This window comes from Gouania willdenowi, chromosome 1 (assembly GCF_900634775.1).
Source record: "Gouania willdenowi chromosome 1, fGouWil2.1, whole genome shotgun sequence".
NCBI classification, from domain to species: domain Eukaryota; kingdom Metazoa; phylum Chordata; class Actinopteri; order Blenniiformes; family Gobiesocidae; genus Gouania; species Gouania willdenowi.
Genome location: NC_041044.1, coordinates 25,448,131 through 25,694,013, shown reverse-complemented (window position 1 = coordinate 25,694,013; position 245,883 = coordinate 25,448,131). Strand labels below are relative to the sequence as shown.

Here is a 245,883-nt window from a genome sequence, read left to right as displayed (position 1 = left end):
CTTTATTGTAAAGAAAACCAATACTAAGAATTCTGCACTCCTCTGCCAAAATTGAATTTTCCCACCATTTTCAAAGGCTAAGCAATAAGTGACTTCAGTCTTTTTTTTTATTCAATGTTCCCCTAAGCTCATTTCCCTTCACCCTTAAATTAGTAAAATTTTCTCAAAGCTTGAATACATTAGAGAGAGATCAGGCTAAATGGCACATTATGAATACTGTCAGAAGTGGCCTATTAAAGAGGGATCAGACATTATCGACGCCTATGTATCTGGAGAACAATCTCAGTTAACTTAATAATGTGCAATTAATCATAGGTCACTTAGCACAGGATGGGGTGTAACAGTGCTGTGGAAGCAGCTATAATCTGTTGTCTATCCATCCAGAAGAATAGAGAGGAAGATGATGTCAGGCTGATTCCTTGGAAAGGAGCTGGTGGCAGTTTTAAAACATTAGCATTAGAGTGACCGGGGTGAACCACAAACTATCTGCATCTATACATGCGTGTTTTCATAGAGTGTATGGCAGGCACTATGATGAGGAGACCCATATTTAGCTGGGTTTCAATTACCTTTGGAAATACGGAAAATCTAAAAAGCGCAAACAACTGGTAATGGAAACACCTGAATTTTGAAAAAACCCTCATATAAATCGCTAAAAAAAAAAATTCATTTCAGACGTTTCGATATTGAAATGTGACGCAAATACACGTCACAGAATGTGACGACCTGGTCACTACGGCTGGGCCAAAAATCGCATTCATCCATTTATCAAATTTGTAGATGAAAACAATTTTATTTTGCTAATTTTTTTATTTTATTTATTTATTTTTTCCCCACCACAGTTTTTTCGGACTTTTTCGCATTCCATCCTTGTGGGTTACTGTAGCGCAATATGAGCAGGCTATTTGTGTGAAAATCATAAAATGTAACCTACTGTGAAGTAGCTGTTACATTTTTGTTTAAACCTGGGTTAAAGCTTGACATTGTTGGATGACAGAGTCTCATTTACTTTTTATTTGGGGATTGTTCCATACATTTTAACTCTTGAGAACAATCACAGCAAAAAAGCGGCACTTTTGAAAATATATCTGAGGTCTGCATTCATTTTTAAGTGCATTGAAGAAAAAAAAATCAAAAATCGAATCGAAACTTGAATTTTTCTTTAAAAAAGGTATGGAGAGTCCGTCTTCCTGCAGCGAAGTCTCACAGGAGTTTCGAGGCTCCAAACCAAAACAACCTTCAATGGAAACACATTCAAAGTGCAATTATACTTTGTCAACATTTAGAATTATCACTTTTATTTTGCAAAAATCTGTAATGGAAACCCAGTGTATGATGAAGCAAAGGCTAACAAAAAAGAGATTTTTTGGACCTTACATTCAATTGAAAATTGCAAATGATTAATGACTACATTCATGACAAAATTGCAGGTTTAATATTAAAACAAGTGTAAAAAATAAATTAAAAAATGTGCCTTCGAGAGGTCAAGAAAGAGGATAAGGTGAACAGTAAAAGTAAAAAGCTATTTTAAGGAAATTTGCGAATCACAGTTTGTTGAATTTCTTTCTGTGGATGAGAATCTGACCTGAATTACCATCAAATATGTCACAGGTACGTGTCAAGTAAAGATCAACATAATACGTATAACGGGCCTAAAGAGAGTTTTAAAATTACCTTTTAAAACATAAAAAAAATAAACCTGTGAAACTTTTGTATATTTTTTTGTGGAAGCAAGTACGATATGCTGTAAGTGAGGATGTGAAATCACACCCTGATCTTATGAGGGATTGTGACTGTCACTTTAATTAATTTAGTGTTTCATGCTTGCTGACACGATTTTCAGCAGGACTTTATTTTCATGTTTCTTGGAATTAAAATATCTTTCAGATGATAACATTTACGCTGGGAATCAAACTATTACTTCCCGTGTGGACGACAAAGGCCTTAACCACAGCACTAAATCAAGTCAGGGTTCGGGTCAACTATTTTTTCAGTTACAATTATGTTTTCAATTACCCATGTTCAATTACAATTACAGTTATCCGCATTATTTCAATTACAATTAAATTACAATTATTTTTATTCTCAGAAAGTCAATTTCAATTACATTCTCAATTACTAAAGTTCAATTACAATTACTGAGCTTGAAATAAAAGATATTCTTCCACTTGTGTTAGCTTTCTGTTAGCATCTCTTATGATAACGGGTCCTAAATCAAATGTAAAATACATTCAAAACAAATATCTATCATCTCATTTCTTTCCTATCTATTTTTTTACCCCGTTGGGCTTTCTAATCAATGAAAATATAGTGTTAATATTTTTGGCGTGGGCGTCCGAGCCTTGTTTTGTGTCAGTATACCCTTCGATTCATATTTTTTTTTAATGGTAAAATGTGATAAAGCTTGATATGAAATATATTTTAATAATTGTTCACTACATATGTGTAAAACTGTAACATGGTTCCAAAGTTTTGCGTTAAATTGTAATTGACAATATTTATGCTAGTGAACTAACAAACAAAATGCCATAGTCTTTGTTCCCAACTAAAGGCAAATGTCCATTAAAAAATTCAAAGTTTGTTGTGTTGTTGCTTTAGTGGGATAGAGGCCAGGCCCACGAGGCTTTACAAGATGGAGAAGAATGAACCTGTACAAGAGAAAGCTGACAATCTAAAAGAAATTAGGTACAAGATAGCAGGATGAATTCACCAGACAGAGGATAAGAGGGCATTTTCTGATATCACAACAGGAAATAGAAATTTAATCCAATGCTCTGTTCCATGGACGTGAGGGAGGCACAAAGATGATGAAGTGTTGGGGGGGAGGGGGCTGGTTAGATAGGGGTTCAGAGCCAGAAGAAGTGAGGGGAGACAAGCAAGGGAAAAATTCACTTCCACAGTTGGCTAATCTAGGAAATCCCGCAATATTGTAGCAGGCAGATAGCAGAAGCAGATGAGCCATGTCTCTCACCGCTCTCCATCAATCCTCCTCTGTCCATTCCTTCTCAACTGCATTCATCCGATTTTCTTTTCCTTCCTCCACCCCTTTGTTCTCTCCTGTTCATCCACATCTTCCACTTCTCTCCACATAACTCCTCTTTTTTTACCTTGTCTTCTCCATCCCGCCTGCTTTTTCCATAATGTCTTGAGCAGCTTGACTAGTCTTGAGGCCAGACTATAGCTCCCCGTGGGCTCATTTCACACCTTTGGGCCTGATGCCAGCCAGTCGGCCGAGCTGTGGTGTTACAACTGATGGACAGACAGCTTTTGGCGCTCTGTGGGCCCTGATTAGGATTCACACTCTGATCTGTAAGGATGAACAGGAAAAGGAAAGAACACTGAAGTGTGGCAGGCTAATTTCCTCCATCGTACACATAAATTGGGTGGAATAGTGGTGAGACTATTGGTTTGTATTTGTCAAAGTCAGTGCATCAAGGGAAACGTATCTAAGGTCTTTGAATGTCGCCTTGCATTCAAGTGAGATAGCAGAACGTTGTGATGCATCTAAACCTTTTAACATTTCACTCAATCTATATCATAAATCGGCCATTACGATAGAAAAAAAAAACTCTCCCTGCGTGTTGATTAATAACTGAATGAAGGGTCGCACATAATAAATATCAAGTCAAGTGGAGATGAGCGTGTGCATTGTGTGGTGGCAGGAGTAAATGGACACAACAAGGCCAAATTGAGAAGCTCCAACAAAGCAATTACATCTTTTAATAAAGCTGTAATTGTGTTTCATTATGGCGAGACGACATCTATTTGCATCATCTTTTATTCCCTTGTTCGTTGAGTGGTGCCTTCTCGCTAACCTCTGACTGGCTCAAACAAAGCTTGTTATGTGCATGATTGTGATCACACATACACGTACACATTTTCTCACTCCCTCACACACACACACACACACACACACACACACACACACACACACACACACACACACACACACACACACACACACACACACACACACACACACACACACACACACACACACACACACACACACACACAGACAATGAAGTGAGGGAAGCCTCCAGCATTACACTGTAGATATCTCCATTGAGAACCTGTAATTATAGAGCCTGTCTCAAGATAAATCAATTAACACCAACATATAGCTTGTAATTTAATTTGGAGCTAATTAAAATGAGCAGACAGGCAGGAAGGTTGATGATAGCAAAGCCAGCAGCGATGGTTGGTGTAGGTAGGAACGTATTGGAGGTGCTCGTATCCGTTAAAACTGGGCCCATTGTGTCAGTCCCTGTGGTTCAACCTCAAAATGCAGAGATGATTGAAATGAATTCCGCTGACAGTTATAGTTTGGTTTGGGGATCTGTGATGTTGGCTCAGCATCGCAAAGCTTCCCCCGGAGCTGTCTGACTGACAGGTGACACTTAAATTGAAATACTTTAGCTCCCCAGCAAGGGACCAAAACTACGCCGTGAAGAGGACACGAAAGCAATAAAAAAAAAGTGTGTTAAAGGGCGAGTAGAAAATACCATGCAGACAAAAAAGTAGTCAAGCAATTTGCCTGGGATGAATATTCTCCTTCCAGCCAGAGGGACACAGTCCTGCTTTTTATTACAAAGAGCAATGGAGAAAGTCACTTCCTGCTGTGCCTTTGCTATGCCAACAGCCTATCTACAAGATTGCTTTGCATGGAAACACAATAGATGCAAAAAAAAAAAAAAAAAAAAAACATAGATCAGATATTTAAGTGAACTCTCCTTGATAAGTGCTGATTGTGTATCCATGTCCTTGCTTTTGGATGCTGTTTGCCTGAATCCAGCTATATCCCATCTCATGAATTTGCATTCCTAGTCCTAGCTGGAATCTTCACTCAGATACAGTAGCAGTGGAGAGACTGTAGTAATCACAATTCAACCATCGCCAGAGTTTATGAGCTGTGGTTCCGGGCCCACATTTATCTGCATTTTCTGTCCAGTATCAACCCAAATGCACACACACACGCACGCAAGCACCCACCCACCCACCCACCCACTCACCCACACACACACACACACACACACACACACACACACACACACACACACACACACACACACACACACACACACACACACACACACACACACACACACACACACACACACACACACACACACACACACACACACAGACAGAACTTTGAACCTATGCAGTACGGACAAGAATGAGCACCCGTTGAAAGGAAGCAGGACAATGATGTGAAGAAAAACACATTTAGAGGAAATAAAAATGTAAAAATCAAGTTTAGGTAAAAAGTATAAAGCCAACCTTTTTGAGTTTTGAAACAAAAAAGTTAGCTTTTCAAAAGCTTAACACAACATTTTAATACCTACATTCATGAAATCAGTCATCCATCCATTCATCCATCCATGAGTTGTATACCTGCTAAACCTTTTTTGATTTTTTTTTTTTTTTTTTTTTTCAAAACCTTTTTTGCTTTTTCACTAAAATGTGCAGGTAGGTCGTCACAGAAATGCTGTCACTGTTGAAGGAACCAATATATTGTTTACCAGAATAATGCACAACAATGGTGTCACTGGTAAGAAAGACCCTATTTTTTTGTTTACAGAAAGCACTATTGGAGATACTTATTTGTTTACATCGGTATGTTGACACTTATTTACAGAAATGTTGCACTAAAATAGTGTCACTGTTCATAGGACACTTTTTCAATTTATTGTCTTTCAGAGATATAAAATAAAAATTGTATTTTTTCACTTCATGTTTTTTTTTTTTTTTATGTCATAGATTATTGTAGATTGATTTCTGACCAATATATTGATAATCGCAGTATCGTCATATCGTGAGATAATCGTTATCGTGAGCTTTGTATCGCGTATCATGTCGTATTGCGAGGTACCCAGAGGTTCCCACCCCTATTCTATAAGTTATGCTTCTGATTGTGGATGGAAACTTTCTGAAAGTGAAAGCATATTTAGAGCTGTAAGTGTTGTAAGGCAGCACTCCAATCTATTAAGAATTCAGCTTATTACTTGTAGAGAAAAAAATTACATTTTTTTGCGTTTCAATGATCTAAAAAGTTTTGTCTAGAAGGTTACCTGTTGAAATTACTGAAAGTATTTTTAAGTTTTGTAACAAAAATTGGTATAACAAATGCTGGAAAACCTTTCCAAATTTCAAGCAATCTTCATATAATGGCATCCAAATGTCACATGCACTAAAAGTGTTAGCATGTCTGACCTTTTCCTTTCACACAAAGTTTCCATGACTGTGTTGACAACTTTGAGGTTTTATCTCGACTTGCAGTCAGCCTCAGCCCAAGTTGTCGCAGAGTTGCGTTGGCATTTAATTAAGAAGCAGTACCACTCATTCTGCTGAGAGCAAAGTGTCACATTTTATTGGACAAAAATGGCTCTGAATCGGGAGAGTAGCTTTCTTTAGTCCCAAGGATTTTGTGCAAACGAACTTAGACATTGACAGATGGCTTAGTGGAGCGTTTGAAATGAAGTGAACATTACACTGGACTTTCTTGGAGAAAAGGTGAACTTTTTATGTTACTTCATCTTCAGGCCATAGAGAGCCAGAGTAAGAATATAATCATTTAAAAGAAAAATTCCAAAATGTATCTGGTAAGAGTGCAAAAATAATGAGTATGAGAGGGAAAAAGTGTATTGTATGACAGATAGCAGTGACAGCTCTGTCTTCTCTGCCTTCTCATTACTTGGTCCCAGGGCACGATGTGAGGTGACAGCACTCAGTGACATAGACACACTCACAAAAAAGAAAACAAATTCAAGCAGCAGTCACCCACACACGCAGATCACAGGGGTTTTTGTCCGTGCTCAATCCCACTTCCTGAAGGCCCTGCTGTTTCAATTTCAGTTTGAGTTCAGGATAACCAGAAAAAGAAAGAGATAAAAAAAAAAAAAAAAAAAAAAGAATGGTAAAAGTCAAGGAGAAAAAGGTTTGAATGAATTCTAGCCAAGGAAAAATTCAAAAAATTCAATACTTTGTTTACCAATTTACATTTTCCTTTATATTTTTTGATTAACTTGATTAAAGAATTACCAGACGCATCTGCAGCACAAAACGTACCGCAGGGTACGCAGGATAAAAAAATGTCCCAATTCCCTTCATACGCACGTCTGAAGCAAAGCACCGCCCACCAGCGACACATCCAACTCGGTGAGTTTCACTGCCTGCTGAAGTGAGGAGCTGTGCTCCTTTTTCTCCTCTCATAAACATAAACCATCAGTGAAAAAAGTCGGTGTGATTAGCGGCTAATGCTATCCTAGCTCAGTGTTGACTTTCAAAGATGAAAACTACAGAGAGAAATTTTATCTGCTACTACCACCTCCTCGCTGATTCTCCTCCATGCCAAATCCTTCCTAGTCCAGTCCCGGTTATAAAGGCCGTGTCATACAGCTCCAGGTGGTCACACACAGCTTCTACTTCATGGTTGAATGGGTGAACAGACCGGAGTCCGTGTTGATGGCCTGACGTCATCGTCAACAAAGACTATGATTGGCTTTCGTCATGCGAAACAGTCGCAGGAGTTCAGTATTTTCAACTCTTGCGAATGTGCGGACAATCGGGAGCGCGCTCGCATGGCCAATGCACTTGACATGCGGACCGGACTGCAACGCCGCACAGGAAAGATTTCGCATCTGAGATGGATCTATCCATTGACTTTGTATGTAATCTGGATGTGCAGACATTATGTGACGCATCCGTGGTGAACGCATTATAAGTCAACCAAATGATAAAATGTAGAGGAAACAAAGTAGACCTGCCCCTTGATGTTTCACTGGCTATCTATCAGTTTGTTGCTCAACTAGTCTGGGACACTCGGATGGACTATCCTTCTATCCTATCCTGTTTACCCTTCTGTTCACGAACCCCAACCAGTCGAAGCTGATGTCTGCCACTTCTGAACCCGATTCCGTTGGAGATTTCTTCCTATAAAAAAGAGGGAGTTTTTGTTCATGTGGATCCTCTTGGGTTCTTTCTTTCTTACTATGGACTCCTTATTTTGTTAAGCGCTTTGAGATGACTTTGTTGTAATTTGCCCTGTATAAATAAAGTTGAATTGAATTGAATAGTTGAGAAAACAAAAGATACAAATGAATCTAAAGCATCATAAACATCAACTGGTGACATTGCAAGCACAAATAACATGCTTAGGATGAGACACCTAATTGTATTACAATCCATATGGACACAACATGGGTAGAGGATGTTAAGTTCATTTGTGTTGAAAGAGTATGATTTTTTTTGGTAAAGCATTGTTGCCCTCGGGGATCATAAAATACTCATTAATTCCTTTAAATTAGTTTAAACGCCTTTTATTGAAAACTGCCTTTCTGATTTTTTTTTTCCTGCTCATTAAGTATTCCCAAAGTGGACTTACGAGGTCAAAAGAGAGATAGAGAAAGTGTGTGCGTGTGTGTGTAAGAAAAAAAGGTAAGAGAAGTCTTTTCAGAGGCAGATTAAGCGCCCTCAGTCCCCTTTCCCCTTACATCTCTCTCTCTCTCTCTCTCTCTCTCTCGGGGACTTGCAGTTGCCTTGGTGACGCTGGCTGGCAGCCGACAGGAAAAGAGGCTGGCAAATAGAAAATGTCAATTACAGCTGAAGATATGTAGACCTGAGTGAAAGACTGCAGCACGGAAAAGAAGCAGGAGTAATGGAAGGAGATAAAAATAGGGAAATGGCAAAAGCGAGGTAGAAAATGAGTGGGAAGAATACCTAGGTAAGAAAAAAATGTGGTGTTGAACAGCAGCTCAGAGAAAAGTTCCGAAAGGCAATGAGAAGGAAGAGAAGAAAGATAAAGGGTGGGGGGGGGGGGGATACCAAAAACAGCAAGAGGTTATAGATGGAAGGGAGAGAGGCGGTAAGAGCATATTAATGCAGGAGATGAGAATCTGAGTTGAGCTGCTGGCAGAAAACGTCTGTCCACATCTATTATAATATCACTCCCTTTCTGAGTGGAGCTGTATGCTCCTGTTCATTATTCTTCTCTCTTTCTCAATCAACCCCCACCCCCTCTCTCTGACTGTTTCCCTTCCACAACCTTCAGCACCAGCCTCTACATTTAACATTTAACTTGGTGTCTGAGCCATTCTGATGCAATCACTGCATTGATCTCCTATACATGTGGCCGGTACAGCTGTTTATTGGACTTCACAAGTCGGGTCCATCATAAGCTTCCATATAACACTCCCATGCTTGGCCCGTTTATGTGTTTCTATTTAAAAGAACATGCAGTGTGGTTAATAATCCTGCATGCAAAACTGCACCCTCCCAGTCAGTATGTGCTTCTTTGCCCTCTTTAGGTGGATGTGTGCATCTCTAAGGTGTGTCTGTGTGTTTGTGCTTCAAAAAAACATCAGTATATCCCATCTGAATGTGTATAGCTGCCCCTAAGTTGAATTAATGTGTCCCTGCCCCCCATTTCCATTTCCACTGGAGGTCTCCTGACCTCCCTCTCTGCAGACACATAATGGTCCATTTGGGGTTTAGTAGCCGGCATTACCAGGAAGCATTGAGACACACAGCGAGACAATATTTCCATAAGACTGGGACACAGAGGCCCTTCTATACATATATTAGCCTCTTTGTGTCTGAGAGGTCTCATGTGGTGCATGTGTGCACGAACGATACACAAATGCATGCACGCGCACACAAAGAAGAAGATGCATGTGAATAAACAAAAAAAAACTGTCAGTAAAAGCACTCCTAGCAATTATCAGATATGAAATGACTAAATCATATAAATGCATATATATATACAATGGTGAAAATTACAGCAGCTCCATTGGAGCCTGACTTTGACTGACACTGATGAGCTTTGAAGAGAGCCTTGGTACCTCTACAGTCACACTGTCTGACACAAAGCCTTATGTTTACTATGAAGTGTCTCCTGAAGTGATGCTGTTGTATCCATTTACTGAAGGTGGGCATCTTATCCCAGACTTCTGCTTGGACGACTTGTGATGTATAGAACGGCACAGAAAAGCCATTTTATGTTGATCATTAATTGAATACATATTAGTCTTTGATGATTCAGTGCTAAAACCATTTTTATGTAGAGGAAGATGCTCAGTGTTATTATCCAACAGCAGATGGAGAAATCAAAGTGGTTCAATATGTTAAAGAGAACAATATCAGCAAAATCAAATGTTGAAGCTAAATAGGAAAGTGGTCAATTTGCGCTCAGTGGTAATCCTTTGCTTTTATGGAGGGCCTCTAATAGACACAAATGTGAGGAAGAGCTTAAACTGACATGAAATATTAGGGCTCGACTGTTATCATCAAATCTTATAATTGTGAGCGTGCAGATCCTGGGAGCGCCCTAATGATCACATTGCAAGGCTCACTCACATCAAACAATGTGAATCTCTCAGTGTGTTATTTCTGTTTCTCCACACACACACATGCATGAGCAACAACTAGCCACAAAATAATTATCCTCCATTGTTATGCAGCAACTTTCAGTTCGTGTAAATGTGCGGGGAAGTCACTTTGGCAGAGTTTTCTGGTGTACACTGGCATTAGTAAGTGGATGAATAAGTTAAGAATTTACATAAAAGGTTTTGGCAGCAAATGCCAGAAAGAATCTGTGGTGGAGGTGGAATAACATTTGTACATCTGCCCGTGAGCTTGATCTTTCCTATCTAGATACATCACCTATCATACCAGTAGTAAAATATCTAGGGCTTATGCTTGACTCCACTCATTCTTTTACCTCTCATATTTATTCTGTTACTCAATTATTACTTCCTATTTTAGATTACGGTGATATAATCCATCAAAATACCACAATAACTAATCTGCAGTCACTCAGTGTTGTTTATAACAGTCTGTACAGGTTTATTCTCTGCTGCCCCTTCAGAACCTATCACTGTCTGCTGTATCAACAACTGGCCTGGCTTACTCCTTCCTCTAGACGACAACTTCACTGATTACTTTTTATTTTTAAATGCATTCATTTATCCTGACTATTTGAAACAATATTTAATTCATTTTAGATCTTCCTATAATTTGAGACACACCTCTCAAACATTCTTTATTGTTCCTAGGACCAGAAAAGTAATTGGGAAATAATTGGAATGATCTTCCTGCCTCTATCTGCTCTATAACCTCCCTGAATATGTTTAAAAATGCTCTTGTGCAATCCCTTCAAAATGTATGTAACTGTTTTTGAGTTTTCTTGCTCATACCTTATATAGTTTATTTCTTAAATGTTGTTAAAACTTACATGACCTTCGACAGTTGAGAGCCCTGTGCGTTTGCGTGTATGGTGTGGATGTGATTGGTGTGTCTGTGTGTGAGAGGTTTGTAATATACTGTAATGTTTGCCTTTATATATTATTGTTTGTATTTTGTGAAATGCATGTACAGCTGCTTCTGTCTTGTGCATCTCTTTTTTTTTGTTTGAATGCTACTGTGGACCCCCTTGAAAACAAGATGGTTCATCTCAAGGGGTTTATCCTATAAATAAATGAAAAAAAAATAAAAATAAAAATGGAGGCATACAAGATCAAGGTTGAAAGCAGAGTAAATACGAATCCGTGTATCATTCGTTCATTCGTTTTTCATTATGTAGCTCTTTTACTTCGGTACAGAAAACGAAAAATGGAAAACGAACGCCTTTATTTGTTTTCTCATGACCCGGAAGTGAAGCGTTACACATTCCGTGACATCTTTAGCTTTGCAACACTAAAGGGTCTCTAAATCCTCCAAAATGTCCGTGAGGAGGTTCTGTGCCCAACGCCAGCTAAAGCCAAAAGGACACGTTTCGGATGCACAGTTGGAAGCAGCGATCTTGCCATGCCGAACTGCCGTTAGCATAGTCATTAGCGTCGGATGAGAGCACACTTCCGGGTGACGTACTTTGGGCAATTGGTAATGGAGAAAACAAATAAAGGTGTTCGTTTTCCGTTTTTCGTTTTCTGTACCGAAGCAAAAGAGCTTGAATTTGAAAAACAAGGTGTTTTCTGTTTTTTCATTTTGGTTTTGGGAACAAATATCAAATAATGAGTGATTTTTTTTTCGTTTTTCATGTTTTTGTTACATAATGAAAAATGAATGAACGAATGATACACGGATTAATTTGCACCAAGAAAAGGCAGTGGTGGTGTAATCGTTAAGGAAGCGGGTTTGTACTCTGAGAGTCAACGGTTTGGATCCAACCTGGGCCATCACTGTGGGATGTTGAGCCTGTTGCTCCTGGCTGAGGGATGCTGCTGCTACCTTCAGTAGAAATGTGTGTAATAATGAATCCAGCTCAACGCAGAGAGGCAGAGCAAAAGCCCCGGGCAGAGTCTGATGCAATAAACCTCCATCATACACTACTTAACTGAGAGCCAGTCAATTCAGAGAAAGAATCACCAGATACAACAGGGAAGTACAGTAGACGATACATGGAGGTAAACTGGTAGACTCTTTTGTGTGTGTGTGTGTGTGTGTGTTATTGTAGTTTTTTGTTTGTATGGTCGGCCCAGAACAGATGTCTGATATTACCTCAAAATAAACCCCAAATAACTAGTTAGACTCATCAAAATACCAAAATGAAAATTTTTTTTTTAACCTAATTGTGATAAAAATGCTGTGGTCGAAAGGGGAACATGGTGTTCCTTTACCTCAGCAAAGAAACCAAGACCTGGGGATTACTAATGGCTGAGGAGAAGAGCAAATGGTGTGATGATAGTCTGTTCCCACTGAGTGAATAATAATCTGCTTCTGCAAAATGTTTGTCTACAGTGGAGTGTGCACACTTACTGGAGGAGTGAATATGTCTACTTGGGATTTTCTGTCTCTGGATATTAGCCACCAGTTAGATTGTGGACTTTACCAGAATGTGCACCTGGAATGAAGATACAAGGATCAAAGTTGAAATTTATCCTTTACACCGAATCAGAACTTCATGTACATCAAACAAAAAACAAAGAGGATGCAAATCTCTTATGATCTGCTGGTAAAAAATAAACAATGTTTTACTTCAAAGGATGTTAAAAGCAGTCACAGTTTTTCCTTGAAGGACAAAAAACATTTTCATATAAAGGTTAGTGTTCATCAAAGCCTTGTGCAGTAATTTTTTGTTGCATTGTTTTTGAAAAATGTAAATTTATATGTTTCTTACAGCAAAAATGTCATATTCTTGGTCTAAATAATGATGAATACATATTAGACAGGTTTAATTGTGGGTTCTATTTGATATTACCACATTTTTATAATTACTGACCTAAAATTCAATCCAAGGCAACTTTTTTTTAGGCATCCAGATGTAAGATAAAGAACAAAAACATTACCATTTTACAGATGTACCTCACATTGATTGCATGTAGAGCAATGCTAATAATGAACTGCCAGGAACATAACAAATCTCATATTAAAATGGTTGAAAATAACATTTGTATTTTTGGCCTTCATAGATAAAGTGAGTAATTCCTGGTTCGGTTTATGGTTTCTTAGAAAAAGCTTTTTGTTCAATTTCTGAACCTTCGGTATAATTTTTAGCTCTCACAATAAGAAAAATGAAAAAAGCTTTTATTTATCCAAGTAATAAAGTGTATAGATGCTGAAGAAATAGCTTATAGGAAACAAAAACTAGAATCCTTGAGTGTATTTTTTTGCCAAAGGCAAAGACAGACTTGTGACCCAGACTTATACACTGGTGAAAACATGTTTGAAATAACATACAGCTTTATGACAACAGTTATACATTTAAATGTGTTGGGAAAAAAAAGGGCATCAGCCTGAACCCAACGCAGCTCAGTCTGCAATAAATAAATAAATAAATAAATAAATAAATAAATAATGTCTACAATCATAATTGGAGGGCAAAAAAAGTAAAGAAAAAAACCACAGTGAGTGCATGCCAACCATAAATAAATACCCCCAAAATAATGACAACATAGATAATAGCCACAGGAATGCAGTGTTACGTTAATGATCATCCACACAGAGAGCTAATGACATGAAATCATAGTCACAACCTTAAATCGTTCTATCGCCTTCATGTTGTTGCCGACGCACAGAAACACTCTCGTACGATTAATGCGAGCTCAATACATGATTTACATCATGATGACTATGACTGTCATAATTACGAGCACCGTTATCGCTCTCGTTATTAATAGCAATGACACCGTTATCAGCCTGTGTTACCCAGTTTGCAGGCTAATTACTGCGTCTAACTGTCCACGCCTAGTGTCGGTGCTCAGCTCTGAGGTCAGAGGATTTCTACTTCTCCACCACTTACTTAATTCTGCCACTCACAATATCCTTTCTTCTCATAAATGATAATGAAAGCTCTAAAAAAATAAAATTATGCAATTTATTAGTGTGTGTTTATGCTGCCAAGACCCCATACTGCATTAGTGTCATGGCTAATCCAATTAGTGTGGATGTATCTTGCCAGGCCTTATGGGGAGGCGAATGAGGGGAAAGGGATACAGGTACAGTAGAGTAGAGGGAGTCTGTGTTGGAAGACACTGCACCCCGCTGTGTTGAGCGCACATTATACAGACTCCCTTCCTGCGCCTTTGGGTCTTTTTATCACTACGCTGATGCTCTGAAAATTAGGATGTGATCACAGCAGAGAGGGTGACACAATAAGGCATCCATTCTAAACTGACAGTGTCTGTGTGTGTGTGTGTGTGTGTGTGCGTGTGTGTGTGTTCGTTCATACGTGTAGTTATTCGGTTGTGTGTCGTTGTTTACACAGCTGAGGTTGTGTGATGATGAGGTCCTTATGGAGCGGCTCAATTTCACACATCATAGACCTAAGAGGGATTTGGCGCCTGTAAGACCACACGAACACAAAAACACATAGAATGTTTGGATCATACTCACACATATATGACAGGTGGAAGCAACATTGAATTTTCATTTGTTTGAGCAATAATACTGTAATGCCAATGAACACCACATGTGGATTTGTTTTATTTAAATGTGTCAAAGGCATTGCTCAGTGACTTTCACACAGCCATAGTGAACATGAAGTGCACAGTAAAAGCCAATGGCCCTGGTCTACCATTGTGCAAAAATATTGATCATCAGCCAATCAAAAGTAATCTATGGAGGTAGATTAGTCTTTATTATTCAATACAAAAAAAAAACAAAAAAAAACCTATATCCTCAATCAAAAAAAAAGAAACTTTTTAAAAGATTTTAAATTAAAAAAAAAAAATTTCAATAAAAAAAAGTGTTCAAATGCCCAAAAAATATTTGAGACCCAAATAATTGTGTTTGTGTTTTTTTTTTTTATTTGTGATTGAAGTAAACTTCTTTTTTGATTGAGTGATTTTTTTTTTTTTTTTGATTGAATAATAAAGACACAAATCTACCGTGATAGTAATCCAGCAGTTTTATCTTCCAAGCCATTGTTACATTATTCATGTTTATTACTGTATGATCAAAAACTGAGTTTTGCATGATTATTATTATTTGTTAAATGGTATCAGTAGTTTCAATGTATATTGAGGGCTTAATTTTTTTTATTTCCCAACAAACTATTTAAAAAAAAAAAATTAATGTGCAGAATTATTTACAGAATCCCTGTTGTTGTACTTAAATCCTTTCACTGATTACTTGTGTAAACAGTGTGTGTAATGCCATTATGACAATTAGAGGCAAGGCGTTGATTAAGGAAGGCAGGAATTATCCACAGGGGACAAGCACAACACACTGTCAGACATTTATTATAAAAGCATATGTCTATTTTCTCTGGAATTCAAATGTAAACGTAAAATTGTAAACAAGGTGTGTGAAAATACTGCATTAACCAATGCAGTTGCAATTTTTCATTTATTAGGGATGTCCCGATACAACTTTTTCATTTACGATACGATACCGATATTGCAGCCTTGCGTATCATACATATACTTATTTATGAATTTTTTTAAAATTTGTATTCTCTCTCTCTTTTCTTTAATAAAAAAATAATAATAATTACTTATTTTGTAGTGTGGAATGTTAGAAAAGGCTTGATCAAGTGTGCTACTCAAACAGAGAACAATAGTCAGCAACGGTAGGTATGAGAAAAACTGACTTATTTATTATTAACCAATTGGTTACATAATTGTTAACCTTCAACATAATATCTACAGTGTTCTACAATTGAATAAAAATAAATAAAAAATGAATTGCAAAAAATAAATAATTAAGATTAAAGAAAAATTGCAAAATACAGAAATTTGAATCCAATATCCGATATTGGTTTTCAGGCTAATATCGGACCGATATCCGATATTGCTATTGGATCGGGACAACTCTAGTGTTTATATTTACAAGATAAACAATGTTTTACGTACGTGTGCTCACAACACTTACATTCCTACAACCCCTTTGTCCTGGCGAGTCTCCTTGTCTGCCATCCATGATAGAAAACAGAAAGTCGAATGCAACGGTGAGGGTTAAGAGAAAATAACAAAATACATTCACTCTAAAAAGATAAGTAGGGTGCTTATATGCTCTTTGCTGTTAGCATCTAATTTTAATAATCAGAGCCATTGTACTGGTTCCTTCACAAACAGAACATGAGACAATCACTGCTTTTACAAGCTTTTTTTCCCAGTCTAATCTACAATCCGAAAACTGAAGTGTTTTTAATTAACTGTTCAAATTTGTTCCTGAAGCCATTTTCCAAGAGATAATGGGACCATCACATGGTTTAAAAAGGAATGCAATTTTAGGAACTTATAATCAGAAATGTGAGGATATAGGTTTTAGAGCAGAGATGTTCAGATCTGAGAAGAAACCATCCTGCTGCTAGTTACAGTATGTTGTCGCTCAACTGGATCCACTCATCTGAGAAGAAAAAAAAAATTGCCTGAGCACTTGTTATATTTTATTTCTTGTTGTGTTATTTTTTTTTTTACCTGTTTAAATAAATAAAACAAAAACAAAAACACAATAGTACTGTTTCACCTAAAAATGCCAAATAACAAACCATTTTGCTCGTACAATTTTTTTAAGCTAGTCTCGATTTTTTGAATTCCTTTGTCAGAATTCACAAATACAAAAACTGAAAAAACACAGAGAGGTTCTGTCCTGCAGCTGTGAAAGAATACACTAAACACTTTGCCTGATAAAAGGCAGAGCAAAAGAGAGGTCAAGCTGTTACTTGGCAGACAAAAGCTATTTCAAAAATCCATTAGTGACTCCCAGCATAATCATTACCACCAGATGCTTAAGCATAGAATATCCTGGCAGTGACTTTTTTGTCTTCTTGGCATTTTCCTCTGATGTGAGTTTTAAAATACCACCTGAATGGGGAAAAGTGGAGGAGAGGGTCCTTAAATGGAAAAGGCGACAGCGGTATTAAGAGCCCTTTTCATGTCTCCTCCAAAATGACATAAAGTCCCTCTATTAGCTCTCATGTAGGCTTTGAGGAATGACACATCTTAGAGCTTCGTCTGTTTCTGGTGAGCTGTAATCATCGTCCCACAAAGAAAAATCTGACTTGACAAGTCTGAAATAAAGGAGGAGAACATTCAATAACTCATGATCAGACATTTATAGAGAAACAAAGGAAAAGACAAAACAAATTACAGATCACCACACAGAGAGTGTGTAGCGCGACAGACAAAACACACAATGTAAATCTCATATTTCTCTGCAGTTATTTCATCACCTTTCTCATTCTATGGGGGTGGAAGAAGCTTTAGGATATAATAAAAAATACTGCTATCACGCTGTCAAATATATATATTTCAAAGTTTTACACTTAGATATTCTATTAAGACCCAGACCTTTATGAAAAAAAATACCCTATTCACTCAACATTTAGTCAGAGTAGTGAAAACCCAACAATGGTAGCATTTAAAAATGACACTTCTTTTCTTCCTCTTTCTTTAAGAACGGCTCTAAGCCTTTAAAACTTCCCTTCTAGGCTTTTGTAAATGTTGGACACAATATATTTGACTTGAAAGAGAAAATGGCCAAATCGTTGCAGATTATATGCCAAAAGAAGCAATAATTGCTGAACTTCAATTTCATTTTTTTTCCAAAGATTTAAAAAGTAACTGAACACTGAGGTTTTGGCTGACGTGCGTCTACGCTGGAAATTAAAAAAGGCCTTGATTGTGAACGTCCATGGTTCAGAAATATTAACCTGCTGACGGAAGAGGTGGAAAGGGAGCCGGCTGACACGTGAGGCTTTGCTTGAAAACTGCAGGCTGATGCCAACACCTGCCGTAGAGCCATGGGTGGAGTTACTGCACCGCACAGTGCTACCAGCCCTCTGTCTGGTAAAAACGCAGATGTTTAAAAACTTGTTTAAACTAGCATTGTGTTTCCTAATCCTTTACAGTGCATGGTATGCAGTGGGTTCTCCAACTAGACTGTGCAGGGGCTGCACTTGATTTTAAGGGTCACGCCTGCACAGCACAGGGAGGAAAAAAGCTAATTAAAGCACACAGGCACTGAAGGCCAGGAGCAGTGCAAATCTGTGCTTTAGATCATGGAAATAGGGGCCCTAAACTTCTACTGTCTGCAGAGTCTATTATCTTTTACAGTCAAAAGCTTGCAGGGTGCTTCATGTCCTAGACTTTATGGAATGATTAAACACGAAGCAAATCATGCATCAGATCAGGTTGAAATGCAAATTAGAGCTGCTGTGCTGTGTAGAAATATCACATAAATGCTCTGAGAGGGATGTAGCAAGGGAAACTTGAAGAATTATTGGCTAGAATGTTTGTTTGCTTGTCACACATTATTTTTCTTTTTTGTATCCTGCATTAGTATTCCTGTGTGTGTTTCTATTTATTGTAGAATAAGTGTTGCATTTGAATATTGCATCCAAAATTAGAGTATTTAAGGATATCTGCAGTAATCAAAGTGACAAATAATGGATGTTATAACTTCTGATGCCATTGAAGTAGCAAATCGCCCCAGCTTGGTTCGTTCAAATATTTGAAACAATTCATTGAAATTGTATTAAAAAGCTCCAGGATGTTGTCAATATCTGATTGTCTGTAATGGAGCAAACTGCCTCCGAGGTATTAGAATCATTGCTGAATTTACTCTTGGAGGTGGTAGCACTGATTAGCTCCTGTTAGACTCAGGTCTCATCCACTTCTGTGTGTTATCCCCTAGCATTAGTCTAATGGGCCAGGAAACACGATAATGACTTTCAGCACAGATTAGCATCTGCCACGGCTGCTTCTGCAGCTCCTGCCAGACATACAGTTCAAATACATGCACACAAGCATATATATGAATGTTACCACAGATAGAAATTATGCATTAGCACATAATCACACCGGGGGACACAATGTTCTAATGGATTCTAGAAAAGCAGATTACTTGCACTGTTCAGCAGAAAATCCCAAGATGAGAACAAAAACATCATCTACTTCCCTTAATATTCATCAACACTTGCTCTTCTGATCTACTTTTAATCGTAGATTAAAAACATATCAATGAAAAGGAAAATTGTTTATCAGGAGCTCAAATCTATGAAGCATTAAGCATTGTTATATGTTTCACCTCCTTATACTGATGGTTTTGCAGAGACCTAAATGTTCTTCATGTTGCCTGCATTGAGAACCAAGTTATCCTGCCAGCGCTAGAGTCTCAATATTACAACAAGGATCATTGATGAATATAACGGTCAATTATTTAGATGATAACAGCCAATCTTGTTGCTACAAGAAGTTCAGTAAAAACAAAACAATGATTGACTGTTGAGAGTGGATCAGGTCCTTTGATGAGTCTGTGGATAATCATAAAAATAGGGACCAAAAAAATACAAAACTCATTTATTTCCTTTCAACAATCAACACAGTGGTGTCAAAGGATGCTGATTGGATTAGTGTAATCTAATAATTCAAAACACACCAACATTTTTTTTTATGGATAAATCAGCCTAAAGTTTTATTAAGGGGTTTTTTTTTTTAAATTAATATGGCAGCCACCGACAGACGTAAAACTATTCAAATTAGATTTGGAAATTTACAACTGTCTTGAAATTTGAGTCTTAAAAATATTTTTTGATTTATTACTCTGCCAAGGATGTAATATCTAGAGTTCATTTAATTGTTTGTTTTTCTGTTAGCAGAATTATGTCATAAGTCTTAATCAAGGATAGATCTTACACCAATGAATGTTCTATTAAACTTTGGAGGGAATCTGGATCAGGACTACAGACCGGTAGCGTTGACTTCCCACATCATGAAGACCCTGGAGAGACTCATCCTGGTGCAGCTCTGACCACCTGTCAAACCATACCTGGACCTGCTACAGTTTGCTTACCAGCCCATGGTTGAAGTTGAGGATGCATCACCTTCCTGCTCAACCTTGTCTACTCTCACCTGGACAAGCCAGCGAGCACTGTGAGAGTCATGTTTTTTTACTTTTCCACTGCCTTTAACAACATCCGTCCACCTCTGCTGGGTGAGAAGCTGACAGAGATGCAGGTTGACTCCTCCATTGTGTCCTGGATTGTGGGTGACTTAACTGTCAGACCACAGTATGTACGCCTGAGACACTATGTGTCTGACAAAGTGGTCAGCAACACCGGAGCCCCTCAAGGGATTGTCCTTTCTCCCTTCCTCTTCACCATCTACACCACAGACTTCAACTACTGCACTGAGACCTGTCATCTCTAGAAGTTCTCGATTGACTGCAGTGGTTGGATGTACAAATACCTGGGAGTGGTGACCGATAATAAACTGGACTGGGGGAAGAACACTGACTCCTCTATACAGGAAGGGCCAAAGCCGCCTCTATTTTCTAAGACAGCTGAGGTCCTTCAACATCTGCGGAAAAATGCTGAGGATGTTTTACGAGTCTGTGGTAACGAGTGCGATCCTCCACGCTGTTGTTTGCTGGGGGAGCAAACTGAGGGTCGCAGACGCTAACAGACTCAACCACAAGGCCAGTGATGTTGTGGGGATTAAACTGGACTCTCTGACTGTGGTGACAGAGAGGAGGTGCCTGTCCAAGGTGAAGGCCATCTTGGTCAATGAGTCCCACCCACTCCTTGATGTGCTGGTCAGTCACAGAAGCACCTTCAGCACCAGGCTGATCCCACCACGGTGCTCCACAGAACGCCACAGGAAATCATTCCTGCCTGTGGCGATCAAACTGTATAATGCATCACTGTGACTTGTATCTGTGTTATTATTACTGTTGTATATATATGTGGTATAATTATTGTTATTATTTCTTACCACGGTAAAGTGTGTACTTGTATTTTGATCCTTTTTGGTTAAAGGTTAACAGTATTTTACTTAATTTTGTACATTTCCTTCTGCTTCTCCTCTTTCTTCTTGTTTGGTGTTTGTTCTTTTATGTGAAGTATTCCTTGAGCGGCTGTAACGCAAGCAATTTCTCACTGGGATAAATAAAGTATTTCTGATTCTGAATATTCTAATTATGTATCAGATGAAAAACTTGTACCCCACATCACTGGCAAAAATTTTAAAAATGTACATCTCGTTTTGTAATTGTCCGATCTTTAATTACCCCCACCGAATTTCATCAGGATCTGATCCAGATTGACCATTCTATCGGGATTTTCCAATAATATGGGGGTGTCCAATACATTTGGACCTGCTGTATCGTTATTAATGGAGACATTTCTTACAAGCCTTTCAAGTGTGAATGATCATGGTACTATGATCGGAATCACTGATCCAGATAACTGCCAATATCTGGCAAAGATGATATTTAGCGCTCGGTAGAGGTTTTCTTTATCTAAATGCTTTTGTTTACAGAATAAACTTATATCAACACTATTAAAAGTACAGTCGTTTGAAATCTTTGATATAAAAATGTAATCGTTACCTGAAAAAAAAATCTCACTTCAGGCTGAAAATGCCTCTAGCCAAAAGTCCTATGTGTGTGATAACTGAGCAGTAACACATGGACAATGGAGCAACAGATTTTATTTTTTTCAACTTCTGCAGTAAGTTATTTTTTGAAGGGTCAATGAATGGATGGTAAGGGTTTGTAAACATTGTTAAAGGAGTGGGTTTTTTTTGGCTTGACATCATTAGGCAACTGTTTTCTGAAAACACAAAGTCCCCCGCTGCCATAGTCACAATGTCAATAATAATAGACTAAGATGATATGCAGCATTAAACAGCTGTGTGTTGTGTCTGAGTGCTTGAGGGAGGCTCAGGGCTTCTCTGTGATGCGTATGAGAAGAAGGCATTGTGTTTCTCTTTCCTTTTTTGTTTGTTCTTTCCGAGTTTATTTGCTTCAGTGTGTGCCTTAAATGTTTACCACCATACAGCTGAGTGCCGTTTGGGTCTGCCTCCTGCATGTATGCATGAAGGCAAGTTCTCTGTGTGTGATCCCTCCTGCAGGGCAGTCAAGTGCTTTGGAGGGCCTTTCACTGCTGTCTGAAGTCTAGCCATGTATAAGGAGTCCCTTTGCATGTACCTTACTTTTGACTTTTGCAGCAGCTGATCACTAATCTAGCATTAGTGATTATAAAAGCCTCACATCTTGACGTTTCCCTCTGTATCCATCAAACCCCTCCTTCTCGAACAGAGGGATCCCATGTTGTCTCACAGGATGGTGAATTGTCTTCTGTAAATCTCAAAGAATTGCGGTATTTAGATTGATAAACCCTATCGACAAATGTGGTCAATTTTTATGTGAAACTCTGTCTCCATAATCTTATATGTGTCTTGACTTCTGCCATTCTAGTTCTCTCCCTGAAGTTTTTGTCTTTCTGTAGCTTTTTGATTTGTGATCATCTCTGATTTCTCTGTGTGATAGAATCACCGGCTGCTCTGATCAACACTCGATCAAGACACAGGTAGACAGTGAGTTGGCATACATCAGGCATACAACTGAAAGCTCAGCATGGAAAGTCATGTGAAGCAGCACAAACTGACTATGCCATTAAAGAATGCATCTAAGAGTGCAACCTTTCTTTCACTTAAAGCTGCAGTATGTCAGTTATTTTTGGCGTCATTTGGTCAAAGATCCATAACAACCTTTCAGCATATTGTAATTGTTATGAAAAACACTGGAACTCTGCGCCTTCTTTTGGCTCTGTATTCAAGCTTTAGAAAATAAGCACTGTGACGTATTGTTCAGCCAATCAGAGATCTTTTTACAAACTAAGTGTTTCACGAGCTGTTTTGGGCGTCACTATTGGCTGCTCATGCATTCACCTACTATCAAGGCATTAGGCACAATGTCTAACTTGGCAAAGCAAGCCAAAAAAAAGGAAGATTGACCTGAAGAAGCAAAAGTCTAAGAGGGAGAGTGATAATGACAGAATAAATCACATGTAAACTAGAGACAAGGACGAAAAGTAAAAAACTATGAGGGATGAGGGAGTTTGATCCAACTGAATAAAGTGGGTACAATCCTGAGCTCAAAAGTACCCTGCTTGTTCTCCAGGCAGAACACACTTAGAATAAATTGAGCAAAGAGTTAGTTCAAGCCAGCCACACCTTCAATCAACCAAAGGCCCAGATTGGCTCCCTATTGGTCAAAGCATACAGGAAGCACTACTTAAACCGTGACAGCTGCCTCTTACGACCTCAGCAAGCATCTCGCAACTCACCTCCTCCCCAACTCCTCCAGGTCAGTATGTATCCAACTAACTGGGTGTCTTTTTTTGTCATCAACATATGCTCTGATCTGTTCCAGGGGGGTTCTGCTAACCGCTCTCCTTGCTTTAGCCTTTTGCCAGGGCTCAGGGATGGTCAGGGAGCAGTGCTCTCCCTACCTCCGGCTTTCCACGTAAGCTTGTGGAAAGGGCAAGGAGGTGACTGAATTACTGTATATAACTTGGCCTCTGTGCTGCGCTGCCCAAAATCAGGGCCTAAATGTACAGGAAGTCACTAATTAGGTAGGTTCCTTATCTTCTTTTATTCTCATTGCTTTACTAAACCTGTACTTGGAAAGTTTGAACTTGCTGTTGCTATTCACCACACAAATACAATTATCTAAATCAGGGGTGCACAATACTGAGAGGTAGATTTTTCATGTTTTTACTGCTGATTTAATGTTCTCATATTTTCAAACTGTTGAATGTTTTCTGATGCAATTGCCTTGTGTATGAAATGTGCTATACAAATAAAATTGCCTTGCCTGCCTTGCCTCAATATGATACAAATACTGAATAATTATTTAATAATTGTAATAAAGTAATAATAATAAAATTATGTATAAAAGAATTGTAATAGTGTAAACATTACAATCTAACTATTTACAATTATAACCCTCCTAACACAGTAGATCACGAAGAGCTGTCAGTGGTAAAAAGTACATTGTGAGCCGAAAAAGTGTGTCCACCCCTGTTCTAGATGATCCCAATGATAGACAGTAAGGCAGATTTACACAAGGTTAATTTACCATGTGTGAAACTTCTATTCTCAATGAAACAAATATAATTTTAAAGGCAGCAGGAACTGTAAAGGTAATTTTACAAATGAACACAAAAGGCAGCATCCAAATGGACACAGTTTTGGACATGGAAGAACCTCTTTCCATTTTTACAGAAAAAAATAAAGTTTGAGCATTTCAGAAAGTGGCCTTGTCAAACAATCTGGTTTTAAAATCTTTCTGCAGTGTTCGCGAAAAATCTACAAAATAGTACTACTTCCTATGGCGTTGTGGTGTTGTTAAGGAAATACACCCAAAACAGGGAAAAAGATAGGATAATCTTTAATTGGGGCGCATTGTTTGAGTGCATAACAATAATAGTGCTTCAAGAAGAAGGTTACTGATTAGTGAATCAAGGTTTTTATTCTCATTTCCACATAAGAACACGTAAAATGAATATTTATCCTTAGGGCCAGCGGCAATAAATACATAAATATTAACAGAAATCCCTCATGAGTATTGTTAATGAGGGCTAACTTTTACTTTAGGAAAGCAATTTTGTAACAAAGCAGTATTTGGGACTCTACTGTAAATAGACAACAAAGATTAAATATATAACATTTTAAAAAAAGTTGTTCAAAGGGAGTTGGCAAATTTAAGCAAATTGGTTAAAAAAAATACTTCATTTATGAGGAATGATTCCATTTAGTATTTATTTATTAATTCAGTTAATTAAATATACAATTAATTTCATTATAATTAGTCTACATTTTTTTTGTAGAAAAACACAGCCAGTTTTTCATCATTGATGGATTATTTTGGCTGCATTACAAAGACAAGCGACACGATTAAGTCCAAACACAGAAAGCAAGGCGATAGGATTGATGTTGAAGACATGCACACATACTGTAATTACACACTTACACATTTACACATACATACTAGCTGAGACACACACTGACCATCTGCGGGAAGCAGTTCTGAGTTCCAGCTCATGGCCTGGGTACAAAGACATCCCACTGATGCTGAGCAGACAAACAGAGGTGGCCTTGGGCCGAGACATGATTGAACTGAGCAGACAACTTGGTAGGACAACTTGAAACAACCTCTGGATGAAAAGATAAAGGGAAAAACAAAGATGTGTGAGGAGGAAGAGAAGCAAAAGCATGTGACCAGTTCTTCATCAACACCTGGATGGGAAGAAGCTAGTGGAGTGAAGAGGAAAACTGTAAGGATAGTGGAGAGGAAAATTGGAAAGGTGAGTTTAAGGGAAGAAAAAGGTCCCCATTAGCAAGGTCTATCACCTTTTGGCCTCCCTGGGTCTCGTCATCTCCATAATAGGCTGACCCCCTGTGTTCCAGGCTCATTAGGAAAGCAGACAGCAGGGCTGGGCAGACACACGCCTGTCACCTCTTGGCTCCCACTGGAAAACTTGATGAGACAAAGATAAAAGAAGATACTCAGTATGATATAAGAGGTTCGTCTGATCAGACGACAGAAAGGAAGAAAAAAAAATAAATAGTCAGGGGCTTCCTTTGGTTGGAAAGAAAGGGGAGTGAGAGGCTGTGAGAAAATAAATCTGCCTAGAAACAGTAGTTTGATAGGAGCAGGATGAATAGAGCTGAGATTATCTGTGCAAAACACACACCAGCAGCGACAGGACATAGCACACACATCTACAAGTGAATCAAAATCAATTCAACCTACAAGGAGGTCATGTTTTTATTGGCTTTTATTTAGCAGGATTATACCAAAAGCTATTGGATTTTGCCAAAATTTTAACCAAATATAGGCTTTCCACCCTGCAAGATTTCATAAAATTCTGGAGAAGATAGGATTTATTTTACTGATTCCTGATAAGTTTAAAAAATAACAAAAATCAGTCTCTCTAGTCATTGACGAAATTCTAAAAATTCATATCTCGGTTCATAAATGACAATATATACTAAATTTTGAATGAGTTATGTCGAGTTGGTTCCCCATCATACTCCAACAAGTTTCATCAGGATCAGATCCGGATTGCGCATAACTGCACAATAATAATGTAAAGTTGATATATTCTCTAATCAGAATATACCAGCAAATATTTGTATTTCAAAAAGGAAGAGGCCAGGTGGTGGTACATTACCAGCAGACTGATACGTAGGCTATCCATTCAGGACACCCCGGCTTGTTTTGAACTCCCAGGGGAACCTTTGTTTTATCACATGCTGCCCCTGTTATTGATTAACCCAGCGTCACCATGCCAGACCAGATGCATGGCTCACAAGGGCAAGGTGAAGGGGGACAAGGTGACGACCTGTCCTGACCTTTTACTGTTGGATGGTGATCATTTACCCCACAGCTGATTGACCGGTAGGTTAAATTGATTCTTTGTCATGACCTTAGGGAAATCATAGCTGATAAAACGGCAACTGTCCCAGACACATCAAAATAACCAGTGATTGATCGTAGAGCAAATCCATTGCAAATACGATAAAGGATTTTTGAGTAATTTGGAATAAAAGCAAGATGTACGAGTTTGTCCTGTTCATTGAAGAACATATTTAGTGAGATTCTCATCGGACAAGTTAAAAAAATGTATCACACATTGGATGAAATACACCATTTCTTGTTGGATGTATTTATTCTTATCTTCCCACCTTTTATTTTTTACCATGTTGTCTGCTTACTTTACCTTTCTGTAATATCTCATTCATATTCAATCCATTACTGTCCTCTGTGGCTGCATTATTTCTCTACATAACCCTCCTCATGATTTAGTCTCCCCTGCTATGTCACTCTTCTTTTAAATCTTCATTCCAACCCTTCCTGTGATTGTGTAGGTGTATTATCTCAGAGAATACATACAAAGACCGCTGCACTATGTATTTACATTCATCATCAGATGAGTTGCTTTTGCATGATTAGATATGGGGAAGATGGACAATCCTGTAGCATTACTATAACAGTCATTTGAGGTGGAGTTGGAGCCAGGCTTCTAAATAATTATGTTGAAAATGCACACAAAACACACATAGGACATAAAATTGGTTTATATAGGGTTGTGCAATGAGAACAAACAAACAAAATAAAGATCAACATTGGACCATGTCTCTTTGTCCATGCCCTGGTAACTGGATGGCTTTCCGCTTCTGGCCACCTCTTCTAATCTCTGCCTATGAACATGAACGTTGCCTGTTTGGCCTGTTGAAAGTTCTTCCACCTGGCCCACCAGTGACCTGGGTTTGCTATGCCATTGTGATCGTAGAACATGTTTTGAACCACCTTTCATTGCTCCTACTAAAGCCCTTAAAGCTGATATCCGGAGTTTCTGAGAAACATCTCCATGTCCAGCCCTAAACAGCTTCACTTCCTCCCACTTTTCTGCACACGCATCGCAGAACATAAAGTCACATTGATATACGTAGGTCTATGGGTCAGGTAAGACCTGTTTGCTGTTGTAAAGCGCGGCGACACCCATCCAAACCACACCCATTGTGGAGGCGACCACGGAAATGAAGCATTTGCATAACCCTAACCCTAAAACAGTTACTTTCAGCAACATTTTTTATTTTTCAGATTTACTTTAAACGCTTCATTTCTGTTGTCGTCTCCACAGTGACCATATTTGGAAGTTCCACTTCCTTCACGTTGCCTGCAGGGACTTATATACATGAATGTACTAATATATGAATGACCACCGGCAGTAGACTATAGTAAAAGACTAGTTAGATATTTTTTTCGCATTTCAAAAGAATGATACATAAATGTGAAACTCCAGAAATCACAATCTGTACCACCCCCTGTAACTACTAGTGGCTATACCACTGGAATAAAATCTAATTATTTTCAAGGAGGACAATTAAAAAAAAGAGAATTTCAGTAGCAATTTTCCAAGGCAGCTTAAGCTTTATAAAACATCACATTTATTAAAAGTATCAAAGTAACAATAATATTGGAAATGGCATCACTACCAAGTGCCTCTTTTTTGTTGTTGTCGTTTTGAAAACTTTGAGAATGCAGTGGTCACGTTTTTACAAAGTTGTGTTTTTTGACAATAAATAAACAAAAGTACGCTTTTAACGTTTTAATTGAACAGTTACTTACTGGAGCTCCTGTAATCTCTCACACAAGGACTATTGTGAATAGATGGCACTCTAAAACAAACCAATGTGCCTAACCAAGGTTATAAATGTGTTGTACTGTTTACAAGACTAGCTTTCAGGTGTTAAGTAAATGTTATATTGAATAGTGACAAAATCTAGTTTTTCAAAGAAGAGAGGCTTGCACCCACTATTCCCAGGGGTTCCTGTCTATGCTACTTTAGGTACCCAATGGGTGCAATCGTTTCAAGTTTGTACCACAATATTTAATTGCAAAGGATTCCCATTTCAAAGACAATAACTTGAATGACATTTATACTAAATTCTGATTCACTTGTGAATGGGACTGGTTTTACTCTATATAAACCCAATTGGAGCATAAGGCACTACACTTCTGTTCTCATACTATACTATGTTGTATATAGGAGGTTTTTATTATTTGAACAACGGAAATGGTTACAGTTCTTCATCCACTGATACAGCAATGAAAAATGGAAACCCCGTAGCTTGGCTTTATCAGATATGACACAGATTAGAGAGTAATGTCATGTCAAAAAGATATGTTGGTGATAGCAGATGAGTGATCTTATAAAAGAGTCATTTCATTATCAGACTTTGAGCAACTTTATAGCACACAAAGAGAAAAAGGATACAAATAAAGGAATAAACATAAACCTACCAAAAACACAGATATCACTAAAACTCAAAGACGTTGGAGATGCTGTTTCTACGGTGAGTGATCAAATATCAAATATCAAACACACAGAGGAGGTCGTTTATGCAAGATCAATTATACAGTTTAGTAACACACATGCGTACGAATGCACACTCAAGCACGCACACACACACTGAATGCACACAAAACTAATTGAGTGGATTTCAGATTTTATTTGCTCATGACTGTTATGCTGAAGATCCCTAAACAAATTTATCCAGCTTTTACACAAAGCTCTTCCTGCACTCTTAGATCTTAGATCTATGTCCCCTCCCGCCGCCATTTCTGTCTCCCTTTTCTACACCCCCTACGTCTCCGCACGTCTGTTGCTCAGAGCTCAAACGTTTGTACTATCAGCCTTCAGTGAGCTGTGAATGACAAAAAAAGAGGCAAATATAAGGAAAAGAAAAAGACATATCTACAAATGTCGATTTTAACTCTTGGCGTGCTTTAATCTGTGTCACCAGCAGGAAATGTGACTACAGCTCCCTGATGTGTTGCCAGTCAATTACTTTGATAAATTGATGGAGAAACTCCAATAATAAATCAGTGGTCATGCTGTATAAAAGCTTTAAATTGGAGATTGATATACAGATTTATATCTGAGTCCCCAATCACTGAGAACCTCACAATAGTCTGTCTCTCCCTGAAACCGTCATTCAACTCCTGCCTGAGTTGAATCATTCTGACTTTTTAAATTGCCCTTAGTAGAGAAAAGTATTTTCAGAGCTCAGAAAGTCAAGGTGTTAGAGTATAAATGATCATTGGAAAAGGAAAAGAAAAAAAGAGAGAAGGAGATAAGAAAGGGTTGCTGGAAACAAGGGAGGGTGGTCTCAGCCTGTTATTGGCTCAGTGGCTGATTGTGAATACAACTCACAGAGCTTCATTACTGGAGGGCAAGGGCTATCTGTGTGACAGCAAGAGCGATGACGGTGTGTGTGTGTGTGTGTGTGTGTGTGATAGAGAGATAGAGAGAAAGGAGGGAGAACCTACATGTGTTTGGTCTATATTTGCTCCAAAGATGCAAGATTGAATTTATGTGTCTGTGTGTGTGTGTGTGTGTGTGTGTGTGTGTGTGTGTGTGTGTGTGTCTGTGTGTGTCTGTGTGTGTGTGTGTGTGTGTGTGTTAGGTATAGGGTGGGGTCGGTCCGGAGTGTGGTAGAGGGTGCATGTGTGTGAGTGTGTGTTTGTAGGTGTGTGTGTTTGAACGTGAGCAGACACTCACAGTGACTTATTTACTCCAGAGGCGAGGCTCCAGCCCCAGGTATGGAGCCCCGCACAGAATAATTGCTTTTTTTCATCCCCCTGCATCACATCCCTTCTTTGTTCCTAATCGCTCACACGCATGAAGTGAAATCTATTTGTGAGTGAGAATGCGTCCCCATGCATATGAATGAATAAGAGTCCGTGTCTGTCTGCCTGAGAGTATGCGAACCTAAAGGGATGGAAGGAAAATCCCTTATTTTGTGTTTATGTCTTGTAATTAATACTGTGTATGAAAAATGGTCAAAATATAATACAATATAAATTGATTGTTTACTTTGACACGTAGCTTTCGTCTATTTTTACTATACTGTGTGTAGCAGTAAAATTTGTTTTAATCTAATCTTTCACTGAGGAACATGACACTGCCAGGGTATGAGCATCCCTTCAAACTGCATCAGCATTATCTGTGTTTTCAATGAGCTCAGCTCACATTCCCTTTCAAATGTTGCAGTTATGCAAATCTGCAACAACAACTGTGAGTAATTACCAGTTCAGCATTTAACCATCATTTCATTCAGTAACAAAGAAAAACAGCTCCAATATCAGGTCTATTAAACTGTTGAGTAATGCTTTTAGCTGTGTTCCCATAATTAAATCCAGTGTACAATTGAACGCACAAAGACGGGTTACTCGCATTGCGTAATGATTGCAATTAAGGGTCACATACAAAGCCTGAACTGCTTTCGAAGTTGCCATGCGTGTCGCTGGCAATTAATTGAAAATGCAAATACACGAACTGATGAATGAGAAGAGTGCTGGGTGTACACTGCGTGAAAAGACTATCCGCTACACTTCAGAGGGCGAGGGGATGGAGCATGAGGATGCACCCTCTAAAAAAAAACCAAAAACGATTTGAAACCTAGCGCCATTTTTCTCTCTGCATAAACAATGTGACGATGTACAGACACAATAAGATGATGGTCAAACAACAGCAGTGTTATTTGTAAATCAAACAGACTGAGATCATCAAATGTACAAGCAACCAGAGGTGTAAAGAGTGCTGATATACTGTATCCTACTGAAGTAGAAGTACTTGATTGACATTCTACTCAAGTACAAGTACAAGTAAGTCATACACTCAATTAAATAGTACTCAAAGTAAAAGTTACTAGTAAACTTTCATCCCCGACTTTTATTTTTGGGAATAAATCTTGCCACGGTTCCCTAGCATACAGTAAACATCTCATGTATAAACTTAAGTTAAGGAAGAGACCAAATCTCATATGTAACTAAATTTATTTTCCACAAAGGCATCTGTATAAAACAAAAGGTTTTTGGCAAAATGTACAAACTTTTTAAAAAATACCAGCAATTAATTAAATTAAAAATGAAAAAAATTCTTATAAATACTTTTATGAACTCTAAAACTGAGAAAATGATCTCCATTCAATGCTGTCTGTGCGTTAAGTTTCATCTGATTGGTCGGCTATTGCGTGATGCATTTGATTGTTGTCTGGTTATTTCATTATTATGTAGTTTCACAATGTCCGTTGATCATTTTTAAACAAAACTAATAATTTACTCAATAACAATTGGGTGTATAAATGTAACTAATTAATTTACTTCTTTTAAAACACACTTAGGTGTAAGTAAAATGACTGATTTGAAAATATACTCAAAAAAGTACAAGTACCCACAAAAGCAACTCAATTACAGTAACGTGAGTTCTTGTAATCCGTTACTTTTGCCTCTGCAAGCAACAGCATAAGCCTCTAAGTTTAGCAGTTTATCAGTCAGACACAGACTCTCTGCAATCCGTTACGCGGATCCTGGAGTCAAACCGCCCCCCCCCCCCTAAAACATTCCTCTCAGTGAGTGAAATATGGGGAAACTATCACACAAATGAAATTAGACTGACAGGAGAATGCAGAAAGACAAACAGAAGTCCTGGTGGAGCTGCTGCATGCCGTTGTCTTGACAACAGTTTTTAAATCCAGGCATAGACAGCGAGTTAAACTTCAGGAGAGGTGGACAGAAGATAAGTCACAAAACAAAGGCATCCTTTAAAAGATTGAGTGTTTTAAAACTGGGATACGATAGCTTTTTTTTTTTTTGCAGTACATTTATATCGACCGTACTTTTCATTGCTAACACGGACCCATCAGCCACATGAAGGAATAGAGACAAGGTTTTTTCTAATCAAAACTGGTCACGCTGCCCATAATGGTATCGACACTGATTTCACCCTCAGTGCCATAGTAAGAATGCTAAATGAGCTATCAGCCATGCAGCCCAATGTTACCCATTATCCTTGATTACAGTAATCAGCTCGCTCAGCACATACCACCAACATGAGCCCAGAAACAGTGGGCAGGCCAAAGGCAAATCCAATTCTTAGGTTTTCTATTAAATGCTATGACAACAAACAAGTGACAACTGACTGAATGAATAATGTTATTCGAGTATTACTTTTTACTCATGCTAAAGTCCTATTTTTACAAGCACCTGTTTAATGATGGAAATTGCTGCACATTACCGCCCACTTTTCCAGACCGTCTGTTTCACATTTCATCCATTATGATTATTTCTTCTTCAGGCAAAGGATAAGGAAACCAAGGAGCCTGTGAAGGAACTGAGTGACACTGCTAACATATGTTTGCTAGTTTATGTAGCATTTGGCTTGTACAAACATAAAGGAACTTCATACCGGGGGGTATTACATATTATTACATATATATAGAACATCTTGGGATTTGCGCCAACCACAATGCCTGTAACAAACAATAATGCAAAAACGATTAGTAACATAACTGATAATGTTGACAACAAAAAATTACGCTGACGTGTCGTTTAATGTTGTAAACTCAGACGCGGATTTTGTCAGGGAGGGGCGAGTAGATTGGAACAGCACCGCTCAATCCACCGCTTTATATCCAGACAAGCGCACTGATCGCAGGGTTTGCTCATTTGCTGTTTCTAGCTCAATGAAATAGTTACTTTCACCCACGTTTATTTTTGGTAATGAATCTTGCCACGTTTCCCTTGTACACAGTGAACATCTCATGTAAACCTAAAAAGGAAGAGACCAAATTATTATCCACAAAGGTATCTGTATAAAATAAAAGGTTTGTCAAAATGTAAGATTCTTTTTTAAAATAAATTAATACAAATGCATTCAATTCAAAACAAGAAAATGATCAGGCTTCAAGTATAGCTACATTTATGAACTCTTTTAAACAAAATTATTATAATTTACTCAGCAACGGTTAGGTGTAGAAATGTAACAAATTACTTTACTTCTTTTGAAACGTACTTAAGTACAAGTATACTCAAAAAACTACAAGTACCCATAAAAACAACTCAATTACAGTAAAGTGAGTTCTTGTAACATAACCCATTACTTTTGCCTCTGCTAATGGCTCACCAGGGTCCAGGATTCAACACACACAGATATACAGACAGTGAACATTTAGTGCACATGTGATGGATGTGGGATCAAGTTGTCAGAGCGTTGCTCAGTGGTGCTGTGGGTCCTTGTTGGCTGGCTGCTGCTGGTTGTTACTGTGTTAATTAGTCTACAGACTCCTCCTGTTGGGTAATTACAGTCAGCCTGAGCCAGGACGTTCATCAGAGGCCACTGAGTGCAACATGGAGCAGACGGGGTGAATGTGGAGACATATGGCTTCAGTGGTATGTGGTACACAGAATTGAATCCAAGTATGAGATGCTACAAAAGGGAAGTGGGAGGGGGGTTATTTTATTACTTTAGCCGCAAATATTTGTGAAACAGAAAAGGAAGAAACTGTTCTCAGTGTGTATTTTTATTCAAATCTCTACTCATTAATATATCATAAATAATGAAGTTGTGCATGGAGCATTATGAATGTGTATTTCTCATTTCTTACAGTTCAAGGATATCCATTGTCCACCTGGACATTGTGACTCATCCATAAAACAATTACTACATCATCACCAATGCAATACAATGGCGAGATTGAATGTCATTAGAACAGGGTTGGGGTCAAATAAATTGTTCAGCATTTTATCCAATTACAATTAAATTTGAGATATTTTTAATTATTAGGATGTCAATTGCAATTACGTTCTCAATTACTGTACTAAAGTTCAATTTCAATTAATCACAATTATTGAGCCTGAAATAAATCAATTGATAAAAGTTAACCTTCCTCTTGATAGCTTTCTGTTAGCATCTCTTATAACGGGTCCGAAATCAGCTGTAAAATATACTAAAAATAAATATCTATCATATAATTTCTTTCCTATCTATTGGTTTCCTTATAAGGCTTCCTAATCAATGAAAAAATATGTTTTAAATATTTTCGGTGTGAGCGTCTGAGCCTCTCATCAGTATACCCCTATTTATTTTTTTAAATTGGTAAAATGTGGGAAAGCTTGATATAAAACGTATTTTAATAATTGTTAACTACATATATGTAGAACTGCACATAGAAGTGTAACATGGTTCCCCAGTGTTGCGTTAAATTATAATTGACAATTGTTATAGATTTTTTATGGCAATTCCAATTACAATGTCAATTATCTAAACTCAATTTAATTACGATTACGATAACAGATTTTTAAAATAACAATTACAATTCTAGTTACTCCATAATTGTAATTAAATACAATTACGCGATTACAATTACAATTGACCCCAGCCCTGCGTTAGAATACTGTCGGGTTTTTTTTTTTTTGTGTGTGTTTAAAATGGTAAAACGTGGGAACTTAATTCTAACCTCAGCTTCAAACTCAAAAATGTAAATCAGAATTAGTATTAGTGGCCTGTGAATATTTACAGACACGTTCTGGATCTTTACAAGTTGTCTTTAACTAATCGTGACACAGTGAAACGTTTCTGCAGCAACAGGAAAATTGTTGTAATTAGGCACCAGCAGTTACACACACACCTGAGGCTATTTAACACGCTTTGAGCACTTGCTCATCACGTGCACCTATAAACCATGACTCACTGTTAAAGGCTAAAGGGATTAAGACTTATTAGCCCTAAATCATTTCTGATGTTTTGAACCACACTTTTTAAACTACCTCAGCACTCAAATTTGGAATTAAAAGATCCCTGAAATTAAAATAATGGATTACATTTGAATAGGTACTTATTTAAGAGCTAAAATGAGCTCAGGGAGACATAGGGACACATGAAAGCCATCAATGCTTTAATGCTTTCCTTTTGAGATAACGCGTAGGGAGTGGGACACATCAAGGCATACCACCTCTGAGGAAGACTGGCAAGTTGACAGTCGAAACATGTCAGGAGATAAAATTTCCTGAAAAACCTTGTCTGAATAAATTAAACCTTAACATCTCTCTATAAAAGCAAGGAAGTTCTGCGTACGCGTGTGTGTGTGTGTGTGTGTGTGTGTGTGTGTGTGTGTGTGTGTATGTTTGTAGAGCGAATTTCTCCCCGACGCGGTGTCTGTTCGACCTGAAACTTTTTTAACAGCTTACTGGAATTAAAAATACTAACCAGTTTATAAAATCTAACTTTACATTTCAAACATTCACTGTGAATGTTTGTTGTCAAAGACAAGAACACACCAAACAAGCTGATTGATATATTGTTAAAAAGTAATGATAATACATAAAACAAACGTACGAGGTGGGAGAAGACAATCTTGTGTGGAAGTACCATTTATGTGAACGTCAAAAATGGGTTTTGAAAAAGATGTGGACTTTTATTGAGGGAATGTCTTCATCGTTGTTATCTCCAGATTTTATTTGCCCCTCCTGCCAGAAGTAGCTGGTTCATTTGCTTATACAAGCGTCTGACTAAGTCGATTAAAAGGAGTTTGTTTTATAGACGTGAGCTAATTGAGTTGGCCAGATTACGCTAACTTGGTTTACGCTCCCTCTCCCGGTCCATATTATGGATTGCATATATTTTTCATATCTTGGTACTGCAGCTGTCCGTCCCATCTCTCTCTATCCCTTTGCTCCTCCATTCCTACTCTCTCACCATGTAAAGTGAGCTTTAGTTCCCAGTATAATTAGTGCTCTTCTCCATCACTCTTCTTCTGCGTTCTTCACCACTATATCCTTGCCCCAGAGACCTTGCCTTGCCACTTCTTAATGCATCTCTGACCCCTCCTTCTCATTATCTATTTGGTTCCCCGCTTTCCTCTTCCTCACTTCTTCAGAGCACCAGTCCATCTTTCACCAGCCCCCCCACCCCTGCCCACTCTTTGTCATTATTCAGCCACCCCCCCTACCTCACTCCCTCTTGCTTTCTCTACCTCATGCCTCTCCGTCCTTTCTCCACCTCCTCCCTTCACTCCTTCTCAATGAGTTAATTAGGCTCATCTCTGGCACCCTCTAGCCAAAGCCTGTGCCCATAGGGCCGGTCGCGGAGCTCTGTTGATGATTGGAAAAAAAAACTATTTTTAGATGGCAAAGAAAAAGAAGAGAGCGGCGGAGAAGAGACAGCTGAAGGTCATTTGGTACTTCCTCTTTGAACGTATCTATATTATAAATAGAGACATTTTGTGACAAAAAGCAGAGAGTGGATTGGATGGATTCAATCAGAATGGTTTTTGTGGAAAATGTTCTTTATGGAGTGAGCACAGAAAGAATTACATCTTTAAAAATGAACTGGATAATGTCTCTCTGTGGTTCTCATGGTTGTGAGAAGACATTGTCTAATGAGCCAAACCTTCTGAGAGCTCTAAATCCCTTTTAACAGCACAGATAATATTAAAAAAAAAAAACAGAAAAAAATAGTAAAACAACAGAGAGTTTGAACCATGAAAAACAAATGGGAGCCATGTTAAAACATGATCAGTGTGGTATTAATGACTGTGAAGGATATATCTTTATTTGTCCCACAGTGAGGAAATTATTTGGAGGTTACTCTTTCTGATTATTGCAGGGGTTCTCAACTGGTCTCACCCTGGGACCCACATTTTGCCAAGGTCATTAACTTGCGACCAATTTTTTTTTAGAATTCAACAACAAAATTGAGTTTTTCAAAAATACCTGTTGAAAATATACATCTATAATCTTTTTTTAAAACCTAAATCTAAATATTTTCCTGTGCAACTTGCATTTCACAGAATGCCTGTGAGAAGAAAAGTTTATTTCAAAATAAAAGACAAGTCCAACATGAGAGATATTATTTTGGACCAGTTGTCCGCAACCCACCCAGTACAGGTCAGTGATCCACTTTTGGGTGCCGGCCCACCAGTTGAGAATCGCTGCTTTATTGTCATTTTTCTTCAGAACCTTCAATCTCACCTAATGTTTTGCTCTTTTTTTTTCTTCTAGAAACTAGTTTTGCATGATCTCCAATACTGTGACAATAATAAGACAATAACATGGTCAGCAACAATACTGAAGAAAGCTGTGACATTTACTTACAATTGTTGAGTGGAAATGTCAGTGGTAAAACCACCACCTGCAACCAGAACCAACACAGAGTGGCTCATGCTTTCAAGTTGTTAACTCCAAAAGCCTTCGCTTCTGAATGTCAGAACAAATCATGCCTCTTCAGACTCTGCAATGTTTTTCTCCTGTGCTATGAAACATTTTTACAACAATAACAATTCCTCTGAATTATTACATTTCTTAAGCTAAATCAACTTCTCTGTGCTTTAAACATGATAAAAGTGCTATGAGGGCTTCATACACATGGCCAAAGTGTTTTTTTCATTGATTCCTTCGATCATTAGTTAGAGGGTGATTTGCTCCTTTCTTACTGCAGGGTGAGCCCAAACAACTCGCTACAATTTGATGACGTGTTCCCACTTCGATGACAAATTTGATGCGGCACTGAGCTGGAGAAGCCACGCCTCCAGGAAGCTCTCTGCCATGATTGACATGTAAACAGACACGCCCACAAAGGTGAGCATTTCACCGTCCAGTGCTATGTATGTATTTTCTACAGTCTATGTATGTACCGGTGAACGCCCCGCCCCCACACTCTGTCTCATGTTTATAAAGCAGCATGAGCTCGGCTACAGAGTGGGTGGGAGGAGGGCGGGCAGTCCTCTGGCCCTACATCACCGTGCGGGGAGGAGGAAGTCAGTGTCCCGTCTATAGACACGCCCACTCACGAATATGCATAAATAGGCCGCTGTTTGTGTAGAGTTGCTCAGAAAGTGACTTTTCAGAGGAATAAAACTCTGGAAAAGTTTGGGAAAATAAACCTCAAATACTATGTTTTGGGGTTCTTAGAACAAATGGAGATGTTTGAAAAATAGCATGACATGGGACCTTTAAGTGACAAGTACCTGCTTGGTCCTCTGCTGCTGTGTCCTCTTTATTAAACACATCGCCTGAAACAGAAGCTTACATTTTTCTGGATTTACGATGGTAACAGGCTTCCAGAAGGACTCCTGTGGAATGAGAGTCTTATGAATTCCTGTCCAAAGCCAGAGATTACACGAAGAAAAGTCAGTAGAAGCATGAACTATTTAAGCCCTGAAACCTTAACATAAATGGATTACCAGAGTGTTACAGGTGGTGCCTCTTGGCTTCACAGCCTGGCCTTCCTTTCTCTCACCTAACACACCTGATTCACATCAGTAATCAGGTGGAGCAGGAGGAGGAGCTGTATGAAAGGGCTGAGAGGACCGGAACGTTCAACCAGCAGCAGACATGGGAGAGTTTTTCAGCTCCCCATGCAACAGTTTGTTTGTTCTTTTACTTTGGAATGGATATTTCTGGTAGTCCTGTTTTTGTGTTTCTGTAGACTTAGTGTTTTGTTCTTTTTGTAGTGTAGAGGGTGGATGCTGGGTGCGACGGCCCTGTATAGGGTTGGTCCAGTGTTTTCCCCACTTTTGTTTAGTTTGGCCAGGGTCTCCGGTCCCTTTTGTTCCATTGAGTTGTTTTTGATTATGTTGTTACTTTAAATACATTTGTGTTAACAAATAATTTAACAACCATTGATTTTTGTGTGGCATCCTACTTATGTTGAGCCCCCTCAAGCCTTTGATATAATATCCCAGAGGGGGCCGTAACACAGAGCACCAGAGTGCAAACCTCCGCCAAGTGCCGAATCTCCTCCTTGCCAGATATTCACGGTTATCTTGATCAGTGATCCTGATCATGGTGACATGATAATTCACACTTTAAGGAAATGTAATTTTTTTGCCAAGAACATCATGATGAAATGTACAATCCAGATGAAACTCCAGGTGGGAATAGGGAAATCAACCCGACATAAGAGTCAAATTTCATGAAGATCAGTCAATTTTTTTCAATTTTTATTAGTGATGAGAGGTTTTCCCTTCATAATATGCTCATCTGTTTCATTTCATTTTAGCTTGATTCTCTAGGTTTTCATTGTATTAATTCATATTTGATATTAGTGTATTATTTAGTTTTGTTTTTTCAATGTAAGGTGACCTTGAGAGGTTTTGAAAGGCGCCTGGAAAAAAAATGTTTTAATTACATTTTTTAAAACTGATGCAGAGTCAGAATATTGATCCGGATCCCCTCCAAAACGTTATGAAATATAGCATAAGAAGGTTCTTTTTTGGTTAAAATTCTGTCAAAATCCTTGTTAGTAATTTTGCTGAAATCTAGCTAACAGTCAAACAAACACATGAATAAATGAAAATACTAACTTTTTGTCATAGGTAATAAAAAATATTAAATAATGATTTATATCTGACTTTGCAGCCGTATTCGTTGTAGTTTCGATTGATTGAACCAGAACTCTAAAATAGCTTACAAGGTAGCTTGGTAGCTTATCGTGAAGACTGGAATTGCTTTAATTTTCCTTAAGAACATGTAACATTATGTTCAACAAGCTAATTGAGTTCTGAATTTTTTACATATCCATTCACCTTATAGCTTCAGCCCCGACAGCACAAACTGTAACAATGCTGCTAAAGGATCACATTTGCTAACACTGTTGTGCAAACGCACATAACAGCACGAGAAGTCATTTCCTGAGACTCCGACTGGGAAAGTGATGAATCTCGATTCTCATCTCATAGTTGCTTTGAAAAGTAAACCCAATCTAAAAATGACTGCACTACAGCTAACAAATAAGACCGCCTAGCTAATGGTAAATATGTACATTTGGCACAGCAGAGGTGATATGAGTCAAAGCACCAGTAGTTCATTTATTCCTCTATAATAAACAAAGCAATCACTGACAGTCAGAGACCCAATTATGAGGTAATTACGCAAAAAAAAAACCACTGATTCTCCCTCTCCACGTTCCACACTTGTTTCACACGGATACCCCACAGATTACAACAAGCCTCATCAACCCCTCCTCTGTCATGCTACTGTTAACCCCCAACACACTCACACCCACTCACACGCACACACACGTGCATTCTTACAACATCCGACAACACGAGCAGATACACAAACACAATAACAGATTTATGTGCTCACCGTCTCACACAGACACGCACGCACACAACCATCGTGTGTGTGTCTCCAAGCTCGTCTTAATTAGCAACCAAGTCGTCTCATGGCAACAAACTCGTCAATCTCCCTCCATGTAGCCTATACTAATTAACTGATTTAAACAGGAGTGTGTTACACAGTGCATCGTGTGTGTTGCTGTCCCTCAGCTGAATATTGTTGGTAAATACTTATTTCAATAATGGACCATTTTTTTTCTCTCTTTTATTTTTTTTCTATTTTCACCCAGGAGTTTTTTTTTTTTTTTTTTTTTCAAACCATTTCCCCTTTTTGTCATCCTTCATGTTGGTATAACCTACAAAACATAATTGAGCAGTTTTCAGTCCAGGTAAACTCTTCATCCTGCCAACTGGCAAACAACACAGTGCTCAGGGCCCAGACATGCTTCTGGAAAGGGCACCATTGCTTATTTCACAACATGGTCATTAGTGTGGGCAGCTTCACCAAGATGAGTTACTCTAACCATGGAAAAAAAAAAAGAAGTGTGTAAAAATTGCAGTGCATAGATTTGCAAATATCCATCCATCTATCCATGGTTCTTGTTTAAGGAGCTGCTGGTGTGAAACTGGCCTGAGGGTGTCAGTCACTGCCCAATACCAGCTGTTTATTATGAAGCATTTCAGAACTCATAGTAGCCCAGCCAAAGTGCTGCTGGCAAGGTGTTAAGCCATCATAAATGCTTCTTTATACTGCATTTCTTCTGAGCTGGTCAAAGATGCCCATATCCCAGCTCCAATGTTACCCCTCCTTAGGTGAGGAGTGTTTCCAGCTAACAAGTTTTAACAGCAGAAAAAAACAGCAACACCTGGAATTTCACAGAAGTGCTTAAAGTACACTATGTCAAACAGAGATGACATATCATGGAAAAGCTCTCCCTATACAAAATCTCACAAAACCGCTCTCGCAAAACCGAAATTTGAGGCACTGTTTTGTTCTGGACTTCTTATTCTGCACTGCATAGAAAATTAAATTCTTCATAAATAAAAATATTTCACTTTATTAACCCCAATAAAGCAGCTTTGTTTGACATGATTTATTTTTAATTTTTTTGAATGGATGAATATAAATAGCTTAAGCCTGGGCGATAACGATATATATTGCGATAGAGATGTAATCAATATCAATAGAAAATATGTGCAATAGAATGTTTCACTGAACTTTGTTTGAAAAAACCCGGAAACAACAAGCAACCCAGCAACGCAATGCATTCTGGGGGATGTAGGCAGAGAAATGGCTTGAGCCGCTCCACAGTAGCAGTGCACATTAGTTGTTTTCATGGTTAACCACCTGAAATGATGACCCGAGCAAATGCAACGGTCAGTGCGCGCTGCCGTTCCGTCCCCCTGGTCCCATTAGACAATAATGTAAATATTGTGATTATTACACCAGAATATCCTGTTAGTACTGCTCTAAGTAATTAATGATTAAATCATCAAGCCTGATCTGGTTTAATTATAGGAAATCAGAGATATTTATCAACCATAACTTTATGTAACTCATTATCAGATATAAAATAAACACGATTCAGCAGCAGTGCTTTATATTAAAGAGTAAAAACAGTAACGCAGTTGTTTTTCCTTTTCATGTGTTTTTCTTTTTTAGAAAATAATTTCATTATAAATGAGGAAATAAATGCCAAACTTAGCCCTATAATATTTTTTACTGTACAGACCCTGCTGTTTGTTTCATATCAGGGATGTTAGTTCTACCTCAGGTGTGCACTGATTATTTATAAAATGTGTTGCCCATTTTGTATAATTAAGCACTTTTTTAATTTGTACATTGAGCAGTTAATTTATTTAATTGAGGTTTATTTCCATAGACTTGTTGACCTCTTTTTAAATGTTAAAGATAACATTTAAAATAAAAGTATTAAGATTTGGCCTTTTTTCTTCTAGTCCTTATTTTGAATAGGTAAAAAAAACAAAAAAAAAGTCAATAATTATAGATATCGACTGATATGAAACACTTTTAACAATTTTTCAGGGTCTCGCCCAGCCCTAATGTAGCTACCTACTAGGTAAGCTAAAAATAGAGACAGATTGGAAAATCCCATTCCTGCTGGTCTCAGAGCTGAATATCATCCATATGCTTGGAAGGGTTTCTTTAGTCTTTGTGTTCTTGCTTGATTGTTTGTTGACGCAAGACATTTTCATCTCATGCTTTGGTGGGTATAAATGTTTCCTGTTCTATACAACCTGTATGGGCACAAATACACAGTATAATGAAAAGCTTTGCCTGGCTGTAAGTAAGAAACCCCTCGACTTTCTTTTATCATGGCTCTCACAGTGCCACAGTGGGTTTTTAACAGTAGGAAACTAATTTTGGTTTTGATCCTCCAGTCATTTTGGCCTTATCGGCAGAGCCACTGCATGCCAGGACTCAGTGAGCCTCAGTGTAGGATGGGGGTTTAGGGATAGATGGGGATGAAGTGGGGAGGGGTAAATGCTGGAGGAATATCACTTTGGTGGAACTGATTGTGCTTTGCAGCTACAGAGCTGTTGCTCCATTACACGCAAGCACACACTCTTGCAAATGTTACTTGAGAGGAGAGCAAAGACTGACATTTAAAATCCTGCTGTGCTAATGTATCCATAACCACAATATTCACAAGCAAAAATAGTTCCCTTAACTTTGTCTAACTGGATCTTGATCTGTACTGTAACCTTAAAACTGACCATTAATTACCATTTATGTAGGCTTGATTATTTTAACCTCCAGGTTTTCTGCCAGCAGGAAATACAGGAATTGAAGTCGACTTCAAGAAAAGCAAAGTCGACCCACAAGCAACATTTTGTTCTACTAAACTGACTGATGAAAAACGCTGCAGACAACTGGCAAGGATCGAATTCAATGTGGACCTGCACTCGAGCTGCCTAGTACACCAGCTGTATTATGACTGATATTGCCCTTGTATCATCATAGCTTTTAAAACTAGGCACATACACACACACACACAGAAGCATAAATTACACATACTTGAAAAAACAAAAAAAAAAAACAGTATAACTAACAATACTAACCCTAACCCTTCCGCTGAGACCACTTTTGAAGAAGTTTCAACCAAAAAAATAAATGATTCAGAAAAACTGAATTTTTTTTTTTTTCTTCCAAGTGAATGCAATGCGCTTTCGTACGCACACGCCTTTCTCTTTCCTTCTGTGTGTTTGTGTATATACTGTATGTGTCTGTCCCAGATGTTTTTAAACAAGTCTTCCTGTACAGTTACAAAATTAAACATCCGTTTATCATTGATAAGCAACAGCAATATTTCCTTTTCACATTCAGTACATAATAAGTCTGTTTATAGTGGGAAATCTTTATAGCAGACGGATCCGGTAGTCATGTGGTTAAGTATTTTGTTCTCCTTACCTGATAGGGTAAAATGAAAAGAAAAATGACCTGCTGCTTTGTTTTATCAACTACTTTTATGCAAGTTTTCTGCAACTTCACTCTTTCCTTTTTACGCCCTCACATGACTGCAGTGAATTATTTGGCTGTTGTCATTTGATTTTTGTTTGCTTTTTTAAATCAATGTACAGTATGTTTTACTGTCTATATAGATAAATGTATACATTTATTTATGACTTAATGATCGTGGAGATTTCCTGCATGTTAACAATCCAATCCATAAACATGGTGCCAGTCCGACTCTTACAAGGTCTCACTAAACCAGTTAATACTTTAACAAGTATAATGATGACAACAACTAAAACATTTCATGTATCTATGTATTGCCGCCCCTATGTAATGGTCTCACCCTGCCCCCCTCACCCCATTAGATTTCTGGCTCCCCCACGGTCACTATTGAGGGTTCACTCACCTGTCACTCATTCACTGATATCACACGCACGCGCACGCACACGCACACGCACACGCACACACACAGAGAAAGTAAAAAGCCATTTCACATTTCATCCATCCCTCATCCTTTCATTTTTTCCATCCACATTTTCTCATTCCAGACCTAAATTACACTACCCGGGGCTCCCCTTGTGTCACCCCTCCCTCCCCCTTCTCCCTGAGGATAGGGTCGCCTTCACAGTAACAGAGACACAGATGTCAGAATACACAGTGAGGTATGCTCCATTGCTACATTGCCAAGCACACCAGCCTCTGATTGTCACTTACTGTTACAGGGAAAAGCACAAACAGCCTAACAAACAATATTAGGCATATTCCACATTTTAAGAAGCAATACGCCACAGAAAAGTTGATTCCACAAACACAATGAACCAAAATTGGCTATTGTGTACAACATCAAGCTTGATGCATATTATTTGAGCTTTCCTATCAGCATAGGGTTAATTTCCCTGATGTCTAGCCTTGTTGTGTTAATGAACGTTTTTGGCACAGGTAAATTTATGATTTTTGCAGGGGCAGCAGACAGCTTTCCACCCTGTACGAGGCACTGTTTAAGGCAATGTCTGTCTGTTCCGTGATTTAGAATGTCTACAGTTTCAGACACAATGAAGAGCAACAAGGAAGAAGAAGAACTTCACTAATCATTAACATTTAATCAATAATTGTGATTGTATCTGGTTTGAAAACACCTAAGGACCAGTTTAATGATATCACAGTTATTATTATTACAAGGCTCATTTCCACAGTTATAACTCATCCTTGTGCAAATGACTATGTAATTTCTCCTTTGGGTTATATGTGATTTCAAGTAACCAATCAGAAAAGATTAAAATCTCATCATTAACATTACGATAAGATGCCACGGAAGGAAGTTCACTGGTCTTACACACTGGGTGGATATTTGATTCAAATCTTTTTCTTTTTTTTTTAAATCTTGTTTGATAATAACTACGAACCCAAGTTGTTTCAATAATGTTTTTTTTTTTTGTTTTTTTTGCATGACAATCTCTAATTTTGTGTTAATAAAGAGTTTCCATCTCTCTCATGTTACAGTTAAAACACATACTGCCTTTTTACATTAAATTCCACTTTATTTATGCAGCGCCAAATACAATTGACTTTGCTCATCTTATCAATTTCTTATCTACTTCATTCTCAACGTGTGTCTATTTCCCACTGGTTAAATCTAGGAGGGCTGAGGTGATTGCTCACTGATGGATGTGTCTGAGTCTGTTGCCATGGCGCTACCTGATGGGGAGAAGGCTACTCTGATGCAGGAGGCTAGAGATAGCAGTCTGCCCATGGGAGCATGGAGGGAATTGGAAAGGAGGTGTTGCCAGTCTGTGTGTGTGTCTCTATATTTGTGTGCACAGAGCAGGGTTGTCTAATTTCACAAATGCATACGCACAGCAACTCAAACACACCATTGCATCTTCTAATTTCATTGATATGTGCTCACAGTAACACGCTGAAATTCATGCACACACTTTCCATTCTGTGGAATTAAATCTCAGCGCTTCCAGAGATGGCGCGGGGTTGAATTATTTATGGCGCCCATCTCCAGGCCAGGTCGTAATAAAGTTACGGCCGAGACTAATTTGCAGTTTCATACGCTGGGCTTTTAGCAGCAGATCCTGGCCAACATTAAGTACATATTGTTTTTACAGATTTGATTAACTTTTTATTGTTATTGTTATTAATGCACTGGGTTCGTGCATCGGGTATAAAGAAGTGCATCGTATTCATTCTCTCTGGGTGATGCACACACAAAAAAAAAAACCTGACCAGAGGTGAGTGTCCAAACTGAGTGAGTGGAAAGTGGGGAACCATTAGACACATACAGAATGTAATATCTTCACTTTAAAAATCCAATAAAAGCGTCAGCTCAACACCTTTTATAGCAACCTGGAGGCAATCTACTTCTAAATACATAAGCTGCAGAGGTAAATCAGCAGTGAATTGGACCTGAGCCATCTGCCAGCTCACACAAACACACACTGAAAGGCGCATTAAGAGATACACACAAAACATGCTTCACAAGTGTCTCAGTGAGGCCCTATAGAAAAGCACCCGCGCTAGTAAGCTGATGTCTGCACTTGCAGACAATACATTAAAGCCAGAGAGGGGAGCTTAACAGTAAACAGATAACAGGGTCGCAAATAACAGATTTTGATTTATGATCCACCTGAGCAAAACAAAAACCAATATACAAAACACTTTTTCAGAGAAGCCGCTTCAGTTTACGTTCAAATGAAAAAAAACACTCCTTTATTTGAATAAAGGGATTTTCCTAATATGTAACATACAGATTTTCATAAGCCATCAAAGGATTAAAGCTGGTGAAAATGACATGACGATTAAGCACACAAAGAGAATTCCAGGTATTCAACACCTCACGCTGCTAAGCACACAACGCAGTGCAGCCTATCACAAGTTCATTCTTTGATTAATGACATCAGCCATACTTAATGCTTAATACGTAGAACGGAAACTGACAAGCCAAACAATTAGGTCAATTACTGGATGACAACTGTGTTGTACTAGGTTAATTACTGCAAGCTTCTATGGCGAGGCAGATCCATTTGACGGCCAATGGCATGTAACAGAGTGCACATGCAAATGAGCTCACCTACAGGACAGAGCCGCACCAGAGCATGTGATCTACGTTATATATGAGGATGTGTACGCTAGTGAATATGGGAGCTTTCCTTATCTTTGCAAAGACAGATTAGTGTTTTGTATTTAATTTTCTCCCCATGATTTATTGCTATTTCCAACATCTTCAAGTTAGAATTAACCGTGCGTGTGCGTCTCACTCTATTTGTGCACTAATAAATTGACTAGAACTAAATATTTAAAGACAACAAAAGGAAAGCTACAGCGATAATTTATGTGTCTGCACATTTTCACCCTTGGAGTATCAAAAAAATATTTAATTATACAGGGAGTGCCATTAATACAACCAGGTCTCATCTTCAAGAGAGACCTATGCAAATACATGAATAATTTAAAACATAGAAACTAAAGGAAAGGAAGGATGGAAGCTGTGCCTCTGCCCATGTTCTCAGTCTTCTGCCACTTGCAGCACATTAATCAAACAAATCTGCCCAAGTCTGCAAACAATCCACAGATCCCTTTTTGCCATCAGGTTCGCTCTCCTTTGTCCCCTGTGGGCTATAGCTCAACTAAAAATGTGCAGACACGCTCTGCTAATGCTTTTGTGAAAGCCGCAAACACAAGCCGGATATTTTGGTTTCCATCTCTATGCAATGTACATTCAAGGAGGATGATGTGGGAGCAGAAGAGGACGGCAGAGGGCATTACCAGATTCACCTAACAGAATGTTAGTGCTTTCTGCACTGTAGCGTTTTAATCAAAGCGGGAGGCGCTGTCACTGCTCCTAAATGGCCCTGGAGCACCTTTGAAACACTCCGACACTGGTGTCGTGCAGAAAAGGACATGCTCTTTATCCTTTTAAATAGCTTGCTCAAGAGTCTCATTGACTTTTTAACACGGCTGACACTGCACACTGTCACAGCATTCGTCACTTCCTTGCAATTGTCCTGAGTTACAAAAAAAAAAAAAACATGTGACATGTTCAATCTCAGCAAATGTTTGTATTGTATCGAAAAATATATAATTTATTTGGAATTTCAAGAAAAAGCGATTTATTTTTAATTTATTTTTAAACAATTGCTTTGTATAAAGCCTGGGTTTCCCTTGTCCTTCTGAGGGGAAATACAAAACTATTAACACAGACAGACAAGTGTGAAAACAGCTCTCCATGTGACCGATTGCCTTCATATACAACATACACAGAGTTATGGTTCATATCCAATTAATGACTAATTTTTACGGCATGTTGTACTTTAGAGTAGATGTGTTTAAAAGGACAATTGTGATATGGAAGCATCTCCCAAACTGGTGTACATTCAGCAAAAAGTGTTCATGTAAGAGCATTGAAGCTGTAACATGGTTATAGTCACGTGTGCTTCACTGATGCACCTGAGGAAGTGTTGGTTAACCACTCTGTCTGCTGTATCCTGTTTCACACGTGTTTATGCTGAAAAATATGTATGACCACAATATATGTGCAAGAGTTGGGTCTCTCCTAGGGTTGCCAACTCTCTGAAAGAAGGAAAAAAAAATACTCAACAATTACTTAAACATATCTTAATAATATAGTGATTCTCAACTAACATTACATTCATATAATGAGCCATAGACATGAGTCAAACTTTTACTTTAATACAAATAAAATTAAAGAATGGAGAAGTTTTTAGCTGAAATTATACGGAGGTAGATTTGTGTCCTTATTATTCAATCAAAAAAAAAAAAAAAAAAAAATCACTTAAATAATAAAAAAAAACCTTGTCAATCAAAAAACATTTTCAATCAAAGAAAAGAAATTATTTGGGTCTCAAATATTTTTTTTTGCATTTAAACACTTTTTTTGTTGGAAAATATGTATTTTAATTGGAAGTAAAAGTTTTTTGATTAAAAAGTGATTTTTTTATTTTGGTTGAATAATAAAGACACAAATCTACCTCCATATAATTACAGAAAATATGACAGCAGGGCAGCAGAAAATAAAGAACAGTCATTACAAGTGAACACCTGTTTTACTGAAGTTATGACAGAAAAACCTATAAATTAAATTAGTGCAGTTTTTACTGAATTACAAATAAATTAATTTAAAAAGAATGAAGAAAACTATAAAAGTAAAAAAAAAAAAAAGTAACTTTCATTATTAGTGTTCAGTCTGCTATATGCTAATAATGGTGCTGAACAAATCCAAACATTTGTATTTATATCTGTGTGTGCATGTGCGTGTACATGTATTAGAGAGTGTAATATTCAAGAAGCAGTTTTCTGTAAACACACTGGTGCCAGTGTTTACTGGTGTATATGTTAAAAAGTGGCGAGTGCATTTTTGGCTGTGCGTGTAATTGAGTTGGTGTGAGTGCAACCCTATCGCTTCACTCTCTGCGTATTCTCTCAATTAAGTATAGAGCGGGCCTGTGGGGAGCCATTGTTTGAGCAGCAATGAAAGACAAACAAGATCGCCACGGCGTGCACAAGCTCCCCTGAGCAACACTTGAGACTGATGCAGTCATTCACACACAAGCTGAAGAAGATCTGCACACACAGACTATGTCATCATAACTACAAATTTTAGATACTTTTTTCAATTTACATAATGCATACACAAAACATATATAAACAGATAACTTAGTCCACATGCTCTTGTTTTCAAGCTTAAAAAAATAACAGTGACGTACACACACATACACGCGCACACATTTATGAACTCTCTGCATCCATATAAAGTGGATTATACCACTGTGCTTCTCGATAAATGGGCCAAAACCACAGAGCCATAGGGACAAAATAATGGCACACGTTACACACAAACTACACCCTGTTGCATCATTTACACATTTATCACTTACCTCAAAAACACAGTGTTTAGACAATATATGCACCTGTTGCTTTACTCAAGTTTACTCTAATCATGGCATGATTTGGTGCAACAAGGATGTCTTAATACACACAAAGAAAGGAAAGTTCAAATAAAAGATGTTAACACAAGTTTGAGTCTGTATTTGCTATAGGACAGCAGAGAAAACAGGTTTTTTTATACTGACTTCGTCTCTTCTTTATCGTTGTCTTCCTTTAATCTAAGTTTTGCTGAGAGAGAGAGAGAGAAGATTGTCAGGTTGTAAAAGTTTTATCAGAGTCGTAAAAGGTGAATGTGCACAGGGAGCCCTTCTGAACTCCACAGCTTCTCTTTACCTTTGGTTGAAAAGAAATGTGTTTAGTGAAAAAGAAGAATGGAAACAATCTAGGAACAAATATCCATCCTTCCTTCTCAAATATATTTTTTCACATATTCCAGTTTCTTGTACTGTAGTACATGAGACTGGTTCCCGAGACCACATTTTAAAGATGATGGTTATGTCACAATCTCAGACTAGAGACGAACTCAAGATTATTCGTCATCACCAGTCGAGACCAGCACCGATCTGCTATTCTTAACTTCATTCTTTTGATAATCAGGAGAGGCACTTGTAACTGTTGAAATATTTGCCATTAGCTCACTGATTGTTTTGCCTTCTTGGAAATATTTTTGAGTGTCTTATGTGTGCTTAGACATCCACATTATAGCTAGTCAGAAATACCTCTGAACACTAAAGGCGCAAACATACACGGGCAGACCACGCGCACAGTAGACTCAGAACTTACATACTTAAGCACACCTCCGGTAACCAGGCGGGTAAAATGCAGGTCGTTGTTACATTTAATGCGGGTCGATACAATGCCGAGTAGTGTTTTGTGTGACACCAACTACGCTGAGAAATCAGCGCGGTCGTAAAATCTTAGCATTGCATTTAATTGGCCTGGTGGGCTCCGCGCGGACTCTGTTTTGCGGGTGTCCGCCCGAGTATGTTTGAGCCTATACTTTGGGCCTCATTCACCTGACAATGATATGACTCTGGTCATATCAGTGGCTTTTAAATATATAAAAGGGTTGACCTTTTTCAAGAATTTAGTTAAACATATTTGTGAAGATTTGGGCTTTTCACATTTTGTGCTTTTGTTTTGTTTTCGTCTGTCAAATGTGTTTAAAGAAAATAAGACTAAAGTTTAATGGTCCAACTGTTCAACCTTGTCATGGTTTTTAAAATTGATTTTATGGTCTTGTCTTGTCTTGGTCTCAGCCTTGGTCTTAACTCCCCAAAGTCTTGGTCTTGTCTTGGTCTAAATGAATTCTGGTCTGGGGAGAGTCTTGGTCTTGGATAGTGGGGTCTTGAGCACAACACTACCAGTTTCCTGCAACATTTGGGGAGTCAAAGTGTTTGATCGTCTGTTTCTGCAATGTACTGCTGTCCTGTCACATACAACAGATGGTATGAACAGGTATAAACCACAAAACAACACATCTGTTTAGTGTCTTTGATGCAGACTTTCTGTTTGGTAATTCTGGCAGAGACAAAAGCTCACATGAATGTAAAAATACTTTCAACTTTCAAGCCATCGATAATAGCCTACATGTCTTACTAATCACGAAGATGTACTTCAGAGCATTATTTGTCACAATAAAGCATAGGTATATCTATTATTATGTTCTGTAGAGATATACACCTATTTTGCATTGTGAATGTCTCCGTCTGTCTTTTCACAAAATGGGGAAATAACTTCCAAATACAACATGGATTCACAAATGGAATATGACAGTCATTCAGCAGATTGTGGTGCCAAGCGCCTTTTTCCTACTAACTTATACAGCAAGCTGTAAAATAGCAAGCGAGCAAACAACAAGAGAAATAAATGACTTTCTGGACAAAGGCAGCTGCAAAGCAGAAAGCATTTCTCCTGAGGGTAAAAAGGGGAATGAGAGAGAAAGATGAAGAGATGGAGAAGGGGAGGGGATACATCACCTTGTGCAGCACTCCATATCATTTGCATGGTTTATACTCTCCCAGGCCCCCAACATGCAAATGACTCATAATGTAGAAATAGAGAGACTTTGGAGCTGGTGTCAGGAGTGAATTTATATATGATTGCCAGGCTCGCCCGGTGTCCTAAATCATTTTCAATTAGATGACACTTTCAATATCGAGGAGCTGATTTAGAGATATTAAAACTTCTTCTTCCTTATCCTCCACAGAGTTAAAAGCAAGTAAGCTTATCGAGAACCCTCAGAGTTCTTACCCCCACCACCTGATTCCTCTCCTTTTTTTCCATCCACATATTCTCATCTTCCTCTGCTTAAAGGTATATCTGCAAGAGATCTCCATAAGAAACGATCTGGCTCTTCAAGGGGCAAACCTCCCCCCCACCACGACCCCCTTTCCCCTTTGCATTGAAAATGAGATAGATTTGCAATTCATTTTAAATTTACCATGTCATTGTCTGGGCAGGCATATGCAGAAACAAATGGGAATTTTTTACCATTTGTGAACAATTGACATTGTTACAATTACGACAAGGTGGCATCCATTTACAAACGTGGAGAGAAGGATTAGGTTTTAAATTAAAGATGGCACTTAACTGAATTACCTTTGAAATATTACCATTTTATACAAAGTTTAAACATTTGAAGAAATAAAAGTGTACTTTTTGATGCATGTGAATGAAAAATAGCCACATATTTCTATTCTTCCCTCTCAAGAGCCACCTTCAGACGCTCTGTCTTTGCTTCCACATCATCAAGACAGGCATCGATCCTAAATCTCTTTAAATAGCATTCCCTCATTCGCATTCTGCTCGTGTGGCTCTCTCGACCTTTCTCGAAGCTGCCTTTTGAGCATTTCTGGAGTGCACTTAACAACTCTGCTGCATCTTTGCACTATATGTTGTCAACTTTGAATCTGAGAAGTACATCTAACCCAGTGAAACACATCACAAGTGCCTTCTTCATCCAACCTTTGATGGAAGAAGTAAAGGCGAATAAAAAGTGAAAGAGGAGTTTGTAGCCAAAGCATCATCAGCTCGTATGATTAGAAACACGATGCGGGCTCTACCCATTCAAAAGCAATAAAATCTATATCTTCATGGACATAGTTTGAGAGAATGTCAACCTTTCACATTTGGACCCTCATATGCCCCCCCGCCTCACTGCACTTTTCAGATACCCATTCCCTCCGCCCGTCATAAACAATAAAACTGAGGCTTAGATGGACATCACCCAATTCTGCACTCAACACGCTGCCCTCCATCTCATCTTCCTCTTTTCATACCCCTCCCCCTTCCATACCCATTCCCGCCTTCCAATTTTCTATCTCCTTCTTCATCCAAGCACTTGTGCTTTCCCTCCCATCCACTGCTTTTCTTTTCTGCCTCCACCTCACCTCTTTGATCTCTCACTCCATCGGCCCCACCACCCCTTCTTCCTCCGTGTGTGTGTGTGTGTGTGTGTGTGTGTGTGTGAGTGTGTAGGGCAGGTCCATGCTGACAGGCCTGGGCAGGGCCGATAACGCAGGAAGCTGAACAATAGGGGGAATATTGTAAAGCTTAATGGAAAGGAGCTGGAGGTGGTGGGGATCAGGGATATAAATCAGCATGCCTGGCACTGATGGGACATTTCAACGGCTATAAGAGAAGCAAAACCTCTCAGAAAACCACAGCAGAGGAGAAAAAGGGGGCCAACACACTCTGCACATAGAGAGAAACGGTCAGTGCAACAAACACATAATCACAAAGACAAATATGAACAATTTCATGCAAAACAAAAAAACAGTTCAGGCTATTTGGGGGAATCTGAGTGATTGTATGTGCAAGTACATCGTGTACACGCTGAAGGACACACAATCTAAAAGCCCTTTCATAGCGGCTATGCAAAGCAGGCTCTCTGTCAATCTGGCCGTGGATGGATGGGGATGGGGGTCGACTTCCATAAGCCAGTGAGTGTGATAACTAGTGAGGATGGATGAGTCACATTTTACTTTTATGGTGCTCTGCTATTCACAGTGTAAAGATAATGGAAAGAGCCACTTAGTAATCAGAGGCAGAATTAAAGAGCTTTTCGTGCGTCCATTCTGACTCACTACAAAGCCTTTCTTATTCCATCACTCCTTATGCTGTCTTTCTTCCACCTGCCATCATTTCTAATTATCTAGAAATAAATGAACTGCTCCTGCATTTGAGGAAGGTGCTGTGTGTGCCATTTTATTCAGCGTGAGAATGTGAGCGAGGCTGTGTACGCTATGCAGAATGACTATTTGTTTAAGCGAACAAGGGTGAGTGAGGTAGTTTTTAAGATGCCACTGCACTTTGAATGGAGTGATTGAAATCTATTCACTAGGAGTGCCATCATTTACCAAATACAGACGGCTTAGCTTTTTCACATCAATTTCTGATTTATTTATCTTTAATGACCTTCAGTTCAACCCCAAGTTTCTAAGAATTCAATATATTTTTTTTAAGATTAAAGGTTAATTGATTTAGGGAAGAATGAAAATGGGTTAATTTAGCTTTGTTTGCAATAGAAAAAGCTTTAAAGTTTTTTTTTAAAATTATTATTATTATTGAAAGTATATAGACTATTGCCCATGTATTATTTTTTTTGCAATCAGACAATTGTTTGTTGTGAAGACATTTGTTTTGATACGTTCTGAAAAGATTGATGAAAAAAGAGTACTCCTACAATCTGTCAAAGATGAATCTCATTATCATAATCGTGTTTGCTTGAGGATTTCAAAAAAATATTATTTTCCAAATTGCAAAGTGTATGGAGAGATTTTTTTCCTGTGTGACACAACATGCCTTGTGCAAATGAGTGAATTAGAATGGATGACTATAGCTTCCTTTTTTTTTTTTACCTTTTTTTAACATGGACACTGTAACAATGATGCTGTGATTTACAGTAATTACGCACAGGTACGAGATGCACTGAGATAAAAGTTTATAGCTTAAATAAAATGTACACCTGTTCGCGGCAGGCTTTAAAGGGTTAAAGATTAAAGAAAAAATTGTAAAACACTAACCTTAGCAGAGTAAAAATTTTAAAAATTAAATACAAATGACAGCACAAATACCCCGCAATCCTGAAATAGGACAAATCAAGTAAAAAATAAATAATAAAGTAAATAAATAATAAATAAAGTAAGAAAATGTACAATGGTTCCTTTAGCGCTTGTTTTATGTGTGAGAGCATATTGTTGCTCTTTCAGCCATGACTTAATACCTTTGTTGAACTCATTAAAATCATGTTGAATCTTTAGCTCTTATGTAGACTATTCCCCATGTTCACTCCTGCAACAGGAAGGCTGATTGACCAAAAGAGTTTTGCACATCTTGTCTTAAATTCTCAAAAACATTGAAATATGCCACACCATATTAACACAATCAGCTCAAGATTACAGTATAGCTATAAAAAAAATATTTCAAAGCTGAACATGTTGTGCTTTTCTTGTACAATAATGGCATCTTAAAGGGTTTTTTTGTCCATGATTTTAATTGCTTGGTGATATAATGATGTGATCAGTTTTAAGGTTGATTATAACACTCGTGACCAGGTGGTGAGGCTTTATATGACAGATGTGAGAATATCACAGCAAGCATTTAGATCCTGGCTGTGTTTAGTGAGAAATACTGTGATTCTGAAGCAATTCAGGCTCGATTGAACATTTTAACAAACATAATTTACCTGTTTTTCCAGATGTGAATCCTCCTAAGTACTTCATTTCTTGAACTACTTTAACAGCTTCATCGCTGATTGTAAAGAATTAATCTTTTTCATGTTTGTGCGTATAGCGCAGGGGTCTGCAACCTGCGGCCCTGGAGCCTCACGTGGCTCTTTGGCTCTTTTGCAATGGCTCCTTATAGCTTAAAAACAATACATTGAAATAAAGAGTTGTTATTTTCTTACAGAGGCTAATAATGATTAATGACAAACAGCCTAAAAATAAATCACATTGTGCAATGACTCAGCACCTTCCTATTTCACCTCTTGCAACATCTACAGACCATCAACTTTCCTGCACCTGTGACTAACCTTAAGTTTTAAATCCCTGGTAAGATAACTAAACCAACAAAAACACTATTCTGGAAGAAAATAAAGATTTTAATTGTGTGGGAACAGATTAATTTAACCACCAATGTGCAGGTTAAACATGCATGCTTTATGTGTGGCAAGAAATGATCAATTAGCATGTGTTGACCACATGATCATGTGTTATCAAAGTCAAGTTACTTTTTGTAGCCTTTTGAATTCATTAACTAAAAAAAATCTTCTTTATATAACATTGTGTTCATGTAAACTGAGATGAGTAAGAATTTGAAGATACTGTTTTATTTCTTAATGTTAATTTATTTTATTTTAAACTGTTATTAAGTTGCATTTTACACAATCAATATAAATCAAATCAAATGAAATCAAACATTATTCCATTTAATAACTGTATAGAATTTAATAAACTTCATTGAGAATGTATTTATTTGGCTCCGGGGAGACTTTAATCAAAGTGAGATGAGGTAAAATGGCTAGTTTGAGAGCAAAGGTTGCAGACCCCTGGTATAGAGAAAACCTGAAATGGTTTCTCTTTTTAAAATATTTAACTGGTTTGTTTACTCCTATATCTGCCATGATTTGAAATTATTTTCAGCAAAAAATTAATTTTCTTCTACCTCTCAAACATCTGGAAAAAGCACATACTTTTCTCCATTGGAGTATTGCCAAAGTGTGTGTTTGTTACAGTTTTTTTAGAACCTTCGAATTTAGCTGTAAGAATAAGCTATGCGTATTAGTTCTGCAATAGCCAGGTATACATAATATAATATAATATAACCTTAGTTTTTCCAATCTATAAATGACATTTTCATTGAAATGAACCCAAAAAAAACAAAAAACAAATATTCATTAGCACAACAATAAAAAACAAAAAAAAACAAAAAAACAAAATACTGAGAGTAAAACGTCAGTGTGTTTTATTAACAAAGGAATTGAGTGACTCATCTAAGCTTGTCTGAGGTGGGCTGCAGTGATCTGATGCTGAATTGACAGCTGACAAAAAGAGTTACATCATCCACTGACAGCACAGAGATGAGTTTTAAAAAGCTTAAACACCCAGTTTTGTGGAGGGCTTTTTTAATTAAAAGGTTTGATAGGGAACTGTTCATATCAGCACCTGTGAGTTTTTAGATTTATTAACTACACAATGTAATGCACGTTGCCAAAACGGCTGTGAATGCAGGTTATTTTCTCAGTTTTAGATTTCATAAATGTAGCTATAGTTGAAGCCTGAGAATTTTAATTTTAATTTTGAATTTAATTCATTGGTGTTTTATATATATATATATATATATATATATATATATATATATATATATATATATATATGAAAGAATTGTTCATTTTGACAAACCTTTTATTTTATACAGATGCCTTTGTGGAAAATAAATTAAGTTCCAATTGTAGGAGTGTGACGATATCTCGATACGGCGATAAATCGCGATATTTTTCCGCACGATCGATTAGCGATATGCTCTGCTAAGTATCAATTGCTAAGTATTCGATTTTTTTTCTTTTTTTTTTTCTGCTTTTCCACTAAAATGTGCAGGTACGTCTTCACAGAAATTTTGTCACTGTTTGTTGAAGGAACCAAGATATTGTTTACTGGAATATTGCACTATAATGGAGTCACTGGTAAGAAAGACCCTATTTTTTGTTTACAGAAAGCACTATTGGACATACTCATTCATTTACATTGGTATGTTGACACTTATTTACAGAAATGTTGCACTAAAATAGTGTCACTGTTCATAGGACACTTTTTCAATTTATTGTCTTTCAGAGACTTTTTGTTTCTTGTTATGTCTTGATTTCTGACCAATATATCGATAATCGCAGTATCGTCATATCGTGAGATAATTGTTATCGTGTATCGTTCATACATGAGATGTTTACTGTATGCAAGGGAACCGTGGCAAGATTTATTACCAAAAATGAACGTGGGGGCTGAAAGTAACTCGTAACTTTTACTTTGAGTAGTATTTAATTAAGCTACTTTTTACTTGTATTTCAATATTTTACGCATGACTTACTTGTACTCGAGTACAATTTCAATCAAGTAACAGTACTTCTCCTTGAGTAGGATATATCAGTACTCTAAACTTTGTTAGTCTGCGTGTGTGTGTGTGTGTGCGTGTGTGCGTGCGTGCGTTTGCGTGTGTACTGTTAAATTAGTGAGACATCTTTCATCCTCCCCAAATCTCAATTAATCACTTCCTCTCTTATGCAAATCTCGTGTCTGAGATAAGGGCTTCGTTTAAAGGAGGAAGTGGAGAAGAGAGAGAGAGGAAGGAGGGAAAAGAGCGGAGATCACAGACTTATTAAAAATAATAAGCTGCTACACAACCATGTGGAGAGGCCCTGGCGAGATGGGAATTCCTGATTAAATTAAAGGCTCATTAATCAGCCCTTGACCACGACTACCTCATTCCTCTTGTTCAGCTAACATCGCTGACTTCTATATAAAAAATAATTATTGCTTTTCTCTGTCCAGCTTGGAAAGAGATGATCTCCTGCTGAAGGGTCAGAGTAAAGACTCAGCAGGAGAGCAGATAAGAGCGGAGCTGGCAACCCTTTACACTGATTAAACTGAAAGAAACAACAATGTGGCATCCCGCCTCTTCAACTGCTGCTTGGTAGAAATGAGTACAACAAATACCAAATGTCCACTAACATGCACATATGCACACTTTTTCTATTTTTCATCCCAAATTTCAAAAAAACAAAGCTTTGTTGGCCTCATGCTAAATTTCTGCTGTGAATGTGCTGATGATCTGGTAGCAGCAGCAGGACTAATATCTGTTTGGCTGACGTTGTTGTAGGAGGAGTGAATGAGCGATGACTGTAGGTATGCGCAGGCAGTGCTCCAATGATGAAGTGGATTTGAAAGCTGAGTACCAGTATGATAATGGTGCTGATTATGCTGAGATCATTAGAACCTTACACACTACATCACATCTATCGTAGAAGATAATCCCCCCTGGTTCACCTTAATGGTAAGGAATATGTTTCCCCTCATTAGAAAACCAATCATTTAGTTATTCTACAAGTCAACCAATCAGTAAATCCAAGTCTGGTTAGAAAATGTCAAGAAACGTGATTTTAGGACGTGTATAACAGAGGCAGTTTGTCTTCTGATGATCCAGCGCATGAAAACATTACGCCCTGATTCTGAAAACCTCTGCCAATGAGTTCATATTTTGCAGTGTTTATTTAGGTGATTTGTTTTGGATTTTTACAAAATTTTACCCAAAGATAACTTTACGTAATGGAAGATTCCATTACATTTTGGAGGGGATCCGGAACAATATACTGATTCTGGATCTGGAAATGTGAAAATCCTTATCTCTCATTATTGACAAAGTTTTTAAAATCCCTATCTTAGTTCATAATTGACTGATCTTTATGTTATGTGGGGTTGGCTCCTCTATTAAAGGTGCAGTCCGCAACTCTCAGGTTCCTCCCTCCCCGCTGCTTTCTTGCCCTGCCTCCAAACTTTGAAAAGTTCCACCCTCAGAGGAGCTAACAAGCGAACGTTAGCCCGACAGCAACATCACAGTAATATAACATGCTCTGTTAAAAGCATATTACTGCAGCCCACTCCTCCAGACCATACACTGTAAAAAAGACAACGCTCCACCCCTGGGAAAGGGGCGGGGCCTGTGAGCAACAGCTGACAGTCAGTCCATCACACACAATCCTGGCTCAGATTGGTTCTTTTTGCTCGGTCACAGTGCATTCTGGCAATTTGCCAAAGGCTACAGGAGCAGCAGGGGGGGACTCAATGAGTCTGTTTTTTTCACACAAACTACTAGTTTAATGTAAGGCTGTCCTTACATAGTGACAGCTTTAGCAAATATGCCGAAAATTCACTTTTATAAGAGTTACGGACTGCACCTTTAAGGAGTTTCATCCGGATTGCATCCAGATTTTGCATTTCATCGTGATATTCTGAAAGAAATGGGAGTGCACATACATTTGGACCTACTGTATCACTATTAATGGAGATACAAATTTCTTACAAGTATTTAAAGTGTGAATGATCATGGTATCATGACCAGGATCACTGATCCAGATAACTGAATATCTGGCAAAGAGGAGATTTGGAGCTTGGCGGAGGTTTGCGCTCTTAACTTAAATCATTTTCACCCAATATGTCGTTTTGTTATGTAAAATTGATTTTTTCTTTGGTAGTCCTAAAATGGGATAATTTGTGATATAATTTGGCTATCAATTAGCAACAGTGTTGTGAACAATCATTAAATAATCCTCCTTGTCTGTATGTGACAGTAGGTCTTATTGGAAAGTTGTAATATGTACATTTCTAGTGTGACAGGACTTTTTTTTATAAATATAATTAAGTGTGTAATGTTTTACACAAGGTTAACATGCACTAATTTTAAAAAATAAGACACTGTATGTTAGCTGGGAAATGACACAACAGAAGAAAGGTTAGTGAACAGATTGTTAGACGGGGATTTAAAAATCCAGTCTTTAGAAAGAAAGGTGAATAAGTCAACATTGATCTTTTTCTTTATTTAATCTAATGTGTCACCCAGAAAGTGTTCAAATAACTCCTCAAACATTTCAATAAAAACTTTAAATTCATATATTAATAGGAAGCGCAGGGGTGCCGCAAATACGCAGGTCTAAGAACACTCCACGCTTCACCCCGTGAGGTCCCTCTTGGCATGCTCAGATAAATTTAACAGGACATACTGACATATTTGACAGCATTCCTATTCAATCCTCGATTGCCCTATCCATTGCTGTCGTCCCCAGTCCGCTCCATCCTCCACTGAGTAGGGAAGTAATGGGATGCCCCAACTATCTGACCCCCATATGGCAAACACAAAGGAAAGAAGGAGCGGCACTAAGAGGAAATGAAATGAATAGGGCGGAGGGGGAAGAACAGGAAGGAGGTAAAGAGAAGACAAAAGAGGAAAGTAGAGCAGGATGATAAGGAGACCACAGAGAGAGAAAACACAGGAGTGCAGCCATGTGTGAAAGATATAATTGAAAATGTCAGAGGAAGTAAGAAATGACAGCAATGAACTGACTGAGCATGGCACAGCAGTTTGTCAGTGAGCTACTGCTTCAAGTTTGAATGAAATCTTCTATTCTGCAATCAGCGCACACACACACACACACACACGCACACACTCTCAAGAGAGATCCATGCATAATCACACTCTTAGGTATGCCACAATATTGCCCTCCTTACCCATTTGATTTTCTCAATCTGTCATTGTCTCTGTGACTTGTGTGTGTGCAGCCACACACAGGAAACTAAACTAAAGACTGATGTGTGCATGAGCATATACATGCACACTGTATGAATTTGAAAGGCAAATGTGACGCCAGAGGAGTACTTGACCCTAATGTCAGTTTTAAAGCCTATCCTCCCTCACCCTCAGTTCTTCATGCAACCCCCCACCCCCGACACAGCTTCTCTTTCATCTCCCAAGATAAGGATTGGCTGGAAAAGATGAGTAGAATGTATAACTAGTATTCCAGCGCTCCATCTGCTTACTGTCAGGAATGTCTTATTCCTTATTATTCCCTATTAAGGGATCTCTTGCTGTTCCCTATTTGTTCAGGAACACGGGGTTAATTATTATTATTGTCTGTCATCTGAGTGCATTTGCAAACTGAATTAAATTAAGGGATTAAATCGTATCTGGTTAATTTTCAGTTATGATATTTACAAAGAAACCAGGCTTCTGGATATGAAAGAAAATAGTTTTTGGCTTTTCAATAAACATGTGTTTGTTAGATATTGAAAATACATTACACACCAATTAATCACAATGTAATTGATGAGTGAAATTCAATATTTCTGGTATTTATCAGTTTTTGCAGTCTTTTCTTACAATGGCTATATTTCCAGTCTAGACGAATAACTAATCTCTTACTTACACATTGACGCCTCTTATGTTGGTCTTTTTAACTCCGTTAAGGAGGGAATTATTTTCACTGGTATTTACTTACAGATTAAAAAAAAAAAAAAAAAAAGCCAAAGACTGACCTTATGCTATGGGAGATTCCATTAAGTTTTGGAGCGGATCCGGATCAATATACTGATTCTGGATCAGTCACAAAAATCCCTATCTCTCACAATTGGCAAAATTTCAAAAATTCATTTCTAGGTTGATAATTGACCGATCTTTGGGAAATTTGACTCAGTTATGTCGAGTTGGTTTCTCAATTACCTCAATGAGTTTCATCCAGAGAGGATCTGAATTGCACATTTCATCGCAATTTCTTCTACTGTATCGTTATTAATGAGGCTAGAAATTTCTTACAAGTCTTTAAAGTGTGAATGATCATGGTACCATGATGAGGATCACTGATGCAGATAACTGTGAATCTCTGGCAAAGAGGAGATTTAGAGATTGGCATAGGTTTGCTCTTGTTCCTCATGTTCTCTTTATGAGTGCACGTGGGCACCAAATCCATTCGTGGATATCCAAACCCCATGGGCAGCAGGTTGTGATGGATTTATCTCATCCAGTTGTTTCAATAAGCTACAGTTGCTTCTTTACTGGATTGGATTATCTGAAACATCTGTGTTTTATAATGTGACAGCTAATTGGCATATATCAGTAATGTAGATTTTATTCATTTTCATTTTAGTTCAGTTTATGCTTAAATTTAATGGTGTCTTTTTACTACTACCACCACATCCATGATGGAGGGAATCCAACAAACGAAGGGTCTGCATTTGTGGTTTCGATGCACTTTGGGGAAAAAAAAAAAAACATTGAAGAATAAAAGCTCATAACATGAAACTGACAAGGTTGGAAGATTTTTGCTGACTGAAAACATTCAGTTAATAAATGGATTGAATGAATAATTGGATTTGAGTTAAGTACGCTGATATAAATGATATGGATGTGACTTGGGTCTTTCCAATCAGAATTAAGCACTGAATATTCATCTCGGGCAAGGTTCAATAACTTTAGTCCGAGGGCAGCCATATAATGAATTGTGACCATTTGATGGGGAATATGCATACTTCCTTAAGTCATCAAGTGAAAACAAGTCCTGAATCATAACTTCCCATTAATATCTGCACCAATTCCCCTTGATGGAGCTAATTTTCTTTAGAAGAAAAAACATTTTCTCAGCACCATTAATTAAGGACAAGGAGGGGGGCTGTGATGGCATGGAGATGTGAGGAAGTCATTTGCATAGCACGATGACACGAGTAGAAATCACTGTGATACATATAGGCGTGCCACACATTCATGAATATTCATTTATTCTGTACATCACTAACAGAGGTTTGAGGAAAAAAAAGATGTGCAGAGAGGAGAAATGATCTTATCAGGAAATCCCATGTGAGAAGTAGGACCGAGCTTTCAGCTGCAGTCCTTCAGCGTGGAGGACGTCCTTGCTAATGTTCATTGGGTTCAGGGTTTGTGTGTAAGCCGCTTTAACAGAAATATCGTGCCAGTGCTGCTTAAGGTATAGGACAGTCACCTGCTCTGTGAAAACATCAACATCACTATCCAGTTAGAATAACTGTGGTTCTATAAAAGACTGTGTGTAGAAGATTAATGAATGTTTCTTTTTGTTGCCAGTGGGTTTTATTAATGTTGTAGCACAGCCCTCCCAAAACAGAGGGAATGAGGAGGAAAACAGGGCAGGGAGGGAGGAGGGGGAGGATGAGCATGTGGCGGCAGAAATGGCTGCAGGGTCTGTGGAGTTTATTTAAGACTCAAATTAAACATCCAGCGCAAAGGCACCAACACAAATTAAACCTTAATGGCAACTTATTACTCTTTTATTAGCCTCACTTACAAAATACACATGGTTGAGTATGGTTCTGTGTGTGTTGGTGACGTGTGAGAATGAGCATGCACATTTGTGTGGATATGAATATTTGTTGTCATTTTGTTTAGGAATGCAGCAAAGAAGAGGATGACTACTTTATAACCGCAACCTTGATTTTAACGTAGTCGGTATGGAGCGGGTGGGGGGTGCAAATGTGGAAACAGAGAAATACCTCAGGAGGCAACTCAGAACCTGTATATTTTGACCTTGAAAAGGTGCATTGGAAGTCTACAGATAACACAAAGATGAATGTCTTTATTATAAGTACTACCTCTGTCAGCCATGTTTTGGAGATATTTTGACATACTGGGTCTAAAACGCTTTAAATACATAGATCAGAATCTTGAAAATGCCAGACGTTGAGTTGTTATGACTGCAGCATCAACCGTACTGTTATTGGCCATATGTGGACTTTTGACAAAGTGCAAAATGCACCTTGAGATGCCACACATGTGGTTGAAACTCTATATAGCAGCCATTTAAACATTAAAACGGCTCATATGCAGATGTGAAGCAGTGAGGAGGGGCAGGTGTGTGTAGATGTTTGGAGAGAATCACTGGAATAATGAGGTTTTAACATGTTTAGCAGGATAAATACTTTTTTAACAATGACGGGGGGGATCACGCTCTGTGAAGCACTGAGGAGAGGCGAGTGAGGGAGCAACAAGCTTTATACTACACTGCTTAAAATCATATCCACACTGAACAATTTGAGTTATAGAGCATCAGAAATGAGCAGGTCTGTAACAGGGTTTTTCCTGTCTCTTTGGAGCCATATCAAAAGTGCATCATAAACGCAAACCGAGCTAAATCAAAGTGTTAAATTATCAGCTGTTCTCTGCCAACCAGGACTATCCTTATGTGAAAACAGCCTAAGGCATAAGTGACAAGGATTGTGTAAGAAAGCAATATTGGGGGCGGGCTATAGCTGAAGAACATTCTGGATGTCACTACTGTCAGCATAAGGAGGAATCTGATTCTAAACTTTGCACAGGCTCAAAGCTGGTGTCTAAATTTAGCAGTATCAATGTGAAAGAACAAAAATATCGTGCCTGAATCAATAATTTCTACTGGTGTGTAATCCTTTTGACATTTTGCACTTCTGTGGTAATCAACTACGGAACTGTTTAAATGGCACAGCAGCATCCAGCAGAATAAGTCACATCTCGAAACTTTGGTTCCTGTGATGTAGCACATGGATGCATGGGAACTATCATGTAATGCAGTGTTTCTCAAATGGGGGTACATGTACCCCCTAGGCCAGTGACGTGCAGTCAGGGTAGGCAAGGTAGGCAGTGCCTACCCAAGGGTGATTTGATATTTTGATTATTTGTTTTAATTATAATCTAATTAGAAATTATTTATTTTTCAATTTCCGAAAGCCTACAGTACCTATAAGTTTGAAAGTGTCGGCATTTTGTGCTTTTCATAGCCCAAATGACTAAACATCACTATTTCCTGGTACGGCAGAGACGCTGCACAGTCTCACTCCGCTGTAAGGCAGGAGGAGGCCACGCCCTCTCTCAAAATCACAGTGCTGCCCTGCCTCTATTCCCATAGCGTGTTTTAATGTGTTTACGCATGTGCAGTCAGTTCACCAAGATGAAAACCATTTACGCAAAAAGGCAGCTCTCTATGCTACCTTTGGACGTAATCGTGCTATGCTAAATGCTATATGTAAGTTAAGTTCACAGTGCATTAGTGAATTGATCCAACGTGGCCTCTGCTACGTTCTCTAGCTAGTGGGCGGGATTATAACACTACATGTAGAATGACAGCGCTAGAGACGATAAAGAAACTTTGTTTTGAGGAAAAACAACAGCTTTTAAAAGATGGGAGACCAACACCTGAGCTACCAGACCTTCAGCAAAGGTAAGGTCAGAAAAGTGTTTTTATTTTCCACAGTGAATGGTACAAAAGGAAGGAATGGCTTTGTGGATGCTCCTCACAGAGGCTGTTCTGAGTTGTTGTTGTTTGACATTTCTCTGTGTTTCCAACACAAACAACGGATGTGCTGCCGTGTCATGAGATGTATCTTGTTGGGAGAGTATGGAGGCTATATGAAATAATTGTTTATGTTTCTTTAATGGTGTTTTATGATGGTGATTTTGTCAGATTAACACTTGCCAGCAGAAACATATGAAATTGTCATTGGTGGTCTCGATTTGCAACGTGCCTACCCAACCCTAGTGGTCACGGCACGTCACTGCCCTCGGCATTTGTGATGGCACTACAGGGGGTACTTGAGAGAGAGAGAGAGTGGAAAATTAAGAAATAAAGTGTCAGTCGTGGTCTAATCCCTGGTGTGAGATGTATATAAATAAAAAACAAACTAAAGAAATAAAACTATTCAGGAGCCACTAAACCAGTGTTTTTCAACCTTGGGGTCAGGAACCCATGTGGGGTCACCTGGAGTTTAAATGGGGTGACCTGAATTTTCTGAAAAATTTAAATAGATCGAAATCTTTTAATTATTATGTTTTTGTTTTTATTAAAACAACACAATTGTAAACAACTGTATTTCTATACTTTCACTTTGTGAATCTAGTTAGACTAAAAATCTGAGCTCAAACATGATGAAAAAAATATTCTTGAAAAAAAAAAATGATTTGGGGTCACCAGAAATTCTTGATATTAAAATTGGGGTCACGATTCAAAAAAGGTTGGGAACCACTGCACTAAAAACAGTGTTTCTTTCCACTTATTTACTTACTGTATACGATTATTTAAAATGTGTGTTATCAATCATTCAGTTCATCATTATACTCTATAGTTGATTTGAATAGTTTTCTAAGCAAAATGTTGTATTCGGAAAAAGGACTTTCAGTAATGTTTGCAATTTGGTAATAATAAGACACACCTAATAATAGTTTTGAGTAAAACAACACTAAAATGAACAATGTACAGTGTATTCATGCTGGTGTGGGGTTATCACTGTGTTTACTGACCCAGCAGTATCAAGTTCACTTGCATCCTAGCAACTTGTGAGTCCTTTAACATGCAGCACAGCAGGGAGCAAGCCAGCCATAAGAGCCAGAAAGAGTGCAGACGCAGCAAAACAATTCTGTGACCGGGGACAGGCGGTAATGGGATAAGTGGCGGACTGCAAATGTGTCAACTGGAGTGTGAACAACATGTTAGGTATGCAAATGAGGAGGAGAACCCATTGGCTTGGCGTGCACGGCCCATCTATTCCACAACAGCCTGCCACCGTGATACAAGGCACGTCAGAGATAGCCTGTGTTGGCTGCAGCAGTTTGCACTGTAAATTGTATTTTATGGGTTATTGATTCCAATGTTAGGAAATGAATCCAATATATCACATGCTTGGAGATAGGTGATAAGAAAAAAATGTCACCCTCGTTTTAATTGTTTTTTTTTTTTTTTTTTATTGCTGCTATGTTTTAGCGTTGCACAGGTGAAGCAGAAATCTGTGCCGTGCTTTCCTCAAATCAATATGATGGCAAATCAAATCCCTAAGCTGCACACATTCAGGTGTAGAAGATTTTTTTTTAAGGGTTTTGAAGTGAATATCAATTCCAGAACTCCTCTTTCCATAATTTCAGCTGTAAACTGTGCTCACAGTGCTGGGTACCTCTTCTGATAGATAGATAGCTTTTGATTGTAATTGTACAAGTCATACAATTAAATTGTAGGAGCTCGGAAAGGTGTTACGACAAAAAAAAAAAAATCTATGTAAGAGGCAAATATATATAAAAGGTCAGATACAACAGTGGCTGCAGTACACATGATAACACCTATTTACAGTCTTGGAATGTAGTGACTTCAACATGATTTAGTTGCTGTTATTGGCAACTTTTCGCACCTGAATCTATTAGAGACCAAGAGACCAGTAGATCTGGTAAAGCTACGTGGTTTCAGGCCTGTTTGTCTGTTTCTGTCTCTACACCTTTAACAATAAACCCTGTGTGCATCTGACCAGCGACTCCTCAGCTTTGGCTCAGAATTTGTCAACACTAAATCAAACAACACCCATGTCCAAAGCATCACCAGGAACCAGATGATTGAGACAAATTGAAGCTGGGCGATCTTATCAACATCTTGTCAACATCTGTACCTGTTTTTCCACCGATATTGAAAGACCAATTTGTGCTGTTTTTGAAACACAAACACTTTTGCCATTAATAAAATTTAGCATATAGTCTTATTTTGCACAAATGTTTATTTGTGGAATAAATCATGTGGGGCATCACACTGACAGTAGCCTTAACCTGTAATTTCCATGTAAATATATACAGTGTAATTTGACCTAAAGTTGAGTCAGGGAGATTGGTTCTATGTATGTGTAGAATAGTCTGGCCAAAGTGTCAAGGACGTGGTAGGAAAGTAACAGCAGAAGTCTTTTTGCCTTTAGTGAGGTTTTATTTACAGTGTGTTTTTTTTTTTTTTTTAAAAGCAACGCGTGTTCTCAAAATGGCATCCCAAAGCACGATGATCTTTGTGGCACATTTTTGTAGAAGCATGGCCTCCATGTCTCTCCCCTCCATACAAACTCTCCTGGCTTTTAAAGCATGGACAATTACAGGAGTAGCTGCACCTGTTTGTGGACCACTTCATTAAAGGGTGAAACCCACATTTACCAACCTCTGAAATTAACATGAGCTCATTTACTAAATGACTTAAATAACCAAATGATATCAATCTATTTGCTAAATAATCCTTACAAAGAAAATATCAATCAAAGAAGAAGAACCCCTCAGTTGGTATGTCTCTGGTGACGTCACCAACTCTGACAAGGCAGGAATGATGGATTAATAAACAAAGACTAAATAAAAATGTTTTAATAAACTGTGTTGCTTTAAATTACTATGCTTGGATGTAAATTATAACTAAATGCTGACACAAACAAACCCGAGAGAGTGTTTGCAATGATGTAAAAGCAAAAGTAAGTTATAGCTAAATTAATAAATGTGAAAAATAGTATATGACAATAAAAAGTGAGTTTGTCACAGTATGTATCAGTATTGGTAATATTGAAAACTTAGTGTTGGACAACATTTGCACATTGGATATTGGCAAAAAGCCATCATTGAACACCCATCCATGCAGTTTCTGACCCGACTGTTCCTGTTTTCAGGGTTGCAGGGGTCTGCTGGTGTCTCTCTCCAGCTCTCAATGGGCGTTACAAAATCAAACATTTCTAAGTTAAATAAATATATTATAACAGTTCCAACAAAAGTCATTTTTAACAGTGTGTTGAGGTTTTGTTTATCAGACATGGTTTTTCCGGACATTTTTAGCGATAAAAATGTCCTATTCTAATTTGGTGACTATTTAGTAACATTGAGTCATCAGTTAAAAGGCAGGAATTTAAATGCAAATGTGCAAACAGAAGAAAATGAAAGGGACTTGCTGGACTAAACAACAAAGCAGTGTGAATTTAGTTCCCTTTGAAGAAAAGTCAGAAGCCCTGCAGGTTCAAAAAGAGAAAAGCATTAATTCTGTTCTGCATTTTTCTTTGTCCTTTAGTCCCCCTGATCCCCCCCACCCCCCCCTTTCCCCCTTTCTAATTTTCCTGTAGACAGAGAAACCTGCCAGCCTGGCACATGACATTGATTTCCATCAACACTTGGAAATAACCTCACAGCCGTTGCCGTGGCAACTCGCATCTACCTTTTCGCATTTTTGCATATTGGTAGTGAGTTTTTTTTTTTTCTCTCAGCTTGGTTTTTTTTTTTTTTTCGTTGCCTCGGCCGCAGGTTTGTGAACGACATAATGACAAATGCTCTCAGGTAGAGAGGCGATGGCAGGGGATGGAGAGGCTGATGGGGAGGAGGGGGAGTGGGAGAATGCAGTGGTTGGGCGGCTGGCGTGTGAGGAGAAGGGCGCACAGGAAGATAAATGGCCATGCCAGGAGAAAGCAGGCAGGGCTGTAGAGGCTCTGGCCTGAAGTGTGTGTATGTGTGTGTTGTGGGGGAGGGTTATTGATGTCCTCCTCAGGGGTGGGGGGTGGCGGTGGGTAGGACCATAAAACACCAGAGTATTGACGCTAATGGACTATTGCTTCCTAATTAACTAGATAACACCAGATCAGAGATTGGAAAATGAGTAAAGAAAGAAAAAGATTAAAGAAAAGAGAAAATACAGGGGAGCAAAAATTCCAAAACCAAGTTGTATTTTGTGGGTCAACACTACATGTTTTGCAAACTTTTCACGACAGCAATGCATGTTTTGTTATTGCAATTAAATAAATGAATTTATTTGCATAATTGTGACCATTACAGCCCTCCCCAAGGAAGGGTAAGAAAAACTTTATTATAGGGAGAATATAAAAAGAGAGGGTAGTGTTACACCTAGGTGAGGGGGAAGGGAACGGGGAAGAGGGAGTCAGGGTAGGAAAATGGAAGTGGTGGGGAAGAGCCGACTGTTTTAAGGTGAGAGTGCAATGTGATGTTTTAGAAGTTTATAGTATATATAGTCTTCTCTCCTACATAAAGCATGTTCACATCAGCATCTGCTGTCCTGCTGTATATTCCCTCCCTAACAGCAACAGCCTGTGTGTGTCTGAGTGCATTTGTATTAGTGGGCCTGTCTGCTGTGAGTGGGCTCCCTTGGATTGGACATTTACAGTTCAGTGGTGTAGAGAAAGAGGAATTGTGCTTATTGTGTGTCTCCTGGCAAATTTTTCTGTGCACGGGGGCACAGAGCGCGCGAATGGATGCGAGGGGGTGGCTATCAAACTGCTGGAGTGTACCAAGAGAAATTAATGTGAGATAGAGAGAGTGAGAAATGGAGGGAGGGAGGGAGGTCGAGGCCACCGACAGCATTCCCTCAGCAGCACATCATGCCTCGTGAGCTCTGGTCCTCATCCTGGTATCAACACCCCAGCCAAGGTGCAGCCAGGGAGAAAATTAATTTCTTATTACCTGATTATATTATGGGCTTTTGCTTAGAGTGTCAGATAAATATTCCACGTCAGCATTACATCAAGTTGCATAGTACGGTGGATATAATATGGCAGGGGTCACCAACCTTTCTGAAACTGTGAGCTACTTCAAAGTTACTGAATAATCTGAAGGGCTTCCGGTTATATACACTTGTTAAGGACTAAATGTTCACGGTTTCTCCAATCCAAGCGCATCAATGATCGGGTGTTGATAAATACAGCAAATTAATTTGATCATCATTACCGTGTTACACCCTCAAATATTCCTGGTTCGGAGGCCCCGCCCACTGAGGTCAAACAAACATTTGAGCTGAGGTGAAGAACAAAGATGTGTTTTTCGATAGTGTGAAATTTAAGGAGCTCATTTAAATGCTCCGTGGAAAAGAATAACGGAGGCAGTGAACAGCGTTTACGTATTGGAGCGGACTCATCTGAGAGTTAAAATAAATGATCAATAACTGCAAATGATGGTTTAAATGAAATGTTGCTCACCCACAGCCTAAAAGCGTAAATCCCTGCTATTTGATCAAGACAATTGAATTTGGTCGAACGCACATCGTACGCTCTGATCTAAGCGTACGAACGGTTAATAAATGAGGACCAATGTGTTTGGTCGGTTAGGAATGACGACACGACTTGCTGCACGCAGACAACCTGGGTCACGCCTAGACCAACCGTCCACAGGTGTCCATCAATCGGGGGGGGAAGCATTTTTTTTAAAATTTCATTAAAACTAATTATTGGTAATTCTATGAAGTTCAGCATGCTAATAACATCAGCCTTTTGGTTATTTGATTACATTTCTTTCACTCAGCCAACTTGGCTCCCCCTGGCTGTATCGCTCCCTTATCAGTTGCCTATATTGCTTATATAACGGGCCAGACAAACACACACACGCTGGCATTCTATCCGTACGCAGCGCCCCTATTTGGCCAGTTTAGGTCACGTGATACGTCAGTCATTGGCCAGTTTAGGTCACGTGACTATGACTAAACCAAACCCTAAAAAATGGTGCGATATTGGGTTATAACCTAACCCTAAACCTAACCCTAACAATAAGACGCTACGTACTTGCACTTCGGTAACCGTACCAATAAACCGGGGGTTGTCCGTACAGCAACCACACAAATAGACACTTTCTTCTTTTAAGAGTAAGTGCAGCAGTTTGTACTCGGGTGAAGCTCTCCCCTCCATTTTATTCCTAGGTCGCCCCCCCCCTCCACACGCACATACACACCTCCATAAAAGATAAGAGCTTAAGTAAAAACAAATAACTTAAAGCAGACAGGTTTGTCTAGCAAACATTCAGATTTGCCTTTCACTCTCCCACTGCTCGAGCTCAGAGGATTTCTATTGTGAGCAGAACAGTCTGTCTCTCTCCCTGACATCTCACAAACTCATCGTGAAACTTTGCAGATGTCAAATAAAAAGACAAATAAATTACGTCACTAGAAAGGTAACAACTAGAGGTAGGAAAAGATAGACATTTTGGAGAGTTAATCAATCTTGTGTGATATATCTCTGGCTTAAAGGTCTTGACAAGCCTTAGAAGAAGTGCAGTAAACAAATTTAATCGTTACAAAATTCATGAGGTCCAGAAATCCTAGCCCAGGTCTGTATTTTTCACCCACGGGGCAATGTTATTATTTTTCCTCCATCCCCTTGCAACATTTCTATCTATTTAGTGGCTCCAAAATTTGAGGAAAGGGCAAATTTGCATACTTTCTATAAGGCGGTAAATCTGATCATATAAATGTAAATAAGGTGGGTTTAAACTTATATTTTCCTTGGAAAAACAGTGCATAGATAACAGGAGTGAGCAGTGGGAAGAGGAGCCGAGGTGGATGAGAGTGGAGATGGTTTCATGGTGCTGTGGAGATCACTATAACCAAATATAGTGAGATGGAGTGGAAAGAAGCAGTTTCCTACACATCAGGGTACACACTGGAAATGTAAAAGCAGGGAAAAAACAGCAGGAGGCAGTGTGGCATCTGAGGAATTAATGCAAGAGGTTTTAGAATGTAATTTTACATTCTTGATAAAAGTGCAAAAAAAAAAAGCTTAATTATTAAAGCTTAGATTCAGTTTAATGTGATCAACTTACCCAGTGTTTTTCAGCCTTGGGGTATACTTTGTCAAACACAAATCTAGTTCAAATAAAATGCGGTAAAATATATCTGAGATGGTGCAAAACTAATTCTGTATTTGTAACGCCGTATCAAATGCTGATCAAAAACAAATACCAGAAAAAAGAGGGGTCAGAAAATTGTGTTGGGAACCACTGACTGCAATTCAAGAAAGTGGAAGGAATATGAAGCCCGAGAAAATACATAATATACTGTAAGTCCCAAAACACAAATCGGCAGCAAAATGCACAAAGTACAAAAAAATACACAAAATGACTTGTAAAACAAAATGACTGCAACAACACACACAACAACAAAATGCTACAGAATAGCTCCGAAGACACACACACACTGTTTACAAAATTACACAAAAGGACAGGAAAATAAAGAAGACAACAACAAAAATACACCAAAAACACACAAATCAAGAAGAGAAAAGGAGAAAAATACAAAACAACTGAAACAAGAACACAAAACAACAACAAAAACACACAAAATGACTAAAAACTGAAAAAAACGTCAAAACCACAAAAACCATAAAAAGGTACACATGACAAACACTTCCTAATCCATCTCAGGAAAAAGATGCTCTGAGCAAATAAAATCACAGTCTCTGCAGCAGCAGTACCTGAAATACAAGCTCAAATCTGTTTATTTCCCCCGACTATTGTGACTCAGATTTTGACCTTTTGTTTTTCAGTCCAAGCGAACCATTTAGTTTTCTGTTTTTTTCTGACTGACAATGAAAGCAACAAATGTAGGCTGCAGCAGAGACGCAGAGTAGGGAGGGCAAATCTGATTTCAGGGCATGGTCTCATTCCGTCTCAGAGAAGTAAACACAAACCACGCAGGAGTAAAATGGGATCGGTATTACTGTGACCTGGAAGGGGGTTCACTGTGGGACTGTGACGATGCCCACTCGGTCAATGGTGCATGAAACTGCCTTCTTTTATTGGCATCGCATTTAATCAGTTCCTCTTGGATGTGTCCTATATGCTTTGTAGTGGGGGCTACCCATCACAGCACTCCCTGCACCTGCCAACATCTTACAACCCAATCCCTTTTAATGCCAAACACCCCGCCCCCCCCACCACCCCCATTCCATCTCTGCATAAATATAATCAGCAACGTCAAAAAAAGTAGAGCCACTTGCGTTCTTCCCCCATTGTTTCTAACTGATTATGCAGAGCAACCATTGCTTTATCCCATCCTATCGTGCCTCCCTATGTCTTTGAATTTATAAGGAGTTGGTTCAATGCCAGCAGTTCCTCCCCCATTGTTCCCACTGCCACCCTTTGACCCTATTACGTGCCCGCCCACATAATCTTTAATTGGGATTTGGATAAGAATGAGCCTGACCGATATCAGATTTATAGGGTTAATGTCAATAACAATGTTGGGGTTTTGAAAATATAATCCACTATCCGAAGCATAAGCCAATAACCAATAGACCCTTTGATTGTTTGTAAACATTGTGACGTATATTGTTGGGCGGGGCTTAGCCTGGAGGCAAAACCACAATTGTCTTCAATTTTCTGAGCACGAGTGTCCGCTGGAATCCTATAAAACTTTAATTTACGTCCACTAACGGTGTTTCTCCTATTTTGGCACCCAAACACACAAGACGACATTCTAAAGCTGTAACATTACTAGCCTCCACAGTCTCTAGTAAGCGGTGTTTCCTGTTTTTGCCTCCAGCCACGACACTCGTGACGAGGGCCATTAAGGGGTCCACATATCGGTCAATACCATATTCACAGAATATATATTACTGTACATGAACATAATTCTTATAATGCCCAAAATATAATTCAAGACAAAGAAGAAAAACTCCTAAACACATTACTAAATTAAAAAGTGCCAGCCATTTTCAGAATTTCTACCCCCTCAGTGTCAGCCATGACAATATGAATTCTGACACCAGATAATGAAAGATTAAACTCTCTACTTTCATCAGAAAAAAATCATTTTGTTTCTAGCTTGTTTTGTTCTTCTGTAATCAGCAGTTGAATAGGGGCAAGTTTCACACAAATCGCCAGTTTGTGACAAAAAGCTGAGAAAAACGGCTTTTTCTGAAAAAAACTATTAGTGACTTTGAAGCTTTTTTTTTTTTTTTTTTTGCTTAGGGACACCTCAACATTGGTTTCCCTCTACAAAACTACAAAAACAACACTGAGACCGGGCTTTTGATGGCAAAAATATTATTTTGTTATCTGGGTCAGAGCTGAATGGATTTCTTACTGTACTTTGGTCATCCTCCAAATCTCTCCCCCGTCATTCTCCACACACGCAACTTCCTCCTCCTCCCTACATGCAGAGATGACCCATTTAGCCCAGTTTGTTGATGGTTTTATCTCACAATTGCAACATTATCAATAATCCACTCAGGTCCACACATGTTCTGTGTTAGAATGTGGTGCTGTGAGCTGCTGGATACTTCACAATATCACTCCGTTGTGCCATAATCTCCCCCGTCCCTGCTTCTTCCTTCTTTGCTAATGGTAGCATCAGTGGCTAATCTATCATCCAAAGATGCGCTGCTGCCACCTTAAGGGCACAGTTGGTCACTACATCACACTACATATATTGATGAAGGACCTCCGCCAGGGTGTATTCTAGTAATCTCCCTGAAAAAACGCAAATGACGTATTATTACGTCAATGGCACTGAAAGAGTTTAGCAATTTTGAATAATAACACTGTCAACATAAGGACTGTAAAGCCACTGATAAATAACAAAAGGCAAACATATGCAAACTATAATTCTAGAATACAATGTAAAAAATAATTGTAATTAGAAAATAAAGTTTCCTGAATTGCAAACAACATGGATACATTTTTTTTTTTTTTTTTAAAGGGAAAATGTAACTAAACAATTAACAAGTGAATTTCCACACAGCAAAAGAGTTAATATATCAGTTGCAAATAATAGACCAGCTAATTAACTAGCCAGGCTATTGACCGATGTCGATTAATCAGTGATATTTAAAGTCAGCCTGATTAATCATTGCACTGATTAAGCGGTCAGACTCTGAGAACCCTTCAAAAAGCTCAATTACCTGATGGATTCTTTTTAGTCAAGCAAGTCCTTTAGCTTGGGTTTTTATACCTGTGTTTTCTATGAGGACACTTTGCTTAAAAGGGTTTCGTGGTAAAATTCCTTCTCCTTGCAGGTCATAGATCTGGGTAAACACTAACATTACATGTAAATATATAACTTTTCAATTTCCTCTTTCTGATAAGGGCACCTGCAATTAAACAGTGTTTTTCTAGGAGCCTAATCTGGAATTATCTTGAAGAAAATAGAACAAAAGGTGGAAACTTAATTTATAGACAAAGAAAAAAACTTTCATAGACTGCCATTTTGTGAAAAACTATTTAAAACCAATGTTTCTTCTATTACGCACCCAACATGGCCAGGGTCTACCTGTCCTAGAACGAAGCGACAACCATATAAGAAACAAATGATCATTGTGTTATCCAAAAATCTGAGGTTACCCCCCCAAACTGGCATATCTGGGTAATGACGGGGCTGACTTGGATTGCCAAAGCACCTTGAAGGCTGATAGGAGTCTATTATTTATTGTAAATTGCTACAGTTATCACACACTGTGCACATTCACCCACACGCGACATCAATGTGATTTTTAACTGATGTGCCCGTTAGTCAGCCTCATTAAACCCAAAAGCTGTCCCAGGGTAGCACTTCCATCCTCTCTGTTTGTTCCCCTCAGCAGCACTAAACAGCCGCTCCCTTGACATTCACTCCAGCTAAACAACCTTCACCCCCCCCATAGAGGTATGTCTTTTGCTTTCCCACCCACACTTGTGACTTTAATGAAATTGGCAGCTGTCTTATAATCAAAACAAAACTAATTTGCATATGGAAAAGAGTGAGAAGGGGGATCCTTCACTTCTAACCTAGTCAGAGTGCAAGGGATGGCAGTGATGATGGCAGAAAGATATGCTGGGAGCATGGGGAGGGAAATGTGTAGTAGGAGGGGTGGGAACAAGACTGGAAACAAGCAAAATGTAAATGAAACAAACAAACAGATGGATGTCCCCAAGCTACGCACATGAACAACTAATGGGGTGCCTTGTTTCATAACCAACAGCTCTCAAGGGTAAACCAGACATGAGGCTTAGAAAACACTCCTGATTAACCAAGCGATTGGATTCCACAGAACACCATAATCAGCATGCTCAATGTTAATTCATGCAAAAGCACTGATGAAACGACAAATAATTGCACACACATTGATTACTTAAAAGGCTGCAGCAGCAAATATCGGATAGCTGTCATTTGTTTTCTGTGGTTTTAGTGGCTCGAATGCGAACAAGGTCTCTCCTATTGTGATTCCATCTGAGTAACTCAGAAGGTAAAAGTGATGCCGAATGTGCCAGACGACAGTCTTTCTCACCACGTGAGACTGTGGTCTGCTAAACCAGTGGTTCTCAACCTTTTCAGCTTACAACCTCCAAAATAAAGGTTCCAGAGAACGAGGACCCACACTGTACCTTAAGGTGGTTGAGCACAGACATGAACATTGAAGAACAGTCATGTGGAGACAGGGCCATCTAAGAGGAGGAATAAAGGGGAGAGCTTTTTGGGGCTCATCCATAAAGTCAGCAAAATGCTGATCTATTGTTCTATGAATCTGTGATAACCACGTTTATTTATTAATCTGAATAATATCCAGGGAGTTTTGTATTGTTTGTTCCATAGTATATAGTCATCATAAAGATGTAAATCCTTGTTTTATTCAGAAATAAAATGTGTTCAAAGTGACCAAAATGGTAGGAAAAGGTGGTGAAATGGGATTTTAAAAACCATAGAAATTGGTTAAAAGTTGCAAAAACTGACAGAAAAACTGGTAAAAATAGTTCAGTGACAATTAGTTTGAACTGGCATATAATGCATATTACAAATCGTGAACGTGGTTAAATTGGCAAAAAAAATAGGTATGAAATATGGTGAAACGAGATTTAAAGAGACAATAAAGGCATACAAGCGTTTATAAGTGCCGAAAATGTCTTGGAAGTGGAGAAAAAAATAATGTGCAGAAAAGGCATTGGAATTTGACAGAGAAGTGGCAGAAATGGAGGTAATGTAGCAAAAATGCATTAAAAGGAGCAAAAATATGGCAAGAAAAAGTGATGAAAATAAGTGAAAATATGACAAGATTTGTGTATTTGCCGAGAAATGGTAAAAAAAAAAAAAACTGTCAAAAAGTGGTTGAAATTGTTGAAAAATAAAAACATACATGCACACATAAAAAATCATCAATAAACAATTTGAAGATGTTGAGAGAAAATGGTAAGTTCCCCAAAATTGTCCAATTTTTATCCCACAAATTTTATTATCGATGATAGCCAAATCATTGTTTTGGAAAAACACGTCTTCCATGTTTCAGATATTGACATGTCCCTCTGTGGCTGATAATAGAATAATAAAGTGGATCAAGAAAAATAGTGAGACGATAAGACAAGCATGTGCTTAAAATGCACTGCTGAAAGTTGCAATAACGAATGAGGCTAAAACATGTTAAACGCGATGAAATTTGAAAAAAGCAAAAAAATTTGGAAATAGGCGAAAGTTCAAGAGGATTAAGTTTAAAATAGGTAAAGAAATGTTACAAGAGGTTTAAATAGTGAGAATAAATAAATAAAACCCAGTATAGGCTACCTAGTCTGTATATATATATTACATATATAGATATACAGTGGATATGAAAAGTATTCAGACCCCTTTAAATTTTTCACTCTTTGTTTCATTGCAGCCATTTGCTAAAATCAAAAAAGTTCATTTTATTTCTCATTAATGTACACTCAGCACCCCATCTTGACAGAAAAAAAAACAGAAATGTAAAAATTGTTGTCAATTTATGAAAAAAGAAAAAACTGAAACATCACATGGTCGTAAGTATTCAGACCCTTTGCTCAGTATTTAGTAGAAGCACCCTATTGAGCTAGTACAACCATGAGTCTTCTTGGAAATGATGCAACAAGTTTTTCACACCTGGATTTGGGGATCCTCTGCCATTCTTCCTTGCAAATCCTCTCCAGTTCTGTCAGGTTGGATGGTGAACGTTGGTGGACAGCCATTTTTAGCGCTCTGCAGAGATGCTCAATTGGGTTTAGGTCAGGGCTCTGGCTGGGCCAGTCAAGAATAGTCACAGAGTTGTTCCAAAGCTACTCCTTTGTTATTTTTGCTTGTGCTTAGGGTCATAGTCTTGTTGGAAGGTGAACCTTCGACCCAGTCTGAGGTCCTGAGCACTCTGGAAGAGGTTTTCTTCCAGGATATCTCTGTACTTAGTCGCATTCATCTTTCCTTCGATTGCAACCAGTCATCCTGTCCCTGCAGCTGAAAAACACCCCCATAGCATGATGCTGCCACCACCATGTTTCACTGTTGTGATTGTATTGGGCAGTTGATGAACAGTGCCTGGTTTTCTCCACACATACCGCTTAGAATTAACGCCAAAAAGTTAAATCTTGGTTTCATCAGACCAGATAATCATATTTATCATAGTCTGGGAGTGCTTCATGTCTTTTTTGGCAAACTCTATGCAGGCTTTCATATGTCTTGCACTGAGGAGAGGCTTCCGTCGGACCACTCTGCCATAAAGCCTCGACTGGTGGAGGGCTGCAGTGATAGTTGACTTTGTGGAACTTTCTGCCATCTACATCCTCTGGAGCTCAGCCACAGTGATCTTTGGGTTCTTCTTTACCTCTCTCACCAAGGCTCTTCTCCCACAATTGCTCAGTTTGGCTGCACGGCCAGGTCTAGGAAGAGTTCTGGTTGTCCTAAACTTCTTCAATTTAAGGATTATGGAGGCCACTGTGCTCTTAGGAACCTTGAGTGCTGCAGAAATTATTTTTGCAACCTTGGCCAGATCTGTGCCTTGCCACAATTCTGTCTCTGAGCTTCTTGGGCGGTTCCTTTGACCTCGTGTTTCTCATTTGCTCTGACATGCGCTGTGAGCTGTAAGGTCTTATATAGACAGGTGTGTGCCTTTCCTAATCAAGTCCAATCAGTTTAATTAAACACAGCTGGATTCCAATGAAGGAGCAGAACCATCTCAAGGAGGATCAGAAGAAATGGACAGCATGTGAGTTAAATATGAATATATGGTCAATATTTTAGTTTTTCTTTTTTATAAATTTGCAAAAAATTCTACATTTCTGTCAAGATGGGGAGCTGAGTGTACATTAATGAGAAAGAAAATGAACTTTATTTTTCATAGCAGTCATTTTAGCAAATGACTGCAATGAAAGACTGAAAAATGTAAAGGGGTGTGAATACTTTCTGTACACATATACATATATATATATATATATGATTTTTAATACTGTGATGTGCAGCTTTTACATTTTCTACACCCCCAAATAGTGTTTTCGCACTTCAAGCTGTTAAACTTATATTTTACCAATAAACGTGTTTGTTGGTTTGTATCAAATGTAGTTGTAATGAATGAATAAGCTAACTCTGATTTATCCTAATCAATTTCCATACATAACATTACATTTTTGTTTCCCCACCTGACAGTCACAAATAAAATGAAAACAAACATTAAACAATAAAAATATCAATATTTATTCTTCAAGATAGCAAATCAAAGATAAAACCATGATCTAATATTCAATGACAAATTACACAAGAACTATACATCAGTAAAGAAGGTGTAACCCAACGACTTCCTCTGCATATGAAACAACTGTGCTTTCTTTGAAATGATCAGTATTCGGAAACTAATCCGATTCAACAATGTTGACCACCTTAGGACGTATTTGAATGTAGTAAAGTGTGATTAAGTATGAATGCAAACACATTTTTGGATTACGATGACATTAAATAAGTCAATGGATGTAGATTTTTAGTATTCAGGCACAAAATCTTCAGTCGTTGCAGAAAGTCTTTCTTAATCACTAGCGCTCATAATGTAAATGTCACTGTTCACCAACACAGAGGCTGTAAATACTAAAACTTTCTGCACTGTGCTATCAGATAAAGTCGGTATTGCTGGATATAGTGCAGTTTCACAGGGTACAACATATGGAAAAGAAAAAATACAGTTTAACAATGGTCCCGGTTTAAGATCGGCAATGGACTTCAGGTAGGTAATAACTAGGACGTAAATGGAGCTAACTGATTACTATAAACATACACATAAATACCTTGGTTAAATCACCTATATACTGTATAATGTATGTGCTTCTCTCAAGGACAAGAAACCCAGTTGTATTTGATCAGATAAAGGACAAAACAGCGGCGTGGAACCAAATTCTCACCTCATAAAATAACATCAGAACGCCAGCAATTAAAACACAACAGTACATCTAAAATGCAACATATGACTGTATTCCACAGCACTGGCTTTACAGGAAAAGAGACAAAGTGTGATTTGGGGGGAGAAAGGAGCAATAACACATTTTAATAAGATCTACAAATAAAAAGATTCATTCAGTCCCACACTTTCCATCAGTTTCACAGCACAGAGACGTCAATGTTATCTTTATGTTCTACAAAGACGAGAAATGAAAACTATCCCTACCTGACCTTAACGATACAATACTATTTATCATGCATCTCATTTATCTCCTTGACTCATGCCTTTACGCAAACACAGGGATTATAATCTGTTTGGGTCAGTTACAAACATCTATTTATTCTATTGGTATGGCTTCCTACTGGAGTTTTACTCACGGTGATACTGGAACTAATGTTACAACAAAAGCTGTGGATCTACAGTGAGGGCAGCAACTTGCATAGATCTGTGAAACAATCTCCTCTGATTGTTTTGTTTGAACTGGCTTTAATCTGAAATGAGTTGCATGTGGGAGCAGGTTGGCGTGTGTGTGGTTTATAAAGAAGATTTTCTAAATCAGGATTTCAAACTAAAAACACATGGACACTCTTTAATAATTTAAATGTGAGGCTTTCTTTTATAGGAGACCTGGACTGTGCCACACAACCATAAATTAAAAGTTTGAGTTTAGATCTTCTTCCCAATCACCACAATGAGGGTTGGTACATGTAAACAGATTGTATGTCTGAGATTGTTTAGTCCCTGGCTGTGTTCTGATATTGGACAATGGCAGGCGATGGTTGGTCTACATCTCGTGGGACATGACTTGGTGCTGAGCGGCCACTCCATTGGCCTGTGGTACCCCGAGCTGAGGCTCCGTCTGACCGTTGGCCTTTGGCTGAGCAGTAGGATGCTCTGGTGGGTGAGCCGTGAAAAGGATGTTGGATTCGTTTAACCGACGGACGCGATATGTCTCATAGTGGATGCTGCCAGTGATGTCTTTGATGTTCTGCATGTGAGTCCTGAAAGACAAGCGGAGCAGTCAGGGTTATAAATTATAATTGTCATTTTAAAAAAATGGTTGCTGTCGTAATCATATGTAAATTGTAATTGAGGTAAGATAATTAGGGTCCGAAGTGCCAGATCGGGACAAAGGAACCTATTGTAATTGATTTTGTAATTGTAATGACAAGAAAATTCTATAAAAACTGTCAATTGTAATTGAACGCAAAACTGGGGAACCCTGTTACAGTTCTACACATAAGTAGTTAAAAATTATGTTTCATATCAAGCTTTCCCACATTTTACCATTTTTAAAAAAAGGTGAAATTGAGGGGTATACAGAGGCAAAAAAGGCTCAGACGCCCACATCAAAATTATTAAAACCTATATTTTCATTGATTAGGAAGCCTAACAAGGAAACCAATAGATAAGAAAGAAATGAGATGATAGATATTTATTATTAGTGTATTTCACAGTTGATTTAGGACCCGTTATCATAAGAGATGCTAACAGAAAGCTAACACAAGAGAAAAGTTAGCTTTTATTAGGTGATTTATTTCAGGCTCAGTCATTGTGATTAATTTTAATTGAATTTTGGTAATTGAGAATGTAATTGTAATTGACTTTGAGGATAAAAAAATATTTTAATTTAATTGTAATTGGAAAAAATGCTGGTCACTATTGTAATTGAACATGGGTCATTGAAAACATAATTGGGGTCAATTATAATTGTGATGGCATAATTAATATTTAATTACAATTATTGTGTGATCATAATTATTATATGCAATTATAATACAAATCTGTTGCTGTTGTAATCATAATTGAATTGTAATTGAGTTCAGATCCTTGACTGGCATGAAAACTCTATAAAAACTGTCCATTACTATTTAATTAAACACAAACCTGTGGATCCATGTTACAGTGCTATGGTTTACACATACATAGTTAACAATTAATAAATTATGTTTCATATCAAGTTTTCCCACTACCTGTCAGTTCTCTTCAAGATCATTTGACCATTTTAAAATAAATTAAAATCTAAGGGTATACTGACAGAAAAAAGGCTCACACACACCAAAAATATTAACACAAATATTATCATGGATAAGAAAGCCTAACAAGGAAACCAAGAGAACAAATTAGATTATAGATCATATTCTTTAGCGTATTTTACAGTTGATTTAGGACATAGATCAAAACTGACCTGTTGTCATAAGACATGCCAACAGAAAGCTAACACAAGTAGAAGATTACGTTTCATGTTTTTTATTATTTATTTTTAATTAAGGGCTCATTAATTGTGATTAATTGTAATTGAGAACATAATTGTAATTGAATTTCAGGGGAAAGATAATAATTGTAATTGTAAAAAATGCTGATCACCATATGATAATTGAGTTGTAAATGAACATGGATAATTGAAAATGGAATTGTAATTTAAAAATGTGATCGACCTCAACCCTTCCTTTTTCTTACTACTAACATGAATACAGAATATTTTACATAACATTTATTTATTTTACACCTAAAGTCAGAAACAACAAATGAACAAATGTGAAAAAGCACATTTACAGCAGTGGGTTTTTTTCTTTAAAGGCACCAAATCATCTGAAGTAAACAAACCTCCTGCTGTTTGATTGGATTATTTCAGCGATTTTTATTTTTCTATCAAGGTTCCTCACTTCATTGCAGGACATTTAATGATCAGAAAAAACCTTATTTATCCCCGAGGGGTAATTAGAAACGCAAAGAGCGGCATATTAAAAAATAAATAAGAATTAAAGCAGCACTAATAATAATAAATATACACACAAGCAGAAAACAAGGCGGTTATAAGGTAAACTGAATAACAAGGTGCAATTGAATGATTAGGTGCCAAGTGCTTATGCTAAAGTTAAGTTGAAAATATTAAAATAAAAATAATAATAATGAATAAAATAAAATAATAAGTATATATACATATGTAAACAGATTTTTATTTATTTATTATTATTTTTTAGGACAGTGGCAGCTGCCAGATACTCTAAGAAGTGGTGAAAAGGAGTTTGATTATTCTAACCCTTTAGTGTTCATTTATCTTTAAAGCCTTTTAAACCCACAGGGCTGTAATGAAGACTTACCTGATAAGCAGATCCCTCAGGTAAGCAAACTCACAGTGTCCAATGTTCTCCACTGCAAAGAGAGAAAATAAAAAGGTTAAAAGTGAAAGACAAAATGCTTAAATAAAATGTTCAGAGAGACAAATATCAAACATTTCCCCCACATTGCCTGAGGGTTCAGCTTGTCTGCTATTTCTTAAATGTCCACAAGGTGTCAATGTTGCTCTAATCAAAATTTCCCCAAGGTCAGATTAACACACTTTCTCCCACACTGAGGTAATTTAATACAATTCATTTTCTTTGTGCAGTGGGATCGGAGAATTTAAGCACGGCATCTTAAACTCCCCATGACAAGCTGCTTCCTCCTCCAGTGGGGCGGACCGACGCATGTTTGAATTACACATTATGTCAAAAGGTGAAAATGAAATAATGCAGGGCGTTATTTATGTAAAGCTTTGAAATCCAAAGCAGGAAATTAAATTATCTTTGAAAGGAGAGAAGTTAAATAAGTGCTGAGTCTGTGAGCGCTGATTAGTGGCAACAAAGGAAAACGCTTTTAACTTGTAAAGAGCTTCACTGCATAAGTGTACTTTTAACTGCTGGGGTGGCATTGAAGCGTCCTTATGTAAATCTGACTGTAGTTTTAGACTTTTCCTCTAAAACACAAACTGATTTTTCACTGTTCTCGTAATGTACATAGATTTAACGGCTGGTTTCTCCTCTGATTGATCATTTCCTGTCCAATTCCTTGCATGCCTTACTTCCAAATTATTCATATTTAATTCCATCCATTTATAAAACGAATAAAATTGCCAGACACAGTTGACTACTTCCTGACCCTAAAATTGCCCATTAAGGTTTTCCCCTGAATAATACAATAGCTATTCAACTGCCTTTAATTACCTTTTGGCCAGAAAATCAGGCTAAAAAAAAGTCAGGAAACCATCCAATCTGGCAACAATGTCCTTACCCTTGTTTCTAAACTCTCAAAAAGTCAGAGTGAATAAGTTCATGTAAATAACTACATTAATAAGACACTGTGTTTAAAAGGTGGCCTGACAGGATGACAGTGTTCAGGCTCCTTTACAAGGCTCTACTTTTGTCCTTTCATGGCCTGCTCATCTAGACGTCTTCTCACTTTTTGTTTTAAGGACATTGGCCTGCTTACGCACAAAAAAATGTAAACTGCATCACAGTGTATGTATGTTTTGTGTCTCAAACAAAGCCGACAGTCCGTTTAAATCACTTCACACTTTGTATTTAAAGAGTAACTAAACCGCAAAACCACTTTTTTCTGCTGAATACAAATGTATTTGGGTATGAAGTGGTGCTGTTGACTGATCCTGGTCCAACTCCACATTTTAGTCAAAGTATTTCAATTTGGCATATTTAGTTGTAAAATGTCAGAGTTACTGCCCTCTATGGGTGGAAAACCCGGCTATTATGATAGATTTTTGCTATTTGTTGAGAACAAGATCATGTGACATTTTGGAACCATCTTGCATTGCAAACAAGTACCATTAGCCCCACCTTTTTATAAACAAGTTCAGATGAACTATGGCCGGGCCCGCAGAACATCTCTGCGCCGACTAGCACGTACAACGTTCCCGAGAATTCAGTCAAATAACTCGGTTCCACCGAGTAAAACAAATCAAATTGTGCAACGTAAAATCTTAATCTATGTCGAATTGCCTTTGAAACAATGTATCACACAATTATGTTCCGATGAATTTATAAATTATCGGAAAAGGGAAGTGGGCCCTCGAGCCAATCGTGAAATTATGCTAGGCATAATCTTAATCTACGGTGAACTACCTTTGAAACGATATATCACACGACTATGTTCCGATGAATTTAGAAATTACCGGAAAAGGGAAGTGGGCCATCAGGCCCCATGCGTCTCATATTCATTCAAAGACTGCTCATACCAAACTGCATTCCGATCTAACATGAACTATATACCAAATTTCAGCCCGATCCATTCACAAATAACAGAGGAGTAGCGATTTTAACTAGTGTACACAAGAAGAAGAACTAGAAGAAGAAAACAAGAACAACGTGAGTGGCGTTTGGGTCCGGTAGCCCAGCCAAAAAACTAAATAATTCAATTGATTTTATTGCATAATTGTGACCATCGCCAGCCCTTCCTAAGGAAGGGTAAGGAACACTTTATTAAAGGGAGGATATTAAAAGAGAGGGAAGTGTTACAACAAGGTGACGGGGAAGGGAACAGGGAAGAGGAAGTCAGGGTAGGAAATGCAAGGGATGGGTAAGAGATGACTGTTTCATGGTGAGAGTGAGCTGTGACGTTATAGTTGTGCTTATTGTGTTGTGTAATCAGTTCAGTCAATCTGGTGACAAGTGTGGAGAAAATGAAGCGGGTGACACAGCATCCAGTTTAAGTATAATGGTGGTGGCTGTGACCAGAGGGAAGGAGTGAGTGGTAATACCTAAGACTGGCATTTGGAATCAACATGTCTAAGATTAAGCCCAGTACAAGTTTATCCCACAGCCCAAGGCATACCAGTGCATCCATGACCATTGTTTGTGCAAGATCCCAGGCGCCACTCCGGGCCCGAAGATCGGCCAGGCCGGCAGCAGTAATGAGTAGCTAGTTAACATAGCATAGATTGTTCATTGGAGATTTTATAGCAGGGGTGTCCAATTCCGGTCCTCGAGGGCCACTATCCAGCATGTTTTAGATGTTTCCCTCTTCCAACACACCTGATTCAAATGATTAGGATCGTTATCAGGCTTCTGCAGAGCTGGATGAGGAGTTGATCATTTGACTCAGGTGTGTTGAAAGAGGGAAACATCTAAAACATGCTGGATAGTGGCCCTCGAGGACCGGAATTGGACACCCCTGTTTTATAGTATAAACTGGGCGTGTCTTAACTTCTCCATGAGCCCGCCTATAATCAAGGCATTTTGGGAATTTCCCTCCTAGTGGCAGGTCAGGAGAAAGCAGGGATTTAGTTACTCTTTAAACAACAGACGTTGAAGCTCAATTGCCAGATGTTGAACATACAATAACAGACCAGTTTGCGTGTCTTTTTGGTGCACAGATGGACAACATAACATGGTTTTTGAGTAAAAAGATAAACATTTTTGTAAGGAAATGGTTGCCTGTTGTCCCTAGCAGCTTAATTTCAATGTGGCTGCTCTTTCATTAAAAAGGAAGAATGAACACAAAACTCTAAATGATGCTTCTTGTTCTGCAGTCCATTTGTTAGATACCTACCTTCTATTGTTCCCCATTTTGTCTTCCTTCCAAGAATCCTCTTGCCGTTCACCTGGTACTCCTGGTCGCTGCCTACAACCGCAAATGGGATCATCTCCTGTTGAGCGCACACAGAAATATCCAATGGTTGAGTGGTTTTGTAAATTGGAATAATGGCATTTTATTGCAAAACGTGTAACGTTAAGACACAGAGGAAAGATAGAAAAATGAATGTACCCTGATTTTGTCATTAATCATCCTGTCGTCTGAATCCTCGTCAAATTCTTTCTGAGGGTAAACGTCAATCCCATTGGCTCGCAGCTCTTCCCTGATCTTCACAGACAAACAAACCAAAAAAAGGAAATTAACACAAAATATTTTACAACAGATAAAATACACTCTTATGTCACTTTGCTTCTTTATAGCAGGATAAACACTAGTGCACAGTGTATTCTACATCCCAGGGTCTGTGGGGCATGTGATTCCACCTCCATTAGTGGCCCATAAACCCACATCTGTTGTGGACTCAGACGCCCAGGGCTTCTGTACGGCTCTTGTTGTGACATAACTGAGAAAATTTATAAAAATTTCCTGGAAAATCTTGTCTGAATAAAGGAAACCTCAACCGAAAAATGAATCTCGCTGAAACTATTACATGGTAGTCAAGCGAAACTTCAAAGGAACCATCAAAGGCGATCAGCCGAACTCCTCTGACAAAGACTGGCAGTTCACAGTCAAAACATGTCTGGAGATAAACATTTCCTGAAAAACCTTGTCTGAATAAACAAAACCTAAACTTATCATACTGTTCAAAAAGAACACAAAATGAATCTCGCTACAACTACCTTTGTACGATGATGGGGAATAGCTAACATACTGCACTGAGTCGTGCTCTGAAAATCATCTAACACTGACAGAGAATCCACGGAGACCTTTTAAAAGCTACGGAGGCAGACAAACCAAGATAAGAAGTTGAAGGTTGTGAGGTTACGGTTGAGGATTATCTCTGTCTGTCTTGTAAGAATGTGACAGGTTAATCCTCCAAGTCAGTGTGCTAAAGCATAGACCTGCAGTGCTGCTGTTGAGTTTCAATACAAATTATCACATGGGAAGGGTTAATATTCCATTTTATGGTGGATAACATTTTTCATATTAAAAACAAGGCAATATCTTCAGTAACCCTTCAAGATCTGAGCAACCTTGCTTCTGGCAAAAAAAGTGTAATGTGAAATAAAGAGGAAAGAAAGGTACAAAGCTGACTGATTAACACACTGTACAGTATATGCTTTTGATCATGCACTACTTTGGTTTGATGAGAACTATTTCAAAAGAAAAGGAACTAGAAAAGTGTTGTAAATGGTGACAAATCTACCAGTCTAATTGTTCTAATCCATCCAAAAACATGAGGATGATAACATTTGTGTTGATGGAAAGTGTAAAGAGGTCATACACAGTTACAGTTACTACAAAAAATAAAGAATTAAACACAGAAATAACATCTCATAATAATGAATATTGGACAACAATTGAGATGATGATGATATATTTGGCTTGCACTAGGAACGGTTTCACATTAGGGAATATTAACCTTTAGAGTCGTGGCTTTGAAAAACTTTACTGAGAAAAAACAGTATTTAAATGCTGAAGACTGAGTAAGACTTTCAGAAATGTGTAATATTCTCACAACTTCAGGGTAATAACAACCAACAGAGAAGTGAAGATTAACATGCAGTTTTTATTAGCAGGGTTCACTACACAGTGGTTAATGTATTGTGTGAGAAATACAAGAATAAAAGTATTAAGTATGGGATATGCCTGATGTCAGGACACAGAAACCTCCTCCACAAACACACTCAGGTGACAGCCAAACATTATCATTGTCTTTAGTGTATAAAATGGAGAATGTAAGCAAAGTGCGACTCACTGTCTGTTTGAAGTGGTCCCTCTCCTCCAGGGTGAGGGTGTCGGCCTTGGCAATGACGGGGACGATGTTGACCACTTTACTGAGACGCCTCATGAACTCCAAGTCCAGGGGACGCAGGCTGACATAGTCAAAAACAAACAAACAAACAAAAATGAAAGACTGTGCTGTACACATTTATGGCTGTCAGGATATGTCATGTTTTGATTAATTGATAATGGTTTGTTCTCGGCTGTAATCCAACATATACAATGCAATACAAAGAATAAACATTAACTTTAATGACCAAAAATAGAATGAGTTAAAGCAGTAACTGATTATCAAACAGCAACATATAAAAAAACATTAGAAACTCAATAACAGCACTATTCATCAGCTTATCAACTTGTGTTTCAATAGGTACAAAATATTTCATTTTTTAAAGAATATTTGAACATAGATAGTGAACTGATTGATTTAAAGTGATCCTTGAGATCATTCCAAACTTTAACACCATAAACAGAAACATCTTTTAACATTTGTTCTAAATTTACTTTGTTCAAAAATATGAACCCCTCTTAAACTATACTTTCCTTCTCTTTGTTTGAAAAGTGATATAATACCCAAAGGAAGGCTTTTATTTCTTACTCTGAATAACATGTCTTAATCTTTTAACTTTAATAAATCCATAAGTTTTATTGTTTTAGATTTTTTAAACAGTTTGTTAGTAGTGATGTCTTTTGTAATTTGATTAATGAATCTATGTTTTACATGTATTACCCCAGCTTTCTGAGCAATAGGCCAGGTAAGGCAATATAATAGATGAATAAAGCAATATTCAAATTAATGTTGTTAAATTTAATCAAACCACGAGTCAACGGAATCTACTTTTCTGTACTGTTAATAAATCAAAAGCTCTTTAATAAATGATCAAATATAATCTTTGTCGTTATTCTTTAATTTCTCTATTATTATTTGAGTGAAAAAACTGGTTTTCTAGTTTGAAGATGTAATGACAAAGAGCAGCCAATAGAGGGCAGTCCTGGTCTACACAGTTATGATATAATGTGATTCAGTCAAAAGGCCTAAACAAGGGGTCACCAACACAGTGCCCGCAGGCACCAGGTCGCCCGCATGGACCATGTGAGGGGCTAAAATCTGATTTACTTTCCAGGATTCAAACTCAAAAAGATAAATACAGAAAAAAAAAAAAAAAAAAAAAAAAAAAAAAAAAAGATAAATACAGAAAAAAAGTAGTTAGTACTTTGTAGAGTTAAATACTGCTGATAAAGTTTTAATATTAAATTAACCATCTTTAAATGTTTATTTTCACTGAAACATTGTGACACATTAAGTGTTGCAGATCTGAAGTATGGTCAGTGTCATATATAATATGATTTATATAAGATGTAATTTAAAACACAAGGTGGATTTTTGTAATTGTTACATTTTACAAATGTTCCATGATTTACGATTGGTTAAAAGTTGTTTGTTAGTAGCTAGTAAAAAAAAAAATAAACTACAATTTTCTATTAAATGTAATGAAAATGAAAAAAAAATGCATAAATTAAAAGAAATAAAGTTTCAAGTTGAAACTTAAACATTTCCTACCTTTTTAAGTTTCTGCTAGTTTTCTTTCATTATCTTACCCTCTAAAGTGAAATTGCGAACGTGTCGTATATTAGAAGTGCTTTTCTTACTGGAAGCCCTTCAGGCTATACAGTACAGTACATTTCTCCAGTACCTCACAGTTACAGAAATAACAGAAATGTAACCTTTCATGGTCACTGAAACCCATTTATTTAAAGCTGGTATAGAAGCGACTAAATATAGGCCCTGTGATTGTTGTCAGAATCTGGTGCAGGCGTGAAAAACACCTGCACTGATCCAAGCATTGATGAAGAAATGTGGTTTAAATCCAAAGAGTGATGTGCGTGAACACACTTGCTTGTGTTTGCTTATTTTGGTTCATTGCAAAACCATACCGCCAGCTATTGGCCGGGCATGTAAAGTACATCGTTTTCTATGCTTCCTGTGGTCTCATGTAAATGGTAATTGTTTTGAAAACGTTGCCGTGCGAATGCGGAAGTTTTGGTGAAACAAAAACGTAAACAGAAGCAAAACGTTGTCGTGTGAACAGGGCCAAAAGCTAAACTCCTCTCATTCATTTATCAAAGAGCTGTTTTGTTGTTGATTCACACTAAGTTTTTTGCTTCCTGCTGCCTGTGGTTGTTCCTCCAGACAGAAATGCTTCACACCGCCTGCTCTACTCTCCAATTAGCGTCAGCCAATCACTGCCAGTCTGGTAAAAAGGCCCAGAGGGCAGCAGCAGTTAAAGGTCTGCCTTGTTTTTCACAACAACTGACACACATGTCACCGTCTAACTAGGACAAAACACTGGTCAGCATGAGGGGCGTCGAGCAAAAGGGAGAGACAGCATCCCAAAGGTAAAGAACAGTTATGAATGATGCAGAGGAAGTGATGCGTCAAATACTCGGGAGACAAATGTCATGTGAAATATAAATGGAGAAATGAAGGATTGTAGCACATCAAAGAGAAGAGGATAAAGCCGCAGGCAAGAAGATACAAAACAGGCATGCGTGCTGCATCACATGCATGACTGGGCGTACAAGCACACTTTCATGTTAACGCATGCACCCTTTCACAGGGACCTATGGAGAACAAATACATGTAAAATGAACATTGTAGCGTTGCAGTCACACACCGATATGCAGTTGTGTGTGTACAAATTCTAACATAGCTGTAAAATCTGAGGTTAAATGAAATATGGAGAAGGCATCCAAGCATGCAGCAAACACCACTAGTTCACTTCCTAATAGACCAGAAACTGTGGCTGACTTGATGAGAATCACAGTGCAGACTTCCTTGTTTTCCAAGAAGACATTTAAGAGGCATGCAACAAGACTGGCGAGGAGGAAGAGAGTGAATCTGCAATTATCAGAAACAGCAGCTGATGTATGGGCTCTGCTCCACCGAGCACGGCTCCACTGATCAAACCACAGACAACTTTCAAGCAAATTACGTGCAAATTGCCTCTGGCTTAAAAAACCCAACAGTTTACAGTGGTTCAAACAAAACTGCATATCATCTATAATTGAAAATTACAGGAGCACAGACTGGCATAACATTCTGGCAGGTCACATTACAGAGGCGTTTTATAACTTTTGACATGATGAATATGTTTAGTGATGCACAAGCAATGAATACTTCTTCCTTTATTGGCCGATTCCTTGCTTTTAGGTTTTACACAAAAAAAAAAATCTAAAAACTTATGGAAAATAATCTAAAAATTTGATTTCAATGATTTAATTTTGAACACTATGAAAAACTAGAGAAATAATTCAACTGAAACAAATTAAACAAGAGCAGTCAGAGAGTGCAAACCTCCGCCAAGCGCCAAATCTGATCTTTGCCAGATATTGGCAGTTATCTGGATCAATGATCCTGATCATTGTACCATGATCATTCACATTTTAAATGCTTGGAAGAAATTTCTATCCTCATGAATCATGACACAGTAGGTGCAAATGTATGAGCACAAAATTGCAATGAAATGTGGAATCACCAACCCTACATCACAGTCAAATTTCATGAAGATCAGTCAATTGTGAACAGAGATATGAACTTTATGAATTTTGCTATTGATGAAGGATAGTGATATATTTTTTATTTTTTAGCTGGAATCAATATAATGATGCAGTTCCCCATCAAAACTGTAATTGAATCTTCCAATGACGCAAGGTCTATCTTTGGTAAAAATAAATAAATTAAAAAAAAAAAGGTCAAAAGGCATCAAGTACTTTTTAACGTAATCCTTCTGAAAGGAAAACAAACAAATAAAAAAATACCTAGCTATTGTGAAATAATTTGCGGAGGTGGTAAGAAAAATAACTAAAGCTCTTTTGGCCTTTATATTTCCTGTGCTTGCATCGACCACCTTAAAGTTAACAAAGTTAGGAAATAAATTTGATCTGAATTCTATCTTGTATCGATCTCATCTTGTTCAAAGTCAATAGACGCCAAAGCTCATGACATTGGGACACATCCTACACAGGCTGTCAGTCCATCCTTTGGATCGTGTGAGTAAACCAGTGGAAAAACTCCACACGTGCCAGAACCAGAAGCGAACACATGGGATTCCACCTCAGAGGCAGCCAATTAAAGGTCCTTTAGTTTAAGAGGAAAAATACAGTGTAGGATTAGTACTACAGTACACCAGTCCACAACAGTGACCATGACAGATGTTTCCCTGTTCTCCTCTCATATGATGGCTGCTTCAAAATAAAAGCTTCAGTTTCACTTTTTCACAATTTCTTGGAAAAGCACATATGTCTTCTCTCTAGTTGTCACTCCACTTTAAGCAAAAACAAAAGTGATGAACACAAAACTGTCTAACAAGAGAGGAAGACAAAAGCACATCTGGAGCATCATCACCGTCGGATGAACGGAGTTAGCGTGCTCACTGGTGCGCGCACATGCACGCCTACAAACATGTGGCGCCACGAGCAGATGATGATGAGAGGGTCTGTCAAACCGTCCGTCATTCCTCACTCATAGAAACAACTTCTGAGTGGAGAACTGTTAAGTCAGTGGGAAAGGGAGATATAAAGCATGAGTGAAAGGCTCTGCCACTGTGATCAAAGACCAGTGATAAACAGTGAATGTTTAGCGTGCGTACACATAGATGCTAATCGAGGGAGAAAAAAGGTGTCAAAATTTTCTTCCAACACAAAACTATGATAGCAGTCCTGACTCCAGCTTTGTTACAGCATCTTTTGTGCTGATGACCAAAACATATGAATATATTAATGTGCTTTTATAGAATGTGTTTCCTTAACTAACACAGATTTTCCAGGATTCTAATTGAGGAAGTATAGCTTTAGTCTATGAATTATAACATAGTGTGACTTGTAGAGATATTAGTCAGGTATGAACCCAGCAGGTCTCAATAGGTCTATAGACACAGGTCAGATAGTTGAGATTACGACTCCCTCGCAGTATTGAACGCCGTACTTCCGGTTCCTGTTCATGGCGTCACTGTGTCGTTTGTTTGGGTTTAAAAAAGGTCATTATTAAAACATTTTTGTGCTGGGATGCTCTGGGGCATTTATTATCTATTTGCTAAAAGTCCAGCAAACATTGGTGCAAACTTTATTTATCAATTTATCATGCACATGTCCCATACAATTAAAGCAGGGGAATCGCACACGCAATTTTACTTTGACCCCACAAATATACCCCTTTATAAGACTACAGAGTATTAATGGGAGAAGGATGGAGTTTCACATGTGGTCATGAGAAAGAAAAACTACAATAGTGCTTGGTTAAAACGCTGTGGACAGAGTGAGGGTCAGTGGAGACTCCCTGAGGGAGCGGAGTCATCTGTGGAGCTGTGGGAGAGAAAGTCAAAGTGGGCCACTTAGTCACACACGAGTGTCTCTTCATCAGTGGATCTCACCAGTGGCCGGTAGGAGGGATGAAGTATATGCAGCAGTGCACCCTGGAATCGGGGATCCTTTTCTTGCGATTGATGTTGATTTCCTCCTGCAGGTAGGCTTCATACTGGTCATTAATAAACTTCATGATGGGCTGCCAGCTGAAGAGGAAACATCAAAAATGCATTAAAACACAATCATAATTAAATTGTAATTCAGTTTAGATAATTGGAATTGCCATGAAAATTCTAATACAACAATTGTCAATTATAATTCAAAGCAAAACCATGTTACAGTTCTACACGTATGTAGTTAATTATTAAAATATGTTTCATATCAAGCTTTCCCACATTTTACCAAATTAAAACAATAAATCCCGGAGTATACTGACACAAAAAAGGCTCAGACGCTCGCACCAAAAATATTAAAACCTATATTTTCATTGATTAGGAAGCCTAACAAGGTAACCCACAAATAGGAAAGAAATTTAGATAAAGAATATTTGTTTTTAGTGTATTTTACAGCTGATTTAGGACCCGTTATCATTAGAGATGCTAACAGAAAGCTAACACAAGAGGAAGGTTAACTTTTATTAGGTTATTTGTTTCAGGCTCAGTAAAAAATGCTGGTCACTGTAATCGTGATTGAACTGAAATTGAACATGGGAAATTGAAATCGTATTTATAACTGAAAACTGTGATTGACCCCAACCCTGAAACATATTTAGAGTACATTAGTGGAACTGTACATTTTCACAACCAGAAAATCAGTTCAAAGACTTGAAAAGACAAGTACAGTGGAGCTTTTTTTTTTTTAATGAAAACCAGTAGCTGCACAAATGTATTTCAGAGAGTGGTTTTAATAACGCTCACCAGTTCTCATTGTTGATTTGATCCCCAAAGCCAGGAGTGTCGATAACCGTCAGCTTCATGCGAACTCCTTTTTCCTCAATGTCTGGTGGAGGAAAAAACAGTCAAAACCAAGGGACATAATGTACAGGCACATATATATAATATCACACTTGACAAAGAAATATTATTTTGACAACAAACCCACCGTGACTGATAGACTTGATCTCAATGGTCTTTGGGATCCTCTCCTCTGGGTCGGGCAGAACCGACTTACGGCTCACTTTGGACTTGAATAATGTGTTCATCAAAGTCGACTTCCCCAGACCACTTTGCCCTGTTTAAAAACAAATCACAAATGAAGCTTGTGTTTAAATAATCTTAATGTTGTAATCATCGATGGCCGTGGCCTGGCTGAACCGTCCTTTTCCCACTGTAAACTAAGACGGACCATATGAAATGTGCATGACATCATCCCCAATGCATGTCCAGTATTGAGTGTGTGTGAGAGGATTTTAATGCACCAGAGACTGCAGGACAGCTGCAGGATCAGATGAGCCACCTGTGAAGGCTAACAGGATAAATGCATGTTGAGACCACCTACATGGAGACACACTATAGAAATCAGGGGTCCCAACAGACCAGGCTGTTTCACATTATAGGGCCTCAAAAAGGGCTCTTGGGTTCCTTTTTTGTTTTTTAAATAGGGTTTCATTTTGAATATTCGAGAAACAAAAAGCAACTTTCTGCCTCGACACATCTGCAAGCGTGACAAATCTAAGCAAGATAGGAAAGAACTTGTTTTCAAAAAGCTGTTTGCACCCGTATCTATAGGACACAGCAGGCCACTAGGCTTATTCCACTTAAAAACAGCTACGTGGTAAGAAAACTGCAGTAAATCCTCCATCAGTGGTTTGAATCCCCATGAGCCTTGACTAAATACTCCCAGCAAAAATGGTTGACTAAAGTGACATCAAATATAATTTGACAAAGTGTTGCAGGATGTTGAGGCGACACTGGGACTGTGTGGTTTTCTTATTTCCCCCCCTTACTGTTTACAGGACTCATTGTCGGAAGAACCCATGCTACTATTAAAGTGGTTGCTTCCAAACCCTGGAACAAGGATTACCAATGTCTGGGTTGGGCCCTTAGAAGAGATCATGAATTTAAAGGATGCCTTAAGGATTTGCTCTGTTATTACTTTCTTTGATCATTAGAGTCAAGGATGTTTGTGAAGCATTTAGGAAAACACTTAAAAATGTTTGACTAGGGAAAGCATAATGCCAAACTGTTAAACCTCTTAAGCCCCAGCCACTTTTCTTCGAAAATCACATACTCTTAACAAATAACGTTCTTCTAAGCTTCTACATGACCGTACATGGCTAATTTTTGTTCAGATTCAAGTAGGACCCTTAGTGGTAACAGATGATGTGAAATTTGGGAAAAATATGATACTGAGTGACATTAAACCATGTTTTAAATAAAGATCTAAATCTGTAGTCTGCTCAAAAAAACCTAGAGATTTACATTAAATATAAAGCCAAATCTCAATAGGGAAGGCTACAAAAGCAGAAATAATCATCACTAATCATTGCTGACTTTTTCCGCTGTGTATTTTCTGATTTTGTGAAACTGTTTTGGTACGTAACATACCCGACCTGTAAATCAGTGGACTCAGTTTGGCCTGTAGTTTCACATAGGCTGTTGTTATAGAGCTCTGTGTTTATTTTGTGAAGCATTGGACTAGAAAAAGTTTGAGTTTGCGGAGTTGTTGACTTTTCCCTCTTTGAACATAATGGCCTGGTGTGTGTGCTATGGTCTTTTGTTCTGAATGTAGGTTGGCTACAGTTTTAGCCAAGTTTTTATAATTACGGAGAGGTATAGAATGTGTGATTTAATTTATTCTTTACAACATTTAGACCCGTAGGCTTGAGTCCCCCCCCGCGGGCAGGTCCGGTGGGGCTGAAGAGGATATATATTATTTAGCATTTTGGAAAACATTAGGTAAACACCATGTCAAGTAGAATTATTTCATTTTAACAATGTAATCATTTAAGAAATAGGATAATTCATCTCCTGTCTGATCGAAAGTGTGAAACTTTAGCTACCTGCCCTACCCTCTCGGACACCAAAGGCGACATTTTCTACCGTTCTCACATGCAAGCTCCTCCACACACACCTGAAGCTGCTACAATCTTATCCCCTCAAACATACAATGACATTTTCTTTTTCTCTCTTTCTCACCAACTCACTGGGACACCTTGGCTAAAGTCAGCCTGCTCGGGGAAAAGATTAGGCAAAACCATGGTCTGAATGCCACGCTGCCACAAGGGAGAGTGCCAAGGCAGTTGTAACCTTTAACATTCCGACGAGTCATTTGAATGACCTTACATTTGGTGGATAAAACTTATTCAAAAAGTCAAAATATTCACAATGTTTTTGATGCATTTTACATTTCTGTCTATTTTTACCATAATAATCTAAATTAGGTTTTTCATATTAATGACGGACACACATTCATCAACAATAATGGGATACAAATGTAAACTGTAGTATTTTAAAACATCACATGTAAAAATTCAGTTCAGACAGTATCCAATAAAACGGGTCATTTTTTTCTAAATTTAATACAGCAAAAGTATGTGGCATGTCAATGCAGGTTTCACAGTGAAAACAAATCCTGAGTAGCACTAAAGCACCAAAGTTCCCTGTAGCCATCTGGAATCACCTCATCCAATATTTGGTTCATTACGACTTTTGATATCGTAATAATTTATCAAATGGGCGCTCTTAAGTGCAAAGTAGGACACAGTGCTAAACTGCATATCATTGTGCTGCACTCATCACATTTACCCTGGAGGTAGAAAAGCACAGCAAGCAGATGTATGTCAGTGGGACGTGGAAACGTGAAGAAGCTGGGATACATGTGTGCAAAATGTTTGTTCACCCCCAAAAGAAAACAAGACATGTTAGACACGTACATTTCTCCACTGCAGGATCAATAAAGATACTCTACTCTACATTGATTAAACCACAAATGATGGGTTGCAATGATTATTTTACAAATTGTACAAACTACTGGTTGATAGTCAGAAAGGCATTAGCATGTTTTTGTCACAGTGGGCAATTTGCAGTAAACACCTGACGTGTTTGATTGGAAACCTACGTTTGAGTATCTTATCAAATAGATCGATAATTTCTCTTTAAGATGAATAAAGTAACAGAAAAATTGTTCTCGGCTTTGTCTGCACATGCTGTCAAAAGTGAACACTACATGTAGTGCAATCCTTTCAGGACAACAATGCATGTTTTGTTATCGCAATTAAATAAATGCATTTATTTTATTGCATAATTGTGACCATCATCAGCCCTCCCTAAAGAAGGGTAAAAAGAACTTTATTAAAAGGAGAATATAAAAAGAGAGGGCAGTGTTACACCTAGGTGAGTGGTAAGGGAACAGGGAAGAGAGAGTCAGGGTAGGAAAATGGGAAGGGTGAGGCAACTACTTTAAGGTGAGAGTGAAATGTGGTGTTACAGTTCTGCATATTGTGGCTGTGAACAGAGGGAAGGAGTGAATGGTTATACCTAAAACTGTTTTTTGGGATCAATGTATCTAAGGTTAAGCCCAATACAAGCTTATCCCACAGCCCAAGGCATGCCAGTACATCCACGACCAATGTGTGTGAAGGAGTACCCAGGCAGTAGATAGGGTTAGGGGACTTGCTCATCATCCCACACTAGATTCAAACCAGTGACCCTACAGTTACAGTCCTGCTTCCTTAACCACTAGGTCATCACTGCCATTTTACAACAAATCCTAAAATCATAATTACACTTTAACTTTGTAACAATAACAGTGTCTATCAATAAGGGCTGGGTTTGTTGTGCCAGGAGATGCCTCACTGGAGGTGTGTAGACATGCCATCAGAGCTGTGTGTACAGAACACGGCCCTGCAGGGCACGACAGCTGAGTTTCTGAGCAGTCTACAAGGATTCCCAATGTGCCAGTTGGACTAAAAACAGGGAACAAAATGTACCTTTAAAATTAAATTTCAACTTGATATACACAAACTTTGCAGGTCAAAAAAGACATTCCGACATTTGTTTCCCTGAAAGTAAATCTCATTGTATAAACACAGCTACATTCATTTTAAATGGCTAGTTTCTGCTTTAATTTCTATCCCACCTTTCTCCATGCCATTCTCCATCATCCTATATTCCTACCTGTTATCCCCCACCTTCCTTTTAATATTAAAACCCTTTAAACCTGCTTTCAGATGCTACCTTTTGGTTATGTACATTTAATTGTTGTGATGTTAACCATCTTTTTGCATCATAAAAGTTATTGTATCACCATATTAGGATACAGCAAAAATCCCAGAACCAAACAGAGGGACCTAGTGAATGACCTGCAGAGAGCTGGGACCAAAGTAACAAAGGCTACCATCAGTAACACCAGGGACTCAAATCCTGCAGTGGCAGACGTGTCCCCCTGCTTAAGCCAGTACATGTCCAGGCCCGTCTGAAATTTGCGAGAGAGCATTTGGATGATCCAGAAGAGGATTGGGCATATGGTCAGATGAAACCAAAATACAACTTTTTGGTAAAAACTCAATTTGTTGTTTTTGGAGGAGAAAGAACACCATACCTACTGTAAAGCATGGGGGTGGTAATATCCTGCTTTGGGGCTGTTTCTCTGCAAATGGACCAGGACGACTGATCCGTGTAAAGGAAAGAATGAAAGGGGCCATGCATCGTGAGATTTTGAGTGAAAACCTCCTTCCATCAGCAAGGACATTGAAGATGAAGCATGGCTGGGTCTTTCAGTACGACAATGATCCCAAACACACCGCCCGGGCAACAAAGGAGTGGCTTCGAAAGAAGCATTTCAAGGTCCTGGAGTGGCCTAGCCAGTCTCCAGATCTCAACCACATAGAAAATCTTTGGAGGGAGTTGAAAGTCCGTGTTGCCCAGAGACAGCTCCAAAACATCACTGCTCAAGAGGATATCTGCATGAGGTATGGGCCAAAATACCAGCAACAGTGTGTGAAGACTTACAGAAAACATTTGACCTCTGTCATTGCCAGCAAAGGGTACATTACAAAGTATTGAGATGAACTTTTGTTATTGGCCAAATACTTATTTTCCACCATAATTTGCAAATAAATTCATAAAAAAATCCTACAATGTGATTTTCTAGATTTTTTCTGTCTCGTTTTGTCTCTCATAGTTGAGGTATACCTATGATGAAAATTACAGGCATCTCTCATCCCTGTACATGACTGTTCATGCATAGTGTAAATACTTTATATTCATATTGTCTTATATACAAATGTCTGTTCTTGTGCAACTTACATTTTTACTTACCCTTCAAACAAAAGCTGTGAGTGAGTGACTTACCCACAACCATGATGTTGAGTTCAAAGCCTTGCTTCATGGCCTTCCTCCTCATCTGCTCCAGTATTGCGTCGATGCCCACGTAGCTGAAGTCGCTTGCATGAGTTTTGTCCCCCTTCCCATGAGGGTTGAGGTGGTGGGACTTGGCAGAATCAGACATGTTGCTGTGGCTCAGATTCCCCTCTGACCCTGAAAAACAAAGACAGGAGAAAACAATGAGAAATGTGTAGATTTAAAACAATACTCAAGGAGGATACTTTGTTTTTGAAAACCAAAAAAAAAAAGATCCACAGTACAGCAGTTAGGTTAAATCATTTTTAACTGGTTTGAAAACATTGGTAAGGGTAGGAAAAATTAGTAATGTAATTTCGAGCAGTTTGTTTCCTGTGTAAGACAGGATGTGAAAGAGAAAGGCAGATTTATTACCCTCCTTCCTCAACTACAGTTAGAACCCAAGAATGATTTCAACCGTCTGAATCCAGGTGATTCAGAGAGCTTTCTAGTATACTACTGTATCAACTTTATGAATCCCAATCCTTTTGTTAGCATAGCCTGGCGCACATGAGGGTATGTGAATTTTCAGGCATAAATAATGTTAACATCTGACAGCCGTTTTATTTCACGGTCATAAAACAGTGGGAAAATGAACTGACCTACAAATCCCAGCTTACCTCACTCTAAGGAGGACCAGTTGCTCCCAGTAAAAGGCCACGTGCCAAGGCACTTCTGCAGCAAGCAAAGTAAACGCAGCCAACTGTGCTAGTATGTGCCTGCAGCAGCTACAGAAACGTCTTCATGGAGGAGGAGACTACATTTCCTGTGACAGAGGCTCCACAGTAACATTACCAGAGACACTACAAACTCAACACACAAATAGCTGCTGGCTGATGACTGATCTTCAGATTGGAATTTATTCAAAGCCTATAATTCATCACCCATATTCTGTCTTTACTTATCAAAAAACACAATGCCCTTCTAATATTATGTAATCTGCTATGTTTTGTCTTTATGGGTAACTAAGTGCTTTGATGAAGGACGCAGCAGAAGGTCATCAGAAGTGATATAGCAAGGACTACAAGGGCCCCAGTCATGAAAGTAAAACTGATATTTATAGAAATTATAATGACACCAAGGCTCAGACTGAAACTGGAAGGAAGCTATATCTGTAGCCACAGCAGCAAGCCTGGGGCAGCCTATAACTAAAGAATGAATGACATTCATTATTTATATTTATAAAACCTGTGAAATTGAGTTTGGCTAAAATGATTAATCCCTACAAAAATAATACACAACTTACAGATGGTGGTGAGTCATTTATGCAGTGAATACATAATTATGATTAGAAGTCTTCCCTTCGCTTTTGAACAGCGTGCTTTAGTTAAAGCCAGACGACTAGCTTGGACGTGCGTCCATTCCATGAAAAGGCTCACACATATTCCACCACTGAACCTTAGTGGAGTTGATTCTCATTTATCATTTTTGCATTTGTATTTCAAAAACTGTGAAAAGCTTTCACTAAAATATAAGCATGTTCTCATGAAAGTCATTCTGGACTGGAGTTGATACTGTGACCTCATGGTATTTAAAACAAGTTATCGCTATTCTCTGTTTATCTCAGTTTTCTTTGTATCACCAATGGACTTTTGGCTAGCCCTTCCCTGAACTCCCTTAAATGACTACGTCAGAAGCTTTTAAACGATCAAATCCAGCAGAATATTCCAGGTCTGTTGCCACGTTGGAAATATACTGGTTTCCGGAATCCTGACCCAGCGCTCCAAGAATGGACAAACTGCAACTCTTGGGCTGATACAAAAAGAGAAAAAGCAGCAAAAACACACAAATGGAACAAAAATGCCCCAAAGAAAAATTAACAAGTGTTTTTTTTCTCTCTCTCTGTCCCAACATTTGGATGGAATATGTGACATTGCTTTGAACTTACTGGGGTTTTTTGGGGTCTCATGAGTCATGACATGAAACCTTTTTGGATCAGTTTTAATCGAGCTTTGCTCAATGAATAGAAACAAGGTGAGGCTTATTCTGTGCATGAATAGATAGATCCCATCAAAGAGATTCAAGTCTTTTCAAAATCTTTTGTCTTCTTAAAAAAAAAAAAAAACGTTAATGGGGTTGTTAAAGTTTATCTATTCACCGTCTTCCTTTTGTACTAGTTTGGGATCTTTAACATAAAGCAGCGCTGTAAGTAAACGGTTTATTTATTCAAATGTGTGTTTTTCCTAGAAATGACTGTTACGGCCTTTTAAAAACATTTGGTTGGATGTCGTTTGTGCCTTGTTTCCAGTTTGACTCAAAGAGTTAAACCACAGAACAACCAGAGTTTTATCATCTGCACTGAATTGCTGGGTTCAGTTTCACTGCAGTAGATTACTTTAAAAGATGTGTTAAGATATGCTTTTCCAAAAATATAAAAGGTGTAAATAATGCATCATGGTGGGTATGGAGATCTCAATTGTTCTTGTTATTTTGAACGCATAAATCATGTTATAAATCGTGAAGATCTAAATACAACAGAGCAGGTGAAAGTTGAAACAAAGTGCAGCAAGTCTTTTTCTACAGATGTTACCACACTTTTATTTCAGTTCCATTTGAGTTTTTACTTTAGTCACTTTGGGATTTTGTGTGTCAAGTTAATCTAAAGGGGAATGTGAGGCAAAGTTCAGCATTATAAGCATACTAGGCTGAACGATATATTGCATTTGCGAAATTATCGCGATATCATAAAATGCGATTTTCTAATCACAAAGGCTGCAATATTTATTTGTTTTTTCTTGTCCTGTCTTGCATTGTCCTGTTAAGTTCAGAGTGTTTACGAAGTGCAGTCCACATGTTTACATGTGTCATGAAACATGAAGTTAGTTAGATATGTTGAAGAGGTAAAGCCACAGATTTGTTTGCTTTATTGTTGTAATCTGTGCTTTAAATTTTATAATTTATATTAATTTAAAGTTAAATAAATGTGAAATTGTTTATTATGAAACAGATTGATTTATTGCTTGTGTTCATTGAAAAATACATGACAAAAGGCCCTTGAAAAAATAATCGCATATTAATTCGCAATATTGAGGAAAAAAAATCGCAATTAGATTATTTTCCAAAATCGTTCAGCCCTAATATATACTGTATATATACATAATATTTTTCTATTTCTCTTAACAGAATGTTATCCTCCTTCTACACACATACTCATTTCTACTCTCCGCTCCCTTAAGTCAATAGTTAAAATCATAAATCATCCAAGTTTAATATTATCAGGGGTAAACTCCAACAAACTGTGGGCAGAAACAAATCCTTCATTGTCTTTCTGCAAAGCCTCAAAAAACCCAAAGCAATTCATTTTCCATGAATCCTACAAGCCACATTGTTGTTTTTCACCCTGCTTCAGCTCCTTGGAGGAAGTTCTTTTTGAACCTGTAGTGTTCTATTATTCCAGCCATGGCCTTACAATGTCCATACGCTGCTGACAGGAGGAGAAAATGAAGCAAAGCATGGGAGATATAATCACTCAGCGCACGCACAACAATGTAATCACTGCAAATGAGCCAAACTGCTGAAATGGTGCGGCTCATGACTGACACCATCCTTCAGGAAACAGTCCCTCTGGAAACACTTTACAGTTGACCATAATTTTGTTTTCAGCTCTGGTAGAAAACATCTCAGACTTCTACAATAATAATACATGCACTGAACAGCCCTGCAGAGGACTGGGGTTGGATTCTTGTCCATTTGTAGAGATGGTATTTATCCTTTTATTTGTTTGACTATTACTATTTTACTGAATTGCTTAATTCGAATCATATAAATAATAATGGGTGTGAATGCGGTTTACAATCCTGTTATGGCTCCTATAATCTTACTAAAAACAGCAGTGCCGGATTCTTATATTTACTGTAAAGCAAGTGATAATAGACAGTTTGGATTCTCTACAGTTTTCTTCCTCATGTAACTTTCAGCTCCTGATTTTGCAAAAATTACTCCTTAGCATTAACCAGTGAGTACTTTTTCGTTTAACTAATTTAGTAATGAATTTAGTTTTTTCAGACTTTTTCGCATTCTGCTGTGAGCCAGCCCCCTCTTTGTTTACATATGTTTACCCTTTGAGTACGCCATATGTGTGCCACGGGCTTGTTTAATTTTTTATTTGCACTATGCTGAGATGCTAAGGGAAGAGTTTATAATTATTTTAATTGTAATGTTAAATGTTATAGAATATGTAGTTATCTGATTTCCTAATCAGAAAATTTAAGCTACTGTGAAGTTGCTGTTGCACTTTTGCTCAAACCTGAGTTAAAGCTTGAAACAGAGCCTCATTTACTTTTTATTTTGGGATTTTTGTATGCATTTTAATTCTTGAGGACAATCACAGCAATAAAGTAGCACTTTTGACAATATATTTGATGTCTGCAGTCATTTTTAAGTGCATTAAAAAAAATCGAATCGAAAATCTGATTTTTCTTTAAAAAATTGGAGTTTTTTTTTTTAAAGACGAAATCGCCCAGCGCTACCACGCAGATGTGCGGACTTTTTTTCAATGCATCCAGCACACTGCTCTCAAAGGGATGTGCATGTTTTTTTTTTTATTGTGCTATTTTGTTGTTTAACATACACCCCTTTGGACAAACAACTCCATGTCGCCTTAGGTTTCAGCTTTAAGATAAGCTTGAAATTTAGCTTTTTAAAACCTCTAAGTGTATTTTATCTGAGTTTTTGGGATAATCATTGTTGGATTTTCTAAATCCTTTCCTCAAAATTAATTTTCCAGGTGTTCCAGGGTAAACTAGCGACTTGTTTTAATAGCTGTGCTGTCAATGCTTACAGGTTGCATCTGCTTCTCCATTCACAGGCCAACTCCCTTAAACAGTGTCTGATCCACTATGATTTAATTTTTTCAAAAAATGGTTCCCATGGGGCGAAGCTACTGAAATCTCTAGTCATTGCTTTTCCTACCCCTTTCTTGTGTGTATGTGTACAGTATGTTCATTGATGCATTTTTGTGTTTACATATTTCATTTACATATGTAAATGTGTTTTCTCCTTGTTAACTACTTTTAGTCTCCCTCTGCTTCCAAATAAAATGATACAGTATTTCCTCTGGCCCTTTAGTGGCTCCCTCTAAAGAGGAAGAGATCATTAAGTTTTATGTCTGCGTGCTGTCTGGAAAAACACAAACCCTTCCTAAGGTATCATGGGATGAGAACGTGCATGTTAGTTCTTTTTACTAAACTTTCACCTCACATAAAAAAGACATTTTTAAGCATAAGGGGGAAAAAAAGAGTTAAAGAGTAACTACTAAACCTCACGTTTTGAACAATCAATGCGCTAACTAGCTATACTCGGTACTCACTATACAGTAGCTCTCTATTCACAATTCTCTCAATCCACCCTACTTGCCAGAGATTGCAGTTTCCACAGGTGCTAGTTTTTATAGGAGTAGTGGAACCACTAAAATGTGAGATGTAAGAATCAATCTACAATGCTACGTCATATGTAATTACATTTGTTTTCAGCAGAAAATAATGGTTTTGGAGTTTGCTAACTCGTTTAATGAACTATTGGCTGCATCAACAAAAGTTTTGCAGCACTGTACTTCAAGTAAAACGTCAAAGATAGCCTCTTGCGGTTTTATTGAAGTCTGGCAAACACCACAATGCATTACAAGTTGAGTCAAAATTATAATAATAACTCTAATGCAACACTTCAGGCAGGGCTTACAATCCTAAAATAAAATTCCTCATAATTACTTGAAAGGAGTGTAAATTCAATGTAAACGTTTAGTCTAACAACATGAGGCCACTGTATTCTGTTTGACAAACATTGTGTTTAGCAGCTATAAGAGGTGACAGAGATAGGTTGATAAACAGTGAGGATTGTTCCCCTCACTTGGATGCATTGAGTTTTCAAAAGGACATCTATCTCTTTCAATCGCACCATTTAATCCTAGTGTGAAGCACTGATTTAAAAGATTCCATCCGGCTTTTGTCTTCAGAACAACTTAGAGGAGGTTGGCTGAGGTCAGCGACAAGTACAGCTGACGCAAACGCACGTCGCCACTTCAATAAAGGGGCCGAAGAATGCATCCGACTCGCTTCGTCTTTCATTTTTGTCACTTGTGATGGCACACTGAGAATGCAACCTCCTGCCTATGTGAGAAGGAAAGCAGATGGTGTCCCCCCCCCGGTGTTGAAATACAGCTCTCCACTGGGAAATTTCTGGCAGAGTAGATAACAACCTGTCTCACAACATCTTTAAGAGAATGAAAGAGTAACAGGCATCAGGGTGGAGGTGATGTGCACACAGGGTCAGTAAGGTTAAGGTTATCTTAAGTTTTAGCTAAAAAGTACAATAATTAATTAAAAAAGCAGCTCTATGATGCAGGAAGCTGCTAATACATCAAGTTTAACAGCTGTAACTCAAAGCCTAAACATTTCTGTGAAACACGGAAATGAATGATCCAACCGCTGTTCCATCCCCAGCTGCAGGAAGGAAACCGCTACAGGCCAAAGGACAAACAGCCCAGGGCAGAGGATCAAGGAACCACTTTGAATGAAGTGGAACAAGGACGGTTTTAAAGTCAATGTTGAACGATATGTGGTGCCCGATGAGGAAATGAGAAACAATGCCGTGATGATGAGCGACTTCTGCTCTTTAAATAAGTACCAACTTTTCTGAGTTGCTCTGTTTACAGCCAAATATGTTCAAAAAACACTTGGCACATACAATATATATATATATATATATATACTATAGTGTCCAGATGATGAATTATTTGGACTCGTGTTCCCCTGATAGACAACAACCCAAATCATTCGTCCAACAATTGCTAAAACAACCTTCAAAGATGATGGATGGGTTTCCCAAATTCCAGACCTGCAAGGTTGGGACAAGCTGGAAAACGGCAGTAAAAAAGTGCTGAGGTTCTCAGAAAATGAATGAACAGCGTTACAGGAAGCACAGCAGCCCATGTACAACTCGTCACAAACAGTAACAATCCATTTGATATCCAAGAACAGTTTAACATGTAATCATTCATTTTCATCATTTTATCATTCAGTTCTGTGCAGGGTTGGGGTCAATTATAATTGTAATCTCGTAATTCATAATCAATTACAATTATGGCGTGATTATAATTGTAATTTTAAAAATATGTTGCTGACAATCATAATCAAATTGTAATTGAGTTTAGATCACTGACTTTGTAATTGTCATGAAAATTCTACAGAAATAGACAATTATGTATAATTTAAACCATGTTATAGTTCTATGTACAGTTCTACACATAGATATGTAGTTAACAATTATCAAAATATGTTTCATGTCAAGCTTTCCCACATTTTACCATTAAAAAAAATTTTAATCTAAGGGTATACTGACACAGGCTCAGACGTCCACACCAAAAATATTAAAACCTATATTTTCATTGATTAGGAAGCCTAACAACATAAGCAATAAATAGGAAAGAAGATATATTATAGATATTTATTATTAGTGTATTTTACAGCTGATTTAGGACCCGTTATCATAAGAGATGCTAACAGAAAGCTAACACAAGAGGAAGGTTAACTTTTATTAGGTGATTTATTTCAGGCTCAGTAATTGTGATTAATTGTAATTGAAATGTAGTAATTGATAACGTTATTGTAATTGACTTCCTGAGGATAAAAATTTATTGTATTTTAAGCGTAATTGGGGAAAAATGCTGGTAACTGTAATCATAATTGTATTGTAATTGAACGGGGATAATTGAAAACGTAATTGTGACTGAAAAATGTAATTGACTTCAACCCTGATTCTGTGCATTGTAATACTCGCGTACAGTTAGAATTTGGTTAATTGTCTAAAAAAAGCAAAAAATAATAACTAAATATTGATTTTATTTACCATACGGGACCTCGCTGATCAATCTGACACATTACAAATACAATTGTAATCTCTTAATATAGAGCGATAGATATCCCATAATGCTCTAGGGCAGTGCACTGCAACAGCAGGGCCACTAATTGTCTCCTTCCACCCAAGCCCACTGACACATAACATTATTGACTTCCTCCCAGCTATGAAATACATAGGACATCAAGAAACAATCTACTAGTGACCGACAGCTAAAAAGTGTCTTTTCCGAGCATCAAAAAACTCTTCAAATGTACAATAAACTAATGAAACAAATGGAAATGCTAAAAGGACACATTATGTGGATACATATCTACAGTAAAATGCTAATGGAAAGTATGCCTGCAGAGATGTTGAGGTGCCAATGTTTACAGGAAAACACGTTCTACTTCCCCACTCCCAGCATGCCCTGGGTTCAATTCTATGGTCAAACATGAGTTAAATGTTTCTTAGTTGGGATGCTATTGATCTCATCAACTTGTGATTGTAAACTGAGGCTTATTGGGAAGAATTGTATTTAAATATTTTATGTAAATAAAATGTAGGGCCACAGGGAGAATTAGTAATAGCACATGTAGGCTTGTTAAAGCTGCTGCTCTTATGAAGCACATGCAATATAATTTGTGAATTTAATATCCATAACTTTGTAGAAAGTATGACGAATTTGACAAGGAATCAAGGCTCCTTGGGTGTTATTATTATTCAAAGTAGAAGGATACGTTATTGGCTTTATTCATCCAACACTACAGTGCATTGTGGGAAGTAGGGGCTAAATGATATGGACCATAGCTCATATCTCAATATTTCCTCTCAAAATGGTGATATACAATATTCATCGCAATAATTTTAATTTAACTGAAGTCTGCAGAACTTATCGGAGCACTTATATCTGTGATTTTAGATGCAGTCCGATAAAATCCGACATTCGTTTTCTGGCTGATAGCTGACCGATATCGGATATCAATAACGGATTGGGACACCTCTAATATATAATGTATATCAATATAGGTGATATTGCAATTTTCTACATCACCAAAATAGAAAACTTGATATAGTTTGAATCTCGATATATCGCCCAGCTCCAGTAGGAAGAGAGATCTTTTCTATCTGCAGTGTATGACCACACTTAGATCAAGCAGTCAGGATACATTGCCAAGCATTGTGAGACTCCTGGAGGCACCATTCAACCAATCACCTTTTTAAACAAAGTGGCTGATTATAAGTGGACCATGTGATTCAGTTTAAATAAGGGGAGATTAATCGATCACATTAAAGGAGAAGTCTGATGACTCAACATAAAACTCATTCTGAATATATGTTCATGAGTTGGCTGTGATTGTTTGAGAGAGCAGACATAAAGGAATGCCAAAATCTAAACACTTGGCTTCATCAGTGCTTGGCTAATCCTTTTCACTGATTCAACCCCAGTCTGGAAATCCCAGTGTGATGTGATGGAAGCTGATGGTGAAGCAGCCAGGCTGAGACATTCAACTTAAAGGCACAAATAATTTGGCCAACACTCAGTTTCCTTACAGGAGATTGACTATCCATGCATGTTCCAGAGCTGGAGACACAATGGGAGGGAAGGGAAGAAATAAAAGAGGAGGAGGAGGAGGAGGGATGGGGGGGGGGGGGCACAGATAGGGGGGAACCGTGCTGCTGACCCCCCACCAAACTCTTAAACAATAGGAAACTAACAAAGCAGAAAGTGAAGAAAATACAAACTCTACACATCTGCTGCCACAGTGAGTTAGTTTTCAACTGTATCTTCTGCACAGCGTGCACAAAACATGAAACCCAGACACCCCACAGCTACCAGTGCATGGTCATCTCTACTCAACAGTTTCCTTGTTGCTCCACTGTAACAAAACCACGCTTCTTCCCCTCTGCTCTGAAACTACGACATGTTCTATCTGTGCTGTGTAAAGCTGTGAGCCATGCCTGTACATTCCAAACTTACCCAAATTGTTGCTCTCTTTCCCTTCCCTTCTCTTCTCTTCTCTTACTTCCTTTCAGGCTCTTTCCCTTTCAATCACAGCTCCAGCTGCTGAGGATGGGCTGCTGCTGCTGTCTAAGCCACGCCCACATGTAATCATGTGACCATCACCCCCAGTGGTTAGAGAGCAGCTCACAGCCGCACCTCTAAAAGTGAAGGTAGGTCATTATATGAAAAAGAAAAAAAAAAAAAAAAAAAACAACTAGCAAATTCTTCAAAAACCATCAGGGGTTTATGATGCACATTTACAGCAGTCCAAACAGGAAGTGGAACCTGTTTGATCTTCAATAGAAAGAACAAACTCAATAATGTTTATAAAAAGGAAAACGGATACTAAAAAAAGAAATAAATAAATCACTATGGAAACTCGTAATTGAATTAGTAAAGTCATAATTGTAAGTTATAATTGTGAGAAATGAGAAAATGTTATGTAAAGTTGCTTAGAAACATATGAAAATGTGACGGAATCGTTTTGCGATAGAGGTATTTATGTACTTTGTACATGTACTTATGTACTATATGTCTTCTTGCCCCAGCCTACTAATATGCATATCTGTATCGTTTATTCTTTTAACAATATTTATTCTATTTATATTTTTCTATTTTTATTTCTATTCATGTAAAGCTTCTATTATTTTATGGTTTATTTCATTTTATCTTCATTGCACTATTTTTCGGGTGTCTTTCGGGTTTTTCTTTTTCATTGCACCTTTTATAAATAGTGAGCTTTCATGTCAGTAAATTTAGCCACTGCAGGATGAATAAAGAATCCCTATCTCTATCTCTATCTATCTCTATCTATCTACGTCCACGTCCGCCATTTTCTACACTATGTGTTGAATTGTAAGAACTGAATAAACAGCAAAAATATGTGTTTTGAATGAAGTATTATTCAAAATGTAATTAAGAATGGTAACAGTGTCAGCAGACTAAAGCAAATGCTCAGTTTATATCTCATAATTATGACTTTATTTACTCGTATTTATGAGTTGCCTTGGTGATTTCGATGTTTTTTTAGTGTCGGTAACAGACTTCCATAGATTACAGTACATGTGCAAGTATAGGAATGTTTTTAACTAAAACAAATGTAATAAACACTGCTTTGGTCTTAATGGCATTCTGCTCTAACCCTCCTACTGTTTTAGATCACATTAGAACTGTGTTTGGTTGTGTGTGCAAAGGGCATGTGAAGAGAATTAAACATCAGCGATTTTCTCTTCCCTGTTGTTAACAAAAGGGAAGTGGACACTTAAATTAAACATGTCCAAACTCAAGCACGTTTTAAATGTATCCATGCTCCAACACACCTGAATGCAATGAGAGGCTTGTTATCTACAGTTGATGACAGATTCAGGTGTGTTGGACCAGGTAAATATCTTAAAACATGCACAAGTGTTGCCCCCATGGGACCAAGTTTTGACTTTTCTGATTCAAGATGTTGCTCGAAAGATTAATCAATTTCTCATATACTGACTTATCATGATCAGGGTTGAGTCAGTGTCACACACAAGTGTTTTAGGCACTGAGAGAAAGTCCTTGTACCAAGTGAAAAGTCAGGCTTCGATGAAAACTTACAAAATCATACACGTTTTATAGCTGAGAGGAAATGTCAAAACCAAAAAGCAAACAAAGCGAGTTCACAGCACAAATGGCTCCAAATCTGATATGTTCCTCTAAAATCCCCACAACAGAAAGCAACTGGCAACTAGAGTCAACATGTGAGGGGATGTACTATAGAGGAAATGAATAACTTTAAGATCTAAACTTTATTGTTGGGTTGGGTTTGACTATTAGCACACAGGCAGAAAGTCTGAGTTCAGAAAGGCTTCCTTCCTGTTAAAAGTGGTGCAGAATATCATACTTTCTTGTGGTTTTGTTGTGTATTTAGGTAGAAGCGTGCATCTGAGCTCACACAGTGTTAAATCAGTGGTTTTCCAGCAACGTGCTTTGGCACAGAAGCTGCTGTGAGAATGACAAATTGCCAGATGTGCCATTAGAGACTGACAAATTGTATTATGTGCATCCAAAAATTGGCAAATGCTACAATATTACACATTTTTACATTTTAAACATGCCCGTTAGAGCTCTCAACCTTTATTATGGACCTCCAGCTCACTAGGAGGCTGTAGGTAGCCCTCGCTATTATTGGTTTTAAATTATTTCATAGACTTTTTTTTTAATGATAACAGTTTGAAGTGGCTCATTAACAACAATTAATATTACAGTCCCATTGTGAAAAAAAGAAAGTGAGAATAAAGGTATTGTTGTGTAATCTGATTGTCTAATCTGTTTAATTCGTTGTGTATGTGAATATTTACCATTAGCAGTAGAATTATTTAAGGAAAATTAAAAAAAATAATTGCTCAGTTTGTGTTTGGTGTTAAAAGTATAAGAAACTACTTTCTCACAATGAAACAGTTTCTCACAATAAAATCTTTGGACAGAGAACCAGGTCAAAGCCCAATGTCTTCATTGGCCCACAAACCTCCATTTATGTGTCACATTTTGACCTAACTCTGTTGTATATATGTCTATATCAAAGAGAGCGTCTCATGAAACCAGTGTCTGGATTTCATTTTTCCTTTGTGGGAACCAAAGATCAAGGAAAAATTTATTAGGCCTGCAAAGAGTTTAGAGAGACTTTGCTCGGAGTAGTGGTATAGGATATCTTTGTGCATACATGTAATAAACAGTTTTGGTTTAAAGACAGGAAATATATGCACTGTTTATGTCTTCAACATGCTGTTGACATCAGATTGGAAGAAGTAGCTTTCCATTAAGTGAAACTGATGAATTCTTACTGTGTTTCACTATAATTACCCCTTTTATCTTCAAACATCAAGACACCAGATGAGAAGAAACCGAAAACGAATACATGCTGGTGATGACTGGCATGCCATGACGCAGTTTGGAAGAACCTGGGATTGGCCCAAAGGTCAGGGCTGATTGCTGAAGGCCACCAAGACACATGCAGCAGTGATTAAAGAGAGCCGCCTTTCAAGACTCGGTAGATCAAGTGACTCAGGGACAGATCCTTAACCAGGAAGGGAAAGCACTGAGGACAAGCAGGAAGTAGAGAGATGGAGGATGAAGAATGGAAAGGAAAAAGCAGACAAAGTGCACGAGAGGGAGGAGATGAAACCGAGAGTGGGAGAGAAAAGGAAAATAGGACCAACATCTGGCTTGGCCTGGATAACTACAGCAAAGATAGCAGTGTCTGTTGGAGACTTCCTGTTGTGATCTTTTTTTTTTTTTTTGCTGTGCTTGCTCTGCTCCCCTGTGGTGCAAATGGAGACAGCATGTGTGATGAGTGACGACACCATGAAGTGACCCCCAACCCCCACCGGCTCTGGTTTAAATCCCTGAGCAAACAGAGGAATAAACCTGTGTGCATGTTGACAGAAAAAATATCATGTCACTCCTTCAGGTTTATTTTGCAGACTTGGCTTGAGATATACAGTATATATATATTTTTTTTATCTCAGGGTTACAATAACTCACACCAGTGTTTGCCTTTTCACCAGCTTTAACTTTGCCAGTCAGGAGACATCTGCTATGCTTTCATGCTGTGACTAAAAACAGGCCAGATTTACAAGACTTGACATTTGTTAATGAAGAAATATCATAACATGAGGTATTCCTTTTAAGATTACAATGCTTAACCAGATAAAACCCTAAAGTACACATCAAGCACTCAAAGAGCAACAGACGCGTAGTCAAAAAGGGTTTTCTATCGCCATTATCAGCCAACACAAAGCTATGGTTTATCAACTTCAGAAGAAAATATATTAGCATTAGAAAAACTGCATCACAGTAAGTGTTCATTTTGTTGACTGAAGATTTTTCTCATAATTTTTTCAAGTGACGATAAGGAGACTATGACTAAAAAAATAAAATACATTTGAATAAAAACTATGATATTTTTTGTCAACTAATAACCCAATCAGAAGCCATGTGATCATGTGGTATATCGCGGTATATATAGAAATAAAGCTTAAGGATAACAATAGTGAGGATGCAGGAGGCATTTAGAAAAAAAACCTATTCTAAAGTGCACAGCGATCTTAGCATGACAAACATAAAAACCTCAATAGTTCTCCTACTTTAGATAAAAGGTCATCCAGGAGCAGCTAAGCCCTCCAACACACAATCTAAACAAATACTCACAAAGGGTTTCCTCCTCAGCTGAGTGGTTGTTGTGTAGCTCACTGATAGCAGCAGTCATGTCTCCTGAGTGTCTGTTTCTCTTTGCGCAGGATGTTCAAAGTAAAGCTTCAGCCTCGTTGCTTTAAGCTCTATACGTGGCCCGCTCAGCTAAATTCAGGAAGAAAAACCAAATAGAAGTAACTGTTGCTTTCCGGTGCGTGTACAACACCATGTGTTCTCATGATGTTGTGGAGCCAAAGCTTCCCCTGATGAACCATAAACAGAGTGACTCCAGGGAATCGGCCTTGTGGGGAATCCCTGGCAGCTCACTGGATGTGTGGGGGTGAAGAGTGAGGATGACTCCACTCCAAATAACGATGGAGGAACTTTGTGATTAGGTGGTTTGTGAGGTTGCTCTGTGTTTATATGAAACATCTACCAGAGTTATGATGGTAATTAACTAAAGTAAAACTTTGCATGAGAAGGGAAAGGGGCGCACATATTTAGAGGTGTATAGTTACTGCTTACGTGATAACAATCTGTCAAGTTTCCTACGTTCAGTAATCATCTCAAGACTCCAAGAACAAACTTTCCTGTCTTAAATTACAGCAAATGTGAGTTTAGTGAAGCATATTTAGGAAATTCTTCTTCCACTGGCTCCTTTTGGTTCAGTACTCCTCCTTTTTCTCTGACTTCTACTGAAGTAGAAGCATTGTAAAATGCTTCTACTTCAATATTTGAGAATAGAGGTGAGAGTTCACCCAGGGTTCCTCCGAGCTCCGTTTTTACATTTTTTTTTTCCAAAAGACAGAATGGCTCTTCCAAGAAAGTAATTGCCCTCAAAGTGAAAAGCTGCAATCATAGTGAATGAATCCCTAAATTATCCTAACAAATCTCAGTGACTGCACACCATCCAGGGCAGTACCAGTGCTTTTTAATCTTTACCAGTGATTGCATGGTTCAGAGTACGCTTTACCAGCTTGTTCACATCTAACGGAGGAACAAACCAAACGCAGAGAAAAGGCATGTATGTGTAAAGGTCTTGTATTGCTGCTTTATACTGTATAGTTCCATAAAGAGGGACTCTAAGCAAGTACAAACTGTTTTAAAAAATGTTAACATTTACACTGGGAAAATGACATTCTCATTGTCATTCTCATTCCAGTTGTTGCCTCAAATGACTGGAACAGGCTGGGAAAAAACCACTAAAAACCACAATCTGGTCACTGCATGTGCTTCTACTTTGTTTAAATATATTGTATACATAATTTGAATCTCCCCCTCCCCACTTTAATTTGCTTTTATAAATGTTGTGTTGTGCCTTTTGGTGAAGTTGTCGATAAAAATAAGAAGTTGTTTTCCTTTGTCTTACCTGGGTAAATAAAATAATCTTATGGCGCGTTTCCACTGGGAAAAAGGTACCTCCTCCGTGGTACCTGGTGCTGCTTTTTTAGTACCTCCACCGATGGGGGTTCCAAAGAAAGCAGCCCTGCTCTGACAATGTGACGTAGGCACAAAGCAGACACTGATTGGGTCTGAGAATCATTACAGCGTAGTCATCAACTCATGCACAGAGAAGAAGCATTTGGACACCACAGAATTTTGCTGGCGATCTTGTGAGCATGGCAGCAAAAAAGTGCAATCTGTGGAGTCTGGCTTTTTTGCGTGTCAAGTTGGTGCTCAATGGAAACGCTCCGGAAAAACAGTATCGGGTCCCGAAAGCGAGGAGTGTGGAGACGTGTAGAGCTAAAAAAAAAAAGTGAAGGTGCTTGTTTCAAATTTACTCTCAATCTGTGTTTAGCACCATCATGACTGGGGTTGGGCACCGAGAACCGGTTCCTAATTTGTCACATGACTGCTCCAGGGTTAGAGTTTGTTTGAATTTGTTTCACATGTATACCTGGGCTGTAGCTCTTTGTTTTTTAGACTGCTGTCAACTTCTTTATAGTATTATTTCAGCAAGTTTCAGTTTTACAGTTACAGTTGGGGACCTTTGTAATTTAATTCTCTAGTTACAGTACAGCAACCAAACTAAACTGTATCAACTAAGTGAATTAACAAAAATGGCCTGTGTAAAGGCTTTTTCAAATGAAAAAAATTATCCTGTGAAATCTGTGACCTGTTGACCTGCACAACTCAAAGAATCGGAATCGAGAATCGTTTAGAACAGGAATTGAAATTGAGATTCGGAATCGGAATCAGAATTGTTAAAATCCAAACGATACCCAACCTTTGGAGCAGTTTTAAAAATATAGAAACTTTATATTGCAACGTTACTCATGAAGGGGAGACAATTTGCATAAAGGTTATTATTTAGAATGTGCAGCCAAAATGATGAAGATCCAAGTTGATTAGATTTAAATAAGGTTAATGCTTTTTATTTATTTTTTAATACATTTTTTTCTTTTTTGCTATGTTGCTGAGATTTAGTTAAATGAAAATACATGTTTCAGCATTTTAAATGGGTTTCAAACACACACACACACACACAAAACACTCATTTGACTGGTCCACCTTATGCGGGTGGTGTAATGCAAAGGTTTCTGGTTCTCCACAAATGATCAATCAGTCACAGACTGTGTTTAAGTCCCTCCACAGCCCATTACAGAGTGGTGGCACAAACCAACCATTTGTTTGTCCACACAAACATGAAAAGCCACAAACACAAAGTGAAAAATTAACAACCGTGCCTAATGTTCGATGTTAAACAGGAAATAGAAGATTAAAAAACAGTTATTTGAAAAACTATAACTCAGCTCTTTGGCAATTATTTAAAGTGAAGTCTAAAGCTGAATAATAAAACAAGGTTGGTAATTTGTATAATAGACATATGTGCAGTCATTTCCATCAACTTTTTGCCTCAAATACGTAATATCAATGTATATGTGGTAGAGATGTAACGATTAATCGTAAGGCTGTTAAAAATCGATTCATAGGTGTCACGGTTGATATCGATTTTCTGAAAATTGAATCGCAGTACTTTTTTTAACCAGCAGAGGGCGCTATCCACAAGTGTAGGCGGCGGGCGGAGTCTGCTAATACTTTCTTTCTGGCTGCCTTCTACTCTTAAATATGTTAATAAATGATTCCTTATCCCTTTAGCACCGAAAGAATATCTGTAATATTACTTGAATATCTGTAAAAGTCACGTTTTTCTATTAGCTCTGTCTGCTAGCATAGCTTCTCTTCTTCACTGAAAGATATCTGCATGCCAACCGACCACTGTGTTACCAGCGCCCTCTGCTGGTCCAAACAAATATGACGTAAATCATTGCAATCACGGTGTTTTGTTTTTTTTTGTTTTTTTTTTAAAGTCCAATTGTTAAGGCACAAAATACATTTTCAGTTGCACTTTTAAAAAGAAAAATAACTATTATGCAGTTTTGCATTGTTTATTATAGAACCAGAATTTAAATTAATAGGCTTCATTTTCATTTGTATTATTCCTTTATTTATTTCATTCAAGATTTATTTTTAGTTAAATTGCATTGTTTTGAATAGTTTATCAAGGAATTCTTTTGACAATGAAAAATAAAAGGAAAATAGTACCGTATTTTCTAGTTTTTTTCCCAAAAAAAAATTTGTCTACAGTCCCATTTTGTAAAATAAATCGTGAGAGAATCGTATCGTGAACCCAGTATCGTGAATCGAATCGTATCGGGAGTTGAGTGAATCGTTACATCCCTAATATGTGGGCATCGCCATTTTGCCTTTCTGGTCCAATGTTTCTCTTTGGTGAGACAGCATTTCAATCCAATGTTTAAGTGCTTAATTACATGTCATTCATTTCCTTTGATATTATGACATTATTTCTAAGGAGACCAGTAAATATTGCGGTGTACGGATTTCAAAGTTGCTTTAACCAGGAAACAAGAAGTCAGGCTTTTAAAATGCCGGTCGATGCAACATTTGGATGCTACTATCAGCTATCTACAGCTGAACAAAGAAGACACCTTAAAACTGGTAAGTCTACGTTACCATGGGAACCTCATACAACCAATTGGAATTACGTGAATGAGCAATTTCTACATCACAGTTTGTCAAACAAGTCGACCTCACAAGCAAGCATCTAAAGTGCTTTTTATTGCATATGCAGCTTCTAATTCCCCTCTTATTCCTATTAGTAACGTTTACATAAAATAGTCTTTCAGTTCAGCTGTATTTGTCATTTGGGATGAGAATCCCTAATACCCTAAATTGAATAATAATTTAAAGACTACAATAAGCTTAAAATGACTAAAACTACCAAGTCAAAGACATACAGTACTCAAACGCATTGGATTAATTCACTGTTACAGACATCCTTTAGCATGCTTTTTATGGAGGAAAGTTTATTTTTATATTACACAATAGCTTCACACTACAATTATTGTTTGGTCTAAAGACATTGGCACTATCATATTAAAATATAATCTAACCTGTAAGCTTATAAATTCATATATCATCCTTAGCAGGGAGGCCCAGACTTCTTTTTCTCTGGCCACTTCTTTCAGCTCCTCCTTTTTCCAAGGATGCACTAAAAAGACTAAATTGTTTTGATCACAGACTCATTTTGTCACACTCTATTAACTGCTATGCTGGTTACTATTTTCCTTGATAAAGATGGTTTCCATGAGTTGGTCTGATTCATTTAGCTGATGTGTAGCCAGCAGGCAGCAGGTGACTCCCACTAACTGTGCGTTGACAGTCCACTATAAACCATATCTAAGTCTAGCTCAGTGTCTATTAGCCTGACTCTGACTTTCTTTCCTCTTATAAGACAAACGCTTTCCGATCATTCCTTGTAGCAGAATGACTGATACGTGTCCATTCAGGATAAACACAGAAAGACCCGACACATGTTGATATTGCACTTGAGACAAAACATTATTTGTTTTGTTTTTTTACGTTTCCCAATCTCCCACTAAATGTATATAAAACATCTGCTAGTGAAAAAAAAACATGAATGAATTGATGGGTCTGAATATTTGTAGAATAGAACATGGCAGAGGAAACGAGTGAGGAGTCGTGTTTATTCCAGCACTCAGTCTGGTGTAATAACTGAAGCGACCTACAGTCTTTCTAATGTGGTGGGAAACTTCTTTAACCCTTGACTTCCCCCAGATGCTCGTAAACTCTAACTTCCGGAAAGCCTTCCATGGCAGAGAGATGACCTGTGACTTCTTGTGTTTGGGATCTGGGGCAGAAAACCTGTCCTTTTCCTATTAGTCGGCTCCGCCTCCTTCTTCTTTAAAGAGATCTTCATTACAAACAGGGAAAACATTTCATGTCCACATAAATCAAATAGCTACAAAGCAAATAGTCTGTTTGTCTGTCCATGTGATAAATGAAGGTGTTTTTATTTCTTCTTCTGATAGAAAAGGAGAAATCTGACTGATTCATCTCCCCAGTATTGATACTTGTGTGGCTTATTAAGGCTCAGTTGTGATCATTATTAATCGGTTTCTAATGCTCATTAGGTTGGCAGTGGAAAACACACAGTAAATGGATTTTCTTATGACCAGCCAAGCAGTATCCAGAGAATACCAATCACACACTGCCCCCTAGTGGATTGAACCAGAAATGCAGCAACAGTAATAAAAGATCAAATTAAAGAAAAGGAGATAAAGTTGCTTGTCAATGTCTTTGCTATTGGAAATTTTTGAACTTTAAAAGTCAGATATAACAGACTAAAGGCACACTGACTTCATATGTGTAAACTGTACAATATGAATCAGGGAAAACTAAATACAAAGGGAGTTTTGTCCAATGTAAAAGTATGTGAAACTGTGAGCTACTTCTATATTAAATTAATACTAAATGTTCACGCTCTCACTTTAATTCAAAACTAAGATAATAAGAAAGGCTATCAGTAACTTATTTCCCTTGATTTCTCCTGGTTTATGCAATTGTTTCATTTTCATTACATTTCATAGGAAATTATCATCTTCCTATTGCACTAGCTTCTAACAAACAACTTTTAACTGATCGTAAAACACGTAACATTTGTAAAAGGTAACAATGATGTCATATTTTACATATTTAAAAATGACATACCACTGACCATACACCAAATCTGTCAGGACTTAAAAACATTCGTCACAATGGTTCAGTGAAAATAAACATTTAAAGATGGTTAATTCAATACTAAAACTTTTTCACGTGCAGCAGTATTTCACTTTACTAAGTACTGATTACATCTGTCATATGTATTTATCTTTGTGAGTTTGAATCCTGGAGAATAAATCAGATTTTAGATGGAGATCACTGCTGAAGAAAGCTCCTGAGGGCCCCTCACATGGTCCATGTGGGTTACCTGGTGCCCTCGGGCACCGTGTTGGTGACCCTTGCTCTAAAGACTCAAACTGAATGTTATCTTATTAGATATTAAGCAATAAATCTTATTCCTAAAGTGTATTCACCTGGGGATTAAAATGGACTCTCTGACAGTAGTGACAGAGAGGAGGAGCCTGTCTAAGATGAAGACCATCTTGGTCAATGAGTCCCACCCACTCCATGATGTGCTGGTCAACCACAGGAGCACCTTCAGCACCAGGCTGATCCCACCACGGTGCAGGAAATCATTCCTGCCTGTGGCGATCAAACTTTACAATTCATCACTGTAACCTCACAGCTTTGATTGTTGTAAATATATGTGTTATATTTGTATTATTATAATTATTTATCTTTTTTTTTTTACTACTGTAATGTGTGTATATCTAATCCTTATTTTTAACAGTCTTTTGCTTAATTATGTACTTTTTAACGTATATTATTTCTTTTTTCTCTGTTTAACGTTTATTCTTTTTATTTTTAATACTTCTTGAGCGGCTGTAACGAAAGCAATTTTCCTCCTGGATAAATAAAGGAATTGTGATTCTGATTTGGATAAATTGTTTCAAGGACATCAGCTCTTTAGTTGAACTCTTCTTACAATCAGTGTATTCCAAGAAGTGTCTTGGACATATGAAATGTGAGATATTACATTGATATTGTTCAGATTGTGAAAACAACACCTGAAGCTCAGCAGTAATATCAATGACCTGCACATTTGTTCTCCTTCTTTTTTCCTTTTGAAACATGTTTTCTCTCCTTTTTTCGTCAGTATAATTAGCTGACAGGTCAAACCGAGTAATGGTCTGGGATCAGTCCAGTGTAATTACACTGGGAGAGGACTGACCTCAGATATGCCTCACTGCCTTAGGGTGTGTGTGTGTGTGTGTGTCCTTTTCTAACCCACAGACAGTCAAAAACAAATCACCCCCGCCCCTTGCAGACTCCTCCTCACACATTCAAAAGGTCAATCCAACTAAAAGACAAATGGATTCATTTGATCTTTTCTCTAGCATGTCACCACTTCAATTATGAAAACAAATGTGTTGCCGAGTGATGTATTTATTTAGGCAATACTAGGCATATTTTCACTTGAGAGAAAGCATAACTTTGGTTGACGTTATATTACTTTTGTTTAAAAAATTGTAAGCGATAAGAACCAAACACTGAATGGAAAGAGACAATGGAATTAGAACAAGCACTTTGCTGATATAAAACTTAAATCACTGTTATGTTAAAGTTGAATTCAAGTGTCTGTGACCTTTGTTGACTTCTGTCTTCTAAAAAAAAACCCCGTCCCTTATCAGTAATCCACTGACTGTTGTTCATTGTCAGGGTGTTTACAACCTTTTTCACACTGACCTTTTCCAAAAACATCCCAGCACATCTCCTGCTCTGTGACTCTTCTACATCAAAGCACGGAGGGTTTTTGGAGAGGAAGCTGACTATGATCACATGACCCCTGAGAGAGGAAGCTCAATGCTGTGAGGTCACACCGAAGAGGAAACTATCCCGCTGATAGAAAGAGGAAGGAAACTGAGCAAATCGTGTGCATTTGCAAAAGTTGTGTGATGTCATTTCCTTTTGGAAAAGAACTGAATGGGGAGGAAAGCATCTCTTGAACCAATAAGACCTGGAACACCAAAGAAAAACTGGGATTGCTTTAAGCTTAAAAAGTACACACGAGGCCTTTACAAGACTACGCTGCTACTCAATTCAAAGCTGTCCTAATTTACAAACCTAAAGCTAACCAAAGAGCCATTTTTATCAACTTTATGTAACAAAACAAGATGTAAGTACTTTAGCTAACGTGAAAGTTTCTGTTGCTCCTGTGGTGTTTTCTCCTTCACTTCTCTCCATCATGTATAAAGCAGAGCAGGGTGGGCCCTACCACAGCAGCCGAGACTTCGAAGTAAGTCACCCTACATTTAGAGCCTTAGAGAGGGCCTCTTTACCCTGTGGACAAATGAGTGGCTACACCCCCAATAATCCTAAGGAGATGCATGTAAAACTGCAAATGTAGAGGAGAGATTTACGATCATATGCAGTAAAAACACTGAAGACACTACATGCATACAGCAGCACAGCCTCTCAGGCACACACAAGGGGGTTTTGGTGAACCCAAAAAAAGGAATACTTAAGTATTATATAAAGAACCTTGTTTTTGTTTTATTGTGATGGGGAACCCATCACAATAAAACACAATAAAATTCAGTGTCGTTTTTTTGTGTTTTGATTTTCTGAAGACTGCCGAAATAAATTCAAATTCAATTCAATTCAATGCAAAACCAGAACCATGTAAACATCAGAAATCTGACCTAATATTAAATCTTTTTAATGCATGCACAAACTATCACAGGCCAATGTGACTGCACAAACAAAGCAGCAATGATGAGTATTCATTATTTTCTATCAATGATAAATTAAAAAAAACTGTATAAAATATTGTGACAAAGTGGCACCTTCTGCAAAAGTGCCAACGTCTTCCAGTGTCTCCTGTGTTGTTGTTGTTTTTTTACATACTACTCCTTCATTGACATTTGTATACACAGGCTAGCCTAGGTTTCACCTTATTTCTTCCCCAGAGTTCTGATTATTTTTGTTTACAAAATCTTTTACTCTTACAAAATATAAATAACTATGTCAAAAATTTAAAAAAAAGCAATATCAGAGAGAGAAACTGTCAGACTCTACATGTGTAGGAAGATTAACTGTTAATGGCAAAACTTTAGTTTCGTATTTATTGTTCTAAAAGACGTTTACACGGTTAAATGTGCATGGTGTGTGATTCTGAAACAGTTTTTGTTTCCTTTTGTTCAGACAGCAAGGTGCTTTATTCTCTCATATATCTAACTACATCCTTGTAGCGGGAGGTGGGAACAGGTAATGCCAGTCAACAGGGCCCTGTTAGGAGGACATACTTGGTTACAGAAGCATTAGTGAATACCCCTACTGAACTCTTGATGAGTGAGAAGACAGTTGAGAAGTTTCATCATTGGCCGATGCTGCAAGTCAAGGGCTTAACTAACCAACCAATGCTTTATTTTATCAAATAGACCTATATTAGAGATAGGTTGACTAAGGCCGGGATACACTGTGAGATCGTTGCACTCAGCTCCAGCTCAAACTGTGCAACTTAATTGCAGAGTATGATTCATGTTCTCACTCTCTATGGACACGATCTGACTGCTCAAACTGTACGTCTATACACAACATGTCGGGGTTTCCGGAAATGCAACATACAAATTCGAAGAAGAAGAAAAACTTTGAAGCGTCACCATTAAAACGGAAGAAGAAGAAGAACACGGAGGTGTAGAGACACTTGCAAATCTCAGTGAAAAAAGCTTTAAAAAAGAAAAGACAGTGATGTGATGGACCAGGAACTGGCTGGACAGACGCGGACAGTACGGTCCGTCAATTTTGCAGCGGTCCTACGATGTTCGCACATGCGCAGTGTGAAAGTTTGAGGTGGGCCGGTCTGTGGCACTGCTTCAACTGAGATACCCTCAAGAGGAGCGACCAGGATTTCAAACATGTTTGATTTTCTTATGACCATACGATTGCTGATCGGGAGCTGGTCATGAGGTGTTAATCGCTTCTCGTGACCCCATGTATACTACACGATGCACGACACGTGTTTTAACTCAGCCCGATCTAAATAGTCAAAAATCGGCTCAAAATGGGCCAAAAATTAAACAATGTATGTCTGCCTTGTGTTGTCCAGGAGAGCCCTAGCCGTTTTGAGATGCCACAGCTGATTGTAAAGAATACCGTATCTCGTTATTAGGCTGGACACCTAAATAATGCTCTCCAAAAATAGATTCAGCAACTCTGCCCCAACCCATTGCTTTGAAATTGTTTCAATGAGTAAGAAGTATTTCACAGAGTGATGAGTGGGTTCAGCTCAGAGCTGAGCTGAGCTGGATAAAGCACACTTACTGTCTATGTTGGGTGATTTGCGTCCATGGCTTGGAGAATTGCATCGGAAGGTGGTGACGATGGTGTTGTGGTGAGGGTTGGGGTGGTGAGGGTGATGCACTGCGGGATGGTGCCCATTGTTCTCTGGAGGAGCTTTAGTGATGCAGATTTCTGGTTTGCGGATATCACCTGGACTCGGCGGCTCAAACTTTCGAGGGTGGTTCTGTTCAGGGTTCCGGCTCGTCCCGTTGTTTATGTTGCCCTCATTCCGACGAGTCACTGGAGAGTCAGTCGATGTCTTGGCGAATGTGACCTCCCTCTTATGGCCCATCTCAGGCGTCTTGGTGTGTCCAAGGACTTCTGGCCGTTTGAGGGCACCGCTGCTAGCAGAGCGCAGTGAACCGGGACTGGTGGCGGTATCCATCTGCTTGCTCGAAGAAGAAATGTCGATAGACAGTTCGGACCGACGGGATACTGGCTCTGGAGTCTTGGAGCCTCCCCCACCCATGATGGAGCGAGGGTGGGTATAGTTGAGGCTGTTGTTGTTGGTGGCTTGGGTGGCTGTACCCAGGTCCCGGTAGTAGATGCTGGTAGGAGACATGGCGTTACGATGTGGGGAACTGGTTGTCCGACGAGACCCTGGTGAGGTGTGAGTGTCAACATCCTCCACCTCAAAGGATCTCTTTAGAGCTGCAGAAAAACAAGAAAACAACATGTCAGCCATATGGTGTGGAGTATTAGGGATTAAAACCAGGAATCAGAAATTGCCTAATGAAAGTGCCATTAAGTGTTATGGCTAACAGAAAGTGGTTTTAATTTTTTTACCCAATGGCCATTGCATATCTGTTGTAAACTAATCTAGCCCTACATGTTTACTTGATACCATCAAACCATTACATTACATTTAACATTCTAACAAAAACAGAGGTTGTTTTATTTATTTAATAAAGAAGAATAAGCTGAAGAGAAAAAAAAACACTCTTTCTCAGATGACCAGCAGTGTCTTTTTTCATAGTAGAAAACTATTGTAGGGGTTGGAACAACGATACTTGAAGGATCGTAAAACACGCTACAGTGCACGCAATCAAAGCAAATCATAACTTGCCACCAATCATCATCCAAGCAGAACTGCTCTAGAGAAGCATCAACTCAAAGGAGGAGACGCATCATTCTTTAAGGTTAATTGTGGTAAACACTCAGCACAGTACAACACAAATACACTGTGTGATGGGATGGAAAAGTCAACTTGAATTTGAGTTCTAGTGAGGAGTTGTGTGCCAAGCCAGTGGCCAAGAGCTAGCATCATCATGACACCGTAGATCGACTCACGCACACCCTGGAGAACATCACGATGACTTTTCTTCACTAAGCGCACTGTAATATTTGGTCTACTGTTAGCTTTTCGCATGTCATTATGTAAACATGTTTATTTTATATAGTAGCTTTTATTACTTCTCTTTTAAGATTAAATGAATCACAAGTTTACGTTTAAGTTATTCCATCCGTAGGAAGAGGCCTGCCTCATGCCTTAAAGCTATTTATGTAACTTTACTAGATGAAGTGCATCTCACCAAAGTCTGATCAGAGCCAGAGCCACAACCACCAGCCAGTATCACTAAAAATAACCCAATTAACTATTTACATGCCCCATACAAGCATAGTGGAAAGTTCAGACATTTTACCCTTAAACACAAACTCAGGGCTTTACCTCAAACATGTCACTAGTGTGCAGTAGACGTTACAAGTGAAGCAAAAAGTGTCACTAGTACGATTAGTGGACATTTTTAGGTTTACTAGTACTGCTGGTAGAGGTAAACGTGCACTAGTATTACTAGTAAAGCCTTACCGGGGCCAGAGAAAATCTAAACCAGGTTCCCATTGGCTTTTGAAAATATTCCAACAACCCCTTCTACTTCATTTAAATTAAGACTATACTACTAGTAAATATTTTTGCTTTACTACTAGTAGACCAAAAACAGTCAACGAGCACTACTAGTGAGATACAACTAGTGATAAATTGCTAGCTTACAGGATGTTTGTGCACAAAGAGCGTGTAGTCATGTGAATCAAATTTGACATCAGATGTGAATCTAAATTTGTCTGTGCTTTGATTTAGCCTGGAAATATGGAGAAAGGAAAAAAGCATTCAGTCTGTGTAAAAGGAGCAGTCAGCGTTTATTTTAAGGGCCAGATTTATGCATGTGGCCAATGGTTGGTTTTTCACTGAAAAAAAGAAGGAATGAGGGTTATTATTTGCATGATTATTGTCAGCAAAGCACTGCGGGACAGGCGGAATGTTTTTTTTGTTGTTTTTTTTTACCAAAAAAAAAAAATTCAGGGACAAACCGATGGATGATGAAGTACGGTTCCTAGATAAACAGCTTTTTTCCAAACTGAGAGCTGGAAATGAGTGATACCACACATTTTAAAGAATCAAATTTTGTAAATAAGTGGAATGAAACCTCCTGAAAAGATTTTTTTTTTTTTTGTTTTGTTTTTTTATCATTTCCAGTCATCTTTTTCGTGATGTGGGACCAAGACCTTTGTAGTTTCAGTTTTTGTTTTGTTGTCATTTGTCTTTTCTTTTTATCATTCAGAATGTTTTTCTCTTATTTTTGGTGTTTATGTTGTTGTTTTGGTGTTGTTGGTATTATTTGAATTATTCCATTTTAGTGTGTGTGTTTTTGGTGTCATTTGGTTGTTGCTTATGTCGTTTTGTACGTTTCTCTGTTATTTTTGTGCATTTTGTTGTGATCTTGTGTATTTTTCTCTCATTTTCTGTGTCTTTGTTGTCGTTTTGTGTGTTGCTGGTAATAAGTATTTTTCGCTCTAAAGTGTTTGTTTTTGGTGTTATTGTGTGTATTTTGTTGTTGTTTGTCTGTTCTTTTTATTATTCTGTATATTTTTATCTTATTTTGTCTGCTTTTGTTGTCGTTTTGTGAATTGCTGGTAATATTTAAAAACTAAACTAAAAATAAACATTATAAAACTCAATATTTGACATCGCGTACCCCAATTTGAGAAACACTGTGTTAAAGAACCAACTCCAGGGGAGAGACGGACACGAGAGTGGAACAGGGAGAGGTAAACAGGCGTGTGTTTGTGGAATGAGAGGGTGAAGCAGGTCAAGACTAAGTTGTCATTCGAGGTCTCTGGGCTTCACAAAGATTAGGTATGCCAAAGGTTACCTACATTCTTTGAAAAGGTCAACATTTTTGTTAGCTATACCTTTACTCTGATATCCACACGGCCAGAGGTCACAATAAGGAAACCTTAACCTCCCTCCATACACTGATCAAACATTAGATTATCAAAATCTAATACATCTCTTTCTAATGCCAACAGTTATTGTGTGAGATATTAGCCAACAAAAGCTGATCAGTTCAAGCCCAGTGCAGTTTGCCTGTTCACCCTGAACATCTACTGGTAAACACCAGTTTTCTCTAGCACTACAAAACATGCATGCTCTGTAAAACTGGATTCCTCAGTAAACAGAATAAATGCACGTCTCTGAATAAATAAAGCATTGCAGTCATCATGGGACCTACACAAAACTGGACAGGAGGTCAAAATACTACGGCTGCTCTTTGAGATGAATAGGTTTATAGAAATGATAATCTGTCATCATGTATGCGATAAATCTGTCAGGTTCTGTACATTTGGTATGATTCCATTCATGGACATCTGTGCCTGTCATTATTTTAAACGTTGATCAATAGATAGAAGCTATAGTGTCACTGCACTGAAAACAATACAACAAAATCTTGTTGGCAGCAGAAGTAAATAATAATAGATGAAGATAATGGGATAAAAGTAGGGGCTAAAAGGCACAACAGTTAAAGGCACAAGCATGTTAAAACCTGAGTTACAATATGTTGGTTTGTGTGTGTGTGTGTGTGTGTGTGTGTGTGTGTGTGAGAGCTTGAAATAGATACAAATAATGTGTGTGAAAAAAATAACATCTTAACCTGATCCACTGAACTCAGTATCAACCATTACATAAACTGTAATGTTTTAGCCTCAACTTGTAATTTTCACTCTCTTTCCCCTTTTCAATCCTGCCCAGTTCAATTCACTACTACTAGTTAGTACTGAGTCCAGAAAACAGCACACTTTCATGCATAGGCAGTACACACACTCTGATTACTGTAGTATTCATGCATAGAGCCACTGAAACTATGATCACTCTTATATAAGTCAAATCTTCTACACTGTCACAGAGAGAAAATGCAAAGTCCACACAGGACAAAAAATAAATAAATAAAGGATTTGCTTATCGTAATACAAAGTCGTAAAATACATCTCCTCCTAAAAGTGATAAAGTGTAGACGTTGGACATTTGACAACCATGATTTAGGAGGAGGAGCTGAGACCAAACAGAAGTGTGAGGCAGCTGGCTGATAACAGCAAACCACCACTGACAGTTAAAGGCTCACTTTGCTTCTTTCATTTCTGACCAGTGAACGTAAACACTGGGACTTTTTTTTCTTTGCTATATAGAATGAATCACATGAAAGTGTAGATGTCCACAAAGCACTCTTTTAAGAGGAACATCAAGTATGTTCAAACCTTTTCACTGACTAACAAATCCCTATTCAGTCAAAAACTGTTACATTAGAAAAGCAACAAGTTGTACTCTTAATAAATGAGTTCATATAAACTGCATAATCTTTACATTTCCACTGAAGTTAGTGACAAATACTGGTTTCATCTTGTCTTTGATTCTTGTGATGCATACGTTTAGCTTAGGCAGTGATATTTCATATTAATGAAAACATAATCACAGTGGATTTTTCATGCTAATGTAAGCGGTAAGAATGTGCGATACATCATCGCTCACGACATATTGTCAAAAACATTCTCGCCGGTAAGAATATGTCATCTCACGATAGAAACAATAAATACCCATGTCAGAAGTTAGCGAGGGCCACGGGCCATTTGTCCTCAATTTAGCCAAGAACGACCCTAAAAACCTTGTTCCAGGGGCCAAAATTGTCCACAAGTTTGTTGTCAACTAATCATCCTCTGGAGAGGAGCTCTGTTCATGGGAGCTCCACAGCGGAGCCCATTAGACTAATGTAACTGAGATAATTACACCTAAATATACTGAATAATTAAATCATCAGCAAACGCTTATAGGAAATCAGAGAGTTATTTATCAATCATAACTTTATGTATCTCATTATAAGATAAATGGAACAAGATTCAGCAGCAGTAAAAACACCAATGGAATTATTTGTGCCTTTTTTTTAGAAAATAACTTCATTTTAAGTGAGGAAATAAATGAATTACATACATTAACACTAATAGTGATCCACATGCACTAATATATTCCATAAAATATCAGCTCATGAGCTCGTTGAGTCAGCAGCTAGTGTAGGTTTTTTTTAATGTGTCTAGTGTTGATGTGTTCACATTTATTTGTGTTTGTAAAGAACCTGTTTACACTTTAAGTTGGGAATTGTTTTATTTATTTATAGTTTTTTTTATTTATTTATTTATCGTGATGTTTATCATTATCGTGATAAATACCATAAATTATCGGGATACATTTTTTAGTCCATATCGGCCATCCCTAGTGAGCGGTATTAGTTATTAGTAGTTAGTTATACTGTATCCCCTGATTGTGCAAGGATTGACATCACCTTTCCATTGTGAGCCCATTTCCCGTTTAGTGTGAGAAACAGTGCTTAGCAATGTCCGGGGAGGATGAAATGATATTTTAATGACTCAACAGTTTTATCTGTAGATTTGCCAACCTATTCAAACTATGTATTATCATTTTACTAATATTATTACAATTAAGAGTTTTTTCCTAAACTCGTATTCCTAAATTTAACCTTTAGTGAAGTGGGAAGTCATTTTAAGTCAATGACATTTGACAGTCAGTGTCAGGTTGTTGATCAGCTGGAGGGATGGTCATGGGGAGGAAGAGGAAAGAAAAACATGGAAACGGAAGGCAGAGAATAACAGAGGAAAAGAGGACAAAGAAAAGGCTTAACAACTAAAGTTGTGAGTGATTAAAGGAAGTTAAACAGATGTTAGTTTTTAGTCTAGAGTTTTCCACTGTTTCTGTGCTGGTGTTTGTTTCGTTTATTTGAAGTAACTTGTGGATTCATTAATATTACACAGGCAGCCTTGGTTCAAATATACCTCGTAACTTGTTTATGAAGCATTAAAGCAAACACAAGTTCATCAGAAAATATTAAATCATTCACATTAAAAACATTACGATCGAGAAGTGATTTCAGTCAATATTAAGAACATCAGCAGACAGGATGCAAATAGCAGATGTTACAGCTGATTCTAACAATAAAATTAAAAGGACGAAAAAAAATAAAAAAAAAAAAAATCACCAAACCTTCAAAATCAGAAATAATTCCCTCCAAATGTGGGTTGACTCCAGAATTGGACATTTTCCAAGTTACAAATTTCATACAATGTTAAAGTTTCTCACAGCGTTTAAGTGAAGCCAGGCCTGTCAAAATAAAACAAAACTCCAAAACAGAGTCACAGACAAACAAATTCCAGCCCTTGATTTGGTTTTAAACAGCAACCCCAGCTCTCGCTCACTTTTCTATATTGCTACATTAAAATGTCAGAGAGAAAAGTCAATCCTCCTCCCTCCGGTAAAAACCACACACACACCCCTTTTCTAATGTCCTGTGTATGTGTTCCCCTGCCCCCACCACAGCGTTCACGTAGACCGTGAACGCTGTTGACCCTGCCTGACCCTCTTTAGCCAAAGTAGCTCTGAAAAATCATTTCCTCATTCAGCCTTTAAACAACTTGAAAAATGAAAGTGCGGACACTTTAAATAAGTCAACTCACAGTCAGATGAGATGTTGTAAATGTTGCTGCTTTAAAAAATGGGAAAGGAAATCTAAAATAAAGAGTTGTCTTGCCCCTAAAAGATGAGCATTAAAGAGTTATTTTGAAACCTCACATTAACAAACTGACAGCGTGTACATTTAAGTCAAGTTAATATTTGGAACTTCCTGGAGAACGTTAGCATTAAAGTACAATGTGGCACATTGTACTTTAACACGACCCCCAAAATAAAGGTACCAGAGACCGAGGACCCCCATTGTACCTGAAGGTGGTTGGACATTGAATAACAGTCATGTGGAGACAGGGCCATCTATAAGGGGGAAGAGCTTTTTGGGGCCCATCCATAAAGTCTGCAAAATGATGGTCCATTGTTCTATGAATCTGTGACAACCACATTAATGTATTATCTGAATAATAGCCACTGTAATCCAGCAAGTTTATTGTTATTTGGGTCATAGTAATTAGTTATCTTATAGATGTAAACCCTTGCTTTAATCAGAAATAAAATAGCTTAGAAGTGACCAAAAATGGTGAAATGGGATTTTAAAAAAACAGAAATTGGTTAAGAGTTGCCAAAAATGGACAGAAAAGTGGTAAAAAGGGTTCAAAGTGTAAATATTGGCTTAAAAGTGATAGAAAAAAGTAGGAACAATTAGTTTAATGGGCATGACAAATGGTGAATGTGGTTAAATTGGCAAGAATAAGCATGAAATGTGGTGAAAAGAGGTTAAAAGTGACAATAATGAGTCGACATATGTGACATTAGGTGAAAAGGGTTTTTAAGTGCATTTTAAGGAGCAAAAATATGGCAAGACAAAGTGATTTGAAATTGTTAAAACATGGCAAGTTTGGTGTAGTTGCATAAAAAGAGTAAAAAGAATCAAAAATGGGCACAATTTTTTTAGATTATATTCTTAGTGTTTATAAGAATTATTTTTCTAACATTGAATAAAGATACAGTAATTTAAATAAAATTGTTCACCTTCAAAGAAGCCAGAACGAAGACAAAGCAGTGCCTGGATTTTATTGATTGTGAGGTTGGTTGAGGATTCAATCATGAATGAAAAGCCTTATTCTAAGCCTCACTGTCAGAACCCCAAGCCTGGTCGGAGCGAGGCCCCTAACCCTAACACCTAAGAGGTCAATAGTCACACAGAGCAACAGTTTGTTTGTGGTGCTCTGATTACGCTGAGCAACAGTTTTTAAAGTGTCGGTGGACAAAAAACAGAGTGAACCTACAAAACTGTGTACATGTTTGTTTTACTAGATCCATCTGTGAGGAACTGAGTAGAAAGAGGCATAAATGTGTTTTATTTCTTTCCATAGCAACCCACAGCATGTGCATCACAGATCCTGACACGAGGATCTAACTTTGGTTATTGCTTCTGGCTGTGAGGGCATGTGTGCCAGTGTGTGACTGAGGAAACAAAGCGGGGTTTCTTCTGCAGCCAGGAGTCTTTATTATGATCCATGTGCATCAATACCGTCTGATTGTTAGCCAAACGAACCTCTGTGTGAAACACGTTTACATATATTATTTAAACTGGGAGAGTAAAAACTACAGGCTCAAATCTACTCACAACATGACTTTGCAAAGCATTGAAATAATCATCAATCTACATTTTAAACATTGTTTTCTCTCTGCTACAGATACATGCTTTTTGTGATATTTTTCAAATATGACACAGTAACTTCAGATGCAGTTTCAATTTAAATGATGGCTTTTTCATTACACAAAAATAAATCAGGATAACCACATGCATACATTCAGTTTGTGGGGTTTCAGTTTTTATTTATATGGAAATAAATAATAATAATTTTAATAATTTTGCTACTTTTGGGTTTTTTTTGAAGTCTTAATTAACTCATCATACTGTTTTCAGTTATAGTCTTGTTTCAGTCAAATCAATTCACAGTGACTGATTACTAAATCTGTGGAGGATTTAATCTAGTTATATACATATATATATTCTAATGTAGTTTATTAAATACAGCTTTGAATATATTACAGCCCAGTGGTTCTCAACTGTTCTCAACCCTGTGACCCAATTTTGCCACCGTCATTAAATCGCTACCCACTTTTTTTTTATTTAACAATTCAACCAATCAAATTTAATCTTATTAATCCATACAATCTTTTTTTTAAACATAAATCTATATGTTTGCCTGTGCAACAAACAGGCCTGTCAAAAGAAAAGTTTATTTCAAAATAAAAGACAAGTCCAACCCAACCTGAAAGACTTTAAATATTTATTTATTTTGACCAGCTGTCCGCGACCCACCCAGTACAGGTCCGCGACCCACTTTTGGGTCCCGACTCACCATTTGAGAATCACTGTTATAGACAATATCCCAGGGATTTAGCAGAGTATTGTGAATTAGATGTTAACCTGCCAGTCAACTCTCTACAACTCACAGCAGCATAGTGTGTCACTAGTTTAACAATGACAGCAGAAACATCCATGTCACACTATTTCTTTCTTTTTTTTTTTTTTTTGATGATGAGGACGGAAATCCATTTTTTTCAGATTTCTTGCATTTATTTTTGTGGATGAAAACAATAATAATTATTAGTTGATGAAAGAAGCACTTGATGAGACATTTTCTTATTATAACAGATAAACCCTGACCTCTCACTTTTTTGAGTAGAGCATGAATATGATATCCCTGTGAATGTTCCATCCAACATCCCAAAGGTGCTTATTTGGGTTAATATATGTACTCTGAGCAGGTCATAAAAATACAGCATGTTGGAGAGGATTGGCACTTAGAGACCTAGCATGGTGTCCCACTGAGAGATAGATATACATGACCAGCAACAATACTCAGGTAGTATTTGGTGGATTTTATAGTTTTATCTTTCATAAGATCTTACTCTGACTGACTGTACTCTTGTCTTAACTGCTATTTATTTGTTTTAGGAACGTTTTAGTATTATTTTGACACTGTAAACTTGTTTTATGTACTGCTGCCAGCCAGGGCACCCTTATAAAAGAGATTATTAATCTCAATGTGGTTCTCCTGATTAAATAAAGGCTAATGGAAAATAATGTTGATACATGTGTGAAAGCACCCTTAAACACACTGATTACAAGCAGCCTTACTCACTTGCAAGCAGCGTAACCAGGGGTGGACTGGTCGTCTGGCATATCGGACATCATCCCCGTGGGCCGTCGATCCGTAGTGGGCCGCTATGTTTTTTCTTTCTTTCGACAAGTTAGTGGAAGAAACATGGTAACAGGTGGCCAAAAATGGCCCAAAAGTGGCAAAAACGTGGCAATAAAAGAGTGCAAAGTAACCAAAATGGCCCAAAATCAGGTCGAGTGCCAAAAAATGGGAAAAATAAAGAGGAACCAGGTGCTATGTAATGGCTAAAGGTGGCTTATATGAGCAAAATGTGGCAAACAATAGCGAAAAAGGGCAAAAATGTGGAACCAAAAAAAGGCTAAATGTAGGTTAAAAAGGAAACAAGGGATATTTATTGGCAAAAGGAGCTAAAGTCGGAAAAAAGTGTCAGAACTTTTTGAAAAGGGGCAAAAATGGGAGAAAGGAAGTTGAAAAATGGCCAAAGGAAATAGGTAAAAATGGGTTAAAGTTTCCCACTTTTAAGGTTTTCTGTGGGAATAATAATTAAAATAAAGACATAAAGAGCCACTTGTTGAGAATCACTGACTTAATAACGGCTTCTACGTGGTGTCGTTGATAATGTAGTGGGCTGGTCTGGACATAAAGTAAGTGACCCTTTGAATGAGTTTAGCAGCAACATCCCTGGACTGACCTAAGTTTCAACTTCACAGACTAATATCACCCGTCAGAAATCATGAAGGTGTGGCTTTCCTTAACTCTGTGTCCAGGTTGTTTTAATGATTCACTCATTTATCTTTCCTAAATAATAATCGCAGAAACAATACGAGGTGAGATGCAGGAGGGTAGTGAATTGAGAACTGCTGGGCGTTCACTCATAGAGGATATCCTGCACACTTTTATGGCACAGAGAGAGCCCTGTGGTTTCCTTTAACTCGGGGTTCATGTGTATTTGTGGGGGTGGGTTGGCTTTATGTGCACACGTGTTATTTTATAATGTGGATTACTCACAGTCAACACCTCTACAACAAACACAGTGACAGATATAAAAAAAATGAAGGGTGAAATTAGTGTTGACACCAAACCATGACAACGTTGAGCAGTTAAGGAGCATTCTCTCTATGATTTTAGTTTTCTATTAAATGAAATTGACACAAACATGGTGTCTGAGATTTGTGCATGTTGTGCATTAAAAGAGTTGCAAATCTTGACAAATTTATTCAGCTAACTTCTTCCAAAAAGTAAATCATTGTACGTATTTAAAAGTCACTGATAAGTCCAGAATCATTTTTAATTAACTCAAAATGAGATGTTTAGTTTTTGCAGGTGTCTCACACATAATGCAGAACAATCAGAGAGCTATAGGTAAATGTTTTAAGTCAAATTACAACATTAATTTAAGGGGCAGTATTTTGAAAAATTCACTTTATAATGGTTTTGCTACAGTGATATACATCCATTTAGCCTCATTCAGAGGGCCAAAGTTGTAAAAATTCTGTTTCCAGCCTCCATTGTTATTCTACATTTTGTAAAAAGTCAGCTCCAAACGGGCAAGTTGGATTTTTCTCGCCATGTGACGTCACATGGCGGAAACTCTTCCTCCTGACAATCCTGGTTCCTCCTACGCTACAAAAATGTGAGCTCCTCCCTCTCAAACTATCTCACAGGTAAAACAAACACTGTGGTTCAATATAGAATATACATTATACTTTATTGCCATATATCTAAAGCTACATACACAAAATGTGTTATCTACATTTAACCCCTACCTGAGGAGCAGTGGGCAGTCACGGACTAGCACCCGGAGCAGTTCCAATCAGTTCCATTTTTAGTAACCGTTATACCGCCCCCCTGTTGCCTTTGAGATGATCTGACGTGTTTGTGACGAAATGCAACGCAGCGCTTGTCTGACTCACATTCACAATAACCGCTTAAATAGCCATGTGTTTCACTGTAATGTGTATTTTTTGGCTGAAAACAATAATAAGAGTGTGTGGATAGCAAAAGAAAATTGCTATAGTGATCAGCTGTCTACAGACACGCCCACTCATGAATATGCATGAAGGCCCCAAAACAGCCCGTTTTTAAGGGCTAAAACTCTGGAAAACAAGCGAGTTTGGGAAAATAAAGCTCAAATACTATGTTTTTGGGGTTCTTAGAACAAATGGAGACGAGTGAAAAATAGCATGGCATGGGACCTTTAAGTGCTTAGGGTCAAAGTGCTTCTGGTCTCAACTGGTGTTGATGGAAATCAAAATCCAGTCCGAGACCGAGACAAGACTGAGTAAAAGTGAATGTGAAAGAGAGTAAAAGTACTCGACCAACATTAGGTCAAACATCTAGATCAGTGTTGTGCCATTTATTGTTTCATTGTGTTTAATCGTACATTTATTTTATTATTACTTATTCATTATTAGTTTTATTTTTCTGCTGTGAAGCACTTTGGCTACTCCCTAAGTTTCAAAAGGATATACAGTATAAAGTTATTTTTGATCGATTGATTGATTGATTATTGATCTTCTATAAAGGCAAACACCCTTATTTCTAAAATTTGTGAACACAATTCATTTAATAAATATCAACATTTATGTTGCATTACTCCAGAGTAAAAACCCCACAGAAAACAACCACTGCACGGATTTAAAAATCAAAAGGCCAATGATGAGCCAAAACTTAATGGTTTTAATTTGACTGAAACTCCATCAGATTTATTAACCTACCTGCATGTAAATCTCACTACAACCTTAAAGGATGGGGAAATATTATCCTCCACCACTGTCCTCGACCAGAGCTATTGTCTATTTTAGATTAATTTGATTAAAAAAGAGGGAGAAATAGAAAAAATAAATAAATAAATAAAAATAGTTATTTAAAAGAATGTCTAAATTTGACAAGGATGCACTATAAATAAGTTGCCAGTCCATCTCAGGACTAAATAATTGAAGAAACACCTTGATTTATCGTGGTGAATACTTTAGATATGTTCATCTTAAACAAACAACCGTGTTGAACCTCTGGATTCCATCAGCTCTTAGTCAAATTAAAAACAAAAGTCTGAAGTGAGTGAGCAAACGTGAAGAAAGGGGGTGTTGTCACGGCAACAGGACAAAACACAAAAATAATAGGTTGAGAACAAGGAAGTCACAGTGCCAATGCAAGACTTCCCTTAATAAGCTGAGCAAGAGGAAAAGCAAATCTCACCACACAGAAAAACAGCATTTCAAGAGTGATAGACAGCATGTGTAAAATAGGGCTTCAATCATGGTCCAGATGTAAATAATTATTTCCATCTTCAAAATAAATGCATTTCTGGCTGCACAGAAGATAAAATGATGACACTACAACAGTGCCACCAAGTGGAAATCCAATGAGGTTGTGTAGTTCTTTTTGTGTGCATATTAGGAATCACTGAGCTCAGTTTCTAATGAGCAGTTGAATTAATTTTCAGCTGCGTCGCTCAGCATGAGGCTAAGCTTTAATAGCAGTAAGATATAAGATTAGTCTAATCCTCACAGCACAGACCCAACATCTATTGGCTGTGTTAGATCTCGCTCATAAACAAACTTTAGAGTAATGTTAAAGTCATTATCAATTAATAAAATAAACAGGATTACTCTCTGCAACACGTTTCTGAGGCCAAAGACTCAGAAATGTCACATTGCAGATCCAGGATCACATTTAAGATTTTAATGTATGCTAAATATTTCAATACAGTCTGTCCAGATTATATTAGCAGAGACATGAGCTGAGCTTCCATGTGCTTTAGCCTAAAATAAACCATCTGTCACGCTGAGAAATAATCTGGCTGCTCAGCTTCTTGGCTTTAAGCAGGAAGACTTAACTCAGTCCAGTTCTTGTACTGATGTTGTCTGACTGATGTGCGTCCACATGCATTTGTGTGAAATTGAAATCATCATCCCAGTGTTAGCAGTTAAAGCACTCACAGCTCATACTTTTGGATTTCAGGGAAATGACCCTGGATAGAAAAATCATGTGATATTTGCTGACTACTCCTCTGCAGGTCTAGTAACTCATTCATGAATACTTAACACCACAACAACCAATGTGAACTAGTTTGGTACTGGTTTCAAATTCAAGATTTAAAGTCAAAGCAAAAAGGTTTATTTTTTTCCCTCAGAGAAAACACTCAGAAATATTGGAGCAAAAGTCCCAACTTACCAGCTATTCTGTCTCTGTCCATAACTCAGCGGCTACCTCCGATAGCCACATGTAATCTCTCCACTTTCTCTCTTGACATCCCCTCCCTCCTCGCTTTTCTGAAGGAGACTTCCCTTTTTCTTCTGACTTCATCACCCTGTCCCCGTCTCTCTCTCCACCCTCCTTGTCTCCTCCCTCCTTTTTCTCCGTCTGTCTCCCTGCAGTTCTTACTTCCTCCAAAGTTTAATGTCTTCAGTCTGTCAGAATAACAAGTGAACAGAGCAGATAGTCACATAGACTTCTTCTTCTTCTTCTTCCTCCTTCCCATTCGCAAACAATAACCACATTTTGCACAAAGGTTAAGTCCCATGTCAAACAGGCCAATAGTCCTAAAGGTATCACTACAGCCAGCCTCTAAAGTTCATCATTTTGAATATTCACAAGACACTAACAATATGTGATAGAGATTTGAATACTTTCAGTCAAATGTAGCCCCAATAGTAAATAAAAAATGTATTGCAAAAGATAAAGTCCATCACTGTAAAACCGTAGTTCTCAAATACACCTTGTGGTGCCCCTGGACACATCATCAGTGATGTAACCTGGGATCACAGGGGGTTTCGGGTCTTTCAACAATCAGACCCCCTCCTCCAGGCGACCCAACTGGGGTTGATCAAGCCCCAGCTTGTGCCCAGGTAGCGCTACCCTACGTGCCACTCCTCTCCTCTTCTGATCCACAGCCACCTTGATGCCACTTCTGCAGCATCTGTAGCCAACTTGATGGCCTTTCGCTGGCTGGCTCCAGCAATACCCAGCATCTGGTAGGCCCTGCAGAGAGACTGGCCCGCAAATCCTCTGCATCCTACTTCGATGGGTTGGCATCTTGCCCGCCAACCATTGCTCCTGCACTCCTCCACTAGCTCGGAGTACTTAGCCCTCTTCCTCTCATGGGCCTCCTCCATTCGGTCCTCCCAAGGCACAGTAAGCTCCAGAAGAACTACCTGCTTGGTGGCTACTGAAGTAATCACAATGTCTGGCCTCAAAGTTGTTTTTGCGACCTCTTCGGGGAACTTTAGTTGCTTCCCCCGGTCAACCTTTAGCTCCCAATCAAGCGCCGTTGCCAACAGGCCAGGGGAGGTATTTTGGGTGGTCACTGCAACCTTCTCCCCAGCTCTGACGAAAGTGATGCTCTTCTTCACTGGGCGAAGGCTCTTGCTGTGGCTAATCCCGCAGCAGATGGAATTAACTATTGCCTTAAGGACCTGGTCGTGTCTCCAGCGGTAGCGCCTTTCACCCAGGGCTTTCGAACAGCAGCTGAGGATGTGCTCCAAGGTTCCTCTCCTCTGGCAGAGGGGGCAAGCCGGTGTCTCTGCCTTCCCCCAGATGCAAAGGTTGGATGGGCTAGGCAGCACGTCATAAACCGCCTGGATCAAGAATTTGATTCGGTGGGGCTCAGCTTTCCACAGCTCGGTCCATGTGATCTTACGCTCCAGCGCTTGATCCCATCTCATCCAGGCTCCCTGCTGCCGCATTCCCACCATCTGGCTGGCCCGCTTCTCCTCTAGTCCTGCTCGCACCTCCTCGAGGATCAGCGCCCTCCTCTCTCTCTTCTTTGCTTTATTGAAGTGAGTTCTACCACTACTCAGGCCAGCTCTTCCTCGTGCCACTTTGCCCACCAGTACCCTCTGCCGTACCCTAGACTCAGCAACATCCACAGCAGCTCTCCACTTCCGTCCCGTCCGGACCTGTGACTCTGACTCCTTTGGCACACACTTCATCTTGGCCTAGTGGATCCGCAGGCCATGTCGGTTCTTGCATCTCTTGCCACATATACATTCCATAGTCGTTGTCGTGTTACCATTGCTATGTGTCGTTATCGTTTGATCCGTCCGATGGGATTCTCTTCCACCCCCCCTCTCGGGAATCCCTGGGGGTATCTCTCTTCTAGGTCAATCTGTAGCTTGATGTGGGTTTCTTCCTCTCAGAAGATGCAGCTCGGGATGCTACCCCTGACTGCCCCGGTGCCGTCTTTCCGGGCTGTCCACTGTCTCTCCAGCTGTCACCAATCTGTACTTGGTCGTCAAACATATTAAACCTTTCTCCTCCCATAATTTTTGCTTCATTGACACCAAACTTGTTACAGCACATCTTCAGACTGTCCAATACAAACAACCCACACATAATTTTGGTTAATCAAAAATTGAGCCTAAAGTGCATCAAAATGTAGCTAAATATATCTTCAATGTTCTCCACATCAATATGGGTCTGTGTCTGGTGAATCCTTTTGGAACCAGGGAGGGACATGAACAGAATGCTTGAACCTGATTGGGCAAAGCACCTGTCCACCATGATTTGTTTTAGCCAATCACATGGTAACAAATGACGTTGTCGTCCTTGGCATGCGCCGCTGAGACGCTGCTACAACAACAACAAGGCTCAGCTGGTGAAAACTTTCTTTTGGGATAGTAATGCTGCGGTCATTATGTCATTGAGTGACTTTTGCCGTTTTTGCAACACGAGTATGCGAGATAAGGGCACGTTTACCATCCTCCTGCATCGACATCTTTCTATTTTGATTCTGAGCTATGCTAATAGCGGTAGCCCAGCTAGTTCCTCTCCCTACAACTGCGCATGCGCCAGTTTTGTTTCGGCGCTTCTGCCTTTGTCACACCCAGTTATTCCACCCTAAACCACAATACTGCCTCATGATTGGTTCTAATCGGTTTTTTGTTCGGTTTTCGAAAGGCAAAGGCAGGAACAGCAAGAGATGGATTCTGGTGTTTGTGAACACCAGGAGAATCCATCTTGCAGGCAAGGTTATGAGTTTTCTACAGCATTTTGAACTGCAATCTAATGCAAACCATTGGCATTAATGCAAAAAACTGTAAACATTGGTTTTTCACTTATGGAGCCAATAAGTCATTGTAAAAATGAATTACAACATAGACATGCTGTCTATAGGTGCAATATGTGTATTTACAGATTGTTATCTTACAGTAATAACTGAATTTTTGACAGCCATTCTAAATCTGACTTAACATGCTAACAGCTCCTGTGTTGTTTTGGCTAAAATTGCCTGGCCCCGACCATTGCTGCACAGCAGCTACAATCTTTCTTTGTTTTCTGTCACAATTCTTTTTTATATCAACTGTTCCCTTTCATGAGAGAGCAGATTCTGAATTTACATTGATTAGTACACCAGCAATTAAGAAAGCTTTAACATTTTTTTTACTAAAGCCATCCAACAAATTGAGATGGTATAAACAATGAAGTCTGCATCCTCAGATATCCATGTTTTTACTGTCCCCTCATATGTGACAAAAGGAAAGACTGAGGCGGTTAATGAATGGTTGAGAGTTCAAATCTTTTTCAAAACATGGCACCCAAAGAAGTACCGTTACATGGCAACGCCTGTGGTCTGACAGAGACTCATCAACAGTGAAGACATCGGCCGGTTTGGGACACAGACTGATGCTCTCAGTGCCTGCTTCAGACAGGATTCAAGACAACACAGACATCCATGTCAATCCACTGTTTAACGACACATAACCACGTCATTCTTTTTAGTTTTTATTCTGCACCACTTTTAGGTGTGACGCAGACTCTTCCATTGTAACGGCACAAACTTAGACAATCAATTTAATGAGGAAAATAAAGGTGGTAATGACAGATTTCAGGGACTGTGAGAGACATTTGTTCTATACAATGTATATCACTGCATGCTCTTTCCAAATGCTGTCAAAAAAATAAAATAAATTAAATAAAGAGGTATCCTGTGTCAATTTTTATCCGTTATTTGAACCACTGACATATATTCATTGTTGTTAAAGTGATCTTAAACAGGCTGGAAATATTCTGTAATTGCAGTCATATTGACAGGAAAGATAAAGGATTAGCTTTCAAAGTAATTAAACGGACATTTTAGTCTTCCACGTCTCTTTTCCAAATGTAATTTGACGTGTAATCTTTTGTATTTACTGTAACCATAGCTATTATAGGCTGTCTTTATCAAAAACGCCTTTGATTAGCAAAGAGACACGTCATTTCACACCAATTCATCTGAGACTTAAACATGGTTTCTGATTCAAAGACATTTGGCTGCAAAACACAGAGTTAAAGCCATAATAATGTAAAACTATTGAGCAATGTATGCATAAGACCAAAGTTATTCACACAGAGTAATAACACATATCTGAGAAATTGTAATTTTTAATTTTTGCACACAAACTCTCACTCACGTGGATCAGTACCGGGCCATTAATACGGAGTAAAGTATTTTAGTCAGGTCCTACAGTATCCCATGTATTTGAAAATATCTATTTCAACATAAAGAACAGAAAGTTCACACATAGAATGGTCACTGACGACATGTTTCACATGCTTCTAATAAGTATTCAAAGCTCACAGCCTTATTGACCTCTTACACGTGTCATTGGTTTTTAGGAGAGTTTAAATGTAATGTTATTGTGTGAACCAAAACCAGATTTTGAACAATCAGTCAAACAAACATGCACACACACACACACACTACGTCGCACACACACGCATGCACGCAGACACACTTTCATTGCATCATTAAAAGAAAAGAAAACTAGCATGACTTACAACAGCTCACTTCTTGTTTTTCTGAACAGTATCCTTCCTCAAACCTAAGTCTTTTGGATTTTCTTCTGTCTAACACAAAAGCGTTACCTTTTACAATTCAAATCTCTACCTTATGATAAATTAGTCAGAGGTCTACACATTTTTTGATTGTTGAAGAAAACTGGGATACCTGGAGAAAACCCACAAAAACTATTCTCTGTTTGTGTCCATCTTTCCATCAAAGATATACACTCAAGTAATGTTGCTAATGGTAAAAAAGAAAAAAAAAGAACTTGATACATGGAGCTTTATAACCACAGAGGTAGTCCCAAAGCACTTCACAATATCAGCTCATTCACCCATTCACACACCGATGGGACTGAGCTGCCATGTAAGGCGCTAATCAACCGCTGTGATCAACTTTGGGTTCAGTGCCTTGCCCAAGAACTCTGCGACGTATAGACTGCGATCCAACCAAAAACTGAGGCACGGTCGCCCAAATGCTGCAAGAAGTACTATACACACTTTACTAGCAAACAACGGTGGCAAAAATGTGGTTAACTGATTGGATCAATTAACCAAACAGGTAATTTATTATAATTCATTATTATCATTATCTCGCATTTGCACTGTTAGTAAATCAGTTGCTTAAATTATATTTGTGTGCGCGCATAATTTTGATCTTAGAAAATCGGGACTTAAGATGGTGCAATATAAGTTACCGTAAATAATAAATAGGAATGCTTAGGTTGCACTTTTGTTGTCTGTCCTATTTTGTGTGGGAGACCTGGCCCAGTCTACTGCTCCTTTTCTTCATCTGCCCTCATACAATCAACATAATTTTCATTTATGTGGGAGATTTGAGTCTGATAGTCCTGCACTTGGAAAGAATCCGTCTATCACGAAACTGGCACATGTGGTTACTGATGAAGGTGTGCAAAGAATGACTGGCAACGTCCATCATATCCAGCAGTTTTCTGCGCACACAGTGTAAGTCATTACAATGGCCATCATAAAACATGCTCAGGAGTTTCCTGCAGATGTTGAAGGAGCAGCTTTCTCAGGAAGTACAGTCTGCTCTGTCCCTCCCTGTACTGGTAGTCCATGGTGGCCGTCCAGCTTAATTTCTATTTTGCTGTCCAGCCACAGCCCGCCCCGAGGTACCTCCATGAGTCACCTCCACCTCCACTCCAACAGGCAGAACTGGTCGTGGCTTTAGGTCTGGACTTCCCAAAGTCATAGACCAGCTCTTTGGTCTTAGAGGGGCTGAGGTGCACCGGACAGGCTCAATGTAGAAAGCACAGGGTGGCATCCTCCACATCTGGGCCTGTTCCACCTGAGGCCTTCGATGTTTTCATCAGATGTTAATGGTCAGAAGGTATTCAGCCTGATGGATCAGTTCTTTTAGGGAACTGGAATAATGCAGTATGTCTTCCAAAGAGTGAGCATTAGCTCTTGCAGTACAGCTGAGGTTAAAGACATGCTCCTTGTCCAAGCTGGGAAATATTAGAGAAAACAAAGAGAAACCTATGATAAAAGTCCAATGTGTGTGTTTTTGGTGTGGGCTCCACATGGAAAGCAGGATGTTGGTGTCGAGACAAAAGAGCTCTTTTAAAAATAGAGACGGGCCAGTTTGTTTAGCCATGGGCTCTTTTAGCCTAGTGATTATTTTCCAGACTTCAGAAGCTGAAACTAATCACAGGGTCAGAAATACGCATGAGACATAAAGCGTGTGTGTGGTTGCATTTGTTGTTGCACGGATATATGTAAAACACACAAACAGGACCCCATACATTTATACTATACTGAGGTGTGTTTTCACACACTGTGGTAGACCTAATGTTATGTTTAAAATAGTCAAATAAATATTGATCTTTACCTGGCAGGCTGTCTTACAAACACCAACATAAAAGTGTTCCCTGATTGAACCAGAAAATTTGATTTAATTTCATTTCAATCAAGAACTTAAATCACTTAAATAAAGTCTTCCTCGTGGGCTTTTTGCTGCAAAGCTTTAGAACACGACTCATGCTGACCTTTCAGTTTAATTAAAAAAAAAAATAAATAAATAAATAAATTAAAAAAAAAAAAAAAATGAAGTTGTGTTCAGAACCAGAGAATGTTTGACCAGAGAGACAAGCTCTGATGTAAATTTTCTGTGTTCAAAACAGGGGACTTGGATAAGCAAATGCTTCTCTCGTCTCCATTTTCGGCATGTACAAAAAAAATAAATAAAAATAAAAACAAAACTTCTGTGAATGCAACCACGTCGGAAATAAACTAAATAAATAAATAAAATAAATAAATAAAATTTATTCGTCCATGTTAGTGTATTTTATTGAAATTGCTAAAATCATACATTATATTTAAGAAAATTTACATCCATATCATTAAATTGCAACAGACAATAAAACCTGTAATCTGCTATGATTGACAGTTATGGATGAAATGATGAGCGAACACGATATATTTGTCCATACGACCCAGCGAAGGCTTTTACTTTGACAAAAAAAACACAACAACTTGAAATGTCCAAAATATTCAGCAATGTTAAAATTCAAGGGCAAATTCTCTGTCAGAGTAGCGCCCATCATCTGTCAGCCAAAAAATGGAAACAACAACACACCTGATGGGTAGTTAAATTAGCATTGATGTTAGCCAGATACAATTCACACAAACATGTAAACTCTGCACAGAAAAGCTCATAGTTTGCTCTGATAATTAAATGCAGGGTCTTGGTTCTTACTCTAAGCCAGAAGTGCCACTGGCTTGTTTTTACAAGTACGGCGATTTAAAATCATGGTCACAGGAGAATAATGTGTTGTTTTCTCCCTCTAGGAGTTTCATCTAAAATCAGGTCGTGGCATCTTGTCAAAGACCTAATTACCAACAAACCTGATTCTGTGATATCTCAGCGATATCGTTAATCACTTCACCTGCAGGCCAGCGGCAACCAATCAGTCCAATACACACTTCTGCTTGCGCAAACACATGCACGCACACACACACATAAAGAGTAACAAAGAGTCATCCAAGCAGATTCTTCTCCTCAAACAGCACCAGGCAGAGGAAATGTGACTCACACACACACACACACACACACACACACACAGACCAAACCTACAGCCTATATTTGCGCCAGATGAAGCAGATGGTCGTGAGGCACAGACAGACACGTGTGCTCGTTCACTCATGCGAGACAAACCCAGGCCCCCACACCCTAGCCCAATAACAACAGCATATCACACATTGACTAAGAGAGGATGGGGAGCCTTGGGGGTCACATTAGTGTAAGCCGTCACTACCGAGAATGACCTATGGCTAAACACATGACTCGAACAAGCTAAATTTGGTTATATAAGAGTTGGGCAGGAATCTTACCAGCATGCTAGCCAACACTAAAGGGGGACAGTGGTGCACAATGAAAGAGGGTGAACAGTGAGAAGAAGATAAAGGAGGATAGGAGAGAAAGAGAAAAGTCAGCAGAGAAAGTAAAGAAGCTGGACGGGGAGGTGAGAGCTGGGAGATTTCGTCTTGAATGGAGGGGATGCAGATATCTGTCACAATTAGACAGAATTACAAATGGACTTGTTTATTACAGCTGCTTTTGTGAGCCACAACACATCTTTTGGAATGGAATAAAGTGCTGTTGCAAGCAATTAAATAATTTGAACCACAGTTGAACCTTAGAGGGCAAGAGCTCACTACTGCCATCTACAGACAAGGAGGACTATTCATATCTGAAGGTCTGATTTTATTTGGTTTGTCTCTTTTTTAGACCTTTTTCACAAATTCAGTTCTTCTCAAAAAGTGGTGCGCGCCCCACTGGTGAGATATGGAGACATGACGTGGAATGCTACACACAATGCACTTTATTTTTTTTACAATAAAAATCATTCATGAAACGGAACCACACACACTAGCCTACATGTAGCTGAATTTTGACCACTATTTTTACGTTGGGTTTATGAACTTGTTCATTGTGACCTAATAACATTAACTATAAATAACTAACAAATAGAATATACAGTTGAAATCCACTTCAGCACTGTTTAGGTTTTGTTTTTCTCATGTGAGGAACAAACACAACATTAGGCCCGTGGTCATAAAGTTATGGCGTATAAATACAGTAGATAACATTTGAGTTCAAATGAGATGGTGGGATGTGAAAGAGAAGCAGTGTGGCCCAGTGCACAAAGCCAAGGTCTGATGACCTCACTAGAGTTACATCACACTCTTCACTACATCTTCATCATAACCCTTTAGGCAGGCTATCTTAGTCATTTGCGTTCCCTGCTGCTGCTGCTGCCACAGCCTACATATACAACCTGGGGCGTGTACATGGATGACACGACTATTCACATCACTCATCTACAAAAGCCCCATTCACAGTCTGACCCCATACCCCCATACAAAGCAGTCCTCAGACGACATATTTTTTTAGCACTAACCTATTTTCAGGACTCGATACAAAGACAATCCACTTACATTTATATTTAAAAGTAAAAACGAATGCCGTAAGTCCAAAATGCTGCTATTTCTGCCTCAGTTCTGCATTACATGGTGTCTAGCCCTTTGTACATGTAGAAAGAAAGTGTTGCGTTTGAATTAGAGTTTGCATGTTCTTCCATTGCCTGCAGAGGATTCCTCTTAGCATGGCAGTGTCTCTATTTGTCATACAGGTTCCTTTATAGTGACAATACCAGTCATTTACAAGAACTTCTGTCCAGATATTCATGGCTCATCTCATGTGGACTGACCGATAGTTAAAGCCAACCGCTGACCTTCATAATTAGAGCCACTTAGTAAATTCTCATTCTTAGATGATGTTTCGCAGCTCATAAAAGCAGCAGTCAAAACAAGGTGCAAGATTCGCAGCCAAACTCATTACAGATGTCCAGTCAGCAATTGGCAGCAAGGCACAGCAGAGCAGAGCCAGAAAAAAATCTTGACAATTACCAACACATGACCTTATTTCCCATGACGCACACAGTAGTCACACATACACGCGCACACACACATATGCATAGAGATCACAAAATAGCCAATTACTTTAGGCAATAACTCACATAAGCTCCTTTCTTCCAGTTCTTTGACAATTTAAATCCTGCTCTGGGGTCATTTGGACTGTTTGAGGCTGTAAAAGTGCTCGTGGTGCAGTCTGTGTGTCTGTCCATCCCAAAATGACTGTGGTAACACTGCTGGCTATTTCCTCTTCACCATAAGGTAATCATTAGATGGAAATGGGGGCTGGTGGTGGGTTTAAATAAACTGGGATATCCTTAGTGCTTTGCAGGGGATACACGGCCTGTTTTAGCAATTGATTATTAAAGTGGTATTACCTGGATAATAATAAAATCTTTTTAGTCCAGGACTTTTTAAGGCATGAGGTTTTTTGAAGCTGTGAAGAAATTAATAACAAGGCTAAAAATAAGAGGTTTTACAGAAATCTGTTGAAGCAAAAAGCAAAAACCATCAGTCAGGAGTGTTTGATGTCTGCAAAGAGTGTTTCTCATAATGCATTATTGTACTGTTACAGCCCATGCTGCTTAAATGTGGCTAAAATAAAAGAGTAAGAGTAACAGGGGAAAAATCAAACGTTAGCAGAGAGCTGTGGGATTTTGCTGGTTAAGATAAGGCACAGATTCCCACCGCAGAGGCCCAGGGCTCCCGGCTTCACCTTCATTATTGCAAATGAGCTCAAACTGATGGAGAAATGGGGCAAAAAAAAGTTCCTGTGGTTCAATGTGGCTTCAGACCTCTGTAATCAGCATGTCAAGCTCAAGATGCTTAAATCCACAGTGTAGATATATGCACACACATACACAGAAAACAACCTTGAGAAACTTTCAAACGTGTGAAAAAGTGATTGAAACCAAAATATAATCTGGGGAATCTTAGTGCGGCAGAGGGTAGCAATGTTACCTTATGACAAGTATAACCTAATCTAATCCTGAGGAAGTGGGTATTTTATGACAACTTTAAATGAAATAGATTTACAGTGCAGTGGTGAAGGGGCTGCATGTGTGAAGTGAAGGGCATGTTGTTTGTTCTTCTGAGAGCTCTGGCCACAATCTACACAGCAAAAACATACATTTTGGTTCATTATGTAATAATGCGTGCCGCGGTCCACATTGCACCATGCAACAAAAAAAGAGTTTAAAGAACAGAAAGTAGCAAAGTACTGGGATTGGACATCTTGCTTTTCAAAATAAAACTGAAACAATACAGAAAAATGAGTTGTTTGACGACAGCACTACATGGGTTATTGTCACTTCCTCATCGTGCGCGGTTGAAATTAAAACCAAATCATGTCATCATTATAACATTCTTCAAAAAATGATTCCAATCTTAATGGAATTTGCTTAAAAATGTTGTGTACTGCACTAATGAGTCAATTGAATTGGGTGTGAAAAACCAGGAAGAGTAGTGATGGCTCCAGCCAAAGCTAATGGAGATCCAAATAAACATACGAAAATGATTTCAACAATATTAGCATATAACATTTTCTGGAACTATAATAAAATGTATTGATAAGATTAATAAACTTTATTTATATAGCACTTTTCAAAACACATTACAAAGTGCTTTCCAAAGGCAGCTATACATTAGAAAATAAAAGATATGAAGTTTTGGTCAGAGATGAAAACAGTTTAAAAGATAGAAACATAAAAACAAGTTAGAAGTCACTAAAAATAAGGGAAGGCTCTCTGATAAAAGTATGTTTTAAGAAGTGATTTCAAAATTGTCACAAAGTCAGCAGACCTGATCTCCTCAGGCAGATCATTCCAGAGTGTTGGGGCCCGGTGTCATGTACTGACTTCACATCGTACTGAGATTGTATATGCACATATTAGCGCATATACAATCTCAGTACCGGACTGAAAAGGAACTATGTCTCTTGCAGTTGAAAAGACACGTTTGCTTCCAAAATCTCTATACCAGTTGTACCATCGACGACAGATCTTGTGACATTTTAAAATTGCAATATATTGTCCCACCTTTAGTTTATTTTAGGCATAATAGGAAACATTTAACAGGACAAAAACATAGTATAGGAATAAAAGTAGCACTGTTAATGTGTGCATGCCTGCACAATATTCACAGAACCATTTCATCACAAAATAAATCAACAAAAGGTGGTTTGAGCACTAGAGCAAATAATCCCAAAGTGACATTTCTGCTTTGATTGTGTTCCCCACAGCCCTAACTAATGGCATCTGCTTGAAACATCAGGTGTTTTTTTATTTGTTTTTTATGAACATGCAGCAGAATTATTTGTGGATGGCTGGTTGCTCATCACGATGAAAGCAGCAGTGACACTGCCCGTTTTCATCCTTATGGTATTCACAGAGTGCTTAGGCTGAAACATTAACATCGACCACGTCTAATTTTAGACCCTCAGAGACAGCGGCTGATGATGTCATTAGTTAGTGTGTGTGCGTAGATGTATGTCGGGTGTGATGGGGAATGGGGTCGTCTGTGTAAACGAGTGTTTTGTTGAGGCGCGGGTCGGTAAAGTGAAGCCCAAAGCTATGTTTCCTTTCCATCCACATCAGAAAGACCCTGCAGAGGAGAGGAAATCATTAGAAAAAAATAAGTCAAGTGATATGACAGAAGTCTTCTTTAAGTGGGAGGCTTAGAATGAGGTTATCAGAACTGAAATGTTTATCAAAGAAAAAGAAAGCACAAAAGTCTTAGGGTTGGATGAATCATTGCTGTGCAGAAGCTCTGTTAGAGCTGAGACGGTGCATTTGCACTTAAGAAGAAGTGCGAGAGGTGGTCATTATTTTAAGAAGGGATTTTCAATGATAAGACTTCAATGATCTGCAGAGCTCTCAGCTTGACTCTGAACTAAAGGATTAAATAGAAGTTCACAAAGAAGTCCCAAATGACTGTCTTTTAACCAGAAGCGAAACTGGTTTCGTTTAAAGTTTCAGTGATTCAAAGAGGATGAAATTATAGAAAATAAACAAAAAGTACCCCTATGAGTCTACATTATATTTGTCTGTCTTATACCTAAAAACTAAATATATCCATCCTATTATGTCAACATGGTGCAGTCGGTCTCTCTGTCAGAATCAACAATTATTTCTTGCAATTTTTTTTGCATCTAAACCACATCCAAAATGGTAACGTCCAACAAAAACACTCAAGCATCCATCACCATAACAGGATCTTTTCGAGCTGAGGACAAGCCTTTAAAGAAATGTCCCAACAATGATAGTGTTTCAGCTCAGCTCAGCTGAGTGAGTTCCTTCATGCGTGGAGAGAAAAATGAGGAGGGGAGGATAAAACGCAGCTTTGAACAGCACTGCATCTTTCTGTTCATTCAGGGTCACAATTCATGAGAGGACAACACAGCACAGGGTCTTTACTTCATTACACACAACAGGGTCCAGGTCTCTTTGGGTTTTCCTGAAAATGTAAACAAGGCTCCCAGCTGTTGTGAAAATTAGCCACGGGTGAGTGGAAAAATCACACATTATTTACCCAGAGTTTTGGTTTTTATCAGCTTTGAAAAGATGCTTCCTAGTCTGAGATTGAATTTTTTTTTTTTTATCATTTTACTAATGATGGTTGCTCTCAGTCACATCTGTCCATTAATCCACAGCTTCATGCTAAGCGCTTGCTTAGAGAACGTGCAGAAGGTCAAATATATCCTATAGAGAAAAAACACACTTTCAACTATGAGATGCTTCAGCTCCACAGATCATTTGACACCAATGTTGCTCCATGAGAAAAGTCCGATACAAGCTCTTCACTTCTGGCACGATACCAAATATGTGTCTCCAACAGAGGAAAACTGACCCATTTATTATTAACAAATGAGTTCATTACATTTTAACATTAAACATACAAATGATCTGCAATTAAATTAAAAATATTAAAAGAAATAAATAAATCCAATAAAAACAAATGATGTATCGGAGTGCAGGATTATAGGTGCAGGCCGATATAATCCGATACTTTTTGTGGGATATTTTTTTGCTTGTGTCAAACCGATATCCAGAGGTGAAAGTAATGGATTACAAGTACTCACATTACTGTAATTCTTATATCAGACTAATATATAAATATAGAGTCCTCATTTTTTATCTTGGAAAAAAATTGTATAAATTTACAGTGCTTTGTTTAGAAAAAGGCAGGTAACCATAAATTATTAGCATTAGTTATGTTGAATAAGTGTTTTTTCTCCTATTACGTGTTCCAGGGCCTGAAGGTTACTTAATCATGCTCATGCCTTTATACTTCTTATCAACCTTATTGATTCTCTGCAATGGAAAACTCTCAGAGGTGAAAGTAATGGATTACAAGTACTCACATTACTGTAATTGAGTTGCTTTTGTGGATACATGTACTTTTCTTGCTCTTGTAGTGACCCTGTACAAGGGAAGGGGCGGAGCCTATGCAAACACCACGTGCCCGTCAGTAACTAGGAACCCTTGTCATGTCATAGGCGTGCCCCCGCACTTTACGAAAATGTATAGTTCATGGTACTTAAAAAGGGGGACACATTGTTCTTGGGTTGGATTACAATTCTTTCTTTCTTTCTTTCTTTCTTTCTTTCTTTCTTTCTTTCTTTCTTTCTTTCTTTCGGAACCAACTCACCTACTTTTCACCCACTGAACCATTATGTAGAGTCTCAAAAATTCAAACAAAATTCAAAGTGATGACGCAGGGGAATCTAAAGAATCCACTTCAGCCAATAGAAGAATTCATTTGTAATAGCTGGCGTTCAACCCTTAGAGGCCAGTAACTCTGACAATTTACAGCTAAATACGTAAAATTGAAATAATGTGAAGAGTGAGACGAGGATGAATAAAAAGCACAACTTAATACCCAAATACATATGTATTCAGAAGGAAAACGTGGGTTATAAAAGAAGTAAAGTAATTTGTTACATTTCTACACCCAACCGTTACTGAGTAAATTATTATTATTATTATTATTATTTTAAATGATCAACGGACATTGTGAAACTACAAAAAATTGAATGACCCGACAACAACCAAATGCATCACATTACAACCGACCACTCAAATTAAACGTAATGTACCACACCAAAACAGCAGTGAATGCTGGTTATTTCCTTATTTTGAATTGAATTTATTGGTGTTATTTTATTAAAAAAATAATTGTACATTTAGACAAACCTTTTATTTTATACAGATGCCTTTGTGGAAAATTATTGAAGTTCCAATTGTGGTATAATTATGTCTCTTCCTTCTTAAATTTATACATGAGATGTTTACTGTATGCAAGGGAACCGTGGCAAGATTTATTACCAACAATAAACGTGGGGGTGAAAGTAACTCGTAGTAACTTTTACTTTGAGTACCATTTCATTGAGCTACTTTTTACTTGTACTTGAGTATTTTATGTATGACTTACTTGTACTTGTACTTGAGTACAATTTCAATCAAGTGACAGTACTTCTACTTGAGCGGGAATAATCAGTACACTTTACACCTCTGCTGATATCTGATCATTAAGGAGCTATAATCTTCACGCTAACAGAGGGAGCGTGTAGCTGCCAGCTGTTGTGTTTTTAATTGTTCTAGAACTGAACAGAACAGAAACTGCAGATCAAAGGAACCATTGAGTCAATCCAGTATCTAACATTTCTCTAAGTCACTCAGCCAACACAAAACACACAAGTAAGGGAGCAACTATGCTGACAAATGTGACACACAAACGTGACACACCTACTGTGTAATCAAACCAGAGTGGTGAAAGACTGAGGGAATTGTGTCAGTGCACGTTATTGAGGTGAAAACTTCCAGAAGCTGAAAGTGTGATAAGGTTTCTGTAACAGGCCGCTGCTTCACCCCTCGTGACCCGTCCTGCTTTTCTGCACCTTAAATAGACAAGATTTCCCCAGAGTGCTGCAGACTATCACTGCACAGCTGATTATTTACCTCTGGAATTTGGCACATTGGACACATTTTCAACAATGCTTAAACATTGACGTAAACTGAGTTTCACCTCAGGTCCGACTCTGCTAAAGATCTTCCAAAGCAAATCCTGAATCTCCAGAGATGTGTTTTTTTTTTTTTCTGGACTTTGAGACGAGCCACAGCAGCATCAGCGTTTGACGCACTTTCTGTGTTTGTTTAATCTACAGCACATTGTTTCACCTCCCCTGAGCCAATATACAGCTCTGTACACACAAATGTGACTAACTGACACACAATAACTGATAACTGACACACAGTTCACACACAGAAAACAGATAGAGCTATGCACCAACGCGTGTGTGAGCGAATGTTAAAAATAGGAAATGCTGCTGCTCATGTGCACAAAGCTACACTACATCTATGAGAGAGTGCTGCCCGAAGCATCCAATACATTTACGTAGAAGGTCAGAGTGTGCAGGACAGATGACGGTGATGAAGATGACGAGGTGCATCTGACTCTGGGGGTTCCCTAGGGAGCTGTACACTCATCCACAAAAAACATACTGCCCAGAAAGAGAGAGAAAAGCCAGATGAAATATTTCTGACAAGTTAAATAGGTCTACATTAGGAGACCTTAAATAAACTACGAATGAAAGTTCAGGAGATGCATGTCTTTGTTCAGATGCAGATAGAAATATAGTATAACGCAGCAAAACAAGTTGTTTATAGAAATAAACAAAGCAGAATAAAATGCATGACAGATATCTGTGCATATGCAGCATGGAGTAGCCATTCATTTTCATTATTTGATCAAATATAGCAAATTAACACATAATGGTCTACATCAGACAGGGGCAACTGGCAGCCCGGAGGCCACATGTGGCCCTCGGCCTAATTTTGTGTGGCCCCCCAAAACAAATCCCCAAAAATTGTATTTCAAGAAGTTGGAAGGAATATAAAGCCCGACATAATACACAAAATAACTCCCAAAACATAGAAAATGACAAATTGACTTCAATCCAAAAATACACAAATGACTCATAAAACAACAAAATGATAAACAAAGAGACACAACAACCACTTAAACAAACAAAATCACTGCGAAAACACAAACACCACATTACAGAACAGCTCCAAAAACACACAAACTGTCAACAAAACTGCACAAAATGACAGGAAAATACAGAAAATAACAACAAAAATACAGAAAGTGACCCCAAAAATGTACAAATCGACAACAACAATGCAGAAAATAAGAGAAAAAAAACACAAAATATAACACACAAAATGAATAAAACTGACAAAACTACAAAACCACAAAGACAAAATCCTTTTTTTTTTTACCCCTATATTAATGCTCAGATTCATCATTATTGTAAATGCTGACATGAATGTTGATAATGTGGCCCTCGGATCAGATACAATCACATTTTTTTGGCCCCCGCTGTGATAGAGTTGCCCATCTCTGGTCTAAATTATTTTATTTTTTATTATCAGGATCCTTTGAAGAAAGTTCCTCTATTTCAGTCAAACTGCAGATCCACTCTGGATAAAGGTTTCCTGACCAATGACGTGCTGCAGGATCAGGGCTCTTTGTGCGCCATGCCACATAATGGAGACGTATCTGCTGTCTATTCATCTCCATTTGCACATCCAGCTTGCTTCACTGCACTGCACACATTTTATTATGAACCTACACAACTTCAGAGATCCATGACACAAAGTGCTTTTCACCACAAATATCTTAGTCTCATTCGTAGAGATGACCTCCAATGACCTTTCTGAGGATTTAGTGCAGTGATGGGTCACTTAGCAGAGCTGCTTTTTGACTGTAGCTCCTCTATTATCATCATTCTGTAAATGTGTGGACATGTATAGGTCCAATAGTTTCTGTTTTTATGAATTTATGAAGTTTTCAAACTGATCCAGAATCAGTACATCGATCTGATCAAATATAATGGAATCTTCCATGGCGTGAGGTCTATGTTTGGTTAGAATTTTGTCAAAATGAGTTAAATTCTGATGTAATCCTGCTAAAAAAACAAATAAACAAACAAATAAATATCCTCAGCATTGGTAATTACCGGTAGCTTTAAAATCTTTGGCAGATTCCTTGCTAATGTATGTTAACTATCTCGTGTCTTGATGTCTTGATGTCAATTTTGTCATATTAAGTTTAAGACTCTTTACAGTGGTGTTTAAAAGTATTTAAAAATACCTAAAAATCATCAGTTTCTTTCAATTTTATTCGCTGATCATGCACTTAATTAAAAATCTTGCAAGTATGCAAAAATATTTCATGCTGGTTTTCAACACCTAACACAGATTTGATAGAAAACAAAATGAGCAGATCACATTTCTACTTTAATTAGATACTTAATCATCTCACACATTTATGAAACAGACTGGGATTATTCTTTAGCTGTGATGCTAAAAAAAAAAATAAAATAAAAATATCCCTGCAGATTTTAAATCATACCTCTGCTTGTTTTTTTTGTTTTTTTTTGTTTTTTTTCAGAGTCGATTTTATGCATTTAGTAAATAAGACCTGCATCGTTTTTAGATGATTCCCTTTAAGCCTACCTGAGTTGGGAGTCTTCTTCATGCTCTCCTGCTGGATGACTTGAGTCAGAAGAGACCTGGATCTGTCCGGTTCGCTCTCTTTTGGAGACCAAACTCTGGAGTGGAGTTAGTTGCACTTTTTTCCTGCTCCTGTGCAGCTCTCACTGCGTGACGACACCGTGTGATACTGGAGTTATGCCGTGAGATGAGATCAGCTCAGTGATGCACATGGAGGGATGCTGTGGAACTTGAGCGCACGACCGTAGCTTAAAAAAAAGCGTGGAGGGAGGGGGACAGAGGCGCTGACGCGTGTTTACGCACGGATGGCACATTTTACGCACGGATTTATTAGACTGAGGCTATCCACCATCGTTGGCTGCATTGTTTTGTGTTTACCCCAGTCACTACAATAAGTGAGGTTTGCACAGAGATAAAAATCGATGGGACAGACTGGAAGGAACACAACAACCTTTAGGCGCAAAATCAACGCTTTTATGTGACGGAGCCAAAATCTTGGCAAGAAGTTTGTTGAGATGGTCCAGATTCTCTGCAGACAGACACCACGGCACATAACATGATAAAATACAAAGTCTGTAACCTGTAGTGAGATATAAAGTCTTCACTTTGTCTTTAATTATAATATAATTTCATTAATAATTTGTTCTTGACACTGTTTCTACATTTTTTGGCTAACAGGACCTTATGGGCTGAGTTTTTTATGTAAGGAACAAATAAAAAAATAAACATTAAAAAAAAAGTCCTCTTTAAAAAAAATTAAAAAAAATTGTCAGCTTTTTAAAAAGGAAACAAAATGACCCGTTAAAGAGGGCACAGGCAGAGACTGTGAAATGCTGCACTCTTCTGGCCAAATGTAAAACTTTAAATTCTTCAAGAGCATTGCTTTGAGATGGAAGAACGTCTGCCCTGAACCAACGGTTGTTACACATTGATGATCACAAAATATTTTTTAACAACTCAAACTGCATTTATCGTATATTTTGGAGTTTGTATTTGAATATCACCTTCATATTGTTTTCATTCAACCTGTTCTCCTTTAAAACATTCAATAAATGTTTGTCTTTGTCCTGAAATGTCTTCTCTTCTTCTTCTTCTTCTTCTTCTTCTTCTTCTTCTTCTTCTTCTTCTTCTTCTTCTTCTTCTTCTTCTTCTTCTTCTTCTTCTTCTTCTTCTTCTTCTTCTTCTTCTTCTTCTTCTTCTTCTTCTTCTTCTTCTTCTTCTTCTTCTTCTTCTTCTTCTTCTTCTTCTTCCCATTAAAGGTATACTGTACATGTGTGGTGGCAGGAATCTGGATTCATCAGCAGGAACCACCCACTGATCAATAACGCTGTATTAAATATTATATCCATGTGTCAAATGTGTCTTAAAACAGATAGAAGTGCAGAAATATAGGGATTTATTGTTGCACTCCATTCAACAGAGGAATCAGATGTTTACATGTATTTGTTTAAAGTGGCTAACTGGATTATACAGGGTGCAGAGGTAACAGAGCAGAAATATGCATATCATAAACATGACAGGGTGATAGAGTCAGAATCACTCAGCAAACATTCAGTGTTTAAGCATTTGTTAAACAGCTACGAGGTTATTATGTGTGTGTGAATCCATGAGTTTTGAACTGCATGTGAAATAAATCAAATAAGACCGACTGATGCAAGAATGCATCCCTGTTGTCGTCCTAAATAACCCAATGAAACCTAACATAGAATTAACATTAGGACCCAGTATGAAATAATAAGCTCTCACATTATAGCCCACAAACAAACTGTGGAATTGAAATGAACCAGGGGCAAAACCAACATTTAATAAATAACTGAAACTCCAAAAACCAAAGATTCTGACAGAATGAGGGGGACCATATACAAACTGATTCTTTCACACACATGTCGAGCATGGTGGCACCAGGCAATGCGGTATTTGCCCCTAACCACTTAAAGCATGGGGGCTGAAACTTCTCATGCACTTCCTGTTTTCTACTTAAAAACACATGAGATGCTTATCTTCTTTTTCCAAAAAATGCTTGAAATCGGAAAGAAAGCACATGCATTACGCACACATTCCAAAGTCAGGCAACATTTATTTCAAACACCAATAAGACAAAGCATGAGAATGGTAAAAATATCAAATATCAACAGCATCAAAAATAAAATTAAAAAAAGGCTTTCTTGGATTATATGTTAATATGTGTTTAATTGTTATCAAATCAATTTTTAAATATCTTACATCTAATTATTATAGCTTATCTATTTACAGGATTTACTGTTTTTTCATGACGGAAAGTCTAAATTGTTAAACATCAATGCACATTTTTATTTCAGAGTAGTTTCATTTCCACCCACGTAGCCCCTCAAAAGCGAAAAACACAGATTGTTGACTACATCAGTATCTAAATAATAGTTAGTTACTCGTTTCAGCCTTTTTGCCTTTTCTTGTTACGTTCTTTTAGAAAAGAGCTTAACATAAAAGGTTAAAAACAATGTCTATCTTACTCTACATCAATTGGGCTTTCTGAGAACTGCTCTGGAACTTCCACATGTTGGAAACCATTTTTGGTCATCACCTCGTACACATTGGAAAGCTGAGATGCACCTCTTCTTAATTTCCTGCTTTTTCTCCATTGCTTCACCTGTTGGTAGTAAAAATGACATTAATGTTAGACATTACTAGGGAGGATAAATGTAATGGGATGATAGGTTTAAACCTGCGAGTTTAAATCAGCAGTTTGATAACCTCAACCTGTCAGTGGGCGATCATGTTATTCTAGCACAGGTATACAGAAGAACTCAAATGCAACGCAGGAAGGAGTAGGAAGAAACTGAAATATCTAAAAGATTGAATAAACGGGCCCCAAACAAAACAAGGAGGATAACTGAAATATTCCCCAATCGGATTTGTTTATTAATAAGGAACACAGATTCCACACTTTACAATCAGAATCAGGAACTCTCAATAATTTCAAAGAGCTTGAAAGTCTCTCTTCACAGGTTGACAATCTAGCAGAGACTGAGTGAACTGAGGGAGTATATATAACCTCCTCCGACTTGACGAGGGAATGAGGAGCAGCTGTGGAGAGCAGGAAAACTGGGCAGGAACAGGCAAAATCAAGGAACAGGGAGTGACTAAATAAGCAGACTCATGACATATTCATTGTAAAGACAAGAATTGGCGTGCTCTTTGACCAAATGCTCTCATTTAATTGTCATATAAAGAGGGTGACTAGATGGCCTTTTTTTCATCTCAGAAATATTGCCAAGATTAGAGCGATTCATTCATGTGTGTCATCACGCTTAGACTACTGTAATGTGCTTCTGTCTGGCTTGCCCAAAAAGAGTTTCATGGTCTACAGATGGTACAGAATGCAGCCACTTGGGTTCTCACTGGTTCAGTAGATATGAGCATATTCTTCCTGTGCTGGGCCTCTCTTCACTGGCTACCAGTTCAGGTCAGAGTAGATGTAAGGTACTGATGTTAACGTATGAACCAGTAAATGGCATTGGACCATCTTACTTGTTAAATCTGTTGAACCCATATGTTCCAACTCGGAGCTTGAGATCCCAGGGGACTGGGCTTCTGAATGTTCCAAAGGTCCGTGTTGGGGAACATGCTTCTTTCATTTTGTTCTTCATTGCTATGGTACAGCTTACCTGTTGAAATTAGGCTTGGTTCCTCTATTGATGTTTTTAAGGCAAAGTTAAAAACCTATTTGTACACTGTGACGTATGAGTCCTAAAACTCCTGTTTTATGCATGTCTTTCATATTATTATTATGATTATGAGTACTGTATTTTTCGGACTATAAGGTGCACTTAAAATCCTTTAATTTTCTCAAAAATCGACAGTGCGCCTTATAATCAGGTGCGCCTTATGTATGAAATTAATATGTCAAAATGTTTTATAAACTATGGAGCTGCACTGCTTGATGGATTTTTGGCACTTTAGGGCTACCGTAGTCAGGCGCCTCGCGGAGTGATATGTACCAGTACTGTGCTTCAACATACTGAACTGAAAAAGTGAGTGTATTGTTCTGTATTTTATGTGTTAAACCTGAACAATGTTGAGAGTTATTGTTAATGAGTTGAACAAAGTTTGACTTATCTATTTTGTTTCGCTTAATGTGTCTTAATAATAATAATAATAATAATAATAATAATAATAATAACAAACCGGTGTGCCTTATAGTCCGGTGCGCCTTATGTATGAAAATAGACCCAGTCAGACCCATTCATTGGTAGTGCGCCTTATAATCCGAAAAATACGGTATATGTTTAATGGCTGATCTATTTGATGTATTGCACTGTGATTGATGTACAGCACTTTGATTGAAAGCACTCTATAAATAAATGTATTATTATTATTATTATTATAGGTTGAATTAAATATGTGCAAGTGAGTTTGATGATCCTGTGACCAAAGGTTTATGTGCTTTTAGATGCAGTGGCCATATTCATAGTGCACACATGACAGACTGATCAAGGAAACCACTGCTGTGCATCAAAACTTCCCCATATACAGACTACATTAACGTACCTTCAGAAAGACAAACAGGAGAATCATTGTGGTTATCATGATGCCGACGAGACATGCTAAAACTACCAACATCAGAAGTGTAGTCTTCTCTTTGCCTGTAGTCAATGGACACGATGCGTTTCCTGTGTGATAGGACAGAGACTTTTAGAACAGGACATGCCTTTTGCTTCCAACCTGAATTAGATCTAGTCAGATGCCAAGTTAAAGGTCACCCCCTTTTTATTGGAGCAATCAACATTTTTGTTGCTTATGATTCCCTTCATTCGTTGGTTTTTTCGAGTAGGGACAAAAAAACGATTTGGTGTACAAGAAAACTCCAACAGAGAAAAACTAAAAAAAAATAGATAAGATCCATGTACACTTATAATTGCAATAAATGTCTGCTCAAAGGGGAGTGTGAATTTCTTAATCATACAATTTTCACCATATTGATTCTGTCTGTTTGAAATTCTAGAAATACAAAATAAATACTAAACAGAATAGGAAATTAAACTGACTAACTAATAATCAGTAACTAAGATATACAACAATGCAAAATACCGACAATGGTAATGAGTTCCATTCAGTTCAATTAGCATTTAAAAACAACACTAACCATACAGTATGTAATAGTCTATTAGTTGGATTAAGCCCCACCCTCATTGAACTGTGACCAGACTATACGCTTATAAAATGATTTAAAACTTTGGCATTGCTTTTGTTTTGAATCCAGGCCGTTCCATAATTTAACTCCACATACAGACGAACAAAAACACTTCCTGGTGCTTCCAATCTTGGGTATTAGAACATTTCAGTTTCCACTTCTTTTGTTTGAATGTATGTAAATTATAAAAGCTAATGGGAATAAAAGAGCAACAAAAAGTAGCAATTCATAGGAGTTAAAGACACATGTTTATTACAACTAACCAAACATATTGTTTAATTTGTTTTAAAAATACATAAATAATGATCTAAATATTTAAGCGTATAATTGTGTCTTAATTTACAAGTTCATAAACTGGTAACCCAAAGACATTTAGATAATCAGAAACTTGGTGTTGGCACTTCACCCATAGTGTGAGAAACTGGGCCATAAAGAAGGGAAACATGAGTCTTGTGGTGGTAAGGTTAACCTCAACAACAAATGCATTCACAGATAAATGCCAGTACTTCTTCTCACATTTATCGAATGAATAATACACTGTACTACTTTGGTTGTAGTGAATTGATGATTTTAAATCATGTTTAGCAGCAATATCACTGCACTTTATGACCTTCACAATGACTTACTATGCACAGGAAGAGACTGAGAGAAACTCACCTTTTATCACAACAAAGTAGAGATCACACTGGCTCAGTCTGTGAGCATCGTCCTTGTAGACACATGTGTAGACTCCAGAGTCATCCACAGTCAGATTACTGATGGTGATGGATCGGTTTCTGAAGGAACTGCTGGTTTGAATTCTTCCCTTGTATCGTGGTCGCTCAGCCACAGTGTAATCTGGACTATATTTGCTTGAGAAAAGCACTTCTTTCCGTGTGATAAATTCATGGTAGACATACATCGCAACATACTCGTCTGTGCTGCTGGGACATCCCATGGAGGAACATGTAAAAGTCACACTGTTGCCATACTCTTTGTAGATGAATCTCTCTAGAGCAGGTTTGAAGGATAAAACATGATAATAGCAGAGACTGAAGAGTCAAATGAACATGCATAAATAGCTTTTAATTAACATTTTGAATTTGGTGCTTACCTGAAGTCACAGATGGACAGATGATGAGCAGGAGCACACAAAGAAACACCATCTTGCAGCATGGACTGCACCTCCAGGGTTTGCTTCAAACCAACTTAACACTGTGAAGTTAAAATGGATTTTACTTCCTGTACAGTATACTGGGGAGCGATGGTGTGGTTTCCTGTAAGCATCTATCGCTACTATTTACACATTTTTGATCTTGAAACTTGTTTACGATTGGTGGAGTCAGTAGAATTGATGAAGAATGAGCTTTTTTTCTTCCTTTTTCTTCTTCATTGGATTTCTGTCCTTCACACCATCATTCTCAGAATGGTCATCAGCACAGAATGTCAGAACTAACAGGGTCTTTTTTTTCTTAAGTTGGAATCTTCTGGTATTGTTTTAAGCTTTATATTTATTTCATAACTTATCTTTAATAAGCTGACAGCCTCAGACAGTTTTGTTCCTTTTTTCCAGTAACATCTAGCTCTAATGGAGGCTGTATGAAATACCAATATTTTGTTATATTCTGTTCTCACACCAAGGAGCTTTATGTTCACATCAAAACATGAATGTTTAAAATAAAGGCAACTTTTTCCCACTCTTCCTGGGTTTTTAAAGTGCTTTTATAAATAAAGGTTAATTGCTTTGGATTGGATTAATGTCCACACTGTCATGTACTGTATTTATATGTTTTTATTGTACATATAATCCTGGGATTTTCTTATGCTTCGATCCTGCTTGTGATGTATCAAGCAGACACTACTAAACGTTTGATTTATTACTCTGTTCTTGTGATTGAATCAAGTCTTACCCAGTTTTAACCATTAGATGGCAGCTTTGGGTTATACTGTGTAAGAAGTCATTACAGTTCAGTCAGTCAGTGTCTGGTTTTAAAGCCTCTGCCATTGTCTGGTTGTCATTAAACTGAAGAAGTCCTGAAGTAATACAGAAATGTACAAATATAGCTCTTTAATCAGTTTTAATCAAAGGTACAACACGTGATCTTATAAAATACATATGAGAAAAAATTACAATACAAAACATAGGTGGAAAGATTTAGTTTGGAGAAAACCAGGACATCACAACATAGAGGTGGTTTCAGTAAAATCAATGACCCATTTTGGAGAATTTCTGCTACAGACAACATTATATCTTTCCTCTGAATGTAACGCACCATTCACTCCACATGTTAAAGTTCCTCCCATGTATAATCCTGAAGTACCCCGTTATTACAACTTCATAATAATAATGCACTGGATTTATAGTGTTTTTTCAGAGACAGTCAAAGCGCTTTATGACATTGCATTATTCTTTCACTACACACACAGTGGTGGTAAGCTACTATTGTAGACACAGCTGCCATAGTGCGTCATCGGCCCCTCCGATTACCACTCACTCACACGCAACATTCAAAAGAGGCGATGTGTGTGAAGTGCCTTGCCTAACGGCACAACGACAGACACCACTAGAACTCCACTGTGGCAGCTGGAATTCTCAGTGATCCCCCCCTACTTGCCCAGGCCCAGCCTTCTATAGCCTCTGAGATCAGACAAGATTGGGCAATGACTGGCAGGTATGGCCTATAATCCACTTTCTTTGCTGATTTTCCTTTCAAAGATCACAAATTTCACAATATATCAACAAATAGAATACAAAAATAAAATCCATTACATTGCTTAGACATTGACAAATTTCCTTGTTTAAATCAGTCGTTGTCAAACCTTGTAAATCTTGTTTGGGGACTACTGGTACATGATGACGTTGCCTGTTTTTCTTTCCTTCCTGTAAATCATCAACCACACTTGTTATAAAAGAATGTTGTTGAGAGACTCTAACCCCTATGATATCAGCAAATCAAGGTTTTCATTTGTCTTCAGGGGGCAACTTGTTTTACTGTCAGAAGCAAGGACGACAACAACAACAACAACAACGTAAGGCAACATTCAACTATGGAACGCTCATATCTATGCTGTTAGTTAGCCCCCTGCTATCCTTTTAGCTAAACTGTGTAGTCTATTTGTAGTTGTATTGGTTGACCCATTACAGCAGAAAAACAAAATGGGCATCATGGATTCATACTTTCTATAATGTGTTTCCGTGCAGACAGTATTGACGTATGGCTCAAAGGTCATTGATAGTATCAATATATCTGGACTGATTAACAAATTGTCCATCAATGACAATAAGAGAAATGATCATTCAGAAAACTCACAATCATCACTTTAGTTTTGGCTACATTGGATACAGTGGTTCAATTGATTTCATGTATAATTATGCACATCATGTATTCACATATGTTCTTTATCATAAACCTAGAAAAAAACTCCACATGGTGCAAATAATTCATCAAGTACAACCACTTTTAAAAAAAAAAATTAAAAAATCAAAACAGTTCTGAAAGACACTCTGAATCAAACTGCAAATTAGGTCCGTATGAATACGTTTCCTGCCCTGCTGATCGTTCATTTCTAATTTACATACACAAATAATTAATACAATGTAACAAAAATACCCATACAAGCAACACAAGCTTTCACATTCAAAAAGGTATGCTCAAAATCATTTTAGTTTTTACATAAGAGGCATAGGTAATAACTGCAGAAAAAAATCATCACAAGCTGCCAAAGACATGACACCCACATCAATGTGTGTGTGAAAGTCTTTTTTTTTTTTTTATGGTCACAGATTATAAAGCACAATTAAATCAGGCTACTGAAAAACTCACCATGATCAGACTCAATGGGGCGGATTTATGAAATAAAGGGCGATAAATGTCCTGTGCCTAAATAATTTAGTGGTGCTGTTTCCTTAACTGCTGAGGGCAATTTACTAAGATTGCAGCGCAAATTGGTGCAGGTGAAAACTCTATTAAAGGAGCACAGGGCTAGCCTGGCGATAAGCCACACCCACTTCCTGAGTGAAAATTAATGCATGTACATAAAACCATAAAATTTGAACACAATCGGACAAACTAGGTACACAATGGCATCGATACATGATCCATGTATCCTGACCCTACAGTCTGTGTGGAAAGCAGCACGCCACCACCACCCTGCACAGCATGGAGGTGGTAAGCTGTGCCTGCGCATGTGCAAGCCTGTTGTGGACCAACAACTTCCCGAATTTATGAGTTTCATCTGAGAAGGTCTTTTCATCTCGGTCACATTATACAGCGTTTACAGCAGTGACGACTACTGTGAATCTTTCTGGCCTCACTAATGTTACGACTGTTGTTGTATGTCATATTTTTGTTTGTGTTCTAACTGTGTTCCTGTGTTGTGCGCTGGAGGTGTCTCTCTCTATTAACAGCCCAGACTGCATGCGTGGTCTGTGGAAGAAACGGGTCCACGTTGGATTGGCTGAGCTTCGGTGGAGGCCGGCTAGAACAAGACCCAAAGGGACGTCAGAGGGGGCCAGAGAGGGTTCAGAGGGTGGGTTATCCTAACCACGCTCCAACCAGCACACACCACGTAATCCGTCCTTTGACAGCTGACAGTTTAACAGCGAGACCAACGCTAGAGTGGTTCATTTAGTTATACGTTTTTCTAGTTTGGCTCAGTTGGCTAAGACCTATGTTCTTTTCATTTGGGTTCTGCGTAACCCGGTTTGTAAATATTATCTTCTTACATGTGGCTTAACTAAATAGGCCTTCTTTTGTAAACGTGTGCTGGTGTGCTGCTTGAGGCTGGTGTAGGGTGACGTATTCATGTGCTGTTCAGTGGCTCCTAGGCTGAGCTTGCAGAATCTCTTTGGTCAGAAGCTCATTTAGATGCAAAAACTATTCACCACTTTGCATTGACATTAATGGCAGAATGTGGGTGTGTCGAGGGTGAGGTATTAAATTAATTCTCCTGTACAAACTTCTAGCTGGGCTGTGATTTATAAGGGGGTAAAGTGCATGTAGGTGAACTCAGCATGGTTTTCTAAATCAATTTTTTTTCTTTAGTCATAGCACATTTTCGACGTACACTCACTTTTAGTGTAGATTCTACTCAATGTGAGGCCCCAGAACCAAATCTGTGCAGCCAAGACAGGAAGAGGAGGGGGGGACGTAGGAGGAGCTGCTGGTGGGGGCGGAGCTTCTCCTTGTGGAACGCTGCGCCTGGAGCACAGATGTCATCTGCTCCTCCGTGCGCTCAGCACATTACCTCAGTGCACAATGTCTTTCATCTAAGAAAGACATTCTTGCACCGGAGCGTCACACACCAGACGCCACACCAGGCCCATTTCACAGTGCTTGTTCCATTGGTGGCTGTTAATGCAGACATTGGTTTTATTTCAATTAATTTTCACCAAATATTTATGATACTAGAAATATTAATTGGAGCATTTAACATCCGTTATTTTCGTTTCCGCTGTGTATTCTGGCAATATTCACTGCAGCCTAATCTCTGTGCGTAATGCTGTGAGTTACTACCTGCCTTTGGGAGATACTACATGAGACAAAACAGGCACCGCAAATAGGCCCAAGTTTGATAAATGTGACTGCGCATACTGCGTTAATGTATTTGCATTCCCTCTTCCAAATATTTTGCCGCCCAAAGCTGATACGCCCACACTGCATTTTCATTAGAGGCAAACGCGTTAAATGACTGTGCGTGAAGGCAATGTATCCTCATTGCTTGGAGTTTTGCACCGTTTATTAGTGCATGACGATTGGAAATGTTATTTTACAGCTGCGGCCTGTAAAATTTGAATAAGTTTGCCCTTTGATAAATCACGGTGATCTAAGTTCTGTTGGGATATAGAGCCTATATATACAGCAAAGGCACAGCGTTGCAGGTGAGTGAAGGATGTGTTGAATTCTGAAGCTGCCAATAAATGGTAGAATCCACTCTGCAAAATATGTTTTAAAAAAAAATTATTATTATTCATCCATCCTCTTATAATAACGTGAACATGTAATTTTGATGCAATCTGTTTACCTCAAGACTTTATGCATGTGTCGGCATCAGTCTTCATATTCTCCAGCTCGCCTGGAGACACATTAATGACAGGAGCCTGATTAATATTGCACTGCATGCTGACAGTCATATTGCATTAGCTTCACAGCAGTCATCATTTGTCACACTATAGAAAGTTGCACTCACCTTCCTCAATATCCTCGTCCCTTGTGTAATCCATACGGCGTTTACCTGAAATAAAAAGTCAAAACATGGGAATTAAAGGTACATGGGTTGATGTGAATGATTACATTTCAAACCATTTAGAAGAAATGACAGCAGTTTTTCATAATTATAAACAGTTTTAGCTTTTAAGAAGGATTCTGTGAGATAATACCATTGAGGTAGAGAAAGATGCCCATCAGTAAATATTGATAAATACATAAACTAAAGACCTGTTTAGCAGTTGACTTTTAACATATTTAGTGACTTATAAACAGACAAATTGTGTGTAAACACTCTGGTTTCAGTTTCATGATGACAGATTAGAGCTGGATTCACAAACTCACCCCCAATCACCCATTATTTTGTTGAGAGCAGAACAGACTAAATGCCCATTTCCTTCATCTACTTTAAACTTTCACTGTAGTGCAGACACGAGCAACTGGCAAGACTCATTTTGCAGCGCCCCCAAAATAAATGCACAAAGTAACACAAATACACACAAAAACACAAATAGTACAGCAAAATACACAAAAGGACAACACAAAATACACAAACACCTACAAAAATTCTATTAAATATACAAAATGATCAAAACAATACAGAAAATGACTCCGAACACCAAAAGCAACAGCAACAATACACAGAATAATTTCAAAAACACACAAAACCACTACAACAAATAAGATATACAAAACGACAACAAAATAGACAAAATTACTCAAACACACAAGATTACAAACATAACAAAAGCATACAAATGGGGGGGACGATGACTGAGAAGACACACAAACAGCAAGAAAAAATATACTAAATAAAAGAGAAATGCGCAAAACAACGACAGACCAATTTGTTCCTTCCTTGATGACTCCTCAGATCGGTCATTATTCTAAAGGCTGACGTGAATGTTGATAATGTTGCCCACGGATCACGCAATCACATTTTTGTGGCCCCCGCTGTGATGAGATTGGCCCATCTGCACTGTAGTGTGTTTAACTTTCACCCGCGACAAACGGTTCCAGGAATCAGGAACTTATGTTAGGTCCAATGAGAAGAACCGGATTGAATAGGAAGATACATGTACATGTGACTTCAGATCTTTATTTATACATTTTAGCTGAAAAACGTCTAAATTCCCAAGTAAAACACTGTTACAAACAAGTTCAAATCAGATTATCTCTTAAAATTGTGACTTCAGCAAAAACTTTATGAGCAACTGTTTAATATCATGTAGCTCCTCCTTAAACTGCTAAACAAGATACAACAAACTGTGGGAAAGTGAGAGCACACACTGTAGTGTCTTCTTACAGGTCTTTACAAGATATCCAAAATCAAAAATTCCACATCACTAATGAGACATTTAAGAGGAACGTTTACTGCCTCACCCAGTGGAGCAACAGAAACCAGTGTACTTTCCCATTGTAAGTGGCGTGCCCTAAAGCTAGAGACCGGACAGGTTTTTCCACTTTTTAACGTTCACACGGAGCACTGCAACTTCTTTTTTAACAGAAAGCACATGACTAAATCTCCCTTTTGAAAAGCTTACACTCAGTTGCAAGGAACAAACATGCAAAATGGAACACAAGGCATGGGTATTATGAATGTAAAAATGTGCAGGAGGTAAAAAGAGGTCTACTCACATTGAAAGAACTTTCTACGGAACACCAACAAGAGCAGCAACCCCACAAGCAGCGACCCGATGGTCACCATAGGGGCAACTACGTTTGCGTTTGAACTCTTCATATTTGATGCTCCCATCACTAAATAAATCAAAGTAGAACATTGGATTAGCTGCATTGTTACTTTAAATGACCTTAAAAACTAAAATCATACAAGCTCTGGATTATGTGTATTTTATGTTCCTCTGGAAAACCCAAACAGTTTACATTCACTTTCCTTTTTACTCCTGATTCATCACTGGCTGCCTGCCAAAGCAGCTTTTGTTGAAAAGGTTAAAAAAATAACCAGCAGTCCACGCTTGCACAATCACTGAAACTATGTGGATAATAATCTCAGTGGCAGCTACAGGAAAAGATCAGGCTGGTTGTTTTTCTCACAAAGCAGAACAAAAACTAAACAAGGCAGCATTTACAGAAAGACACAAAACACTGATCTACTTTATGCCATAACAGACACTGTTTAAAGAGTAACCAAACCCCAAAACTACTTTTTTTCTGCTGAATACAAATGTATGTGTGTATGAACTAGTGCTGTTGACTGATCCTGGTCCAACTCTCAACATTTTAGTCAAAGTATTTTAATTTGGCATATTTTGTTGTAAAATGTCAGAGTGACTGCCCTCTATGGGTTAACACACGACTATTACAATTGATTTTTGCTATTGGCTGAGAACAAGATCATGTGATGTTTTGGGACCATCTTGCGTCACAAACAAGTACCGTTAGCCCCGCCTCTTTTATAAAAACTAGCACCTGTGGGCTCTACAATCTGTGAGCAGGTTGGATTGAGAGAGACTGAATTGAAAGTAGCTAGTTAACATAGCATAGATTGTTCATTGGAGATTTTATAGTATAGACTGGGCGTGTCGAGAAGCCCCGCCCATAATTAAGGCTTTTTTTTTTTTTATTTCCCTTCTAGTGGCAGGTCAGGAGAAAGCAGGGATTTAGTTACTCTTTAAGACGGAACAAAATAAGAAATCAAAGGTTTGGTCTTGTGTTTGGCTTTTAGGTTCAGGTTTTTGTGTCAGTCTTTCAGCTTTTGAGACAAATCTAAAACTCTGGTGGAGCTAAAAGTGCCTGATTTGTGGCTCCAACTAGACTTGTTTTACAGGGATCTTGTTCTACAATGAAGAATCAAATTCAATACTGCTTTGATTACCAACAGAGAGTTTTTTTTTACTGCAGAGCAGATATTGTGTTTGAGAGCAGCTTTTAAAGATACCACACGTTAAGTTCAAAGACATACCACCGTCCACTTCAAACGTGGCTGCATCCTCTATGCTTCCGCTGGCGTTGTAGACCACACAGGTGTACTGGGGGGGGGAACGTGGATCCTGGCAGCAGAGGCAGGCGGCTTGTGATACTAAAGAGACCATTTTTCATCTTATTGGCTTCCATCTTTGAGCTCTTTGTCCATTCATCATTTCCACTAAACCAGCGAAGCTCTCCTCTTGGGTAACCACCATCAGTGCGACAAATCAGGCTTTTTTCATCATTTGGATCATTTTTCTCGTCACTTAACTCGATAGTTGGTTGGTTGTATTTGGCTGCGAAGACAACAAAAACACATGCAAATGTGAATACTGTACTTTGACGTAAGTTCAGACACAAGTATGATATTGTGATAAATTACACTGTTGTGATTTTATGGCACAATACTGCCGACACTGAAAACACACGATGCACATAACATGACACTGTTGTTATGGAAATACTATTTTTTCTGACAAGGAAGCTCCTTTGACGTCTAAAATAATTCTAATCAAAATGTAATCACATGAATTTCTTGTCAACTTGTATCAAAAAATGATTTTTACCTTTCAACTTTAGGCTAGTGAGGCTCGTCTTAGAACCACTGTTTGTAATCACCATACAGGTATAGTCCTCTTCATCAGCCATCTCAGTGTTGGTGATGAGTAAAGATACATTCATATTGTTTCCATTCCAGGATGGAACAGCCAAACTGTATCTTGGTGAATGCTCTAGTTTTCCATTATCGTATTTTAGCAGTGGATCGTCATCACCATCTTTCTTCCATACGACCGTTAAGATTTTGGGGTATTTTCCTTTAATTTTGCAAGTGACGACACACTCAAGCATAGACTGTTGGCCAAAAACTCCGATGTTTTCTTTAGTGCAATCTACATTTACAAGAGCTATAAAAAGAATAAAGTATTACAATGTTATCAGACAGAAGTTAACAATTCTAATTCTAAGTGAATAAACAAATGTACCTGCTTGAATCTGTAACGTAGAAAGGTAAACAGTGAAAAACCAGAGGAGACCACTGCGAGCCATGATTCGTTATCTAAAAGACAATTCGAAAGAATTAGTTTCACACTGGGACCAGTTTGAGCACTACAGTGTAGTATTCTTCAGTAGACCTGCAAAGGATTCACAGAGCTTTACATTTTGTTATTTACAGCTATATTCACAAACAACATGTACACACAGCTTTGCAAAAAGCACTAATGGAAGCAGTGAAAGCCTCTAATACTGCAAGTTTGGAAAGTTAATATTTGAGCAGTTCCTCTTTGCAAAACCTTTCACGCACCATCGGGTTGGATGAGAGAGTCAATGCACCGTCATCGCTTCATTTTTCCAAAGATTTTCCAATCAAAGATCTAAATCTGTGTTTGACTAGGCCACTGTTGTAGTGTTGGATAATTAACCTTTGCTCTTGATTGGAGTTATATGGTCTATTTAATAAACTAGTGACTGAACAAAAATATGTAGGAAATCCTTCACCATGAAATCTAAGTGTCGTGATATGACTTCAAGGAGAATAATTGTTGACGAAGCCAATAAAGATTTTAGAGTAATGTTTCTGTTACCTTGTACTTGCAATAATCTATTTAGGTATATTCTAATAAGCACAAACAAGCAGTCATGGTTCTAATGGCTTGATCCCTGAGTTCTGAATTTGGCCTTTTCATATTTAACTAGTAAACGAACAGCATTCTGTGTTAGTTCCAGTGTAAAAAAATTTAAGTTACCCCACATAGAGGCTGCATTGAGCCGACTGAAGGCCAACAATGATAAAACCTCATCGGTACCTTACCATTTATGCACTATGTCAGTAAAACTACACACAATTTCAGTTCCCATGATTAATTCCCTTAGTATGAAATAAACACAAAATTAGTTTACTTGAATCTGGGTATTGGTTTAGTCCAAAATGATTTCCTATTAATGCTTTAAAGCATACAAAATACTATTTTAGAGACCAAAAGTATAAGAATAGTATTGATTACTTAAAAAACAGTTGATACAAATGCGAGAAATACCAAATGGTAAAATGATAAATCTCCATGTATTTTAATGAGCTTTAAAAATTAGTTTAGTTAAAACTATTTATAACATGTAGATCTGTCATCGTATCTGACATTTTCTATCAGATTAGTTAATAGTTTAAATCAAGAAAATTGCAGCTGGACAATAGTATTACAAGTAGTCTTCATGAACTGAAAATGACCTGCCCACTACTGCAAACACTTAACTCTCGTTTTCAGTAAACACATCCTCAGTGATATTTAAACAGAAAGGTCTAGCCTTGAAACACTAACAGGTCCAAAGAAGTTTATACAATACCAAGCCTAATACAGTTTTCATTACAATAAAAGAAATTCTTCTTCCGATTTTAAAATCTGTTGTAGTCATAGCACTAATTTTGTAGTTTGAATGATATGTTTGCATTTGTGATTGCTTTTCCTTAATTGTTTGTCTTTTGATCAGCCTGGATCATTGACTATTCTCTCTCTCTCGCTCTCTCTCTTTTTTTTTTTTTTTTTTTTAACAGTTATTGTATTAATTATCCTAAAGTAAAATGTCAATTTATATTTATTGTTATTACTGTTGGCTTCCTATATTCACAGGTCCCTCTTGAGATTTAAGTCAATAATAATAAATTGATTAAAATACACTGATTAAAAGTATGCTATTCCTTTCATGACAAATGTTGTCCTGGTATGACCTGCAGCTGTGTGTTATTCAGTGTCAGACCCTCCTTTTTGAAGCCAGACTGGAAACACTTCACTTCCAACAAGACACAGATTTACAAGACACTCCCTGAGCATAATTGTGTGAAAATTCTATGTAACAAAAAGTGGCTCTCAACATTATAAATGAGGGGGCGGTCCCACTGGGACAAATGCTGAGAGAACTTTCGCACCAAGACAGCCCTCTCTCTTTTACAAATATCCAAGAAGCCAAAAGTTCATGCAACTTCCTCCAGAATTCTCATGTAGCTTTTTTTGTACAAGTCTACTGACAGGTTATATAACTAAATAAAAGCACCATTCTTCGATCCTATTCTCCCTGTATGCAGATCTACAACTGTCTGATACCAAACATACTCACAAGTCCAAGTAAAAAGATGAATTAAAATGAGGAATAAAGATCACACAATGCAAAAGCCAGTAGATAAAGGAAACTCATGACACCAAAATAAATAGACTGGAAAGTTCAAAATGATGAATTCTTTCAGACTTTTTTTATTATGCTGACAAAATGTATGACACACATTATTTCTTATGTCTAATCCAATCCAAATGTGCTCTTCTGAACACAATTCTTGTAGTGCATGGCCATTCATTTGCAAGCTCAATTTGGATGGAAACATCACAAAAACGAGTTAGTCTGTGCGCTAATCTCCATATAACACAGTTCAGAGGTAGTCTCTTTTAGCTTCCATCTTATTCCAAGTTTAGCTGGAACACGGTGGTGTATTAATAAAGTAACTTTAGCCAGGAATGCTTAACTTCACATGTATTTCTTGGTGTCTGTAGTGTCGCTTCAAGTTGGTGGTGTTTTTCAAAGCAATTCTTGCTCTTCACAGTTTACAGACGGTCTTCTTGTCCTTGTTGTCACGTGTGAAGAGTGACCAGATATCAATATTCTTTTTTATCCCAGACCAAGCACTGACATTTCTGTTGTTCATAAGGCATGTCGTTGAAATCGAACCGGGTGCACTCAGTGCAGCGTGCTGCACAGCAAAACATTTGCATGCGTTCGGGTCCTGCTTCCACAAAGATCTACTTACCCTCAAAAGATTCACTCCAGTTGGATTTCTTCCCAACTTGTCTCACAAAAACAATAATTCTGATGGATCACTTTTCCATTTGTTCCACTCTAAAATTTTTGTCTCCTTTTAATTCATTGACTAACTTACTTACGCCCATTGTTCCAGGTGGAGCACAGGCCATCGACGACCCCTCACCATCACATTCTGAGTGAATGTTTTGGTTCGTGGTCATTAATGCTTCTTTTTTACAGGTAGGGTTGTTGGCCCTGTGCAAAACGCTTTATCCTATATTTAGTTTTTATGAAGTTTTTGCCTGTGAAAAAGGTTTGTTGATGAATATTTTTTCGTCATAGGTTGTAGTGTTTGTCAACAAAATGACTACAGTACTGGATATATTCTTACAAACCAGGTCCATACCATCATTCGTCCTCCAAATGTCACAGTGGGATCGACCATCTGAAAACCAAACAGAAGTGGAATTGGTCAGTCCATAGAACACGTGTCCACTGCTCCACAGTCTAGTGTTGGTGCGCTTTACACTGCTCCATCCGCTGCTTGGCATTGCACTTGGTGAAGTCACTTGGCACTGGGGACTTGTAGCAGTTGCTTGTAGCAGAGCCCGCTCTGTGTCTTCCTCTTTGTTGCCAAGTGTTTGTTGGTCAGCACATTTTGATCGAGGCCCACCCAGGTGTCGTTCATCCAATGAGCAGCCAGAGTAAAGCTTCGTGTGAAGGCTTCTCAGCCAATCAGCAGCTTGTACCTCACGTGTGGTCTCTTCAGCCTTCCCACAGGCTGCATCATCACCAGGAAGTCGCTGTCCTCATGCAACGTGGAACTCAGAATTTTCTGACGTCCTGATAGTTATTCAGAATAATCACAGTTTTATTCACACCAACATTAATTCTTTTGACCATTGAAGGCAGAGATTGGAATTTTTCAACTTGGAAAGGCCAAGCTATGTGTTGCCTGGGACGCAGTATCTGTACTGCAGAAAATTGCTGAAACAGAACGTTCTGGATGCCCTCAAAATCCTGGCACTACTACAGGGTTGGAGTCACCGTCAAGTTTTTACACTTTTTTTAAAGCATCTGATTGAAATGCCTCAATAAGATTTGGTCAAACACTTTAGCAGAGGTGAAGTACTCACGTTACTGTAATTGAGTTGTTTTTACGGTTACTTGTGCTGTTTTGAGTTCAATTCTTATTCAGTAATTTTACTTGTACTTAAGTATGTTTTAAAAGAAGTAAAGTGATTTGTTACATTTCTACACTAAACCGTTACTGAATAAATCCTCATTTTTTGTTTTAAAATGATCAACAGACATTGAGAAACTATAAAAAATTAAATGACCAGACAACAATCAAATGCATCACATCATAGCCCGAGCAATCAGATTAAACGTAATGCACTAGGGTTAGGCCATTGAATGCCTGTGGTTTTCTCCGTTTTAGACTTAATAAATTTAGCTACACTTGGAGCCTGAGAATTTTTTTTAATTTGGAATTAAATTAATTTGTTATTTTTTCTAAAAAGAAAATAAATAAATAAATACTATACATTTTTGACAAACATTTAATTTTATACAGATGCTTCTGTGGAAAATAAGTTCCAATTGTGCAAGATATTATCTCTTCTTTTTTAAGTTTATACATGAGATGTTTACTGTATGCAATGGAACAGTGGCAAGATTTATTACCAAGATTACACGTGGGGGTGAAAGTAAGTACTAACTTTTACTTTGAGTAGTATTTAATTAAGCTACTTTCTACTTTAGTAGTACTTCTACTTAAGGTAGGCTATTTCAGTACTCTTTACACCTCTTAGTCCATATAATGTAAGTAAGTCAAACAACGACGTCGTTGGAGTTAATAATTAATGTTTTAATGTTTTATGAGTGACGTCACACGCAGCTGTCCAATCAGAGAGCGCACTTTGACCTGTTTTAGCTGCCAGGTCCACAACCCAATGTTGACTGAAACACTCTTTTACATTCATTCATTTAAACTGACTTATTGACAGATATTAAAAACATTCAAGTTTCATCACAACACGTCAGTTACAAGAAGTATTACAAGAAAAAAAAAAAAAAAAAAACCTAAGCACTCACTGACATTACGTCCTCTGATAAACAACAAACACACGGTAAACTGTGTTTTAAAGCTTCAAATATCGACCCAGAAGCTTCAACTCACCTGACAGCGTCCGACAACGCATCACCAGGAGTGAGAGTCGCGGTGATGAGTGTTGGTGGGTCTCCTGGACTCCGCGTTCTTATAGCTCACATTATCCTTTCACTTTCATTGTGACTACACCAGGCAGACAGACAGACAAACAGGCAGACAGACAGACAGACAGACAGACAGACCAGGGAATAAAGAGGAGGAGGCAAACCTCAACATACCAGACAGTCAAAAAAACACAAAATGACAGTAAAAACATAAACACACTAAAAATATTCACCATTACCAGCAACACAGAGACGCAGTAAATGAGTGAGAAAAAAATACCCAAGATCCCTACAAAAAAAAACATACAAAACATACAAAACGACATAAGGAAAAAAAAAACAAACGTTACAAAAAAAACACACACATTGAGATAGAATGATTCAAATACTACCAGCAACACACAACAACGCCAACAAAAACAGACAAAATAAGAGAAAAATATACTGAATAATAAAAAGAACAAACAACAAAAAAAAATAGTAAAAAAAAAAAAAAAAAAATGACAGAAATTCTCTTGATTAGAATGTTCTAATGTTCTAGTCGGACAAAGGGGGAACTTGGATTCATAAATAGTAGCAGAACAATTCATACTTTGTATCCACACTGTGTGCACAGTACAACCATTGTCAAACTGAGAATGCTGTGCCTTCAATAATAATCCCAGAACCATTAGGTAGTTTGAATAAATAACAATTAATTTTATTTCAAATGTCCAAAAGTACATTGAGTCTGTTTAAAGTCATATGTAGTTAGGGTTAGTTGATGGTAGATACACTAAGTTCACGATACGATTTGAAAGAACGACAATGGGCTCACAATAGCGATACAATATGAGATTTTTTTCAAAAAGGAAAAGATAGCCACAAAATTGTTATGGAAGAATAACCATGTTTTTAATTGACTTTATCTGCACATACCACTTACTCTGGGTATGACCTGTTCTACTCAACTAAACTTTTTGTCTTTGTAAAAAGCTCACCATAATACAATTTAATGAGCAGTAGATCACATAGTATTTTTACCTCTGACCAAGGGGTCACTACAGACACGGGCATCAGCAGACTCTGCTCCTCCCGACGTAGACGTAGATATAAAATCGACTTTTCTGTGAGCTTTTTACATTTCTCACCTTTGTGAACAAAGGTTTTCGGTACTCTATAAAATCTCTTTTCCTTTTCTCGGTTAGAACGATTAGAGCAGCCGTAAAACTCCACAAAACAAGGGCATTTTGATGATTTCAGACGGCAGATTCCCAAGCTTCACTTCCTGCCCTCCATCTGAATTTAGCGCTGTCACTTTGTCGCGATGCAAAAATGTGAGTGAAGTTATGTGAATCAACAGAGCAGGCCATAGACATATACACATTCTATTAGCTGATCCTAACAACAGCTCTAGGGTACGTTCAATTGCACAAATGTAAAACAATTACACCACAGTATATTATATCTATGGAGCAGACTCCCGTCTGCGTGCTGGATTTATTTTACTCTGTAACGGAATATATTTCCAATGTAGCGAAGTACTGTTACTTGAAACAAAATTTACTTAAGTAAAAGTACAATTACAGATTTTAAAAAGTACTCAAAAAAAGTAGAAAAAAAAGCAACTCAATTACAGTAATGACAGTAAATGTTACTTTCCACCCCTGGTCACATGATATGTTGTCCCACCTTTAGTTGATGAAACACAAAGCAATGGAGAATGATGGACAATGCCAAGGAACTTGGGACCCAGTGTTTTTAGTTATAATCACCTTTTTCATATCAAAATTGAATATTTAAATATATAATACTTTTGAGTAATGAATAACTTCCCATCAAAATCAAATTTTAAAAGCTTTTTAAGTGCTTGACTTCCTCATAGCCCACATGACCTGCCTTTGTTTTATCTATTCTTTCAAAGTTTATTCCATCTCATCTTCTTATCTGAGTTCTGTTGTAACTAATTGTATCTGAAAGTTAAAAGTCGACTCCAAAGACATTTCTGACTCGATTTAGTTACAAAGTTTTAGTATACAGCTTCATACCTTTCATCTAAAGAAGTGCAGTCATGGGTTGCATACTGCTTTTAGAAAAATAACAACTTGAACACACCACTACAAATGAATAGGTAACAGCAATGACAGGATGCAAATCTGGTTCTCCAGGTCACTTTTAATCAGAAACAAAACTCACTAGTTTGCATCAAGCTTTGGCGTTATCTCACCTTGTTGTGATGTTGTAATGTTTGAGGTTACAACAGAGCATTTATTAAAAGGGAGTAACTGCTTATGGAACATGTTGAGCCATCAATCAAAGACCTGGTTTTAACGTTTACTCTATAAATAGCAGTCGATTGATTTCCTGGAAACCCAACTGTTTGCGATACAGTCTTACTTAAAATGCTAATTTAATCTATATTATTGGAAGACAATTACCAGGAAATTAGTGCACACCAATAAGCAATAAGTTATTCTAAAGACTTTTTTTTTTCCCTCCAAAGGTTTGTTGATTAGTTTTTATCACTTTGATATTAACTCACATCAAAGGATACCTTTAAACTCATTCATTCCAGAATACTGTCAATTTTCACTGTTTGCTACAGAGCTCTCATCAATGCAAAAAAAACCACATTGAACACTTGTATACACATAAAATACTTGGAGAAGAAACATGATAAAATAAGACTTAATGCACACAGACCAGTCTCTTACCATTCTACTTCATTTGAAGTCTAATTATATTTAACAGTAATTATGGTACATTACTGCATGTTTTAAACCCCTTTTCTATACCATCTTCTGCTCTTAAAAGTGCATTAAGTGGACATAAAACTATTGATCATTGACAAAATCGAATTTTGAAAGTAACCTACAGTCATGATAAGGAAAAAAATCTATTTTAAATGTAGTCATTCCAAATATTAGCAGTTTGTAGCTATAATTCTAGATTAGGATCAAAAGTGTTGATCTTATTTAATGTTAAAAAAGCAGAAAATCCAGTCATGGTCAAAATTTATTTTTATTTTAAGTTTCCACTTGTGCCATTTCATAAATTCAAATTTCAGAAGTGACTTTAGTCCAGCAACATGAAGTGGTATGGGTACAGACATGTACTGCAGAAACAAAAGAAAAGAAAATGATAGGACCGTGTGTACATTGTCCTCCCACAGCAGATGATTGAACATTTGAGTAACAACAAAACAAAGGTGTGCCATCATAAGGTCACTTGTTTAATCAAGAATGGAATTACTATAAACTTTTAATAATCAGGACCAACTACTGTTTTATGAAAAAATAAAATAAAATAAATAAATGAAAAAAAAGAAAAAACAAGTAATTAGATGGCTGATGTGGCATTCTACCACACAGAGGCATACAGGTGTAGCTTCAACCCATGGTAACACAGCGCAGTCAAAATTGGCACAGGGTTCATAGTAACCAAAAGTTAGTGTTAATACAAAAAGGGCTTGTTTGGACAGTCAAACCTGATCCTGACTTGAGTTTATACAGTTGTTTATTTGGCCCCTGCGATGAAATTAGAAGACAGATTCCGACTTCATGCAACAACATTACAACAATTAGTCCACGGAAACAGATAGGCAAAAAAGTATTCACAGTTAGGCTCCTTCACACATTCATATCATACGCAATATTACACTTGATGTGCATGCAAGGGGGCTGAAAATAAACATTGATAAAGCATTTTTTTTTCTTGTGTTCTAAACTCTGCTCCTGTATTGACTTACACCTTGTACCATTTCCATGCTGGTAGGCAACCTGTACCACTGGTGAAAATGAGACCCTTGTACCATTCTTTACGGGTATAATTCATTATAACTAAAGGCAAACTTTGAACTGGTTACCAGGGCTTTTGCTGCACTCAAAAGGCAGAGGTGGCTGCCTACGTTTCGTAGTTCCTCCACCGCTCATATTCAAGGTTTATCCGGCATTCAACACTGCAATGTAATACTTCTGCCTCTCATGAACTTCATTTTTTTTTTTTTTTCACACAACAAATCAATGCTTCAACTGACAAAGAAACATTTTGCTCACTCTCTCCCATGTTAAAAGCTCAGGACTTTATGAAATTCAGTATGTTGTGTAGCGAAACAACATTTGAGATTTTGAAAGATGTTGCAGTTACAGCAGGGAAGCATGTACAGTAGCAGGGTGCACTCACACAGGCCAGGCCACAATAGGAATGTCCGTGGCCCCCCTCTTTGGGCTGTGCTGCCCCAGCAATGCAGTTAATACTTAAACAAGCCACACTCTGGGCCTTCTATGGAGTTACACATGCACATACTGTAACTTGCCAAGCAGTGAGTGCATCCAGCTCAGAGACAGTTCATATTATTACAGCCCGTTGATGCAACAATAACAAGCATGTGACACTGTTCTACTGACAAGCTGAGTATTTATGAGAGCCCCCAGTGCTTCTAGCATTCCCACTGCAGCTGAAGGAATGAAGAGCTCTCCCTGGGTTAAGAGTAGGAAGTAACAGCTGCTGAGTTCCAACCACATCCTGCAAGTATGATAAAGTATGGACTTTGTTTTGTGGAGTGTTCGACGCTATTCTACTTAAATTTTGATTAGACACTATGTACACAACACTGTTCATATTATCACTAATATTGATAACGTATCTGAGATGTTAGATCATGATGACCTAGCTCTTTAAAAAGTCAAGTTTTGATTTCACCTTGTAAAATGAACTGTTGTCATATTTCATTGAACAATAAAAAAGGGCAGCTTTTCAGTTATTCAAAAAACGTAAATGCGCTTTAATGTGATAATCGTCATTTTCTTCAATCAAATTTTTGGGGGCGCCTAAAATACAAAACACTTCCAAGTTTGTTTGAGCCAGATGAAGTGACGCATTAGTACCACCTCTGCCTCACTTTGAGCCAGTGAAAACCCTGGATACATAGAAATACATAAAGTGCTTCTGTCAAAACAAACAAACAATAATAACAGTAGAAAAAAGCTTTTAAAAAGGTATCAAAACAATGCACTTAAGGACGTGGAGGAGACTGGTTCCCACTGGAGACACAGACAAATGAGCTTGGCTTTTTTGAGAAATTAAAAGGACCAGATGAGTTCAGAGATGACAGGAGGTAAGTGAGCAGCTCAGAGGCTTTCAGCCTAGAATGAGGCTGGACTTGCCTCCTGGGGGGTTTCTACGGCCTGACGGCAGTCCTGCTGTGGCTCCCTCAGCCTGTGGGGCCTCCTCATGGTTCTCTGGAACAGCTTCAACCTCAGCAGCACCGTTTTCTACAAGTATGAAATCATCAAGCAAAATCATCATGGAAACAATATTTTCAGAAGAGCAACAGGTTCAGCTCTTTTAAAAGAAAAAAAAAAAACAACATAAAAAACATAGTTAGTGTTTAACTAGTCGTAAACTAAAAGGCTGCACAGCATTTGGGGAATTAATTTTCTCCCCAGACCAGGGGTGCTACTAACAGACTGCTACCAATGTGAGCCTTAATTCAGTCCATAAGTACAGCACAAATGGCTTTGAAAACAAAACATACTTACCATTATCAACAGCAGAGTTTTCTCCACCCTAAAGAAAAACAAAAAAGGCAGTTTATAAAAATTTAAAAAAAAAAAAAAAAAAAAAACAAAGTCATTCTGCACTTAATTCTTGTCCAGCATAAAAAAAAGTGCTTGGGGGCTCTGCTGGAGACGTTGGCGTGGGGTTGCGGTGCCTGGCTGGGTGCATGGGTTCGCCTGCCTATCAGTCCGTGGCTGGCGGGGTGGCCCTGCGTGGGTGGTTGGTGGCGTCCTCTCTCCTCGGGGGGGCCGGGGCCGCCCACCTGTGGAGGGTGCTATGTCGTGGTGTTGTGCGGGCCTGTGCTGGCCCTGGTGTGGGAGCTGGCCTCTCTCTGGGCCGGCTGGCATGCTTGGGTGTGGGTGGGTGGGGGGCGGGATGCTGGTGGGGGGCCTTGGGGTTGGGGTCGGTGGCGGGATGCGCTGGGTGCTTGGCTACTTGGGGCTTCCTCAGATGTGTGTATGGGGGCGGTGGCTACCTCTCGGCCTGGGATATTGGGGGCGTCAGGGGGGTTGCTCCGCCGTGGGGGGGGTGGCCTGGGGCCCCCTGGCCCCCACTCTTTCTGCTGGCCTGACTGCATCTGCGGGCCTGGGGCAGTTCCTGGGTTTGCGGTAACGGTTTTTGCACATATACTGGTATACGATGCACTGGCACACCTTGGGATGTGGGATAAAACTCATACTGGGCTTAACTTTAGACACGTTAATCCCAAATACCTGCTTTAGGTACTACCACTCACTCATTCCCCCTGTCCACAGCCACCACCATTATAGCTAAGCTTCACACTTGTCACTATACTGGCTTGATTACGCAACATAATAAGCACAATATATTCTACAACTTCACGTCTCACCCTCACTGTAAAACAATCTATTCTTCCCCACCCTTTCTAATTCCTACCTAGAGTCTCTCCTCCCTGCTCCCTTTCCCCTCCACTTAGGTGTAACACTGCTCTCCCTTTTTATATCCTCCCTCTAATAAAACATTTCTTACCCTTCCTTAGGGAGGGCTGGTGATGGTCACAATTAAGCAATAAAATAAATCAACTTATTTTATTGCAATAAAAAAACATGCATTGCTGTCTCATAATGATTGCACTTCTTGTTGTGTTGACCTTTGACAGCATGTGCAGACAAGATAAAAAAAAAAAAAGTAATCCAATATCCGATATTCATTTTCAGGCAAATATCGGCCCTCAGTTGTCCCCACCATATACTGACTTGAATTGCTGACTATTGTTCTCTGTTTGAGTAACATCACTTGATCAAGCCTTTTCTAACATTCCACACTACAAAATCAGTAATAAAAGTATGTATGATCCGTGCTGATATCGGATCGGATTTATATCAGTATCGGCAAATACTAAAGGCTGCAATATCGGTATCGTATCGGAAGTGAAAAAGTTGTATCGGGACGTGCCTAATACTAACTCATCAGGATTGAAAAAGGAAATGTCTGTGTGTGTGAAACATATAGACATGTTTTTCCTTGGTCTTGGTCTGATCCAGCTCACCGTGGTGGGGTTTTCTCCTGTAGTGGAATCATGGTTTAGTCCTCTCCTTCGTGGGGCTGATGATTCACCACACAGCACACCTGTAGGCTTTCCACCTGCCACAGCAAGAGGAAAAATGTCTTACATAGACTGTAACCTCTTGCAAACGTTCACAACTATTGAATGTACAGTAAATGTTGAGCAAAGACGTTTCCATCTCTAAGGGGAAAGTCCAAACACAGTCCAGCAGGTTTGAGATCTGTCAAAGAAACTTCAGGACTGAGTCTGGAGCTGAACTACAATCATGTACTAGTCAGACAGCCATTGAAAGTAGGTACAGTTTACTGTGTATAATATTAGCATAACAAGTTAAATACAAAAATGGAGAAATTAATCTTCCTACTTAAAAAAGTTAAATCATGCAAAATAATTTGTTTGCATTTTTTTAAAAAATCTGTCAAATAACCTAAAACAAAAAAACATGGATATGGCCATACAATTAGGGCTGCAGCAAACGATTATTTTAGTAGTCGAGTATTCTATCGATTATTCTGGCGATTAATCGAGTAATCGGATACAATTTTTTTTAAATTTCATTAAATTTCTTGAACTTAATTTAATAGTAATACATGGCAATGACAATAACAGAAGTCAGTTAAATGAATAACCAATTCAATTCCTCTTAAGATAATTTTTTTTATTGGCAGACTTAACATAGCTGAACTGGTAGCTGCTTCTTTCAAGAAAAAAGAGTGCATTTAAGTTTCATTGGCATATTCTGTATTTTAAAGATGACAAAAAAAAGTTGACAAAAAAACTGAAACATATTGCCACATTACACTCTTGTTTTTTTCTAAAGTACAAAAATAAATAACAGTAATTTCAAATTACTTTTTAAGAAGGTGTAAAAAAAAAATTAAGATAAAACTGAGGCATAATAATAAACATTAATGTCTTTCTCCATACTGTGTGTCTGTGTGCGCGCTCAGCTCTTTAAAGGAGCCTGTGGTTGCAATGAAGGAAAGTAAGCATATCAACATGCTCAGAACTGAGGCTCGCCCTGCGCTTCGATGCAATATTCCCTGCTGCAGAAAACAGGCGCTCTGATGGCGTAGATGTTGCTGGGATACACAGGAAGGACTGTGCTAGCTTTGACAGTGTTGGATAGCGCGCTGCATTCACTTTCCACCATGACAGCGGATTCTCCTTCTTGGATAGAGGATGTTCTCCAAAGTACATCAAAACTTCCTTCTGGACATTTTGACTCAACTGCTGCTCCTCATCCTCTTCATCACTGGTGCTTGAGTCTGATGACCCCAGTATCTCCCGTCCTCCACTGTCTGTAGAGCGGAGGCAGCAGCCCCTCCCTCCCGCTCCCGCTTCAGTGCTGACGGCTGCAGCGGAGGCTGTTCTACTTCCTCAAAGTATCAGGTTCAAAATTAAAGCGGTAAATTTCTTTAAAACCACAGTAACTACTGATCAAACACATTCTGAGTGAAGTCATCCTTTAATATCTCCGTTAAGTTGATCATTTAACCGTAGAAGCGGAGCAAGAAGGAAAAAAAAAGACGTCATCAACACTCTCTCTCTCTCTCTGTCTCTACCCTGTTACCGGGGCCACACACACACACACACACACACACACACACACACACACACACACACACACACACACACACACACACACACACACACACACACACACACACACACACACACACACACACACACACACACACACACACACACACACACACACACACACACACACACACACACACACACAGTTTCCCTAGTGATCGCGTCGCTGGAGCGATGAAATGATGGACTGACAAAAAAGCACCACTATGTGCAAACTACCGATCAGGGACGATTTAAGGCAACGGCATCGCTTCCGTCGCGTTCGGTGTGCACGCACCTTTATTCACTACTGCAGCACGGACACTCGACAATGGTATATTATTTGCAGATAATAATTAATATGTTTTCAAATTTTTTTTTTAGACCAATTAGGTGAAATTGGATAATTTCCCACGGCACACCTGACGATCTCTCGCGGCACACTAGTGTGCCGCGGCACAGTGGTTGAAAAACACTGATCTAAATTAAATACTTCTGTGAACGTGACAATAACATTAGACTTACCTGTTGGATCCGCTCGGCAGACTTGATGCATAAAGCGGATGCTTTCGGCTCAGGTGTTGTAGCATTGAAGTAGTGCTGTTATGGTATGCTAATTCTGTTTCGCAGTACACGCATTGTACTGTATTTTGCTCCCGTTTTAGTTTATAATGGTCCCACACTTTCGACAGTTTACGTCGTTTTCTTTGCTCTCCTTGTCGCTCGTCTCCCTCGGTCTCCGTCTCCATTTTGTGTTCCGCACTTTGCGCGCACATGTAGGCATCAAAAGCGGAAGTGGCTTAAACGAAGCATCGAGTCAGAGAATTTTGCCTCGATGCATTTTTGTAATCGAATTACTCGAATAACTCGAGGAATCGTTTCAGCCCTACATACAATATTCAATAAAACTAAATACAACCAAAAGCAAATACCTACCTCTAGCATTGAAAGTGAGAGGCAGACAGTGTTGGGGTCAATTATAATTGTACTTCCGTAATAAATAATTAATCAAAATTATGATGTAATTAGGGTCCGAAGGCCATACTAATGGTGTAATTAGGGGTCCAAAGGCCATACTGGCCGTAGGAACCTATTGTTTTTGCTTTTCTTGGGTATTTGTGGTTTTGCCCCTTACCCGGGGTTTCCACTGGATACGTCTCCACTGCACCACGGCACCGATCCGGTATTTCACCGCTGTCCGCCGTCCGGTAATTCACACCGGTTGTGTTTGGAGTGCGCCGCGGTGCTCTCCATTTGAACGACTGTGACGTCACGAGACAGATCAGTTCTCACGATATTTATATAATTGCGCGAGAACGCAGTTAAATGTATGTGTTATAAACGCAACAATAAACAGACAAACAGGTCAGTGTTCCTAACAAAGGAGTACAAGAAGGTTGGACTCTCTGGATTTGTCATAGACACATTTTTTAGCAACAGCCAACAGAGAAGAGATAAAACTGCACCAGTAAAACATGAACTAAATCAAAGTTGCTGCAGTTTACAGTGTAGTTACAGTATGAGAGGAATCAATATAGTGGATGTGAATTTGTTTTTACACATTATGACGTTTTGGTGATGTATTTACTTGAAATATAATCTGAAGTGTTTTATTTTGAAAAGTAACCTGATATTTTATTGCGGAGTACGTGCTTAATTTCCTGTTTAGCTTCATTTGCTCTGTGCTGATTGATGCATCGTGCTCCGGTGTCCGCCAGAAATAGAAGCCCTGTGTATATCTGGCGCAGGGCACCGGACTACCGCATCTGGGAAGGAGCAGACAAGCAGCAGCGGACCTGGTGGAAATTATCACATAGATTAAAGTGGAAACCTATCAGCCCCGGTGACGCGGCGGTGACGTTCCGCAGCGGAGCCGCATCCAGTGGAAATTGGGGGTTAGGATGCCCAAAGTCTCACCAAAATTTGCACACACCTCAGGCCTGCTGAACAATTAGAAATTTTGGCGCATTGAAAAAAATCACAAACATAATAGACGCCATTTCGTCTTGAAATTCAGGATTTTTTTTGTCTGCGTGCCGTTTGTAGACCAGCTGCTTTATCTCCAAAATGGCGACTTCCGGGTTGACACGCCGTGAAAACCCTCTATAGAAAAATGCATATAACTCTAATACAAAGTTCAAATCGCCTCATATTTGATAAACATGTTGACTGTCCATCACTAAACAAGAATCAATGTTAAAATTACCCATCATGCTTTGCGTTCTCAGAGGGCGCTGCTTTTAGTGCTGTCTGACGCTAACAGCTCTTGTGGAAAGACAATATGTCTTGATGACTTCAAAACAGTGTTGGATGAATCTTAAAAGATGGGAGCAGGTCGCTGATGAAGAAATAACATTTTGTGATCAGTGGGAGGGGCCTATAATGTCATTGGACATGTAGAGAAAACCAGACACTGCTCATCACCTGCCCAATACAATCCCAACACCAACAGTGAAACATGGTGGTGGCAGCATCATGCTATGGGGGGTTTTTCAGCTGCAGGGACAGGACGACATGTTGCAATTGAAGGAAAGATGAATGCGGCCAAGTACAGAGATATCCTGGAAGAAAACCTCTTCCAGAGTGCTCAGGACCTCAGACTGGGCCGAAGGTTCACCTTCCAAAAAGACAATGACCCTAAGCACAAGCAAAAATAACAAAGGAGTAGCTTTGGAACAACTCTGTGACCATTCTTAACTGCCCAGCCAGAGCCCTGACCTAAACCCAATTGAGCATCTCTGGAGAGACCTGAAAATGGCTGTCCACCAATGTTCACCAAAGTCCAACCTGACAGAACTGGAGAGGATTTGCAAGGAAGAATGGCAGAGGATCCCCAAATCCAGGAAAACTTGTTGCATCATTCCTAAGAAGACTCATGGTTGTACTAGCTCAAAAGGGTGCTTCTACTAAATACTGAGCAAAGGGTCTGAATACTTATGACCATGTGATACATGTGTACATTAATGAGAAATAAAATAAACTTTTTTGATTTTAGCAAATGGCTGCAATGAAACAAAGAGTGAAAAATTTAAAGGGGTCTGAAAACTTTCCGTAGTACCCACCGTGAATCTAGGGAACACAAAAAAGGCTCAAACGCACACACCAAAAATATTAAAATAAAATCTAGAATTGAATGCGTTTGCATTGAAGGAGTTGCAAAAAGCTGCCAAAACATTGTTTATTTGTTTTATCGATAATAAAATACAACACAAATACTGTGAGATCTTGAGATGTTTTGGATTTGGATCTTACCTGGTGGGTTGTTTCTTCGGTTAGCGTACGGGTCCTCTGGCTCTGCAAAAACACTCGAGGCCATCTTGTTTTTCCGGACAGGAGGCTTGTCTTCATCAGCACCAAAAGAGATGTTGGATCCACCTCCAGGAGGACGCAGAACCCTTGAAGGAAAAGTCACAAAACAGCTACACTCAATGAAACCAAAACTGGTGTAAATATAGGGGTGGGGGAGAACAATATTGATTCACATAAGAATCACGATTCTAATCATCCACAATTCTGAATGGATTCATAAACTTCAAAAATCTATTTTTTTTTTCTTTTTTTCATAATCAGAATCAACTTTAATGACCATGTATTTTATACACACAAGGAATTTGACATGGTGAACTGTGCTCTCCTCATTAAATAATAACATTAAACTAGAAAATATAAACAGTAGTTAAAGACTAATATGTGCAAAACTAAACAGGATAATAACAAAATAATAAGATAATAATAAAAATAGGATAATAGTGCAGTAGTGCAGTGCATTTTTTTTTAATTACAAGTCAAACAATACAAGCAGAAACGCAAAACCAAAACAACAACAAAAACAGAAAGTACAGGATGAAAGCAGTTATACAATTCTTATAGTCACAGTTTACTTACTTCTGGAAAAAAGGGGCAGCTTTTAATTAGGCAATTTAATTTATACAAGTTATTTCTTGTACAGTAAGTTAGTTTTTATTTGTTTAGCATGAATAAATGCTACCCTCTGTCTTAAGTTTGCCTTTGTGTGACTACATCATTAGAATCAGTTTATTTAAAATGACCTTATAGAAACTGTATTGTTTTGATGCCTTAACACACTATGCATTGTATCTGTTTTTGAATCGAGAATCGATTTTGAACCGAATCGTGACCCTAAGAATCGGAATCAAACCGAATCATGATGTCTTTAAAAAAATATATATAAAAACAGAAATGCTTGAAAACATTTCAATTGTAATTTACATAATAAAAGAATCATTGGAACAACTATAGCTGTAATACATTTGTCTAATGCATTTCATACACCAAGGGTGGCTACTGACTAATCATTTGATCATTAAGAGCCATGTAAAATACAGACTCTGCTTCATTGATTAACATGTGTGACTGATTTACAGGGAGCTCTTTAGGTCAGTATCATTTGGTAACTTATTTCAAGCAAGCATTAAGTGTTAAAATGTGACTGATTGCTAAAAAAATAACTTTCCTACTGTGCTTCATCTTTGGGGTTTTTTTAGACTTGTGTTTCCTTGACTGCATGACCATTGTGATAAGGACTGAGCTCTGTGGCAGTGTTACCAACACTATTAGAACAACTAAAGCATCAGGTGCAGAAACGCCAACAGTTGTGCGTAGGTTGCATAGCACTGCCCTCTACTGGAGGATACAAGTACAGCCTGTCTCCATCCAAGATCATATGGAATGAAATAAGGACAAAGAGAGCAGTTTTGAGTTATTTTGTGATCAATTGTCCATCTGCTCCAGTGGTCAAATTCATGATGGACAATTATCCTATTTATAATAAAAGTAAACAGAACGTTCAACAGTAAATTTGCTCATGAAAATATAGCGCTGTAAATTACTTGACCCATATTAAAAAATAATAAAATAGGAAAGGATATTTTTTTTTCAAAACAACTAGTGCATCGACTGAATATCAACCATAAATGATCATTTCTATGTAATTTTAAGCATGACGAATGATATGTTATCCAAAAAATATACATAGTTGGGATTGTATCATAGGACTATAGTAGCAAATACATTTTGGAAACCTTTATTTATGTATTGATTTTAAACACCTCATATCTGCCTGAGAAGACTTCACAGTACAAATAGTTAGTCCATTGTTTTTTTACAGCAATTAATCAATATCATTATCGGTCCATAGCTCGGCTGAATAATTGGTCGGGCAATAATATGTAACTTATGTATTCACTTTTTTGCTGCATGGATATCTTATGTGCTGTGTGCATTATAAGATGCTATTGACAGCAATGCTAACAAACAAACAAAAAAAAACAACACAGAGAAGTGCACTAGTTATTTGTTTACAGTTGCACTTTTCTGATTTATCCATGTTTACTGGTTGCGATTCGTGCAAATTCCTTTTTGTTTTTTAAATTGTATTACAGAAATACAGTTTGCACTAGTTTGTCTTTTCTTATATAATATCAGTGGTTTTGCAGTCCTTATGTTGGCAGTGTTATTAATTAAAGTTCCTCTTTTAATTTAGGAGTGTGTTGCTTTCTTGTCTTGAATCATATTTTGGGTATTATAAGAATTTGTGCTAACATACAGTATATATATCTTGTGTATATTTTGTATTTCTACTAGCTTATTGTGTTATTTTATTTTTTTCTTTAGACCTGTACTCTTGCACCACCAGAGTTGTCCTTTAATTTCATTGTACATTATGTATGATGACAATAAAAGCCTTCTTTCTCTTCTTCTTATTTTGTATTTAATAGGCCATACATCGGATATCAACTTAAATGAATATATATCGGCCCTATAACTCCATATTGGTCAGCTCTATTTGACTAATAGACTTTGATGAACAAGTTTAAAGGGTGAAAAACGTGTATTTTTCATAGGGTAAATTAAACAAATTTGAAACAAAATTTGTGTAATGTTTTGAGATTTTTACACCTATACATGAATTCCACTTCAAGTTGGACTTAATATTATTGTAAATTCTATGTTGTTGTTTTTATAACAAAAAAATGTAGAAAGAAAACGCTGGACAGAAGAAAAAATAATGTGGGCAAAGTGTTAGACCTTTAAATAGTGACTATGCATTAGTTGGATTAACATCAGGTGTGGCCAGTGCAAACAAGGCCCTATATAATCTCCATCCGGCCAATGGATGCAGGGTAACCCGCTTGTTTCCCAGATAAATGAGACTACATTTTTGGGCCCCACTGTGACTAACAGGTGACATCTGTTGGGTTCATTGAGCACCGATGAAGGGACAAAGTGTGCAGACACCCGATATTAACCAGGCCTAGAGCCGCCTGGCGTGCACCTGCTGGCGGACAGCTCGTCTACAATGGGGAGGGTGCATGCTTGCTATCACGCTAGCTAACGGCACATATGGAAGCACCAATTGAAGGTGTGGTAAGAAGCTTTACCATAACACCACCGACACGTTTTCCTCAACATTGTTGGATTAAGAACAAGTAGCGAAGACAAAACAGCAGTTAGACTGTTACATTGTAGGAGAAGTAAAGAGGGATGGAGGAAATAGGCGGATAATAAACGGCCCCACCAACGCATTTTTTACCTGGAACTGCTCTTAGCATCGGGCTCCATCCCTTGAAACGTCGTTGTAGTAGTCATTCTTTCTTTTTCTTAGTAGTTTGCGGCACAATAATAATAAATCTATCAAATACAGTCACAAATTACACTTTAATCAGCAGCTTATCACCACCTCATCATTGTCTACCGTCACTAGCACGTCCAAAGCATTACGTCCACTTGCCTCCGGTAGGAAAGAGCAGTCAAGATGGATACGTCCATTCTTTTTTCCGGCTCTATTTTCAAAATAAAATGGTATCATGCGTAACACTATTAGTACACAGTAGTAAACACAGTCAATGGTTAGCAACACTTGACAAAGAGAAACGATTACAATATTTTTTTTCCCCCAAGTTTATACTGGAGATACATTATTGTGACAATGGTGTCAATTCAAACGGAAAAATACAAAGTTTTATTTTGAAAAACGATTTCTCAATTAAGACAGAGATGGTTAACTTATCACAAAAAAGTGATTTGACTGATCTAAGGGACCACATTATCAACATTTGGAATATCAGGAAACAAAGCTCTCAAATGTTTTTTATTTTGTGTATTTTTCTTGTGATTTTATGTTTGATTTTGTGTATTTTTCTTGTCATTTATTTCAGAGGCTCGAGAAAATAAGGCTAAGTCTATAGCCCACCTACTATTAGATGGTCAGCATTAAACCAAGCTTGGTAGTAAGTCTATAATAAAAAATAAAAAAAACTTCGAGGGTTATTCATGTGTGGTTTCTGTCCACCTCCACCAATACTACAGCATTTCTCAAACTTTAAAGTTAAATACAACACTTGGAAAAAAGGTTGCCGGACAAACAAATATTGTGGAAATTGTGCAAATGACAAGTTGAATCAGCTAAAACAAACACCGAAAATCTTAAATGGAACTAAAACAATTTAATTACTCATTTTCCATCCAAGGAGCAGAAATATGTTTAATCTAGAGTCTTGACAACACAGAATATAAAAATAAACATTTAGAGTTCTTCTTCCTGTTTTGATTTTAAAGTGATCTTTATTTTATTTCTTTTTTAATTGTAGTTATAATTCAGCATATTCTTATTTATAATTTGACTTAACGACCAGTGGATAAACACAAAGGTAAGTGGAGAAAAAGGCAGTGTGGTGTAACACCACAATTGCACAGAGATTGCTTTACAGGGCAAGTAAAGCTATTCAGATTACAATAGGTCTGTAAATATAAGAAAGAGGCAACACTTTTTTAAAAAAAAACCAAACAATTTATTCTAATAATACATTTTCTTAACAGATGTGTGTAAAACACAGGCTTGCGTAACAATGACAAATTTCATGCTGTATCAAGGTTTTGAAGAAGTATAAAAACAAAAACATAGGCCAGACATTTGTCTTTCAATCAAATATGAAAAAAAAAAGAAAAGCCAGAAAGTTGCATCAAGCTTTAGACTTCATCAGCATATTAGACACGTTGCTGCTAAGATGTTGCCTACACTGATGAGTTTAAGACATGTTAAAATACAAATTACAGTGTGGCCAAACTACAATTGTGCTGCTAAGCATTTTGGACCAATGGGGATCAATTGGCATGTATTAACACTGGTCAGAATCAAATGATAGCACGGTATAACAATGATGTCTTGGGCTGAAAGGGGGAGGTAAGGGCGTCTATTGGGAAACAGTCTTTAAAGAGAAGAGCCGCCGGTTTGTTGTTGAAACACGTCAATAGTATCTTCATCCTCCATTTCTAACTGCAGGTGGAAAAAGAAATGGAGAAAGTCAGTTAGTGTCAGTAGTCTTCACACGGATTTTGGGAGCTACTTATTTGATTATGCAAAGACACAAACAGTCATGTTTAAAACATCTTCACTGCCATTATGAAAGAATTTCCAAAAAGAAAACCAACAAGACAACAGCCATCAACATCCCCCGCCAAATTGGTTCTCATCATAACTCACAAATATTTCCTAAATGTCCTAAATCTAAGTTGTATACATAAGAAAATATTATCACATCAGAATATAAAATTACTATCTTAAACAGTTTCTAAGAAAAGCTGTCCCCTTTCAAGATACCTCAAACAGAGTTAAAAAACGGCACAAGGGCAACAGCTCTGTAAAAAAAAAAAAATTGCGCTCTTCTCATTTTCAAACTATTTTCGAAGGTATTGATATCCTGAAGCCACACACCGAATTTGGTTATCCTATCTTAAACAGTTTCTGAGAAAAGCTGTCCCCTGTGAAGATGCCTTGAACAGGGTTAAAAAAAAAAGAGGAAAAAGGGCAATAACTCTGGAAAAAAAATTGAGCGCTTCTCATTTTAGAACTCCATCAAGCTATTGATACCCTGAAGCCACACACCAAATTTGGTTATCCTATCTTAAACGAATTCTGAGAAAAGCTGTCCCCTTTAACTCGGATGCATGAACAGACGGAGCTCAAACCTATATCCCCCTTCACACTTTATGGCGGGGGATAATAAATGACACCTAAAAACAATTATAATTATCTTTTTTCACTTGTTTTCATCTATGCACTCCAAAAACGCACAAACTTTACTCATTAACACTGAAAACACTTCACTTTTAGACTGTGGGAGAAGCACTTTGTGTGAAGCCACTCATGCTTATCGCAAACAATAATTGTCTGAACAGAAAGAAAAAGCACCAACTCTACTTCTAAATGTGAGGTAGATTAGCAAAGCTGTGCTCATAACTTTGTAAAGAGAAACTTTTACCTAAGGATTTGTGTTTTCCCTGAGATATCAACATTAGAAACTAACTTTGTCCTGTGCTTAAAACAGTAAGACACTATGTATAAATACATGAATTACAAGCCGTTGATAACAACATTACAAAGCAATATTTCAGAGTATTTAAAAGCAACCTCCTTGTGTTGGCTGAATACGATGCTGTGTTCCTACCTGTGACGGTGTGTCTGTTTCATTGATGGGCTGTCCGTCAAATCGAAATCGTATCTGCCTCATTGACAAACCCTGTGTGAACAAACAAGAATATCGTGTTGTAAGAGATAAATAGTGGCATAAAATAACATTCACATTAATAGACAGGGTGTGTGAACAGGTTGCATAATTCAGCTGCAGTCCACTCTTTTACAAATATAGAACTTTTCTCAATGAAAGCTTTTTAATGGTTTGCTGGAATATCTATGGGATTAAAGTCATATACGAGTTTCTCTAAGGGTGCAGTGCAACAATTTTACTGTTAACAGAAATAGGCTGCAAATCAGAGTTCAGTTTCCTTGAGTGAGACTTTGAACCTTGCTTTTTGTAATTGTTGTTTTTTTGCATGTATGCAGGTTATGTTCACAATGTGTGAGGAATCTTTCAGACGGGGCTAAAACATACCTCGAGAAGCAATGAAATGAGCCCTGGCTTGTATTTTGTATTATCTAGCCAAAACAACAGACAAGTGATAGCAATGAAAGTTTATGCTTCACATTTTCTTGTTAATCATTAGGCAAAGGAGGCCTTCAAATGAACTGAAGGCGTCATTAATTACTCACCAGGAGCTGCTAACCTTTAACTAACACAAATGTAACGCAACATGGGTTGAGTTTATCAATCACAGTTTTAGTAAAACGATATTAAAATAAATACATAAATCACATAAAACATAAAATCACCACTGTTTAAAAATAAATTTAAAAAAATATATATATATATATATAAATGTCAGGTATTTATTTGTATATGTTATGAATTTGAACACATTTGAACTATTTTCAATCAAAAGTAAAAAAAAAAAAAAAACACATCTAAATACATGTAATCAAATGAGATTAATTAACATCCTTTTGATAATAGAGGACTAATAAATTGATCAAACAGCTACTAGTAGCAGACTATTACTATCAACTATGAATATAAACACTGGTGTTTATTTAAAGAAAATATAAGTGTTGTTTTTATTACTCTACAAATAGATTGAATAAAAACCTAGTCGTACTTAACCGAATAAATAAATAACTAGTAGAAATAGTAATAATACTTCAAAAATACCTGTGAGGTTTGGGGAAGATTTGTTAGGTGGACTTGTTAGACAAATTGTAACCACACAAAGGCCTTGAGAAAATGCTAATTAATTATATCTATTTAAATACACGACTGAATAAAAATGTCTTGTCGTGACGTGGAGAAAGACTGTAAAGTTGCTCAGTTTGGCAATGACTCTTAAAGTAACCAGAAATTAATCAGAAAAAAAAAACAACACACAGTTAATAAAGGCAGTGAAATATTGCAGTAGTACGCTCACCTGACGTTCACAATAAGCTTTCATCAGTTTGCTGAGAGGAGTGTGCCTTTTGATCTTAAACTGCACCACTGATCCATCCTGGCCCGCCACCTTCAGGTTGATGTGCTCATTGTTCTCCGTCTTCACTCCCTCCTGTAAAACAACACATCAGAGATAAGTAAGTAATCTTTATTTATAAAGCACTTTTCACAAGTAAAAACCACAAAGTGCTTCACACAAATTTCAGTATCATCAGATAGGCAACTTTTATCACAGCGGGGGCCACACAAATGTGATTTTTTCCAATCCGAGGGCCAAATTATCAGCATTTGTCGTCGTTTACAATGAGGACCAATCTGTGCATTAATACAGTAAACAACAAAACATTTGTGTGTCTTTGTTGTTGTTTTGTGTTTTTCTCTCAATTTTCATTGTTTTGTTTATATATGTTGTTTTGTGGGCTTTACTGTCATTTTTGTATATTTTTGTCATCGTTTTGTGTAAATTTTGAGTCAATGTGCGCATTTTTTTTGTTGTTTTGCATTGTTCTATGTCATTCTGTATAGTTTTGTTGCTTGGTGTGGAATGTGGGTTTCTGAGACATTTTTATAGTTGTTTTGTATATTTTCAATTAATTCACTTTTAGTCATCTTGCGTATTTTGTGTTACTGTCCTTTTTGTGTAATTTTGTACGTTTCTGTAGTTATTTAAAATAAATTTTTGTTGTTGGTGTTTTGGTATTTCTTTTGTGTTTCTGGGAGTAATCTTGCTCATTACATTTGGGGGCCACAACCAGGCAGTTGCCTATGTCTGCAATACATGTTTTATTGATTTCTGCAGTTTATAACCCAAGATATAGATTTTTTGGGCTGTTACATGTGTGAAATTATTTTGCTAATAACTTAAATTGTAATATTGCAGTGCTCCTGTAAATATTGTGATTATTAATCTGAAGGTTTTCAGTATTCTAGGTCATTAATTGTCCTTCCTTCGTTAAGACAACTGGACTTAAAGAGACAATGTGTCTGAATTCAATGAGAAATGCTAAATATGAGTGAAGTTCTCCTTGAGAAACTATAGCACCACCTCTTCAGTTCTTTATTCACATGGGCCACATACAGTATTAGACCATAGGCCTAAAGTACATCTGTGAATAAAGATGATGTAGGTATAAGTCACTGGTTTTAGTTAATGAGCCTCAGTTTCGAGACTGATCAAAATGAAGAGCAAAAAGAGCCAATTACTGGAACAGACGTTAGCATTAGCATTAGCCAAACCATTAACAATGGCCTGGTACCTACTGGGAACCATGCTGTATGACCGGGTTAAAGGACAAATAATGGTTAGCGATTGTGTGTATAAACACGTTAAAACACGTCTAGTTTGACCATTCTACACGATGGGTTGAATAAATAGTTTACAATCATTTAAGCTCAGTGGAGTGGATCGATGCTAGCAGTTTTCCCCACTTTTTTTTTTTTTTTTTTTTAAACAGACATTGCCAAAGTTAACCACACGTGCGCCATAAAACACAATGAGCCTAAAATATAGCCCTAGATATAACCCACAACAGTGTGTTGTTTGTTTCATTTCACCGCGTATTTCAGGTACGTTAGCTGTGAGAGCTTATAATGCTAGTTAGCTTCTAAGCTAACAAGGCGGCGTTGGAGAGTTTTAAATGGCCGTTATTGCACACACTACAGTGTAAAAGACGGTCACTGTGATATTTCTTGGACATCTCAGCTGAAACACACAACAGAAGAGCATATATATGTGAAGAGAGTCGGCTCATCACCTTAGGCTTCTCGTCGGCCATGTCTGCTGTTGTCTGCGGCTCCGTGTGCGCCTCTTCCGCTGCTGCTGCGCCGCTCACCGCCGCTCAGCGGGAAAACTACGTCAGCTACATGTGCGCGTGTGTGTGTGTCACTGCTGGGCCCACTGAGAGAGTTTCTACAATTATTATTATTATTTTATTTTTTAATCCTCTTTTCCCCATCAAGTGAATCCAAGCATCACGTTATGGAAGCATATCTGTACCATAATTCAATTTCAAATAAGGCAGCTACAGCCTTCAATGCATTAGCCTTTCTGCTAATGCATTTTCATTTTCAAATTTTCCATTTCAAATTGATTTTTGGTACCTATTTGCTGGGCCATCTTTTGAAAGCCCAGCTTTTTTTTTTATTAAGTTACAAAATGAGCAACCTTGAAGAAGAAAATGAAAATGCAGTTTGGATTATTTATTATTCATTTTATTTGCGAGTTAAAAAATGCAGTTATATTCTGAAAATGAAAAATGATTTCTGTTAATCCATTTTAAATTGAATTACGGTACAAATATGCTTCCATTTTACATGTAAAGAAAGTTTCATTTTTTAATATTAACAATAATGCTAATTAGTTGTAGTTAGAGCTGGGTAAAAAAAATCAATTTAATCGATTAATTGAATTTGTAGATAAAAACGATTTTTATTTTGCAAATTCGAGTTTGAAAAAAAAAATATATATATATATATATATATATATATATTTTTTTTAATAAAAAAAAATAATAATCCCATCAGTTTTTTCTGACTTTTTTTGCGTTCCAATGTGAGCCAGCCCCCAATTGTTCACATATGTTTACCCTTTGAGTACGCTATGTGCCACAGGCTTGTTTAATTTTTTATTTGCACTATGCTGAGATGCTAAGGGAAGAGTTTATTATTATTTTTTAATTGTAATGTTATGTTATAAAATATGTAGTTATCTGATTTCTTAATCAGAACATTTAAGCTACTGTGAAGTTGCTGTTACACTTTTACTTAAACCTGGGTTAAAGCTTAAAATTGTTGAATAACAGAACCTCATTTACTTTTGATTTTGAGATTGTTTTATGCATTTTAACTCTTGAGGACAATCACAGCATTAAAGTTGAACTTTTGACAATATATCTGATGTCTGCAGTCATTTTTAAGTGCATTTAAAAAAAAATCAAAAAAAAAAAATCAAATGGAAACTCAAATTTTTACCTTAAAAAATCAGAGATTTTTGTTTCGGCAAAATCGCCCAGCCCTACTACGTATGGGTAAGCAATAGAACTGTAAGGTGGTTCCCCAGTTTTGCGTGTAATTAAATTGTTATGGATAGTATATAGTACAGCCCATTATGTTTCATCGTTTAATAGACAAAATTAAAATCAAAGTAGTTTTTTCTGGTATCTGTACATTACTTTAGTTTTTTTTTTTTTTTGGTGACTTTTTACTTTTACTCCTTTCTTTTTTAAACAAATATCTGTACTTTCTACTCCTTACATTTTTAAAATGAGATTGTTACTTTTAAGGCATTCGAAGATGACGCAAAAACGCTCTGGGTTTAATTGATAATTTACATTTTTTATTTCTTTTTTAAACATTTTATTTACAAATTGTATTTATAATGAGTGCTAAATTCTCCAGGTGTCCATAAAGGGTAACATATTTCATTTATTTTCTTGTACCAGTTTTCTACAAGTTCTTAAAAATGTTAAATTCAAAGCTCATCAATGGTGAGTGATGGTGAGCGGAAACTTTTTAAAAAAAAAATGTAATTTAGTGCTCACTTAAATGATGAAAGTGAAAAATATTGAAATACTGTCTAGTAGATGAAGTCCTAAATGCTTTGAACAAAATTAATGACTAATAAATTATATTTAAAAATATTTTTTTTTTCTATTTTTGGACTTAAAAAGAAGAGATTATAAAAATTGTAAGAATGATTTATTAGAAAATGAACAACTAAAATCTGATTAGAAGAAGCATTTTTGCACAAACAGATGTAGAGTTTAAAAAATGAGCGCTTTTATACAAATAGGTTTGATGACGTTCCACAGGAGTATTCAGGTCAGGATATTTGATTTTAAAAATGATTTTGCTCGGATGATAAAAGAAAAAAAAAAAATCCTTATTTCCCAATTGAAAACATTTCATGCATTTATTTTTTTTAATATTAGTCAAAAAAAGAACACTGTATACCACATTTGACAAATGTATTTCATTTTTAATCTTATTACAGAGGATTTTTACTTTTGCATATCCCACAATTAATGGGTAAATTAAGTAATCGAGTAGTGAACATAATTGATTTGAGGATAATGAAAACTTTGAACTGCTTCAGCAACCTGTTTTAATGTAAATATTTACACTGGCAACACTGGCACTGTACGTGTGAAACAAATACAACAACCTGTAAAACAAAGACACTAAACAACAAAATAAAGAACAGCAACAGTTTCATGAAAAAATACAAGACCAATTTACAAATTAAAGCAATAAATAACTTTAATAAAATGTTGTGAAACCTTGTAGCACTGACAGTGATAGAGAGACATGTATTAAGACACTGTTCTGGTTATCACACCCACTGTATATCCACAAGATGTAAACATTACATATTATTACTGTTGAACCTTCACTTGGATGAATACTTGGAGTAATTAGTGTTTCAGCAGCAATGCCTTGTGTAAACACAAATGTCTGTTCTTGCCTAAATACAAGCGTCTCATACAAACAGCTCATCTAATACTTGCTGTAACAGAGGGCTTTTTGTCACAAGCCTAAGGCCTTTAACTTAGACTCAGAGATTTAAAAACACTTATAATACCAGAACAAAGCTTAAAAATATTGTCAAATCCCTGATTTGGGTTTTGATTATTATCATTTAAAAAACAACTCTGGAGTCTGAATTTTTAATCGAATAAGTAACGTTGCCCTGTTTTATCTCTCTGTAATGCTGCAAATGTGTTTAACATTGGTATTGCCTACACACATCCCTATAATAAAATAAATAATAATACATTCTTGACAAAAAACATTGTCTTAATAAAAGCCAAAGCTAATAAAACCATTTATCATGAAACAATTCAAATGGTTTTTTTTTGGTTAGTAACAGATAATGATTCGGCTTTAATTTGACATCTTCATATTAGATTCAAAAGTGCAAATATTCAACAGTTTTTTTCCAATGTGATTAAGGAAGAATAGATGTAATGATGAACAATAGAATGAAAGAAAATAGATAAAAATAAAATAAATCAACTTACTGTTTTGTAATAATATTTAAAATTTATAAAATGTCAAACTGTTCATAAACTCCAGTCTTTTTTTTACATTACTTCCCAGACTGGATTTGTCCATAGTAAACCTGAATGCTTGTTGCCGAACTTTAGTGGACCATCATTAAGCTCCTGGTGGTCCATTTAATTATTAACAGTATTCAACCCTATCCTAAAAGATGTTCTCATTAGCTCTTTTCAACCTCTGTGATAGAGGGAAACTCTAAAACGTTGACGGTACTTGTTCAAAGCTAAAGTGCTCCCCATGTGTCAGCTGGAGGAAACTCGTCCACCTCTCCCACTTCTGTTATCGACTGCTCTTCAAGCATGAACGTCAGTTTAAACCTCATCCGAACTTTTTCCTGTAAAATATAAAAGTACAAACAACATTAGAAAACTTATGCAGTTGTCTTAGATACACAGCATCGTAGGGATGTAACGATTCACTCAACTCCCGATACGATTTGATTCACGATACGATTCTCTCACGATTTATTTTACAAAATGAGACTGTAGACAAATGACTGAAAAATATTCTTTTTTTCTTCAGAAAAAAAATAAAAATTCTGTACTATTTTCTTTGATCTTTCATTGTCAAAAGAATCCCTTGATAAACTATGCAAAACAATGCAATTTAATTAAATATATATATATATATATTTTTTTTTAAAAATCTTTTTTAAAGTATTGTGATTTCATATCGATGCGAACCATGACACCTTTGAATCGATTTTTAACTGCCTCTTGATTAATCTTTACATTCCTACAGATAATGTTTGTGCACATTCGTGCGTCAAGGCACCCCGGGATAAAATGTGCGAAACATTTCTGTCAAAACGTGAGTTTATAAAAAGAAAAGGCTCCTTGTTCTTTACCTTGAGTGGATTGGCGAGCAGCATGACTTGAGTGATAGCAGCAGGGGGAAGTATTGGGTTAAAAGGAGCCAATTCTGTTCCTGAGGGTGATTGAAGCTTCACTTTCATCGTCTGAAAATGTGGGAGTGCATGGAGACAGTACATGTAAATCTGAGAAGCAGCTGCAGCCTCATTAAACATGTCAATTTACCGTTCATCCTTTGAAGTAGATATGGTGTCAAAAATACCATTTAAATATAGATTCACACTGGGGATCTTCTTTAGCTGATAACATGAGTCAACAGGGGCTTGTGGCTGTTTTTGTTTTGTTTTGTTTACCTTGGGCACAGCAACCTGGAGAACCATTTTTCTGACCGCCTGCGGAGATGTGTTCAGAATGGACGCCACCATCACCAGTACATCAGGTCTGCCAGGTGGGCAGTCAGTAGCAAAATGCAGCAGAACACGAACCCCTTTTTTGTCGTATGCTGTGACAGGACAGATTTTACCTGCAAAACAAAACCATTACAAACAGCACATGAAAGGAAAAAATACTATTTGATGTTGGCGGTAGTTTGGTTTCTACACCACACAATAAGTTCAGTTAGTTTCCAAATACACAGTTACACTTATTTTGTCTGTTTTGAAACACATTTTCATTCCTGTGCTTCTTTTTAAGGATGAGAAAATACAAATTAACACCAAACATATTTAGTAATTAGTAAATACATCTAACCCCCTTGATCTTTATTGAGTTACAATAACCTAGTCCACTCGGGCAGTGGTTCTCGACCTATACAGCCCAGGACCCCCACAATAAAGGTGCCAGAGACCGGGGACCCCCACTGTCCCTGAATGTGGTTGAATATGGACATGAACATTGAAGAACAGTCATGCAGAGACAGGGCCATCTATAAGGAGGAATAAAAGGGAGAGATTTTTGGGGCCCATCCATAAAGTCAGTAAAATGATGGTCCATTGTTCTATGAATCTGTGATAACCACATTTATTTATTTATCTGAATAATATCCACTGTTATCCAGGAAGTTTGATATTATTTGCACCATAGTATATAGTCATCTTAAAGATGTAAATCCTTTATATAAGTGACAAAAAATTGTGGAAAAGTTGGTGAAATGGGGTTTTAAAAACTACAAATATTGGTTAAAAGTTGCAAAGTAGAGTGGCCAAAACCGGACAAAAAAAGTGGTAAAAAGGGTTGAAAGAGACAATATTGGCTTAAAAGTGGCAGAAAAAAGTAACAATTAGTTTAAACTGGCAGATAATGGGCATGACAATTGTGAATGTGGTTAAATTGGCTAAAATAAGCATGAAATATGGTTTAAGAGGTTGAAAGTGACAATGATGAGTCAACATATGTGACATTAGGAGAGAAAAGTGGTGGAAAGAATTTATAAGTGCCAAAAATGTCTCCAAAATGTATAGAAATGCATTGGAATTTGATGGAGAAGTGGCAGAAATGGGAGTAATGTGATAAACATTACTCCCAAGGAGCCAAACTAAGGCAAGAAAAAGTGATGAAAATAGGTTAAAATATGGCAAGTTTGGTGTAGTTGCAGAAAAAGGGTAAAGATAGCAAAAATGGGCTGAAATTGTTAAAAAAAATATTCTTAATTTCATGAAGGCATCTTGCAACCTCTTCCCAGTGTCTCACGAGAGTAGAAGCATGCCAGTAATGTAGATTAATTGTGAAATTATATTAAAAAACAAATACAATGTCACACACCACTCTTTTCCCTATCCTCATTTTGTTATTGTATCTTTACACTAACGAAATCTTAACGGATCACATTATAACCCATTATACACCTAAGTGAAAAAAGGTTAACATTCTTCTAAATAACATGTAATTCACTTTGTGTAGCTCACTTGGTTTGATGGTTTCCAAAGGAACGACGACATTGTTCAGTGAAACCGCCGCTCCTCTGTCTACACCAGCCTGGGTCGGTGGAAGGATGGGGGACAAAGAACGCAACAAATCCTTTTCATCTGCTTCACTTTGTATCACCGCTGAAGTTATTGAAGTGAATGTGGAGGAGATGGAACCTGGTCTGAGGACAAAGTAATGGAGAAAACTGAGAGACGTATTGACATTTTCAAAGAAACAAGCAAAGCTAAGAATACACTATAGGATTTTTGTCCATTTTCTCACAATTTTCCCAATTGGCATCCTTCTCTGCTACTTTGAGACACTAAGCATGGCTAGTTTGGACTTTATTTTATTCAGGGTTCCTACAGCTTTAGCCAAAATAAATTCAAGAGTTTTTAAGACTTATTATTGCAATTTGAAACTAAATTTGAGACCAACTTTAAAGTTGGGGGAAAAAAATGGCACATCAATTACATAGGGTGAGGATACATTTTTTCCAGTGTCTAGTGCAGACGTGCAATTGGCGACCCCCAAAGTAAACACAAAAATACACAAAATGACAGTAAAATACGCACAAAAAAAACAGAAGCCAGAAGTCTATGAAACAACAAAAGTACAAAAAATAAAAACCATTAAGAAAAATCTTCATGAGACAAGCAATTTTTGTTGAATTAAAATTTTCCCACGTTGTTGAAAGTTTCTACAAGCATGATGTGAATCTGCACGGAGTCCCGTTTAGTAGTTGGTTCCGCTGTCGAGATCATGCGGCAATACGGGAAATTAAACATTGCCATTTATTTTGAAATGTGAGATTAATTACAATAATACTCATGTGTTCAAATTTAAGACCTTTGAAACATTGATTTGAAACATTTTAATGACAATTAAGGCCTTTTTAAATTCATGATTTTAATGCCTTTTAAGACTTTTTAAGGATCTGCAGGAACCCTGTCTATTACACACGTGAAGTATCAATTAAATTATTTAATATAGTCTGGGTGTTTGTTAGCAATGAAGTGAGTGCATGCACAAGTTTATGTAATTTATGTTAAGTGAAAAATAAATGAAATAATAAACAGCGTGTGAGAACTTCAAAAGGCATCATTTACTTACTTATTCATTGCATTCAGATCCAACAAGCTGAGGTCGGATACATTTTGACCACAGGAAGTAAGTGATGAGACGGACGATGAAAGGGGGCCGTGCTGTGAAGTATCAGCTACAGCTGAGAGAGAGGATGAGGTGATGTTGAAAGGCTGAGGAAGAGAAGCGTGCGATGTGGGGGGTTGAACTGAGCTAACGGGAATTGGGCTTATGACTGAATTTGATGAAAAAGACAATGTAGGGAGTGGAGCTGTGGGAAATAGAGGGCCAAGAAAGGTTTGGATGGAGACTGTGGATGTAGTTGTACTGGGTTTAAATGAGGTCACTGGAGACGAAAAGAACAGGTGGGAAGATGTTGACGATGGAGGAACAGCAGGCGAAGCAGTGCCAAACAGATCCAAATCTTGAGAAAAATCCTGACATACAAGGAAATGCTAATATTAGCGTCATTTTCAAGAAAAGGAAACACCTCGAGATCGTATAATTGATTAAATACCTGTTGAGATAACAAATGATTTCTCAGATTTTCATCGGTGGATTCTTTCAGAACAGGACCTGGTTCATGCAAGCCTGTATGTGAGCAGAATTTAGTTAAAAGCCATTTTACTGTATTGTACATATGAGAGAAGGTTAAAAACAAAGCTACCAAAACAACCTAAAGACAGCAGCTCTTCATCCAGTAAAGACGCAGCCACAGAGGGTTCAGAGGGAGTGTGGAATGCTGGGAGAGCCGCTCCACACAGCAGATCATCACTAAATAATGGCGGAAGTTGTTGGTGCTCAGGTTGAGAGGGATTCTCCACTTCAAGGTCCATCAGGTCAACAAGAACCTCAGGCTGATTTGAGTCTGCAGTGACTTTAGAGAAAAAAAACACACAATGTTTAGGCTTTCACGTGTCCTTAATGGGCTTCTAAAAGAAATGTAGAAAAATCCTTACTCATTTTAACTTTATAAATGCTCATACTGCTATATTAGTACAAAACACCAAAAATAAAATCCTAATCCCAAGCTTAGCCTAACCTAAAGCATTCAAAGAGTAATCATAAGACAATAAAAATGATAAAATCATTCTAGGAATCACTACAAACAATACAAAGAAGACAGATTAGTATATTTTCAAGCTAACACTTCAACTGTAAAGGAATACTTTGTATTAAATTCTAAAGTTTGGAGCCCTAAACTGAGGGAGCCAATGGTAAAAATTACGTTTTGCAATATTTAATTTTGCTTCTGTTAGTCCATTATTGTCTTTTTATCTCATTTATTAATTTATCATCCATGAAGGGGTTTGAGAGCGATGTTAATGGATAAAAAACAACTTAGGAAAAGACAAAATGTGCAAAATTTGAATTTCTAATACCTGGCCATGAACCCACTGAATAGGTAAGCAATATATTTTCTACATGTAATTTTTTAGTGAGCGCAAGGTCAACACAATATTAAATAGCTTGTAAATCCTGATTACATTTGTTTGTTTTTCACAGCTTTTTAGTTAGTTAGTTTTTTGTTAGTTGAGGTTTTTTTCCTTTTTTTAAAAAAAAAAAAAAATACTAATAAAAAAATGTAAATGACTAAACCTTACTAAGTCTTAATTTTTATCTTAACATTTAAAATTTGATGTTAGATTATTTTTCCAATACAGAAATACATTCACACAGCTTTATTTATTTATTTATTTTCTAGATCACAAAAGTGTTCCCATCACCCGTATAATAACAATGTCAGGATGTTTCCCAATTTTACATGAGACCTAGCAGTACCGTAATATACGTCTCAACTCTGTGAAGCTGGAAGTCGGTCTAAGGAGAACATTTTGGTGAATCAATAATAGAGGGTAAAACATCAGAATCAGAATCAGAATCTTTTATTGACCAGGTACAGTTTAGAACAATACGAGGAATTTGACTAGGTAGTTGCAGTGAAAGGAGACACATCAACACACCGGAGCAGCCATTTGCGGCGCCCACATATTTAGGTGAAAAAGGGATCAATAACAGGAGGAGAGGAGGGGTGAGGGGAAAAAAAAACTGCCAGTTTGAAACTGATTTCCCTAAACAGAGAAAGCAGTGTGAAACCAGGAAAAAAACCGCCTCTGCAAACATAAATGTAAGCATGACACAGTCAAACAACTCGAGACAAGGCATGTAGGAAGGGTTGGGTGGGAGGTTGGCTGGGGGAGGGGGTCAGGTGGGAAGAACAACAGGAGTCCAGCCGTTTGGGGACATGGGCGTGCTGCCAGTCGGCGCTGCAACCACGCCTCCATGCAGCTGCGGATGGGAGGTGGGGAAAGATGGCCAACGAGGCATTTGAATTTGAAGACCTGTAGCTGCGTTACTGACAACCAGATGACGTATGGAAAAGTTCAGCATCAACAGTTCCAGGTGGGAATGTAGGGAAGGAGCGGGGGGAGGGAGTGGGGGTAAGAGCCGCCGTCTGCAGAAACTTCCTGGTGATAAGAGATGAGACAACCTTGGCTTTAGCCTTGGCTGGCTGGGGAGCCGAAAGGGAGATAAGCAATGTGATTTGATACAGGCTATGTCAATTTCAATAGCCTTCTGTCCTGGGTCTCTCTGCTGTAATCCAATGAATGGCCTAGTTTCCACTTCCAAGCCAGGTCTCCAACTTCTCCCAGTTGTTATCCATAACGCGTAGACGATCCTTTTGATATCGATCAACACATGAGTCTGAGTGTTCAGAGCCCTGCTACATCCTTCAGAAATCACTGGCAGCTTTTCCAAAACAGTCGCCAGCGTAGTACGGACTTTTCGATAGATGAGGAAGCCACCAGCTCCGATCAGCAGCATGCCTACTATCATTATTCCAATCATGTAGATGTCCTCCACGTCTTCCACGGAAAGGATGGACAGACACACAACTCGCCACTTGTTCCAAGGGTCGAGGGTGTATCCAGCCGCAAACGTCCCGCTTGGACATGCGGGTTCACCACCCCCGGTTCTTTTTGTCGAAAAAATCTGATCGATAGCACTGAGAGACCAACTAATTAATTCCATTATTCCGGTTTTGGATGAGTTACAGAGAGAGGCTCTTGTTAGGCTCACAAGACCAGACAAAGCAGCAGCTGGGAGAGAGATAAGAAGGAAGGAAGGAGAAACAGAGAGTGCGACTGTCCTCGTTGAGAGAAGCAATGTCCATTCTATTCTGTAGAAATGTGGACTTTAAAGGTTTAGCCTTTGTACGCTATGTTTGGATTTAATGCTTTCACATTCTGATATTTTGGAGGATGAAAAAGACGTCAACTTCACAGAATAACACACTCTTCTTTTGTTAAAATCATAACTTAAAATACCTTACTCTGTGTTTGCTGTCTTTCATCATGTCGTCCATTGATTTTGATTTCTGCCATTAACTTTTTACAGGAGTTGATGACCTGCGAGAGGTCATCACTGGCTTGTAAGATTTCTCCTAAAAAAGGAGGAAAAAACAAACCATATAATCCCAGTGACAAGTATGCTTAAAACAAACAAATAAATAAATAAACAAATGAATAAATAAATAATGGGTCTGGTATGAATAGATTTGTCTGCAAGTTAACACAAGGGAAAATAACAAAAACATGTATAATCTATAGCGTGCATTTCTTACCCAAACTTTTGTCGTTGTCTTCAGTCTCCGAAGCTAGCTGAGATATTTTTTGCCTCAGCTTGTCACAATCTCCATATAACTCCTATGGGAAAACATTTAACTGAATATGCACTATAAATAAACACAATATTATAAATATTAACTTCAAATCAGCTGAAATATACAGCATTAATATTACTTATTATTACGCTCCTTTTCTGATTTTTTTGTGTGTATATTCTTCCTAATAACTACTTTAATCCCCTAAACATTTCCTGGGTGCAGTAGCTTCTCGGGGATGATTTAGATGATAAATGTTATGTATTTATGTACATGTGACTCATTAAGCTACATAATTATGATAATTATATTCTACTAACCCAGGTTAAATAGTCTTAAGTCATTGTTCAGGTGTGTAAAGGTTCATTCAGAAAGAACATCTAATGGAAACTAAATGAGAGTGAAGTGAGAGTTTTTTTGTTCCACGCACCGATTACCAAGTCAAATTCCGTGTTGTTTTTTTTTTTTAAACTGTACTTGTCGAAATAAACTTTTCTGATTCTGATTCATCCAGAAAAAAACAAACCTGAATCAGTTCCTTGTCTCCATCTGTGGATTCGTGTGGGCTGAAGTGAGCGAGCATCTCATTAAGGAGTTTGACACTGTTGTTCGCTGCCTCCAGAGTGCTATGTTGCCTTGCAGCTTTCTGTGCTCTCGCCTCATCCTGAAACATAAACAAAAAAATAAACATTTTTTCATTGTTCTGAAATTCGCTCCTAGGTTTTGAATGAATAAATACATTTTATTTGGTTGTCCATTCGATGCACAGTTTTCAAGTTTTTTTTAAATGTAGATAGTGTGTTAATTGATTTGAGTTGATCATTAAGGTCGTTCCAGATTTTTATTCCAATAACAGATACACTTTGTTGTCCAATATTAGTTCTTGCATTTTTTGTTTCAAATTGAAGAAAACCACTAAGATTATAACATCTGTTTCTTAATTTGAAGAATACTTGAATACCTATAGGAAGATCTTTGTTTACAACTTGAAACAAAATTTCTAGTATTTTTAACCTAACTATATCCATATATTTTCATATATTTGATTTTACAAGCATTTCCCAAAATTTCTGAGCAGTAAGACAGATAGGGAAGTACAAGTGATGAGTATAATACATGCAAGGATTTAATATTTAACAAATATTTAATTTTAGAGAGTTGTTTCAACCTGCTAAATTAATTGGTTTATGTCATGGCCTGAACAAAACAGATTAGCATCATCTGCAAAAATCACAAACTGAAATATTTTAGATACTTTGCAAATGTCATTCAAGTAAAAAATAAATAGTTTGGGGCCCAAAATTGAGCCCTGGGGGATCCAACAAACTATAGTTTCTAAATGAGATTTAGTTTCATTAATTTGAACATATTGAAGTCTATTATTCAAATAGCTTTTTAGGTTAAAGCTGATATCCTAAGTTTCTGAGAAATCTATGTTCATGTATCATTCTTTTGAAATGTGAAAAAATACCTAACTAGTCTTTTACTATGGTCTACTACCGGTGGTCATTCATATACATTGTTGTATATAAGTCCCACCTTCGTCCTACAGACCCCTATACAAATGGAAACGAGCGCTGTGATCACCCAGCCAATAGGCTTCAACTTCCTGTAGCGGACGCTGTCAATCAAAGAGAATGCGGAACTGTGCACAAAAACAAGGCCGCGCATCACAACAGCAAACAGTTATATATGATTTTGGCTCTTACTTCAGAAATGTCCATTGCCAAAAGAATAACGATGACCCATAGACATATCAATGCAACCTTGTCATGTTCTTTGCTGCGCTTGCAGAAAAGTAGAGGCTTGGCTTCTGGTAGATTGGCAGAGTCAGGGGAGAAAGTGGAGCGGTTTAGGGCAGGACATCAAGACGTTCTCTCAGAAACTCTGGATATCAGCTTTAAGGCAGGCATATACTGTGCAATTTTTGGCTCATTTTCAGCCGATTTTTGACTCGTGTGTCTATTTTTGGGATCGGGCCGAGTCTCGGCTAAATCATGCGTCATGCATCGTGTAGTATATGAGGTCACGAGAACACCTCACGACCAGCTCCCGATCAGCAATCGTATGATCGTAAGAAAATCAAACATGTTTGAAATCCTGGTCGCTCCTTGTGAGAATAGCTCACTGTTGAAGCAGTGCCACGGACCGGCTTACCTCAAACTCGCACACTGCGCATGCATGAACACCATAAAACCGATTGACGGACCGCACTGCCTACATCTACATCTGTCCAGCCAGCTCCTGGTTCATCACATCGCTATCTTTTTTTTTTTTTAAACTCCTTTTGTTGAGATTTGCCAGTTCTTCTTCGTCTGTTTTAATGGCGACGCATCAGAGTTCTTCTTCTTCTAATTTGTACGTTGCATTTCCAGAAACAAGACCCAGACGTGACGTGTATGGACGTACAGTTTGAGCTGTCAGATCGTGTCAGAGTGTCGGCCCGTATAGTGTGAGAACATTAATCCTGAGTTGCGCAAATTCGGACTCTGCAATTGAGTCACACAGTTTGAGCTGGAGCTGAGTACAACAACTGAAAAAAAATATAGTGTATCCCAGCCTTTAGGTACTGTATATTCATTATTTTTTCAAAGCATGTAAACAAAACAAAGAGGAAATAGCTGCACACGCAGAACTAAAAAATGAAAAAACCTTGTTCACAAAAAGCTCGACACTTATTAATTACATTCAAAGAAACACCAAATGAATGCAACAAACCTCTTTGACCATACTCTTGATGAGTCGATTGGCCTCCTGCAGATCTTCAGCCTTTTTGCTCTTCAGCAGCTCAGCCAATTTCTACAGAACAATTAGAAAAATAATTGGAGATTTTGAAGCCTGATTCCAACATTAAACAGTGACAACAATAACAATCCAGCACTCAGACCACTACAAAAACCAACGCTTATGTCCACCCATCAAATAGATTAAACTCTAAATAAGCCTCAGTGTGTTTCATTAGAGTGCAATGATTTAAGAGGGTGGGTAACCTACGTCACAAATGTTTTGAAAATGATGCTAAGTTTAGATTGAAAACCCCAAAAGACAGGCTTTCAGTGAGGCAACAGTCAGAAAGAGGGTAGAATGTGCTGACATTAAACTTTAAATCTGTCTACGTGACGTCGACTAGTCGCAGTACCTGACTTTTGTCCAAGGTGGCGGCACAACACAGTAAACGAGGGTCCTAATACCCCTGCACGGCAAGGCAGCACAACATCAAGCATTTCTCGTTCCTTCCTGGTTTGTGCTCAAACTGCAGCTGGTAGGCAGATACTATGGCTAATATACATGCTAATGATAGCTGTAGTGGTAATATGTCTGTGTATTAAACAGATCCGGAAAACATCAGCAGCACAGGACGAAGGCTCTGTTAGCGGGGGAAGACCACTGCTGTGCCAAAATCTGTGACCCAAAAAAATCTGTAAAAGCAGGTGGCAACAGTTCCAACCCCTGAGGCTTCTCTGCGGACATTTACTCCCCTTTAAACACGTTTGTAATTCTTCTCCAGACTGCATTTACTTCAGTTACCAGAGCGTCATGTTTAAGGGGGAGTAAAGAGCTGCTTAATAGCTTCAGTGAAGGAAGCGGAAGCTACCGTAAGAACAGCCCAAACAAAGTCTAAACGCCCGGCTCTGAGGAAGCCTTGGGGCTTAACAGTTACCGTAGAGTCACGGTAGGTGAAGCAGCAGTGTTCCTGGGTTTACATAGCTTCTATAGCATGTCTCGTGTCCCAGGGGCTGGTGGTGTTGTGCCAAAGTCTGTAAACCGAAAAAAATCTGTGACCGCTGCGGCTTCTCGGTGGTAGAGAAGAAGAGTGTTATGTCAACTGCGTAAACCTCTTCGCAGCTATTCAGGAGCTATTTACTCCCCCTTAAACATGACACTCCGGTGGGTGAAGTAAATGCAGACTGGAGAAGAATTACAAAAGTGTTTAAGGGAAAGTAAATGTCCACAGAGAAGCAGCAGGGGTTGGAACTGTCACCACCTGCGATCACAGATTTTTTCGGCTCACAGGTTTTGGCACAATACCGGGACTCGGCTGCCACTCTGCTTAACTTCGGCTGTTAGTGACGTCTTCGACTAGTCGATGTCGACTCATATGCACATAAAGTCAACCTTTAAAATTATGAAGTCGTTCAAACCCTAGTAGCTACATGTGAATTCCTTTCAAATTTAGACAGTCAAGTTGGTTTGGTTATTTACAGTCACTTAATCAATTAGTTAAGAGTGGAACATGTGTGAGTTTAAGTTAAATAAGAAAAAAAAAATCCTCTTGCTTGCACTGTCTGAAATTCCAGTTCAGCATTAAAGCAAATATCTTAGCAGTGCTGACCTTTTCTTAATAATGCCATGAGGACATATAAAGTGCCACAGAATTATTTAAAGCATATTTTCTGGCTGAAGTGAAAGCGGAGCACTCTCCTGAACATGCCTACAAACAGTGGCTGAAGCTTATTATAATTTCTAAATGCATTTTGCTCATGGACATGACCTGTTGCACAACTTTTTATTTCAGTTGTTTTGTCTTAAATTTACATGAATAAACACAATATACACTAATATAAACTTGAATCAACCAATATTTAATCTATCTGAACTTCCCTTTAAATTTCTTTTTCCTTTAAAGAGACACTCTGACAAACCTTGCCCTTTATTTCATCTTCAAACACTGGATTCTTTTGCCGTGGAGAGGGTGATGGTACTAATGTGGAATCAGCAGATATTTCAGGATCCATAGATACAAGACCTGAAAACGAGAAGCTGCTTTGACAAAATTTAAGAAAATAATCAAGTCACATTACCTTAAAAGATGACGATTACAGCTTACAGCGTAGCCTTGGATGTTACAAACATGCAGTCATCAAACTTTATCAGTATATATCTCTCACCTTGAGATTTCAGCATTTGATAAACTTCACATATCTTTGTTTCTTCAGGTAGTGACACTGTCCAGCTATACAGCATCTCTATCACCTTTGTCTTGACATTTTCTGATATTTTGTCGCCCAAGTACTATAGGAAAACACAAGCACAACAAAATAAACTAAACTAAAACATTTCCATTTCCTGCAGAAAATGCTAATGAGGATGCAGGTCCTGACCCGTGTCGCACTGCATTAGCTTAGCATTAGCATTAACTAACATTACCATTAGCAAGCATCAGCATTAGCTAGCATTAACAAAATAGCATTAGCATTTACTAGCATTACTATTAGCCTAGCATTAACCCTAACCTTGCATTAGCCTAACATTAGCATTAACCTAGCAATAACATAAACCTAGCAATAACATTCACCTTGCATTAATATTAACCTTAGCATTAGCATTTGTCTAGCATTAACACTAACCTAACATTAGCACTAACATGGCATTAGCATTCACCTGGCAATAAGTTTAGCCTAGCAATAACACTCATCTAGCATAAGCATTCACCTAGCATTAGCATTAATCTAACATTAGCATGAATCTAACATTAGCATTACCACTAACAAATCATTACCAAGGACCTAGCATTAACCTAGCAATAGCATTAACCTAACATTAGCACTTACCTAGCATTAACACCAATCTAGCATTAACATTGACCTAGCAAGAACATAAACCTAGCATTAACCTAACAATAGCATTAACCTAGCATTAGCATTAACACCAACCTAGCATTACCACTAACCTAGCATTACCACAAACATAGCATTAGCATTTGCCAAGCAAGAACAATAACCAACCATTAGCACTAACCTAGCATTAGCATCACCCTAGTACTAACATTAATGTAGCAATAGCATTAACCTAGCAATAGCATTCACCTAGCAATAGCATTCACCTAGCAATAGCATTAATTTAACAATAGCATTAACCTAGCAATAAGGTTGGAAAAGGTTGAAATTTCTAATGAAATTCGATGGGAACAAAAAATTGCATGCACAATAACTCAAAAAGTCTGAAAGTTACAAATTATAAAAGTACAAGCATAAATGCTGTGGTTTTTGATATTTCTAAATATTTATCTAAATAACAAAAGTAAAACTTTAGGTTTACTTACTTTGGGTGAAACTAACTTTATTAACTCGTTTAAAAATTTAAATTTCCCAACTTCATTGTGAAACCTTTGGCCGCAGTTCTTCATACAAGCCTCAAGAGCCTACAAACACAAAACACGACAACTTCTTATACTGGAATACAAACTCTAAACTGAAGAGTGAAGGAAAGAAAAACAGTGCAACAGACCGTCAACGCTTGCATTGCTTCCCATTCCTGAGGGGACTGAATCTTGTGGGCCAATAGTCTTACAGAAATCTGAGGGCTGAAAAACATTGCAGGAGGAAACAATGCAGTCACACAAGCAGTGCAGACAACAATGTGATAATCATGGTGACATTGGCAAGTTATTAGTGCGGTATGTGGACAGGATTTCCCACAGATGCCGTACCCTTCTAGCTCCTTATTGATTTGATCACAAAATCCCATAATATACTCCCAATCTTCCTGTCTGTTAGATGGGTTGGTGGCTTTATCTGGAAAAAAGAAAAAAAAAGATGATAAAATTAAGAAGTGAGTGTAACTCTGAATAAAATGCAATGTCTGGAGATAAAGCGCTGTCAAGAGTTGATGAATTTGAAGTGATTTACATCTGGTGAGGCAGACACCACGATTTAAGACAGGGTTCATTTCGCAAACAGGTTAAAACCAAAGAACAGTGAATGGTATAGGTCAGGGGTCTGCAACCTGCGGCTCTGGAGCCTCACGTGGCTCTTTGAGTCCTTTGCCATGGCTCCATAGAGCTTTAAAAAAATACTGAAAAAAAGAGTTATTTTCTTACAGAGGCTATTAATGATTAATGACAAATAAAATCATGATATAACAATTTGTTAACTTAAAAATAAATCACGTTGTGCACCTTCCTACTTCATCTCCTGCAACATCTACAGACCATCAACTTTCCTGCACCTGTGGTTAACCTTAAGTTTTAAATCCCTGGTAAGATAACTAAACCAACAAAAACACTATTTTGGAAGAAAACAGAGATTTTAATTGTGTGGGAACAGATTCTTTTAACTTCCAATGTGCCGGTTAAATATGCATGCTTTATGTGTGGCAAGAAATTAGCAATTAGCATGTGTTGACCACATGATCATGCATTAATACATTAAATACATTAACATAAAAAACATTATTTATATAAATTGTGTTCATGTAAACTGAAATGCGTAAGAATTTGAAGATGCAAGACATGGTTTTGTTATTTTTTTTATGTCAATTCATTTTATTTTATTTTAAACTGCTTTTAAGTTGCCATTTACTTGATCAATATAAATCAAATGAAATTAAATAAAACATTATTCTATATAATTTTAACTGTATAGAATTTAATACACTGTATCGTATACATTGAGGCGGTATTTTTCCGGCTCCAGGAGGACTTTATTCGGGGTGAGATGAGGTTAAATGGCTCCTTTGAGAGTAAAGGTTGCAGACCCCTGGTATAGGTATAACAAATTAGGGGTGTCCTGATCCGTTATTGATATCAGATATCGGTACGATATCAGCCAGAAAACGGATATCGGATTTTATCCGACTGCATCTAAAATCTCCGATATATATTATATGATATTTATTAATTTTTAGAATACTGTAGATATTATGTTGAAGGTAAAAATGTATATAACCATTTGGTTAATAATAATAAATGGGTCAGTTTTTCTCATACCTCCTGTTGTTGACTATTGTTCTCGGTTTATGAGTAACATCACTTGATCAAGCCTTTTCTAACATTCCACACAACAAAATAAGTAATAAAAGTATGTATGACTCGTGCTTATATCGTATCGGGTCATAATCGGTATCGACCGATACCCAAGGCTGCAATATCAGTATTGCATCGAAAGTGAAAAAGTTATATCAGGACATCCCTATAATACACACGTGTATATATATATATATATATATATATATATATATATATATATATATAAATTAATTTAAAAATGAGAAATACAATTTTAAAAGATAGTAGTTAAAAGGTTACACAGAGGATTTTAAAAGTAGAAACTTTAAATGTTACAAGTAGTGATGTTATGAGATGAGTATGTCGAATAATGGAGGGGGCGTTTCTATGATAATGTATCAAGGCTTGTGTCATTTAGGGGAGTATGAAAAATGATGATGTCTGAAGCCTCACTGGCTGAGTTTGCCCAAGGTTTACCAGCATTATAAACCCCTCAGGCTCCATTCAAACTGCAGGTTTTTGATTGCAGTCAGTTCAGAGTTTAGATGAAATTTGAATAGCTTAAATAGTGTTAAGGCTGGGCGATGTACAGTAGCAAGATTCAAGATATACTGTATATAGGGCGACCGTGGCTCAGGTGGCAGAGGGGTCGTCTTCTGATCGAGAGGTTGGGGGTTCCATCCCAGTCTATACCTGTCTATGTGTCGAAGTGTCCTTAGGCAAGACACTAAACCCTAAGTTGCTCCCAGTGGTCGACTAGCGCCTTGCATGGCAGCTCTGTCCCATTGATGGGTGAATGTGTCAATGAGCTGATGTGTAAAGCGCTTGGTGACTACTTCAGTGTAGGGATAAAGCGCTATATAAATCAAATTAATTTAATATATATTGAGTTCAAAATTTTGGTGATATAGAAATGTACAATATTGCATATATATATATAGCTTATCTTGTCTTAAAATAGTCATTTTAGGAGTCACCGCTTTCACTACTTCTCAGAACAGCATTAAAAGATCAGTTAGCTGGATTTCTGAGTGTGTCCTAACCCCAAACAAGCCACACTACACACCTCACTCACAGGTGCTGTCCCTTATAGAAGAAAAAGCCAAAAGTGGCACATTTATTAACAAACATTTGCACATGTGAGGCATTGAAATCAGCAAAATTTACCCAGAATTTACCCAGAATTGTCTTTCTGGTCATATTTAATTTGAATTAAACGTATCGAGATTTATACCGTATATCACAAATTTTATAAAAAATATAACATGAATTTTGGTTCATGTCGCCCAGCCCTAGATATCATTTATGTATATAATTTGAGGATAGTTTAGAGAGTGAATAGCCAGAGAGATATTTTGCAGATTTAGCAAAATGAAGAGAGGATAGGTTAGAGGAGTGGTTCTCAAACCTCTTTGTCTCAAGTACCCCCATGGGTCCGATTACAACATTTTGATTAGAATACAATATTTAAACATAATGATGGAATGAATGGGTGTTCAGCCCTAAAATATGTTGATTTGTGATTAAATTTTATCAGATCAACATCAGTAAAGACCAGTACTCTAAGCTGCAATATCGGCATCGTATCGAATTGATTAAGTTGTATCGAGACACCCTAGTTACTTAACTTATTAACTTCTATCCTTTGGTATGGAGCATCATGCTAAAATTATGTTTTAATATGTTTAACATATTTCTGCTGGAAAAACGTCAACTTATACTTCCTAGAATTAGCATTCAGAAGTAAAATACACATGTAGATGATCTTTCCTCTCAGTTTAATAAACTGTGATCATAAATCGCTGCTGACAGCTCTCACTGATCGATGTTTGTACTCCAGAAAAATCTACCACGCTTTAACTTTATTGATACCTGAAAGAAGTCGCTCAGTTACCAGAAGTAAATGCTTAAACGTGTGTGGCCCTACGCTGGAGTAGAACTATTTTAGCGGGTATGAAACCAACAACGAGGCCGGGGTTCGGATACATTTCTATCACTAGCTGTCAGCAGCTGACAACTATTAGCCATAAACAGTAAATACGACACGCACACGTCACACGAGTGCATTAACCACACACTGATAAATAAAACATACAAACTCATCTCCAACATGGTTAGAAAACAATATGAAAGTGTTTTAGTCAGTACTCACTAAGCCAGGACTCCAGAGACTCTCCATCTTCCGCCATATTTGTATTCAAGCGTCGCGTGATCCCTGTTGCGTTCAAGTGTCCCCGAAAAAAAATGGATTTTCAAATGCTCCACGGTTTGATTGCGTTGCATTCAATTGCTGCCTGTAAACCATAGCAAATACAGTTTATTAGTTTTTTTTTTGTTTCTTTACTGTTACCTTATTGGAAGGATGACTACAACTTTCAGTTTTATTACACTAGTCTCTTTCAGTTACACATGTAAATAATGTACATGGACATCCAAATAAGTTGTATTTAAAATTTTAGTTTTAGTTTAATTGTAAAACAATTAGACTTTTAGTGCAGCAATCTAAGCAATCTACTACATCACAGATGTGCAACTTCTATCAGAACGGCGCCCACAAAAATGGGATTGTCTGATCCAAGGACCACATTATCAACATTTATGTTAGCATTTAGAATAATCACCATCTAAGCATTAATACAGGAAAGAACAAAGAGTTTTGTCTTTGAAGTCCTTTTGTGTGCGTTTTCTCCCATTTTTAGACATTTTGTGTTTTTTTAATTAATTTTGTCTATTTTTTTGTCAGTATGGTGACTTTTTGTTGCCCTTCTGGGTGTGCTTCAAGTCATTATGTATGATAATGTGATATTTTTTGTGTTATTGTTGTCATTTTGTGCAATTTTGTTGGCATTTTGTGTGGAGTCTGGAGTTTTGCGTGTTATGTTAGGCTTCATAAAACTTCCAATTTCATGAATTAAAATTTTGTTTAGGGGGCCGCACAAAATTAGACCGAGGGTTGCTTGAGGCCCCCGGACCGCCAGTTGCCTATGTCTGTATTACATACCTTTTCACTTAAAAAAAAAAATCATATTTCTAATCAACTTAGTAGCTTTTACTCTGCACCGAATAATACTTTGTGCCTGATTAGACACAATGAAAGGCCTAGAGTAGTGTGACCCCTGTGTTCCAAAGCAATGACCCATTATTTCTGTGTTTTCTTTCAATAAATAAGACAAAATGGCACAGGAGAAAATGTATTTCCCAAAACTACAACTCATTAAATGTATAGTGTCAACAATCACGCAGAAGAACCACTTGCTCATCTAATCCCCTCTGGAAAGTACCATAATTCTTAAATCAGAGATTGTGTTCATGATTATCCAGTAATTTATCAGATCTCCATCAGCGATGAAGAAAAAGACTAATACTCAAGATGAAATAAGTTAAAATGAGATAAAAGGTCCAGCTTATTCCACATAATATCAGACAGCAAATGACCAACCTAAACAGGTAAATGATAAGTCAAATAGGGAAGGATTTTTTTTCCCACCTAATGGTAATTACTGGAAGTGTAATATTATTTTCACACAAACACAGTCTTCTTGAATGAATACCTCACAATTTTTATAATGAACATAACATGTCAACAGTGCAAGGTGAAAAAACGTCAATAACCTCTAGGTTCATTACTTCTCAAAGAACTAATTAGAGTCCAATTAATTTGACAAAATTTGAGCTGTTGGTTAGAGCATAAAAATCACACGCTAGTTTGGATTTTACTATTTTCGAAGGGCATTACCTGATGTGACCTACAGTATGCCTAATACAAAATAGCTCTCAGACAATTGAGAAAAACTGTTGACTTGCAAGAAGCTTACAAGAGTTACAAAAGTTTCTCTTAAAACCTTGATGTTCATCAGTCTGTCAGGCAGATAATCTATAGATGCAGATAGTTCAGTCGTGTTTATACTCTCCCTAGGAGCGACAGACTTGTATAGACCACTGAAAGAGCACATTGCACATCTCTCTGTCAGGTGAAAAAGGATCTGCGAGTGTCAGCTACAAGAGAAGAGTTTGTGGGAGAACACCATAAAGGAATCCACTGCTATCCAAATATGCAGCACATATTCAGTGGACAGCTGAAACCTAAGTTATATTATTTGGGGGAAACACCAAAAGCTATGAATGGAGAAGAAAATGACCAGCACATCAACATCAAAACCTCATTCTAACTGTAAAGCATGGTGGAGGGGTATCATGGTTTTGGGCTGCCTTGATACCTTGACTGATTACAATCATCAACAAAAAAAAAAAACGAATTCCCAAATGAACATTGCGCAAAACAGCTGATCAACTGGCTGCAACACCTGTAGCTGTTATAAAAAAAGGCATGCACTCAACACGTAAAGACGTTTATCTGGCACTGCTGGAGGATGTGGCACACGGGAGACTCTGGAGGGAGAGGATCTTCAGAGACCAGCGAGACCTATTGGTAGGACCCCCCCGTGAGGACGAGGTGCTGCGGTGGGAGGGTGGACAAGTCTGCGGTGCGAGGGAGGAGAAAGTGCTGACTCACCCCAGCCACAGCACCACCCAACCAGTAAGCACCATGGGAATGATGAAAAATATGGTTCTCTTTCATAATATTTGTGCAGAGAGGGAACAAGCAGGATTGTTCTCTGTCTGGGATGTTGTCTTCTTTATCCATAGAACCTCTACTCCACAGACAGAGCTGTTCTCTCTGGTGTTCAGTTCCCAGATTGTGACATGGCTTTAAAACTCTCTGCTTATGCTGATGATGTCATTGTCCTGGTCAACAAGCAAACCAATATAAATACCTTGAAAGAAACAATCAAATATTTTGGTAAAATATCTTCTGTCAGGATAAACTGGTTGAAAAGTGAGGCTGTGATGGTGAGAGAGAAGTTGCGGGGGCGGCTTCGTCTATCTGAAGGTCTCACCTGGAATACAGGATGTCTCAGGTATCTAGGAGTCTTTCTGGGAAGCGACCTGATCAAGCAGAGAAACTGGGAGGGGGTAATGGTGAAGGTCGAAGGTCGTTGGAGTAAATGGAAATGACTTTTACCAAAAATGTCTTTCAAGGGTCAAGTTTTAATAATAACTAATCTTTTATCTTCTGTTCTGAGGCACAGACTGGCCTGTTTAGATCCTTCGCCCTTTCTCTTGTCAAATATTCAAAGAGTTCTGGTTGATTTTTTTCCGGGACAAGTTAATCTGGGTTCCTCAGAGTGTGCTCTTCCTCTCCAAGGAAGAAGGGGGTTAGGGGTTAGTTCATCTCGCCAGTAGAAGGGCAACTTTTCGGCTCCAGTTTATACAGAGACTGCTTACTGGGCCTGTAGACCTAATGTGGAGGCCCTTGGCCTGTTGTATTCTACAGCAGTGTGGAGAACTGGGACTAAGCTCCTCACCCTTCCTGATGGATTTTAAGACTGTGAACATGTCCTGTCTGCCGGATTTTTATCGAAGTGTATGGAACATGTTAAAGAAACAGAAACCTGAACACTCTGACTCCCTCGACTGGATGCTCAAAGAGCCAGTACTGTATGTGGGGGGGGGGGGGGGGGGGGGGGGGGGGGGGGGGGGGCATGGGACCAGCTTCCACCAAAAACATGCTGTGTGCAAAGATCTCCTTGCTTGAGCAGGTGGTGGAGCGGGTTGGACCTCATCTGGACCATCCAGCTGATCTGTGCACATGTCTGGAACTGAGGTCGTTACTTTATGTCGGAAGGCTGTTTGAGCATTAGAGGCATCAGTTGTGTGAAAAAGAACTTACCATGTTGGTGGATTTCAAAGGCGGTTCTCTGATGCCCAACCAAACCAACCCATTTCCTGCTTGCTTTTTAACCCCAGATCTGAAGGACTGTTCTGGGGTTTATCTGAGTGACTCTGCAGGTGTGACTCTGCAGGCGTGACTCTGAGCGTTACAGCTAGGAAAATATTGTGCAGACTGCTGGTGAAGGCCATGAATAATTCTGCTCTGCATGCATTGTTTGCTAATTTTCGCTGGACACAGAGGGTGGATTTGCAAAATTCTGCATGCAGAGTTTCAATTTGGTGTTTATCCCATTTATTAAAGTCTTGGTTAGTGGGTGGAACCCAGACTTCACAACCATAGAAATATGGTTCCATAACTAAGTTTAATATTTTAAGCCAAATATGAACTGGTTTGATGTTCTTTTTGATGGTGTAGAAAGCTCTTCCGGTCTTGTCCCTCAGGTCTTTAACGGCTTTGTTGAAGTTTCTTGTGGTGCTGATGTTCAGGCCCAGGTAGGTGTAATTTTTGGTGTGTTCTAGGGCCATCTTATTTAGGAGAATTTGTGTTTGGAGAGCTGGGGGCTGTGTCCTTTTTGGAATATCATTATTTTAGTTTGGGATTTGTTCATTGTAAAGCCCAGGTTTTGGAGGATTTATGCAGAATGTCCAGGTGTTGCTGTAAACCTTCTTCGGTAGGTGACAGCAACACCAGGTTATTCATTTCTGTGTCTGCCAGCGTGATGCCTGGTGCTGCGGACTGTTCTAATGATTGTGCTAGCTCGTTAATGTAAATGTTGAAGAGGGTTGGGCTCAGACTGCATCCCTGTCTGACCCCCCAGCTCTGAGGGAAGAACTCTGTATGTTTATTGTTGATCTTAATGTCGCACTTGTTGTGCCTCCTATTCTACTTTCTTGTAGTTTGTAAAGCAGCCCCTGGTGCCAAAATTGAATGAAATGCTTTTTTGAAGTCAATGAAGCAGGAGAATAATTTGCCCTTGTTTTTGCTTGTTTGTTTCTCTATCAGGGCGCTGAAGGTAAAAATGTGTTCTGTTGTGTGGTAATTTGATAAAAAAAAAAAAAAAAGCCTATTTGAGTTTTGCTCAAGACTTTTCTCTCTCTCTCTCTCTCTCGTAGACACACACATGAACATACAGCACACACACAGAGGGAGGACATAAATTCCAGGAGTGCTGCTCAAAGTCGGCACTCGCCTGCTGCTGCTCTATCCCCAAGGACACACATGGTGGAAATGTCATCTTGTTTTGACTTTTATAAGGATATATTTGCTCATTCATACATTGAATATTAGGATATTAGTTTTAGTTACAAAATTAGCATATGGAAAATTAACTACTGATCTTATTTGTGACCTTGATTCCTGGTGGAAAATATATATGGATTTCCTTAATGACTCCAGTTATTTGACTTGGGGCATTAATTCAACCACAGGTAGGAAAACCTGACGACTTTTTTGGATTTCACTTATGTTTGTTGTGATGACATTGCTGTATATATAATAATGATTTATTTATGCATTATTGTAGTTCACATAGCCACAAATTTTCCAGAACTTTCAAGGATCATCACTCATTGTAAACACATCAGTTAGAGCTTGAAAAATGCCGATAAAGACAAGAAATGAGTATCAACACGCACGCACGCGCGCACGCGCGCACGCACGCGCACACGCACACGCACACGCACACGCACACGCACACACACACACACATTAATGCGAGGTTTAAAAAAACCATAGAATGATAGAATAAGATTTGAGCAACAGGTAATAACTTAAAGATTGACAATTTGATAATTGGTCTGTGATCTTTAAATACTGTGCAGGACTTTGTATTGAACCCCTTCCTTTCTAATTCACTTCCAGCTAAAGATGGGGTCCTTCACAGCAGTGCCATCCTCCCTGCCATCTACGGCATTATCTGTTTTCTGGGCATCGTGGGGAATAGCATTGTCATGTACACTATAATGAAGAGGACCAAGTGCCATGCTAAACAAACTGTTCCAGACATCTTCATCCTGAACCTCTCAGTGATTGATCTCCTGTTTCTCCTGGGAATGCCATTCCTCATCCATCAGTTGCTCGGTAACGGTACCTGGCACTTTGGGGCTGCTTTGTGCACCATCATTACCGCACTAGACTCCAACAGTCAGATAGTCAGCACTTACATCCTGACAGCAATGACCCTTGATCGTTACTTAGCTACGGTGCATCCTATACGTTTCAACTATGTTCGCACACCCTATGTAGCTGCACTGGTTATTGTGCTTGTGTGGGTTCTGTCCCTAGTTACAATCATCCCTGTCTGGATGTACGCTGGCTTGATGTCCCTCCCAGATGGCTTGGTGGCCTGTGCACTACTGCTGCCAGATCCTGTTAACAGTACATACTGGTTTACATTATACCAGTTTTTCCTGGCCTTTGCCATTCCATTGGTCATAATCTGCCTGGTATTCTTCAAGATCCTCCAACAAATGTCTAGAAGTGTAGCACCACTTCCTCCTCGAAGTTTGAGGCTTCGCACACGGAAGGTAACCCGGATGGCGGTGGCCATCTGCTTGGCCTTCTTTACCTGCTGGGCCCCATACTACATCCTCCAACTCGTCCATCTTGGGGTTCAAACTCCAAGTCTAGCTTTTTCCTATGCTTACAACATTGCAATTAGCATGGGTTACGCCAACAGCTGCATCAATCCATTCCTCTATATTATCCTTAGCAAAAATTTTAAAAGGCAGTTTTTTAGGGCTGTACAACAAAATATCAATAGGAAGTTTCGAGTAAAACCAAGCACAACTGATGGTGGCAGTGTGAATATCAGAATGATACCTGAAGGTGTTAGACAGGTGCGTGTGTTTGGTGACATGGTACCTGCTAATGTGGAAACATAAACAAAGACACACGTATCATAGAAGGTGGCTACGAAGGTCTCTATACTATTAAATACATTATTAAATACATGTTAATAATATATAGCATTACAGACCCCACGACCCTGAAAGAGGAGCAAGCGGGTCAGAAAATGGATGGATTTTGCACAAACTGTGTTTATTTGTGGAATACCTTCAATATATATATACACACAATTTTGAGTTATCGGATATCGGCAGACAACTAATGTCAAACATCCCTATTGTTGACTTTGTCTGAGCAGGTTTATTAGTTACATTTCTAATTGATTTCATGGGAAATGTGATTAACATGATCAATTCTTTAGAGCTTTGCATGTGTTGCATCTTGTGGTGTGGATGATGATGACAAGAAGGTGATGTTAAATAAGTCTTCGGGTCAACTGATATGTAAATAATAGGCAGTTTATTAATACAATCAAGTAACAAAAAATGAGACCTGTGAGAGCTACGGCCGGATCATTGCGAACTCTGCCTGGTCAGTGAGAGCGAATTCTATATATCCTCCAAAGACATCACTCCAAAATAGCTCATTAGCCTATAGGGAATCGATTTGCTCAAGACGACATGACAGAGGAAACAGTTTATCAATCAAATTGGTACTTGAACCAGAATACAAGCTTTCCAGCTCCGGCAAATAATGTACACTAACGTAATTATGGCATACATCTGGTATACTGTGTATGGAATCAGTATGTCTTACTGTACACACAGAACAGCAGAATAACATCCTCTTCACCTAGGAGAGTTACACATCATGTTAGTGTCACTTCACATATCCATAGCCTTAAATTTACTGCACAAAGATAGAGTCTGGAATATAATGTTGTTCCCACATTATCATAAACAGTCTCAAACTCTTATGGAAAACATCATAATATTATTACTTTAATCAGGGCCTCTGTTCATACAATAATGTCACTCATATGTATTTTTGGCTATAGTCAATTATATATAGAGAAAGAGTATCAACCTGTAATAAGCACAATAAAAAGGAACATAATACACCTCACATGTAACAGAAATAGACCTGGCATTTATTATCAAAACCTTTCGGTCCTTGTAGATGTCATAGAAGCCTGCATTATTTAGTCAATTTTACATTGTGTGCTGTTTGTCTCAAAAAATCACTTAAGTTCAGTATAAACAACTGAGAAAGGCTTATTTTGTTTTGGGTTATGTAGTGGTTGAAAGTTCAACGTTTTTGCATTTCATCTAGATAAAAACATTATATGATAGCTTTTAACAGCCATGTTCAAAGTTCAAATTCAAATGTCTTTAACAATCTTTGTGGAATATTTTGTGAAGGATTTTAAATTGGTTTCAAAGCTTGAACAATACATGAAGTCATAGGGCATATTTGCTGTTGCAAAGGGACATGATAGCTAAAAATTTAGTTCTATATCTTTTAATGCTATTCCGTAGATGCATATACCTTGACTTGTTGCAAATGAAGGAGTACAATTATTTTAAGGTTATTCACAAATTAATTAAAAAAAATAAGAAAAAAAGTTATATGAAATAAATATTAAGTCCTTAACTGTAAATATAAAGCGAGGTTTGATAAATGATAATAACCTAACCACCTCTCATCTCTCAATGCTTGTGTGCTGTATGTGATACAAGCTTGAATTTAAGTCAACATGATTTAAACTCACCTTGTTGTAAATAACAAAATGTCATAGAAGGCTGAATGAATACAAATTTATAATAAAAGTAATTAATGGGTTTTGTATAGCACATACATTGCTGATGAATATCGCTTTGCAGGATGGAAGCATCAGACTGTCATAATATGTGAGGATTTTCTCATAGGAGTCGTTTCGGATGCTAAAGAATGAGTCAACAATGTAAGAGCACTAACCCTAAACCTAACCTTAAACCTACTTTTGCTGATAAACAGCAGAAATGCAAGTTATTTGCGTCTGTGAAGAAAAAGGATTAATACTAGCTTTGATTTGATTTTCAGTTCTTTCCTGTGCTGTCGTTGTTGTTTGTGAAATGATATATATGGATGACTTACACAAGTTTTTCTTTCATGGTCTCAATAAGGATAGACCATATTGTTGCAGCTTCACAACTGGATCCAAGCTTTCTGTGCATTATCTGTAAAATGAGATTGAATGACTGCAGCAACTAAAAAAGCAAAAACAAAATGCACTTTTGATACTGTCATTGTCAACATTATTTGTTTCATAAGTGATTTATTTATTAGTTTTTGTATATTAAGAAGTTAATTGCAATATATGACACATATGAAGGGGGGATCTGGGTCCAGAAACTAGTTTGTAACATCTTTTTCATGCCTGACACTGTGTCATCAAAGTAATGCATATAAGCAAATCATTTCTAAATAGTATTGTCTTTACTTTTTGTGGGTCTATAAAACTGAAATTTGACATAATTGTGCTTGAGGTATTTCAAGAATCTCATCCAGCACTAAATGAGTCTGACAATGCTTTTGTTACTTTACAAAACAGTGTGCTTAAAGCAGATAAGAAGATAAAAAGAAAAGAAAAGAAAAGGCCAGATTTAAGAGTAATCATCTTGAATGATGTACAAATTCTTATCGCCTTGGATGCACGAGCATGTGCCAAGCACCACATGGTGCTGAGTTTCAGTTGGAACATTGTATGTCATGATTAGTTATAGTCAAATGAAGGTATATTGTATTACGTACAACTAATGGTGTTAAAATAATTGAATATTTTCTTGTTTGTGTACAAATAAATGTTGCTAATGCTGTTGAGATATTAAAGTTATTGCCGTCTATATACGGTTTTTCTTCTTGTTCTGGTCTGTGACCTATCAGCTGCCATGTCACATTTCCCCAAAGTTGAGGGTGCTAATCTCATTTCCTGAAGCACAGACTGGTTTTGCCTTACTCCAACAGACCATACTAATCATATTACCCAGTTGTGCAAAAACCCAGCCAACAAGCAAAATAGGATTATTGGGAGCCAGGAGGCATCTAAAACAGGCTGGAAAGTAAGTAAACCTTCAACAAGAATTTTAAAAATGCGCTCTATGTAACAAGCAATGGCTCTCTTCTTTTTGAGTCAATGGTGCATTCAGTCTTCTATGAAAGCCTATAAACACCCAATGAATGTGAGAAGGCATTCAACTGTAATTTGGAGTAATTGTATCTTTTTATTGTACATTTAGGGCTATGTTCAGAAATTATTTATATTATGCACAAAAATATCCTAACCACTTGTCAAGATCTAATGCAGAAAACATAAGAGCTGTGGACAGCAAAAAGCAGGGCAGCTGTGGGACATAATTTATGTGCAAAAATGGACCACGCAAACAGTTCTCGACTTGATAAATTTGAATTGCACATGCTACCTTAAAGTATTTACATTTTCTCCTTCTAATATTTAGCAGCTTATCTGCCAACATTAAATATTCATCAAAGACGCTCAATGTATTACGTGTGTTACATTGTATGGGCTTAGTAGATGCCCTGTAATGTCTATCAGAGCATGTGGTGATGTTTGTGCACGTTTTTACAGGCGCAGACCTTTAGTAGGTCTCTGACCAATCTCTTATAGGTTTCTTATTGATTGCTCCATGATCTCCCTGGTCTTTGTGGTATCCACAAAATTTTGGGACACTGAAAGGTCTCTTAAAGGTGCCGTCATCAACTCTTAGATCCCTCTCTCCCCCTCCCTCCCCGCTGCTCTCTTGCCCTGCCTCCAAACTTTCCAAAGTTCCTCCCTCAGAGGAGCTAACAAGCTAACGTTAGTCCGACAGCAACATCACAGTAATATAACATGCTCTGTTAAAAGCATATTACTGCAGCGCTTGTCTCTCTCTCTATGTGCAGACACCAGATTCTAGCAGCAGCAACAACACAGTGTCACTTACAGCACCCAAACAGAGGTTGCTGCACGCACACGCAAACAACACATGCACTACAGAGTTCTAGTGTAACAATTACAAATCAAACATAATGTAAATCGAGCAGCAGTAATTACCTTTCAAGCAGAAAAGTCACCAATTCCATCTTCTACTCCTCCAGACCATACACTGTAAAAAAGACAGCGCTCTAGCCCTGGAAAGGGGTCTGAAAGGGGCATGAAACAACTGAGGCTCAAGGTCATGGTCAAGGAACGAGTCAAGATGCCAGTGTGCCTCAAGGTACTGATCAAGATTTATTTATTTTTATTTATTCAGTTTATTTCCGACATGGTTGCATTCACAGTTTTCTTTTTCTCTTTTTTTTTTTTTTTTTTGTACATGCCGAAAAAGGAGACGAGAGAAGCAGGTTGCTTATCCGAGTCCCGTCCCCTATTTTGAACACAGAAAATTTACATCAGAGCTCGTCTCTCTGGTCAAACATTCTTTGGTTCTGAACACAATTTCATTTTTTTCTTTTTTTTTTTTTCCTTTTTTGTGTAGGATTTATTCTCATCTGTAGTCAGTGTTGTCTTCTTTTTTTTTATTTTTTTATTCTCCATCGTTGTTCGTGTTGTCCTTCTACCCCGTAGATTTCATTCCCAAACATTGTTTGTGTTCCTCCAGTTCAAAAGAAAAGTTCATCTTCTTTCTCATTGATGTGTTGATCTTGTATTCTTGCAAAAATGTCTTCCGAGTTTTTTCTTTATATCTAGCCAAGTTTGCAGCTTGTTTTGTCTCTGCATCAAGGCTATTCCAGCTGCTAACAGCTCTGTTGACAGTGCTGTATTTTCCAATGTTAGATTTAACCCTTCCTTGTATAAACACATTATTATGTCTTAGTTCATAAGCAGTGTGTTTGTATGTGAAACGTTTTTGTATTTGATATGGGAGTGTTTTTAGTGATGCCCTATATGCGAGAATTTGTGTGTTGTAGTGTATTATTTCTTGCAGTTTTAGGTATTTGGCCTTTTCAAATAGTTCATTTGTGTGTGCGTTGTGTGGTGCCTTACATAAAATCCTAATTGCTTTTTTTTGTAGTTTAAATAAAGGTTCCAGATACGTTTTGTAGGTGTTTCCCCAGATTTCTGAGCAGTAATTTAAATGTGACCCAACAAGGGAAGAATAGATTGTCTTCAGTGATTTGGTATGTAGTATTTGTTGTAATTTCCATAGGATATAGGTGCTTTTAGCAACTTTGTTTTGATGCCGGTCTAGGTTCTGGTTGAGATGCCAGTCAAGGTGTAGCTTTTTCTTGTCCTGCTCTAGCATATACAGTATAATATATGACAGCAGTTATACATTGTTCTACAATCTCAGATAGAGATTCAAGCTAAGTAAAAACTATTAAAAAAAAAGGCAAATATCAGCAGCAAAAAACAATAACATTTAATCTTTTTTAATTCATTTTTTTAATTCAGAATCTGATATGCACATTAATAGTTAGGTCTGCAGTATATCATTGCTAACCTTTTCGTAAAAAAAAAAAAAAAATCAACAGCAAAAAACTAGTAAGTAAGTAAGTAAGTAGTTTATTTATAAAGCGCTTTTTGCAGATAAAATCACAAAGTGCTGTACAGAGTTGTGGTAAAAGTACAAGTGCAACACAATAGAATAATAAAACAAGAGTGCATAAATATCATAAGAACAGCAACATTAAAGGACAAATAAAAATTAAAATCCAGTTATCTAAAAGCTTTACTGTAAAGTGTAGTCTTCAGCAGTTTTTTAAAAGTGTCCACCCAGTTGAGCTCCCTGAGAGACTGGTGCAGGATATTCCAGAGTCTGGGAGCTACAGCCTGGAACGCCAGGTCTCCTCTGGTCTTAAATTTAGTTTTTTGGGGTCTTTAGGAGACCCTGACCTGAAGACCGAAGGCATCGCCCTGATGAGTAGGGGCACAACAAGTCCGAGATATTTTTAGGGGCCTGACCATGTAATGCTCGGAACGTGAGAATTGATATTTTATATTCTATGCGAAACTTAACTGGAAGCCAGTGCAGAGTAGCAAGAATGTGGGTGATGTGGGATGTTCTAGAAGCACCAGTTAAAAGTCTGGCAGCAGCGTTCTGAACGATCTGGAGTCTGTTTAGGGTCGACTTATTAAAACAAGTAAAAACAGAATTACAGTAGTCAATACGAGATGATATAAATGCGTGTATGACCAGTTCCAGATCTGATTTTGATAAAAGATGCCTCACTTTAGAGATATTTCTCAGGTGGTAAAAACAGTTTTTAGTCAGTTGACGACAATGTCCCTCCAAAGACATGGACTGATCAAAAACAACCCCAAGGTTTCTGAGGCTGGTTTTAACAGATGAGCCCAGATCACCAAGAGAGTTTTTAATTAGAGGGATGTTTTTATCAGGAGCAATGATCAGAGTTTCTGTTTTGTTTGAATTTATCTGGAGATAATTTGATGACAGCCAGTTTTTGATACAGGATATACAGTCTAAGATCTCGGATAAAAAGTGAAACTCTGAGTCATTAAAGGAGCAGTACAACTGGATATCGTCAGCATAAGAATGATAAGACACATTTTTAAAACCACGGATCAACCGACCAAGAGGCATCAGATACAATAAAAACAAAACAGGCCCCAGAACAGAGCCCTGGGCTACTCCACATGACAGGTTGGACATATTGGACATAACATCGTTAATAGCAACATTAAAGGTTCTTCCATTAATGTAAGAGGTAAACCACTGGAGAACAGTACCAGAAAACCTCATCTCAGATTTGAGTCGATCAACCAGTATAATGGGATCTACAGTATCAAAGGCAGCTGTCAGATCAAGTAAAACTAAAACTGTGTAACGACCATCATCACGTCACTAGAAACATTCAGAAGAGCAGTTTCAGTGGAGTGGATTGATCTAAAACCAGATTGATATTTATCATAAATATCATGCTGTTCCATGTAGGAGGTTAGCTGCTTAGCAACCATTTTCTCCATGATTATAGACATGAAGGGAAGCTTAGATATGGGCCGGTAGTTTATAGGCTGCCACGGATCAAGATTGGGTTTTTTAAGAATGGGGTTTATTATCGCATGTTTAAAAAAGCTGGGGACCGAGCCGGATAAAAGTGAGAGGTTTATCAATTTTACCACCCAAGGACCAACAACATCAAAAACGTTTAAAAGCAGAGAAGTAGGAACAATGTCTACAGTGCTCGATGAGGGTTTCATCTTTCCTACTAAAACCTGAACATCCTGTTGGCTGACAGGAGTGAAGGAGGACCATGAGCTCACAGGGGCTGATGCACTGCACAAGCTAACCAAGGGAGGAGTGATGCTAGCCCTGATATCTTGTACTTTATTTACAAAGAAATTTAAAAAAGTGTTACAGTCCTCCTGTGTGTGTACAGGCACATGGGATTTAAACGATATTTAAAATAGAGTTTATGGTTGCTGAATAAAATTAATTTCAAAAAATTGTTTTTTCATTATTATTTAAAAACAACTTTATGTTCTGTTATGTCTCAGTTTAAGGTACACTCCAATACAGTAGGTGGCGGTAGTGATATTCTCTTATTTTATCTCTTATTTTATTTATTGAAAACAGCAATAGTTGTAAACTAAAATAATAAAAGCTTGGTGATCAATAAATTACTATAAAGACATAAGAGACCCTTGTCGTTTTTTTTAAAGAGATGGTGAATTTATAGATTTCCATTTGTGCATTTAAAGGAAGGAAGAGGAAAGTTTGTCCGTTTTTCATGGATAAACAAGGCCGTCCAGAGAGTGCTCTGAAAAATCTCTCACCACATTTTCCCCCCGAGCTTCTGCTTTCTCTCAGCTTGTGTGAGTATCTTCAATTTTCAACGCTCCCATAATCTTTTGGTGAGTAGGCGGAAAGCAGAACAAATACTGGTTGTAAATTAACTTAATTTGAAGCACTTTCTGGGGTAGCAAACAGCTCCCAAGTATATCCCAAGATGATTAAGCATTAGGGAAAATTATGAGAATTATGTGAAGTTGACTATTACAAACTGAAGCGTTGGTAATGTTATTCTATAGATCTTTAGTGTTTATATTAATATTACACATATTCAGACTCGAGGGGGGACCAGAGCTTTCTGCTGATTCCAATTTCGGCCGATCTAAGCACTTTTAAAAACCACACACACACAGATTAGACCAGAGGGGTATTCCATAAAGGAGGGTTAACAAACTCTGAGTTTATCCATAAACTCTGGGCCAACATACCCCGGGATGGGAAACTGGGTATCGGATTCCACTACAGCTGGTATGAAGTGGGTCAATCAACCCTGAGTATGTAAACCTTGGGTTACTTACATGCACGCACGCGATAAAAAGCCATCATCAATGGATCAGAGAATACTCAAACTTCCATGACAACTAAACGGAAGAGAGTGATTTATTCACCCTAATGGGTGAAATAAGCCAGTGTTTGGGAAATATGAGCCTGTTCTAAAGGTGCGTTCAGTCTTCAGTGACTATAGTGGCTTAAATGACCTGTAATTAGTCACACTTTTTGGTCGCTTCATCACTTTTTTGCTTCAGTAACGTGATGAGCAGTGAATAATATGAATAAAATGTGTTTGAGGAAACATGGCAGCAGCATAGGATGGCTGAATAGAGAGCCCTTCTGTCACACTGGATATAAAGACAGTGACTGCCGCTTAATATCGAATCAATTATATTGATTTTTAATGTAATGTCACCAGAGTCATCTCGACGTCCTAAAAAAAGTCTTCTTGTTACTTACATTTTTTGTCTTATTTTTGTCATAGTCATTATTTATGGTGTATGCCCTTTTTGTTGTTTTCTTTCTGAATGCAGAAGGGATCTAGCCAGTCCACAATGAAAGCTTCATTGCCAACGTTGCTGTGAGTCCTCTGGCAGAAATGATGGTGCCTGTACAAATTCTTTGGTTTCCCTAAACATGGCAAACTGTCTGTACGAGGCTCTCACCATCTTCAATTAAGCCTGCACCTAAAGATTCAATAAGAGGTAAGCAAGGGTATTGTTCAGTTTAGCAAAAGATGGACAGAAAACGTAAATCTTAGTCAGTCTAGCTCAGGTTCATTGTCCTGGTTAGTAGTTTCATACAATGAAGGAAACTGACTCTATAAAATGAGTCATCGTCACATTGAGTCATTAACTTCAAGTTCTATGATAAATCAATGGGAAACTTAAATACAGTAACAAAATAATAATTATAATTAGGACTGTGTTGTGTATGTATCACTTTTACATAAATAGATTTAAGAATTGCAAACGTACTACTTAAATCATTTATCATTGGATTGTATCATTGCATTAGAAACTCCACTACACGTTTGAGTGCTTTCCTTAACCAAGGCAGGACCCAGTGACTCATTACTGTTGATCGGTCAGGGGCCAGTGACTTTTTGTTTTATGTTTATTCATTCCATCATGGATTACCAGCCATATATATATGGACACATGCTGTATTCTCAAGATCTATATTGCATTGAGTATGGAAACAAAACACATGATCTGTACAGTTTGTTTTATAGATGAAATGTCAATTTTCTTATTGTTTTTCAGTAATATTCACTACCTTAGTTATATATGACAATCTTTGTGGTTGCTCATGTAAAATGTACGGTAAACCATTTATGCTCCATGTATTGTACTGTATTTTTAACGGTAAAATACTGGCAGCTGTGGTTGCCAGGATTTTACCGTAAAATGTATCTGGTCAATATTTGTTTTTTTTCTACCATGATTTCAGTGAAAAATATCATATCTCTACTATCTCTAATATCTCTACTGTAAAACTTACGGTTGCAAAACCAGTATACCATTTTATTTTTTTTACAGATTCCCCTTTTTTTTTTACGGTACATTCCTGGCAACAACAGCTGGCGGTATTTTACTGTAAATTTGACGATTCTTTTTTTTCACTGTGTAGGATCATATCCTTTTCAAATGCATTCTCAGAATGACAGCCCATTGTGAAGATTTACAATAGTGGTTGAGTATATTAGTTTGTAGGCAGCCTTAAGGCAGATAATGAAGTGGAAGCGAGCCTCCGTACTCCTATGATGACCACCTCCAGAATGTTATTTATTCTGGAGTGACAAAGCTAAATGTGTGTCAAATATTAAAGGGTATGGTAAAATAAATACATTGCATTGTGTTGTCTGTGGGCCCGAAACCCAAAATTTTTATTTGGTAAACCAGGTCAAAAGGGAATCACTCTCGCCTCTTGCTCCGATGTCTAACTATGTAGGAAAATGACCATTTAGAAATCGCTGACTATGTTTAGGTTTATCACTAGTTCGTGTTGCATCCTTGTTTAGCTGCATGAAAATTGGTCTCTGTTTGCTGATCTGTGTAACACTGGTATGTCTATATTTTCCCCCAGCATGATTCATCCTAGCAACAACCTGGTTATAATTTACAGTGTTCTTCAAGAGGAAGGATTTCATAGAATGGAAGAAATAAAGTGCAAAAAGTGTTTACACGCGCACTCTTCCAGTGCACGGCTTTCTTGTTTCCTTTAAACATTCATGGATTTACTTCATGCTTGCTCCATAGTCCAAACACATACTGTAGGTTTGGTTCAATTGATGGTAGGAGTAAATAGATGTTTATGATATTCTCTTATTTTATCTCTTATTTTATTTTTTGAAAAGAGCAATAGTTGTAAACTAAAATAATAAAAGCTTGGTGATCAACAAATTACTATAAAGACAAAAGAGACCCTCATCTTTTTTTTTTAAAGAGATGGTGAATTTATAGATTTCCATTTGTGCATTTAAAGGAAGGAAGAGGAAAGTTTGTCCGTTTTTCATGGATAAACAAGGCCGTCCAGAGAGTGCTCTGAAAAATCTCTCTCTACATTTCCCCCCCGAGCTTCTGCTTTCTCTCAGCTTGTGTGAGTATCTTCAATTTTCAACGCTCCCATAATCTTTTGGTGAGTAGGCGGAAAGCAGAACAAATACTGGTTGTAAATTAACTTAATTTGAAGCACTTTCTGGGGTAGCAAACAGCTCCCAAGTATATCCCAAGACGATTAAGCATTAGGGAAAATTATGAGAATTATGTGAAGTTGACTATTACAAACCTAAGCGTTTGTAATGTTATTCTATAGATTTTTAGTGTTTATATTAATATTACACATATTCAGAATCGAGGGGGGACCAGAGCTTTCTGCTGATTCCAATTTGGCTGATCTAAGCACTTTTAAAAACCACACACACACACAGATTAGACCAGAGGGGTATTCCATAAAGGAGGGTTAACAAACTCTGAGTTTATCCATAAACTCTGGGTCAACATACCCCGGGATGGGAAACTGGGTATCGGATTCCACTACAGCTGGTATGAAGTGGGTCAATCAACCCTGAGTATGTAAACCTTGGGTTACTTACATGCACGCACGCGATAAAAAGCCATCATCAATGGATCAGAGAATACTCAAACTTCCATGACAACCAAACGGAAGAGAGTGATTTATTCACCCTAATGGGTGAAATAAGCCGGTGTTTGGGGAATATGAGCCTGTTCTAAAGGTGCGTTCAGTCTTCAGTGACTATAGTGGCTTAAATGACCTGTAATTAGTCACTTTTTGGTCGCTTCATCACTTTTTTGCTTCAGTCACTTTATGAGCAGTGAATAATATGAATAAAATGTGTTTGAGGAGACGTGGCAGCAGCATAGGATGGCTGAATAGAGAGCCCTTCTGTCACACTGGATATAAAGACAGTGACTGCCGCTTGATATCGAATCAATTATATTGATTTTTAATGTAATGTCACCAGAGTCATCTCGACGTCCTAAAAGAAGTCATAAAAAAACCCTGAAGCGAGACGTGAACCCGCAACCCATCGCATCTAAGCGCAGCATCACAATTCACCACGCCATCATTCCTTCATAGATTTGTGATTATATAACAATATAAAACAATCAATCCTTAAAAGTGGATTAATTTAAATTGTCATCTCCTTTATATTATCCACAGGTTTGTATTCAGAGAACTTTACTACAGAAGTCAGTAGATGTTTTAATGCAGATCAACCTCTAATGTCTTTCACTTAGTGACCTGCATCCACAAACTTTAAGTGCATGTCCCATTGGTTAAAAAAGAGGGCGCTTAAGACCCTCCAGAACCACAGCCAAGGCCCACGGTGGTGCCAAGGGCCTGAACACAGTGAGGAGCCTGCGTGCTCCTTTCATAAAATGGACAATTAGCGAATGCAGACTTGTTTCATCCCCAAAACCCACATGACAGGCAGTGATAGCCGCTAGATAGACTTTCATCGTGGAGAATGCCCTCTGTTTCTCAATCAGCTCCCGCAGAAATGAGAAGATCACTCCTACGAAGCATTGAAAGGGGATGTGTCCCTCCCGGTGGTATCAATCCTCAAACATCCTCCACTTGCAGTCGTACAGCGACCTGATAGAGGAAGCCCGAGTGCTCTGTATTGTGGAGATCACACGCTGTGAGAAACCCATGGCCAAGCCCATAGTGCCAAGCGCTCTGGTGAGGGTGGAAGATCGTGCCCCTCGCCTGTGACAGCAAGTCCCTCCGCAGCGGGAGACGCCAGGGGGCGCCAGCCAGTGAATGGCAGGCCAATGCGGAGCCACCAGGATCCAGGATATATCTTCTGCTTCTTGACAAAGGCAGTCGCACTCTCTGTTTTCTCCCGCCCTTATCGCTCCCAGCTGCTGCTTTGTCTAGTCCTGTGAGCCTAACAAGAGCCTCTCTCCGTGACTGATCCAAAATTGGAATAATGGAATTAATTAGTTGGTCTCTCAGTGCTATCGACCAGATTTTTTCAACATAAAGAACAGGGGGTGTTGAACCAGCATGTCCAAGTGGGAAGTTTGCGGCTGGATATGCACTGCCGCTGCGAGTTGATGTGTTCTTTCGCTGCAACTACCAAGTCAAATCCCTCGTATTGTTCTAAACTGTACCTGGCAAATAAAGCATTCTGTTTCTGATTCTGATCAGACTGTGCCCATGCTTGGCATATCAGGGCCAGCGGGGGAAAAGTGGAGTGCAGCGTGTGCGACGGAGAAGAACAGCATGCACTGCGAGTTTTATTTTGCGGTGAACAGATCCACGGGCCCATATCTGTTCCTCTGCATGCAGCATCCACCCCCCGTAACACGGCGTCCCTCATGTGAGCTCAAGAGCCAATCGCAGTACAGTGTGTGTGTGCGCATTTGGAATTAAGTGCATGTTTACAGGGTCAGTTTAAAGAGGATTTAACTTTTATTCTGAATTAAAGAGCAATTAAAGCTCCCATGTGACGTGACTGTCTCAAAGTGTTTCTCCAGACATTACTTCATGCTGGTGCATTGCTTTCCCCCAATTTATTCATTTAAATACAGTATATGAAAACAATAGTTATCACTCTACACATTTCACAACAAACCTAAATGTCCCTGACGTTCCACCTTCAAACACAATCTCATTTGGCCATCCATGAAAAAGTTACTTAACCTCACACTTTTCTATAGCAATACATACTTCCTACGGGCACTGCACAAGTTAAAAAACAAAACAAAACAAAAAAAATCAATCAATTTGTTTTCATTCTTTATTTGTGAAGCTAAACACTCCCACACACTGGCTCCAACCTTTTCAGTTAAATTGTTTTTCATCAACAAAGATTGGTTACACATTTGTTAAACTTTATTGGAAATTGTTTTCATTTTGTATATCGTATCATGAGTATTTCGAATTGCCTCTCTACCTCCCAGTGATGTCACTTCCTATTTGTTACCACTGGTTTTAAAAAGTACCCAAAATCAAAATAAACAGTTACCCATACCCAGATAGCCCCTGAACTACTGTCAGCTGGAAAATGCAATGAATTTGCTGAATATGTCAATGAAATAATACAATCAATAAGGTAAAACATCAGAACAAACCAACAAAATAACAAAAAGCTTGAACAGCTTCAACCATTGAGGGATGAGTCAACTACAATGTTGTACAGTGAACCCAAAAACAATAGAGGAAACTGTTCAGCAGCTGAATCCATCAATGCCTTGCCTTGACACAATACCCTCAAACTTGTTTAAAACTGTTGTAAAGTCAATTGTCATTGATTTGTGTCAGATAATTAACTGCTCATTCCAATCAGGCACCGTACCAAAATCCCTGAAAGTAGCTGCTGTGAAAGAGAACACTGGATATATACTATACTGGCTAACTATTGACCAATCAGCAACCTTCCATTCAAAGCCAAGATCATTGAGAAGGTGGTCTTCAACCAACTGAGTCAATTCTTAACATTCAACAAAATATTTGATAAATTTCAGTCAGGTTTTCATTCTCCTCACAGCACTGAAACTGCTCTGATCAAAGTGATCAATGACATAAGGTTGAACACTGATTCAGGAAAAGTATCTGTTCTCATTCTGTTGGATCTAAGTGCTGCATTTGACACTGTAGATCATACAATTTTGTTGCACAGATTGCAAACATGGGTTGGACTAAACAAAAAAGTATTGCAATTGTTTAAGTCCTACTTGGAGGAGCGAAGTTATTTTGTAAGCATTGGAAACTTTGAATCTGACAGATTACCAATGTCCTGTGGAGTTCCTCAGGGCTATGTTCTTGGACCCCTTCCGTTTAGCCTTTATATGCTTCCTTTAGAACAAATTTTCGAGAACTGTAAGGTTGATTATCAGAGCTACGCAGATGACACACAACTATATCTATCACAAAACCCAGATGACCATGGTCCCATTGAAGTGTTGTGACTGCTTAGAAAAAGTAAACTGCTGGATGAGTGAAAACTTCCTTCAACTAAACCATGACAAGACGGAGGTGATTGTCTTTGGTAACAAGGAAAAGAGGACTGCTGTTAACAATTATCTTGAGTCTCGATCTTTAAAAGCTAAAGACCAAGTCAAAAACCTTGGTGTTCTGATTGACTCAGATCTTACATTCAGCAGTCAGATCAAATCTATCACAAAAACAGCTTCTACCACCTAAAGAACATCTCCAGAGTGAAAGGTTTAATGACTCAGAAAGATCAGGAGAAACTGGTCCATGCTTTTATCTCCAGCAGACTGGACTATTGTAATGGTCTTCTGACCGGCATCAAACAGCTACAGCTGATTCAGAACGCTGCAGCTCGGGTCTTAACCAGAACAAAGAGGTCAGAACACATTACTCCAGTTTTAAAGTCTTTACACTGGCTCCCAGTCAGCCTCAGAATAGACTTTAAAGTTCTGCTGCTGGTGTATAAATCTGTGAATGGGTTTGGTCCAGAATACATCAGTGAGATGTTAGTCAGGTATGAACCCAGCAGGTCTCTCAGATAGTGGAGCCCAGAGCTCACAGTAAACATGGTGATGCTGTGTTTAGTTGTTATGCTGCAAAGAAGTGGAACAAACTGCCAGCAGAGCTGAAGTCAGCATCCATTGTGAACATTTTAAAATCAAAGTTAAAGTTTTTTTCTCTACTGCATATGATTGAGAGGGGGATTTTTGGTCATGGTGTTGATGATTTGAATTGATTTTACTGATTATTTTAAATGTTTTTATTGATTTTAAGCTGTTGAATGTTTTATCATGTAAAGCACATTGAGTTGCCTTGTGTATGAAATGCGCTATACAAGTAAATTTGCCTTGCCTTGCCATAATTTACCATATCTTATTTGTTTGAGATACTCACTGGGTTTTACAACGATCTCTTGAGGTGGTCTAGTGCTTAAGGAAGTGGGCTTGTAATCGCAGGGTCACCTGGACTATCACTGTGGGATTATAAGCAAGTACCTTAACCCTAATTTCTTCCTGGGGAATGTGACAACCTATCACAACCTATCACCCCTACATATCATTAGAGAGAATGAAGTGGAGAGAGGATTCTACAAACTGCAGCTTTAAACCAGTGAAACAGGGATCTTACTGATTTGAAAAAAAAAAAAAAAGGATCTCAGGAGAGATCTCACAACATTGCCTACAACGTTGTGTTGCTTTTTGTTGTTGCGCGTGCATAGAATCTCTATATCTAACTACTGTAATAGTTAGCTATAAATCTCTTGACACGCTCGATGTCCTTTTCCACTTGGTCCATCGCCTTTTCAATCTTTTCCTTGCGTATTTGATTATGACGCAAATCAAGGGCCACTGGGAGGCGATGATGCTCAACAAACAGGGTTTCCAACTTCTGCTCCAGGTCCTGGAAAGAGAGAACATATAAGATCACAATGAATAAGTCTTACTATTCAAGTTGTTCCAGATTTCTGAGACAATTGGTCTGATATTCATCTGGAGAAAATTAACAATTAGAAATGTGTTTGGCTATACCTCCAGCACGTTATTTGCATCAGCATATTGCTGGGCCCTTTTAGCCTCGTGTTCTTGAATCCTTCTTTCCTGTTCTTTAGCCTTTTGTATTACTTTTTGTTTGTGTTGATGTACAAACCTCGGTGCCTCACCATAACCCTACGAGAATGAAAAGGAAACCATCAAAAATCATGCACAGTCACAGAGTTTTTCAGAGGATATTTGTGTCCCTTGCAGGTGTCCACACATGTAGGCACTGGTTTTCGTGGCACAGGAGTGATAATCTCTGGGAATACAGTTACCTTCTGTGGCCCTTCATTGTCTACTTTCAGCCTTGTAAGAGTCATCTTTGGCAATGGAATGGCTATTTTTGGTAACCCCGCGCTCGTCTCTTGATTTCTTACAAAGTGGAGATTCTCCTGAGCTAGTTTTTCCCGCCAAGGAGGTAATGCCAACAGTCGTTGATTCACAGAGCTGTATTTAGGAGGATTGATGGTGATAGCTGAAAGAAAACAATAATTATGAACACCTAGATGAAGTTAAATCACTTCAATCACCTTACACTTTGAATGAAGACATATAAACTTACTCTTAGGCAATTTCTGCTCCTTTGAATGCTTTTGCCATGGCCTTTGTTTTATTACTTGTCACATATACAGGTTGACAAGGTTTTGTTTACAGTGGTAGCAGAAGTATATAGTAAGAAATAATGAAGTACGAAAAGTTGTAGCCTATCTCGATCGTACTTTATTTTCAGTCGACTTTTACTTTTATGCCAATACATTTCATATTATCACCTTAAGTATTGTTTTTTGTTTTCATTTATTCAGCCAATGATGTTTAATCAGTTATCAGTTTATTGCACATGCACTATTTTATACAGTGATTATTTTCTTGATGCAAAATCATTTATCATGATTTTTGTTTAAATTGCCTAATTTATAAATAATAAATAAAATAATTGAGTACAAGTGACCCCACACACATAGATCTTAATTACGCATTGTTACATTGGGCTGTGCATATGACATCAACCCTGAATTTGTAAATTATTTTAACCAACTATTTGTTTGTTGTATTAAAAGTTGTTTATTGAAAAGTGTTACTACAATCATCATCAAGTATAATTTACTTGACACATCTCTGGTATAAATATATAGTATTCATAGTGATGTTAATCAGGTGCTCTTGGTGACATTATGTTAACTGCCCACAACCCTCCTTACGTAGCAGAAAAAACAGAAAATGGAATAATGACATTTTGAATAAAGACTTAAGATTGTGATTAAAAAAAGTGTATGTACGTTTACCAGCCACACCTATTAGATACAAGGGAAAGAAAAAGTGTACCCAAGAACATTTTAAGACTTAAAATACATCCATCCATCCAACTTTTACGCATATCCATAGTCGGGTCACGAGGGCAGTATCCTGAGCAGCGAGGCCCAGACTTCCCTCTTCCCAGCCACTTTATCCATGTCCTCCCAGGGGTTCCCAATGTGTTCTCAGGCCAGCCGAGAGACACAGTCTCTGCTTGTACCCGAGATCATGACCCAAAGCTCATGAGTCATGAACATAGGTGAGGGTTAAAACGTAGATTGAGAGCTTTGCCTTTCGGCTTAACTAAATTTTCACCATGATGGATCAATGCAGAGTCCGCATCACGACAGACGTCGCACCAATCCACCTGTCGATCTCCCGCTCCATCCTTCCATCACTCGTGAACAAAACCCTGAGGTACTTGAACTTCTCCACCTGGGGTAGGATCTCATCCCCAACCCAAAACAGGCATTCCACCTTTTTCCATTTGAGAACCATGGACTCGGATTTGGAGGTGCTGAGTCTCACACTCGGCTGCGAACCATTTCAGTGAGAGCTGAAGGTCACAGTTTGATGGAGCCAACAGGACCACATCATCTGCAGAAAGCAGTGACACAATTCGAAGGTGGGCCAGATTTGGTCCAAAGGCCAAGAGACTTTTCCAAATCCAAACATTGTATTACATCTCAGATTATGCAAAGCCTGATAAAAACCCACACGAGGTGTTTAAGTACAAGGACTGGATTTATCCTAAAAAAAAGATAGATGGCTGTAGAATAACTTACTGAAGCAAACCCTTAAATAAATGAACAGGTTGAGGTTAGGAAACGCTAATTTGAATTTAAAAGGACATACATAAGCTACTAGACACATCTGAGCAGGCACGATGTGAAACCTTAACCTAATCTCCACCTCAGAAATTGGTCTGAGGGTCAAACTGTTTATTGTCTGTTAGACTTCGAAGTTTTGTGCTCAACTCCTAATTAAACCAGTGCAACAATATCTCAGCCATCACTGTTCATTATATGAAAATGTTAGGTGGACTTCTTAACACACAAACTAGATTGTGATGTTTTTTTCCAGGATCATACAACCTCAGATTTATTAAGCTCCTAAATTAAGTCAGTTCAGTTCTTACTGACCTTGGAAGTTTTGCTTTTGAATGTTCTGCTCCTTTTGCTGTGAACAATCGGCAAAAAACTAAAACAAAAAAACAAGAGCACTCAGAGCACACACCTCCAAATAACCTCTGCTAGATACTGGCTGTTATCTGGATCATTTACACTTTAAAGGCTTGGAAGAAGAAATGTATATCCCCGTTAATAACAATACAGTAAATGTATTGACACCCCCATATTTTTTATTTTTTGAAAAATTGTGATAAAATAAGCAATCCGGATGTGTTCATATAAAACTTAAGTTAATTATGATCTGAGATGTGAATGTTTGAAATTTTGAAACTGATCCAGAATCAGTTATTGATTCTCTCCCAAATTTAATGGAATGGAATGGCGTAAGGTCTATATTTGGTTAAAATTTTGTCAAAATCCTTCAAGTACTTTTGGCTTAACTCTTCTAACAAACAAATACATAAATGCAGGGGAAAAGATATGACCTCTTTGGAGGAGGTACTAAACAAACAATGTAATGAGCAGCTCTCATGAGAAATCTCTCCTAGCTTCACATGCATTGACAGATTTATTTATGTTCGTGGCCAGAGCGAGAAAATATCTTCTATTTTCATCTGTTTTTCAGAGTGTCATATTTGATGTTATGGCTACACATTGTTAAAACCTGCTGCTGGTCTCGCCAGAAAAATAAATTCCTCCTCTTTGTTTTGGTAATGAAAGATTGTCCTTGAAAAGGTACAGAATCGCTGATTCTCATAAATGAAAGTCATATTTCACATTCTAATATTCAGAATCACTTTTTTTTATTCAAATTAGTGAAAAATGAACAGCCCTGCGAAAGAAGATCTTGAAGAACATACTTGCTTTGAAGACAGAGTTAACTGGATGTCAAATCATGCATTAAAGGGAAATCAAAGACACTTGATGTGTTAATCCGGAGCATAGTGGGGCTGTAGTTTGCATATCCAACAACTCTTCTTTGTTAATTGTGGTGACACATAAAATTGAACATAAGTGAAGCCAGTGTGAACTAATCAT

At 38.0% G+C, this 245,883-nt stretch overlaps 7 protein-coding genes across 13 annotated transcripts; 1 reads left to right on the top strand and 6 right to left on the bottom strand.

The window, feature by feature from the left end:
• Positions 1-80,524: 80,524 nt before the first annotated feature.
• septin9b (septin 9b) lies at positions 80,525-157,812 on the bottom strand. 6 transcript variants are annotated; one of them, XM_028475450.1, is made up of 11 exons: positions 157,601-157,812; positions 125,481-126,149; positions 101,189-101,374; positions 95,997-96,125; positions 95,813-95,894; positions 94,964-95,101; positions 89,509-89,626; positions 87,822-87,917; positions 87,606-87,702; positions 84,386-84,437; positions 80,525-82,282 (listed from the first exon to the last, which is right to left on the bottom strand). In XM_028475450.1, the coding sequence occupies exons 1-11, from the start codon at positions 157,620-157,622 to the stop codon at positions 82,066-82,068; spliced, it is 1,806 nt and encodes a 601-aa protein (XP_028331251.1). In that variant the 5' UTR covers positions 157,623-157,812; the 3' UTR covers positions 80,525-82,065. The 6 variants fall into 6 exon arrangements, with proteins under 6 accessions (XP_028331251.1, XP_028331167.1, XP_028331132.1 ...); XM_028475366.1 differs by lacking the exon at positions 157,601-157,812 and adding an exon at positions 139,554-139,694; XM_028475331.1 differs by lacking the exon at positions 157,601-157,812 and adding an exon at positions 131,821-132,021.
• A 1,494-nt stretch (positions 157,813-159,306) lies between these two features.
• LOC114469951 (uncharacterized) lies at positions 159,307-163,955 on the bottom strand. Its single transcript, XM_028457921.1, has 4 exons — positions 163,861-163,955; positions 163,425-163,757; positions 162,125-162,246; positions 159,307-160,223 (listed from the first exon to the last, which is right to left on the bottom strand). The coding sequence occupies exons 1-4, from the start codon at positions 163,910-163,912 to the stop codon at positions 160,083-160,085; spliced, it is 648 nt and encodes a 215-aa protein (XP_028313722.1). The 5' UTR covers positions 163,913-163,955; the 3' UTR covers positions 159,307-160,082.
• An 844-nt stretch (positions 163,956-164,799) lies between these two features.
• On the bottom strand, positions 164,800-178,001 carry LOC114470099 (butyrophilin subfamily 1 member A1). Its single transcript, XM_028458146.1, is given in 9 exon segments — positions 164,800-168,681; positions 168,771-168,821; positions 168,936-168,980; positions 170,591-170,710; positions 171,876-171,951; positions 171,953-172,176; positions 172,447-172,785; positions 172,864-172,937; positions 177,846-178,001. Coding segments are annotated over 7 exon segments (918 nt in total). The 5' UTR covers positions 172,928-172,937; positions 177,846-178,001; the 3' UTR covers positions 164,800-168,681; position 168,771.
• Positions 178,002-180,863: 2,862 nt separating this feature from the next.
• On the bottom strand, positions 180,864-193,310 carry jpt1a (Jupiter microtubule associated homolog 1a). Its single transcript, XM_028458041.1, has 5 exons — positions 193,081-193,310; positions 189,780-189,922; positions 184,929-185,023; positions 183,400-183,427; positions 180,864-183,132 (listed from the first exon to the last, which is right to left on the bottom strand). The coding sequence occupies exons 1-5, from the start codon at positions 193,134-193,136 to the stop codon at positions 182,999-183,001; spliced, it is 456 nt and encodes a 151-aa protein (XP_028313842.1). The 5' UTR covers positions 193,137-193,310; the 3' UTR covers positions 180,864-182,998.
• A 1,004-nt stretch (positions 193,311-194,314) lies between these two features.
• On the bottom strand, positions 194,315-199,280 carry sumo2a (small ubiquitin like modifier 2a). Its single transcript, XM_028446173.1, has 4 exons — positions 199,120-199,280; positions 197,346-197,477; positions 195,995-196,066; positions 194,315-194,823 (listed from the first exon to the last, which is right to left on the bottom strand). The coding sequence occupies exons 1-4, from the start codon at positions 199,138-199,140 to the stop codon at positions 194,758-194,760; spliced, it is 291 nt and encodes a 96-aa protein (XP_028301974.1). The 5' UTR covers positions 199,141-199,280; the 3' UTR covers positions 194,315-194,757.
• A 2,272-nt stretch (positions 199,281-201,552) lies between these two features.
• gga3a (golgi associated, gamma adaptin ear containing, ARF binding protein 3a) lies at positions 201,553-219,836 on the bottom strand. 2 transcript variants are annotated; one of them, XM_028456641.1, is made up of 17 exons: positions 219,766-219,836; positions 216,318-216,402; positions 216,116-216,191; positions 215,931-216,029; positions 214,777-214,900; positions 214,531-214,634; positions 212,606-212,686; positions 210,414-210,551; positions 209,849-209,930; positions 209,558-209,668; positions 206,900-207,100; positions 206,741-206,814; positions 206,254-206,660; positions 205,140-205,321; positions 203,589-203,758; positions 203,271-203,381; positions 201,556-202,757 (listed from the first exon to the last, which is right to left on the bottom strand). In XM_028456641.1, the coding sequence occupies exons 1-17, from the start codon at positions 219,800-219,802 to the stop codon at positions 202,647-202,649; spliced, it is 2,193 nt and encodes a 730-aa protein (XP_028312442.1). In that variant the 5' UTR covers positions 219,803-219,836; the 3' UTR covers positions 201,556-202,646. The 2 variants fall into 2 exon arrangements, with proteins under 2 accessions (XP_028312450.1, XP_028312442.1); XM_028456649.1 differs by lacking the exons at positions 215,931-216,029; positions 216,116-216,191; positions 216,318-216,402; positions 219,766-219,836 and having other exon boundaries at positions 201,553-202,757; positions 214,531-214,648.
• A 2,104-nt stretch (positions 219,837-221,940) lies between these two features.
• mchr1a (melanin-concentrating hormone receptor 1a) lies at positions 221,941-226,229 on the top strand. Its single transcript, XM_028438592.1, has 4 exons — positions 221,941-222,150; positions 222,261-222,362; positions 223,788-223,838; positions 225,168-226,229. The coding sequence occupies exons 1-4, from the start codon at positions 221,941-221,943 to the stop codon at positions 226,227-226,229; spliced, it is 1,425 nt and encodes a 474-aa protein (XP_028294393.1).
• The last annotated feature ends 19,654 nt before the right edge of the window (positions 226,230-245,883 follow it).

Excerpts from the sequence above, each read along its gene's own strand:
- septin9b (XM_028475331.1), bottom strand. The coding sequence starts at position 131,896 with ATGAAATTTGTAACTTGGAAAATGTCCAATTCTGGAGTCAACCCACAT. Across the intron at positions 87,703-87,821 it reads TGATTAATGACAAAATCAGG|GAGATGATCCCATTTGCGGT; the intron begins GTACATTCATTT and ends TGCGCTCAACAG. Across the intron at positions 82,283-84,385 it reads CTGAGGGATCTGCTTATCAG|GACTCACATGCAGAACATCA; the intron begins GTAAGTCTTCAT and ends CTTGTCTTTCAG.
- LOC114469951 (XM_028457921.1), bottom strand. The coding sequence starts at position 163,912 with ATGGTGTTTCTTTGTGTGCTCCTGCTCATCATCTGTCCATCTGTGACT. Across the intron at positions 162,247-163,424 it reads CTACTTTGTTGTGATAAAAG|GAAACGCATCGTGTCCATTG; the intron begins GTGAGTTTCTCT and ends CCTATCACACAG. Across the intron at positions 160,224-162,124 it reads TCCTGTTTGTCTTTCTGAAG|GTGAAGCAATGGAGAAAAAG; the intron begins GTACGTTAATGT and ends TACTACCAACAG.
- jpt1a (XM_028458041.1), bottom strand. The coding sequence starts at position 193,136 with ATGACTACTACAACGACGTTTCAAGGGATGGAGCCCGATGCTAAGAGC. Across the intron at positions 189,923-193,080 it reads GATGCTAAGAGCAGTTCCAG|GGTTCTGCGTCCTCCTGGAG; the intron begins GTAAAAAATGCG and ends TTTTCCTTCAAG. Across the intron at positions 183,428-184,928 it reads CAGGAGAAAACCCCACCACG|GGTGGAGAAAACTCTGCTGT; the intron begins GTGAGCTGGATC and ends GTTTTTCTTTAG.
- sumo2a (XM_028446173.1), bottom strand. The coding sequence starts at position 199,140 with ATGGCCGACGAGAAGCCTAAG. Across the intron at positions 197,478-199,119 it reads TGGCCGACGAGAAGCCTAAG|GAGGGAGTGAAGACGGAGAA; the intron begins GTGATGAGCCGA and ends GTTGTTTTACAG. Across the intron at positions 194,824-195,994 it reads AAACAGACACACCGTCACAG|TTAGAAATGGAGGATGAAGA; the intron begins GTAGGAACACAG and ends TTCCACCTGCAG.
- gga3a (XM_028456641.1), bottom strand. The coding sequence starts at position 219,802 with ATGGCGGAAGATGGAGAGTCTCTGGAGTCCTGGCTTA. Across the intron at positions 216,403-219,765 it reads GTCTCTGGAGTCCTGGCTTA|ATAAAGCCACCAACCCATCT; the intron begins GTGAGTACTGAC and ends TCTTTTTTCCAG. Across the intron at positions 205,322-206,253 it reads GATCTGAATGCAATGAATAA|ACCAGGTTCCATCTCCTCCA; the intron begins GTAAGTAAATGA and ends CTTTGTCCTCAG.
- mchr1a (XM_028438592.1), top strand. The coding sequence starts at position 221,941 with ATGCACTCAACACGTAAAGACGTTTATCTGGCACTGCTGGAGGATGTG. Across the intron at positions 222,363-223,787 it reads CTGATGATGTCATTGTCCTG|GTCTTTAACGGCTTTGTTGA; the intron begins GTCAACAAGCAA and ends CTTGTCCCTCAG. Across the intron at positions 223,839-225,167 it reads GTGCTGATGTTCAGGCCCAG|GACTTTGTATTGAACCCCTT; the intron begins GTAGGTGTAATT and ends AATACTGTGCAG.